The sequence below is a fragment of the Bos indicus genome, chromosome 8 (genome assembly GCF_029378745.1).
Source record: "Bos indicus isolate NIAB-ARS_2022 breed Sahiwal x Tharparkar chromosome 8, NIAB-ARS_B.indTharparkar_mat_pri_1.0, whole genome shotgun sequence".
Classification (NCBI taxonomy): Eukaryota; Metazoa; Chordata; class Mammalia; order Artiodactyla; family Bovidae; genus Bos; species Bos indicus.
In genome coordinates, this window is record NC_091767.1 from 108,533,291 (window position 1) to 108,821,648 (window position 288,358).

At 44.4% G+C, this 288,358-nt stretch overlaps 1 protein-coding gene across 1 annotated transcript; it reads right to left on the reverse strand.

Annotated features, from left to right (window-relative positions):
- Positions 1-21,958: 21,958 nt before the first annotated feature.
- On the reverse strand, positions 21,959-219,020 carry BRINP1 (BMP/retinoic acid inducible neural specific 1). The gene is made up of 8 exons (XM_019966826.2): positions 218,630-219,020; positions 162,838-163,105; positions 93,039-93,229; positions 84,097-84,266; positions 81,026-81,131; positions 56,973-57,209; positions 51,935-52,157; positions 21,959-23,532 (listed from the first exon to the last, which is right to left on the reverse strand). The coding sequence occupies exons 2-8, from the start codon at positions 163,053-163,055 to the stop codon at positions 22,392-22,394; spliced, it is 2,286 nt and encodes a 761-aa protein (XP_019822385.2). The 5' UTR covers positions 163,056-163,105; positions 218,630-219,020; the 3' UTR covers positions 21,959-22,391.
- Positions 219,021-288,358: the final 69,338 nt, after the last annotated feature.

Consider the following 288,358-nt stretch of genomic DNA (forward strand, 5'->3'; position numbering starts at 1 on the left):
CTGTGTCTGTTTGACCATGACCCCTGTGAGCTTCTGGACACGCACAATGCCAGCATCCGCTCATCCTCACCCTGGCCGCAGAGTAATAGAGGGTTGCTGATACATAGTCTAAAGTGATTTCAGGACCCAGCTGCCTCTCACAAAGGTGGCAAAAGGTGCATTTTGGCTTGTGGTTAAGTGAGCTTCTTGTTCTGCCCACCAAGCCTTTTCATCCATAAATGCAAGATATGACCCCACTTTATTCTAAATAAACCATTTGGGAAAAAAGCTGTTAAATATTACAAAATGCTAATGATATTTTTAACATTTTGATGTTGATGATAAAAATGAGTTCATTACAGAAAATACTTACAAATATGAAGTAGAAAATAAAAATCACCTTTAATCCTACCAACCATAAATATGCCACTTTATTTTAAGATGTTTCTATTGTATTTTTAATGCACACACACATGTATTTATGTTTAGGTACAATATGTCTATAATATATTTAGCATTATGGAGGGGAGTGAATCAGGGAATATTTGAAAAGCTGTTTAGCTGTATTACTGCCCAACTCCATAGAAGAACCAACTAAAGGAAACATTTGCCAAATAGTAAATTATCCTTTGAAGAAAAAGTCTTTAGCTTTAATGAACAAACATAAAAGGAAATTGTTTATATGCTGATGGCCCTTTTGGAATCCCTGAAGAAGTTTGGGAACACTGCCTTTTAAACAAGTGAAACCTTCTACTCCCCCTGCAGTCTTATTCCCACCATTCATTCATTTAGAAAATCTTTTTACTTCTAGATAACACAAAGTTATGTTTCCGTCCAGCCTGAATTAGTGCAGTCTGAATTAATGAGATTTGCCTGTGCTTAATTCAATTTCTTCAAACATGTGTTCCCCCTGATAAAATCACCTCAGATGCTAGAACAAAACAGTAACAATTTAAATATGCAAGGGCAGAGCGCCAACTCTGAGTGTACCTTAAGAAATCAATGAGACACCATTAAGGCTTTAAATCTTGCCCTGCAGCCAGGAGGTGAGTGGGTTGTGTTTCAGCTTGTCTAAGCAATTCCAGGGCACAGGCTTGCTATAGAAAGTGCCCCTCGGGCTCAGGGTCTCTGAAGGAGCAACTTGGGTTTTGTTAGCAAAAGTCTTACAGCAAAAGATGCTCAAGCAAGCTGCAGGGCAGGCCCCGCCCACAGCTGGGTGACACTTCAATTTGGTACAGATTGAGCATCAGACTTGGAGAAGACAATGGCACCCCACTCCAGTACTCTTGCCTGGAAAATCCTATGGACGGAGGAGCCTGGTGGGCTGAAGTCCATGGGGTTGCTAAGAGTCAGACACGACTGAGCGACTTCACTCTCACTTTGCACTTTTATGCACTGGAGAGGGAAATGGCAACCCACTCCAGTGTTCTTGCCTGGAGAATCCCAGGGATGGGGGAGCCTGTGGGCTGCTGTCTATGGGGTCGCACAGAGTCGGACATGACTGAAGCGACTTAGTAGCAGCAGCAGCAGCAGCAGAGCATCAGACTGGTCTTTAGTGGAGCATCTGGTTCGACCATCAGAGTTGGTGAGGGATCTAGACACTTACCACAGTGGCCAAATCTGGAGTGGATGTTAGGGACAGTTGGGGAGCCAAGCAGAAAAGAAGCAAATGAAGGTTGGGGAAAAAAGGAGGAGTGGGTGGGAAGGAAGAACCAGAGTAATGCTTCTGCCCACAAATAAGAATGAATGTGTTAGTCGTGTTAGGTAGTTAGAAGAGGAAAAGGGGGTCCAAAGTAGCAGGGGCTAAAACACAAAGAAAGGAAAAGAACAAAAATAGAACAAAGGAAGGTCTGAGAACCTCGGCTGAAACAGACACTCCTCCTGGCTAGCCCAGTTGTCATAGGGCAGGCTCAGGGGGAAGGGAAAAAAATACATTAAAAGAGGAGCCAAAATTGAGCCACCCACCTCTTTTGGGTTGGCCCACCCTCACGCCTCAAGAATGTATTTTCCTTTGCTTGCCAAATAAAACTGAGCTGTAACCGAGCTGTAACACTGGTCCGCCATTTCAAATTTTTGCTGCGATGAGACAGAACTGAGGAAATTACACACTCCCCCGATAGTCGCACAGTCATGTCCGATTCTTTGCAAGCCTATGTATGGGCTGTAGCCTGCCAGGCACCTCTGTCCATGGAATTTTCCAGTAAGAATACTGGAGTGGGTTGCCATTTCCTCCTCCAGACTGACCCAGAAATGGACTACTCCCTCATTTATACCTGACTTTAAACTGCAAATGCTTCTCTTGTTCTTAGGATCCATATTTGCATTATTTGTGAACATGCCCCACTTCCTAAAACTGAGAGCAAACCCTTTGAGGCAAATACTTAGTTGTTGTATCTCCAGAAAAATAATATAGCACCTGAGGTACAACTAATGTTTAATGAGGTTCATTTAATGAACTGAAGGAACAAAACGAAGACACAGACCTGTCATGTCTCTGAACAGTCTTTTTTTTTTAAGTTCATAAAAAGGGAGAGAGATGAAATAGGTTTAGAAAGTGGTTGACATAGCCAGATCTGAGTATCTGGCTGCATCCTGATATGATAGGGAGCAATTTGAGCACAATTAAAGGCTGACATCTGGTCCCATCACTTCATGGGAAATAGATGGGGAAACAGTGGAAACAGTGTCAGACTTTATTTTTGGGGGCTTGAAAATCACTGCAGATGGTGACTGCAGCCATGAAATTATAAGATGCTTACTCCTTGGAAGAAAAGTTATGACCAACCTAGATAGCATATTGAAAAGCAGAGACATTACTTTGCCAACAAAGGTCTCACAACAAATGGATGTGAGTTGGGCTGTGAAGAAAGCTGAGCACCAAAGAATTGATGCTTTTAAACTGTGGTGTTGGAGAAGACTCTTGAGAGTCCCTTGGACTGCAAGGAGATCCAACCAGTCCATTCTGAAGGAGATCAGCTCTGGGATTTCTTTGGAAGGAATGATGCTAAAGCTGAAACTCCAGTACTTTGGCCACCTCATGTGAGGAGTTGACTCATTGGAAAAGACTCTGATGCTGGGAGGGATTGGGGGCAGGAGGAGAAGGAGACGACAGAGGATGAGATGGTTGGATGGCATCACTGACTCGATGGACATGAGTCTGAGTGAACTGTGGGAGTTGGTGATGGACAGGGAGGCCTGGTGTGCTGCAGTTCATGGGGTCGCAAGGAGTCAGACACGACTGAGCGACTGAACTAAACTAAACTGAAAGGCTTATGTTTATCTTAAGCATCAGGCTTTGGGAAATAGTCCTGGGTCTGAAGGGAGGGGAGTTGCTTTCCTTAAATAGGTGGTGTTAATTAAGTTCAGTGAAGGTTACATAGGGCTTTTTGCATTTTAAACTTCTGCAGTACCCTACACCACTGAGACCCTGAGAGCTGGACATCAACACTCAAAAGCCTAGTGTTTACATTGGAGTCAGTGTAGGATGGGGTCTGGAGAATGTATCCTGGGCACCAGCACCACTGGGAATTCCAGCCTTGGCTGCATCACTTACTTGCTGCAACCTTCAAGATACTTTCTTTCCCCTACTCACTGATTCCAGACAGACATCCACTAACTAGAAACAAGCTCCAGACACACTCCACCTCCTCACTTATTGCTCACATAGAAGTAGTGAGGGTTCTAACAGTTGTTTGGAAGAGTGAGTGATCTTTCTTTTTTTTGGGATCTGCCTGCTCACAAAACGTGCACTGGTCTCCTCAATGTAGGAGAGCAAAATTTGCCACCCCAAAATGTATCCTTGGTGTAAGAATTGTTTGGAGCTGGCTATTTTTAAGAAGCAGATTCCTTAAGAAATTTTTCTTTTCACCACCCCACCCCCTTAACTGCCTAAAAGAATTTAGATAGGGAACCTGTACCAGAAAGAGAGCTATTACCAAAGACAACTTTTGTTATATCAAAAAGCTTCTCTCCATGTCAGGGCAAACATTTGTTTTCTAAACAGTTTTTCTTTTCATCTCTCTGTGAATTGTCTGTCTCTCATTTGATGTCCCAGACCTCTGTCTCATTTGCCTTAGCTCAGGATGGCATATAAGCTTCAATTGCCTGTTTATCTGGGGTTTCATATTCTTACGGGGTACTTGAACATACATGAGTAAATTTGTTTTTCTCTCGTTAATCTATCCCATGTTGATTTAATTCTTAGACTGGCTGGAAGAGCCTAGAAGGGCAGAGAAAAACTTTTTTTTTCCCCAACACTGACATCCCATATACTTGAGATGGAAGTTTTATCTTCAAGCGGAGAGACCTATGGCTGCTGAGTGCTGTATGTGATTGCATGGACATGTCTGTAATACAGAGATCTATGTTATCATGCACACCTAAACCATATCCTCCATCTCTCCATTATCAATGTGACAGGTACTATTTAGATTTTTAATGCCTTAACCACTCTCAGACTCCACTGGTTTAGAATGAAGATGACCTTGGACCCCCAAAACGATATCCAGGAAAACCCTTGATCTCAGGGAGCCTCATTTCTCATTCACACAGTGGATATGCCAGTGCAGGTCCTCTCCCAGGTGTGCTGAGGAATAAAGATGATGATCAGTAGAGAAGTGGATGGTTGGTTCAGGGTTGCCTGAGATGACCCCAAGGCTCAATGACTCACTAGAAGAACTCATAGGATGCAGAAGTTGTTATACTCACTTACTAATTCATTACAGCAAAAGGAGGTAGATTAAAATCAGCAAAGGCAAGGTGTGTAGGATGGAGTCCAAGAGAACCAAATGCAAGTGCCCAGGTATCTGCTTCCTGTGAGTTGCAGGGACACTTTAAATGGTCCCAGCAGTGACATGTGACAGTGTGGGTGAAGTGCTGCCACTCAGGGAAGCCCACCTAAACCGTGGTACCCAGGATTCTCCTGGGATCAGTTATGTAGGCACACAGTGTCCACATGACTGACCTCAGCTACTCTGACTCCAGGTCCTCAGAACAAAAACAGACATTCACCCTAAATCACATTTGTTAGCAAGAACTATACGGTCAAACTGGCAGCGTAGCTCAAGGCCCCAGGCATGTAAAAACACTGATCAGGCAGAATATTCCAAGGATTTAGAGTTTCATCTCTCAGCAGTTGGCAAGTGCCAGTCCTGAGGACAGGCCTTGGAAATCTGCAAGGTTTGAGCAACCCAAGTAGCCAAGCTAATCCTTTCTTGCAGAAAGGTCAGTCATAAAGGACTATACTCATCCATAACATTAGGTTTCTTAGTGTAAAGAACTGATAAGAAGGAGGTCTGTGTTTCACCTTGAATATCGCTACCCTAAAGAATACCGTGAAAATGTTCTGGTGGGGGAAGGTCCACCCTTTGCTTTTGAGGCAGCTAAGAACAGTACCAAGTACACAGCAGTTTCTCAAGTATGCTAGATGAAAGACGGAATGAATGATTTCAGCAATATGAACTTGGCTATGAGAGCCAGTGTGAATCCAGATCTTCCAAAGTCCCAAAGTCAAAGACATGTTCTGAAACTGTTTCCTCTTCTGTCAAATGAGAATGGCTGTGCCTGTCTTTCTTTCAAAGTCTTTTGGAGAATTAGAGATTTGAACCCATAGCTCGATAGCAGGCACATGAGTAATAAAATGATCCTGCCTCACTGAGACACAGACAGATGTCAACCCATCCTTGGGAGAATCATGGCTTACCCAAGACTTTATCCCTTCTATGCAGAATTGGCATCAAAACAAACCAAGGTGGGGTTTAAATGAGATAATCAGCCCAGATCTTGGCTCTGGCAACTGTGAAAAATATGGCTTGATCAAAGCCCAAACATCCTCTAATACAACAGAGTTTCCTTTTCCTACACTCAGCATGAGATTTCCATCCAAGTTCCTTCTTATCAGATATCTGAAAAATACATATTACACCTTCAAAAAAATTATTTTTTAATCAGCTTATTAGAGAGTTCCACATACAATAAAGCTGTTATATGGCAGCATATCCCAGCTGCTGCGAAGGGTTCCTTGCAACATGACATATTTAGGTCAGTGTCATTAACAAACATCCAGATTGATGTTGCCAGTTTGATGATCAGAGAAGATGGCAAATTCCCTTCACAAGGGGACAGAGGCAAAGAGGATTTGTCATACTAGATTATTTTGCCCATCCATTGGCCTGGCCAAGGCAGAGTCCTGAACCAGCTGCTTCTGGAGAAAGGATGTTAAATATCTACATGGTCTTTGAGCAGAGAACATCCAATGTTTTCACTCCTGTCCTGTATTATAGACCAATTGTTTACACCCCCCACCAACCTTCCAATCTCAGTTCTGTCTTAAAACCTCATAACTCAGTGTGATGATATTGAGAGCTGAGGCTTTGGGAAGGTGATCAAGTTTAGATGAGCTCATGAGATGAAGCCTCATGGGACTGTGTGTCAGTTGCTCAGTCATGTCTGACTCTTTGCCACCCCACAGACTGCAGCCCACCAGGCTTCTCTGTCCACGGGATTTTCCAGGCTAGTATACTGGAGTGGGTTGCCATTTCCTTCTCCAGGGGAGCTTCCTGACCCAGGGATTGAACCCATGTCTCCTGTGTCTCCTGCATTGCAGGCAGAGCTCCACTGAGCCATCGGGGAAGCCGATAGCATCCTTTACAGGGATACTAGTCCTGTGACTCAGAGAAGGCAATGGCACCCCACTCCAGTACTTTTGCCTGGAAAATCCCATGGACAGAAGAGCCTGGTAGGCTGCAGTCCATGGGGTCGCTAGAGTCGGACACAATTGAGTGACTTCACTTTCACTTTTCACTTTCATGCATTGGAGAAGGAAATGGCAACCCACTCCAGTGTTCTTGCCTGGAGAATCCGAGGGACAGGGAAGCCTGGTGGGCTGCTGTCTATGGGGTCACACAGAGTCGGACACGACTGAAGTGACTTAGCAGCAGCAGTAGCAGTCCTGTGACTAGCATCCCTGTAAAGGAGGTGCTTGCACTTTCCTTTATGTGAAAAGACCCAACAAGAAGACAGCCATCAGTCAGCCAAGAACAAGATTCCCAAAGGCACTGAGTCTCTGTCACCTCGATCTTGAACTTCTCAGCCTCCAGAACTGTGATAAGTAAATGTATGCTGTTCAACCTGTCCACCTGATGCTATGCTCTTATAGAAGCCCAAACCGACTAAGACACTTTGTATCTGCTAATGACGCACTGTGTGACCCTGGCTAGGCCTTTTTTTACTTCTCTGGGCCTCTGTCTGTACCTGTCTAAAATAAAGGATAAAGCACATGTGTAATCTGTTTCTTTTATTCAACAAATACTGAGCATAAACCTGGTACCAGGTGTCATCCTGTCACTTGAGATGTACCAGAGACCAAGATAAATATACCCCTTATGCTAGTACAGTGTCTTCTTAGCTGTTCTGCCTACTTATATAAATGGATATTGGGCTTCTCTGGTGACTCAGTGGTTAAAAAAAAAAAAAAAAAAACTGCCTGCCAATGCAGGAGACACAGGAGACTCAAGTTCAATCCCTGAGTCAGGAAGATACCCTGGAGGAGGAAATGGCAACTCACTCTAGTATTCTTGTCTGGGAAGCCCCATGGACAGGGAAGCCTGGCGGGCTACAGTCCATGGGATCACAAAGAGTCAGACATGACTTAGCGACTAAAGAAAAATAACAATATAACTGATATTAGTTTATTTAATTACATAGAGCTGTGAGATGTGTTACCTATTTTTTTTCATTATATAATTCTGAGTTACTGTCTACCTGATTAGCAGAATGACCATTGCCCTCATTAATGGAATTTGCTCCAATAGTCTCTTGGACGCTGCTTTAATCCTGCACACATATGGCCCAGGAAAATGAGGCAGAGGTCTGGTCCTTGGACTCTACTGACCACCACCCAGTCTTTTATCTGTAGATGTTCAGAGGAATCCTGCATGCCTGAACAGAGTCACACGGCGGTCACTCAGGTACATCTCATGCCTCAGGGTCTTCACAAGGCAGACTGGATACCCTCACATCCCAGCTGTCCATTCTCCAAGTAATTTCAGTCAGCAGTTATATCAAAGGTCCTACTCCCCATGGAGAAGCAAAGTGCAGGCACATTCTCAGACAATCTGAGTCACCATGTCATCCCCTGGAGAACCTATTCTCTCTTCTGATCAGGAACCTGTCTCTGTCCTCCTGCCCCAGCCTCATATATCAGCCTGCTTGGGCTGCCACAACTCAATATACAGACTAGGCGGTTTAAACCACGAACATTTATTTTCTCACAGTTCAGAAGGCTGGAAGTCCAAGATCGAGGAATTGGCAGATTCATTTTCTTCTGTGGCCTCTCTCCTTGGCCTGCAGAAGGCCACTTCTCCCTGTGTTCTCACACGGTCTTTCTTCTGTGTTCGTACATTACTGGTGTTTGTTTATGTGTCTACTTGTTTCCTTCTTACAGAGACACCAGTCAGATTGGGTAGGCCCACCTAACAGCCTCATTTTAACTTTATCACTTATTTCCAAATATATTCTCATCCTGAGGTGCTGAGGGTCAGAGCTTCACCATATGAGTTAGGGGAGACATGATTTAGCATGGAACAGCCAGCATCACTGCCAACTACTCCCAAAGACACCATCGTTAGACTACGATGAGACAGGGCCCCATGCAGCTCTGCAGAGTATCTGGTCTACTGACCTCCCCTGATGGCGTCTTCTTCAGGATAGTCTCTGAAACTGGAGGAGCTGCTGGTCTTTCCCAAGGGGTCAGAACTGTCTTGAAGGTCAAATGTTACATTCTGTTGGTGCTCTCTGTGAATTTGCAAAAGGATAGTCATGGTGGGTGGTGCCTTCTGTTCATTTGTGACAAGCCCATATTCAAGAAAACAAGACACAGTTAATATTTTAATCAAGATATTCTGCTTCATTAATGATAAATTAATAACAATAGCTAGTGTTTATCTTGCATTTACTATATACCTGGTGCTTTATATGCACAATCTCCTTTAATCCTCCAATTTAAGGAAGTCATTGTAAGGATCAGATGGAAATGTAAACAGATAATGCACTTTCAGAGGAAGAATGCCGCTGCTGCTGCTAAGTCGCTTCAGTCGTGTCCGACTCTGTGCGACCAGAGAGGTATAAATATTTATTTTTTCCTACTATGTGCAACAAGAGAAGACTCTACACATGGACATCACCAGATGGCCAACACCAAAATCAGATTGATTATATTCTGCAAAAATATAATCAATTAATTTCAGCAAAAGTTAGACTAGGAGCTGACTGTGGCTCAGATCATGAACTTCTTTTTGCCAAATTAAGACTGAAATTGAAGAAAATAGGGAAAAACAATAGACCATTCAGGTATGACCTAAATCAAATCCCTTATGATTATACAGTGGAAGTGACTAATAGATTTAAGGGACTAGATCTGATAGACAGAGGGCCTGATGAACTATGGACGGAGGTTCATGACACTGTACAGGAGACAGGGATCAAGACCATCCCCCAAAAAAAGAAATGCAAAAAAGCAAAATGGCTGTCTGAGGAGGCCTTACAAATAGCTGTGAAAAGAAGAGAAGCCAAAAACAAAGGAGAAAAGGAAAGATATACCCATTTGAATGCAGAATTCCAAAGAACAGCAAGAAGAGATAAGAAAGCCTTCTTCAGTGATCAGTGCAAAGAAATAGAGGAAACGATAGAATGGGAAAGACTAGAGATCTCTTCAAGAAAATTAGAGATGCCAAGGGAACATTTCATGCAAAGATGGGCTCGATAAAGGACAGAAATTATATGGACATAACAGAAGCAGAACATATTAAGAAGAGGTGGCAAGAATACACAGAAGAACTGTTCAAAAAACATCTTCGTGACCCAGATAATAATGAAGTTGTGATCACTCACTTAGAGCCAGACATCCGGGAATGTGAAGTCAAGTGGGCCTTAGGAAGCATCACTATGAACAAAGCTAATGGAGGTGATGGAATTCCAGTTGAGCTATTCTAAATCCTGAAAGATAATGCTGTGAAAGTGCTGCATTCTATATGCCAGCTAATTTGGAAAACTCATCAGTGGCCACAGGACTGGAAAAGGTCCGTTTTCATTCCAATCCCAAAGAAAGGCAATGCCAAAGAATGCTCAAACTACCACACAATTGCACTCATCTCACATGCTAGTAAAGTAATGTTCAAAATTCTCCAAGCCAGGCTTCAGCAATACATGAACCATGAACTTTCAGATATGTTCAAGCTGGATTTAGAAAAGGCAGAGGAACCAGAGATCAAATTGCCAACATCCACTGGATCATCAAAAAAGCAAGAGAGTTCCAGAAAAACTTCTATTTTTGCTTTATTGACTATGCCAAAGCCTTTGACTGTGTGGATCACAAGAAACTGTGGAAAATTCTGAAAGAGATGGGAATACCATACCACCTGACTTGCCTCTTGAGAAACCTATATTCAGGTCAGGAAGCAACAGTTAGTACTAGACATGGAACAACAGACTGGTTCCAAATAGGAAAAGGAGTACATCAAGGCTGTATATTGTCACCCTGCTTATTTAACTTCTATGCAGAGTACATCATGAGAAACGCTGGGCTGGAGGAAGCACAAGCTGGAATCAAGATTTCCAGGAGAAATATCAATCACCTCAGATATGCAGATGACACCACCCTTATGGCAGAAAGTGAAGAACTAAAGAGTATCTTGATGAAAGCGAAAGAGGAGAGTGGAAAAGTTGGCTTAAAGCTCAACATTCAGAAAACGAAGATCATGGCATCCGGTCCCACCACTTCATGGGAAATAGATGGGGAAACAGTGGAAACAGTAAGAGATTTTATTTTTCTGGGATCCAAAATGACTGCAGATGGTGATTGCAGCCAAGAAATTAAAAGATGCTTACTCCTTGGAAGGAAAGTTATGACCAACCTAGACAGCATATTGAAAAGCAGAGACATTGCCAACCAAGGTCCATCTAGTCAAGACTATGGCTTTTCCAGGAGTCATATGGATGTCAGAGTTGGACTATAAAGAAAGCTAAGTGCTGAAGAATTGATGCTTTTGAACTCTGGTGTTGGAGATTCTTTAGAGTCCCTTGGACTGCAAGGAGATCCAACCAGCACATCCTAAAGGAGATCAGTCCTGAGTGTTCATTGGAAGGACTGATGTTGAAGCTGAAACTCCAATACTTTGGCCACCTGATGTGAAGAGCTGACTCATTGGAAAATACTCTGATGCTGGGAAAGATTGAAGGCAGGAGAAGAAGGGGACAACAGAGGGTGAGATGGTTGGATGGCATCACCAACTCAATGGACGTGAGTTTGAGTAAACTCCAGGAGTTGGTGATGGATGGAGGCCTGGCGTGCTGCGGTCCATGGGGTTGCAAAGAGTCGGAAACAACTGAGCGACTGAACTGAACTGATTCTGGGTATATTATCTTATGTGTATGTGTGCTAAATCACTTAAGTTGTGCCCAACTCTTTGTGATCCCATGGACTGTAGCCTGCCAGGCCCCTCTGTCCGTGGGATTCTCCAGGCAAGAATACTGGAGTGGGTTGCCATTTCCTACTCCAGCGGATCTTCCCGACCCTAGGATTGAACCTGCATATCTTACATCTCCTGCATTGGCAGCTGGGTTCTTTACCAGTAGTGCCACCTGAGAAGCCCATTTTATCTCCATAGTCTTTTTAAATCCTCATAACAGCCCTATTGGTGGGTGCTGATACCTTCCTGTAAGGATGATGAAACCAGCCTCTGAGTGATGAACTAACTTTCCACATAGCTAAGGCTTGGTGTGGGCCAGGGTTCACCCTCAAAGGAAGGTGACTCCAGAGTTTGGGCCCTTATTCACTATTATGAAGAGGCAGGCAGGTCAGATGGGTTTCTTTCATCATCACTAAGCTGACCAGAACTTTTTACGAGACAAGTTCTTTGAAGTGGGTCAGTTCCTGGGCAAGCACTTGGTTCAGACACAGCTGCTGCAGGCTGTGGGGTGATGGCCATTTAGTTGAATTTCACCTGGTATTGGTAGGATGAAGAAAGCAAAAGTGAATGAGAGAGAGAGAGTCCAGTCAAACAGCATCAGGTCAGCCATGATGACAGATGAGGAATGCAGGCCCCGTGGCTGAGAGTCTTAGAACAGGCAAAGTCAGAAGGGGAGGCTGGGAAACAGATGATACATGAATTTAGGTACAAGAGCAAGACTCCATGCATTTAGGGAAGGGGTGGTGACGTGTCCCCCTGCCTCTCCAGCACTCTCAAAGAATGTAGGTTCTCCTTTCTTCAGGGACAGGGGAAACAAGGCAGAAGAAAGAGACAGGAGCTCAAGACACTAGACCAGGAGCCCACGTACTGGGTTCCAAGCATAAAATGGGATAGCAGAAGGGCTGACCAGATCCAGTGCATTTGATCCCATGTTGTCATACTTGAAATCCTGCAGCGGTCGCCACTTGCTCTTAGGATAAAGTCTAGAATCCTCTTGTGAGTCGCAGGGCCCATGACTACACATACTCTTACCTTCTGCCACTCCTCCTCCCAATCCCCAGTTCATTCCTCTTTCTCTCTCTCGCCCTCTCCCCTTTTCTCTCTCTCATCTGCAGCTGACCTGAACTATCTGCATGAACTGTTACACCTCGTGGAACACATTTCCCTTCCTCGTTGTTCAACTCTTACTTATCATTCTAGGCTCCCATTCAACATCAGATCTTCCAGTGCTTTCCATGACTTTCTCCTTTCTCTGTCCAATCTAGGTTTAGGGGTTCATGCTGTTTATTGCCATTGCATCTTATACTTCCCACTCCTTAACACGTATCCCACTTCACAATTAATACCTATCTTTCTCTCCAAAGTATAGACCCAAACTTTGAGATTTATCCATTGACTGAGTGTCAGAGTTGAACCCTGACACTCTCGTCTCTACTAAGAACAATATTCTGACTTTGAGACTGAACTTGTAAGGGGTTGTCAAGCGGCTGCAGCTGTAGGGAGAGGCAGTCCATGTGAGCTGGGAACCAGACAGGTCCTCAGTTGCCATATCCACATTCAATGGAGCAGACTCACCAAGTCCTTGGCTTGGCAAATCTTTCTTAGCACCTCATCTCTACAACATTTGAAAGAAATTAAAAAAAAAAAAATCTGCCCTGAACTTTTCCACTATATTTAGACTATTTCCTCCTCTGCCAGCCTTCTGTTCAACTGAACCTAGCAGAAAACTCCCTTCCCAGGTGCTTCCAATTTGCAGGTGTCCTTTGTGCTGTGGGTGGGATTTTAAGAAAAAGTTTGGTCCTTTTCAGGAGGCAGTAGCAGCCCTTAATGTACCAACACGGAGCTCACTCTGCTGTTCCTGGCTGGGTTGCTAAGCAACATTCCTGCTTGCCTGGAAATGGGGTGAGGCTGGACCAGGCTTTGTCAGAGAGGATGCTGGGAACAGCCACCACTTCTTTTCATTACTTCTCTTACAAACTCAGTCTTTCATTGTCTTTTTCCTTGATTCCATTTCTGCCATTTAAAAACGATGTCTTCTTCAATTCTACCCTCCCTCTGTGTGTTTTGCCTGTGAACTTTTGGAAGCTAGAGATTTGTCTAACTCTTCCACCGAGCTCCTATGCTAAAGGTGACAGCCGAGGAGCACCATACTTAACATGGGGAAGCCAAGGGGCCTACTGGGGCCATGATTCCAAGCTGTCTTGAGCCACGCCATGCCCAAGGGAATCACGAGAGCCAGCTTTTACTGAGTGCTTAGCATGTACCCAGAAAGTTCTAGACAGGCCCTTACCTGCACTAATTCACAGAAAGAGTGGAAATCTGGCAAAGGAAACGTCCTCATGGCAACTGGATGAGTTATTATTCTCCCCAAGGGACAGAGGAAGAAACACCAGAGGGGCTGAGTAACTCTTCGAGGTCCCAGAGTTTGTAGAAGGAACCAAGAACTGAGCCTCTTTAGTCCCCAGATGCCCACGCTGTAACTGTTCCATCTTACTGCTTAATTTTGTGCTGTACTGCTAAGTCGCTTCAGTCATGTCTGATGCTATGCAACCCCATAGACAGCAGCCCCGTCCCTGGGATTCTCCAGGCAAGAACACTGGACTGGGTTTCCATTTCCTTCTCCAACGCATGCATGCATGCTAAGTCGCTTCAGTCGTGTCTGACTCTGTGCGACCCCATGGACAGCAGCCTACCAGGCTCCTCTGTCCACAGGATTCTCTAGGCAAGAATACTGGAATCGGTTGCCATTTCCCCCTCCAATTTTGTGCTAAGAGAGTAAATTATGAATCTAAACTTTAGTTACTTACTTTTTGGTGCCCTTATTTCCTCACCTATATAACGCAGATAAAAACAGCTCTCCCTTAGGGATTCATGAGGCTTGAATTAGATACGTGTGAAGTACTAGGATATTACAGAGGAGCAGTAAACACCCATGCCTTTTTTCCTGTCCTGTAAATGTGTGCTGAATTGCATTTCCTAAGACCTTACAAGATTGACCTTACAAGGTTAGAAGGTGAAAAAGGCATTTATTTATATTCCCCTTTCCATACACATTGCTTGAAAAATCACGTGTAGATGTGACTTTTGGGTAAACATTTAAAATTCTTTAATCACAACATAGTTTATTTATTCTGTTTTTCTGTCTTTGGATCACTGTAAGAGACAGAAAATTGGTTTGCATGTTATGACCAAGAATGACAATTCTGGGACTTCTAGGATGGAGGGGTACAAATAGTTTGAGAAGGTGGAGTGACACAGGAAGCTGAATGAGGAACAAGGAAGATGTCTTTACAGAATCGCACCATCTATAAAAGTCGTTCTCCATCCTCCCCAAAAATCCGAAAGATCCCTTCCAGCCCTGTGGGGGGATGGGCCATGGGTTGATTTCAGGGGTCTTGGATCAGACTGACTCAGACCATGTTGAAATGTAGGAACTGACCCAGCTGGAGATCAAAGGCCTCCTCTTTGTATCCTAGGTTTGGACTATGGTTTTCATCTCCTGCTCCCCAACCTGCATATTTCACTCCCTCAGCCCTGCTCTTTCCCAGAGAAAAGCAATGCACAAATCCATAGCACTTTGCCCAGAAAGATGGTGGGCCTACCTGGAGCCAAAAGGCTTCCCTGAGGAGTTCGTGCAGGAGGATGAGATGCATCTGGGCTCTGTGGCAGATCCTGCTCTTTGGGATGGAAAATCCACCCCAGACACACATTTCTCCTGGGTCCCTGCTGAGGCTCTGTGATTCCAGGAGTCAGTACATTTAAAGCTATCTGGTGCCCTTGACTCTGGCTCACGGAGGAATTGAATGGTTCTGTAATCAAATAGTGGTGTCAGATGCCTTTTAAGGTCTGGATTATTCTTACAAATAACTTTGCAAAGCCATTTACTTTCACTTATTGGGGGAAACTGTAGCAGAGTTAAGAGACCTGTTTTTTTGGAGACTGACACATCCTCATTCCAACCCTAGCTTGCCATAGGCAAGTTTTTTCATCTTTCTAAGACTCCATTTCATCATTTGTAACCTGAAGTGATAATTAGACCCACCTCAATGGGTTGCAGTGAAGTTAAATGAGTAACCTGCATCAAGTTCTTACTATAGTGTTTGACCTGTATAATGAGCCCCATTGATATTAGCTACTATTATTAAGAATATTACTTTGCATACATATCTATCTATCTAAAGTATATTTTTATATATGTCACTTATTTAATGAACTTATAGGCTTCCTATATGCCAGTCACTGTTCTAGGTCCTTTTTTTTGCTAAGTTACTTCAGTCGTGTCCGACTCTGTGTGACCCCATAGACGGCAGCCCACCAGGCTTCCCCATCCCTGGGATTAAACATACATAATTCTTATAACAACCATGATGTTAGAGAGAACCTATTGAGAACCGCATTTTTACAGAGGAAGAAACTGAAGCACACAGAGGTTAAATGTCTCAGTGAAGCAGCGTAGGTAGTTAAGTGGATGAGCTCTAATTATTTTCTCCTGTCTCCAGGCTGTACTCTTAGTTACAGCCCTATGGTGCCAGTGATTTTCTCATGTCAGGAATAATGTTGACTGTAACAGTTAAACCACTCACCTGGAAATTGGGGGATCCGAGTCCAAATCCGAGGTGTCTAATAATTCAGGAAAACCCAGCTCCTGGGTCTAGGTTTTAAGCACGGCATCCTTTTGCACACCAACAAAATGCTAGGTGATATTACTATTAATTTATAATTACATAACCTGCAATTAATACCATATAATTAATATCCCTTGGCAGGGTTTATAATCACCCTCTAATTTGTAAGAACATGGCAATTTCCTCACTGGTGCAAGCCTGTGGCAGAATCAGACCAATCTTCCGTCCCCAGTTAAGGCTGACACAGATCATTTGCCATCCATGGTGACATGAGCAGGAAAATGTGGGCCTGCCGCTTGTGGGCCCCTTATTTAAAAATTATATCAAAGCCATTTTCTTCCTGGCACAAGGGGCTCCATGTAGAAGTTTCATTGCAACTATGGCATCTTGAATGAGGACAGGCTCCTTGTTCATTCCTGGGGTGGAGCCAGTGCAGTTTTGGTGAACACCTACCAAACAAGTTTGGGAGCAGAGGTCAGATACTCAAATGAGAGAAAGTAAATTTGTGACTTGTGAAGCTCATGTGTCTATTCCAAGCTATTTGATGGAGAAGTTTTTTTTTTTTTTTTGGTAACTGATTTAATACTTTAAAATGTTTGTGTTCTTTTGAAATTAACATGTTGAAATCCTAACCCCCAGGTATTAGGAGATGGGACGGGGTGGGGGGTGGGAGGCGGGGTTAGGTGATGAGGGTGGAACCCTCATTAATGGGATTTGTGCCCTTAATTTGTGCCATTGCCTTAGAGGAAACGGCAACCCACTCCAGTATTCTTGCCTGGAGAATCCCATGGACGGAGGAGCCTGGTGGGCTGCAGTCCACCGGGTCGCAAAGAGTCGGGACAGGACTGAGTGACTTCACTTCACTTCCCTTCAAGAGGCCCAGACAGCTCTCTTACCATTACTGCCTTGTGAAGACAAGTGGGGACCCCGTGCTTTATGAACCAGGAAACGGATCCTCACCAGACACTTGAATCTGCAGGGGTGTTGATCTTGGAAACCCCAGCCTCCAGAAATGTAAGAAATAAATGTCTGTTGTCTGAGCCACCCCATCTGTGGTATCGCTGGAACAGACTGAATCGAGGAGGACAGTCTCCTTTCAATTTCATGTGCAATTGTACCAGGTTCAGGGAACTGGACTCTCTCTCCACTGATGATGTAATACTCACCAGTGCATGCCTGCTCATCCTCTCGCCAAGCTCATGACTTTCTGGTTTAGAGACCTCTTTCTTTAGTGCTTACACACAATGTATCTATTTAATAAATTTAGTATTTAGTATGGGCTTCCCTGGTGGCTCCACTGGAAAGAATCCACCTGCAATGCGGGAGACCTGGGTTTGATCCCTGGATTGGGAGGATCCTCTGGAGAAGGGAAAGGCTACCCCTTCCAGTATTCTGGGGAATTCCATGGGGAATTCCTGGGGAATATCCTGGGGAATTCCATGGTCTATATAGTCCACAGTATATATGTTGGGTTTTATTAACGTGACCGACACTGTCATTTCCATTAAGGTGTTTACCTGTATGTTAGAAACTTCCTTCGCTGGGGGCAGGATTCAGCTGTATGAGCTACATTGGCTTGATATGGGATCCTAGGCCAAACTATGCTTAAGACAGGGAAAAGGGAACTAGACGCATGCCCAGTGTTCAAGGCTTTCAGGATGACTTTGAGTACAACTCCTCATCGCTAAAAGGTGAAGTTTTAAATTTCATAAAATACAGGGTTTAGACTAGATTAGAGGCACTTACTGAAGGTTTGTAGTATTTCAGAATGTTCAAGAAAGATTATTAAGGGATCTGTGAAATATTCAAAAGTGTATGTGAAGGTACTTTTTTATTTGGAAAGAATCCAGAGCTTTTGCATTTCTCAAAAAGATCTGTAATTCCCCTCAGAGGTGATTTTCTCCCCATGGGATCAAAACGGTCCCATTCCATTCCCCGAATGCATCTTGATCTGTGTGTTGTTGAGAGGAAAGAGGGTTCCAGACCCAAGTAGTCAGAGAATGTACTGCCTGCCTCGTGCAGAATGCTAACCAATAGATGCAACACTGAAGTGAAGAATGACCTTACACTTGTCATTTCAGGCTCTGATCATGATTTAAAGAGACAGGGATATTGAGAAAGGAGAGTTCATTCAGGTAACATCTTCCATCTAGGTTCTTGGCTTGGTGCAGCTAGAGCCACTGGTATTACCCTGTTCTCAGGTAGAGAGGGCGCTCTGCTCAGTCTGAACTCATTATAACCAACCAAAGATTTGCATTGATCTTCAACTGAAAAAATGCCCATTAGAGATGATTTTGGTGACATAGAAGAGAGAGACTATTTGCATATGAAGTTCAGTTCCCTATTATTACGGTTGATTCTTTTCAGTATCATGGGGTTGCTTCTTGTCTTGGCTAGGAGGTTGGACTGGATAATCTTTTACCTTGAGATAGTGAAAAGGGAACTATGATCATGATCACTGTGCAAATTTTGCCGAATAACTTTGAGTATAACTTCATCTCTGAAGGTTGAAATTTTGCACACCTTTAATGACCGCTTTAGCCCAAAGAGCCCATAGCTCCATGTGTCTGCACTTCTCTCCACTTTCCCTGCTGTGGTGACCATCTTTAATCCTATTGGATTTGCCTTAAAGTCTATTTTGAATGCTATTAATGGTACTACGTCAGCTTCCTCTTAGTTAATACCTGTCTAGGATACCTTTATGCATCTTTTTCTTTTCAAACTTTTCTACCTTACTTTTACATTTGTAACTTGCAGTCTGACCACCTCTTTTTACTGATCAGTTTTACCCAAGTACATTTATTGTGGTTATTTGTGTAGTATGTTTGGTTATTATGTTTATGTATCTAGCTATTGATATTTTAATGAATCTTTTATTTCTCCTGTCTGCCTTATTTTTAATTAAAAAAATATCTCCCTATTAACTTGAAAGTTCTACAATCTTCATCTATTATTTTAGGGGTTCATCATTTCTCACACTTTGGCTCTATGACACCTTCCCTCAATCATTTATCACCATCTAGTGGATCCATATTATTCTTCTCACTTTCTTTCCAAAAAGAATGGAGAATTGGAGAAAGTGTTTGTCATTGAGACGATTTTATCAACATAGACAACCCAACAAGTTATGCTACATTTAAAAATATATTTGTGGCGATGGATAATCCCTTAGCCTCTTTCCTTCTATTGTGTCAACTTGTTCTACTTCCTAATCTTTCTTCCACTTATGACATGTAGTCTCTGTGCAATTATGATTTCAATCAATGAAGGGAGCCTTGCTGTTAGTGTGACCTCTTATTGCCCTCCTCTTTGAAGGGGGAAGATATGCCAGGGTCCAGAATTTTCCAATGATTTTATCTGATAGCTAATTAATGGCCTTTTGTGGTTTCCATGGCAATGCCACGCTTTGCTGTCAGGCTTATCCAACGGGGCATTCTGTTCACTCTTTTGCCTTAGCATCAGCATATTAATCAGACACCATAGGTCCTTGGTTGTTGCATCAAACTGGTAAGATGCTAATTGAATTAAAATCTCACTTGAAGGCTTCAGGCTTCTCTTCCCCAATAGCTGGAGGGACCTTGTTAGCTCAAAGAGTTGGACCCAAGCAGAAGGTGCCTGAAAATCCCCAGAACGTTGTATTCTTTTATAAAAGTATTTTCCTTTCACCTTTGAACAAATATTTTGATGTCTGAATCTCTCTGTCCTTGAAAATTTATCTGATTTCCCTGTCCTTTCCAATCATTAGACATTGTTTATTCTCTTTGTAATATGATATGATGTAATTATTCAGTAATACTGTCAAGGTAAAGAGAAGAAAACCTTCCTACACACACACACACACACACACACACACACACACACATGGGTGGTGAAGTCTGGGGAACAGGCTTCTTGTTATTTGCCCAAGTCCTTTTCATTTTCAACACTCAGGATGAGCATGTTCATCTAAAGGCTGTACCAACTGCATGAACTGAGTTCATAACTTCTTCAGGGCTGCTCTCTGCGTGTCTGACCCCACAACAGCACTCATCATGGTGTACTGTAATTATTCATTTTTTATTGGTTCATATGTCTTTCTCATTAATGTATGAGGGGCACAAAAAGCATAACCCGTTTCCTTACAGATATTTTTCTGGCATGCCCCATTCATCTCCCAAGTGTTGAAGAGGGACTTCCCTGTGGCCCAGTGGTCACGGCTCCATGTGTAGAGGGTGTGGGCTGTTGAGATGTTTGATGGTTTACTGACCTGCTATAAAATCTTTTGCTTGATGAATAGCTGCTATGTGACTTTTGCATGAATGATTTCCAACCTAAATGAATACCGAATCTGCTCAAAATCTGCGGGCCAAACAACTATGATGGTGTGAAGCACAAATTGTTAAATTGGTATCAGAATACATGCTAATTCATACTAAAAACTGGAACATTAAATTTGGAATTTCACTATGGGAAAAAAAAAAAGGATATAACTTCCCCCCTCCACACACATACTTAAACTAGATAGGTCTTATGTGTTGTATGCACTGAAGCCTCCTTCTTTCATCTTAAACTATACAGGTAGGGGTGGGGGTAAGTGTTTTCTTTGAGTCAAAGTGTTACAGACTCTGGTGAGCCCTGAGATAGTTTCTGTATTTTATCTACGAAAGCACTGACATGAGAAATGTACATTCTAGAACTGGAACAAGTCAGTGGAAGGTACACAGATGCTGGTAAATGTATAGAAGAACCATCTAATAATTAGATCTGTTTAATAACATAAGCTGGCATGAGCACTACTGATCCCCTTCAGTAAAAGAGGACTCCAAGGAATGTGGAAGACAGAACTACATGGGTTTCCTGTCCCAGAAATGGGCCAGTCAGCAAACAGGGGTGATGTCCCAAAGATAAGATTTGCACTGGGCAGACACCAAGACCAGAGGAGTCCTATTTTCTCTCCCAACCCTGACGTGTGTGATCCTATTTCTCTGCCAATTTGGAAATGACTCAGATGCTCGAAGCATCTCTAGCAAGTACTACCATAGCAGGAAGATAAATGCAGAGTTCCTGAAGGCTAAGACATGCTTTCTGCCCCAATCCTCTACAGATGTGCTTTGAAATGAGTTCTCTTCCTTACAGCTCTCCTTTCAATTTAAACCCAAGTCCCAGACAAGGCTTCTCAGTTTTCAGAGATGCCCAAGAAGTGGCAGTGTTAGTGCATTGTGTGTGTGTGTGTGTGTGTGTGTGTGTGTGTGTGTGTATTCTGAGTTAAAGGATCATGTTTTAGATACCTACTTGGGGAAGTCGGCCTGGCAGACCAATGCAATTTTAAAACCCACCCTATTTTATTTTGGGTGTTGACTTTAAATCAAAGTAAAATATGCAGAGCGCTTCCAGGGTATCTGACACCATTTTTTTTTTTTTTTTTGGAGACAATTTAGTTGAAATGGGTTTCTTCGTTAAAAGAAAAAAAGGGCTATCAAAACAACCTGAGACTGAAAGCTACTCCATCCCTTGGCAGCTCAGCTAGAGGAGTAACCACCACCGTGGCCAGCGTGATGTTAGAAGGAGCGCAGCCAACGGGGTCAAAGGCAGGTTCACCTCGCTGTTTGGCCAGTAACCACATGTAGCCTTGGGCTCGCCAGTCCTCTCTGAGGCTAGTTCCCAAATGCAATCCAGGAGATCAACAGGCCGATCTCAAAGGTTTCCTGATGGTTTTAACACCCTGTGATTATGTGAATGCCTCTCCCCCAGGGTCCCAGGGTCCCCTGTTGTTCAGCTTCAGTGAGCTTCAGTCTACTTAGTGTGAGAGAAGCTATCTGGGTGAGACAGTGCTGTCACTATATCTCCACCCTCATGTGTAGACGAGTCAAAAGAACCACAAGGAATTAGGCATAAAGAGGGAAGAAATCGTAACCGAAGAAATATCTTCTTTATCTATGTCCATTTCCTCCCACAAGGAAAAATGGCAGTGTCGGTTGTACATTACATATAGCTTTCTCTTTCGTGTTTAATCGTAGCACCTGCACAGCAGAGATCTTTACAATTCGTTGCATATGCTCTCTCCCATCCCCCCCACTCAATCCAGCACCTGAGGCCTGAGCAGCACCTCCCTCCGAGCTCCTCCCAAGACTGAGACCCTTCTTCACGACAGAGTATAGAAATAACAAACATGCCCCACGGTTTTATACAGTTGCTAGAACGTTTTTTCGTTTCCAACAAATGAAGACTTTTCCTCCTTTCTTTTGAATAGTAATTACACTTTACAAATGTGTGTTTGTTTTGCTTTGCTTGGTTCTGTTCTGTTTGTACAACAAAAGGGAACGCCCGCGGCCAGGAGCCCGGGTTAACAGAGCTTGGCTGTCATCTGATCCGACTGTTTGAGAATCTCAGTGTTGTAGAGGTCCAGGGCGTGGTTCACCCTGATGATCTCGCTGTTGGTCAGTTTCAGGCGGTGTTTCAGCATACAGGAGAACAAGTCCAGCTGGGGTTTCCCCGGGGCCACAGGGGGGGCCAGGCGATTGATTCGGTCCCGAATATCCAACAGGAGGAGCATGACAGACGAAGAGGAGTAGAACTGGCCGCCCTGCGTGTAAGACTGGTTGACCTGCTGCACGGCGCTGCGCAGGAGGTCGGCGTTGAACCTCAGGCTGTACCCGAACACCTGCACATCCGAGATCTTGATGTAGAACTGCCTTTTGGAGGGGTCAGACAGGTCCACGGGGCCCTGGCCAGTCTCATTGCGCAGGAGGGTAGGGAGCCGAGTCCGACTGCGTAGGTAGATATGGACCGTCTCGAAAAACGTTTTCCACCGGTTGCCCAGCAGCAGAGTCCAGTTGTAGCACTGGCTGTTCTGGAGGCGGATCTTCTCCCAGCGCGGGTAGCCGAACTCGCCGAAGGGCATGTTCCAGCCCTCCGAGTGGCTCCCGCTGAAGGGGTTGATGTAGACGAAGAACATGGGGTCCAGGCTGCTGTTGCGCATCTGGCAGATGCGCATGGACATGCCGATCACCATGTGGATGAAGTCCATGCGGTTCTTGTTGCTCTTGAGAGTGAGGGACAGGCGCTTGCGCCACCGGGGGTCGAAGAAGGTGTCGAGGCGGATCTCGTTGCTGATGAAGGTGGTGTGGACGTAGAGGCGCGAGTCCATCTTCTGCAGCAGGTACTTGAGCTCTAGGTCCTGGAAGTCCAGGTCGGTCTCGAAGCTGATGAACTGCTCGCTGCGCTCCGAGTCCACGTTCTGCGGTTCGCAGCGGCCTCGGTACAGCTTGTAGCCCTTGTTGCAGGAGCCGCAGAGAGAGATGTTGGCCAGACTGCACATGGCGCAGCTGTTGTTCCCACCGATGATGCAGGGGATGGGGCGCTGGCACAGTGTGGTGCTACCGTGGCACACGCAGCTCCTCTGGCTCTCCAGGAAGGTGCCCCAGAACCCGTTCTCATTGCAGTAGAGAAGCGACTGGACCCTTGCAAGCCACTGCTGAATTGTCCTGGGGGACAGAGGGGAGATGGAGAATGTTAGCCATCATGGGTGGGCTTGTGGTTCTCCAGCTGCTCATGCAAACTGGGGCTGCCCAGAGAATGAAAGGACAGGGTAGGGCAGTTCTCACAGGAAGAGCACTGAATGTCATTGCTGGGAGTGACAGTGTAGCTCTGGGTAATGTTGAAGACCAGCTATATGACCTTCTACTTCCCCTTCTAATGTTCAGTGTCCTCATGTGTAAAAAGGAAAGGGATGAAGTAAAAGTGTTCTTTGAGGTCCTCCCAGCTTTCTAAATCTATTATTCATTCATCTCAAAGGCATTTGATTCAGAAAATTAAAGTGTATAAACTCAAAAACCCTGCTGAATGACAACAGATTGTAGCAAGTCAGCAGTAAAGACGAATTGAGGGGTTATTTCTTTTAACCTACACCTGATGTTTCAACCCTCTTCACAGATTCCTCCCATAACATCCAAAAACTTCAGCAAAAAACGAATTCTATCTTATATTACTCCAGAGCTCATGGCAGTGCTTCCATATTGATGATCTCACGTGATCCTAACATTGCAGTTTCAAAACATGTAAGAAAGATGCTATTCTCCCCATTTTTCTCCGAAATTTCAGTTCAGTGAAATTTCCATCACATTACAAATGTCTAGGTCCCCCTCTCCACAGCCCCTCAACACTTTTATAAACAAACCCGAGCCTGTCCCGGATTCCAGCCTCTGGAACATTCCAATGAAGACAGATACTCAATCAGATAAGAAGCAACAGAAGAATAAGTTAAAAAAAAAAAAAAGATGTAAGACAGTCAGCTTAGCAGCCTCTCATCTTTCCTCATTTCTGTGCAAGTCCCCTCTTGGCCGTATTCCACAGTAAGAATAATTCCTTACATGTGTCTAGCACTTTTTACCCTCCCATTTCTCACTTGAGCTTCACAACAACACCCCCAAAATAGCTTGCAACTTGAGGTCAGTCTGAGATCTCTTTGAGTCCTGGCTCCTCCACTCCTGAGCCCAGGGAATGCTGGCGGTTTCCCTCACCTCCCTAATCACTCTGCCCACGCTGGTCTGTGGTAAGGATGGCATGAATTTTTATGTGAAGTCTTAGCCCTTAACTCGGTAGGTATTAGGGGCTCCATAAAAGTTAGGCTCTTGTTATTCCTGCCAAGGGACTCTCAGCTCCATTTTCTAGACATGGCAAGAGAAGCTTGGAGGCAAATAATACAGCGAGTGGGTAGAGGAACCTTCTGGCTCATAGCCAAGGCTTTTTTTTTTTTTCCCCAAAGAGTCAAGGAAGCGTTTTTTTAAGGCTGTTGAGTGCCACAGTATTGTTGTGAGGATGACAATGGTAGCAGTGGCTCCTGATCCCCCATTTTTTATTTTAGGCCATGCTGTGTGGCATGCGGGATCTTAGTTCCCCAACCAGGGATCGAACCCATGCCCCTTGCACTGGGAGCCTGGAGTCTTATCCACTGGACTGCCAGGGATCCCCATTTTAGAAAACTGGAGACAGAAGCCCTTCTGCATTGTGCTGTGTCTCTGGTACGACGTGGTAGCCATGCGCCTGTTCTCTCGCTTCCTCTGCCCAGCCACAATCGCCAAACCAAGAACCAGGAGACAAGCAGTGCAGCCTAATCCTGAACGGCTCGTGCACTGGCCCAGGCTGAACTTAGTTCGAGGCTCTGCAAGGAACAAGTCACTTCATGTCTCTGAGATGCAGTGTCCATATGCAAAGGAGAATAATAAAACCTATCTTAGGCGCTGAGGGAGAGGACTGAATGAGATGATGCCTTTAAACATTTAGCACAGAGCCAGGCATAGACCAATTATTAAAGGTAATAATAAGTATTCTTATCCCAGAGAATAAGCTCTTCTTTTGAAGCTACTGAGACACTTTCAGGATTTCCCTATCTCTCTGGGGTGGAGGGAAACCATTTGGTTACTGGGACGTTTGGAAATGGATACTGTTGAAACTTGGCTTCCTAGAATGCTGCCTGCTTATCAGCTGAGAGAAAATGGAGGCATAATTAGAGCGCTCCTTGAAAGGGCTCTGCCTTTAAGCCCACGGAATGATCCTGGCTGTGGCAATGAAACCTCCCTCAGGACATTCTGAACACTGTATTGCAGCCCCTATTTTTTTGGTCAGTTTCCCCTCCAGGCTCTAAGGCATGAGAGAGGGGAGCCCTCCTTCTCTGAGCATGGAGCCCAGAAATGTTTGCTGAATGAATGAGTGAACGAACACTGAATGAATGAACAGACCAAAATTAATATTTTTTCTTATTTTTCATTAAACAACAACAAACTCCGCTTCTGTCTCCCAAGCTGCAGTATTAGTTTTCAATCCCTTCCACCCACACAGCTCCAGGCCTCGGCGGTCTCTGCTTCGCGTGGACCAATCCTATTACAGCCTGGAGAACAGCAGAGGGCCCAGCCTTCAGGAAACGGAGCTGGAATGATAATGAGCCACGCGGCTCCCACCTCCGGAGCCAGAGCATCGACTGAATATGGGGTCTGAGTCATCGGAGAGTGCTGTGAGCCACAGGGGCCCGCCACACGTCTCCGATTGCGTGGTTCTATCTGACCAGAGCGTCATTTCAAAACGCCCCTTTCAAAGGACCCACACTTAGCCCCGTCACTCCCTCTCCAGGCGACAGGACAGTACCCCATTGAGAGCTCCTCTGCTCCCATCTGCAAGGCATTCTATAAGCCCGGAGAGCGCCCCCTTTCTCGTGTCTCATCATTGGGACCCTTTGTCAGGACTCCCACCCCCCTCTCCTTGAATCAATGCCTCCTTGTGGCCGGGCTCTCAGCACCCTGGGGGTGGGAGGGAGGGGGCAGATGGAGGCCCCCGGGGAGGCGGCCACTGGCGGAGGGGCGAGGGGCCGATTAGGATTCCAGCCCTGTCGAGCGGGAGGCACCGGGGACAGAGGCCCTCTGAGGCGCAGCCGAGAGCTGCCTGGCACCTGCATAATCGTGAGGTTGTGGGCCGGATCAAAGAAGGCATTAAGGGTCTAGAGGAGGACCACGAAGGAGGCGGGCGCCCGGGAGGGGGTGGGGAGCACCCGGCGGGAGGAAGAGAGTAGGGAGGAGAGAGGTGGGGCCCCGGGAATCCTGGGTGCTGGAGGAGGTGCGGGAGCAGGGGCCAACCCAGAGTGAAGGAGGAGGGGCGGGAGAGGGGCAGAGGTGACGGAGTGAAGCAGAGTGGAAGTGGCAGTGGCTCCGTCGTGTCGTGGACTGAAAGTCCGCCAGGCTCCTCTGTCCATGGGATTCTGCAGGCAAGAATACTGGAGTGGGTTGCCATGCCCTCCTCCAGGGGATCTTCCCCACCCAGGGATCGAACCTGGGTCTCCCGCATTGCGGGCAGATTCTTTAGCCACCAGGGAAGCCCTGTAATCAGAGTAGGTGGAATGTGAATGAAGCAACTCAGCCATGCCTTGCAGTACTGTAACTCCCAGAATCAGGGAATGTAGACCCCTGATGGGCCATCTGCTTGCAAACAATCCTTTTCTGAAGGAGGGCCCAGAGAGTGGTCAGACCGGGTAGAAATGTTACTGTTAAGTCCCAATTCCCAATGTCAGTGAACTTTCCTTAGATTCCAAAGTCCTTCATTTTGAAGAGATGAGCGAAACCAGAAAAAACAAGCTCATCCCAGTTTTTTGCACCCCTGTCCTTTTAGCACAAGCAGCTTCTCATAATGAGGACTCCACTGCCATCAGAGCAATCTCCTGCACCTTCTCCACCTCTAGCTACTGCTCTGGGGAGCGGTCACTGATCCTCAGAAATCCTGCCAGGCTGGATGGCAGGCATGCTTAAAGCCAGCCCAGGGAGTCAGTGAGCGGCTCAACCACCAAGCACTCACTGTACACCAGGCTCCGTGCCGGAGTTCTCCCAGAGCAGCCTGGATAACCATTGGCAGCACAGAAAGCGAAGCCCCGAGAAGCAGGCAGACTTGTCTGACATCACAAACTTATTCCACATTCCAGACCAAGCTCTCTGACTCCAGCATGGGCGCGCTTTCCGACGAACCACAGTATAAAATTACAGCCGGCCAAAAGAAGGAAGCATGCCATAAGAAGAGATGTAAATGGAAATAATGGGAAAATACTGAAACTTTGAACGTGTGAAGGGCCTATTAGCACATTCCTGCTTCCCCTGGACCTGCCAGTTATCCCTCTGCTCCATTCACAGATAATTGGAGCTCACCGACAAGTGCTCAGGGAAAGGCTAGGGACCAGGGGTTGGAGGGACCGTGATCTATAAATACCATTTCCCAGGCTGGCTGGCGACAGCCCGCCTCAACCCTTGCAATGCAGGAGCACTTTAATAGGCCAGCTCCGGGGGGTGGGGGCTGGCACAGTTCCCACCACAAGGTAGTCCATGTGTGACAGTGGGCACCAAATTTTAAGGTACTTTTCTCTGTCCCTGGAGATCCAAAGCATCTTCCCTTTTCAGCCAAACATGAACTTCAATACGTCCAATTCAGCATCTTTCTGCTGGATAGGACCCCAGTTTGTTCTGATGGAGTGGGGGTCGGGGGAGTGTTGATGAAAGGAAAGGAAGGAGGGCAGGAACTTGCATTTTCATTCCTAAAGCTGGAACCCCCTGGGGCCTGGTAGGCAGGCTCCCACAGAGGTGACACACGAAGCAGCTTTGACCACAGAGGCAGAGAACCTTCGAGAAGAAGCAGCCCTGGAAATATCCAGCCCATCTCCCTCATGTTTAGACCTGAGCCTTGAGGTCTGGTGAGGTGGAAGGTTGATGTTTTCCAAGTACTTTCTCTATCATGGCAGCCAGCGTTTACCCTCACATTAGCCCCAGGAGATAGGACTGCCTCGTGATTTCCATCCCACCGAGAGGGCTCGGAGGACCAGAGCGGACAGCAATGTGCCCACGGTCACACAGCATGGACACAGAAGATCAGAGCTCAGGATGTCTCCATCCAAACCCCATTGTGCCCTCCACTCCCCACTGTACTGTTCCTCCCCTCTCAAACCCAGGCTGGAGGAGGAGCTGGACGGTGGTCCACGGAGATACCCCCGCTGCTCCCCTGCAGGCTAGGTCTTGGCCTCAGCCAGGGTTTGCCCAGGAACTGACAGGCCTCCTGGCAGCACAGCTGGAGTCACTCCGCATTTGGAGGGCAGAGACTCTGCCACCCGGGGCTTCCCATCAGTGCTTTCAAAGGTGCACACCTCCCTCTCAGAACCACCCGGGTGGGGAGCCCAGGCTGTGATTCCTAATTCTAGCAAACTTCCTGCTGATTTTAATTGGAGGTTTTGACCAAGACAGGAATGCAGTGCCAGGCCAGTGGCATTTTAGGGACGATCATACAAATCAAGTGCCAAGGAGAAAGGGGAGAACAGCTCTAGGCTCAAAGAGAAAACTAGAATCCAGAAGTCTCATTTGCCTACCGGAAGTGTTTGTTTAAAAGGGAGAGTTTTATTTTTTAAATAATGAAATTGGAATTCTGAATCATTATTTATGCCTTGTGCTTCTTCCTTGGTATTTCTGTAACACTGTAATGGGTGTCTGAGTAATTCTGTGAGACTCTACAAACTGTGTACTTTACAGAGCAGAGACTAGGAAGACAAACAGTTGTTCTTAGGTTTCTGATGATGCACTGTTTTGGGGGGTGTGCTGTGTATGACTCTGTGTGTGTGTTACATTAACAGTGCTGACAGTAGATGAATATATCCATGCATGGAGCTCTACTGAAAGAAGCCTCAGTTTATGGACATGCCAGCAAGAACTGGAACTGGCCATCAGACCCACTCAGTGTCCATTCTCCCCACATTCTTATTTAGTTTTAATCATTCCCCTCTCTGAGCTCCTATCTTTGACTTAATAGTTTCTTCTTCTTTCTCTCAGTTTTTCACATGATGTCAGAGATTCCTGGAACAGTTCACAGCAGTGGGAAAAAGACCCGAAGAGAATCCTGGGGTCTCTCCCCACGATGCAGATGTTTTCTGGTTTGGTGTTGTGCCGTGAAGGCAATAGGTCTTTTGGGGGGAGGGCAGAAGCTGAGGGCAGAAGGCAGGAGAGGAAGATCAGCAATGCAAAAATCTGACAGTCTTTAAAATCAGATTGTCAGAAGTTTAACTGGGAAGGATTACGAAACAGCTTTGGCAGTTACAGTTTTGTGTCTGGAAAGAGGTGACAGGTAACATTTTCAAATTTGGCTTTCTGCTTTGGGGCATGGCTGTGCTGAAGGCAAGTGAAGGAAGGATCCAGAAGCCTCCTTAGGGCTGACAGAGAGGCTAGAGTAGCAGGAAGCTCCCAGGTGGAGAGCTGCAAGAGCGACTTACTCTTCCTGGGCAGTGGGCAGGCAGAAAGGCAGACACAGACCGAAAGGCAGGGATGGTAGAAGCAGCTGGTCAGGGCTAAGGGGCTGCATCCTGAAGTACAGAGGTGGCCCTCGAGGTCAGCGATCCAGGCAGGGAGGGGGACTCGGCCGAGGAAATGCTGGGCCTGCTCTACCACTATTTTGCTGTGGACATTTGACCTTGGATAACTCACTTCACCTCTTTGATCCTCAGTTTCTTTATCTGTCAAACGGGAAAGGTAATACCTACCTTACATTTAATCTTCAGAACAAGAATCAGACACACAAAACTCCTGGGAGGTTTGCAGTGAAAGGGCGCTATGATTGACCATTAACCGTTATTATTACTGAGGGCAAAGAATAACTGTGTTTCATAAATGTTCCAGGTAAAAATACTCCTTTTGGTTACTAGAACAGCCCAGTTGATTATAGCTTAATGTCCTAATCTCACTGGTCACTCACCTTCCACGGTTCTAATGAATGCTGTCACCATGAAGCTTGAAGAAAGAGCTAGATGTGGCTCTGGAGTCAGAAAAGATGGGGTATGGAATCCCAGCTCTGCTGCTCATTACTTAACCTTCAGCTAATCGCTTGTCCTTCCTAAGTTTCAGTTTTCTCAACTACAGAATGGAAGAATAATACATTACTTGTGGGATTGTCTTAAAGATCAGATAAGATAATGGATGCAAAGCTCCTGACATAGAGTAGGCGCACACTGTCTCTCACGAAAACAAACTGTTGTGTTCTTCTTGAGCTCACAAAGAAAATGGTCCTTTTGAAATAAGTACAGCTTTAAAATTCCAGGGAAAGAATTCAATAATTGTTGCTGGATCCATTGAATATTGATATTAAAACAGCAACCTCAAAATCTCTTCTTGACACAATCTCTTCTATACCCCAGTTTCATTAACAGAGGGATTATAGGTCTAAATGTGAAAAGTAATACAATATTAGCATCTCTAAAGCACCTTTTAGAAGAAAACAGAGAGGGGCATCATTACGAGATTGGAGTAGGTAAAGATTTCTTAACACAGCTCACCATAAAGGGGGAAAAAACACACTGATTAATAGGGCTATATTAAGATTAAAACATATCCATCAAAAGATACCATTCAAAGAGTGGAAAGACAAGCCTGAGTTAGAAAATATATTTGCATTACCTCTACCCAATCACAGACTGTATTTATAGTCCATAAATAACTCCTACGCTGGCTGGATGCTGGGCTAGAAGGCAGTTCATACTGCCTGAGTCTGCCACTCCTTTCTGAGTCTCTTTAAACCAGAGGAGATGCAATTATCACGATTTACATTTTTCTTCACAAAGTTCTCACTAAACTGTTTAATAAATGTGATATGTCTCCCCTACCCCCAAAAAATGACCAAAAGGGGAAGTAGGCAACTGATAATGATGATATGACTGGGCAGGTCAAAAAGAGGATATTCAAAAGGCAATAAGCACATGAAACTCCATGTCATTAGTCATCAGGACCACGTCCACTAAAATTGCAACGGGATACACTGCAGGATGCTACGATCAAAATAAAAAGGACGACACACACTAAGTGTATGTTCATATCCACAAGGACGTGGAACAATGGAAAACTCTTCTGTGCTGTGCTACCTGCAACAGAGATCACTGGCTCAGCAATGTGGGAAAATCAGGAAGTACCTACTGAAGCATCTGTAAAGCTGAATAAGCCCGCCCCTAGCAGACCGCACAAAGTCGGACATGACTGAAGCGACTTAGCAGCAGCAGCAGTAGACACCCAACACAATGCACACGGAAGTTCACCCCAGAGCATGTGGAAGACAGCAGCACGTCCTTTGCAGCCCCATGCTGGAGACTGTGCAGCAGGAGAACAGAGGTCTAGAAACACAGCGGAGTGCCCTTGCGAATGAGTGTGCCGAAACCACACGAAACAGCGCGGAGGAATCTCACAGAAGAACGAAAGGTAAAAGAAAGCCAGATACCAAGGGCCACACTGTGTAAAAGAGGGAAAACTGCACTAGAGCGGGAGCAGCCCTGAGAGGCGTGACTCCCTTGGAGGGAAGGCTGGTGGTACCTGATGGGAGCGAAGAGGACCGAGGGGCTTCTGCCCTGGGGATGACGCCCTGCTCCTGGATCTGGGTGCTGGTTACATGTAGGAATTTATTTTGTGAAAATTCATCTTGCTGCACACTTAACGGGATTTTCACTTGCTATATAACTCTAACACTTCCATAAAACATTTACCCCCCAAAAAAATCCTTTAAAACAACCAGAAAAACACTATTAAGGCAGCAATATGTTACATTTTTCTATCACTTTTAAACTTTCTAAAGCTCTTCCAATGGGTTCTCAGATTTCGATCTGCACACTTTTTCTGTGTCATAGGTTGGATTGGAAAGGGTATCAGGGATTATTAAGAATATGAAAAACTGGGCTCAGAGAGGCAACATGATGTCCTCAAGGTCACCAGTGAGTTGTCACATTGCTGAGATTACAACTTGCCCAGGTGTGAGTTTGTTGGGCGATGTGGAGGGTGGAGGTGGGGAGGAGCACAGGGAAATGGTGCTGAAGAGGATAAAGAGCTACAGAAATGGTTAGAACTCGGTTCTATTTCTGACTCACTCCTCTGGAGTCTATTCTGAACAGGAAGCCACTTCTGAGCCTCAGGAAAGAAAAAAAAGAAAAACTAAAACAACAAAAAGGGTCTGAAGATGCTTATTTTCTTGTCTTACGTCAACGGAGTGAGTCAATTGCCCTACCTGCTACAAATGCACAAGGACACCCAGGGGTGGGCCTGGAGATCCCTGGTAGTGCTGGGCTGAACAAGCCTTGTGCATCTCTTATGCGGGAGTCAGCTGCCGGCACACATCTCTGCCCCTCACCCCGAGCGTGCACCCTTGGGGTGCTGTGGGGTTTGGCCTCACTGCCTTCTTTACCCCCATAAATAGAAAAGAAATGCAAAACATATTCTTAGTTAAAAGCTTCGTTGCCCCAATGGTTGGGAGGGTACTTCTAGGCTTCTGTGACTGACAGCAGGCTGCCCTGAGCCAGCCAAGGGTTATCTGTGGGCTTGTACCTCTTCCTCCATAGGACAGTTGAATACACACTCAAAATGGATCTTTGTCACGAATTCGCTGCCCGCCCGCCCCCCCCCTCCCCCCGCCGCGCAGGGTGCCTGCACTGGTATGGTGCATACACCCATCAGCAGGTCAGGGGCCATGAAAGAAGGTGAAAGTGAAAAGTGACTGGGGTCTCCTGCGTTGTAGGCGGATTCTTTACCAACTGAGCTGTGAGGGAAGCCCCAGGGCCCATGAAAGCAGCAATTAACTATGGCGGGTGCAGCAGTCTGTGTGTTTAGCATGGCGGATTTTCAGAGTTCCAGACTGGAATGATGCCTAGGCAAGCCTTGGTCCGTGGGCACCTGAGAATAACCCACTTGAGGTCACAAGTAGTACCTGGACCCCCCAAAGCAGAGTATTTCCTTGGAGGAAGGAGGCACCCTGCACACAGCTCACCCTCTCTCAAGGGGATGCACAGCCTTCTCCCTAGGTGCCTGTGCACTGGGGGAAAGGAAATATTCACACTTTTCAAGCATTACTGGACACTGGCTTTGAATGGATAATCTTTCTAGGAGACACAGAATGTCACTGTGGTCTACTAATCAGCATAGGTGTTTATGCGGGGGTCAGGTATCAGTGGAACTTTCGTTCGGGTTCTCTCAGAAGGTCTGGCGGTTATTTCCTGTGGTTATTTCCCCAGTATTCTGGAATACTCCACAGCTGGCACAATCCCCTTCCTTCCCACTTCTGGTACCCTTTCCAAATAATAAAAATTATACTGTGGAACATCCTCTGCTTTAACCAGCTTCCAAGAGCACAAAAGAAGAACAACAACATTTACCCAGGCTGAAGCACGGTGTAGGGGGCATAAACCACAAGATAAAGCCACTAAAACAACCGCTGTCTTGATTGATGAAGATTCTCAAGGGCCGGTTTGTATTAGAAAATATTTCTTCACAAGGTCCGTGAACAGTGCGCTGCCCTCTGTACTAAAATGTATCACAGTGGAAAAAAACAAACAAATGAAAAGCCCACAATGTACAGCAGGTAGCCTTGCATCCTCTGACACTCCTGCCACGGACAGGAGATCTCTGGTACCTCCCCTTGAATCTGGACGGGTTCCCGGCACCTTTGATTGCTGAAACGGGGCAGAAGCGATTCACTTAGCGATTCACGGACTCAGCTCTCAAGAGACCAGTAGCTTCTACTTCTTGTTTCTTGGAAAATTTCCCTTGGAGCTCTGAGGCCACTTATAAGCAGTCTGACCACACTGCTGGAGAGAACACATGAACAGACCCTGAAGATGGGAGCTGCCCAGCTGAACCTGGCTTTCTGACCCTCTCTGCTAAGGCTCCGGATATGCAAGCAAAGCTTTCTTAGAACCTCAAGCCCAGCCCAGCTGCCAGTGGAATACCACTGAGAGGCTGCAAGTAACTTCCTGTGCAACAGAAGAACTGCCCAGCCAATTCTGGTGCAAATTTCCAACTCACAGATCATGAGCATAATATAATGATTGGTGCTTTAAGGGCCTAAATTTGGGTCACTTTGTTAAACAGCAATAAGTATTCAAACTATTATATACCCTGAGCCCCCGGAGAGAACCCAGGATCTCTCTTCCCTGTTCCATTACTACCCAAGTTATTTAACTGAATGAGGCAGAACTTTAAAAACGTCTCCTCTCTTCCCAGGCTCTAACCCCAGGACTTGTGGATATGGTAAGATATCATTCCCAAGACTGTGTCCTGATATTTGGCACACAGATTATCTAGGTGACCTAATCTAGTTAGAGGTATCTCTTTAAGAGCAGAGAGTTTTCTCTCCTGCTGGCAGAAAGGGAATTTGGAGAGATCTGACTCATTGGAAAAGACTCTGATGCTGGGAGGGATTGGGGGCAGGAGGAGAAGGGGACGACAAAGGATGAGATGGCTGGATGGCATCACTGACTTGATGGACATGAGTCTGAGTGAACCCCAAGAGTTGGTGATGGACAGGGAGGCCTGGCGTGCTGCGATTCATGGGGTCACAAAGAGTCAGACACGACTGAGCGACTGAACTGAACTGAACTGAACTGAAGCAAGAGAAGGACTTGCTGCACCTTTGTTCCTATGAAGGCGCAGTGGTCCATGTGCCAGGACTGGAGAATAGCCTCTAGGAGCTAAGAGTGACCTCTGGGCCAATGACCAGCAAGGAAAAAGTAACCTCAGGCCTACAACCACAAAGAAGTGAGTCCTGCTAACAACCAGACTGAGCTTGGAAGAGGGTTCTACTCACAACTTCAACATCTTGACTTCTGCCTGTGAGACACCAGCAAAAGATCCAGCCACACCAGGCCTAGCCTTCTGACCCATGGGAGCTGCGGGATAATAACTGTGCGTTGCTTTCAGCCTCTAAATGTGTGGTGGTGTGCTACAGAGCAATACACAAGCAATATAGTGTGCATATGTGCAAGGGAGTCAAGCCAGTCAGTCCTAAGGGAGATCAATTCTGAATGTTCATTAGAAGGACTGATGCTGAAGCTGGAGCTTCAATGCTTTGGCCACCTGAGGAGAAGAGCTGACACATTAGAAAAGACCCTGATGCTGGGAAAGATTGAAGGCGGGAGGAGAAGGGGATGACAGAGGATGAGATGGCTGGATGGCATCAATGACTCAGTGGACCCTGATGCTGGGAAAGATTGAAGGCGGGAGGAGAAGGGGATGGCAGAGGATGAGGTGGCTGGATGGCATCACTGACTCAGTGGACATGAGTTTGAACAAGCTCTGGGAAACAGTGAAGCACAGGGAGGCCTGGCATGCTGCAAGTTCATGGGGTTGCAGAGTCGGACATGACTGAGCGACTGAACGACAGCTCTGTTTCATTTCACTCTTTAATAAAATGACGGGAGTAGGTTAGATGAACTTTTAGGCTCCCTGACAGCTATGGCATTGTATGCTTTTGTAGTCTTAGGCCATTTAGCCTTCCTGAGCTCCAGATTCCCAAGGTAAAGCACAGGCGCAGGCCCGATCTCAAGATCTCTGTAAACAGAGCTGTCTTATTCACCACTCCACCAGGACCCCTTGCACAATGCCTGGCACTTAGCAGGTAATCACTAAGTATCTGCTGGATGAAGGAACGCATGGGTAAATGAACGAAGATTTGGTGTAATTATTAATGCACATATTCTCCAACAAGAACAAAGGGCTATGCCTATACAGGAGGGCAACAAAAGAAGGCGTATTATTTCATAATGCTGGGCTGGTCGTTAATCTCTGTAAGCCTTAGTTTTCTCACCTGTGCCTGGGGAATCTAATCCGTGTTCTAGCTCTACCCTCTCAAGTTAATACAAGGATCAGATAAGACCACTGCTGTGACAGTCCTTTGCAAAACAAAATAATCTATATGTAAGGTATCTGTCTTGTACATAAGGTATTTGTCTTAGTAATAGTTTACTTTTTAGAGTTAGGAATGCCTCTAAGCCAAATGGGGTAAATTTATTCCCTAATTATACCAGAGACTGAGTATCTTCCTGCTGTTATTTTGGCCGCTGCTGGTTAGCAGTCCTGCCACCTCTCAGCAGGAGTTGTACCTGCTGGGAGACTGAGCCATTAGCATCTGTTTAAGCAGAAGGTGTTAGAAACTCAACTCAAAGGAGTCTGGCTGGAGGCTGAGGCTCTCTCTTGTCAGGAACTCACAGCCTGTGGTGGCACACCAAGTATTCTGGGCCACTGCCTCTCCACCTGGAGTAACTCATTCTCTTCCTCTGCTGTGTGCAGAGGAACCCAAACCCTTTAAAACATTTAGAAAGAATGCTTCTGTGACCAGACAAGTTTTAGAAAATACACGCATGATCCCTTCTCTACTGATTTTTTTTAAAAAAACTTAATATTTCCTAAACTTTTCAACCAACACATTCCTCCCCTTCCCCCACTCCTTCACCCCTTCCCAATATCCTATTGATGCCCTTAAGGGAACTAATTTTTGCATGGTTTCCACCAAGTGCACACATCGTGGGATGAGACTATACTTATGGCAGTGAAAAGAGGCTTCCAATCCAAGGTGAGTTTGGTCCCCAGACCAGCAATATCACTATCATCTTGGACCTGGGACCCATCCCCCACCTATGGAATCAGAGACCCTGGGGGAAGGGTCCAGCCAGCTGTGTTCAAAAAGCCCTCCTGGTGATGGTGAGGACCACTGCCCTAGCCAACAGATCAGTGGTAAAGCTCATGTCAGCACAGGGAAGAAACACCAAATCCTTTTACATCCTGGTGAGAGATTCCACTGATTCTCTAGAGAACATTTCCTAATTGCATTCCTGGTATTTTTCCCCAAAGGCTATTCATCATCTAAAAGGTAATATACAAATTCCACAGCTAGGTATTCAATCCCTCCACAATTTCACTTCAAAACACTGATCTAATCTTATTTAATAACAATTAGGGCAACCCCACTAAGAGCTAGTATTTGTTTACTGCTTGGTATATGCTAAGAACACTAGAGGTCCTAGAGATAGATTCAAGAAAATTAGAGATACCAAGGGAACATTTCATGCAAAGATGGGCTTGATAAAGGACAGAAATGGTATGGACCTAACAGAAGCAGAAGATATTAAGAGGTGGCAAGAATATACAGAAGAACCATACAAAAAAGAGCTTCATGACCCAGATAATCACAATGGTGTGATCACTCACCTAGAGCCAGACATCCTGGAATGTGAAGTCAAGTGGGCCTTAGGAAGCATCACTATGAACAAAACTAGTGGAGGTGATGGAATTCCAGTTGAACTATTTCAAATCCTAAAAGATGATGCTGTGAAAGTGCTGCACTCAGTATGCCAGCAAATTTGGAAAACTCAGCAGTGGCCAGAGGACTGGAAAAAGTCAGTTTTCATCCCAATCCCAAAGAAAGTCAATGCCAAAGGATGCTCAAACTATCACACAATTGCACTCATCTCACAGGCTAGTAAAGTAATGCTCAAAATTCTCCAAGCCAGGCTTTAACAGTATGTGAACTGTGAACTTCCAGATGTTCAAGCTGGTTTTAGAAAAGGCTGACAAACCAGAGATCAAATTGCCAAAATCTGTCGGATTATCAATAAAGCAAGAGAGTTCCAGAAAAGCATCTATTTCTGCTTTATTGACTATGCCAAAGCCTTTGAATGTGTGGATCACCCTAAACTGTGGAGAATTCTGAAAGAGATGGGAATACCAGACCACCTGATCTGCCTCTTGAGAAATCTGTATGCAGGTCTGGAAGCAACAGAACTGGACATGGAACAACAGACTGGTTCCAAATCAGGAAACAAGAACGTCAAAGCTGAATATTGTCACCATGCTTATTTAACTTATATGCAGAGTACATCATGAGAAACACTGGGCTGGATGAAGCACAAGCTGGAATCAAGACTGCCGGGAGAAATATCAATAACCTCAGATGTGCAGATGACCCACCCTTAAGGCAAAAACTGAAGAAGTACTAAAGAGCCTCTTGATGAAAGTGAAAACAGGAGAGTGAAAAAATTGGCTTAAAGCTCAATAGTCAGAAAACGAAGATCATGGCATCTGGTCCCATCACTTCATGGGAAATAGATGGGGAAACAGTGGAAACGGTGACAGACTTTATTTTGGGGGGCTCCAAAATCACTGCAGATGGTGACTGCAGCCATGAAATTAAAAGACACTTGCTCCTTGGAAGGAAAGTTATGACCAACCTAGACAGCATATTAAAAAGTAGAGACGTTACTTTGTCAACAAAGGTCCATCTAGTCAAGGCTATGGTTTTTCCGGTAGTCATGTATGGATGTGAGAGTTGGACTATAAAGAAAGTTGAGTGCTGAAGAATTGATGCTTTTGAACCGTGGTGTTGGAGAAGACTCTTGAGAGCTCCTTGGACTGCAAGGAGATCCAACCAGTCCATCCTGAAGGAAATCAGTCCTGAATATTCATTAGAAGGACTGATACTGAAGCTGAAACTCCAATACTTGGGTCACCTGATGCAAAAAACTGACTCATTGGAAAAGACTCTGATGCTGGGAAAGATTGAGGGTGGGAGGAGAAGGGGACGACAGAGGATGAGATGGTTGGATGGCATCACGGACTCAATGGGCATCAGTTCAGTTAAGTCACTCAGTCGTGTCTGACTCTTTCGAGCCCATGAATCACAGCACACCAGGCCTCCCTGTCTATCACCAACTCCCGGAGTTCATGCTAGTAAAGTAATGCTCAAAATTCTGCAAGCCAGGCTTCAGCAGTACATGAACCGTGAACTTCCAGATGTTCAAGCTGGTTTTAGAAAAGGCAGAAGAACCAGAGATCAAATTGCCAACATCTGCTGGATCATCAATAAAGCAAGTGAGTTCCAGAAAAACTTCTATTTCTGCTTTATTGACTATGCCAAAGCCTTTGACTGTGTGGATCACAAGAAACTGTGGAAAATTCTGAAAAAGATGGGAATACCAGACCACCTGACCTGCCTCTTGAGAAACCTATATGCAGGTCAGGAAGCAACAGTTAGAACTGGACATGGAACGGAAAAGGAGTACATCAAGGCTGTATATTGTCACCCTGCTTATTTAACTTATATGCAGAGTACATCATGAGAAATGCTAGGCTGGAAGAAGCACAAGCTGGAATCAAGATTGCCAGGAGAAATATCAATAACCTCAGATATGCAGATGACACCACCCTTATGGCAGAAAGTGAAGAGGAACTCAAAAGCCTGTTGATGAAAGTGAAAGAGGAGAGTGAAAAAGTTGGCTTAAAACTCAACATTGAGAAAACGAAGATCATGGTATCTGGTCCCATCACTTCATGGCAGCTAGATGGGGAAACAGTGGAAACAATGGGCCTGAGTTTGGGTAAATTCCCTGAGTTGGCGTTGGACAGCGAGGCCTGGCATGCTGCAGTCCATGGGGTCGCAGAGTTGGACACGACTGAGTAAACTGAACTGAAGAACGCTGCATGTCTGTCTTGGGTGATCCTCACAATAACTCTGGGGAGAAAGCACTGTTATTATTGTCATTTTACTGATGAGGACACTTAGGGCCAGAAGCTCTGAGCTCACAACTCACTGTGATTCTACACCACACTGGCTGCTTCCAGATCCCATGTACTCAATCTTGATTTATGTGCCTTCTCTGATTTCTTATTTCCCATGTCTGGGTGAAATCAGTGTCACATTCAATTCTTCATAAGTATATGCTGTTTTCTTAAACAACCATCTTTCCACCCCAAGTTCAAAGCATCATCATCCTTCACCTTCCACCTCAAATGGTCCCTCACTTCAGGTCAGTAAACGCTGTGTCATTACGTGCCACCTACCTGTCACTGGGGGGACACACTGGTGAACAAGAAGAGTAGAATCCTCGCCTTCCTTCCCTGGTGGCTCAGGGAGTAAGAACCCGCCTGCCATTGCAGGAGACACAGATCCGATCCCTTGTCTGGGAAGATCCTACGTGCCTTGGGGCAACTAAGCCTGTGCAGGTCAATGACTGAGCCTGTGCTCCAGAGCCCAGGAGCCGCAACTACTGAAGCCCGTGAGCCCCAGAGCCTCTGCTCCACAGCAAGAGAAGCCTGGGCACCACAAAGAAGAGCCCCCACTCACCGCAACTAGAGAGAAGCTCATGCAACGGTGAAGACCCAGGCCAGCCAAAGATAAATACATAAATCAAATTAAATTAAAAAAAAAAAAAAGAATCCCCACCCTCACAGAGGTTGTGCTCAAGTAGGGGAAGTCTGGGATTAAACAGACCCCTGCAAATGAGCCACGTGGTGGAAAAACATTGCACGCAGCACGCAGCAAAGGCATACTGCTGAAAGTGTGGCTCGGTCCAGCATCAGGACAAGCACCGCTTAGGAGTAGTGGTCTGATCTGAAGTTTAAAGGATGAACAGAATAACCTGGGCAAAGAGAAAAGGGGATTCTTTGAGTCTTCCTGACAGAAATACATCTCTCTCCCTTCTTTGCTTTACTGCCATTCAAATTCTATGTTTACACAAGGGGAAGCATCACAGAATCTATTTTACAGGATTGTTGTGTGGATTCATGAGTACATTATGTAAGGTGTTTAAAGCTGTGCCTGGTGCATAATAATAAACAGTGATTCCATGTGAACTATTATTATCATTATTTATTGTTATAGTGACGAGTTAGGAGGAGTAAGAGCTCCCCTCTCAGGACACGCTCCTGTAACTGACCTGCCTACAACTGACTTGGCACATGACTGACATGCTTTCTTCCACGGTTGGTTGATGCTCCAGGCACACGGAATGCTCGTGGCAGGTCAGTTACGCTCCTAGAAAGCCCACGTGCTTCTGGTTCCTCCAAGGAACAAGCACTCTCACCGAGAGTTGGTTTTGTTTATTCCCAAGCTTGCTTATGCCAGTTGTACTTGCTACTATGAGATCATGGAATTAAAAGTCAAATAAATCAATGAAATGTGAGCTGTCTTTTTCTGTGGGAACGCATTTGGATTCTGTGGGAAAATTCTATAAAGACCAGTTGATGAAAGAACTGCCATCAAATTAAATAAAGGAGAAGTACCTGAAAAAGGTTGGGAGGGCTCATAAAATTCTACAAACATTTAGATTGCTTTTTAAGAGTCTTTAAACTACTGCTTCACTTTCAATAAACCAAAGTTGGAAATACTATACAAATGCTAGTGTGGTTTATGTAAGAAAGCCAGGAAAACGTCAAACGGAGTATACAAACTCCCTCAGAAAAGATTCTGGCGCTACTTCAAAAGACAAGCCAAGAAATATATATATATATCTTAAGTTAAAATAATTTGTATTTATATATGCACAGCATTATAGGATTCCTTATTTTAACCTAACTTTCTATTAACTGAGAAATTATTAGTTTCTAAATTTGTCTGCTAAGGAGGCTGGTGCTTGACTTCTTACTATGTGCTAAAAGCAGCATATATGTTCTTTTACTGATTTTCTACCGGTAGGTATTATTTTTATCTCTACCGTATCAACGGGAAAAATGAAGCTCGGTCACCTTAATGCTGTACCAAGGTTCCATTGGCAGTAAATGTCAGTCCACACTTGGCCTGTCAGACTGCACTGTCTAAGTCTTAAGTATCTGAAATTCCACTGCCTCTCTACTGCATTATTACATTTTGTTGGGCTCATGGCTTATTTTCTCTAATGGAAAGATCTGTTTCTTAGAAGCAGAAGTGGTGTCTTCATCAAAAATCTAGCATCTACTATGACTGCGCTCTTGATTATATTAACATCATATCTGTGTATTTCTTTATGAAGAGTTTTCACATATATCATATAAATTGACTGAGACATCAACTCCACAGGGCAGCTTTTCTTATCATCTTGATCATACAGATGAGGAAACATAGGGCTCAGGTAGGTTCAGAGATTTTCTGAAGTCACATAATCTAATAACTGGGAGAGCAGGGACTGTCAGTCTAATAGACTGCCACTGACTTCAGCTCAATAAAAGACAAGAAGTCACATCCCTCTGCCCCCCGGCAGGAGTCTATGAGATTAAATCCAGAGGCAAGTAAGTATAGGTTCAGAGAGAAGAAGCAAAATCAGCGTGGATACTGAGGGTCCCAGAACAGAGAGAACGATTATCTCGGTAGCTGCAATCTTTCCATAGACACCAATTAAACACTGCATGGAGGAGAAAGTTTGTTAAAAGCTGACATGGGCTCAGAAGCTATGGCCCCGGGACTGAAGCCTGAGGTGGATGCCCCCAAGAGATTTTCATCTCAACAATGCGTAATTACATTGTGCTTGGCGAGAGCCCGGACTGCTGGGTCAAGGCCACGTGAGTATGAGAAGTAAAAATAAACCAAGGACCAGCAGTCACTGTAAAATGCCAATAATTATACTGCCTGCCCTCAAGTTCAAGTTCGTGAATCTCCTCTGTCTTACTGTACCGTAACCTCCACAAAAATCAGGACACCCTGTCCTGATGGCACTGCTCTAGTCAGTGCTAGGAATTTCTCTCCATCTGACTGAAGTTAACAAACTCTGGGAAGTATTTTTTTTGTCCCCCCACCCCTTTTTTTTTTCTCTCACTAGGGTGAATTTCCCAAAGTAAGGGACTTAACAACAGATACTTGCAAAATTTGGATACAGGTCAATTAAAGACAATCGTCATGCGTGCTGCGATTCATGGGGTCACAAAGAGTCGGACACGACTGAGTGACTGATTTGATCTGATCTTCATTTGTAGTTTCCATTTTCCTGCCTGGACTGTCATGGTCTGTGGTCCTGAATTTTCATCATGCTCTGTTCACACATTCCCAGAATGATTTTGGACAAGTCACTTCACTCCCTTTGGCCTTAGTTTCTTTCTTATGAATGATGAAGACAATCTAACCACATACAATGTAATGTGTGAAAAATCCGTAGATGTATTTATATGGCGTGCTTCTGTGCTAAGTCGCTTCAGTCATGTTCAACTCTTTGCCGCCCTATGGAGTGTCGCCTGCCAGGTTCCTCTGTCCATGGGATTCTCTAGACAAGAATACTGGAGTGGGCTGCTGTTTCCTCCTCCAGGGAATCTTCCCCACCCAGGGATCAAACCTGTGTCTCTTGCATTGGCAGGTGGATTCTTCATCACCAGTGCCACCTGGGAAGCCCATTTATATGGCAGTGGGATACAACTGCAAAGTACTGTGTTGACATGTTTTGGGGACCCTGTTCCAAGTAAAAAATAATTTGTCTATTCACTGAGCACAGTTTTTTGAATAGCTCCTGTGTGTCAATTACTGTGCTAGGAAGGTACGCTGCTGCTGCTGCTGCTGCTAAGTCGCGTCAGTCGTGTCTGACTCTGTGCGACCCCATAGACGGCAGTCCACCAGGCTCCTCCATCCCTGGGGCTCCAGGCAAGAACATTAGAGTGGGCTGCCATTTCCTTCTCCAAAGTACGCTGCTAAAGTGATTAAAAACCTGGGTCCAGATGCATACGTGGAGCTGCCGGCCTTACAGGAGAGACAGGTGTTAATAAATGGATAAAAAAAGATATAGTGGTAAAGTGAGCCTGGGGCTTCGTTTGGGAAATCAGACTGCTAGAGAAGCATCTAAAGTAGGCCCCAACACAGGCTTTCAGTGCACAGAACACAGGCTTTTGAGCTGAGATCTGCGGGGTGCATAGCTACCACTGCAGGTCAGGAAGAAAGAAGGCACCTTTCAGGCAGAGGGAACAGCCTGTGTGAAGCCTCTGAGGTGGGAGAGGGTGCACAGCCAGGGCTTAGCTGAGTGAACCAGGAAAGGGTGTGAAACACGGAGCAAGAGGCCGCAGGGCCAGACCATGGCAGACTCGCAGGTCATCTTCAGAGTCTGCGCGTAAGAGCAGGGAGTGGTCACCACAGGTTCTAAGCAGGGATGTGGCAAGATCAAATTTTCTTAAGTAACAATTCTGACTACCTCCTGGAATAAAGATTGGAAAGTGATCTGAGTAGATCTGGGGAGACTCCGCCAAAAGGCTATTGTCATTTGAGGCAAAAGAAGATCTTGGTTTGAACTGTAGGCTTCTCATGAGACGTGACCAATTAGCGTCATCAGAAAGCAGTAGGGCTCACAGATTCAATTACTGTTCTTCTATCAATATTTTGGAGTTGAACAGTTACTCTCTCATTCCGTGAGAGTGATATTTCTCCTAGGAGCTGGGAAGGGCCTCAGAGAGCCCCAGCTGTTTGCACATTGTTTTAGCAAAAATAAAAAATCGCCTTATTTTCCCAAATGAGTTTTAATGAGAATTCCCATAAAGAAAACGGATAAAGAGCTGTTCTGGGTAAAGGTGAGGTATAAACTGTTCTTTATTCAGGCTGTCTCCATCCCTGCAAGGCTGTTTTTTTTTGCACTCAGTGTGCTCAGTCTGAATATATGCTGGACTTACAGGCTCACACAGGGCCCGGGCCAGGATACGAACTCAGGTCTTCTGGTTCAAACAAGTGTCCTTTTCAAAAGCACATCCTGAGGCTAGATAACGATGCTAAAAAGACAAAAACCCCTTAGCAATGACCTTTAAGTGCCTCCCAGTGTCTGGCATAAGGCGGGAGATCGGGGAGTCAGTAATTATGGAGTTGCACAGAAACCAGCAGAATTCATTGCTCAAGTTGAGTTTACGCTTTCCTTTTTTCTCTCCCTTCCTCTTTCTTTCCTTCCTCCCCCTCTCTTTTCCATTCTCCCTCCCTCCCTGCTTCCCTCCCTCCTCTGCAATGAGAGGTGTTTTCCACCACTCCACAGTTAGCAGTGCAGGCAGGGGATCATCTTGTCTCGGGAGCAGACAGAATGGCACAGATGTTAGACGAAAGGACTCTGTCTGGGTTTGGATCCTGCCTCTCACTTGTTCATAGAAATTATGAAGCAAGTCAATTAACATCTCTACGTCTTAACATTCTCCATTCATAAAATGGGATGACTTGACACTGCCAGGTGAGTTGTCATGATGATTAAATGAGGTGGAAGTGTGCAGGACAGTGGAAATGCCTGAAGGTGGTGAAACTGAAAGTTGCTCAGTCATGTCCGACTCTTTGCAACCCCATGGATTATACAGTCCATGGAATTCTCCAGGGCAGAAAACTGGAGTGGGTAGCTTTTCCCTTCTCCAGGGGATCTTCCCAACCCAGGGATTGAACCCAGGTCTCCCACACTGTAGGTGGATTCTTTACCAGCTGAGCCACAAGGGAAGCCTGAGAATACTGAAGTGGGTAGCCTATCCCTTCTCCAGTGGACCTTCCTGACCCAGGAATTGAACTTGGGTCTCCTGCATTGCAGGTTGTAACCCGAAGCAATGGCACCCCACTCCAGTACTCTTGCCTGGAAGATCCCACAGACAGAGGAGCCTGGTGAGCTGCAGTCCATGGGGTCGCTAAGAGTGGGACACGACTGAGTGACTTCACTTTCACACATTGGAGAAGGAAATGGCAACCCACTCCAGTGTTCTTGCCTAGAGAATCCCAAGGATGGGGGAGCCTGGTGGGCTGCCGTCTATGGGGTCGCATAGAGTTGGACATGACTGAAGCGACTTAGCAGCAGTAGCAGCAGCATTGCAGGTGGGTTCTTTACCAAGGGAGCTATCAGGGAAGCCCCCTGAAAGTGTTGCCTTGAACCTAAACTCAGTCCCATTCTCTTCCTGATGAATTTAATTTCAAGTTCACCCTGCTTCCAGAGCCCCCTCTCATAGAGTACTCAGATTTTACAAAGTGCTGCCAGACACACCATCTCAGGTGAGCCAGATAAAGCCCTTAGAAGCAGGAGGAGGAAATGATTATGTCTGTTTTACAGAGGAGAAAACCAAGGTTCAAAAAGTCTAGCTATAGTAGTGACCAAACTCAAAGCGCACTTCCCAGTCTGTTCCCCCTTTTAACTGCACAACATAAGGGTCTCCTGGTAGTGAGACAATCCACAGGGACCTCTGCGTGGGTCCTGCCTTTCTTAGCCATGCCCAGATGCAGTACTGTGGTCTGACTGTAGGCGAGGTCCTGCACAGGCGGAAAGAAATTCACACACTATCCCTGGGACCCACCACGTCACCTAATACACGCTGGGAACCCTACAGGTACTTGGTGAGGTGCCGAATTCCCTGTTGGAGGTGTGGTCTGGAATTAGTCCTGTGGCCCTCAACTGGATTGGCACTGATCCTGGGGGAGGGGCGTGTCCTGTTTATCTTAGAGCTCACCTAGGCTGAGTTCTCTGGAAACACTGGCTGCACTGACCTGTCCTGAACCTGACCTCCTCTCTCTACTTAGAGATGTGTCTGCCCTGTCTGCCTGGCCTCCAGAGCTGATTCAGGGTTCCAGGACTGGGGCCGTTTCCTGAATCTCTATTCCTGGTCTACCACCATCTCCATGACCTTGATGAGCCAACCCTGCCTTTAACATCATCATACACTCACACCAAAGTGCCCCAAGCAGGCAGAGCCATCTCTCCTGCTTCTGTTCAGTGCCTGGAGCCTGCACCAGCCTCCTGACCACCAGCCCCACCCATGGGGTCAGCAAGGCCATTCCAATCCTACCACTTATCTGCCCTGTGACCTCGGACAAGTCAATTCCATCTCTGCCTCGTCAGTTTCCTCATCTACAAAACAAATCCAATTGCATCAGCTTCATAGAGATTGTGTGAGGATTAGATGAAAAAAAAATATATGTCATCATTATCATCAACACTCAGACTCACTGGCTGCTACTGTGGGCTAAGCAATTTATATGCAAAAATCAGCGCCTGGTAAAAACAGGCCACCTGATGCGAACAGCCAACTCATTGGAAAAGCCCCTGATGCTGGGAAAGATTGAGGGCAGAAGGAAAAGGGGGTGACAGAGGACGAGATGGTTGGATGGTATCACTGACTCAAAGGACTTGAATTTGAGCAAACTCTGGGAGATAGTGAAGGACAAGGAAGCCTGGTGTGCTGCAGTCCATGGGGTTGCAGAGTCAGACACAACTTGGTGCCCGAACAACATGTATTAAGGTTTTTCCATGTGTTAGGCCCTGTTCTAAACATTTCAGTGGGTTCAAGCATTTAACCCTCAAGACAGCCCTGTGTATTGGCACTGCTGTTCGCTTCATTTTAGAGAAAACTGAGGCTCAAAGGTGGTGCTAACTTCCTCACGGTTATAAACCGAGAAGGTGATAAAGCTGGGATTTGAACCCAGGCAATCTGACTCTAGAGTTTTTAGTGAGCTGTACTGCTTGTTATAATAGATGTTCAATCAGATCAGATCAGATCAGTCGCTCAGTCGTGTCTGACTCTTTGCGACCCCATGAATCGCAGCACCCCAGGCCTCCCTGTCCATCACCAACTCCCGGGGTTCACTCAGACTCATGTCCATCGAGTCAGTGATGCCATCCAGCCATCTCATCCTCTGGCGTCCCCTTCTCCTCCTGTCCCCAATCCCTCCCAGCATCAGAGTCTTTTCCAATGAGTCAACTCTTTGCATGAGGTGGCCAAAGTACTGGAGTTTCAGCTTTAGCATCATTCCTTCCAAAGAAATCCCAGGGCTGATCTCCTTCAGAATGGACTGGTTGGATCTCCTTGCAGTCCAAGGGACTCTCAAGAGTCTTCTCCAACACCACAGTTCAAAAGCATCAATTCTTTGGCGCTCAGCCTTCTTCACAGTCCAACTCTCACATCCATACTAATAGGTGTCTGTTATTGTTTTGTGATTTTTATTATTATTATCATTCATCTTATTTGCCCTATATACAGAATAGCCACCTCTAGCTCCAACTGTACTCCATTTATCCTGTGGTACTTAATCTCCAAAAAGGATTCCCTCTGCAACCCCACCCCCACCCCACACCTCCCAATATCCACACCCTTGAATCTCCGATGGGCTTTTGGCTGAGAGAATATGGTAGAAGGGATATTCTCTGACTTCAAAAGCTAAGCTGTAAGAAGACTTAAGATTTCCTTTTGGTCTCAGGAGACTGCCACGTTTCAAGAAGCCCAGGCCGTGTGAAGCAGGCACGGGAGGGCCAGCATCACCAGCCACCTCTGGGAGTGAGCCATCATGGATGTCCAGTCCAGTCAGGCCCCCTGGTGACCCCAGCCCCAGCCAACCTGAGGGAGCCCCAGCTGCACCCAGTCAGTCCACAGAATCCTGAGAGTTTATAGCAAGTGTTGCTTTGAACCAAGAAGTCTTGAGTGACTTGTTTGGCAGCAGCTGATAACCAGAATACTCCTGGCAACAATTGATAACCAAAATCCTTCTGGTCCAGTATTAAGGTTCCAACATGCCTTGAAACCAAGCTCCAGTTATCTAGATTTGACTTCTCACTAAATTTTCGAGGCAAACACCTCTTTGGAGTAACAATAAAATTACATTTATTGCCCTTGGGTGTTACACTGTGTGTGTGCCTCGGTTCCCTTATCTGTAGAACAGAAATAGTAAGAGGACCTAGTTCACAGCATTGCAGTGAGGGGAACGGAAGTTAATTCACAGGAGATGCTCAGAACCACGTCTGGCCTTTAGAATCCATATACAGGTATCCCCTGCTTTTCGAAAGTTTGCTTTATGCCACTTCACTTTTTATTAATAATAAAGACCTACAAAAGACCTAACCAAAAGAAACCCCAAGATTTTAGCTTTCTTGAATAAAGGTAACTGCGTCTTTGCTTTATGCCATTTGAGCTTATGAAAGGTTTCATGGAAACACTCTACTTTCAGATAGTGGGGGGAACCTGTACTAAGTGACACCTCTCTATTAACTGAGACAGGCATTTTGAATTTTAAAATCTTAATCCTCATACTTAACCTGAAGGCTAGTGGAATTACCTGCTGTTCCAAATTAGCTGCAGGGAGTTACTTATACAGCCTTGTGGCTAGTGAAGGGGGTCAGGGTTTGGACCCAGTCTGTGCTCTTTCCCTCTCCCCACTCCACCCCCGCCTCAACACCGCCACCCACCCTTCTAGGGAGAGCATTAGCTTGTGGACTCAGCGCCCGTGGAGCCCAGAACACAGACAAATCACAGCAGAGCAAGTGGCTCATTAGCCAATTCCAGCTTGATCGGCTCAGGTGGCCCAGGGTTCCCAGTGTCAGCACCTCTGCGTGACATGGCTGCGTGGCGGGGAGGTGCCCTGCCTGCTCATGAAAGCCTCTGGTTAGCACGGCAGGAAGCGGCCCGCTGCCAGCAAGGAGGCCCAGCTCTCCTGGGAGGGCGTCGGACGAGTCGGCACAGTGCACACGTGTGTGTCCCTGCTCTCCGGTATCCAGAGTCCAAAACGCGCCATGTGAACAGAACCGAGGGACTTGCCAACATGGAACCCAGAGGTCCTCTCCAGATGTGGGGAGGAGGGAGGTTCTGGTTCAGGAGGAGAGATGGCAACACGGCGAGTTCTTTCTCTGCAGGTCCCACTGGTAGGAGGACACTTCTAGCTGTCTATGCCTGTCGTCTTGGGGAGAAGAGCACGTTATACATATGGACATCCACACTCAGAGCAGAGAAGCGACCTGCTCAAGGTCACAGAGCTTGCCAAGGGTAGGGTGTGATCTCATCCAGGCCCCCGATTCTGCCCCTCTTCCCTCCCCTCTAAGGCCTGCCCAGTCCTCTCTCCTCTGGACACTCCCTGCTGACCCGAGTCTTCCCTGGACCCCGTGTGCCTGCTGTGCTCTACGCCCTGTGCCCCGGACACTCTGCTCACCTTTAATCATGTGTCTTCCCCACATCTTTGGGCTTCCAGACTTACCACTTCATCCTCTAGATTGACAACCAGCCAAACTGACACCTACATCTGTTTAAAGTCTGGTAACCGTTAAACGTTACTCTTTTGCCCTGATGGGCAGCCAGTGTGGTCCACCTGGGGATGCACCATTCCATCACTTAGGGATCTGGTTAAAAGCCACCTCTTGCTGGGTCTAGGCTCAATTGTTTCACCGCAAATCCATACGTTCAAGTCCTCACCCCAGTATCTCTGAATGCGATTCTGGAGATAAGATCGTTAAAGAGGTAATTAAGTTAAAACGAAGTCACTGAGATGAGCCCTAAGCCAACAGGGCTGGTGTCCTGATAAGAAAGGAGGGTTAAGACACAGACACCCAGAGAGAGAAAACCCCGTGAAGACACAGGGCAAAGACACCCAGCTATGAGCCAAGGGGAGGAGCCTCGGGAAAAACCACGCACGCCAATCTCAGGCTTCTGGCCACCAGAACTGGGAGAAAATGCACTTCTGCTGTTTAAACCACTCTGTCCATGGCACTTTGCTACGGTGTTTCTAGCAAGTTAATACCCGTGGGGAGCACTTGCTGATGGCCAACAGAACCCCCGCCTCACTCCCCCACTAAGAGATCTCTTTCATGACACTGTTACTGTGTTCGTTTCTGAATCTCCCCCAGTGCCTGATGCAGGTCACAGATGCCCGGTGGGTCTGAACAGAATCCACTCCACATCTTCACACACAGTGGCAGTTTGGGCCTCTGTCGCAGATGACAAGGGACCTCTTTCCCAGTCCCTCCTTCTGCAGCACTTCAACAAGTCAGCCACTGCTGGCTGAAATTCCATTTGTTTCGTAAAATCAGGATCACAAGCTAGATGCAAAGCAAAGGGATCTAAGCTGGGGGGAATGGGAGAAGAGAGATGAGCCCGGGAGAGTGTACAAAGAGACTGGTATCCAAAGAGTCGGACGCGACTGAGCATGTACGCATGCACACTGGCATAGACTGTTAAGTGAAGGTGACCGAGCGTCAGTCTTTTAGAGGGAGGACCCATTTTCACTGACCAAAGCTGAACGTAGAACCCCCAAATATGAAACAAATGAATGCATCATTGCTCTGGCAGGAGCAGGGTGGACAGACCCCCAGGCCTGCCTTCTTGCTCTCCCACGATGCCTGCATGAAAACCCTGGAGACACCAAAACAGAAAACCCCCTGATGTAGCTCATAAATGCCCTGGGAGAGCAGAGTCTGAGAGACTTGGATTTGAATTCTGAATTTGAATCCTCCCAAGAGAGTAGATAGATCCTAGGTGCTAGGAGGGCATGAGCCCTGTGAGTCTTGCTCACCCCCATCTTCTCCATCATCCACCAGAATATCTGGTATGTGGAGAGCAGGGCTGGTGTGGTGCTGAGGCCAGCAAGGCAGGTGGGCATTTGAGGGCACTCCCTCTCAGTGAGGACCCTGCCTCTGTGTGACTGGGGAGGGAGTGCTCCCTTAAAGTTCTCAGGGTAGGCGCCTCCTTTGCTTCACTCTACTCCAGGCCCTAATCAAAGGCCCTCAATCAGTAAGTTGTTTGATTCATTCACTAACCTAGTTTTTTTACTACTAAGATGAGGATGCTAAAAACAGCTTTGCCAAGTAATTTTAAAATTAGATAATACATTTAAGCAACCAGTATAATGTCACATAGTGATCAGGGCTATTGTTAATTTCCTTCCTCAGTGAGATGGATCAGACAACACATATGCTGAAAGTTCAAGGCATTTTCCAGAAAAGCTAAGAAACCCAGGGCTTCCAGAGCCAGTAGGGGAGAAGCCCGAGAAACCGCGGTTCTGGACCCTGCAAGGCCGTGGGTTCCAAGTGCGTCCTCTACACTGTGCCCGCCTCTTTTCTGGCTCTGAGCCTGCAGGGGCGGTGGGAGGGCCAGCACTCACCTCTCTCGGGGCAGCTGGTGGTTGGGGTTGTGGCGGCAGCGGACACTGAGGCCGAAAAGCTTTCGAGCCGTGCGCTGGATCTTCTGCCTCTGGGCCTCCATGGCGCTCTGCAGGAGCTTGTAGCGGTTCTGCAGGTCCCAGTCGTTGCCCCAGTGCTGGTGGATGCTCCCGATGGTCAGGAAGTGGTTGCTAGGGAGACGCTTCATGAACGATTTAAACTCATCTAGCAAGAGACAAAGGCGAAGGAGACGGGCTGAGCACGACATTCCCCATTGGAGGCTGCCTCAAATGCTCAGCCCTACCCACCAGTAAACAGGCCCGCACTAAAGCCAACTCCTTGGTGGACTATAAACATGGCATCAGCCTGCTCTGCTCCTGGCAGGTAGTAAAGAGGCCACTGCACTTTCAACGATGGGTCTTTTACCAGTACTTCGCTGCATCCCGCATCCTTACTTCAGACAAGGCTGCCCAAACTTCTATCATTTGAATGCCAGCTTTATAACAGTATTCACATATCACTTGTACTTATATCTTACTTAATATTTTCTTTGAAGTAATTAAACCACATTTTCACCCAATCGACAAAGAAAATCACTATAACATGCATTTGGTAGGATGGGAGCTGTAGAAATAAGGCTGTAAAAATAAATATGATGAAAACGATATGAATGAATTCCAGCCAAATACTGTGGCCTGCTGGATGACTGAAACCCATGCCTGGTCTCAATCTGAAATTTAGGGAAGTAGCAAGAGACAGTGTGGAAGGATATCAGCAGCAACCAAACCATTCTGTGATGTAATCTGCAGAGGGATGGGGAACTGACACAGATCCCCGCCTGTCTGTGAGTCCCGTGCTCACTGGAAGCTGTGTGTGTGGACCGCCTCTCCTCAGGTCACAGTTTGGGAAACTCCAGCCTAAGAGATGGGAACACACGCTTGGGTCTCTAGGGCCTCTGCCTCAGTTTGGGGTGCTCAGTGTATCAGCATGAGCCACAGTGTGACACAGCCTTAGGAATGATCTGGGTCAGATTTCTTGTTCTACATTTGGAAACACTGAAGCCTCAAGTGGGAAAATGATTTTTGGAAGGTAGAATAGTCCACGGGTAACAAGAGGAAGGATTAAAACATGAGCTGTTGTTTTCTGATCTAATATTTACCCTCACCCACCCCCAGGTATTGGGAATATTAATTAATTAAGGGGTTAACCATTTGCAGGAAAAAAAAAGCCTAACTAGTCAGAATATCTATCTATTAATCATATCTATCTATATCTGAACCTTAATACTTTCACTTTATGTTATAAGCCCTACGCAAAGAACTTCCCTGGCGGTCTAGTGGTTAGGACTCCACGCTTCAACACAGGGGACATGAGTTCGCACGCTGGCAGGGGAACTAAGATCCCACCTGCTACATAATCAAAAAAAAAAAAAAAAAAAAACCAAGCTACAAGGAAATTTCAGGTATATTAGGCATTCATTTAAAAAAAAGCCTTCAGAGCTTTCAATGAGCATGAAGCTCAGTCTTCAACACTTAACACACGTAACTGATTTTTATAGCAAACGTACGAGATGGCTGCTTTAGTGCCCTCCTTCTACAGAAACTGGGACACAGAGGTGTTAATTAACTCGCCAAGGTCACACAGCCAGCAAATGGAAGAATCAGAACTCTGGATGGCTCCAAATCATGTACTCTTAGCATATTTACTTACTCTCAACACATAAACAGGATCAGAGAACTGGGAGCCAAAACTATGTATTTTTAATATATTCTATATTAAGGTGCTAAAAACAGGAGTCCTCAGCACCTCATTACAGACAGTCAGACACGCAGGAGTTCAAGCTGATTCTTAAACTGTGGATGGCTGTATAACCATGATTGTTATACAACTGTTATTCAACGCCTCAGTTTTCCCATCTGTTAATAATAGCATCTAATCCAAATCTTCAGAGAGTGACATAGGACGGCATCTGCCTCGTTTTCAAAATCTAGAAAGTGCTGAGTGGACGGTTGTGTAAGATGGGAAGGATGACTGCACAGACAGATGTATTCAGTGAGCCGGCTGGAGGCAGGGGACTGGCCCTGATGACTTTGATGCTTTAACCAGTCCAGCTCTCCCCTCAACGCAGCTTATCTTGTAAAGGGCTCTGTTGACCTTGGGGATAACAGTCCTTTCAAGGAACCAGAATTCGGGTCAGGTAGGAACATCTAAACAAGCTTATGGTTACCAGGGGAGAAGAGGCATGGCAGCAAACTGGGAGACAGGGACTGACACCTCCACACAGCTGTTCATAAAACAGATGGCTGAGAGCCTGCTAAATATAAACAGCACGGGGAACCCTACTCAGTCCTCTGTAATGGCCTACGTGGGAAAAGAATCTACAAAGGGGATATATGTACATGTATAGCTGATTCACTTTGTATACCTGAAATTAATGCAACATTGTAAATCAACTATACTTCAATAAAAACATTTTTTTAAGTGAAAATGATTTAATTTCTTGACTAAAACTCCCAATAAAAGAGGCGTTGCGGTTTAGTCATTAGGTCCTGTCTGACTTTTTGCGACCCCATGGACTAGATCCCTCTAAGCTTCTCTGTCCATGGGATTTTCCAGGCAAGTACGCTGGAATGGGTAGCCATTTCCTCTTCCAGGCAATTTTCCAGGGATCGAACCTGAGTCTTCTGCATTGGCAGGAGGATTCTTTACCACTGAGCCACCAGAGAAGCCCAAAGGAGGCACAGACCCCTATTTACGTGTATAAACTAGGTCCTATTTGTCCACTAACACTCCAGCCATGAAGGAATCAATGGCTTTGACCTTTGACCAGGCATTAATCCCTCCAAATGACCTGGTCCTGAGTCATTAAGGTTATGGGTTGCAAAGGAAAGGAGGAAAATACACAGGTACAAGCCACATATACGTGTGGATGGATGGGTTTGTCTTCATAGGCACAAACATTTCAAAATGGATAAGTGCAGGATATCTGGGGGAAAATGTGCTTTTGTGGAGACAAACTGTGACACGGCAATCATTTCTGCGGCCTTTTCAGCTTACTCTGCAGCGTCTCCGCTTTCTGCATTTCCTCCCCCCGCCTACCCGCCCACCCATCCTATGCGGCTTCGCTTCTTGGGAGAAAGGATGCTAGGCTAGGCATCCCTACTACATGTGCACACAGCCGACACCCACCTCTGCTTTTTAGCAATCAGTAGAATCTCTTCGCAAAAGCATTTTATCAAATGCTTCTTTTTTTTTTTTTTTGAGGCCAAATACTCGTCATAACACATTTCCTTCATGAAGCTCTCCTCTTTCATAGATTCCCAGGATTTTAAATGGACTAATGGGTGCAGGTTCCTAACGCATCGCAGCTCCACTGGGTGACCCCGAAAGAATAGAATCCTGGATGCTTTCTGTGCTCCCAGAGCTGGAGCAGGGCTTGGAGTTCATGGAAACCAGTGGTTTTCAAACCCAGCGCTCTACGGCTTAGCTTTTATCTGTGGTACACAGTGGCTCCAAGGTACGATTTTGTTTGATCAAAGAGTTTCTTGGAGAAAGATTTAAATAAATGCAAATATTAAAAACAAAAACATGTCCTCTCATTTATCAGATGGGTAGACTGAGGCCTGGTGGGGGGGTTGGGTGGGAAAAGTAGAATTAATAAGTTACAGAAGCTGCTGTGAGCACTGGATTTGGAATCGGGGTTCCATTACCAAAGCTGTCACTTACTGACTCTGTGGCCCTGGGGAGACACTGGCGCTTGGCATCCTCCCTCCCCTAGAACACAGTGATATCATTACATATTTCAGTGTAGTTTATAACAGATTTAAGGAATGTAAAGTTGTGTTAAAAATAGAAATGCTCTATACATATGTCCATTTATTTAACACATCTCTGAGAACATATTAAATGCCAGATATCCACTTAGCATCTCTATTGGAAGTCTCAAGGGTTCCCAAGTTTTTCACATCTGAAACTCAGTACACAGTCTTCTTTCTAAACCTTCCGGGGTGTTCTAGCTCTGTGCAAGGTACCCACGTCCATCAGACTGCTTAATGTAAGACCTAGAAGTCCTTGGAGCTCACCTGAAGACCCTTCCTCCAACTCTTGGAGCCAGTCTACCATCAAGTCCTGCCAAGTTTTCCTCCCAAACATCTTGGCAATGGCGTCTCTACACATTTCATTTTTACTACTGTCTATACCATCCTCCTATCCCACATCGCAGCCGTGTCGCTCCTGGGTGCCTTCCGCTGGCCGACCTCTACTCACCCTCTGAGCTCTGCACACGCTCAGATGCTGACACTCTCCCTGGAGGGGGCCTCTCCTGACTCCCTGACCACACCACCCTCCAACAGCACGTGACCTGCTCACAGGAGCTCCTCAGTCCACATACACCAATGATTAACATGTCACCATTACCTGCGTAGTTAGCTGATCAATGCCTAGATGGCCCATTAACTAGAAGCTCCGCAAGGCAGAGATCCAACTTTGGGCCTCACCTGCTTTATGGCTTCGGGTGACTGTCCTCCCCTGAAATGCATTTCTCTCAACCACAAAAAGCAGGAAATGGCCAAATTACCTGAAAAGTGACTTCCAGCTATGAAAGGCTGAATTCCTTGGCTATCTACATCAATATCTACATATATGTACCTGTATACATACCCATATTTGCACATATGTGTGTGTTCATTTATTTTGAGAGACATGTACACACACACACACACACAGACTCAGGAATCAATACAACTAGCTCTGACTCCTCTCTCCAGAGGCTTCCTCTGTGCTCCGAGGCATTATTCCGTCTGTCGTCTGGGTACCACAGAAGCAATATATCACAGGACCACAAACTTGATTATGTTATTCATTATTCCACTCGGTGGAGATTTATTGAGTGCCTCCTCTTTGACAGCTACTCGAATGGCTCTGGACCCTCCTGACTGAAAGGCTGGCGGGGAGGGCGGTCGCTGAGCGGGTTCCCTTTAGCTATCCTGATGCCCGTCAGGATGTGTGGCCTCCATGCAACAGTCCCACGAGGCTCCCTACCTGAGTTCTCCAGGTCCTTGTACGCTTCGGCCCACGACTTGGCCATGCTGGCCAGTGTGTACTCCATGATCTGGATGTCGGTGATGGGGCAGTTGCACTGTGGGAACTCCTCGGCACACTGGCATCGGCACTGGCTGTTCTGACACACGTATTCCCCCTCGCCATTGCACATGATGTAGCTCAAGGCCGACTGGACGAACTTCTCCTGCAGATACTGAGGGAAGATGATCTGAAGACCTGGAGGAGAGCAGCGAGAAGCAGGAAATGGAAGGTTATAGAGGAGGCGTTCCATTAAGAGTTTCACATGCAGGAATCTGAAGCTGCTAGGCTTTCCCCTTGTGCACTGGGACCAGACTAGGTCTGGGCCTGCCCAGATCTATGCAGGGTGGTGCTGGCAAGGCCTCCAGTTCCCTCGCTTCGCCTTAAACTTCTCAGAGTGTGATCCTGGCCACCTCTGCTCTCTCCATACACTATTGCGTGATATTAGCACTGAAGCTAGAGCCAGATCCATTAATATACCTTTTCCATTGTGGGAGAAAGCCCTTATTGAAAGCACAAGCTCACTGTTTATTTTTCCTTATTTCCTTCATTTCTTTCCTGTTCCTTTCTTCTAATATTTGTGAACCTTATTCATGAAGCACAATCCTGAGCTAGGCGCTAGGTCTGTAAGAGATTAAAAAAAAAAAAGGCATGATCTTTGCCCTTGGGGAGTTTACAATATAATCAGCAGGCACAGACATCACACCTCATCACAACACAGCCTTACGGACCCAGGGTAGAGCTGGCCGTATGAGGCAACTAGACAGCTGAGGCAGCATTAGCATTGCTGGAATAGCAGGGAAACCTTTGTAGAGGAAATGATACGTGGGCTGATTGAAAAGTGAGTCATTGTGTAAAAAGAGCTACGAAGCATATTCTAAAGAGACGGGTAGCAAGAACTAACATTTCACATGTCTGGGAGCTGCTGGGAGGGACATGAACTCGGATGGGTGGGCGGGCAGTGCTGGAGGAGAGCAGATTTCAGAAAAGGGCAGATGCCAGAGATGAAAGGTCTTTATCGTGTGCTGAGGAGTTTGGACTTTATCCTGTGAATAATGGGATACTTTGGTAGTTTCCCTGGGTAAGAATGACATAAACAGAGTTACATAATTTAACAGGACCACCGTATCATTCACACATACACGCAATGGGATCAGGGGAGATTGGTGTCCAATTCATTTTCTCTCCTTTGCTTAAAAATGAAGAAGGCAAAGCTCACTGAGAGGAAATGGGCCGTTCATGGTTATAAGAGGAGTACTCCTGATCGCACTGCATGATCTTTTCTCTATGAAGTACCTGACAAAGCAGAGTCCTGATCCTGAGGACCAGTGAAGGAGAAGGGTTTATCTGGGCAGAAGTACTACTCTTGCACCCAGGAAATGTCAAAAGAGCAGGCCATCGCCGATGGTGCTCCCCACTGGGCAGAAGTACTACTCTTGTACCCAGGAAATGTCAAAAGAGCAGGCCATCGCCGATGGTGCTCCCCAAAAAAAGGACAACTCTGGGCTAAATTAAGTCATTCAAGTACTTTCACCTGGGACATTTCTTTCCCCCTCATTTGGAGCTGCTGACAGGTTTTGCCACCGATGTGTCTTGGGGCAGTGGTTTTACTACCCACTGCGCTCTTCGAATTGAAATGTTCTCCTCATTCATGCTTCACGGACACGCCTAACCCTACTCATCAGGGATCTGCTGAACAGACTCGACATTTCTCTCACTCTCGACTTCACAGTTGTGTCTCTAGATTTTTATCTTTCTCTTGCTTATAAATTATTTAAAAAAAGTGAAACCCATCATTTCAACCTATCGTCATACGGCAGCTAAAAAAAGGACTATTTTCAGAGGGGACTTGGGAAAAAGAAGATGGTGTCTCCAGCATGCCTTTCTGGCAGAAACCGTAGCACAGGGAAGAGCTGGGCATTGCTAGAGTCAGGCTTCCCCACGACTGCCTCAGTCCTCTCAGGTTAGCTAGCCAACCTGTCAAAGGCTCCACTTTCTCTTCTCTAAAATGGAGATACTGTCAGTACCTCCATCAGAGGGTGACTGAGGGAGCCAAGTGACATAATTCTTGAGAATTGTCTAGAACACTCTCTGATACACAGCCAACAATAAATGTGCTTTATTCTTCTTCTTGATGATGCTGCTGCAGTCATTCCTATGATTAAAGTTTTTTAAAGTTACCACAGAAGCCTCCGGATAAATGAAAGAACAATATAGCTGTGAGTATTTAATCAGAAGGAAAGATACCCAGAACACAGTGTGGAGATATCTGGAGAGCTTCCACAAGAAGTGGGGTTTAGAATTCTGTGCTGTTGAACCAGCACTGATGGGAGGGCTCTTGGGAATGGTAGATCCTTTGTCAATACTCACAGAAGGTGTTCTAACAAGCAGGGCTGGGCAGCCGGGGTGACGGTCCACCACAAGGCTATGGGAGCTCCACCCCACGAGCAAAGGGCCCAAACTAGCTTGAGTCACTGCTCACAAGGGCTCCTGTATGGAGGCGTGAGATGCAAATACGGAAAGGCAGAGCAAACTGAATCCAGCAGGAAAGTCCTAGACCAAGTCTCCAGTTCTTTCAGAGTAGGCACTATTGAGTCATTTTATCTGTATCACCGCTTTTTGCTTCCAAAGCAAAATTTATTTTTAGCTGATCCCAATCCCCTATAGGCATGTGAGTCTATGGACTGGGGTTAAGTTTCTGTTGCTTAAAGAAACTCTATAGACTGTACTCTCAGTCCTATTTTTCTAGCTTGCTCATCATTTTCTTTCTCTCTTTTGCAGGGGATAAAATATTCTATTCTTGGTGCTGGCCCAAAAGGAATTGGGGGAGAGCGTTTTTCAAAAATTGCGTCAAATCATTTTTCTGTCTGGCAAGGATACAAAAGCCGGTCTTACCTACCCCATCTAATGCAACGGAAAACAGATGAAGTTTGGGGCTGGGGGGTTTCTGGGAGCAGCTGAAACACAAAACTGGCTGCTCTTTAAAAATGGAAACCCAGAACCTGCCAAGCTGACTCCGAGGCGGAATCTCCTGGGCAAATTTGAAAAGAGAATAATGAAGACATAGCAATTAAAAGGCACTTTTCTGCGAAATGTCATTACTATTTAAAGTTACATAACCATTTCTCCGGCAGCGGAGGTTCACATAGCAGTCACCACCGGAGTCGTCTCCCTGTGACCTGTGTCCAACAAAGAGGCCCATTGCTGGGCGCCTCCTGCATGGGCGCCGGAGTCCTGCCCGCTTCAATGGGAGCTGTAAATAACGTGGAGGGGGATTTGGCCTGGGGATCCGCCGTGTGAAAGATATACAGCTGCCGGCTGGGGTGGCACCTCCTGTCCCCTCAGTTCCCAAAGACAGACACACACACACACGAACAGGGAAACCGAGAAAATGAGAGAGAAAAAAAGGCCACCCTTAATGCCAAGCATATAAATCTGGCCTCACAAAACCCAGGAAGGCAAGAGTTGAAAGTTCCATTTGCACACCAACTCACCCACGCTAAACATATGGAATCTGTTCCCCCCAGTCTCATTATACTTACCAAAAAAACAAAAAAAATATCTTGTTATACTTTAAAACGGAACACTCGGCTGTTGCAGGGAGCCGACGTGGGAACCCTCGCGGCATCTGCCTGCCCTTTCCCTGATTTCTGCCCCGCAGTCCTCAGCCCCGCCTCCACCGCACCTTCAGCACTCTGGCCTCACGGTATTCTCTGTCCTGTGCGTGCAGTCTTCGTGTGCCAAGGCGCCCTGTCTTCCCCATTACACGAGACGTCTCTGCCTCCTTGGCCCCTCCTTCTCTTTTGCTCTGGACGCACCGGGGGCCCCGCCCTTTCGCAACCCCTCCTTGGCGCCGAGCTTGCTCTTTCCACCGTCTCTGCACTTGCCCGTCTCTGTGCCCAGAATGCTCCTCTCCCAGATCTCGGCCTGGCTCCTGCGTCCTGCCATCCGGATGTGCCCAGGCCACCCACGCTCAGATGCCTCTTCTATTTTCTTCACAGAATTAGCTGCTGAATGAAATTATTTTATTCTTTTGTCTTCATTTCCTTTCCTTCTCCCCCATTAGACAGTGGGCTTCAGGGGGACAGGGGCCTGTCTGTCCATGACAGTCCCTCTGAGCTTAAGTTAAGGCCAAGCCCCAGGGAGGTTTCAGATATTCATTTGTTGAAGAACTGTCCTCTTTCTCATTCCACTTGGAAAAAGAGTTGCCCCTGAGAACTCGGAGGCTGTTAAGAGTTGAGGACAAGTCCAGAGCTCTACAGCCATAGTGACAGACTCAGGACTTGACTCTGGGAATTCCGACTGGATTCTGAAACACTGGCGGGTCCATCCATGTCTCCAGTGGGAAGGGATGCAAACTGAGACAAATGCCTGCCTTGGGGTCCCTAGGGGTGCACAGAGTAGTCTCTGGGAATGTCTTAGCCTCCATGAAACTTAGTTTTCTTGCCTGTGAAGTTAAATTCCCAATAAACACTTCCAGGGCTACTGTGAAGAGTGAATGAGGGGAGACACGGCATAAACAGCACTTCAGCAACATCTGACTCTTACAGATTAACTATGTCCTCTGACCCCAGATTTCACATGTTGAAACCCTAACACCTGAGGCTAGGTTTAGATACGGTCAGTAAGGTGGGGCTTCCATGACGGGGTTTGTTGTTTTTATTCAGTTGCTAAATCATGTCCAACTCTTTGCGAGCCCATGGACTGTGAGACGCCAGGCTTCCCTGTCCTTCACTATCTCCCCAAGCTTGCTCAAACTCACGTCCATCAAGTCAGTGATGCCATCCAACCATCTCATCCTCTGTCGTCCCCTTCTCTTCCCACCCTCAATCTTTCCCAGCATCAGGGTCTTTTCCACTGAATCAGCTCTTCACACCAGGTGGCCAAAGTATTGGAGCTTTAGCTTCAGCATCAGACTTTCCGTGAATATTCAGGGCTGATTTCCTTTAGGATGGACTGGTTTGATCTCCATGTGGTACAAGGGACTCTGAAGAGTCTTTGCTCTTATAGGAAGAGGAAGAGACAGGAAGTCACTCTCTCTCCTTCTCTCTCTCTCCCTGGGCTTCCCCTCCTTCCCTCTGTGAGCACACTGTAAGGAAAGGCCATGTGAGCAAACAGTGAGAAGGCAGCTAAGAGCCAGGAATGTTTCTTCACCAGACACTGAAACTGCTGGCACCTTGACCTTAGACTTTCCAGCCTCTAGAATGGCAGGAAATACTGTCTCTTGTTCAGACCACCCAATCTATGCTATTTTGGTATAGCAGCCTGAGCAGACCAAGACACCGATTGACAGAATTAAGTGCTCAGTAAATGTTAGATTCTTCCATTTGCACCCTACTGGAACATAACCCATTATCTGGACCACACTTGAGCCCTTCTTGGAAAAATCCTTCTTAAACAGCCGTATTTGGGCTAGTAGGAAAAGGCCAAATGGGCATTTTGTCTTAATAGCACTATAGTATTTATTGTAGGTCTTTATTATTATCACTCCACTGTTTGTACTTCAGTGCTCCTTCCTTCCTTCCTCCCTTCCTTCCTTCCTCCCCTCTCCCTGACATCTGTCCTTCTTTCCATTTTTCCTCTCTTCTCTCCCCACATATTGCTTAAGCCCTACTGTGTGGTAGGCACCGTGCTGTGGATACCAGGGCAAATAAGGCAAACCTTCCTTGCCCTCACTGACCTCACAGTTTAGGAGGGAGACAGACCTGTAAACAAGCTGCTTGGATGCAATGAGCCCAGGGCTCTGCCAGAAGCACAAGGGTGCTTGGAGAACACACAGGAAGAACACCTAGCCCAGCCTCGAGCAGGGGTAGTCAAAGGCACTCTCCCAGAGCAGTGGCATTTAGGCTGAGACCCAGTGGATCAACAGGGGTCAAGGGATGGGAGATCCACAAGAAGAGTGGTCTAGAAAGTGGAAACACCATGTGCAAAGGCGTTAGGCAATATCACTCCTTCCAGCTAAGGACTGGTTTAGCCATCGCCTTTCTATCTGATTAAGGTTCCTCTTTTTTTCAGTTGTTCGATTTTTCCAAATTCTTTAGAGAAGAAAACAATGACTCTGATGCCTCAGAAGAGACAAGAACTCTGAAGGGAAGAATGACATGGGGCAGAGATCTGTCAGCTCACTAGAGGAACAGCACTTCATACAGCAACAGAGGTCAAGGATCCTTGTCATTACAGGCTGGGAGTAAACCTGAGATTCAGAAAAAGAAGAGAAGGCCCTCTGCGTGGCTGCATTTCAACCACTGCTGGGGCGCTGGAGTAACAGAGCGTTCAGGGAAACCTTGCACCAGATCCCTGGAGATCTTCAGTTGCCAACACTGCTGTGTAAAGCCGGCACCTAGATCAGGGGCAGTGCTCAGCGAGCTGGGAAACATTTCATGTCTGTAATAGAGGACCCTATCAACAAAAACCGAGGTGCTCCTGAGATTGGAGATTTTCGGCCTGCCTTCATTTCTGATTCTCTTTTGTTGCCAGGAACTCTGAGCCTCTTTCTCCTTCCTTCAATGAGAAGTACCTGAAGAACTGCTGGAGGAGACTTTCCTCCTTTCTAAAGACACAGAGGGGCTACGTGGATATTCAAAACTAAAGCTTGGAATCCAAGAGACAAAGGCTTTAGCTGATGACTCAAACAGAGAGAGCAGCATGATGTCTGGTTAAGTAGTGTTTAATAAATATATTTCAAATATTAAATAAGTCAGGCATCTATTACAGAGATGAAGGAAAATAAGCCTGGACACAGTAATTATGGGTGATTTTGTGATGTGGGCAGAGTCCTGAAAAACAAGCCTGATCTTAACAGATAAGGAAGGGCAACCCCAGTGCTCCATGGAGAGGGCACACCTTGAGCAGAGATGGGTCAGTGTGGGCATACCTTGGGTCCATCTAAGTCTTGTTCAAGGCAAGGGCTCTATATCTTCCTGTTTTTTCCTCAGCTTTGTTGTATTTTATTCTATATCCTAATTGCCTAAGATAGTAATATTTTTGATGAATTTGCTCTTTTCTGACCTATTTCACTAAATATTAAATGACGCTCTCTTATGGGGCTAAGAGGAAGAGCGAAACATACAGGTTCTATTTTGGTTGAGATTAAATATTTTCCTATCTCGTTCTTGCATCAGAATGTGGCCCCCTGTAGATATCTCAGAGCCCTGCAGGGGCCCCAGCTGGTGTCTTGTGCCTGCTAAGTTCTGCTTGTCAAATTCTGTCCATTTCTCAAAAGCACGAGGTGAGGAGAACGACAATAAGGACTCTACCTTTTGCAAAAAGTCAGCCTGACCCCCTTCCTGTGAAAGCCCAGGGATTTCAGACGGGCAGATAAAGGACTTTATGGCTTCGGCAGTCATTCTGAACCCCAGTGTAATGAAGGCATGCAGGTCAATTACCCATCTGTTTGTGTTTCTATTGCTGTGAATTACAGTATCCGTCGCTGACAGCTCATTGGAGTGGAATGGAAATAAGACGATAATTCACCAGGTGAAACTGTGCAGAAAGGGCGAAAAGGCTATGATCTCATTCAGAAGTTCAGCCTTGTCTCCGTGACCGGTCATCCACGCTCTGGGAAATGAAGAAAGGCAGCTACCTGGGGGGGAAGTGGGTGGGTCTGGCTCCCCCTTCCGGATAGAGTGCCCTTTTGTTTTCTCAGGTATCCTTATCTATCCTGCAGGATCTTAAGGAGTAGACTTGGAACCCTCGGAGGAAAGATACAGGTAAGCAAAATTTCACACAGTAAAATGAACACCTTTTGTTAACTGTCAGAAGTTTTGAGGGATGAAACAGCTTGCCTTAGTAGGTAGAGGGCTTCTCGTCATTGGAAATACAGAAGCAGAATCTGAAAGCTGACACTGTAGGGATGCTCCAAAAACCCATTCATGCATATTCAGTGCCCCTCCCTGAAGTGTCCTCCTTTGGGAAAAATTATACACCCCCACCTCTGAGTGGCTCAGATGGTAAGGAGTCTGCCCACAAAGCAGGAGACCCGGGTTTGATCCTGGGGTTGGGAAGATCCCCTGGAGAAGGGAATGGCAACCCACTCCAGTATTCTTGCCTGGAGAATTCCACAGAGGAGCCTGGAAGGCTACAGTTCATGGGGTCCCAAAGAGTTGGATACAACTGAGCGACTTTCACATTCACCCTCTGAACTCAGATAGGTTCCCACAGCATGTTTTGGCTAATGAAATGTATAAGTGATACGTGCGACTTCCAAAATGAAGCTACAAGAACCAACATATGGACCCCTCAGTTTCTCTTGGCCCATCACCACCGCAACAGCCATGTTCCATCTAGAGCACACCACTGCTCTCCATACAGAGGTCTTCATTCTGTGAAGCAGAATCACACCTGACTTGTGACAATGATGCAGAATCAGTAAGAAATGACTACTCACATTTGCCAACCACTGGGATTCAGGGATTGTTTGTTAGCACAACATAACCTAGCATATACTGACAGATACAGGAATCGGCAAACAGGGGCCATGAGCCTATTTTCACAAATTAACTTTATTGGAATGCAACCACACAGACGGAAGTATCATTTACCTGCTTTCACATCACAACAGAGGAGTCGAATAAGTTGCATCAGAGACTGCGTGTGACCCACAAAGCCTAAAATATTTACCATCTGGCTCTTTACAGAAGACGTCTGCCAGCCCCTGTACTAGTTGATCATTATGATTTTCTGAACCTTGATTTTCTATGAGTCTATTCTGTGCTGGTCTTATTTCAATTATTAAGCAAAGATCGATTAGGCATATATTATGTGCCGGGCCCTCTTTTAGGTGCTGGAGAAAAGGTTAGAAGCAAAATCTGTGCTCTCTCAGAACTTACCTTTCAGTGGGAGAGATAATCAGGGGAGAATTTAAACTGACAAAAAGGACTGGGGGCAGGGAGACTTCTAAATGACAATTTTAACTTGGAAAAAGAGAATATGGTCTAAACTATGAAATCATCAATGATAAGGAGGCAGACATACCTTTTTTTTTCCCTCCAACATACTTTTAAAATTCAGTTTCATAAAATTGCAACATGAAGATACCCTTGAAACTGAAGAAGAGGTTGAATCAATTTAAATCTAAGCTTCTTCACAGAATTCATGATGAAACCCAAACTACACCTCACAGACTCTGTCACCTGATCCCTGGATCAGCTGGTGTCCACAGAGTCTTTTATCCCCTGTCTCTCTCTTTTTTGAGACATCCTGTACCACCACCACCTCTGCTACCAGAATGCAAGTTCTCTCTGTCCAAATTTTGGCTCCAGCTCTTATTAACAGTGTGACCTTGGGAAGTTAAGATAAAGAGGCTTAACTTCTCCGATTCTCAGTTTTCTCATTAAAGTTCATGTGTAGGGTTGGTGTGAAAGTTAAATGAATAATTTTATACCTTGATTGTGGCAGTATCTTGATTACATGATTGGATATGTTTGTCATATTCATAGAACTGTTCATCTCAAAATGGTGAATTTTTCTGGATGTAAATTTTATCTCAATGAATTAGAAAACAAAATCAATTGTGTAATCCATGTGAAGCTCATAGCGTTAATGTGAGTGAGTGAGTGAAAGTCACTCAGTCGTGTCTGACTCTTTGCGACCCCATGGACTGTACAGTCCATGGAATTCTCCAGGACAGAATCCTGGAGTGGGTAGCCTTTCCCTTCTCCAGGGGATCTTCCCAACCCAGGGATGGAGCCCAGGTCTCCCGCACTGCAGGTGGATTCTCAACCAGCTGAGCCACCAGGGAGCCCCATAGCATTAATACATGACAGTTATTTCAAGTGATGTTGGTTTCTGTGCTCACCCTGTTTTCCAGTGCTTTCCCTGGAAGCCCTTGGCAATCCAGGTGCTCCTCTGTAGACAACCAAAAGCACCTTGCATGTACCTCAAATGCTAATAGAACAGGTATTGCATCATATTTTGTATGTTTATGTTCATCTTCCTCCTGGTCTGTGAGCTCCTCCTTGAATGCCAGGGGTAATACGTCATTCATCTCCCACCTCCTTGTCATCTGGCACATGAGGGGGTACCCAGGAAATAATTTTGAACAAAGGTGAATTTAGAGAAAATGTGCTTGAGAGAGGGTTGTGGGTCTCTGTTCTGGGCTTAGTACATCTCACCTCTCTAGAGCTCTTCCTCATGAGCAGGGCCTGTGCTGTCTTTCCTGACATCATAGCTTGAAACCTGAAGCTATTTTAACTTCAGCTCAATACTGTTAAGAAACATCTGAGTGAAAAAATTCACAAATTGAAAAAAAAAAAAAAAAAAAAACCTTCTAAGATAACAATGATGCTAAAAGACTTGGCCACTAAACTCAGCACATATTTTGTTTGGGATCCATTGTTACAAATTATGATTCTTGAGAACTACGACTGGTTTCTATGTCTTTGCATTCTTTCCACGATATCAAACACAAAACTAGATCACGCGTGTGCAAAAATAAAGCTGCTCAATTCTGCCACGCTTAGAAAAGTCCTTTCACTCACCACTTTATTGAGGCAGACAATGTACTAGATACTAGAGATACAGAAAGTTAATAAGACGGTTTTGACCTCAAGGGGCCCCAGTTGGGTAGGAGAACTAAATTCTTAAATGTAAAATTAAAATAAAATATACACCCATTTCAGCAGAAGGAATAAAGAAAAGCCTTCTACATTTGTAAGAGCAGAGGAAAAGTTATTTTGGACAGGATTTAACCCAAATGATATTATATTAATAGTCCAGCATTTGCCAAGTTGTATGACCCAGAATCATAGACCTGCACATGTAACCAAGATCAAATACATTCAGGAGACTTTGTGTATTCAATCCAGCTCTTGAGGTCCATAATGCACATCAGCCCAGTTAAGGCACCGAGAAGCCAAGCCGTAAGGAAGTGTGGTTTGCGTTGCTTAAGCCAGCATTTCAGTACCACTGAGCTTTGGTTAAGTTTCTGTTTCATAACAAAGAGCCCCAAAATCCCAGTGGTTTACAACCACAAAAGGTTTATTTCTTGCTCATGTTTCGTGTTGGCTGGGCTTTGGCTCTGTGTCAGATGTCTTCTTCTTCAGACCAAAGCTGAAGGAGTGGCCTCTCTCAGGTATATATGCCATTCTCAGAGGGAAAAGGGTAAAAGCCAAACCAGGCAGTGTCTCCTAAAATGAAGCATGTGTTATATTCCACTGGCCAAAGCAAGTCATATGGCCAAGTCCAATGTCAACTAAGTGAGGTGTATATGTCTCCTACAGGACAACACTGCCTGTCACGTGGTAATGCATTAGTGTGTATAATAATCCTCTCAGGGGAAGAGAACAATGGAGTCAGGCAATCCACCACAAAATAAACCTATTTTTGTACCAAGGCTTTGGTACAAAATTTAAATTTTTTAAAATTTAATTGCTGTATGATCCAGCAATTGCACTCTTAAGGTATATATTCAAAAAAACTGCACACAGGTATTCAAATTAAAACTTGAACATGTTGTTCACAGGAGCAATATTGATCAAAAGGCAGAGAAACCCTAAATATCCATCAACATATGAATGAACAAACAAAATGTGGGTATGGATATCCACGCAGTAGAATATTAACTCAGTCATAGAATGAAGTGCTGTTTCATGCCACAACATGGATGAGCCTTGAAAACATTTCGCTACACGAACGATGCCAGACACACACACACACACAGATTATATGATTCCAATCATCTGAAATGTTCAGGGCAGGCAAATCCATAGAGACAGAAATGCTATTAGTAGTTGCCAGGAACTGGAGGGAGTGAAGAGCAGAGAGGACAGTTTAATGGATACAGAATTTCCACATGGGATGGTGAGAAAGTTCTGGAACTAGTAAGGGATGGTAGTTGCACAACACTGTGAATAGGCTTAATGCCACTGAACTGTGTACTTTTAAATGCCTACAGCATTAAACTTTGTTATGTATATTTCATCACAATTTAAAAAAACTAAGATTCAAAGCAAATTGATTTGATAGTTCACATAAATTTAAATCAGTAAATATATATTGGGCATACACTATATAAGTAAGAGCACACATCAAGTAAGTAAAAACTGAATAATGAGCAAATTTAAAAGGATATGGATTCTACTTTCAGGGATCAGGGCAATTCAGTAGCAAATATGAACAATTGTGCACATAACAAAAGGTAGAATGTACCCAGAATACAGTGAAATGCATTGAAAGAGCTATATTTGCAGTGCCAAAGGAGAGCTTAATTCTGCCTGAGATAAATTCTGACAGGTAAGAACAAAAGATAAAATAAAAAATAAAATAAAAATAAACGGGGACCTTGTTTAAGGAGAGTCAATATATTAATTTCCACGGGTGATTTAGGTTTTGGCCACCCTGATGCCTGATTTCTGTACAATCAATGAGATCAATGAGGGATCGAGTGAGACGTGGTGGTTGAAGTAGATCAAATAGTCTCATTGATCACTGATCAGTCCAGGATTTCTGTGCTGCACACTTGGCCACAAGTTTATTGAAAGGCAGAGCCTCACATGACCACACACCAAAAGATGAACCCTCTAATAGGCCTTCCCTCAACACAGCTTCCAGTATTCTTGCCTGGAGAATCCCAGGGATGGGGGAGCCTGGTGGGCTGCCCTCTATGGGGTCGCACAGAGTCGGACATGACTGAAGCGACTTAGCAGCAGCAGCAGCAGCAACACAGCTTGGAGAAGGGAATGACAACCACTCCAGTATTCGTGCCTGGAGAATTCCATGGACAGAGGAGTTTGGTGGCCTACAGTCCATGTGGTTGTAAACAGTCAGACACGACTGACCACCTAACACACACACAATACAGCTAATACTCCATCAGCATACCCAGCTCTTTCTATACAGATCTGAGTATTGAGTCACCACTTTATTTCAGGTTTCCCCTGGTCAGAGGCAGCCCTTTTTATCATCATCTACACCTGGAATGTTGCAAGGCTCTCACAATCGTCTGTTCTAAAGGTATTTTGATCTTTTATGGTTCTGGATTCTTTTGAGAGTATGAGAATAGCTATGGAAATGGCACGCCTACGCACATCCACAAGTTGGCAAGTAATTTTAGGAAAATCACAGACTTTCAAAAGTCAACAGCAGAACCTATCGGCACATAGAAAGGGCTACAGAACTACCAGCTCCAATAAAAACCATGATTATGTTATTCATTTCAGGTTGAGACACGACGCAGTACGTACTTACAGAGCACTGCCACTGAGTGGACATGGGCTCAAATTCCTGCTCTGCTGACTACAAGACAGTTAATTAACTTCTGTGAGCCTCAATTCTCAAAATTGGAAAATGGATTGTGTTGAGGTTTCCACGATAGATTGATATAAAGGAATGAACTCTATACCTGGCATGTGAGAATTATCCAGGAAATCGTCTATTACTTTATATCAACCCCCTTCGTTTTAGGTCAGATGCTTTCCATATATGTGTTAAGTATTAAGTCACTCAGTCATGTCCCGACTCTTTGTGAACCCCATGGACTGCAGCCTGCCAGGCTCCTCTGTCCATGGAATTCTCCAGGCAATATTACTGGAGTGGGTTGCCCTTTCCTTCACCAGGGGATCTTCTCAACCCAGGGATCAAACTTGGGTCTCCTGCACTGCAGGCAGATTTTTTTACTGTCTGAACTTTTTATATATTTTCCAAATAAATGTAGGATCATGGCTCTGAGACAGGAGTATTTTCATTCCCATTTTGTGCAGATTCAGTTTAGTTCAGTCACGTCCAACTCTTTGCAACCCCATGGACTGCAGCATACTAGGCTTCCCTGTCCACCAACTCCCAGAGTTTGCTCAAACTTCTGTCCATCAAGTCCGTGATGCCATCCAACCATCTCATCCTATGTTGTCCCCTTCTCCTCCTGCCTTCAGTCTTTCCCAGCATCAGGATCTTTTCCAATGAGTCAGTTCTTTGCATCAGGTGGCCAAAGTATTGGAGCTTCAGCATCAGTCTAATTTTGCAGATTAGAAGACCAGAAGAAGCTCAGAGACTTAATTAACTAGTTCAAGGACTTATAACTATCACATTTGCTCTCAGATCCTCCCATTCTGGGCTCCTCTGGTGGCTCAGTGGTAAAGGATCCACCTGCCAATGCAGGAGACACAGGATAGATCCCTGGGTCGGGAAGATCCCCTAGAGGAGGAAATGGCAACCCACTCCAGTATTCTTACTGGGAAAATCCCACGGACGGAGGAGCCTGATGGGCTCCAGTTCATGGGGTCACAAAGAGTTGGACATGACTGAGCAACTGCTTATGCCTGCCTCCCTATTCTACTTGTGTTCTGATTCAGTCTTTAATTGGCATCTTCAATCTACTTCCTAAGTGGAACTCCACTTTTTCTCACAAGGCAGAGAACACAGCGCTCCTAGGCTCATAAAGGAAAACCAATATTTGGACTCAAGCAGTTGGGTGGCAGTCAGCAATCCCATTTGTCATGAAGGCGCTGTTCTTTTGTCCAACAGGCTTTTACAGACAGAGCCGCGGGAAGGCGGAAATTTGGATCCCCATCAGTGCCTCCTAGACCCCTGCTAATCAACAAGAAGGCCCTTAGTCACGAGCCATTGCCTGCAACCCCGGGCTAATTCTTAATGAGGTTTCAGCCCAAAGCTGCTGACTAGAGCCGGTGCTGGTAGCAATCGCTCGGCGTTCCCTCTGGGGTCACAAGGCCGCCGGGGGGCCATGGGGCTTCATGAAAGAAAGACGGAATCACCTTCCTTCCTCGCTTCCTCTACCACTGCAGCTGTGCAGGGATTTAGTCCCATTCTCTCCACACAGAGAATGTGCTGTGCGGACTCAAAGCTCCCTGAGAAAAGCTATCTTGGCACCCAGGCAGCCGGGAGCCAGAAGCTGGGGGGTGGGGGCCTTGGGAAAGTGACTTTACCTTGGGAGGCCTCAGTTTCTTCATCTGTGTAATGGGGTAACATAATCCCTAGCTCTCAGTTGGTGGGAGAGATAAACAGGCTCATGGGTATAAGCACGATGCCTGAGAAGGTGTAACAGCTCAAAATAATGTTGATTTTAAACAGCTCCACGCGCTCTGTCCCTCTCTTTCTCCTACTTGATGCAAGAGGCCTTGAAAATCATCTCTGCTCTGTTTATGATGCAAACGAGGAACCGCTGAAGAAAGGGGTCTTCTGCACTCCTCTTGCCTTGGCGCCTCCTCTCACCCCTCCCTCTCCTCCTCGACTCCGCCTCTTCTTCACCCCCCTGCTCCTCTTCCCTTTTCTTCTCTGCCCTTCCCCGTCCCCCTCCTCCACCCTTCACTTCCTCATCCTTCACCTGCTCTCGCCTCCCTTTCTTCCCACGCCGGTTTCCCTTCCTCTTTCTCTCCTTTCCCCCAGCCTCCTGGTCCTCTGCCTTCTCCGGTCACTGTTACACCAATACTATACCAACTTCCAGTTCAGCAAATAGATATTATATGAGTCCCAATGGCCACAGCACTATATTTAATATAATGAAACACAAAGTTGGCAAAATCCCTTCCTTAAAGAAACCTATGATTAAATTTAATAAGAAAGGTAAAACCTAAATGAAATGAACATGTTGCAAGATGAAGTTTAAAAAAAAAAAAAAAAAGCCATACAAGGGGTCTTAAAAGAGGCTTCTGGGGAGAGGTGGCATTTGGGAGAGTAAAGGCGCGTGGCTCTCGCCTGAAAGGTAGAACAGCCACAGCGCAGAAAAGGCACGTGCCCTCTGAAGAATGCTCTCCGTGCAGGAAGGGAGGCTCCTGGCACAGAGGAGGTCTCAGGACATCGTCCTTTCAGGTTGAACTGGATCCGGCATGATGTGCAAAGAGAATCATAAGAATTCAGAGCAAATGGAGCTCACTATGGGCTGGGTGATTCGTTCAATTATTCATCAATTATTTATAAATTCATTTAACATGTATCTTCCATGTATGTACACTGTTTATGAGCCAGATTGTATATATCATGCTAGAGACAGAGATGGCCCTTAGCAATGAGGAACTTATACTCCAACTAGGGAGCCAGATTAATAATATCACGTGACAGATCGAAGAGAAGAAGGTGTACAGGGTGTCTAACAGCCTGAGCAGGTGCAGGAAGAGGAGCTTTCCGGGGAGAAGCGGAAGTCCAGGAACTGGAGAAATGATGTACAAAGGTGCAAAGTAATAAACACAATAACAAAAAAGATGCCTATAGTAAAATGTAAGAAATTCCACAGGCCTGGAGTAAGGATGCGGGTATGTACTGGATGGTGGAATATGACAAAGCCAAGAAAACAGGCGCAAGTTTGATTCTCACCAGCCTGACGCCCAGGTGTCTCAGAGACTGGGAAGGGTTTTAAGCAGAGAAGTAACAGTATTTGATTTGGTGCTAGGAAGAGCATACTAGCTGCTTAGATGGGGATGGGTCAGCAGAAGTGATCAGAATCAAGAAAACTGGCTTGACAATCATTGCGATGAGCCAGGGAAGAGAGAAATGGTGATGGGAGGAGGTGAGCCAAGACAAGGTAAAGAAGGAAGGATTCCTGATGAGAGGATGGACATTTGTGTTGGGTGTGGAAAGATGGACTGAACTCAATGAACAAGAGAAGAGCCGTCATTTAGGGCATGAACAGATTCCGAGGGCATCAGTGATAGGCGATAGAGACTGCTCTGGAAGGAGCTGAGCTTTCAAGAAGATACAGGGAAAGAATGGAAGGGAAAGGAGGAGGAGGAAGAAGGAGGGAAGAAAAAAGGAAGAGGCGGAAGAGAAATAATTCAAGATCAGTCAGTGATCTTAAGATCTGAAAGTGATTTCCTAAAGGAAATCAGTCCTGAATATTCATTGGAAGGACTGATGCTGAAGCTGAAACCCCAATACTCTACTGATGTGAAGAGCTGATTCATTAGAAAAGATCCTGATGCTGGGAAACATTGAAGGCAGGAGGGGAAGGGGACAACAGAGGATGAGATGGTTGGATGGCATCACCGACTCGATGGACATGAGTTTCAGCAAGCTTCAGGAGTTGGTGATGGACAGGGAAGCCTGGTGTGCTGCAGTCCATAGGGTCACATAGAGTCGGACACGACTGAGCGGCTGAACTGAACTGAAAATCTGACCTTTTAACAGGTCAATGAAAAGTGACCAGGAGTAAAGTTGAAGAAACTGGCCCTGTTACCACAACTGTGAACTGGACCCACCTTTGAGTCCATATGTTCTTTTTCCCTTTACCCTGTACGAACTTGCAGGAGGTCTTATCTAAGGTAAATAATTCCAGTCATATACAAGATCCTATTCACTCTTCCCTGCTCAACCATGACCCCAGTGGAGCAAAATCCCTCTTGCTCACAGAATCAAGGTTTCCCTCTCTGAAGATAACTCCCCGACAACATATCAGAGTTTTGTTGCTTCTATATTTGAAAAGAAGAAAAGCTCAGGGACCCCACGTCACCTGCTACTGTACCATTTACTGTGAGATTCCTCTGGAGTTTGCTAAAGCCCTGCCCTCACTTCCTCTCTTCTTATTTTCTCCTGAAGTCACTCTACTCAGGCTTCCACTCCCATAACTCTACCGAAGCATTGTTGTCAGGGTCACCCATGCCTTCCATGCTGCTAACCCCGCTACTCTCTTCTCATGTCCATCTTCCCCATCCCATCAGCAGCAACTGACACAATTGACAATGAGCTCTCCACCTGATTTCCAGGATGCCACATTCTCTTGGCTCTCTTCCCATCACTGCCTCCACTCTGCTCCTCAGCCAGTTCTTAGCTTCCTTTCCTTGTTCCTCATTATGATGCCATTATCCCAACTCATAAATATTAAATTCCCCATGGCTCAATCACTGGGCTCCTTCTTTTCTCTATCTATACTCTCTCTCAAGGTGATCTTATCCAATCTCACATCATTAGCTATCATCCGTATGCTAATTTACATCACTGTCCTCTCCCCTGACTTTCCATGTGTCCACTCAACATAGACATATCAGACTTCTCAAACCTAGGTTCAGACCCAATTCCTCACGGCCTTCGACAGTATTCCTCATAGCAGTAAGGGAATCCGATCACTGCAGCTGCTCGGGCAAAACTCCGGGAACATCCTCTGTCTCTCTCTCTCTCATAAGTGTTTCTTCAGTCCACTGCCGAAGAATGTCAGCACCACTCGAATTAAAAGTATGTCCACAATTCAGTCACTTCTTACAACCCTCACAGTCACCATCGGTGGCCCAGGCTGTCATTTTTCTCTCAGCTTAATAAATATGATGGCCTTCCAGCTGGGTTCCTTGTATGTGATCTTGCCCTCTACAAGTCTCTTCTACAGAACAGTCATAGTAATTCACATAAAATGGAAGTCAGGTCCAGTTATCCCACTGCCCATATTTGCACTGGCTTCTCATTTCATTCAGAGTAAAATCTAAAGCCTGTTCCACGGTCTACAAATTTCTAGATGACCTATTCCCTCACTATCCCTCTGACTGTAAAGAAAATATATTTCTCTGTTTACTTGTTTAGTGTCTGCTCCCCCAACACCCACACACTCAATGTAAACTCCAAAATGACTGAGAGTTAGCTTATTCAGGGCTCTGTATCCTGTTCTTAAAACAATGTCTGATGTATAGCTGACACTCAATAAATATTACTAAATGAGTAAGTGAATGTGTGAATGAATACATTTCTGAATTATCCCTAGATTTCAGCAAACTATTTTTTCTGCATCCCTTTCCACGTCAGTGAGCTATGGAGGCAGAGGTCTGTTCTCTGTACATCCATCTCACCAGATGGATACTCAATTCAATTACACGACAATGTCGGTAAAACACTCAATGGGCTTCTTGGAGAGAGAAGGATAAAAATGAGAAGTTATCATTATGCCATTAGCATTATTACAAGTAGCTCGGTGGTTGCTGCTTTGACTACTAATAGCCTCTTTTCATTTCCATGATACTTTCTTTTTCATTTCGAGTCTCCATCTCCAAAATTCCTTTTTTTATTTTTTTTAAATTTTTCTATTTCTCTCCGCCTTTGCCTTGTTCTGTGAACCTTTTATGAAACACCACAAAGTGAAGGTCATTCGAGTGCCATTCGTATCATCCTCCATCTACCCTAATAAACCTGCAGAATCTGCCCCCAACCCTCATGCAGAGGCATCAGGAGGGGACCAGAGGAATGCCGAGCCACCCATTTTAAGAGGGAGAAACTCTAAAGTCAGGCTGTTGGGGTTAAAATTCTGGCTCAGTCGCTTATTAAGAAACCTCTCTTCAGTCCCAGTTTCCTTACCTACAAATTGGGAATGTTATTTACCTATGCCTCCCTTACAAATGCTATGAGCATTAAAAATGTAATAAATCCCATTATATACAACAAATGCAAGTTAAATAAAAAGAAACACACAAATATAAGTATAGTAAAAATAAACTAACACAGCTCCTGGCACACAAGGACATGCTTAATAAGCAACGTCTGTTATTTCTGGTTCTTCAACTCGCAAGACCATGCAGCTTCCCTTTAGGCCGGGCTGGACCACCTCCTGCTCTTTTATGTCTCCATTTTATTCATGTTTTCTTTTTGCAGAGGATGTCAAAATAGAGCACATTATTAAAAAGCTTAATAGCTGCATATTTTATACACAGAAATGTATACATATAAGTCATGTGTGTACAGCTGTATCGATTTTCACGAAGTAAACACATCCATGTGTGGCCATCGTGATCAAAACCTTACCAAGACCTCCAGAAACCTCTCTCATCTCTCTCCAGTCACTCCCCTGTTCCTCCTCTGCAAAGGAATCCTGAAACAGTGTATGTGTCTGACTGTTTCTGACCAGTGGGAAGAGCAGAATCATAAGAGCATCTCCTCTTTCCTATCTGGCTTCTTTAATTCTGTGTTGTTGTTTTTTTTAATATTTACTTATTCGGATCTTGCTTGTGGCACATGGGATCTTTCGTTGTGCAGCGTGGGCTTCTCTCTAGTTGTGGAACTAGGGCTTAGTTGGTCTGCAAGACGTAGGATTTTAGTTCCCCGACCAGGGATTGAATCTGCGTCGCCTGCTGATTCTTAACCACTGGACCACCAGGGAAGTCTCGCCTTTATTCAGTGTTACGTGCATGAGATTCTTCCATACTGCCGCATAGAACGGCAGTTTAGGGACCCCTCCAGCAGTGCAGTGCTTAAGAATCTGTCTTTCAACGCGTGGGTTCAAACCCTGGTTGGGGAGCTAAGGTCTCCGATGTCGCGGGGCAACTAAGCCCATGCACTGCAACGACTGAGCCCGCGTTCCACCACCTGAGAAAGCCCGGACGCTGCGATGAAGACCCAGAGCAGCTAAACATAAAACACGAATCATGGTTTACTCTTTCTCATTTCTGTACTGTAGCTCGTCATGTGAGTGTATGACAAATTATCCATTTTCTTGTTGATGGGGGTTTGGGGGCTATTTCCATTTAGGAGACTCCTTTGAACAAAGCTAGTGAACATTCATGATTTTTGGTGAACATATGTAATAATTCTTTTGGGCATATTCCTAGGAGTTGTAACTGTTGGGTCATGGGGTCAAGGCATATTGAGTTCTTAGTGGAAGCTGCCAAGAAGAGCTTTCCAAAGTAATTTGGAAAATTTATTCTTCTGGAAGCAATGCGTGTACACACCCACCATTCCACATCATCAGTCCTAGATATTGTCAGTTTTTTCCAACTGAGCCAGACTGACTGCTGTGTTATGACACTGAACAGTTTTATTCTACATTTTCTGAGGACAAGTAAAGTTATTCACTTTTTCAAATATCTGTTTGCCATTTTGATATTCTTGTTTGTGAAGTGCCTGTTCATGTCTTTGCATCCCTCTTCTTGTCTTTCTGGATTGTCTGCCTGTTAGTTACTGGTTTCAGAGGTTGTTTACATATTTTGTGTGCTTCCTTGGTAGCTCAGTTGGTAAAATAATCCACCTGTAAGGCAGGAGGCCCAGGTTCAATCCTGGGGTGTACACATTTTACACATCAGTTCTGGGTCAGATACATTTATCATCGATATTGCCTTCTACTCTGTAACTTGAATTTTCCTTCTATGAATGGCATCTTCTAATGAACAGAAATTAATTTTAATGTAGTCCAGTTTATCAACCTTTTTCTTTCACTTGCTGCTTTCTGTATGCTACTGAATAAATATCAGTTCAGTTCAGTTCAGTCACTCAGTCGTGTCCGACTCTTTGTGGCCCCATGAATCGCAGCACGCCAGGCCTCCCTGTCCATCACCAACTCCCGGAGTTCACCCAAACTCATGTGCATCAAGTCGGTGATGCCATCCAGCCATCTCATCCTCTGTCGTCCCCTTCTCTTCCTGCCCCCAATCCCTCCCAGCATCAGAGTCTTTTCCAATGAGTCAACTCTTCGCATGAGGTGGCCTAAGTACTGGAGTTTCAGCTTTAGCATCAGTCTTTCCAATGAACACCCAGGACTGGTCTCCTTTAGGACGGACTGGTCGGATGTTCTTGCAGTCCAAGTATAAATATCAGCCTACCTCTAAATCAAGAGATACTCTTCTGTGTTACAGTAAGAAGCTTCTCTCTGTTCTACTCTCCACCAGGTGAGTATTTTTCTCCTTTCTATGACTCCTCTACCTAGGCAGATAGAACGAATTACCCTTTTATTTTCCCGAATCTCCATAATAATGTGCATTACTTTTGCTATCTCTATTATATGACACACTACCTTGAATCATATGTATTTTCCTGTCCATCAGCTCTATCTTATCCTTTCACTCCAGTCACTCAAATATCTAAATCTTTCATGTTCTTTTCACTAAATCCTGGTCATGATGCCTCCTAAGTAACTCCAAATTGGTCTATTTCACTCCATCTCAACTGCTACCTCCTAAATTTGTGGCATTTCATCTTGAATACTGCAGCAGTCCTTAACTAACTGGTCACCAAACTCTAATCTACTCTTTTTAATTAATTGACCACACAGTAGCCAGATCAATCTTTCCAAACATTAATCTCTTCCTGCTATTTTGTTTTTTAAAACCCTTTCATGGTTCCTACTACTGTCAAATTAATGCTCACTTCATTTAAGTGCTTAGTGACTGAGCACTTTGGACGACTGAGGCTTATACTACAGGTGCCTACTGAGGACAGGAATTCAAAATCACATGTGAATGTGAATATTTAGAATGCAAAATGTTAGGGACTTAGAAGGCCAGAGAGCCCTGGATCTTAAACTTCCTTAGCTTCAAGGTAAATCAGTTTCTAAATGTCCCTAAGATCTTAATAACTGCCTGGCAACATCTTGCTCATCCCATCTAAATTTACTCCAGATATAACTCACAGGCCTCTCTGCCTCCTTCGTGCACAGCAGGGTGATCAGACGCAGATCGGAGCCGCCCTTCCCGGATTCAAACCCTGCTCTCACTCCACAAGTTCACTGTAGGCATTTGGGAACTAACGCTGGAAATCTTGGCACCCCCGAGGTTGGTTGGTCTTTCTTACTCATTTCTTATCAGGCATGACCAAACCCATCTGTCTACTCTTTTCTCTAATAAAGAGGGATAGGATTATTCTTCATGTATTTGAGGTTTTGTTTTCTCGGCTTTTGTTTTAACACTAGACCGTTCTCTTGACCTGAATTTCCCTGATGGATTTTCATTCACTGCTCCCAAGTGACACTGCCAAGCTCACCCCGTACAGCTTTCCAACCATCTTCCATAACAGGAGCATGAATCAAAGAGTTGCCAAGGAACCGGAATATAAAAGTCATATTAGGCTCTGCTTAGCTCGATCTGCCAATCTCAACCCAACTTTCCTCCCACTGACATTCAGAATCACCTTTATCATATACCTTTCTAGAAGGTCACATTCTTAGCTCGCTCAAAGTATATGCCATTTTTTTTTCTGACTATAAAGTTAATACATGATCATTGTAGAAAAGTTAGAAAAGGAATTGGAAGCCTAAAATAAATCACCTCTAACCTAATCATACAGAAGTAACCTCTTAACATCTCGGCATAATTCCTTGCAATTTTATTTTTCCTTATCTTTTTACATTAAGTTCATACCATTCCTTCAATCAAAATCATCCATTTTAAATTAACATCATACCAAATCATTTTCACATATCTTGAAAATTCTTTACAAACAACATTTTAGCACCTGCCTAATATTATGTGATATGGATGCTACATAATTCATTTAGTCTCCTCAGGTAAAAAGCTGAGATCTTTACACTGTTTTTTTTCTTTGCTATTATTATTTTTTTTGCTGTTTTAAAACAGCACTATCTATACTTAAGAGTCTTATCATTTCCCCCCCCCTACAATCTCCCCTTCTCTTCATGATGAATTAATCAGGATAAAATGACTGTTTTAAAACATGTTTCCTTCAAGGTCTTGAGTATATACGGACCTTACATACAATAGATAATGAACAAATACAAATATATACTTCAACAAACTAATCCTTAGAATTATTGCAATTTCACTAGCAATGCCTAAGAGTGTTTGTTTTGCTCTGTTCTAGCCAGCACTGAATGTTCTCATCTGCAAACTCTGCTAAAAGTACACTCGCCTACACAAACACATATATATGCATGAGTGTGCTAAAGACCACAAATGATTAACAAAGGAGAAAGAAGATTCCACAGAACCCCCAAATTCTATAAAGTGCCCTATAGTTCTTTGAATTCAAATAACATCTGCCAAAATACATTGAGAATCAAACACAATAATGTGGGAAATTCAGATGCTATGATATGAAACTTTAATATATATTAGATCTGGAACATCTATAAATAACACTGTTTAGACATTTTCATCAAAATAATCAGATAAAGCTCACATTTCCATACTTTATCTCTGAAAACTAATTAATAACCATGAATTTAATGTCCCATATATGTTAAAATTTTTAAAAAGACATCATATCACAACTGTCTTGATTTCCACATTTTTAGCTTTCATTGGTCTCTCTCTGCCTTTCATCTTCTTCTTCCTTCTCCCTCCCTTCTGGCCTCCTGGTACTCTCCCATCCCTCCTCCGGCAGGCTGCTCCCTCCTCCCCTCTCAGCTCCCATCACTTTCACTGACATCCTACCTTGAAGGTGCAGTTTGCTCTCGGTGCTCTGCAGAAGGACGGAACTCACAGAGTCCAGATTGTCGTAGCTGTTACAGCCCAGGGGCCCAGTGCGTGTCTCTGTGACCTGAGTGGACAGTGAGGGCGACAGGTGTGAGACAGATGCCCTTGGCTGAGACGGATCCTGCAGAGTCGGCCCCCAGCAGCGAAGCAGCAGCAGGGAGAGTCTGTGACTGCGCCTGTGACCACTCCCCGAGCCCCTTGCCTGTGCTGAGGACCAGCGCTGACTGGCACCAAGCAGACAGGCTAGCAGGGCAATGTAGCACAGACGGGAGCCAGAATGCCCAGGTTCTATCCTTGGTTCTCAAGCCACCGAGCCACTGTATTATATGAACTAATAACAAGTGGAAACACTACAGGGTATTTTGAAACCATGGGCTCTGGAAATCGGAGGGTCAGTGTTAAATCCTGGCTGGGCCATTGATTTGCTGTGTGACCACAGGCGGGCACTTCTTTAGGCTCCTGAAAGCTGAAGCTAATAAATCCTTCCCACGAAGGTTGTGAGACTAAACCTGATGGGCGGAAGTGCCTGACACGTGGCGTATGTTTGATAATAGACATCTCATTACCAAGAGCCTTATAAATTGCAGTGTGCATTATCGATGAGTACGTATGCATTGTCATTAGGCAAGAACAATAAACTCATTCCCATTTTCACAGAAAAATTAGCAAAGAGCACAATCAGCTCCACTGAGAATGAATGCCCCTGTCCTCTGGCGGTGTGTTTCTAAAACACTGTCTGAGAAAAACTGAGGTGGTGGACATTAGGGCGAACAGCTATTCTAAAAGATAACCTTGAAATATGATGGTTTCGTATGTAAAGTGGCTTCTTCATCTCTTCGGTCTTTATTTGCCATTATTTCACACAATCGTTGGTGGGCTTGTTTTGGGGTTTGCATCCTACTGCTAAGACACAGCGCTGACTGCTATAGAGAAGGAGGATTCTAGCAATGCCAGCTCCGCCTCTGTCCAACAGTAGAGCTTTGGGTCAGTAACTCCCTTTTATAAGCCTCAATTTCCCTATCTCTACAATATCAACTCTAACAGTAAAGGGATCATGTTTTTGAAGTGTTCAGCACTTAGGAAACAGTACATAAATAGAAGGTTATTAGGCTTTGCTTTTAAAAAGTAATTTATCCTTTTGTGTGTATAGAATAATAGCATGGTTATTGTTGAAAGACTTTCAAAACTACCAATTCATCTTGCTATAGAGATACTCAGGAAGAGGAAAACGACTCAAGAAGGCAAAACTTCCCCACCTGGGTCGGCTGCTCATCTTAGACAAAGCTGGCAGGGAGGCCCATTCTAACCAGCAGGGTCTTGAAGTAGCCTCAAGAAATGGCTAGAAAAACCTGAGTCCCAGATTGAATGTCGAGGGTGGAGCTGTTGCAAGAATGGTTTCTTGAGCGGCCTCTGTCTAATTTCTCTGAGAAACTCCTCCTAAAGAGGCAGACTGCACTTCCAGGATGCACAAGAGAGGATTATCTCCCGACAGAGCTTCAATATCTCAATTCTGAATCCCATCCCGGGGGGAGGGAGCCATTTGGTGATAATGAAAACCAGGCCTTTGCTTTGCTCCTCTGACTCGGATGGCTTCATAAAGCCCCAGCTCTCTGTGCCGAGTTCTCTAACAACATAATCCCCCCGATATAGGCGATTCTTCTCGGATAAGCTGGCTCTTTGTTTGTCGATCTGATTTATTTCTCTCCCTCCTCAGCAAGGCTCTCCCACCCACGTTTCTTCTCTTCCCTTGGTCAATTTCTGACTCATCTGCCTGACTCCTACCAACACTCCCCTGCCACCCGCCCACCATTCACACGCACACTATCCTGAGAGGTACCTTTTAATGTCTTGATAGAAGACTAAAAACAACAACCACCTAACACTAAGTCTGCATTTTATTCAGAAGAAACCAGACTGGAGAATGAGAGGTAAAAAATGCAGGTATAATCTGATTTAAGAGAACTTGAGATGCAAAAAAATCTTCACAGAAACCCTCCAAAGAGCTAATCCTTTTTATCAAAAATGCCCTCCTTCATTCTCTTTATAAAGGTAATCCTTGAATTTCTTATATTGAAAGTGAAGTATTTAAGTACCTATGCTCTAAGGCAGTGAGCTGAAACTTTACAGCTGCTCTTTCCAATACAGCTATTTAAATTTAACTAAATAAAAAAAAAATCCTTACAAATATAGTTTGTAAGTAGCCACATGTCATGAGCTCCATAACCCCATATGTCTAGTGGCTCCTTTCTTGGCCAGCACACATTCAGAGCTGTTCCATCACCTTGGAAGGGTCTACAGCGCTGGGTGATGAGCATGGGTCAGCATGTGACAGGCTGGCTGTTTTTATAAATAAACTTTTACTGGAATACAACTATGATCTTTTTTTTATACATTGTCTATGGCTGATTTTGTTCTACAGAAGCATAGATGAGTTGTAGGAACAGGGGTCATATGACCTGCAAATCTTGAAATATTTATTATTGGCTCTTGACAAAAAATATTCCTGACCCTGGTCTAGAGAGTAGAGTTCTAATCCCTGTTACTGAACTGGCTAGGTGTGTAACCCTGAGCAAAAGTCTTCAACTTTTGGACCTCAGTGTTCATATCTATAAAATGGGGGGAGGGAGATGAAAAACACAGGAGTTAACCAATTACTGGCTTAGGCATAATCTGACTTCTGTGAACTCTATGACCTTGTGAAAATGAATTACCCAGTGTAGCCTCAGTTTCTTCACCTATAAAGGGCACCTGGAAATCATTGACACAGAACTTGAAGACTGAAAGAGAGTACTATGGATAATTATGCCTCATGACCACAGCCAGGGCTGCCCCAGGAAATCAGTATGTGTGGTCTTAATGACAATGCTCAGGGTATTATAGGGCATTGGACAACCTCAGTCAGAGTGGCTGGACAGGGGCACTGCTAGCTCCATAGGAAATGAGGAAGCTAGGAATTTCATCTGCCCATCGACTCAGACCACTTTAGCGCAGTGCTGCTGTCTTAAGAACCTGCCACCCTCAAGCTGTACCTTGATTGCTCCAGTTGATATCTGGATCTCATGGAGCCTCCTCATGGTGCCATCGCGGTCAACAAAGTAGGATGATGCAAGCTGGTGTAGAGCTTCAACACTTTGTGTGGCATTCCCTGACTTTCTGTCCAGGCGACTTTTGTCCATGTACATGGTCAAGGCCTCCTCCCCTGCAGGGAAAAGTAGAGAAGTCAGGCAGGCTGTTGAACTCCGTGAGGGGTAGAGATGCTTCAGGGCTTCAAAGCAGAGAACAGCTTTGAACCTCTAATTTTGCCCAGATTTCCTACTGCCTCTGAAAATTAAGAGCACAGTACAAGCAAGTACACCACAGTCCAGAGGTGGCGGTGAGCACAAAGCTTCAACAGGAGGAGAATCGTGAAAACAAACTTAGCTGATCCCTTCCTGCTCCTTTCTCCGCCTCCTCTGGTTCCTTCTTACCATCCAGTTCCTCTTATTCCTCCTCTCATTTCTCCCCTCTCCTCTTCCCTCCTTGTTTCCTCCTTTCCTTCCTCTCTTTCTCCTTCCGCTACCCCTTCCCAGATAGACGGACAGAGAGAGTGAGAGATGGAGGAGAGAGAGATAAGACACAGTTTAGACACAGATACAGATAAACAAATAGGAATAACTATGTGTCTGCGGAGAGAGGAAGAACTAAACTGTCAGTCCTGTGAAAGCAGATACTGTCTATATTATTGTTGTTATTGTTTAATTGCCAAGTCGTGTCTGACTCTTTTGCAACCTCACAGACTGCAGCCTGCCAGGCTCCTCTGTCCATGGGATTTCCCAGGCAAGGATACTGAAGTGGGTTGCCATTTCCTTCTCCAGGGGATCTTCCCGACTCAGGAATCGAACCTCGGTCTTCTACATTGCAGATGGACTTTTTATCACTAAGCCACTGGGGAAGCCCACTGTCTATATTAGTCACTGCTTTAGGAGACTGGGGTCAATCCCTGGGTCTGAAAGATCCCCCAAAGGAGGAAATGGCTACCCACTCCAGTATTCTTGCCTGAAGAATTCCACAGACAGAGGGTTCGCAAAGAGACAGACACAACTGAGGGACTGGGCATGCGTGTAACATCATCCTTTGTTCAAAGTCTGGTGCTTGGGATATATTAATAGTAAACAGTTAATCCATCCACTTTTTTCATTTATTCAATAAATATTTCTTAAGCTACATTTTGCAGGAGAGGGGAGATGACAAGAAAGTTGGGCATAGCATAGAAGAGAGAGAGAGAGAGAGAAAACCTCACCTAATTTACTCCATGAATTTTTCCTTAGAAATACATGCATATGTTACAAAGAGTATGAATTTATGGCGGATTTTATTTTGGATAACAGGATGATTCATCAGAACTTCAGAAGGGAAGCTCCACCTAAACAGATCTGATTCTTGCACCTCTGATTCCACTCTCAACTAACTGTGAACTTGGGGACATTCGTCAACCTCTCTGTTTCTCAGTTTATTCACGAACAAGATTAGAAGAAGAAGAGCACCTGTTCCATGGAGTAATTAAGAAGAATAAATTAATTAGTATATACAAAGTCCTTACATTAGTATCTGTTTGTTGTAGCAACCAAAAATCACTTGGAATAGTAGCAGAACCTTTGATTCTAGAACTAGACTGCCTGGACTTGAATGAGCTACAGGAGTCAGTTGCAAATCCCGCTGCATGGCGGGGTTTTCGTGTGTAATATTGGAAACAGTAGCTGTTTACCTCCTAGGTTGTCATAGGACTAAATCTGTTAATGACATAAAGTACCTGAGCTCTGCCTGGCACAGAATAACTTCTGCCATTGTTCGGTACCACAAATTATCAGTCATATAAGACTTATCCTTCCTTTTTGTCAACCCAATACAATAGGGTCGTCAGAGAACAAACGTTACCGATGACTTTCTGAGGACAAAAGACTGATATCTAAGATAACTGAAATTTCTTTAGAATGCTGATGATTTTTTGAGTTAAAGGGAAGGTTAAACACACACACGCGCGCGCATGCGCGCACACACACACACACAACAATTACTCTGGGAAGCACAGTGGTTATCCTAGGAGGCAGACACGGCCCTGACACAAAGGTTAATCCCTCTGCCTCAGCCCCGCCCTGACTGCTTTTAGAACGGGGTTTCCTTGTGGTTCAGTGCGCTCCCTGTGGAGCCTACAGTCTGTCTTTCAGCCAAACCATTCCTTCTGCCTCCATGCTTTATTCTTGCCAATTTTCCTCCCGGTCTTTCCTCAGACTCCATTTTTATTTGTTTATTTATTTTCTGCTTGGAATGCCATGATTTCCTCCCTCTACACGTCTGGCTCCTGAAATCCTGTCCAGCTTTCTGCGCCCTATGGCAGTGTGTCCTCTTACCGCCCTGTGTCCGTGGCCTCGTGTCTCCTGTACGCGCTTCAGAACCTGCTCCGTTACCGCCTTCCTGGTGCGGCTTCCCCGGCCACACCCTCCCATGCAAGACAGCTGTCACCACCTGGCTTTATCGCTCTCCAGGGCGTCCATCCTGTAGCTCGCATATATGCACCGTATTCCATGTGCTCTGAGCACCGCCAGGCAACGGTGAGGAGTGAATAAGCGCGCCCCATCCTTGGAGTCCCCCAGTGAACCTGCGTGCTGCCCAGTGTAGGAGCCACTGGCCAAATGCGGCTGCTGAGCTTCTGAAATCCGGTCGTTCCAAGCTGAGATGCACTGTGCCTATAAACTACACAGTGGAATCCCAAAAACTGGACAATGTCAAAAAAAAAAAAAAAAGCAAACTAAAATATCCCATTAATAACAAAGGCTAAGGGTGTGGAGAAAATGGAAGCTTCCTCCACTGTTGGTGGGAATGTAAACTGGTGCAGCCATTATGGAAAATGATGTGGAGGCTCCTTAAAAAACTAAAAAATATGATCCAGCAATCCCACTCCTGGGCACATATCCAGAGAAATCTCTAATTTGGAAAGATCCATGTACCCCGTGTTCATAGCAGCACTATCCACAACAGCCAAGGCGTGGAAACAATGCAACACTCATCAACAGATGCTTGACTTATGAAGATGTGTTACCTATGCGCCATGGAATATTACTCAACCACAAAGAAGAACGAAACAGGGCCACCTACAGCGACATGGAGAGACCTAGAGGTGATTATACTGAGCGAAGTAAGACAGAGAGAGACAGATATCACACGATGTCACTTACATGCAGGTTCTAAAAAATGATACAAATGACCTTATTTACAAAGCAGATTCACAGACACAGAAAACAAACTCATGGTTACCAAAGGGAAGAGGGTAGGATGGATAAATTAGGAGTGTGCAATTACCAGGTGCAAATTACTATACATAAAAGATAAGCAACAAGGATTTACTACACAATGAAGGGAACAAGATTCAGTGTCTTGTAATAACTCATAATGGAGAAGAATCTGAAGAAATATATACAAAACTGAATGACTCTGCTGTACATCTAAATGTAACACAATATTGTAAATCAAATATACTTCAACTACAAAATAAAAAGAGATTAACAGGAAAAAAAGAAATAAAAATATCAATAATAGGTTTTCATTACATGTTGAAATAATATTCTGGATATATTATGTGAGATAAAATATATGGTTAAATTGACTCTCCCCTTTTTCTTTTCACTTTTAGAAACGTGGTTGGAAAGTTGTGAATGGCATATGTGACTCACACTAGCGGCTCATGTCATATTTCGATTGGACGACACTGGTCTAGTGGACAGACACACACAGGAATCACTTCAACACACACGCCAGATGAAGAGTGAAGGTACTGCTGCGTGGGGTGGGATGCAGCCTGGAGGGGGCACCTGCATCCCTGTCGGTACTGTGGGACCCAAGCCACTGATGCTCTGATCTCTCCCCACTGCATCTGCTGTCATTCCAGCTATGCTCGGTCCTACACAAATGTGTCCTTTTTCCTCTCATGGTTGGGGCTCTGCTTTTCTCCTGGCCGACTTCTACTCATTGCTCAGGTGGCACCAAACTCAACACCACCTCTAGGAAGCCTTCCATGAGTCACCAACTGTTTACTTAGGCTGAAGTAAGGACACTAACCACGTGCTTCCATGCATGGCCTCCTTGTGTTTCTGCTACACTTCCTGGTGATTGCTTCTTGAACAGCCTGTCTCTTTTACTAAAGAAGAAGCTCTGTGAAGTCAACGAGGATGTAAGAGCCTTTCATCTTTGAAACAGCCTTTCAGTCATTGCCTAGCACTATCTGGGCATATATTATGTGCTTAACAAACGGTCGGCATTTTATGTGCGGATGAAGGGATAAATACGAAAGTGGTCCGGCTCTACAGTGTTTGTTGAATGACACATCTGCCTTAACTACTAGACTGAAATCTTCCTGTGAGAAGATTCAGGATCATTAAAATTAATCTCTGGGTTCCACATGCCTAGATTTAAGCTGAGTTCAGGATAAGAAACTCATATCTGCTCCTTCCCATGAAGCCTTTGCCAGTTATACAGGAGAGCATGACCGTCCATCCTTTGGATCTGCAGCAACCTGAACAGACTTGGCTTAAAGATGACTTTATACTCAACAATTGGAGAAGGAAATGGCAACCCACTCCAGTATTCTTGCCTAGAGAATCCCAGGGACAGGGGAGCCTGGTGGGCTGCCGTCTATGGGGTCGCACAGAGTCGGACACGACTGAAGCGACTTAGCAGTAGCAATACTCAACAATTAGATGTTGAGTTCCAGAGGGTGAGTGGTGGCCTGAGGCAAGAAGGACTCTATCTGATTTTTCTTTGTAATGTTCCCAGTGCTTCTCCCAGGTCAAATGAAGAGCCAAAGTTCAGTTACCATTTGATGGGTAGATGGATGGATGGATGGGGAGACAGATGATTAAATGGATAGATGAACAGATAGATGAGTGGAGAGGTAAATGATTAAATAAGTGAATATAAGCTAGAAGTTAGAGCCAGGAGGCAGAGGAAATAAATATTACACGTGTCAGCTCAGGCTCTCTAAGGGGCCTGTGAAAGAGAAGGCGAAATAGCCCAGGTCCCTCAGGACTGAGAACTGGAAGAAGCAAACCTTAGATCAAGAGGGGTTAATGGGCTTCTTGCTGCATTATTAAGACTTAATTTCTTGTTTATTAAGAGAACATTCTGTTTAGAGTTGCTTTCCCATTTGGGCATTCCTGCAAATTGCCTCTTCACCCCTCATAGCCCTTTCCTCAGTCTTTCTGTCCTCTGGGGGTTTTGTCTCACTCTCTGCAGCACTTCTTTCGGGGGGGAACAAAGTGGGACATGCAGAGGATGGGCGATGAGGGGAAAAATCCATCATCTTACCTTCTGAGTCACTAGGGGACACTGTTTCCAGAAAAGGGAAGGGCATGTCTGGACTTCAGGTCTCTGGGGTATCCCTCAGCCTTTCCTTCTGAAAAGCCTTTCCTCAGCCTTTCCCCAGCAACTTAGTTCACAGTCTTCCTCTTAGCCAAGGGGAGCTCTCCCAAAATACAGGGTGGGTAATGAGTATACACACACACACACATTTACACAAGCACAAAACCATAGGCTTTCACACATTCAACAGACATTCCTGCAATATGCATACACTCACATACATGTGAAAGCTCACTTATATATGTATACACTGCAACCATATTCACGGGTTCAAGGCATATGCATGTGTGCAATGCATATATATGTATGTCCATGTATAGATTAACTTTCACAAAAGTATTAGCAGGCATCTGTGCAAGCGGGCATGCACTCCCATGCACATGTACAAGCTCAGTTATATATCACACAGACACCCAGCCTGCAAGGTGTTCCCTTTGGTCTAAAACAGAAGCTTCAGAGGAACCAAGGGGAATGACCATCCCTGCATTGATTGTGTCATTCCAGACCCCAGTGTTTTCACTTCATCACTGTCTGTAAAAGGTTCTCACATCAAGTATTTTATGAGTTGAACAGACGTCGCCCCAAAAGTGAGGACCCCAGAGAAACGTCTTAGACGTCAGCCCTCCCGCCGACTGCGCCTCCTCCTTCTCACTCCCTCTCCTTCCTCGTCTCTAAATGCATCCACTTGTCCTGTAAGTGACAGTTTAAGGATCATCTTTTGTTGTTTGAGTATGCCCTCAGGAGCTCACCTGACACCTCAAACAGCTCATCAAAGCAGTTCTTCTAAATGAATATGGTGTTCTCCTTAGGAAAAATTATAGTGAATACAATTCTCTGCACTTCCTTATATTTATATGGAAAAATGGAGAGCCAGACAAGAAAGTGAATTTCTCTGCATCTGCCATTCATCTAGTGAGTGGGAGGAAGGGGCTGTAGTCCTGAGTCCCCAGGGTGTGAGTCTCACTAAACAGTAACACTCGGTGCTGTGCTCAGTCACTCAGTCCTGTCTGACTCTCTGTGACCCCATGGACCGCAGCCCACCAGGCTCCTCTGTCTGTGTAACTCTCCCAGCAAGAATGCTGAAATGGGTGGCCTTGCCCTCCTGGTTGGATCTTTCCAACCCCGGCATGGAACCCACACCTCCTACGTCTCCTGCGTCAGCAGGTGGGTTCTTTACTGCTGAGTCGCCAGGGGAGCCCCCAAACAATAACAATAATGATCACAAGAACAACAAGGGCCATGATTTGTTAGGGGCCAAACACCGAAACAAGCACTGTCAATGCATCATTTTCTATAACCTTCAAAGTATGCGTGAATAGCAGTGTTATTTCTATTTACACAAGAGGAAACCAAGGCTGAGAGTATCGAGTAAACTGTCAAGGTGACACAAAACTTGTGAGAACCAGGCGATCAAACACCAGAGTCCGCCCTTCTAGACCCTACGATCTACGGCCCCCTTCTCTGCCATCGCATGAGGACACTCTTAAGAAAGACTTTTCTATGAATGAATGAATGAAGTGATGATGTGAGAAGGACCTCACATGGCTGCTGATGCTGTGTCCATCAACAGTAAATCCTCCCGCCTCCCCGCTCCCCGCTCCGCCCGCTGAGGATGGAGGAAGCATTTAGGGCTTGCTGTCCAATCCTGGAACTCAGTCCAATGCTCTGCATATTTTAAAATGTTGTGCTGTAAAAACAGGAGAGGAACAAGGCTCTGTGAATAATTCACCACCTCGCCTCAGAGAAATTAAAAATATATTTCACTGCAAAAGAAAAGTCGTTGTTATTTGGGACTTCCGGGGACTTGGACAGAACACAGTTCCTAATGGAAGAACTGCATTGATCCTAGTAACTATTTTTTTTTTTTTTTCCCAAGTGAAATGGGAGGTGGGGGAAGTTTAAAGAAAAGAGTACATGTTAATGCCACACTCAATGTAGAAGTGATTTCATTTTCATTTTATGATAGAGCAGAATTTATATGACATGATTTAACATTCATCAGTTAACCAATACACGCTGGCTGATTGATTGTTGGATTGGGCGGGTTGGCAGGTCAGTGAGCTGGTTAAAGAGATGACAGATGTTGGGTCAAAAAATAATGCAAGGTTTGTGGATGGAAAACCCTAAGTTAAAATGTTAATTTTGTCACCAATCTTAGCTATACCTCTTGAAAGTTTCAGCTTCCTTATATATACAATGGAGATAATATAGTCTAACGTCATTTTTGCAGACTAAAGAGGGCATAAAATGCCTGCTAATACTATAAGGCAAATATTCAATAAGGTGTGGCAAGTATGAGTAACTGGGGCTTTCCTGGTCTGCAATGCAGGAGATGCTAGTTTGATCCCCTGGAGAAGATCCTCTGGGGAAGGAAATGGTAACCCACTCCAGTATTCTTGCCTGGAGAATCCCATGCCCAGAGAAGCCTGGCGGGCTACAGTCCCATGGGGTCGCAAGAAGTCAGACACACTGAAGCAACTAAGTAACAAGAACAACAACACAATTCCTAAGTAGTGGATTCAAAAGAATGAATTGGCCTGACCAACCTCTCCCCCCACAGCTTCCACATCATCACGTTTCTAAGCTGATCTGCCTTGAAAGGCATATTGTGTGCTCAGCCTAGAAAGTTTCACCACTCTCCTTCTACACAGACAACTCCTACTGAGCTAAACTGTCACTTCCTCTAGGAAGTTTACATGAACCACTCCAGCTTGTGCTCACCCTCCTCGGAAAAAGAGGATCAGTTGTGATAACCATGACTCGGGCTACCCACTAGCCTTTGCCAACATGCCAGTCCTGATTGTTTCACTGACATGAGCCGAACCTAAACGCAACTTTGCAGCTCTCTGAGCAGGTGGCGTGGTGCTCCACCACCTAAGGGGCTTTCTCGAACTTCACTGGACCCAGTCATTGTGGCAGAAACCTGACGTCCAAAGGATGGTAGCTCATAATACAAGATGATGACGCATGTGGGCAAGACCCACAAGCGGCTAAGTGCAGTAGTCTCTACTATCTCCTGTGTCCTTTGCATTTCCTTTCTCTCATTGATCCTCCCCTCTTACCCTCAGTCCCTTCAAGATGAACTGGACACAAAGAGGAGAAACGGGTAAAGCTGAGTAGGCAGGAGCAGTTAGTCTGCTTTCCTACTGGTCTAGTCCAAACCCATAGAAGATGCAATGATATCCCCTTTGTAAAATGATAACCTCAAGTTATCAGCCCCTAAAGCAGATTCTGATAAACAAAAAGACTTCTTGCAACAATATCTCAAATTTAATTTTTCCCTCAGATTAGACTGTCCTCCAAAGGAATCAATACAATAAGATTAAACATTCTGAACAGATTGAGCTAATTCCAAGGTGATGCCATTGTTCCCACAAAAAGTTAGAGAACTCTCAAGTTAGATTTTCCCAGAGAACAGAATCAGCCAAGACAATCTGGCTTCTCTGACAACATAGCCTTCTGAGTGATGTACAATGGCAGAGATGTTAAGATGGCTTTGATCCCAGGCCACCCCATGGTCCCCTCCCTCCCAGACCCAAAGTCACGACCAGGTTATGTGGCCCCGTGACTGTCGACCTACCTCCCAAGGTGGCAGAGATGAGGAGGTGGGTGCCGTACTTTTTGATGACGGTATCAATGAACTGCTGAGTGGTGGGTCTCCTGCCGAGCAGGCGGATGCTCCTTTGAAACTCCGGCATGAGGGGCACTGGATGGCGGACCAGGTCTCTCCTCTCGATGGCTGTGTTCCTCACCTTCCAACGGGCAAACTCCCTGGGCAGAAGAGATGGGTGAGACTCTCAGCTTACTAGCTCTACCCCCAAGCCAAGTCCACCCAACCAGCCCATCCAGGCATGTATCCTTAGGTGAGAGTGCTTGCAACTATTTTCAGTATTTGTTAACTGATACTTAGCTCTGGAACCCTTGCTCTTTTCAGCACCACGAATATTTACTGCATGCTTTTCTCATCACTAGGGGCTTCCCTGGTAGTTCACACCGTAAAAAGTATGCTACAGCTGAGGAGACCTGGGTTCAACTCCTCGAACGGAAAGATCCCCTGGAGGGAGGCACGGCAACCCACTCCAGTATTCTTGCCTGGAGAATCCCATGGACAGAGGAGCATGGCAGGCTACAGTCCACAGGGGCGCCAAGAGTCAGACACGATTGAGCCACTGACACAGTCTCATCTCTGGGATACCACAGTGAGCCAGAGAGACGCAGTCATGCTGTCCTGATGCTTACGGAGCATCAGACCCAAAAATCACTGTCATCTAGTTGCTTATTCATCTCCCTCACTAGAGCGTGAGTGAACCCATAGAGATGGGATCGTCTTAGGTACATGGTACATGGTACATGGTGGAGTCAAAAGCATGCAGGCTGGACGAATAAATAAGCAAAGGAATAAAGAAAGGAAGGAAGGCTCTGTACCAATGGACAAGGCATAAGGCTCAATGCAACTTGAAAGTTGTTTGAAGACAATTCCACGATCCAATAATGAGCCCAGGACTCAGCTTCAATCGAAAATTTCCCATGCATTCATTGAACAACTACTATTTGAAAGAAACTAAGTTATGTTCTGAACACCAAGTGAGGGAATTTCCGCTCTTCCCTTCACTAATGATGGAGAAAGTCAAGATGGAGAGACACTGGACTTGGGAGTCTACAGTCAGGGTCTCACTGTGCCTCCTGTAAATTATGGGGTGTGATCTTGGCCAGAGGATGTCACTTCTCTGGATCTACATTTCCTTATGTGTAAAATCCAATTAATATTATCTATTTCCTATTGCTGGTGGCCAGAGTACATGAAGCATAGGGTGTGAAAATACCCTTGGGAAATGCCAGGCATTAATCCAACGTGAAAGTTTTATAACTTTTATCTCCTCACACATTCACGGATATATGAATCATTAAAGGGTCACAGGTGATGGACGAGGAGCATGCAAACCAAATACAAGTAGACGCTTTAAGGGCCTTGGTTCAGGTTGTTTTTGCTTTAATAATGACCTCTGTTCCTAGCAAAAATGGAGCTCCCCCTGGAACAAGCAGCTCTCTGACCTGTCTGAGTTATAAGCTCCAGGTCCCTTGAGCAAAACAGATTAGTCAAGAGGACAGTGAGGTCAGCCCAGACAGATGATGGGAGTGGGCGTCTAATGAAAAGGTCCCCTCTCCTGCCATAAGCTGGGAGAGATGAATAAAGGAAGGGGCATGGAGCAAGAAGACACAGAACAGGGTGGGAAACAGGACAGAATATGTCTCGGTAATTCAGTGGTGGAGTCTGACCCCTGATGCAGAGAAAGCTGTGTCTAAAGAAAAAGCTTCCACAGTGACAAGCATTTCCAAGCCTCTGAGCCTACGGTCTGTGTCTGCTTAAGAAACCTCTGTCCATAATTCATAATGCAGTTTGAATTCTAAATAAAGTCAGCTCAGTGCTCTATACGAGGTAGGTACGTATCAAATCTACCAACTGCACTCAGTGAACCTTGCAGGGCACCTGCCCAGGGCCAAATATCATGTCCACAGGAGGGAGGGGACACACCCCAGTCTCATGTCCTTAAGATGCTCATAGTCCAGCAGGACAATCACGCCCTGCTTATTGTAAACCAAAGGCTACAAGACGCAAAAGAAGGAACGCAGACTTCTGAGGTCGGTAGGGGAAGCTTCAGTGAGAAGGTCACGTCTTAACTACAGTTTTGTGATTTAAACAGAAATGTAGTTTAAAAAAATCCAAATACCCACGTAGATGAAAGGGCAGGAGCAGAGTGAGTAAGAGGACACAGAACACTTTATGGGAAGAGCTGCACAGGAGGTGAAGTGTATGAAGGAGAGGGTGTGAAACGGGACAAAGTGGAGCACGTGGGGTGACCAGGCATTAGAGGTGGGGGACGTCAGAGCCAGCTGAGGGGGTCTCACAGGGGTGGTCAGCAGCTGGTAGCATGAGTCCCTAAGATTACTCATCCTGTTCTGGGTAATCTCCTCCCCCAGAGTGCAGGCTGAATAGGACCCAGTGATTTGTTTCTCATGAACAAAATGTGAAGGAGACAGCACGTGAGTTTAGTGATCAGGTTACAAAATACGGCAACTTCTTAGCCATAAGAAAGAAGGAAATGATGCCATTTGCAGCAACATGGACGGACTCGGATGTTACCACACTAAGCAAAGTAAGTCGGACAGAGAGACAAATGTCGTGTGATGTGACTTATACGTGGAATCTAAAACATGACTCAAATGGAAATATCAGTGAAACAGAAGCAGACTCACAGACGTGGAGAGCAGACTGGTGGCTGCCAGGTGGGTGGGAGGGGAGGAGGGGGAGCTTGGGCTTAGCGGATGCAAACTGGCACATACAGGATGCACAACAAGGCCCTACTGTGTGGTGCAGGGAACTGTATCCAACATCCTGTGATAAATCATAATGGAAAAGAATGTGGAAATGAATATACATATCTATGGCTTCCCAGGTGGCACAGCGGTAAAGGATCCGACTGCCAATGCAGGAGACGCAAGAGACAGGGGTTTGATCCCTGGGTCAGGAGGATCCCCTGGAGGAGGAAATGACAACCCACTCCAATATTTTTGCCTGGAAAATTCCATAGACTGAGGAGCCTGGCAGGTTACAGTCCATGGGACTGCAAAGAGTCGGACATATATATATATATATATATCTGAATCACTTTGCTAACCCTAATCCTAGCCCTAGCCCTAGCATGAATTAACTGATAATTTACAAGTAGAGCTGTAAATCAACTATACTTCAATAAAAGTATAGTTTTAAATCAACAATACTTCAATAAAATTACTTAAAAACCACCCAAAGCATGGTAACTTCCATTTTTCCCCTCCCCTCCATTTCTCTCTCCATCACCCTCTCTCTCTTTGTCCTCGTCTGGCTCTCATGCTGCCTTGATGTGAGATGCTCTATCAAGAGATCTGTATGGAGAGGAAGGGAAGTCTCTGGTCAACAGCTTCTGAGGAACAGAGACCACACGGGGGCTGGGTGCTAACGGCAGCCATGTGCCTGAGCTGGAAGGCTGACCCTTCCCTGCAAAGCCTTGAAATGATGATGGTGTAGCAAGAGCAAGGGCATCTTGCCGAGCCACAGCCAGATCCCCACCCATGGAAACTGAGATAATACATAGAGTTGTATTAAGCTACAACCTGCGTAATCTGTTTCTCAGCATCAGATGACCAAGAAAAGATGATGAGAATCATCAGATATTTTTGAGGAAAGAGTGTTTCCTCATCAGCGTATCACTGACATGTATAAAACTATACATATATATATATAAAATGGAATTAAATATATATGTATAGGCATAGAAACATATACTTCTTTCAGTGTTATAGATAAATAATAGTTTTAAAATATTATGTTATATAACTATGCTATATACAGGGATAATATATATACATAACTTTTATTTATGACTTACAAACTTGGGTTACTATTTTTTTTCATGTGAATATGTCTACATTCCTCAAAATTAACATGAATTTACACGCAGAGAGGTTAAAAGCTGTGTCAAAAGTCACACAGCTCATTACTGGTAGAGCTGGGAGTAGAAAATTTGTATCCTGATTCTTAAATCATTCTTTTAATGTAGATATTGAGAAGGAGAATATAAAAACCATGATAAAACCAGTACTGACACAAAGGAATGATGCCACACCACCATCAAATTACAAATCCCATGATTTAACTTTTTTCTTTCTTTCTTTCTTTCTGTCTTTTTCCACCAACCTCCACATTCTTTCTGATGTTCACCAGCTATACATCCAGGGTCTGCCATCTGTGTTGCTTCCCTGAAAAAACTAGGGAGGAAGACAATGCTGTGTTCCTGGTTCCTCCCTCACCATGTGGATGCTGGAGGATGCACTGTGATCTGCAGAACTCAGTGTGCACACTCGGGAAAAGTTCAGTCACTGGGGGATGTTATGAAGTTCTGACTGCCAGGCACTGCCTGTTCAGCACCACAGACAAGGAACTGATACATCTTACTGAAAAAGAGTGGATGTTTAAGAAAGTTATTAAACAATTATGTGCTATTTGCAACAGTCATTTTAGTCATAGAGGGATCAGAAAGAAGGATCTCTAACCCAGTCTGCAGGAGGGGCTGGGGTGGAAATGGGGATGTCAGAACATCCTGTAAAGCTTAATCTTGAAAGGAACATTGCATGTGGCTAGATGAAGACAGGGGAAGGATATTTTGGGAAGAATGAGCTCCACGTGCAAAAATGCCAGAAAATAAGAGAAAAGGACAGTAGTTGGAGAGAAAGGGATACATATGTGTGTAGCATTCATGTGTGTGCATATGAAATGTAAGAGGTAAAAGGCTGTCGTGACCACACAATGAGGGTTTTCTGTGTTGAACTGTGATATTAGATTTTTATATATAAAAATTATATATTAGATTTTATATATAAACTATATATCTATAAACCATATAAACAGAGTTTATCTGTTTATCTGTTTTATCTATAAACTATATATCTATAAACTATAAACTATATATCTATAAAGTTTATCTGTTTTATCTATAAACTATATATCTATAAACCATATAAACAGAGTTTATAGATATAAACTCTTTTCTTAATGGGCAATAATAAAGACTAAAAATGTTTTAATAATGAGTCTACATGACTCTGTGACAATCAAGGGAATGCTGGACCTAATAAGACTGTAACCATCAGGATACCATGATTTTATCCTCTTTACCAAAATACACTTAAGCAAAAGGTCTTCATAGCACCTGGATCTATTCAGAAGTAGATGTAAACAACTGAAATAGTTGGTTTTGCTTTCAAAATTTAAAAACACTTGTTACTTTTCCAGATCTGCATTTACAGCAGTAAACAAATTAGGTAGAAGTCTTGCTATCAAGGAACTTACGTTCTCATGAGAGTGGACAGCTAATAAAGAGACAAATGCGTACCATGTCAGAGGGAGAAAAATGTATGAAGACAAATACACAGCAAAGGAAGGAAGTACGAATGTCCAGGGGAAGGGAAAGATGGAGCTCCATATTTGTGGTCAGAAAAAGCTTCCTAATTTGATGACATTTAAGGAGACTTGAAGGAAATAAGGAATGGTGGAACAGCAATCTAGAAGAAGGAACAGCAGGTGCAAAGGTCCCGAGGTAGGAATAAGCTTGCCAGGTTTGGAAACAAGGAGGCAGGCCGAGATGAGCAGATGAGTAGAAGGGATGTTACGACAGGAAGGGTAATAAGTATATACACTGTCAAAACATGGGAAGGGGTTGGCACCAATCTCACAAGGCAAGTCTATATTCAGAAAATATTTTTTATTTTTAAATTTTAAGTAATATGGAAAGTCAAAAGAAGATTTTGAGTAATGACACCATCTAAATTGTGTTCTAAAAGAGGGGTAGGTAATCTTTTTCTGTGAAGGGCCAGATAATGTTTTAGGCTCTGAAGCCATAAGGTACCTTATTACTCAACTTTGTCCTGGTAGTATGAGGAACCACAGACAATAATAATTGAGAATGGCTGTGTTCCAATAAAACTTTATTTACAAAATCAGGTTTCAGGCCTGATGTGGCCCACAGTGAGTATGACCCCTGTTCTAAAAGCACCACTGTGATTCCTTTCATAAAAGTCATCAGATCTAACCCACTCAGTTCATAGATGGCAAAATTGAATTTGTGAGACAGTAACCTATTTGCCCAAGATCACACAGCAAATGATTGGCAGGGCTGAACTCAGGGCCTAGGGCTCCTGATTTCAAATGCAGTGGTCTTTCCACTGGAACATGCCACCTTAAAAAAAAAAAAAAAAAGTAAAAGAAAATAAGAGCGAGAAAACGTCTTGCTGGTCATGTTGTCTAACTGCTCTGCTGGCCCAGGAACAATTTCGTGTAAGTTCTCAGTGAATTGAGCCAACATAAAATATATCTATCTTTCTGAGTCCACAGAGCAAGCAAATTCCCCTTGGAGGAGGAGGCAGAGCTCACAAAGGCATAGGATAAGTTTATGCCCAATTAAACATCCCAGCAGGGCAGGTGAACCAATTAGACTGAGATTAAAAAAGGATCCTGGATGGAAGGCATGGGGTGGCTGCAGCAAGGCCCATCGAATTGGGGGAGCAGAAGGTGGAGGGTGGATGATGACAGAGGCCGCGATGGGTGGAGACTGGATCCAGGGTCGTAGGATTTAGGATGAGGGTAGAGAGCAAACTGCAATCCCAAGACTCTCATTTCAGAGCACTGTTCTCATAGTAATCCGCCCTTGTCTTCTTTGTCAGCTCTCTGCTTTCATGCATGCACACGCACACACACGCTGAGAGTGAGTTGCGCTGAAGGAGAAAGGACTGCGAGCAAGCAGAACTGGCTCTGTGCCCTTGGGGAGGTGTGTGTTTACTCTCCTGGGAAATAAGCTGATTGTATTAGATGCTCTTCAGTTCTGTAGCTCGCAGCCAGGGCCTCGGAGATGGCAATCTTGACTCTGCCATCAATTAGCTGTGAAACCACGACGAGTTTGCATATATACTGCAAAAAAGATGCAGATGCCATCTAGGGGAAGCATATCTACCTTAAAGGGGTGGGTTTAGAATTACATTAAATCATGGAGCACAGCATCTAGAACATAATAACCCTCAACAATAAGGCAGTACTAAAGTTAGTATCAATCTTTTCACTGTCGCCATGCCCTGGAAGGAGCACCTCTGGGAAGCTGGAGGACAGAGCATGATGGACAACGGGTGGGAGATAAGAGGAAACAATCCTGTTCTTTTTAAAGCTCTCAGTAGGTAGAACTTTTGTGGTGGGATTTGATTCCTGTGAACTATGTTACAAGTAGTGAGTCTGTTTTCAAGAAATGGACTGAGTTTATAAACTTCCTCCCACTCTCATGTATGTGATGAAGACTAAAAAAAAAAAGCATATTCCAGGTTGTTCTGAGAGATAAATGAAATAATGGTTGGAAAACTCTTTGTAAACTGCAGCAAGGTATGGACAGTCGTAAGCTGCTGTTGATATTATTATTGTCACTTGCAAAGGCCCAGCATCAGTGATGTTGCATGCCTGCGTGCTAAGCTGCCTCAGTCGTGTGCGGCTCTTTGCGACCCCATGGACTGCAGCCCACCAGGCTCCTCTGTCCATGGGGATTCTCCAGGCAAGTATACTGGAGTGAGCTGCCATGCCCTCCTCCACGGATATTCCCAACACAGGGATCGGACCCAGGTGTCCCACATTGCAGGTGGATTCTTTACCATCTGAGCCATGTTACTATTCCTTAAAATGTCCTCTTTTGTTTCCTCGTGTGTAAAGTGGGGGAAAAAATTTCTATTTCTCAGGGTTGTGAGGTGAACATCTCAGCAATGCTGAGTCCTTAGTGAACACCGGATAAATGTGAGTTTCCTCCACTGTTTTCTACATAACCAAAGTTACTAACGACCTCTAACAAAGTGGGGGGTTGCTTTACTCTTCTTTACTAAGCATGTTTTGCAGTTTTTTTCTTTTTTTTTTAATTGAACCTGATTCCATAGCAAAACCAGGTGAAGGGATATTCAAAAACACACCTACTATATAGACTTTAAAATACAGAACACTGGGGAAAAAAGGAGGAGAATAAAATGAATTTTAGATTAAAATTACCATGCAAAATTAATCATATAAAATCCTGAACACTTGATAGAAAGGGACAACAAATGTCTCTGAGTTTCCTTGCAGCCAGAAGAAAAAGGGAATGCGGACCACAGAGCCACATAGTCAAGAAGAAAACAGATCAGTTGTTCAAAGTTGCTGGAGATACACAGAATCTTGGATGCTGTGATAAGATATACAAATGTCTCCCATGATTTTTCATAAAGAGATGGATGTAGTTGAAGCTGATGGGGAATATCCTCACTGATCCACCAATATTTGATTGGTTCAACGTAGCCTAATGCATATGTATGAAACAGGCACTAACATTACTGTCTAAACAGGAAGTTATCCAGTGATCTGACTTAATCCAAGGATACATTTTAGCATATATAATCATTGCAGATGGTGATTTCAGCCATGAAATTAAAAGACACACCTTGGAAGGAAAGCTATGACCAACCTAGACAGCATGTTCAAAAGCAGAGACATCACTTTGCCAACAAAGGTCCGTCTAGTCAAGGCTATAGTTTTTCCACTTGTCATGCATGGATGTGAGAGTTGGACTATAAAGAAAGCTGAACACCGAAGAATTGATGCTTTTGAACTGTGGTGTTGGAGAAGACTCTTGAGAGTCCCTTGGACTGAAAGGAGATCCAACCAGTCCATCCTGGGGGAGATCAGTCCTGGGTGTTCATTGGAAGGTCTGATGTTGAAAGCTGAAACTCCAATACTTTGGCCACCTAATGTGAAGATCTGACTCATTGGAAAAGACCCTGATGCTGGGAAATATTGAGGGCAGGAGGAGAAGGGGACGACAGAGGATGAGATGGTTGGATAGCATCACCGACTCAATAGGCATGGGTTTGGATGGACTCCAGGAGTTGGTGATGGACAGGGAGGCCTATTGTGCTGCAGTCCATGGGGTCGCAAAGAGTCGAACACAACTGAGTGATTGAACTGAATTGAATCTTGCCTTGAGTTCCGAAGAATTGATGCTTTTGAACTGTGGTGTTGGAGAAGACTCTTGAGAGTCCCTTGGACTGCAAGGAAATCCAACCAGTCCATCCTAAAGGAAATCAGTCCTGAATATTCATTGGAAGGACTGATGTTGAAGCTGAAACTCCAATACTTTGGCCACCTGATGCAAAGAGCTGACTCATTTGAAAAAACCTCGATGCTGGGAAAGATTAAGGGCAGGAGGAAAAGGGGACGACAGACCATGAGATGGTTGGATGGCATCACCGACTCAATGGACATGAGTTTGAGTAAACTCCAGGACATGGTGACGGGCAGGGAGGCCTGGCATGCTGCAGTCCATGGAGTCGTAAAGAGTCAGACATGACTGAGGGACGGAACTGAACTGAATAGACATGGTAGATGCCAGTTCAGTTCCTGGGTTGGGAAGGTCCCCTGGAGAAAGGATAGGCTACCCATTCCAGTATCCCTGGGTTTCCCTGGTAGCTCAGGTGTAAAGAATCTGCCTACAATGTGGGAGACCTGGGTTCGATCCCTGAGTTGGGAAGGTCCCCTGGAGGAGGGCATGGCAACCCACTCCACTATTCTTGCCTGGAGAATCCCCATGGACAGAGGAGCCTGGTGGTCTACAGTCCATGGGGTAGCAAAGAGTCGGACATGACTGAGTGACTAACCACAGCACACCAACATAGACGTGGTATCTCCAATAAATGTTCACTGAAAACATAACTGATTAAGGTTACAGGATGTTTGCATTTGTTTATTTTGGGTGGCTTATTCCACTGACTGCGTTTATTTGGGCATGAAATAAAAATAAGCCTCTGAGTGTCTGGGGCTGCGGGGAGGGGAATCTGGGACCACATCCATTACTATTAGCAGAAAATTAGCCCCAGAGATGAACAGGGGAATCATAGAGGAGGGGAGTGAGGAGATGAAATCATTGAGCTGAGAGAGAGAGAGAATGTATTCCCCTTGCCTGCTGTTCCCAGCCTCTCCCCACATGTTCCCCAGTCAGCTCAGGGAAGGGTGAACCCAAGGGCACATGTGAAGTGGAAATTATCCATCTTAACATCATGGTGTCCTCGACAAATCCCCTGCCTGTCTCCATGCCCCAGAACATAAGCAAGAAGACAGCTGAGGAGTCCCAGCAGGCCAAGTGGATCTCCAGGGTAACTTAGGTCTAGAAGGGTGAGGAGATGAAACACAGAGAACAAGCAACCAACCAAAAACAGCTGTCCCTGAGAACGTGATTGTGAATACTGTTATTTTAACTAGAAGCAAAGACACTGACTTAACTGTAGAGCAAATAATCCTTGCTCACAATTTGTAGGTCAGTCTTTCTATTTTCCAAAGTGTGTTCACTTAAGTACTGGCATTTTTATTCTTCTGCCAAGCCTAGTAGGAGTTCTGAAGGCTCTTATGGGAATAAAGTTCAGAGAAATGGGAGCAACTACTTCAGGGGAAGCATCCTGGAGTTGGGCTGCATGCTTCTTACTGAGCGGAAACTTGAAAGGGATAAAAAGAAACACAACAAGCACGCTTGGAATGGCCCAGCTTTGAGAGAAATGGACCATCTCCAGAAAAGCAAGTGGGATTCTCCATGGAGCAGTGTACCTGAGGACAGGGACCACCATGGGGGGTTATGGGAATTCATCATGGGGAAAGTGACTTAGGTTTTTTTTGCTTTATTTCACTCAGAGCTGACAGAGCTTCCTGAGACACCCTTAGTCACCTGAGCTGCCTTGCAGTCATACCCAGAATCCAAAATATCAGAATGAGGATGAAAAGGGGTTTGGAATAAGCATCCAAGGACTTTGCTGCCATTTCACCAATGAGGAAACTGAGACTCAGGAGAAATGGACTTGCCCAAGGTCTCAGCACCTTGGATGGCAAGAGGAACCCAACTCTGGGTTAAGGGTCTGCCCTGACTTGCCATCCCTTCCATCATGCCAGTTTTGTGGGGTCTGTAGTGCACTTGGCCCTTTGCAAAGCTCCATCGTCTATACATTTTCCTACTGATAACCTAGAAGGGGGACACTTCCATCCTGGTTACAAGTGGGGACACTGAGGTCGAGGGCCATGAAGGCCACCTGGCAAACCCACGTTAGCACTGGGACAAGAACTCAGATTCCAGGTGCTCTGTTGGGGTTCCACCCTGCTTCTTCCTGTCCCCTCCTCCTTGGGTTCCTCCCTGCTTCTTCCTGTCCCCTCCTCCTTGGGTTCCTCCCTGCTTCTTCCTGTCCCCTCCTCCATGGGTTCCTCTCTGTTTCTTCCTGTCCCCTCCTCCTTGGCCCCCTCTGGCATCGCAAGCCCAGTGGAGGACAGGCGTCAACCATCCCAAACCAGCCTGTCAGGAGCACCTGTGATGCTCTGCAGAGGAACAAAATCCAGGATATCCAGAAAAAGCCAATGATCATCCCCAGAGCACCTGAACAAAGGGCGCAAAAAAGGTCCTTTCTTGACATGTGGGAGGAGCTCAGAGTTTACAGCCAGAAAGTCCCGGCTTTGAACCTTAGCATAAAGCCACTCATCAGCTGAGCGGTCTTTTGCAGATTGCTCAGCCTCTTCAAGCTTCTTTATCAGTGCGACTGCAATCCTAGTACTCACCTTGCAGGGTTGCTGGAAGGATTAAGCATAATGAATGCAATTAATCTGGCAGTAGTAGCTACTCAATAAACGTGAGCTATTTATCCTTTGGCAAGGCTTTCTAAAAGGGGAGTTTGTCACATAACACATAACTTTTAATGGATATTTTAAATGATCTTAATATGCCCGTGGGCTCCAGGGATTACACAAACTGCATATAAATAAAATATTTAAAATTCTGTTTACTCGATTTGTCTCTCTGCTTATTTCCAAAGCATCTATTGTGAAAGCATGACTCATAACTAAATATAGATTAATAAAAGTTTGGAGCAGCAATTATTTTCCAATTATCATAAATCCTATTAAACATTGCAATTAGATGAATTTTCTTTTTAAGATCACAAAATTTGAGAGCTCCAAGGAACCACATAGAACGTCTCAGTACTGCCTCCAATCTTTAGATGGAAACTCTGAGAGGGAAGATCATTTTCTCAGGGACACACAACTGGGAAAGTGTGAACTGCTCAGTCGTGTCCGCTTCTTTGTGAGCCCATGGGCCGTAGCCCACCAGGCTCCTCTGTCCGTGGGATTCTCCGTGCAAGAATACTGGAGTGGGTTGCCATTTCCTTCTCCAGAGGATCTTCCCCACCCAGGGACTGAACCTGGGTGTCCTGTACTGCAGGCAGATCCTCCACAGTCTGAGCCACCATGGAAGTCCAGTAGCTGGTTTTATAAAATCCAAGTCTTGCACATCTAGACATCTGCTCATTTCCCTCTGCCACAGCACATTTTTCTAGGAGAAAATATGAGCAAACTTTTCCCCCAGCAAGTATTACTGCACTTAATTGCCAATCTTTTTCTTGTTAAAACATTTTAGGGTTGTCAAGCATGCTGCCACCTGAGAGCCTCCTTCAAATCTGCTTCCCCGTGAGGTCCTTCTTTTGTTTCCTTATATAGAAAGCTTCCCAGGCCCCGCTTTAAACTCGTTAAGAAAGATCTTTTTCTTCAATCCAGTCAACACACATTCACTGAATTTCCGATCTTATACCAGGAATTGGCAATTTAAGGCCGTCCTTTACTTAACTCAAATGTTTCAAAGTTCTTAAAAATGATTGAACTCAGGGGACAACAACCTATGGCCCACAGACCAAGTTTGTGCCTCTGACTGTTGTGGAAGTAAATTTTTATTAGAACACAGTCATACTCATGTGTTTCTGTATTATCTGTGTCTACTATCACACTATAATCTCAGAATTTAATAGCTGCAACAGAGACCATAGGGTCCACGGAGTATAAAATACATACGATCTGGCTCTATAGTGAAAATGTTGGCTGATGTTGGTTTAATCCATTGAGCTGGCCAGTCAAATGATGCATGTTAAGGAAATAATAAAAATGCTAGATTCAAGATTTATAGATTGAGCTACTCAAAGAGATAGATCATTGAATTCTGTATTTTTTTAAAGATTCTTCTGCCCTAAAAATATTTTAAAAACACCGGACCAAAGAAAATCAGAAAAGAAGGATGTTTCCCAGACAGCCTGCCTCAAGCTCCTTTAAGACTAAATAACAAAGTCATTACTTAAATACACATTAGAAGTCATAGATTTAAAAAAAAAGAAAAGCCTAGATCACACCTGAGTTAAGAAAAGAAACATGTTTCAAGTGAAATTTGTGATTTGATGATTAAACAAGGTAATTGATTTCACATACGCAATGATGAAAAAAATACCATGCAGGGGTCGATGGCATGCTCAGAGGTATGTGATTGCCCACGAGCTGCATGAAGAAGGAAGGTACCACCGATTTTCCTTCTTGGGGGATGAGCTGTAGTGCCATGAAACCCTGGTTCCAATGGCCAGAACTGTAATGACCATCAAGAACTGATAGCGAGGCCAAGTGCCACTCAACAGAGCAAGCTTTTTCTGACTGTCAGAATGAATCAGAATAGAACAGGTTGCCCTGGGAAGTAGGGAGCCCTTGTCTAAAGATACAGGAGCAGAGTTTGAGTCACTGATTGACAGAGATGCTTATGGAAGGGATTCAGAACCCATGCAATCACTGGGGAGTGTTGCTGTTGCTGTCTTTACTGACTGGGAGACCCTGTGTGTCTCAGAAAAGAACATGAGGAGCTGTCTTCTGAGTGCCCAGGTGAACTGGAGATATTTCCTTGTAACCATTTGACAGGTCTCCTGGTCTCTCAGACACCAGGATTAACAATAGTTATGGGAGAGATGGCCTATTTAATTATTATTTTTAGTCCTGAGTTAATTGAATGATACTCTGAAACACATTGAGAGATGCCAGCCACCTGCTTTATGCCATGGCTGCCCCCAGACTCTGAATGTTAATTTTATTTTCTCTTCTAAAGCACCTAAATACAGTTCCTCTCTGTCACAGGATCCTTCAGTCTCTCCCTCTCTCTCTTTTTTGGCATCCCTATAAAAGATGAGCAAGTTTTATTTTTCCTGGGCATAAAGCTATTTTAATGGCCACATCCATCCTACCAAAGTCACTGTCAATCAATGATTCTCCTACAAGTTCATTTGGTACTTTCCAGAAGAATCCAGCTCCCCCCTCTCCTACACAGATGCTTATCCACCTAAATTCATAGACTTAGCCACGAGTAAAACTTTTTTCCAAACACTGGACATGGTTGACTTTTCAGATTGATATGCCTAAAACATAAATATATAATATTGGGCACCAAATATGGGCCCAGTGCTTTGCGTTAAGCACAAGCGCCCTGGGCAGTGGTTATAATCATCTCCATTTTATAGATGAGGAAACTCAGGTTCAAAAACCCACCCAGGTTTTAACTCTATCACACTATGCACACACTAGATGCGACTTACAATGACATGCAACCTAAGATTCTATTTAGCAAGCTAATTGCTGGCTATGAATTGATATGAACTATTCTTAAACTAGCTTGTATTTTTTGCATTTTCAGAACGGAACTACCAATATTTTGGCCTCCTTAAGGGCTAACATTCGGTCTGAAAGAATGAGCACTGGCCTTTGACCAAAGGCATCATAAATCTACCATCTACTGTACCATAATAAGCTGGGCTATCTTGGAAAAGCCATGATTTCTCTTTGGACTTCACTCTTCCTATCCATAAAGTGGACTGCTGAGTTGGATGGGCAGCCAACAAAAGTTGGATGACTTTTGTTTAGACATGAAACAAGCTGGATTTACAAAAGGCAGAGGAACCAGAGATCAAATTGCCAACATCCGCTGGATCATCGAAAAATCAAGAGTTCCAGAAAAACATCTACTTTTGCTTTATTGACTACGCCAAAACCTTTGACAGTGTGGATCACAACAAACTGTGGAAAATTCTTCAAGAGATGGGAATACCAGACCACCTTACCTGTCTCATGAGAAATCTGTATGCAGGTCAAGAAGCAACAGTTAAAACTGGACATGGAACAACAGACTGGTTCCAAATTGGGAAAGGAGTACACAAAGGCTGTATATTGTCACCCTGCTTATTTAACTTGCATGCAGAGTTTTGTTTTGTTTTGTTTTTTTACAAAGTTGCTCAGTCGTGTCTGACTCTTTGCAACCCCATGGACTATACAGTCCACGGAATTCTCCAGGCCAGAATACCGGAGTGGGTAGCCTTTCCCTTCTCCAGGGGATCGTCCCAACCCAGGGATCAAACTGGGGTCTCCTGCATTGCAGGTGGATTCTTTACCAACTGAGCTTGCAGAGTACATCATGTGAAATGTTGGGCTAGACGAAGCACAAGCTGGAATCAAGATTGCTGGGAGAAATATCAATAACCTCAGATATGCAGATGAAACCATCCTTATGGCAGAAAGTGAAGAAGATCTAAAGAGCCTCTTGATGAAAGTGAAAGAGGAGACTGGAAAAAGCTGGCTTAAAAGTCAACATTCAAAAAACTAAGATCATGGCATCCGGTCCCATCCCTTCATGGCAAATAGATAGGGAAACAATGGAAACAGTGAGAGACTTTATTTTCTTGGGCTCCAAAATTACTGTAGATGGTGACTGCAGCCATGAAATTAAAAGACGCTTGTTCCTTGGAAAAAAAGCTATGACCAACCTAGACAGCATATTAAAAAGCAGAAACATTACTTTGCCAACAAAGGTCTGTCTAGACAAAACCATGGTTTTTCTAGTAGTCATGTATAGGTGTGAGAGTTAGACAATAAAGAAAGCTGAGCACCAAAAAATTGATGCTTTTGAACTGTGGTATTGGAGAACACTCTTGAGAGTTCTTTGGTCTGCAAGGAGATTCAACCAGTCAATACTAAAGGAAATCAGTCCTGAATATTCATTGAAAGGACTGATGCTGAAGCTGAAATGCCAATATTTTGGCCACTTGATGTGAAGAACTGACTCATTGGAAAAGACCCTGATGCTGGAAAAGATTAAGGGTGGGAGGAGAAGGGGAAGACAGAGGATGAGATGGTTGGATGGCATCATCGTCTTGATGGGCATGAGTTTGAGCAGGCTCTGGGAGTTGGTGTCGGACAGTGAAGCCTGGTGTGCTGCAGTCCATGGGTCGCAAAGAGTGGGACATGACTGAGCGACTGAACTGAATTGAAACACTGGATTCATTAAGTCATTATTTCAAATAAGTTTTTGTTTGTTTTAGAGCATCTACCATGATTCTGTCTCTACTTTAGTTGCTAGGGTTCCAGAAAGAACAATACAGAACTTGAATTTTTCCGGGGAAAACACACAGGATAATTTTCAAATAAATATTCTGTAAAATAAGTAAGTTTGATATAAAGGGCTTCTCTGGGAATGGGGATGGTCGCAGGATCCTGTCTCTCCCTTCACCACCATACCCCTTTGGGCTAAGGAGCCCAATTTGAAAACTCAGTCCCAGGCTCCATCTGTGCTTTGTTAAATGGGATCCATAAGCCACGTGCACCAGAATTCGCTGGGAATCCATGTTAAAATACAGAAATGAAAACTCACTGCAACTTAGCAAAGGTCTCAGCCTCTGCCTTTCTAACAAGCTCCCAGGGGGCCCCTCTACAGAGCAACATTGAGAACCTGAGGACTGAAGGGCTCTGGCGTTTCTACTCCTTTGGACACTCTTCCCATCATTCCCTCCTAGTAAACTCTTTCCCGACCTCCTGGATCTCAGCTGAGCATCACTTCTCCAGGAAACTTCCCCGTCTTCTCCAGCCAGCTCTGGCCCCCCGACCGCTGAACACGAGTGGCAGTCATGGACACGTGTGACAGTTTATTGTCATCCCCTCCGTTAGACAGTAGCCTCCACGGGGCTGAGACTGTATTCATTTGGCTTCATTGCAATCCTGGAACTCAGAAGTGCCCAATAAATAATCCTTAAATAAATCAAGGCAGTACAAGTCTACGAATATTTTTTTCTCTACTTTCCAGCATTAAGAAACTCATTTTTTAGGCACCTCTGCAATCAGATTATTTCACTTCCAATGCTTAGCCCCTGGAGTCTGGCAAGTTACCTCAGGACTCTGTTTCCAAATTGCCCAAGTCTTCTGTGACTTCCTGTTTCTATTTATTACCACACCCTGTGCCAGGCGTAGGTGGAGGTGGCAATTTAAACCTCAGAAGTGAGGAATTTTGGAATTAATCCTCAACACCTTAGTGCTTTCATTTTTCCCTTTTCCAATCAGTAGCACATCTAATAAGTCCAGAGAGCGGCAGGAAAGGATTCTTATGGGATTAAAGAAAATGAGGTTCGTAGCCAAGACACATGGAGGTGCAAACGTCGCCCACCTGACTCCCCTGCTTCAACCTTGACAAGTCTACAATTCCTGCTCAATATCACAGCCAGAATTATCTTCCCAAAGTGTGGGCTGGCTCTTGCGGCTGCCTCCACCTTGTTGGGAAGCCAACAGTAAGCCCTCACTGTCTACAAAACAAATAGGAAACTATCTGGATTCTGAGACTTCTCATGACCAGAGTTAAACCTGAAATTCTTAGCTCCTTCGTCTATTACCCTATCCTTACTCTGGTCAAATTGAACTTCTCTGTGATCCATTCATAACTCATATCAATTTCCTTACATGTTTCTTTTCTTTTAAATTTTTTTACTGGAGTACAGTTGATCTACAATGATTCAGGTACACAGCCAAGAGCTTCAGTTATACATATATATACACACACACACACACACTTTCAGGTTCTCTTCCATTATAGGTTATTAATAAATATTGAGTACAGTTCCCTGTGCTATCTAGTAGATCCTTATTTATTTTATATACAGTAGCATATATCTATTAATCCCACATTACTAATTTATCCCTCCCCCTTCCTTGCAATTTTATGAAAATTCCAGAGCTCAGCCACCACCTAAAACACACTCCAGATCGCCTAACTCTTGAGGGGAATGCCTTCTATGCAACTACTTACTTCACTTCCTTCTTCTTCATCTCTAATCTCCCCTGGCCCTGGCTGGTATGCAGCTTAATTTTTTATTAATATCCCTCAAGTGTGCAAGCCCAGGGGCTTCCCTGGTGGTTCGGTAGTGAAGAACCCACTTTCCAATGCAGGGTGTGTGGATTGGATCCCTGGTTGGGAAACAGATCCCACAGGCTCCGGGCAGCTGAGCCCGCACCACAGCCAGGGAAAAGTGCAGCACGCCGCAGTGAAGACCCTGCGTCCACAACCAAGGCCCGACACAGCCAAAAGCGGGGAGATACTTTTTAAATAAGTGTTCAAACTCGCTCTTACCTCCAGGCTTCCCTACCTTCATGTACTATTTTCTGCTGGGGAAAAAAAAAAAAAGATTCTTCTACGTTACTTGTTCCTTCTTACTCACCAAGAGAGAGCATTTGGCACTTCTCCAAGTATTAATATGTATTACCCTGTACTAGAGTGCCTTTCTGTCAAGCAGTAGTCAAGATAGCTGTAATACCAGAGATGTATTTTGTAAGTAAAATCTATAGGATTTGCTGATATGGGGGTATGAAAAGAAGAGAAGAACCATGGATGCTTTGGGTTTGGAGTAGAAGTAACTGGGTTGATAGTAATGTCAGTAGACAAAAATGGAAACACTGGTTGAGGAGTACAGTTGAAAAGAGAAACCAAGAATTTCGACTTTGATGTGACACATTTAAGAAGGCTACTAAATGGTTGGCTATATGAGCCTGAGTTCAGGGAGAGGTCTAGGCTGGGAATATACACATGTATCATCAGGATAGATTCTATGACACCATGAGAACAGGTAAGAACAGATGAGATCATCAAAATATGGGCATCAGAAAAGAGGCCCAAGGACTGAGATGAGAGTGTTCCAATATCCAGAGACTGGAAAGAGGATCCAGCAAAGACACTGAGAAGGTGATCGAAGTGAGTAAGGAGGATCAACGGGAGAGAGGGTGAGTAAACACAGTCATTTAATCAACGTACAATTGTATTTCTTTACCATCGTTCTTAGGAACTGGCCTCTGCTCACCCCTCCAACTTCATCTTCTCCCACTCTTCTCCCATTAACTGCACCGCCAACCTCGGTGGCCTTTCTCTGTCCTCAGATGGACCTGGATGCTTTGGCTCCCAGTGCCTTTACAGCCAGAAGGGGCCGCACTCCCCTCACATGTGCAGGGTGATGCCCTGGCCACCAGCTCAGAGAGGCAATCTGTGACCACCAAAGCCAAACTAGCCCCCACCTGGTTACCCAATTTTCATTTACTTAGGACAGTTGCGTCACTGTCTGCAGTTACTTCATCCATTTGTTTATACTTTATTATCTTCCTCTATATACTCTTCAGGCCCCAGCCCTTCCCCCACTACAACCTGAATTCCAGGAGAAAAAGGATATTGTCTTATCCATTGGATGGTTCACCACATGAGCCTACTGATCCTGCCCAGAATTTATTAGGTGCTCAATAAACACATGTTAAACACAAAGAATTCACCTGTCCAAATCCCATCCATCAAGACCAAAATGAAATCTTCTCTCACTTCTGGAAATTTCCTTAACACCTCTGCTTCAAGGCAAATGTGAGACAGAGTAACATGTTGTAGAAAGAGGGCAGGTCTGAGCATCAGGTCAGAACCGGGCTCAAGTCCCACATCTGCTTCTCATCAGCTGGGTGGCCTCGCACTCCTCATGTGAACTCTCTGGGCTTGTCTTCTGCACAACGGAGATGATAGAGGCCCTTCTTGCCCAAGTTTCTTGTTAGACATAATGGATGTAAAGGGCTGGCCATATAGAGTTCATAAGCGGGGAGGAGTATCTCATAACTGCCATCCTGTCCTCCCCTGCATTACCCGAACCTCTCATGACCCTGGACTACGATTCTTTTGCATGTAGGGTTTGTTCCCATCAAACACTGTAACTAGCAATGCCAGTCCCTCTCTGTCTGGGTGCAGGGACTTGCCATTTTCTGGATTCCTTGTCAATGCTTGTGGAGTGATGCACCCCTCCCCTTCCTCAGGGGCATGCAGGATGTTTAGCCTGAGTTTCTTCCACTTCATATTTACCAGTGTCTTATCCTGTCCAGTACTTGCATTGGGATTGTGGGAGTTTGCCCATATAATCCCCTGCTGGACACTCTTACTTCATGGCTCCCTTCCACTTTTTATTCTTCCTTCCCCCGCCCTCCCTTTAAGCTAACATTTATACAGTGCCTTCCAGTTTGCAAAGCACCTTTCAAATATCTGAGTTGAATCCTCAAGGTCGTCCTATGTGTTGAGATTTTTATCTGCTCCGTTTTTTAAATGCTGAACCTCTGGCTCCATAGGTATGTGATTCTGAACACTCTGCTCTCTCCACTTCGCCACACTATCCACTCATCCATTCCACTTTTCACTCATTCATGCGTGCAATACACTCACTCAGCAAATATCAAGCCCCAGACACTGTTCTAAGCATTTGAGATCTATCAAAGGACAAAACACTCACAGATCTTTCCTTTCTAAATTTCTTTTCTAGTAGGAGGAGGAGGACAAAAAAAATTTTAAATGGTTTAAGCAAGTAAAATAAAACATGCTACATACTATGGGAAAAAAAGAGAAGGTGGAACACGGTCAGGGAGATGGGGAGTGCTTGCAGAAGGGAGCACAGTATAAAATAGGATGGTCAGTGTCAATGTTACTGAGAAAAGACCTGCAGGAGATGGGGAGTGAGCTATGTAGGTTTCCAAGCAGAGGAGATCCCAGGAGAGCTGGTGACCATAGAGGCGTGTGTGACAGGCAGGGAGTAGCAGCAGGTGTGGTCAGAGAGGGGTGTCTGACCATCTAAGGGTTTGGTGACCACTGTGATATGATGATGTTGGTTCTTATGCTGAAATAAGTAGGGAGCTATTGCAGGTCACTGAGCTAAATGACTGGCATGACCTAACTTACATCCCACTCAATGCTGATGAGAACGCAGTGGAGCAAGAGGATAAGAAGGAGGCTTCTGCCATCATCCAGGAGAGAGAGGACAGTGGCTTGAACCAGGGAGGAACAGGAAAGGGCACAAGCAATGGGCAGGTTCTGGGTTTGTATTTTCAAGGTAGTAAACATGCGGTTTCCTAACAGACCAGATGAGAGATATGAGCGAACAAGGGGAATCAGGGAAGAGTAAACAGCATTTGGCTTGGGCAACTGGAAATATGACTCTTTCATGAACTGAGATGGGGAAAGCTATGGGTAAGAAAGCTTTGGCTGGTGATGGGGAGAGGCAGTCAGAGGTACAGGTTTGAACCTGACATACTGAGATGTCTACCTAACATCCAGGTGTTCAGTGTGCAGCTGGGAATACAAATACAGATTTGAGAGTGATGTTTGGGCAGAAATATTATTGATATGTCTCACTCACTTTCAGAAATCATCTGAGTGAAGACTTTTTCAACCCACCAATAAGTGTATACTATTTAACTAGTAAATGTGCTAGATTGGTGTTCATATGTCTGAGAGAAAATGAGCAAAGTTCCTGCCTTGCAGTGCTTACAGTCAATCAGGAAGAGTCAACATAATAAATAAATAATTATGGTAATTACTTATGATAAGGTCCTTGGCAGGGGAAGTACAGTGTGTAATGGGATTACATAGCGGTGGCACTGACCTAATCTAGGGGTTTCCCTGAAAGTTTCCTGAAGGAAGGGATATATAAGACGATACCTGCAGAAATATTTAGCCAGAAGCACAGGAAAATGAGGAGTATTTCAGGCAGAGGGAATAGTGCAGAGGTGAGTGAGGATGCGACATATATGAAAGAATAAGAAAAGTTTAGAGGGGATCAGGTAGGTATAGGGTGGAGGGCTTGGTGGACATGATGAAAGAAGATGCTAGAAAAATGGATGCTGGCAGATCATAAAAGGATTCATCTAGAGGATAATGAAGAGAATCCCATAATAAGAGGGCAAATTTAGACAGTTTAGAAAGCGCTTTCACAGACTCCCCATCAGAGGAAAGGTCTGTGAGATGCTGTCAAAAGGATTTTGTTTGTCCCAGTTGGTGGTAGAACCTCTCCTGTAGCTACTCAAGACTCCATTTATCTTAAGGAAGGGAGGGAGGGAGGGACGAAGAACAAGCAATCCCTCAGGACGGCCAGGGTGTGGAGTTACTGTGGGAATCTCAGGCCCAGTCTTTCTATGCATTAACCGAGGCCAGACCCTAGCCTGATCTCCTCTTGGGTTTTGGCAGAATGTGAGCAGGCAAAGCAGAGGTACCAATATCATGAGAAGCCACACGCCTGGCAAGAGCAGAGGGATGCTGGGTCCACCTTGGTATGGATCATGTCACTGAGCACCGGCCAGGGAGAGAGGAGGGCTGCTCACCACTGAGCGAGATCCCAGGAGAAGTCACTAGGTTCGATTCATGGATTTTTCACCCATTCATTCAACCTGTGGACAAGAGCTGCTGAAGGTGACAGGAAGCGGGTAATATTCAGGAAGCATTTGCACGGGACACATGGCACTACAAAGCCCGCCTTAGATTAGGAACTCCTCCCAGAGACACAGTCTTTGTCATCAGTGGTGCTTCTCCTCTCAGTACAACTGATTTCAGCAGGTCTCCTGTGTTAAAGTTGTTGTTTGAGCCAGATCAAACAACAGCCTTGAACCGAAGCTGATTTGAGGGCCACCTTTCCCCACACCTACTCCACGCTGAACCCAATCTTGAGCTTCCCACTCCATTATAAGGACAAGATGTATGGGCCAGGGTAAAGCAGAAGGGAGCACAGCAGTCCATTTCCCAGAACAGGCTGATCAATACCTTCCTTTCGAGGCCCCATCCTGGAACACACCATCTAATCAAAGTCCATGACTCTGGCCCATCCTGGGAAAGGAATGGGACAGGTGGGAACTTCTCAGGCTGGTCCAGCTGGTGCCCAACGTGACTCGCCCAGCAAGTTCTTTGCTGGGTGCTAGGGACCTAACAGTCAGACACACCGCTCCTCTCAAGGAATTCCATCTGGCAGAGAAAACTAAACTCGAAGCTCTGTTACACTGGGGACCACCTGGAGTTCTTGATTTATTGCATCATCCCGAGAGCTTAGCCTGTCAGACCCTCACTATAAATATTTATGGAAAATGGCACATACATTGGGGAGAAAGGTGAGTGGGAATTCATATGATGGTGCAGACATGTCCTGCTGGAGGCGCTGGCAATGGAGACGGTGCTTTCAGTAGACATGGATGCGGCACATGGGTGGGGGAGCAAAGGGATGGATGGGTGGTTGGGGTCACAGAGAGGCCAAAAATTATTTTCAATCTGGGAACCCAAGTGCCTTATGCTCTGGGATAGAAATCATTCAGTTCACTCTGAGAGCTGCCAGAGGGACGCCCGAATGCCTGAAGCATTTGGGTCCAGATGTCCACACACAGTAGGAGAGCTGATGTCATGAGATGAAATGGAAGAGCTCGGACTGTGAGCTCTGACACTCAAAGCATCACCTGTGATGTATTCTGGCCAAAAAGACATATCCTGTACCTAAGCAAGAGTCCAGACCTAACCTCCAGTTTACAGGAATTACAGGGGACAGAGGGGCAGGATAATCAACACCACAAACAAAGACCCTACAAATAGTGCTCTGGATTCTTCAACCCTGAATATCCATTGGAAAGACTGACGCTGAAGCTGCAACAATTTGGCCACCTGATGTGAAGAGCAAACTCACTGGAAAAGACCCTGATGCTGGGAAAGACTGAGGGCAGGAGGAGAAGTGGAGGACAGAGGATGAGATGGTTGGATGGCATCACTGACTCGATGGACATGGGTTTGAGCAAACTCCTGGAAATAGTGAAGAACAGGGAAGCCTGGTGTGCTGCAGTTCATGGGTTCACAAAGTCAGACATGATTTACCGACGGAACAACAACTTCACAAAATCAGGATTATTAAAAAATAATAAATAAAGGCTGGGGTAGACAGTTTTATATGACAAGAGATTGGAGATACTAAAAAAAGAGGCAATGAAGCAATCTATGAATTTTGATTGGATCCTGGAAATGAAGAACAGCAATGAAAAGAATCTTGAAGAATATTGAGGCTATTTGAATAAATATATACTATTTATTAGGTTGTATTATGGGACTATTGTTAATTTGCTAAGGGGTTTTAATAGTATAATTATTTATTTACTATGAAATGTATGTATTTATTATTTATAGGAAGATGTATTAATTATATTAATAAATTTATTTATTATTTATGCACACTCTTATTCCTAGAAGAAGCATGCAGAAATATCCTAGGAAGAGTAGGGGTGTGATGTCTGCATTCCTGTTATTTCTGAGAAGGAAACAGAGAGACAGGGAAAGAGAAAGCAGATGTAGCAAAACGTGAACGATTTTCAAATCTAGGTAAAGAGTATATACAAACAGAAACAGATTCACACACACAGAAAACAAACTTATGCTTACCAGAGGAGAAGAAGGAGAGGAATAAATTAGGAGTATGGGCTTAAGAGATACACACCACTATACATACAAAATAAGTAAACACCAAAGATTTACTGTATAGCTCAGGGAACTATAGTAAATATTTTGCAATAACCTATAAAGGAAAAGAGTCTGAAAAAGAATATGTATATGTACACAGATATATGTATGTATACAGATATGTATCAGAGAAGGCAATGGCACCCCACTCCAGTACTCTTGCCTGGAAAACTTCAGGGATAGAGGAGCCTGGTAGGCTGCAGTCCATGAGGTTGCTAAGTCGGACACGACTGAGCAACTTCACTTTCATTTTTCACTTTCATGCATTGGAGAAGGAAAAGGCAACCCACTCCAGTGTTCTTGCCTAGAGAATTCCGTGGACAGAGGAGCCTGGTGGGCTGCTGTCCATGGGGTTGCACAGAGTCAGACATGACTGAAGCGACGCAGCAGCAGCAGCAGCAGCAACAGCATACATATATATTTATAAACTGAATCACTTGGTGTACAGCTGACATTAATACAACATTGTAAATCAACTATAGTCCAATAAAATATTTAAAAATAAATAATTTGGAGGGGGTGTTGGGGGAGAATCAGTTCAGTTCCGTTCAGTCACTCAGTTGTGTCTGACTCTTTGTGACCCCATGAATAACAGCATGCCAGGCCTCCCTGTCTATCACCAACTCCCGGAGTTCACTCAGACTCACGTCCATTGAGTCATTGATGCCATCCAGCCATCTCATCCTCTGTCTTCCCCTTCTCCTCCTGCTCCCAATCCCTCCCAGCATCAGAGTCTTTTCCAATGAGTCAACTCTTCACATGAGGTGGCCAAAGTACTGGAGTTTCAGCTTCAACATCAGTCCCCCTCCAATGAACATCCAAGACTGATCTCCTTCAGGATGGACTGGTTGGATCTCCTTGCAGTCCAAGGGACTCTCAAGAGTCTTCTCCAACACCACAGTTCAAAAGCATCAATTCTTCAGTGCTCAGCCTTCTTCACAGTCCAACTCTCACATCCATACATGACCACTGGAAAAACCATAGCCTTGACTAGATGGACCTTTGTTGGCAAAGTAACGTCTCTGCTTTTGAATATGCTATCTAGGTTGGTCATAACTTTCCTTCCAAGGAGTAAGCTTCTTTTAATTTCATGGCTGCAGTCACCATCTGCAGTGATTTTGGAGCCCCAAAAAATAAAGTCTGACACTGTTTCCACTGTTTCCCAACTATTTCCCATGAAGTGATGGGACCGGATGCCATGATCTTCGTTTTCTGAATGTTGAGCTTTAAGCCAACTTTTTCACGTTCCACTTTCACTTTCATCAAGAGGCTCTTTAGTTCCTTTTCACTTTCTGCCATAAGGGTGGTGTCATCTGCATATCTGAGGTTATTGACATTTCTCCTGGCAATAGTTACATGTATATGTATGGCTGAGTCGCTTCACTGTTCCCCCGAAATTACCACAACATTGTTAGCTGACTATCAGTTCAGTTCAGTTGCTCAGTCGTGTCCAACTCTTTGCGACCCCATGAATCACAGCATGCCAGGCCTCCCTGTCCATCACAAACTCCTGGAGTTCACTCAGACTCAAGTCCATCAAGTCGGTGATGCCATCCAGCCATCTCATCCTCTGTTGTCCCCTTCTCCTCCTGCCCCCAATCCCTCCCAGCATCAGAGTCTTTTCCAGTGAGTCAACTGACTATAACCCAGTACAAAATGTTTTTGGTGTTAAAAAGAATAAAATAAAATAAATTTTAAAAGAGTATAAAATTGCTGATTTTCACTTTTATAATTTTTCAAAATTTATTTTCTTCGAAATATTTCAAAAACATTATTTTAAAATTAAAAATTGGGGGAAGTTAGTTTTAGGAGGTAATCGTATATAGTATTGCACTTTGTGTGGTGTTAGTCACTCAGTTGTGCCTGACTCTTTGAGACCCCATAGACTGTAGCCTGCCAGGCTCCTCTGTCCATGGGATTTCCCAGGCAGGAATAGTGGAGTGGGTTGCCATTTCCTTCTCCAGGGCATCTTCCCAACCCAGGGATCGAAGTCATGTCTCCTGCATTGGCAGGCAGTTCTTTACCCCGAGTCACCAGGGAAGCCCAGTATTGCACTTTGCTATGTATTAAATATATATGTGAGTGTATGTGTATATGTGAGTGTGTGTATAGATAGATATTAGGTAGATAGATAATGGATAATAGATTGGTAGACAGGGAGAGTACTTCAAAGAGGCATTGTGTTGGGGGCGCTGGTCCGGGGCATCCATGTTGAACTGAGTGTCAATGCTGAATTCTTAGGAGCGGACGAAACCATTCTCTCCCGGAATACTGTGGAACAGGCCTCAAGGGCCCCCACCTGCAAGTCCTGACAAGCCAGCTCCACGGAGCAGGAGAGCCAGCTATCTAGGCACAGCCTGAGTTGCAGAGGGGCAGCCCAGAGGAGACACAGGCCCTGTGTGTGCTGAACTGGCTGCTTCCAGGCATTCTCTTCCCACACCATTTCCTGCTCTAGCGACAAACATCAAAGACCAGCTTCCAGCTCCAGCTTGGCCAAATGGGCCTCGGCAGCTACGCTGTGGAAGCCGCCGCTTCTCTCTGATGTCTGTTTCTGTACCAGCGCCCTTGCTCCTTCCCTGAGTACTCGGGGTAGTCTGCATTTACATTGTATTTACTCATGCTTGTAAGTGAAATAGAGAGCAGTTTGGGTGTGCGCTCCGTCCCTGGAGGCGGTCGTCAGGTCAGAGAATGCGGAGCCTCGAAAGAAGTGCGTACAAAATCCCGGCTGGAACCGCACCGGAAGCAGGGGCGCAGGGCGAGGCGGCTTCCTGCCAACAAGCACCGCCTGGGGAGTAGAGAGGGACAGCCACTCTACATACTGATAACCTGCCCTGGAGATAAAGCTCAGAGAACTCTGCAAAACAGAATGGATGCAGGACCCTACTTCTGGCTCTAGCGTCCAAGAACGCTGCGAACTTGGATAGTGATTTCTGCTCGCTGGGCTTCAGTTTCCCCATCTACAGACAGAAGGTTTCAATATTGTTTCCCTGAGGTCCCTGTCAATACATCCTGTGATTCTTTGTAACAATTAAAGGGCAAATGAATGTAAACTCTGGCTAATTATTTTTTAACTGATGTGTTTAAAGTGCTTTACAATGTTGTATTAGGTTTTTCTGTACAGCAAAATGACTGAATTATTTATACATATTCTTCAGATCCTTTACTATTACAGTTTATTACAGATACTGAATAGATACTGCACCATACAGGAGGACCTTGTTGGTTATCTGTTTTACTATATATACTATGTATCTAATCCCAAACTCCTAATTTATCTCTCCTTCCCTTCCCGCCTTGGTAACTCTGTTTTCTATGTCTACTTCTTTTTTTGCTTTGTTTTATTTTTATAAATAAGTTAATTTGCATCTTTTTTTACATTCCACATGTAAGTAATATCATATGATATCTGTCTTTGTCTGATTTACTTCACTTAGTATGATAATCTCTAGGTCCATCCAAATTGCTGCAAATGGCATTTTTTCATTTGTTTTTTAAGTGGTTAAGTGCATTCCACTGTGTATATATACCATATCTTCTTCATCCATTCATCTATCAATGGGCATTTAGGTTGCTTCCATTTCTTGGTTATTGTAAATAGCACTGCTGTGACCACTGAGATACATGTATTTTTTTTTAATTAGAGTTTTCTCCAGATACATGCCCAGGGGTGGGATTGCTGGATCATATGGCAAGTCTACTTCTGTTTTTTTAAGGAACCTCTGTGCGGTTTTCCATTGAATCCTTGCTGATTCTTAATCTGAATCCAAAATGAGGCCAAAGATGTTGGGCAAATGGAAGGACAGGACTTTGCTGGGTTTGAGGGGTAGTGAGGATTCAAGTGAGGAAATGAAAGGGACAAAACAACTGCAGGGCTGGGAGCCCTGTGAGCAGGGGAGGAAGACTAGATTGAGCACAGGCTGGGAGGTGGGGGGCCGCATGCAAGCTCTGGCTCACTGAGTCCAGCTCACTCTGCAAGGTCCAGTACAGCCAACACCACTTCCTCCAGGAACCTTCCAGATCTCCAGTATTTGCCCTGCCTCCTCTCCAGCCTGAATTGGTTGGTTCTTTAAAATGATCTCCTTAGTGCTCCTTAGTACCAGTTATTGACCACCTACTCTGAGCTATGTGTTTCAGATACTATCTCACTCAACTGTTTCAGCCAAAGGCCAAGATGAAGATGTAAAAAATCAGCCTCAGAGAGGTCACGTTACTTGCCCAAAAGCACCCAGCTAGACCAAATCTCTTCACCCTATTTCATTCTATTTGTCCATTGCTTGTATTCCTCCTGGATGAAGAGCTTCCAAGGACAAATCATCTCTCCCTGGGTACTCTCAGGTCCTGACACCAAACTGAAGCTGACTATCAAAATGCAAACTCAAATGCCTGGGCCTAGATACAGACTGTAGCAGGCCAGGAAGCTAAAAGCAGAGAATGAATGCCATTGGCAACGTTACCCTACTGAGTCAATCACATTATATTTATCCTGAGTCATCCCCCAGATTGGCCAGCCAAGGAAACCTCTGCCCTCCTCTCTCCTCCCACCCACTGGCTGTGCTCTCTAAATGGCAGGTGTTTCCCAGCTCAGAGGAACAGAGAGCACATTGCAGGAAATGAGGATGAAGGGAGAAGCCAGCTTCCCGCTTCTGGCCTTGAGTAATCCAGGTTTCCAAAGCAGGACACAAGAGAGTGAGGGAACAGGAGGCAGTTGCAAGCTCCAGTAGGAAAAATAAAATGAAGGGTAAACACAGTTAAGTGGCTCAGCTGTAGCAACAGAGAGATGGATTTGGTGGAGATTACAGAGAACCTGTGAGAGCACATGTGCTTCTGCCAATGGATGGAGCGGGATGGGACTAGACTCACTTCACTGGCTTGGACCTTACTCGCTGTGACTAAGCACAGACCTGGAGGAACACACATTCTTTTTCTGGGCAACCCTGAGAAAGTCCCTCCAACTTGCTATGAACCACGGTCCTTTTCTGCAAAATGGGAGGGGTAGTTCCAGCCCTGCCAACCTCATAGGTCAGCCTCAGAGCCCAAATGAGAAAGTATGCGCAGAATCAAATGAGTACCCATTCTAAAAGTTAGGAAATGGGACCTCAGAGAGGTAAGTTTGCAGGAATTGTAAGGCATCAAAGGGTGACTCCAAGTCACAAAGAATAAATTCAGCACTTATCTTGGAAGATCTTCTATTAATAATTAAATTCTCTGTGTATATATCACACATATATGTATATATACTGTACATGCAACATGTATACAAACATGTGCATGTATATATAGAATATGTATGTAGTATATATATATACACAATACACTATGCTATGTATGTTATATAATTACAATATTTAATGCTCATGATAACCCTGTGAGTTAAATCGTTTCTCCATTTGTATACGAGAAATGGAGGCTTAAATGGGAACATTAGTTACCCAAGGTCACCCATAGGTAAACCCAGAGCTGGATTTGAACTTAGGATTTTGTTCACCTGTGTATCTCAACTATTTCGTTACTGAATTCCTGATAATGGGTGACTGGAGTTCATAACGCGTAACCTAAATTTTATTAAGTACTTTAGGCTTATAAAAGTCTCACTTCCAGTCAGTGGGGCACCTTCCAGTCTGTGAGGAAGTATCACAGTTTAACGTCAAACCATTGCTTTCTTTCATGCTATTTTGCCTACCTTTGTGTACATACCAATGACTCCCCCCAGACCGTGAGCTCGCCCTCTAGGATGCTCACTGCACTCTGGTCATCTCTGCCCCCTCTTCCTCTGTTCAGCATAGTGCCCGGCTCAGAGTAGTGGCTCATGAAACACGTGCTGAGTCCACAGGACCCCCAGGCCCACTGTTCTGACTGACGACTATAAATGGCTGTAAGAGTTGGACTGTGAAGAAAGCCGAGCACTGAAGCATTGATGCTTTTGAACTGTGGTGTTGGAGAAGACTCCTGAGAGTCCCTTGGACTGCAAGGAGATCCAACCAGTCCATTCTGAAGGAGATCAGTCCTGGTTGTTCATTGGAAGCACTGATGCTAAAGCTGAAACTCCAATTCTTTGGCCACGTCATGCGAAGAGTTGACTCACTGGAAAAGACTGATGCTTGGAGGGATTAGGGGCAGGAGCAGAAGGGGATGACAGAGGATGAGATGGCTGGATGGCATCACCGACTCGATGCACATGAGTTTGAGTGAACTCTGGGAGTTGGTAATGGACAGGGAGGCCTGGCATGCTGCGATTCATGGGGTCACAAAGAGTCAGACATGACTGAGCAACTGAACTGAACTGAACTGAAGGTGTTAAGAAGAGGTGGGGAGGTTTCACGCAGTCTTAATTTGACGGACCCTCCAAGACTGACCCCCAGCATGAACTCCACTGTTGGGCAGGTCCAATGTGGCATAGCGGATGCTTGCGACCAGGTCTGCCCCATACCATGAGATCTTCTACATCCTCATAAGGAGCAAGTACCAGTCACACCTGCAGTGCTATTTTCACTGATTTTTGCTGAATATTAATTCCAAGGCAAGAGTTGTGAATCTCTGGGCACCTGTTACCTTGATAGGGCATACCCTACCAATGGCCCGCATTCTACAGGGTACAGGCATTAAGGTTATATCAAAACCAAGCCTGCTACCTGAGAGGGGCGTGATCCCCATCTTCTCTCAGACTTCTGCCCTTTCCTGTTTTCCTTTTCACCAGCCCTGCACCCCCCCCCTACTCCCTCACCCACAGTTTCTGCTTCTTTTCACTTTTTCTTTATCACGGATCTCCTTTATTTCCTTATCAGTTATCTTTTCTTCCCTTCTCTCCTTTGGTTTCCCCCTTGTGACAGCCAGACAAAACATCTGTACTTGAGGACTCATTTTCCTGAAATATCTAGAGCAGTAATCTTAATTGGGTACTTTCCTAAACATATCCAAAACAAGGTCCATAAGCTTCCATCATAATATTTCCTAATGACAGTGCATTTATGTTTAATTATCCAAGCAATACGTGAACACATTGTCTTTTGTTTTTTTCAAAAAAGGTTGTAATTAAAGATAATCACCATTATCAGGGCAAAACTTTCCTGATTTTTCTTTTTCATTTACATGTGTATAAATACACTCTTAGAAAATATAAGTATTGCCGTGTGTGTGTGTATTTAATATATGTGCAGAACACTAGCCTGTGGATTTTTCTGTAACTTGCATTTTTGTCCCAGCAAATCCCCTATAGAACATTTTAATGTCAATTAAAATGGTTGAGCTTTATTCTTTTTAATTGCTTCAGAGCTTTCTATACTGTAAAGTGCAATGTATATTAACCTCCTAGTGGATATCCAGGCTACTTCTAATATTTTAACTATTAGTTTACAAATCACTTGGCAATAATCACCGTGGTCCATACCTCCCAGAATAGGGAGGATGTTTTTCCAGGGAGGATGCTATCAGAGGGCATTCCTGGATCATGGGATTTGCACATTTAAAATGATACAGTTTCTGTCCAACTGCTTTCCAAAGCAGCTACACACATATATTTTTCCTTCTTAATTTCATTTGCAATTATCTGTGGGTGCCTCACAGTTTGTTTATCCATTCGTCTGTTGTAGGGCATCTGATATGTTCCCCATCTTTACATTTTTATTCTTTTCATATCATTTCCTCTTTTCCTTCCTTCTTCCTTTTCCCCAAAACATTAACTTCTGCAACAAACTAGAGGCATTGAAACCTCTGTAAAGGAAACTGAGAATGCACCGATTTGCAAAGGTCAGCTTCTACTGGCTCATGGAAGCTGATTCTCTGGCCTTCCTCCTAACACCATGCTTAGTGGCATCAAGCTGGGAGCTTAATGGGGAGAATACTTCCACCATGGAAACTGACAAATACTAATCACCAGAGCTTCTGTAGTGAGGGAAGGGTACACATTGTTAACGGTTGTTCAACACCAGGAACAGCCGTTAAGCATCTACCAGAGTACCACTGATCCCAAGAGAGAATCCCACCATGACAGAACTAGAGAAAAAGCCCAAAGCTACTTAAAAGACCCAAAGTGAGTGGTACAGATTAATACAGATGAATAATGGGTACCCGATGGTCAGAATGAGGTGACTTTCATCTTGAGTTAGGACAAAAAGGTTATAACTTTACAGAAAAAGAGAAATGTCCCGAGAAATGTAAGCCTCCTGGAAATATCTGGGGGCAGGAAGTATGGCATCTATGACAACAGCCTTGAAGGTCATTGTGAGGACAGCCCACCTCATCTCCTATTTTCCCTTACTCTTCAACCCCCTTGTTAAATATATTTGCAGAAGGGGTCACCAGTCTCTGCTTAAAGATTTTTCATAGAAGCAGAGAGCAGAACAGTGGTTCCCTGAGACTGGTTGGATCTCCTCACAGTCCTAGGGACTCTCAAGAGTCTTCTCCAATACCACAATTCAAAAGCATCCATTTTTCAGCGCTCAGCTCTCTTTACAGTCCAACTCTCATATACAATGATGTGCTAGGGCTCAAAGCGAATCAACAACAGAGCCAAGCTTAACACTGATCTTCCTAGGTACTCGCCAACGTTTTTTGTAGAGAAGAGAAATAAAGCAACAAATTCAGGCTATTTGGGAAAAGTTCAGTCTGACTTAATGAAAAGGCTGAACAATTTAATACTCGAAAACAACCCAATACCATTCAGTGCATATAGTAACTAAAATACCTGTCCCTATTTAAAGACTTGGGTTGGTAAACACCCACTCCTTTAAAACCGAACTCAGCTCTGTGATTAAGGGGCTGGGACTCTGCCCTGGCCCCAGGCTGGGCCAGCGCCCCACTGTGGGGCTGTCACAGTCTCCTGTCCATACATCCACTATCTGCCTGGCCCACCATGCCATATGAGACCTGAAGGCCTAGAGAGAAGGGGCTTGGGTCTTACACATTGTCTTCAACACCTAAAATGGTATCTAGTGGCCGATAGGGGATTAACACACATGGCTCAGGTGAAACCCAGTGGGCGACTCTTCGTAGGTAGCCAATACTGCGTTCACATCAGTCGTGCAGAAGAGGGTGGGAATTAGTTAAACAAGTGTTGATCATTGAAACCTGCACTAATAAACTGATGAAAATAAATTATAATTAACATATCATTTCCGTATACAAGAGAATGAAGCCTCTAAAAATGCTTAAAATGTTTGCATGAAAGACTGTCAACAGCGCTCTGGAAATGGTGTTCATGCCAATTTATTATTTAGCAATTTTCCTTTCAAAAGAGTGAATAAAGGAAAGCACACTACCTGCCCAAATCAGCACAAATTCTGAATTACTGGGGTCAAAATTAATGAGGCTTATAAGAATGTTCATATGCTTTGACCTAATAATCCTTCTCCCGGGAATCTGTCCTAAGGAAATAATTCAAAAGAAAAGTGTTATGTGCACAAAGAGGATCCTAACAGCCTTGGATATAATTTTGAAAAGATGGCAATAAAATAAAATGCCCAACATAAGGAAAATGGTAGATGATCTCAAGAGAGACTTCCTGGGATGTAGGCAAGTGTTCAGAAAATTAATGTTAGAGTTATGGATTTATAGGAAAATGGAAAGAAAGAGGAGGATGCAGGGTTTTAGATAATTAGAACAAGAGTAAAATATCTTGTCTTTGCGATACAGCTGAATTAAGCCCAATTGAGGTTTAACAGTAATTATTTAGGAAGCCTAACTAAATCAGGAATCTCACTACTCAATTTATTGCCTAATCATCTTCCAGCCCCAGTCATCCTTTACTTCATTCATTGAATATCTACTTTGTGTGAGGAGGAACTTAGGAGACCAAGAATGAGATAGGATTCCTGTCCTCAAGGATAATCTGGTGTGAAGCACTGGCCCCAACTAGGGTAGCACAATATAACATCCAATAGCTCTTCTAATAACAGAGCCAGAGACGACTGGTTAATTCTGAAACAGCAGAGGTATATGAAAAAAGACTTTTTAGAAGGGAAAGCATTCAGCTAGGTCTTGAAGACTGCTTAGGAGCTTAACTGATGGCAGAAACGTAAGTAAACCATAAAATGTGTTTCGAGGAAATGAGGGCCTTCCTGGTGGCTCATTGATAAAGAACCTGCCTGCCAATGCTGGAGATATGGGTTTGATTCCTGGGTTGGGAAGGTTCCTTGGAGAAGGAAATGGCAACCCATTCCTGTATTCTTGCCTGGGAAATCCCATGGACAGAGGAGCCTGATGGGCTACAGTCCATGGGGTCACAAAGAGTTGGACACAACAGAGCAACAGCAGCAACTAGGGAATGGGGACACACTCAGAACCACCAACACGAAGGTACAGGAGAAGGAGGTGGTGGCGACAGTTGTAGTTTGGGGATGGATGATGGAGGGACCTTGAGTGCCAAGCCAAGGAGCCCAGCCAACTCCGCTTACACTGATTCCCTGAGTGTAGAAATGAGACAGGCTACCAATAGGTCAGGAATTACACACAGTTCTCATTGCTCACTGCCTTTCATGCCTGGCCTGGCGGAGATACTTCTCCTTATAGGGGATGTTTTATTCTGTTTTTAAGAGCTCTTCATTTGTCACTTGGGACAGGAAGTTGGAGCTGGTTGCAGTCGGCAATCCATCAGCCTGCCTTTGCGGAAGAACTACCAGGAAAGGAGTCTTCCTCCACCGTCTTTTAGTGTTGGTGTAAGCCTTCAAAATTCACTTATGCAAGTGTATGAAGAGAAAAGGAGGAGAGGAAGAGGCATGTTGATGTAAGCCTTCAAAATTCACTTATGCAATGTGTATGAAGAGAAAAGGAGGAGAGGAAGAGGCAGGGAGAGAGAGAGAAAGAGATTAAGGATGAAAGGGATTTCCTATGGACCTGTGAGAATAAATCACCATTAACAGGGAATATGAAGACTAGAGGAGGGGTGTTCCTTTTTGAAAACCATTAAAATCACTTGTTGCTCTACTAGCTTAGATCTCTGTATGTTTATTTCTTTTACTTATGCGTATATAAATCTAGCATCTGCCTACAGACATACAAAACTTCTTTCTTTAAGCAAAAATTGGGCCAAGTGAGTATGTGCAACTTGCTTTATTCTTCACATGACAATATATCATTTTTCCCCCAGATCAGTACACAAAGATTGCCTCCATTCCTTTTAGTGGCTTTGTGGTATTACAGGGATGTCCCCTAATTTATTTGACCAACTCTTATCCATAGATATCCAGGTTGTTTCCATTGCTTTGTTCCTTTTTGGCTAGTACAAACAGTGCAATACAAACAGTGCTGCAGAAAATGCCACTGTAAATGCACCTGTGTACACACTGCATTTCTTGAAATGGATTGCTAAAGTAGAATTACAGAGCCATTGGGTACAGACATACTGAAATCTCAAAAACTTCCATCAGTCAGGTCTGGAAGTGTTGGCTTCTCCACATCCTCTGAGGGTCTGAACAGTTTGGTCAAAGCCTTTCCCTCCCTGGCCTCACTCCGACCCCTTTCCCTTTGAGAATTATCACCTGCAGAGGAGATATGGCTGCTGAGGAGTGCGCTAAACTGGAGGATGGGGCTGAAATGGAAAGTGGCTGAAATTCACTTCGGAGAGGAGGCAACATGACACTTGGGTCCAGCTTGGCCCTGCAGTTAGCAGTGCCCACATGCTGGCCATGGCCCCTCCTATGAGACCCAGTAATGCAGGGCTGAGGCAATCTGGACCTTGGCTTTCAACCTGGGAGACAAGCAAATTGGCCATGATGACTGAGGATCTCTTGATATCAGCAATTCCAGGAAAGGAAAAATGGAGGGAAGGCAGGATAGAGGAAGGGAGAGGAGAACAGAGAAGTAATGAAGAGGAAGAAGAAAAATGGAGAAGAAAAGAAAAAGAGAGAAATCAGATAAAGGATGCAATGAAGATGCTCATCTCCACTCACTGTTACAGAAAAGTCTTTTAAAAAATTCAGTAGGTAGCAATGCCAGGAAGAAAGAGGAAGGGATTACAAAAGGAAAGTGAAAAACAAGAATGTTGTTCTTTTATTTTCAAAACCTCTAAATTTAATTTTGCCCAGAATTTTTTTTTTGTTTTCATGTGGAGTGAAACCAAGTGGAGAATAATAGCTGGTCACGGGGGAGAAAGCGAGGGACAGATTATCTCTTGGGCTGTGTGTTTTCGTGTGTACAGAGATACAAAAGAAACCTCTCTGCCCCCGGGAAGAAGACGGGGTCTTTTCTCGCTGTTGTTGTTGTTGTTTAGTCGGTGCTAAGTCATGTCCTGCTCTTTTGCGACTCCATGGACTGCAGCCCACCAGGCCCCTCTGTCCATGTTGTGTTAATCACAACTGCCCAGCACACCAGCCTCACTCACCACCGCTGCTTAGATTCCTCTTAAACTGAGGCTCGGACCTGACCCATGATGCAGAGCTGCAGAGAAGGAGAAAATGAACCTCACGAGGAGCTAACCGAGACTGGGGTCTAAACCTGCCCTCGCTGCTTCTATAATGTATCTTGGGGCCTCCTGTGACATTTTCTAAAATGAAGGGGTTGAAACAAAACAATGGTCTTCAGTGTCCCCAGATGGATCAACAGCAGCATCACCTGGAAATCTGTTGAAAATGCAAACTTCTTGACTCTACCTCAGACCTACTGATCCAGAAACTGTGAGTGGGGTCCAGTGAGCTTAGTAAACCCACCAGGTGATTATGATCCAGGGCAACCACTGAATCAAAAAAACCCACAAAGGTACCTTCTACTTTCACGGGACACAGCTTAGGCCTAAGGATTAAAAAAAAAGGGGGGGGGTGAAATTAAAAAAACCTCTTTTTTCATCTCAGATCCTCCAGGGGAGGGCTACACTGACACGTGATGCTATCACCCCTCCTACTCCCCGCTCAGGCTGGCTAAAATCGCGGTCCTTGGACCAGCAGCATCAGTGCCATTGGGGAACTTGCTAGAAATTCACAACCTGATGTTCCCCTCCAGATTTACTGAATCCAGATCCGTGTTTTAAATAGGATGCTGAGCTGATCTAAAGGCACTTTACAAAATGAATCCGCCACAGGTATACATGTGTTCCCCATCCTGACTAATACAATTATGTAAAATTTAAAAATAAAATTAAAAAAAAAAAATAAAGGCACGTTACATTTTCAAAGTCTACCACCAGATCTCTTCTTTTTCTCTCTTTCTCCCCTCTTTCTTGATTCTTCCACTCGCTCATTTTGCACAAATCTTTTTCTTTTAATTACCCTTGGACATGCCCAGGCTTTCTAGAGGCACAGCCTAGACCTGGCTTGACCATCAGGTTTAACAAACTGCCCTCTACCTAGACAGACACTTGCAGGATCAAATTCCATACTCAGAGCCAACAGCTAACGAAGCTGCACTTTTCTCCTCCCGCTGTGGGAGGCAGTGTCTTGAACTCAGCCATCAGCAGGTCGGAGTTCCAGTCCCACTGTTCCACCACCTCTGTGCTTGATAAAAATACGTTTAACCTTTGGAGCCTCATTTCTAAAATGGAGATACTCATGTCTTTTTCTTGGATTGTGTGTGAGGATCAAATGAGAGCATGGAAATGAATGTAAAAGACCCAATTCAAACACAAAGGACTGTAATGACAATTACCAAGGCCCCATTTTCCCTCCTCCTCTCCCCAGAGCCTTCCCAAGAGCAGATCTCAAACTCTTGCCCCCTCACCAGATGCTGCTGAAAAACAGGCACCAATTTCCACATCCCATGTCCCTGGGTTTTTATTAGGAAAGCAAATACTGGATTGCTCCTCCCCCTCCTTCTCAATAAAAGTGTTTATCGCCCTGTAAATTCCAACATATCAGTAGCTTGTTACAGAGAGAAAAGGTCGCCGCCAAGAAAGATGTGTCGTTCCACAGGAAATTTGGGTTTAATATGTACAAGGGAGCCAGTGCATGGAAATCTCTTTGGAAATGATAAAGTCCTATAATGAAAAATACCACTACAATACTGGGCTCATTTCAGCAGATAAATATTTAATATAGATCAGCCAAGATTAATTGCCTACTGAAATGCGCCCGTCCTCTGGCTGGTGAGGAAAAAGAGCATCTTTATGTTAATTTATGACAGAGTTTTTGAAACAAGCAAAGCTTAGCTTGTTCCGGGTTCATTTTGTCTGCTGTTGAGAAACACACTGCCCAGTTCCCAAGGCCTCCGCTCTGCGCTGGGCTCCTGCTGCAGCGTGGAGTGGACCGGCCACTCCTTCGCATACTAATCAAGTTCTTACAGGCATGGAGGGAAAAAAAAGTTCTAGAGAATCACTGAAATCAGGACATGGAACAAAAAGCGGTGAGAAAGGTCGTCTTGGCGCTCTGGGAACTGGTGCTGAATGGATCTGTATGCTCAGAACAGATCAGGGACCACGAAGGGAACCCAGCAGATGAGGGGAGTGCAGGCGTGTGTCGGGAACTGAGGGATCTGCCTTCAAGCACTTACATGCATTTAACCCTCACCAGCAGGAAAAGGTAAATCAGAATGTCATCGATTTATAGACAGGGGAGCACTGGGGCTCAGAGGAGTTTACTGATTTACCCCAGGTCCACACAGCTAGGTGGCAGAGGCACAATTCCAATTTAGAGCTCTCTGACATCAGAGGCCGCCATCCTCATAAACCTTAATCTAATTACTCATCTGACTGACAAAGGTTTGCACATGGGCATTAATACCACCCGGGAACTTCAAGTTCAGGCTTTTGGCTCCAAGGCTCTTTAAACCTTGCCCCTCCTAGCTTCTTTCTATTTATCCATCCTCTCTTTACTTTTCCTCCTCCCCTGACTATCCATCGTCTTTCGGCAAAGAGCTGAACAACCTGGAAAAAGAGTAATACTCCTCCTCCTCCTCCTCCAATTAGCAGCGCCTTCAAAACCATCATCCCTATATTGCTGTCATCATTAAAACATCAGCATTGGAACCAGCTGTCACTGGTGGGAATCAATTTGTCACTACCTAATTGTCATCGTCGATCTTTGTCATTGCCAACATCACTATTACCAATAGCATTTTTTTTACTATAAATAATATACTTTCTGCAGAGTTGAAGGCGCCAAGAGTGTCCTCACTATCGTCGTTTTTAACAAAGAGCAACAAATTTAATGCATGCCTACTAGGTACCGGAAATACAAAGGATAAAGGGTACAGCCTTTTCATATACAAACTTTTGATGTTGCTGAGTAGACAAGATAACTGACAATACAAAGCTCTAATATTAAATGCCAAGAGAATGCCATTTAGTAATCTGAAGGGTCAGAGACGGTCAGACATGCTACAAGAGGCCTCACTCGAGAGGACAAGGGAAGCCCACTGGGCAGGGAACTCAAGTCTTCTGTCCCTCATTAACACATGCATAATTTTGACAAAGTCTACTATTCATTCTGTCAGTTTATGCAACAGAAAATGAGAAGTGAGTGCTACATAGGCTTTTAAAAACAATTTTCTAGGCCTATATAGTCCCTGAACATTTGAATTGCATATCATGTGGTTGCCCATATTTTCTTTCCAAATAGCCAAATAGTCTTGTTGATTTCACCTTTAGCAAATCAAAGGTAGTGAGAAAATTGAGATGGGGGAAAAAAACCTACCTTGCAAATCTCATCTGATTTATCTCTCCTATCTCAAGACCCAATCTTGGATTATTCTAAATGCTCATTTACAGGGTATGGAGCACTTTAGTTTTAAATAATTCACATGGTGCTTTAAGCTCTCCCTTTCGAGAGTATTCCATCATAAGAGAAACCTGGTTCCAAGGAACGGTTTTTGAATAGCATCCTTAATACATCATCGTGGGATGAAGTTTCCTCATTATCCCTACTCGGAGATGGTTCACATTTCTTACTTTTATTTCATATATTCTTCTGGGAGTAGACAGCTCTAGATTTGAATCCTAGCTCTTCTCATCACTGCCTGTGTTACCTGGGGCAAGTTCATTAACTTCTCTGAACCACATACATCTCATAGTAGAAATGCGAGAGTTGCATCTCTATGGTAGAGTAGTTATGATCATTTGACTGGTGACATATATCATAACACTGAGCCTTCTACACTGAAGCTTTTCCCAGAAGATCAGAGAAACAGACCTATCAATAAAGCAATATAAATGACAAAAAGAATAAAATCTTAAAGGCTTCCGGGGTCACAGAAGTAATGTCTTAGGGGTGATGTGTGAACAACATCCACAGCCGACAGTTCTGTGACACAGCTACAGCCCACTGTGGGTCTCCATGTGCACGTGTGTGCTTCAGACAGGACTGAGCAACTGGATAAATCAACTGGGCAACAGGGAGCCGCTCAGAGCCACTAGCACAGAGGCGCAGGAGAGGGAGGCGATGGGATAGCTGCAGTGTGTGGATGGATGATGGAGAGACCTTGGGTGCCAAGCCAAGTGACCCAGCCTCTGGTGCCCTCAGTGTAGAAACGAGACAGGCTACCAACAGGCCAGAAATTACATACATTGTATCTGACTTTCTTGTGACCCCGTGGACTGTAGCCCGCCAGACTCCTCTGTCCATGGGATTTCCCAGGCAAGAATACTGGAGTAGGTTGCCACCCCCTTCTCCAGGGGATCTTACTGACCTAGGGATTGAACCCAGGTATCTGGTTTTCCCAGTGGTCATGTACGGATGTGAGAGTTGGACTGTGAAGAAAGCTGAGCACCAAAGAATTGATGCTTTTGAACTGTGGTATTGGAGAAGACTCTTGAGAGTCCCTTGGACTGCAAGGAGATCCAACCAGTCCATCCTAAAGGAGATCAGTCCTGAGTGTTCATTGGAAGGAATGATGCTAAAGCTGAAACTCCAATACTTTGGCCACCTCATGCAAAAAGTTGACTCATTGGAAAAGACTCTGATGCTGGGAGGGATTGAGGGCAGGATGAGAAGGGGGCGACAGAGGATGAGATGGCTGGATGGCATCACCGACTCGATGGACATGAGTTTGAGTAAACTCCAGGAGTTGATGATGGACAGGGAGGCCTTGCGTGCTGCGATTCATGGGTTGCAAAGAGTTGGACAAGACTGAGCGACTCAACTGAACTGAACTGATCCTGCATAGAAGGAGGATTCTTTACTGTCTGAGTCACCAGGGAAGCCTGATCTACCCAAATGATCATAAAAATTTACCAGACTTATCCATTTCTCAAGAACAAACAGATATTTTGGGTTTTCTCAGGCATCTACTTTATTTGTTTGCTTATTTACTTTTTAGGACAGAGGCCCACCCTTCCTTTTAAAACTCACTACAAACCAACTTAAAACATGTCTTGTCTTTGTTTTTCTTAAACTTTTTATTCTACATTGGACCACAGCCTATTAACAACGCTGTGATAGTTTCAGGCGGATAGCAAAGGGACTCAACCTTACATATACGTGTCTTGTCTTTGGACCAAGATTTATATATCACATATCTAGGCCAGAACAGGTGGCAGGGGGTGGTTGCTAAATGTCTGGTCTATTTAAATGCAAGGACTTCTTTCTACCATCGTTTTTCTTATCATCTCACTTGAAGAGATTCATTTCAGGAGGACAAGTAACTTCCACCTGATAGTCACTTTCTGTAAATAATTCACTGTGAATGACGTTCTCAGTGTTTGACTCTTGGTAGCCAGATATATCGGAGAAGGCAATGGCACCCCACTCCAGTACTCTTGACTGGAAAATCCCATGGATGGAGGAGCCTGGTAGGCTGCAGTCCATGGGGTCACTAAGAGTTGGACACGACTGAGCGACTTCATTTTCTCTTTTCACCTTCATGCATTGGAGAAGGAAATGGCAACCCACTCCAGTGTTCTTGCCTGGACAATCCCAGGGACAGGGGAGCCTGGTGGGCTGCCGTCTATGGGGTCGCACAGAGTTGGACATGACTGAAGGGACTTTGCAGCAGCAGCTTAGCAGCCGGATATATAAGAAGCAAGAGTCACCTCTCAGTACTTGTTTCCCTTTTTTTGAGATAACTTTGCCATACCTCAAACATAAACTGGTAACCCAATGGATGCAAAATAGAATGCGGAATGCTCTGGAGAAAAGAGTGAATGAGTAGAACATGGGTCTTGACTTCGTCAACCAAGAGACTCCTTGTGATGAGAAGTGGGAAAAAGTGGCAAAAATACAATATGGAAAGCAAACGGAGGTCTTTCAGCAGTCATGTAATTAAGCAAGATCCAGTGAGAGCGTCAAAGGTAAAACAAGACCTGGGAGTAATAGATTTTGGGAGAGGAAATTTCTAAATCTTAACTAGGATCACACCATTTGCTTGTAATATCTTTAGTTAAGAGGTGGGAAAAGGTTTCTGACTTGATTTCATAGCCTTAGGATATAGGACAGTGCCTGGCATCTAGTAAATGCTCAAAAATAAATAAATAAATAAATATTTGAATCAATGAAAAGAGGTGAATGCCCCACAGAGGAGGTGCCACTTCGCACAATTCTTGGAGTGTGAATATAGTTTCAAAAGGCAGAGGATGGAAAGAAAAGAAAAAGAGCAAAAAGAACAGGATGGGAAAAGGCAGAGAGGCAGGGCAGTGTGAATGAAACTCGGGGAGTGAGCAATGATTGGGCATGTGAAGAAATACACAGTAATTGCCCTTGTAAAGAAATACATAGTAAGGAAAAAAACTGGAAGAAGAAGCTAGAGTGTGCGGATTTCCGGTTACCAGAAGCCACTGAAGATGACAGAGAAGAAGAAAAAGTAAGGCGTGATCTATATTTTGAGAAATCAGTTAAGTCTGGCTGTTCTCTGTAAGGGGGACATCTAATTAGAAGACAACTGCAATAATGGGATGGAGAGATGCTGATGGTCTGTATTAGGGAATGAAAACCAGAGTACAGAAAGGATGAATCAGAAACAGTAGCATCTGATGATCCATTTGGTATGTGGAAAGCGAGAAGAGACATGTCTAAGATACTCATTAAGGATTTCACCTCATGTGTGTTAGTCACTCGGTTGTGTCCAGCTCTTTGCAAAACCCAATGGACTGTAGCCAGCCAGGCTCCTCCATCCATGGAATTCTCCAGGCACGAATATGGACTGGGTAGCCATTCCCTTCCCAAGGGATCTTCCCAATCCAGGGATTGAGCCTGGGTTTCCTGCATTCCAGGCAGATTCTTTACCATCTGAGCCCTAAGAGAAGTCCCCTTTACGGAACCCCAACCACCATAGATAATGTATAAAGAGAGCTGAGGAGCCCAACATTCTAAGTTCTCATCAGTTTAGACATCTAGAAGAACCCATGCATTGGCCAACAATTCACTAATGTAAGTCAGAAGACTATGTTTTTTTCTGTCTTTGACTGACCATGTGGCTTGGCACAATCCACTCATCTTTAACCTCCTGAACTGGATGAATTCTCACAAACTCTGTAACAAGCCATTACTGTCTCTTGCCTAGGGAATTCTGACAGCCTCTTTATCCGTCCAAGCTTTGCATTCTAGTGTCCCCTACTGGTCAATCCTACAGTGATCCTTTAACAAGGGAAACAGGAACTTCTGGAAGAGGCGTCAGGTCAAACAAAACCTCCTACAAGTAACAATCATAAAATCCAGGTAAGTCTTAAAAACAACAACTATTTAAAGATAATGTAAAGCACCCCCAAGCAGACAAAACTGAGGAGAGTTTATCCATGAAAAATTACAGCTGAAAAACATAAGAACTGCAAGTCTATAGCTTTCTGGCCTGAGTGTGCTTCCCTACCTGCTCCAAGGCAATAAACAGTGGTGGAAATCTACAGCCTCACAGGCCTGGACGTCAGGAATGCAAGGACAGAAGAAAATTATAAAGGAGGGTCTTAGCAGCAGCAGAACTGAAAAAAGAGTAAAAACTAAATTTTGAATTTAAAATTCTGCCCAAATTACTTGCTGGTGGCTAAACTACATATGGGTAGGAGAAACTACAGGGTATCCGGTGAAAAGAAAAGGCAGAGGACAGAAAAGAATCTATCCATCAGCTATAGAATGGCACAGGAAAAAGGTCTGTATGTTTGCTACTTTAAAAAAACTGAGTGCAAGGAATTCCTTGGTGATGCAGTGGTTAGGATTCTGTGCTTTTACTGCCAAGGGTCCGGGTTCAACCCCTGGGCAGGGATCTAAGATCCAGCAAGCTGTATGGCCAAAGCAAAAGCAAAATAAAATGAAACAGAAACCACCACCACCACCAACAAAAAGCGTGAGTGGATGTCCTAAATGTGCACACTTTGGGTGGCAAAGATTGAATCCTTATGGGCTTGAAGTTTTAGAAGACAAAACTCAACTTAGGAAGGTTGGGGTAGGAGGAACCCTTAGAAATAAGAAAACCAAAGAGAGAGATGCTCCAATTTGGATTCTCTCCCCAAATGTTTGGCGGACCACAAGACTGCATAGGCACAGAGAAGACCCGTGTGGGCCAAGCTGAAAAAAAATAGCAGTTGGAAGTCATGCAAACAAAGAAATGATTGTGCCTGTGTGCCATGGCCGAGACAAATTTAGCAGCAGTAAGTCCAGGCAAGTTAAGTGCATTTTAGGCAACAGCTACAACAAATACTCAAAAATATACAGTGTACTCCAAAGGTACTGTGTCATATCAGTTACAATGTCCAGTTTCAAACCAAAATTAATATGCAGTGATGTGAAGGTCGCTCAGTCGTGTCCGACTGTACAGTCCATGGAATTCTCCAGGCCAGAATACTGGAGTGGGTAGCCTTTCCCTTCTCCAGTGGATATTCCTGGCCCAGGAATTGAACTGGGCTCTCCTGCATTGCAGGCAGATTTTTACCAGCTGAGCTATGAGAGAAGCCCAATGCAAAGAAAAAAGGAAATCCATAAAAGAAAAAAAAAAAAAAAAAGGCAGACAAAAGAAACTGACTTCAAATAAACTCTGATGCTGGATTTACCAGATAAAATTTTGAAACAGCTACAGTATTATAAATATGTTCAAATATTAAAAAAATATACACACATATCTACTTGAACAAAATAAGAAAACAATGAATAAACAAGAAACACAACAGATGAGTGGAAACTATATATAAAAATTTGAAATTCTGGAGGTGGAAACAGCATCTAACATTTTAAAGTACAACAGCATAATTGAGATGGCAAAAAACCCAGGGAATTTGAAGAAATTATACAATCAAATGAATAGGAAAAGAGATTAAAGAAAATGAATTGTACCTTAGACACGTGTCTAACAACAAGTAGTCCAAAACATATGTAACAGAAGTCCCCAAAGAAAATAAAAGGGTAGGGAAGAAAAATATCTAAGAGAGCAATAGCTGAAAACTCCCCATGTGTGCACGCTAAGTCACTTTCATCATGTCCGACTCTTTGTGACCCTGTGGACTGTAGCCTGCCAGGTTCCTCTGTCCATGGGATTCTCCAGGCAAGGATACTGGAACGCGTTGCCATGCCCTGCTCCAGGGGATCTTCCCAACCCAGGGATCAAACATGGGTCTCTTAAGTCTCCTGCATTGGCAGGTGGGTTCTTATCACTAGTGCTACCTCAGAAGCCCCAAAACCCCCCAAATTTGGTTAAAAACATTAACTTGCATGAGTCAGACAAAGCTCAAGCAGGATAAAAACAAAGCCCTCAACAACAACAGCAAAGCCCCACTGTTCACATCATATAATAAATATTTTCCCTTCTCTCAATTAGTAACAAGGCAAGGATTTACAGTTTCAATAGTTCTACTCAACATTTTACCAGAGGCTCTTGCCACTGCAATAAGGCAAGACAAAGAAATAAAGGGAACACGGATTGGAAAAGGAAACTTCAAACTTTTCACAGATGGCATGATAGCCTATGTGGGAAAACCTGAGGAGTCTACAAAGTAGTTACCATAGGTAATCAGTGAAGGCAGCAAGTAGAATACAGTATGCAGAGTTCAATTATGTTTCTAACACAGCACAAAAATGTTTCAAAGGAAAATAAAAAATAGATTTTAAGTTGTAATATCTTTCAAAAACACAAACTGCTAAGAGTCACATTTAATGAAGTATGCGAAATACACACTGGTAACGGCAATTTATTACGGAATAAAATTAAGTATCTAAATAAATGGGGCAATAAACCACATTCATAAATCAGAAAACCTGATGTTGTTAAGATGCCAGTTCTTTCCAAATTTATATATAGATTCAATAAAATCCCAATCAAAATTTCAACCAGTAATCAGAAGAGGGTAACATTAGTGTTCATGGTGGCTCAGCTGGTAAAGAATCTGCCTGCGATGCAGGAGACCCGGGTTCGATCCCTGGGTTGGGAAGGTCCCCTGGAGAACAGAATGGCAACCCACTCCAGTGTTCCTGCCTAGAGAATCCCATGGACAGAGGAGCCTGGTGGGCTGCCGTCCATTGGTGGCAAAGAGTCAGGCATGACTGATTAACCTTTTTTCACTTTTTTTCCCCACACATAAATGATCAAAAAGTTTAAAGGAAGATGTCAGTGAAATTTTATGGGAAAAGAAATGCATTTTCAATAAACAGAAATGGAAAAAAAACACAGATATTTATATTGAGTAAAAATAAACATTGACCCCATACTTAACACCATACACAAAATTTAATTTGAAATATACATTCCAGGTACCACAGGTCTACAAGTAAGTATCTGATCTTGGAAAAGACAGACCCCAGCGGCTCTCCTTGCCTGGTCGAGAGGGCCGTGCAGCGACAACCTCTGCTCCTTTCTGTGTTCTGCTCATTGCAGCCTACTGCAACGTATCTATCACAGTCAAGTGGGACTTTCGAATTATTTATCTAGTACTAGGAAATGGCAACCCACTCCAGTGTTCTTGCCTGGAGAATCCCAGGGATGGCGGAGCCTGGTGGGCTGCCGTCTATGGGATCACACAGAGTCGGACACGACTGAAGCGACTTAGCAGCAGCAGCAGCAGCAGCAACTAAGCCAACCCTCCTAAAATGACCAATTTGCTTTGACAGATTCCTGCAAAGAAATTACCAGTTGAAGATAAGACAAATAACACAAACAGAAGAAAATGGCAGAGTTGATATTTCTCCTATTCCTGGAGAAAGTACACCAGCAATCATAGGACAAAGTAAAAAATCATCATGAAGCAACCATATCTGCCAATTTCCTTCCCCAAATTTAGAATAATTGAAAAGAATGTTTGACATTAGCGTGTTCATCTTTCCACAACTGCTAATTATGTACTGGTAAGTAATAAACCAAAATAATTTATAAAAAATTAACCATTCTTATTTATTCCTCCATATCTTTAAAAATTTTTTTTTAAATTGAACTTTTTATTTCATATTGTTGGTTAACAACGCGGTGACAGTTTGAAGTGGACACATCTTTTAAAATGTCTGTGTTTGTGCTTGTGTGATAGGAAACCTTGCGTATTAGTTCTTCTTGATAATATGTAGAAAGCATAGGTATGCTGTGTGTTTATAATATGTAAACGAACACAGGAAATAAGATAGGAAAAAAGGAAGCTAAAATAGGGGAAAGTACATGAACTGGAAGACTTACACAAGTTGAGAGAGAAGGAGAATGGTGAGTGATTAGATATGAAAGCAGGATATCAAGAAGATGAAGAACACAGATTCTGGAGTCCTGAATCCTAGCCCCTCCACTTAGTAACTATCTTGGGCAAGCTACTAATTTCCTCCACTCGTGATATGAGGCAAAAGTCATAGGGTAACAGAAGGATTATGTGGTATTATCCATGTAATGTGGAGTCTGAAATATGGCAAGTGTTCAAATAATAGCAGTTACTATGAAATTACTACTGTTTCCTTATTTTTACTATTATTATACTGAGTTAGGAAGAAGAAAGACTCAAGAATACTGCCCAACCTTCCTCCTCACTTGGGCCTCTGACTGATGCTGGTGCCATTACTTGAGACAGAGAACACAGGAAGAGAAACAGATAGGTAAAGAAGAGGGGAAGTGAGGATTCTGAGACAGAAAAATCCAACGGAAATGTCCGTTTGGCAGTTGCGTAAAAGAATTGTTGAGTTTGGAGGAGAGACGAAATCTGAAACCAGATATTTGGGACTTGCTGGAATGAAGGATAAGGGAAGACAGGGGGGTCAGTGTGATAACCCAACAGGAGTGGGAGGAAAAGCAGCATTTAATTGACATCTGGAAGAGGAGGGGCCCACAGAGGAGACTTAGAGGAAACACCCTGGACACAGCAGGAGTGTCCCATGGATGCTGAGCAGATTCTCAGCCCCTCCACTCGTACGACAGACTCCGCAAGAAAATCAGAGAAAGGTGCTCTCTTCAGACAGACAAACGTCAGGAAAGCAGACCTCGTAGGTGTGATTATTCAACCTTGGGCTGCCAAGGGTATCAAAGGTCATGGAAGCCACTGTCTCACCTGCTCACATTCCCTTTCAGTCAGACTATGATAAGTAGATTCCCTTTGGTGATGGAGAGTGATTGCCTCCTCAATTCTACCAAGGTCCTCCTTCCCATCTTCAAGCAACCCTGACCATTAAAATCTTTTCAACTGGAAGACTGTCCTCTAGTAACCACTACTAATTCTGTCTCCAGCGCTAACTGACTTTTGATCACCAGGGTAGCCTCTCTATGCATAAGTTTACAAGCTTCCCATACATAACAGGTATTTTTCCAGGGTCAGGGACCACTTTCTCTAGTTTTCTTTGAGAGACAGCCTTCCAAATTAGTACCCAGTGAGTGACAAGCAGATGAGGAAGTTGAGACATCTGAAGATGTCTTTCACCTGGCCTTGTCTCCCAGAAGTAGGTGGGTGGTACTTAGCAAAAGAATAAGATCCAAAAAAAGGAAGTGAATTACAGAGTAGACTGAAATAGAACAGCATAATAGGTACAGCTATGTGTCTTCTCTCTACCATCCTCCGTCAGCAAGAAACAAAAGAATCTCTACACTCAAGTGTGCTGCTGCTGCTGCTAAGTCGCTTCAGTCGTGTCCGACTCTGTGCGACCCCATATATGGCAGCCCACCAGGCTCCCCTGTCCCAGGGACTCTCCAGGCAAGAACACTGGAGTGGGTTGCCATTTCCTTCTCCAATGCATGAAAGTGAAAAGTGAAAGTGAAGTCGCTCAGTCGTGTCCGACTCTTAGCGACCCCATGGACTGCAGCCTATCAGGCTCCTCCATCCATGGGATTCTCCGGGCAAGAGTACTAGAGTGGCTGTCATTGCCTTCTCCCAAGTGTGGTGCATTGGTTGTTTTTAATGATAACCACATCAATCTGCTAATTTTAAGAAAACAATCTTTAAAAATGTACTTTGTTCCTAGATGACACTCAATGAAAGTTAATTTTCTGAAATCTCTGAGAAGCCAAGGGACCCATGGAACCACACCATGTGAGAACTGCATATACTCCATTCCTCCTTTCAAGTATCACCTCTGGAGTCTTTATGCATGTACAAGCAGGAGCGCTGCCTGTTTGCAATAATCTCCATTCTCTCTGAAAAAGCTGTTGCCAGCAGCAGGGATGATGTTCCTAAATCGAGTCCCAGTGATAAGAATAAGCTCATCAAACAAAAAGGCAGCGTGGGGCAGTTAAAATGAGCACAGAAAGATGTGTTGGGGGACTTCTCTGGTGGTCCAGTGGTTAAGAATCTGCCTTCCAAGACAGGGGCTCGATTCCTGGTCAGGAAACTAAGATCCCACATGCCTCAGGACAACTACAGAGCCTGCACGCTTACAGCCCTTGTGCTGCAATGAAGACCCAGTGCAGGTAAAAAAAAAAAAAAAATAGATGTATCTGTTGGAAGGCTCAGATGCAAGTCAGTGTCCGATCACTTACCAGATAAACTGGTTAGCTTCTCAGAGTACTGGCTACCTCCTCTTCAAAATGAGACATTACTACCTACTTGATATGGGAAAGTACCTTATGACTCTTAAAGCATTACACAGGGAAGGTATATTTCAACAGGAAGAACAGCAGGAAAAAGATGAATGGAAAAGGCAAAGAAAAACAACATGAAGAAGGAAGGGAAATGAAACGGTGGAGTATTAGAAAAGGAAAATTCGCTGCGGTCACAAGGTGATTTAATGCCAACCTCGGAGTAGGACAAAGGCCCCTTGAGTCCTGAGGCTGCTGGCCCTTCACCAGCCCCCTCCCAGCCACCCAAACCCCCGCCAGCAGCACTCTGGAGAGCCAGGGCATACAAGCACAGAGTCTAACCAGACTGCCTGTGTTTGAATCACTGCTATGTGACTTCCTAACTGCATGACTTTGGGCAAAAATACTTATGTGAGCCTCTATTTCCTCATCTGTAAAATGGGATTAAAGGCAGTATTTGTCACATAGGGTTATTGTGAGGATCTGTTAGATTATTCAGCTATTAATACACTCTGGATCAGGTCACACTAGTTTATTAGTTCCATTCTGTGTGTGCTTTGCTGCTGTTCAACGTTATTCTATTTTCTGGAATGAACTCCAGCCAGAGAGTTCTGTTTTGGAATTCCTATCATCTTATTCATTTTGCCTCAGCTTGAAGCATCAAGGGTGGGAGAGTTGCGTGGCAAGGAGGCTCCCCCTTAAAACACTCTGTCTTTGGAAGCCCCTGCTCCCTAGGAGCCTCTTTCCCTTGCCCTTACTCCTCCTGCTACTGCTACCTACTACTGCTGCTGCTGCAACCACTACATTTAAAAGCAGGTTGGAGGACTTCCCTGGCAGCCCAGTGGTTAAGATTCCTCACTTCCACTGCAGGGGGTACAGGTCTGATCCCTGGTTGGGGAACTAAGATCCTGCGAGCCATGCAGTGTGGTCAAAATTTAAAAAAATAAAAACAAATAGAAGCAGGTTGAGCTGAAGCTGTTAGAACAGGGAACAGCAAAAGGGAAATGCAATACAGTCTACATTTCCCTTTTGCTGACAAGCATCCCAGGCCTGAATGCCCCAGTGCTTTTTTTTGTAAATCAAAAGAATATTGAACTCATTATATTGAAGCGCAAGTTATCCTTTCATCGGTCAATTTGTCTGGGTCAACTGTTCTCGTGCATTTATTCTGGACATCTAAAAGATAGGACATCCAACAGTCCGTTCACTTTGTTATCCTAAAATGATATTTTGAAATCAGGCTATTCATATGCAGTGATTAGGTACCAAAGCACTTATCTTCCATCAGAGCAGTGGAAGGAATCCAAGCCAGTTCCTGGGTGCCAGTAACAGGAACAATAGGGCCCATATTTACACAAAGGTGCAGGCTTTGGGCTTCCCCGGCGGCTCAGCAGTAAAAGAATCTGCCTGCGGTGAAGGAGCTACAAGAGACAAGGGTTCAATCCCTGGGTCAGGAAGATCCCTTGGAGGAGGGCATGGTAACCCACTCCAGTATTTCTGCCTGGAGAATCCTATTGACAGAGGACCGTCCACAGGGTCACAAAGTCAGACATGAGTAAAGTGACTTGGCACGCATGCAGCATGCACGCAGGGTTTACCAAGCACATCTACTCCCTCTTCCTCTTGTGAGCATCATACTTGCCATCTGTCAGGGAGGTAAGGATTCTAAGTTCCTCTTTAAGGGGGAGATACTGAGGCTCTGACAGGCGAGATCACTAGTCAGAGATCTACTGGAGAAGGGATAAAGACTTGAATGCAAACCTTCTGTTACAGGTTTCCTCCTCCACCCCATCCTCTCCATTCATTTCTTTGTTGTGTTCAATAACCAAATTCCAAGGTGTTCTCTCATGTTAACTGATCATGTAAGCATCTAATTTTCAGACAATGTCTTCACCCCAAGCCCTGTCTTTATCCTTAACATCTAATACTCTCAGCCCCTCAGCCCAATGACCTACTTCATCTCAATGATCTCCACCCTTTCCCTCTTCCAGCCTCCTATTTCCTCCCATGGTGACTCTTATATTACATTATCTCCCAAAGTCCCTCTAACTGACACACGAGACTAAAGCCTTCCTGTCCAAGCTCGTCTGTCACAACACCTGCTCCCTGCCTCTTCAAGACTGCGTGACCCGTGGCCATCTTCTTTCCCTGTACCCACTATCGACTCTCCTTCCTTTTGGGTTGACTGAGACCCAGTGGTCCAACCCTTTGTTTACTTCTGACCCACACCTCTAACTCCTTTACCTGGCTGTCCTTCCATCTCGTCCACTTGGCAAACCCCACATTCACTCTCCATGATCTTACCAGACATGTTCAGTTCTTTTGGAGAATAATATCCCAGTTGCACAGATGACAACGGGTATAACATGTGATTACAAACATGATCAGAGCCCTAGCTGCTTCCTAGTGATGGTTCTGTGTTTCCTTAATTAAAGCTTTCTTCCATTCTTCAGATTAAACACTTTACAGCATTACATTTTGCTTGTCCTTCCCCGTAACCCTTTTCTTAGCAACTGGTTTCACATCCTACTTCATGGACAGAACAGAAGCCATCAGAAGTCCCTTCAAATCAACATGAGTAAAACCAACTGATCTACACCCACACCTCTTTCCCCTCGTTCTTTCCTTTTCAATTTAAAGGGATCCTTCCTTTTACCTCCGTCTAAGCTCTTACCCTTTCCTTCCCTGCCTCCTCAGGAAATCACCTCATCAAAAATAACCCCACTCTGCCCCTCAGCATCAGTCTCTTCCTCTCTTAAAAGTCACTTCCCTCTTGGAAACCAAAGAAAAACAACCCAAACCCTCTTTATTTCACATCCGTCCTGCCTTTTGTAACTGTGTGTCTTGAAAAATATATGTCTACTCTCTGGCTTCTCCCTTATTTTTAACCCACTCTGTCTGGCTTCTGTCCCAAAAATCCTATTTAAATAGTTCTAGTCGAGGTCAAGATTTTATGTATAAAATCTTGTATAAGAACTTTGTATATGTATAAGAACTTTCAGTTCTTACCTCATGTACTGTGTCAGAAACCATGGCCCCTGATTATCTTCCTCCTTAAACCTTTATTTCTTTTAGCTTCCATGGTACCAACTGTCCCCAGTTTTTCTCTTTTCACTGGCCATTCCTCCAATTCTCAACACTTTTCCCTGCATGTTAAATGGGCTTTTCCATAAGTGAAGACTCCCAAGGGATGTCTTCAGTGATTAGTGGTTACCTGATGACTCTGAATACTGTGTATATGTGTGTGTGTATATATATATATATATTTATTGAAGCACTCTCTTTTGAGGGTCACAACCATTTATAAAACAACTATCTATGGAGTCTGTATTTGGATATTCCAGGTAATTTAAATTCATTGTTTCCAAAGCTGCCACATCATCTTCAGGCATAAACTACCCCCAAAGCTCTCCTGGCCTTCCACAGCTCCTCATCTTGATGAAAAGTACCACCTCCCACTAGCTGACCAAGTTAAAAATGCTCCCCCACTCTTTCTCCTATTTAACTTAGATCCACTGATTGGTCACTTAAAGTAGGGTCTTGCCAAGTCCTCCAGATCTTGAGTCTTCCCTCTCTTTCAACTTTCACATTCAAATATTGAAATTTCTGCCTCCTTGAAGTATCTCAAGTTATGACTTCATTCTATGACATTCTTGAAATGATGCAACAACAGAGATGGGAGAGAAAATAGTGGCTGCCAGGGGTTAGGGAGGATAGGGGAAAAAAGAGACGTGTGACTCTTCGGAGACAGCACAAGGGAAATATGAGGGTGAGGAGAGTGCCCTGCGCCTTGATTGTGGTGCGGTTACCGGACTCTACACATACGATAAAATGGCACAGACCACACACACAGGGTACCAGTGTCAAGGTCGTGGTTTTGATACGTACTTCAGTTACATAAGATGCAATCACTGGAGGAAGCTGGGTGAAGCTTCCTCTCATTTCAAGATGCTCTCAAAGTCTCAAGATGGTGAAATGAGAAGAGTCGTGTCCGACTCTTTGCGACCCCATGAATCGCAGCATGCCAGGCCTCCCTGTCCATCACCAACTCCTGGAGTTCATTCAGACTCACATCCATCGAGTACATGGGATCTCTCTAAACTGTCTCTGAAACTTCTTGCCAATCGATATTTTAAAATTTAAAAACATTTAAAAGCATATCTGAATCCCCATCAGCGCTACTTTAAGATGCTCGCCTCTCCCCTGTGGGTCACGGCCTGGCGCTCCATCTCCCCGTGGGTCACGGCCTGGCGCTCCATCTCCCCGTGGGTCACGGCCTGGCGCTCCATCTCCCCGTGGGTCACGGCCTGGCGCTCCATCTCCCCGTGGGTCACGGCCTGGCGCTCCATCTCCCCGTGGGTCACGGCCTGGCGCTCCATCTCCGTCTCCCTGCCGCACTTTTCTGCCCCTTTCCCCACTTTCCTGAACATGCTTTGCCTCTGGGCAAAATCCTCTAAAGAGCTCCCCACGGTCCTTAGAACTCAGTTCCTGAATTGTGTGCCAAAACGCTGTGGAGTACCATGGCAAGTCATAGGAGCATAGCAGGGTCTTTTTTATGTTCGAGGGAAATGAGGGACACTTGATATTTGTTGGGCACCACAAAAACTACTACCCTGAGGGAGTTCACAGTTTCAACATGAAAACACACTAACACTCCTTTCAGTGATGCCACGTCTCTGTTAAGGTGCGACTCTAAACCTGCAGAAAAGTTCAGAATGACCAGGGAAGGGAGATGCTTTATCAAATCACAATGCTTGAACAGTAGTGACCATGGTTATTTAAGGATAAAATAAAGATATTGTTCTTTTCTTAGGTTCCCATGTATTATTTTTCAAATGGCCACTAGACTTCAGTTCAGTTCAGATCAGTTCAGTTGCTCAGTCACGTCTGACTCTTTGTGACCCCACGAATCGCAGCACTCCAGGCCTCCCTGTCCATCACCAACTCCCGGAGTTCACCCAGACTCACGTCCATCGAGTCAGTGATGCCATCCAGCCATCTCATCCTCTGTTGCCCCCTTCTCCTCCTGCCCCCAATCCCTCCCAGCATCAGAGTCTTTTCCAATGAGTTAACTCTTCACATGAGGTGGCCCAAGTACTGGAGTTTCAGCTTTAGCATCATTCCTTCCAAAGAAATCCCAGGGCTGATCTCCTTCAGAATGGACTGGTTGGATCTCCTTGCAGGCCAAGGGACTCTCAAGAGTCTTCTCCAACACCACAGTTCAAAAGCATCAATTCTTCAGCACTCAGCCTTCTTCACAGTCCAACTCTCACATCCATACATGACCACTGGTAAAACCATAGCCACTAGACTTATGGGGACATGAATATTTCATTAGGCTGTTTGGATTTAATTACTTAATAAACAGAATTATTAGTATTTCTCTGATAGGGATATAAAATCACTGAGATTTTGAGAGCATCTTGAAATGAGAAAGTGTGAGAGCCATCACTTTAGGGTAAATAAAGTTCAAAGTACTTTCTATAACATCCACAGGGCTTCCTGACCTGACCCCCTTCTGATTTCTTTGGCTTGAATGCTCACTTTTTATTGAGAGAAAATGCTTTCTCACATGCTAACATTATCACTCACACTGAATTCCCTGTGGGTTCCAGGACAAGTCTACCTCTTTCTGGGTACTCCCTCAAAACACAGACACACACTCACACACACACCTATCACTATATATATATATATATTTTTTTTTTTTTTGCCTAAATCCCACCATTCAGATCTCACCTTTAAAAAATACTTCCTCTTTAAAGCCTTTTTTAATCTTGCAAGACCAACTTCAGCACCCTTTCTTTGCACTAATACTTGACTTGATGCTTCTTTCCCTTCATACTTCATATGAGGTAGCAATGTGGCTCCTCATTGTCTGTCTCTCCCCAGCTATGTTCTGAGCTCCTGAGGGCATGGATCAACAATGCTTTGGTGCCAGCAGAAGCTAACACAGTCCCTCCACAGGGCACAGACTTAATGAATCCTTGCTGAATTCATGCACAAGTCAGCATTTCCTTCCCAAATCAGACAATCCCAGACCACTGAGCAATGCAGAGACTTCCATATCATTTATAGTCATCTCCTTTTTTTTTTTTATCACACAAACCACACTCCTCTGTCAACATGGTATAAACCAGGCGTCATACCAGAGTCACAGAGAGGCTGTCACAAGTGCTCAGGGATGGAGGCTGCTGGCCTTCTGTCAATAACAAGGCTGCAACTTGAGAATAAGCAAAGTTACCGTCACCACTGTGCACACCCCACCCTGAAACGCTGCTGATTGCTATGAAGGTGCTTGGGTGGGAAGCCATCCCTGGGGCCCAGTGTCTCCTAAGTAATACACATTGGAGACAACCTGGGAGGCACTGAGGAGATGAGCTGCTGAAAACTGTTCCCATCACCTGGGTTGATTAATAAATTCAGTTCAGTTCAGTTCAGTCGCTCAGTCGCGTCCGATTCTTTGTGACCCCATGAATCGCAGCACGCCAGGCCTCCCTGTCCATCACGAACTCCCAGAGTTCACTCAGACTTATGTCCATCGGGTGATGCCACCCAGCCATCTCATCCTCTGTAGTCCCCTTCTCCTCCTGCCCCCAATCCCTCCCAGCATCAGCGTCTTTTCCAATGAGTCAGATCTTCGCATGAGGTGGCCAAACTACTGGAGTTTCAGCTTTAGCATCATTCCTTTCAAAGAACACCCAGGGCTGATCTTTAGAATGGACTGGTTGGATCTCCTAGCAGTCCAAGGGACTTGCAAGAGTCTTCTCCAACACCACAGTTCAAAAGCATCAATTCTTCAGCGCTCAGCTTTCTTCACAGTCCAACTCTCATATCCATACATGACCACTGGAAAAACCATAGCCTTGACTAGATGGACCTTTGTTGGCAAAGTAATGTCTCTGCTTTTCAGTGTGCTATCTAGGTTGGTCATAACTTTCCTTCCAAGGAGTAAGTGTCTTTTAATTTCATGGCTGTAGTAACCATCTGCAGTGATTTTGGAGCTCCCAAAAATAAAGTCTGACACTGTTTCCACTGTTTCCCCATCTATTTCCTGTGAAGTGATGGGACTGGATGCCATGATCTTAGTTTTCTGAATGTTGAGCTTTAAGCCAACGTTTTCACTCTCCTCTTCCACTTTCATCAAGAGGCTTTTGAGTTCCTCTTCACTTTCTGCCATAAGGGTGGTGTCATCTGCATATCTGAGGTTATTGATATTTCTCCCGGCAATCTTGATGCCAGCTTCTGCTTCTTCCAGCCCAGCATTTCTCATGATGTACTCTGCATATAAATTAAATAAGCAGGGTGACAATATACAGCCTTGATGTACTCCTTTTCCTATTTGGAGTCAGTCTGTTGTTCCATGTCCAGTTCTAACTGTTGCTTCCTGACCTGCATATAGGTTTCTCAAGAGGCAGGTCAGGTGCTCTGGTATTCCCATCTCTTTCAGAATTTTCCACAGTTTATTGTGATCCACACAGTCAAAGGCTTTGGCATAGTCAATAAAGCAGAAATAGATGTTTTTCTGGAACTCTCTTGCTTTTTCCATGATCCAGTGGATGTTGGCAATTTGATCTCTGGTTCCTCTGCCTTTTCTAAAACCAGCTTGAACATCAGGAAGTTCACGGCTCACGTATTGCTGAAGCCTGGTTAATTGCTTGCAAATCGTGGTATGTGTACTTTTCTACAGGAACCAATGCATGCTGATTGCTTAAGATGCTTTGATAGTTTTCAGGCCTCTGGATTCCTGCCACATGTGCCACAGGGCAGCACAATCTTCCTCTCTCTGGTCCTTTTTCTGTGGTTTCCTCCTAACAAGTGTCCTCTTAATATGAGGGTGGAGTATGCTGCCTTCCCAGGGCACCTGGGCTGGAGTGCATGCAGGTCAAGCATCCCGCTTAAGGTCAGAGGTCTCCTGCAAGCCTTCTCAGAGTCCTTAAGGATGCTCAGAGTCCAGGTGTGGGTGTACCTGGGGTTACCCAAGTTCAAATGGGTAACTTGCCAGACCACCTGTTTCCTGAGAAAGCTATATGCAGGTCAAGAACCAACAGTTAGAACAAGACATGGAAAAAAGAACAGTTCAAAACTAGGAAAGGAGTACATCAAGGCTGTATATTGTCACCCTGCTTATAAGCAGAATACATCATGAGAAATGCCAGGCTGGATGAATCACAAGCTGGAAACAAGATTGTCCAGAGAAATATCAATAACCTCAGATATACAGATGACACTACCCTAATGGCAGAAAGTGAAGAGGGACTAAAAAGCCTCTTGAAGGTGAATAAGGAGAGTGAAAAAGTTGGCTTAAAACTCAACATTCAGAAAACTAAGGTCACGGCATCTCGTCCCATCACTACATGGCAAATAGAGGGGTAAACGATGGAAGCAGTGACAGACTTTATTTTCTTGGGCTCCAAGATCACTGTGGATGGTGACTGCAGCCATGAAATTAAAAGACACTTACTCCTTGGAAGGTAAGTTATGACAATCTAGATAGATTATTAAAAAGCAGAGACATCACTTTGCCGACAACGGTCTGTATAGTTAAAGCTATGTTTTTTCCGGTAGTCATGTACAGATGTGAGAATTGGACCATAAAGAAGGCTGAGCATTTAATAATTGATGCTTTTGGATTATGGTGCTGGAGAAGACTCTTGAGAGTCCCTTGAAATGCAAGGAGATCAAACCAGTCAATCCTCAAGGAAATCAGTCCTGAATATTCATTGAAATGAGTGATGCTGAAGCTGCAATACTTTGGCCACCTGATGCGAAGAGAGAACTTATTGGAAAAGATCCTGATGCTGGGAAAGACTGAAGGCAGGAGGATAAATGGGTGGCGACCGAGGACGAGATCATTGGATGGCATCACCAACTTGATGGACATGAGTTTGAGCAAGTTCTGGGAGAGAGTGAAGGACAGGGAAGCATTGAGTGCTGCAGCCCATGGGGTCACAAAGCATTGGACACGACCTGGCAACTGAACAACAGCAATGACTTGTCTTAGTTAACAATATTCAACAACTTGTTCTCTGGTGAACTGGATCACATATTATTTTCTTAACAACAATATTGGAAAGCAGCCCCCCCCCACCCCCACTTCACAAGTGGAGAAAATGAGGCTCGTAGAGTTTCAGTAATATGTCAAGATCTCACAGGTGGGAAGTGGCAGAGCTAGGATTTGAACAGAGGTCTGCTTGAGCCTAAGTAGACTTGCTCTTCATCACTAGGCTTTAGTGACTGTGCTAGGGCTCACGTCAGCTTAGACTTGCAGCTAGAAGTTTCCATCAAGGTTTGCAGAGATAAGTCAGGTGCATGAAGGGTGGGATGCAAAGCCTTCCTCCAAGCCAGCTTGGGAAACCACTGCTAATGAGACCCAGGAATTCTCATGCCCAGAAGGAAGGCCTTGAGAGATAAAGAAACAGCCTTGAGGCAGAAGCGTGGGCATTCTGCCTCCTTTCATAAGAAACCCACAGATGTACCCAGCCGCTGGAGAACTCTACAGAAGAGAATGCTCCCTGCCACAGGGGGCTGAGAATGGAGCCAGAGCAGGGAAGCCTGGATGCAGCCAGGGAGGGCACTGCCTGACAGGCAGGTCCCAAGCAGCTTTGCTGATGGATCTGCGTGGTGCTTGAGAGTTCATGAATTTCATCTCGTTTGCCTTTGTCTTGGCTCCACTGCCCTCTTCCTCTCCCTTGTATTTGCTGCCATAGCCCTCTAGCCCTTCTCTCTTACTCCCTGCCCCGCATTCCTCACAACGCAGCCTGAGCAATATTTCTCCATGTTGAATCAGAGTGTGCCCGTCTCCCGTTCCAAGTCCTCCACTGCTATCCCGTCACCCCTCCCAGACAAGGCCCAGGATCTGACCTGAACACACAGCAACGTCTGCTTCTCAAACATTAGGTACAATTTTCCTCTGAACCAAAGTGTAACCAAAACATAGACGCAAGGTCAGTGCTATTCAAACTGCAAGGTACACCCCATTAGTGAAGGCTGAAATCAATGTAGTTGGTAGACACAAATATTTTAAAAAATAAGTGAAGCAGAAAGGACTGAGTTATACCAGAACAGAATAGAAAATAGTACATCAAGATGTATTACATGGAGTAAGGTTAAGTACTTTTTTCATGAGTTTTCATTTCCGTTATGTATCTTTTTATCTGTATGTCTGTTCAGTGTCAATGTAAAATTTATTTTTTTAGCAGAAGTAAGGTCAAGGAATGTAAGAATGAAACAAACAAAAAATACCGCTCTAAAGAGATGTACTAGTACTCTGACAACTAGAGTTTGATGGTTGTCTGAAATCAATTTGCCATCCTAAATTCCTTTCATTGTTGGCTCCAAGCTGCTATCCCAGCACTATTTCTTATCATCACTACAGAAGTACCCACCTTATCCATGGAGGAAATGTTCCAAGACCTCCAGTGGATGTCTGAAACCATGCTTGGTACTGAACACTATATATATACTATATATGTTTTTCCTATACATACATACCTTCGATAAAACTGGGTACATAAATCAGGCATAGTAAGGAATTAACAAGAGTACCTAATAATAAATAGAATAATTATAACAATATACTGTGATAAAGTTATGCAAATATGATCCCTCCCCCTCACCTTCCTTTCTCTACAAACACCTTATGATACAAATGTAATGCCTTTTCGACCTTAATTAAGCTCTTATCATGTAATTTTGGCCATAACTTTTGCAGTCTGAGCTGTGGCAGCGAAGCTAGCATGAATTTCTTGTTCCCTCTTCACAATTTCACGGAAAGAAGAGATTCATTTTTATCAGAGATCTTAGCAACCTCAGCATACAATTTTTTTTCTTTCCTTATTAAGTGGAGAACTCTCACCTTTTTGCTTAAAGGAAGCACTTTTCCGTTTCTCTCTGGCATATCTGAATTGCCAGCATCGCTACTCTGGCGCTTTGGGGACATTATTAAATAAAGTAAGGGCTACTTGAATACCACCACTGAGATCCCGGGACACTTGATCTGGAAATCAGTGTGGCTGCTGACTAATGGCAGGAGGAGATACACTGGACAAAGGGATGATTCAGGTCCTGGGAGGGACAGAGCTGGACAGTGTGAGAGTTGATCACACTACTCAGAATGGGGGGCAGTGTAAAACGTTTGAACTGTTTATTCCTGGAATTGTCCATTTACTACTTCTGGACAGCAGTGGAGTGTAACTGAGACCACAGAAAGCGAAGCCTTGGCTAAGAGCAGACTACTGTACTACTCAACACACACACACACACACACGCACACACACACACACACGCACGCAGGCTTTCTTCTACCTCCTTGCCTTCGCAGGCGCTCCTCCACCTACCTGGGCTGCTTTCTCGCCACCACCTTCTCACAAAGCCCTGATTCTCCTCGAAGCCTGAGTCCAGTAGGATGACCCCCTAGATTTGTCTCTCCCTGCCCCATCCTTTCCCACATTCATGATCTCTATGCCCTTCCCACCGCAAACACAGTTCCAAGCGTACTGATCAGTCGCAGAACTCAGCATCTGGTATTGTGGTTATCTGCCCAACAGTCAGTTCTCCCCAAGAGAGTTTTGAGTTCCTGAGGTCAGGGATTCAATCTTTCCCTATCTCCAGGCAACTGTTGTAGGGACTGGTCAGCAGGAATTTGGAGATCAGTAAACATTTTTCAAATGAATGAATGGGTGGCAGGTGCTACAGATCACAGATCCAGTCCCCCTCTGCCTGGCCAAGATTTGGGGCATAGAGTCTGGGATAGAGAGTCTGCAGCCCCAAGGGCTTGCCTTCATTCTAGTCATCATAATCACCATATCTATGTCAGTTAGAGACTCCATGTCAGTCTGCCCTCTGCAAGGACGTGTGTAAAAGCCAATCCATTTTCAGAGATGGCTCCTGACTGAAGCTGAACAATTGCTCTGCAGAGATTGCAGCAAAAGAAGCCTAGTAGCTCACAGAAGTTGGTTCAGTAATGGAATGGGAGCAAGGAGTACTGCAAAGGTACCAATTTGGTAGCAATAAAGCTATTGGGCTTGGAAGTGGAAGATCAATTTTAAATAATCAACACAGAAGATTATCTCTGAATTGACACCAAGTGGCCCAGGAGATGTTTGCTGATTATCCCCCACCTTATCCCTCTCTATTCAGGGAGAGCTTGAACTGAAACTTGGATTAAATGAGGGATAAGGTGGGGGAAAGGGCACAGGGTATTGATTCTCACCAGTGATGCCAACCTCTGAGTGGCTGAAATTGACGACGACAAATGTGGGACACCATCCCAGTTTCATATTCTTTTGAGCCCACTTGGCATGCTCTTAAAAAAAAAAAAAAAAAAAAAAGAGGATCTCTGAATGCACTTTTCCAAGTTGTTTTTTTTTATGGCTCGGGCCAGATGTATCTGAGCCTGACAGTGGTGCCTAAACACCCTACCTCCTAAGGGACACCGTCATCAGAGGAGAAACTCACTGAATCCCCCAGAACTCCTGGAGGAATGGAGGCTGTCTATTTCTGAAGTGGAAGTTTCCCTTAAATGATGCCTCTCTGCAGCAGGAAGCAAAAATCAATTGACCTTCTTTAATGCATCAATTGCCACCCTGATCTGAGGTCATGTCTAAAAACATGGAAAAAGTCCCTTACCTGGTGCCTATATTTCAACCATTCCAACCTAAATTCATGATGACTGAAATCTAAAAACATTCATTCTAAAATCCTTCCTGCCATTACTTCTCCTTTTTTTTTTCTAAAAATATCTGCTCGAGAGCAAAGGTTCTCAACGTCTCTGTGACTGGCACTGTGAGCCAGACAACTCTTCGCTGCAGAGGCCGTCTCTACCTTGGAGGGTGCACAGCAGCATCCCTGGCCTCTGGCCTCTATGCACCAGACGCCAGCAGCAACCCCACGCCACGAACGGTGACGACCAAGAGTACCTGTGGGCACTTCTGAATGTCCCGTTAGGAAGCCAGATCACGCCTAGGCTGGTGGTTCTCACGTCTGTCCTAGACCAGTTATAAACCCAGGCATCTTAACAGGGACCCGGGCGTGGGCATTTTTTTAAAGCTTTGCCGATGATTATGATGCGTAGCCACTTCTTTGCGTATTAAACAGAGGCTTCACCTTCCTGTGTAATTGTGGCTCTGGCCTCTGCTGAAATTTTCATATCCCTTCCACAGGGTGGAATGCCAAATGTAGGAACAAGAAATAGCAGTGCAAGAATTTAAAAAATGAGAAAGAGGAGGGGAAAATTAGATTTACTTGTGACAGGAAAACTGAAGCTGTTAATTCTTCTTCTTTTTTTTTTAATTATAAACCAGGAAGTAGATGTAGACCAAAGTGTTCAAAGAAAAAGCCCAACAGGTAGGGTGGCTTCCTCAGTCGGGTGCCAGCTCCATGAACTGACGGTTGTCATTTAAGATGGCTGTGACACAGGCTGCTATCCAGGGAAACAACACTCAAGCTGCCAAAGCCAGCCAGCGTCAGTGACTCTTTAAGCCTGCTCACTCGAACTTCAATGTCTCTGAGAAAGAGGCTGCAGGGCCAAAGAGGTTTGGTTAAACACTGTTAAACAGTCTAGGAAAGATCTTGAAAAGCCCTGTGGTCAGGAAGCCTATATAACTTTGTTTGGTTTTCCAAACAAACATATTTATGTCATCTGGGAGGCCGCATAGCATGGTTCGACACACAGGATCTGGAATCTGCTTGCTTCTGATACACTCTACTCTACCATGAAGAAACTCTTTTCTTGGACAAGTTATGCAAACGTAAATGCCTAAGCACAGGATTGCTACGAGCACTGATCTGTGGCAATGATTTGTACACTGTGTGTCCACACTAGACGTGGGCACACACGCTTTCAGTGCTGTCCGTGTGCTCATTCATGTCCCACTCTTTGTGACCCCATGGACTGTAGCCCGACAGGCTCCTCTGTCCATGGAATTTTCCAGGCAAGAACACTGGAGCCCGTTGCTGTTTCCTACTCCAGGGGGTCTTTAAGACCCAAGGATCGAGCTCACATTTCCCGTGTCTCCTGGATTGGCAGGAGACTCTACCACTGCGCCATGTGGGAAGCCCAAAGTTAGCAACTGACTTACTCTTATCACTCTTTTTATTATTACTTATTTGACTATGGATTATTTTTTCCCCAGAAAATGCTTTTTAAAATCACACTGAACTCCAGTTCCATGTGAGAAATGTTGATTTAGACTAATCTGGAGCCACTCTAATAGAAATACAACCCTTGGACCACGTGATACCAAGACTGTATCTGGAATCCACGTGATAGCAAGACTGGGGTCTCCTTTCAACCACAAGCATCGTAAGTGGTGCTGTGGTGGATTTCGCCCTCACCATCCCTTGTCTGTAAGCTCTTCGAAAGGAGAGACCTGTCTACCTCACATATCATCAGCTCCCCAGGGTATGGCGTTTGGCAAACATTGGTGCCCAATACATACTCTTGAATGATTTCTGGACAAAGACAACAGCTCATTCATCTCAGCAGAACCATCCACCCGGCCCCAGCTCCATTCACCGAGTGAAGCAGCTTTTCCAGAAAGCCTACTAGAGACATTTTCATGAAATACATGAAGCAACCATTAAGATGGTGGATTAGAATGACAATTCATCCAACTCTGATAAATGAGCAAGACGGCTGGGCAATCAGACCTGGTTTACAACGACCTGATTTACATTCAAGTTTCAGGTACTTACTTAAGGCTCAAAGGAAGGTACACCATAAGCCACAAACCACTTGCTCTGAAACCTGTAGGGAAAGCCACTCATTATGAAACCACGTCTGTGGCAAAGTGGCCACCACTTTCAGTGTCCCCCTCCCCTGCCTTGACCCTCCCAAGCCAAAGCTTACAAAGGGTACCACAATTTTCCTTTTAAGTCCACCTGTGAAATAACTGCCAAATTTACAGCAACTACTCACAATCTCAAAATCAAGAAAAGATAAACAGAAAAATACAAAGCAAAGAGACAGTGGAAACATAGGAAACACTCTTCGGACAAAACTGACTTTTAAATTACCAGAAGGGAAGGTGGAAGGGAGGTTCAAGAGGGAGGGGACACACCTATACCTATGGCTGATTCATGTTGATAGATGGCAGAAACCAACACAATATTGTAAAGCAATCATACTCCAATTAAAAATTAATTTATTAAAAAATAATTACCATGAGAAGAAATCATTTCTAGCAATACCACCAGCTGTCTGATGTAGCTCCTGCAACAATTCCAAGGTCTTCATGACTGATCCCTGAATTATTTCCAGCCACAACTACATAAAGCATTTAATATTATCTCCATTTTACAGATGAGAAAATTGAGTCTCAAAGAGGTTGAAACTTGTCTGTGGTTAAAGGAAGTCTCTGGGTCTTTGGTCATATGCTAGATAACTAAGAACTAAGAGAGGGTTATGACTCCCAACTTGTGGAGTCTCAGAAGCCTATTTTTGATTCCTAGCTTTGCCACTTGCCTGGTGAGTGACATGGACAATCTCCTTAACCTCCTGATGACTTGCTGTTCTCATTTGCAATATGCTGCTATTTTCCTCACAGAATGAAGGTGAGCATTTAACAACTAATATATGTATGGGCTTCCCAGAAAGCGAAACTGAATGATTATCTTAGAATGATGATTTCAAACATTAATGAAAAAATTTCCCAGATACAAGAAAATTTAAATTTTACAAAGCATCTCACACCAGGTTCATCTCATTTGACTTCATAGGTAGGACAGACATCATCATCGCTTTCTACAGAGGAGAATATTGAGTATCTGAGTGGTTACTTATTCATACCTCTCCATGGAATGGTAACTGCTTACTTATTCACTCTTTCTTCCTGTCAGTCTTCCACCCCAAACTCTGAGCTTGGTGAAGGAGTGAACGTACACGGCAGGTTGTGGGGGGTGTGTGTGTGTGTGTGTGTATGTATGTGTGCGAGCTTTGCTGTTGTGGGATGTGTGTGTGTGTGTGAGCTCTGTTGTTGTGGGATGTGTGTGTGTGTGTGTGAGCTTTGCTGTTGTGGGATGTATGTGTGTGTGTGTGTGTGCACAAGCTTTGCTGTTGTGAGGTGTGTGTGTGTGTGTGTGTGTTTGTGTGTGTCTGTGAGCTTTGCTGTTATGGGGTGTGTTTGTGTGTGTCTGTGAGCTTTGCTGTTATGGGGTGTGTGTGTGTGTGTCTGTGAGCTTTGCTGTTATGGGGTGTGTGTGTGTGTGTGTGTATGTGAGCTTTGCTGTTGTGAGATGTGTGTGTGTGAGCTTTGTTGTGGGATGTATGTGTGTATGTGTGAGCTTTGCTGTTGTAAGATGTGTGTGTGTGTGTGTGCGCGCACATGCGTGAGCTTTGCTGTTGTGGGATGTGTGTGTGTGTGTGTGAGCTTTGCTGTTGTGGGATGTGTGTGTATGTCTGTGAGCTTTGCTGTTGTGGGATGTGTGTGTGTGTGTGTGAGCTTTGCTGTTGTGGGATGTGTGTGTGTGTGTGTGAGCTTTGCTGTTGTGGGATGTGTGTGTGTGTACACAAGCTTTGCTGTTGTGGGATTTGTGTGTGTGTGTTTGTGTATGTCTGTGAGCTTTGCTGTTATGGGGTATGTGTGTGTGTGTGTGAGCTTTGCTGTTGTGGGATGTGCGTGTGTGTGTGTCTGTGTCTGTGAGCTTTGCTGTTATGGGGTATGTGTGTGTGTGTTTGAGCTTTGCTGTTGTGGGATGTGTGTGTGTGGGTGTGTGTGTGTGAGCTTTGCTGTTGTGGGATGTGTGTGTGTGTGTGCGAGCTTTGCTGTTTTCTGTTGGTCATCTCTGTATTACCAAACCATAGCATAGCTTACAGAATACAACTGACGTTAAAGTCTAGAGGACTAGACGGAAGCACGAGTGAATGAGGCATGAACATATGTGCCCAGAATGAAGAAAGTGGGTCCAAAATACACAGAACTTGAGTCTGCAGGCTCCAAGTCCAGAGTCCTCTCCATCTCCCATGGGAGTCCTCTCCATCTCCCATGGTATTGCCAAATGACAACATTTCCTGGAGTCATGGAATTTCAGAGAAGGGAAGGACCTTGGAGATCATCTTAGTGAACACTCCCATTTTACAGATGAAAAAACAGAAACTCAGAGAAGTTCCATTTCTTGGCCAAAATCATACCTGGGGAGGTGGGTGGGCTGAGCCAGCACCCAGGTCCTCTGCCTCTAGGATCGAGGATGCTGCCGCTGTGCACTGGCAGATTCAAGAGCAGGAAACTCCCCAGCCTCCACGTGTCAGCTCAGGCTTAGAGTGACAGAGCAGGAACCTTGTGCACCCAAACAACCGTGTGTGCACAGATCATAGCTCAGCTTGTGCAGCCACGGGAGAGAGGACTTCTGCTGAGATTTAATTTGAAAGGCTCTCATCACTGCCAGTGGCGCTGACTCCCCACCAGGACGCCATGGGCTGAAGTTACCCTCTGTCTGCATATGCATGAGGATGCAGATGGCCTTAACCCTTCTCCTCATGTTTAAGTGAGGAGAAGCTCTCAGGTCACCCTGGGTTCTAGCCTGGATTCTAGGGTCTGGCGGACTTGACAAAGCTTGAGGTCTAGGACATTTCAGAGAGGCTGGCTCTGTAGCCTCAGACAAGACGGCACAAGCTGGAAGAAAAGTCTTTCTTTCATGATGCAAACATCAGGTTTCTAATGTGCGGTATCCATGTTAGCACACGGGGAGACACTGGGAATCACCTGCGAACGTACTTTAGTGTCTCAACAAAGCAGTGAAGAGAAAACGTCAATTGGCAACAGCCCCAGTGAGCACGTCTGGGCTGGTTTTGTTCTGGTCTAAACCTGATCTAGAAGAGCACACGGACCTCTGGGTGTCTATCTGCATGTGTGTCCAGGTGAAGATTACAAGAGGAGCCTCACCCAATCTTTGCACATAATAGTCGCCCAAACCGTTGTTTATCATCCCCCAAACATGCCTATCCTGCCCTTTTTCTTTTGCAGCACTTATACTGTGTGTGTGTGTGTGTGTGTGTGTGTGTGTGTGTGTGTGTGTGTTCGTGTGTCTAATTAAAATGCTCTTTTGAGCGCACGGCCCATGTTTGCTTTACTCACCACTGTGTCATCCACCTTAAACACAGTTTCTGAGCCTCTAGCTGGTGCTTATTAATTATGTGAGGATTAAATAAAGGAAGAAAGAAATAACTAGATGACCAGGGGCCTGACTTCTGGATTTAAACTCCATCATTTAATTAACCACGTGACCTTGGTTCAATCTTATATGTTTAATTTCAGAGCTTTCGGAAAGCATCTTAGAAACCAGCTCATTGGATGACTGCAGACTTTTGTTTGAGCAGTGGAATCCAAATAAAAGCATAGGTGAAATCTAAACGCGGGGGCAGATGTAAACGTCCTCTCGCTAAGGCCAACTTTGAAAGCAGATTTGAATATTCAGCACAGAGTCACAGCCATCTGCAGCTGGTGGCAGATTCATGAATCACCCATGACGCATGATGCTCAAAGGAGACGTGCCCACGCTCATGTCAAATACACAGTGGACACAAGGCCTGAGTTCAGGGCTTCCCAGCTGCAGGTAAGCATCTTTCCTCCACCACACACGCGTCCTCGGTCTCCTGCTTGAAGTGGCCCAGAAGTGTTAGACCCTGCCTTTCTTCCTTAATCTTAAAGACTCCAGCTCTAGAGAGTTCTCTGCACTCTTCAATTTATTTCAGTCCACCACATTTTTTTGTGTGCTTATGATACAAGGCAGAAAAAAAAAAAAATCACTCTGGGGATCCAGAAATGAATTATATGTAAGTCCTGGCCTCATGAAGTTTCCAGTTAGGTGAGAAAGAAATACAAGAATGCACTCCAACTCCAAATGGTTGACAACTAAAGAGGCATAAGCATAGAGAGCTATGGAAACATCAAAGAAAGACTGCTCAAGTGGAATGCGGAGCGTCTATACGATGGTTTCAAAGAAGAAGAACTTTGGGCTAAGTCCTTTGGGAATGAGTAGGATTCCAACAGGCCAAAGACCAGTTCAGACTTGCTCAAGAAAGAGTTATTCACTGAGTGTCCCTATTTGTTTCCAAATGTATGAATATGTTTGGGTAAGATATCTGGTATATTACTAGTATCTGTAAAACACCGCAGCCTACGCCTGATGTAACTGACTAAAATTACCATCTGTGACTATGGAGACACACAAACTAGGGCTTGAACCCTAGTCCTACCACTCACTGTGTGACTTTGGAGAAGTGATTTCACCCAGTGAAAGCCCAGGTACCCCTTCTATATAAGGTGGAGAAGATACACAGGTGGTCTCTCTGATGGTGCTGTAAGGTTTAAATGAGAGGATGCCTACCAAGTGCTAAGCACTAGGCCCAGCACACATGCAGTACTCAAAAATATACTACTCTTACTCGTCCCTGACAATCCCTTGCACATTGTAATAAAACAGATAAATGAATAAATAGAAAAATAAATAAATTAATACACAATGAGCAAGTATTTAGCAGTCTTGGCCCAGATACTCCTCCACACCACAAGGCCCATGCCAAAGCATAACCCCCCAAAGCGCTCAATGAAAGAAAGGCAAGGGTGAGCTCAGCCCAGCTCTTACCTGTATATTTTATATCTGGTTGTAAATCCTTGACGGTGTCTTTCCACAAAGGACAGGTAGCTCCTGGAGTGGTGGAAAGGCCCCCTGTCTGAAATAAGCCAATCAAATTCCTTGGAGACATGTTGGTCTGTTGCAGCTGGTTCCTGGTGGGAGGGCTGCACTGAGATTCGGCCCCATACAAACAGGAAGTAGAGGAGCTCAACAAACCTCCAGTTCATGCTTTTCTGCCGGCCTTTTTCCTCTCATTCTTGCTCCATTCTGTGGAGTCCTGTGAAGAAAGGAATAGAAAAGAGAAAGAAAGAGGAAGAGAGAGGGAGAGGAAAGGTGGGGAGGGGAAGCAAAAAGATACAGACAAGAGAGAGAGAGACAAAGGAAAAGATTTTTTAATGCTTTTAACATACTTTCATCATAATACTTCACATCGGAAGACTGGGTCAGGGTTTATGAAGATCAGTGCAGTTTCTGCTTAAGAGTGTGGCATCTACGGACATCTGGGCTCGCACTCCTGATTTGCTGTTCACATGTGGTGTGGACATGTACGAACATGTACAAACTGCTTAGCCTCTTAGATATGCAGTTTCCTCATCTGTAAAATGGAGGCCGGGCTTAAGCATCTGTAACTTGGCACCTGGCACATCGAAGGTATTCAAGGTGTATGGGTTGACAGCAAGAGTGAAATGAAAAACTGCAGAAAGAGTTTCCTCCAGCCAGGAGGGGACTTGGAGATGGAACTTCAGTATCTGCCCCGCCCGCTGTCTTCACAAACAGCCTGAATCTCATAGCAGGGACTCAGTAAGCGGGAACACATTTCTCTCCTCTCCCACAGACATGCACCCAGTGAACACATGCTTTGCTTTCGCATCATCAGTTGACGGACTGCACAAAGTCTTGGGATGCATCATGATCACGGCTATCCAGGATGGATACCTTACACATGGAGAGTTTATAGAGCTCATCAGAATCCCTTCTACAGTGCTCAGTGGAATGTCTCCTTCACCCCAAAGAAGCATAGCCAGAGAATCCACCTGTCAGTGTCTCTGAGCGTCAAGGTTATCTTGTGTTCAGAAGGGGAACAAAAGGCCAAGGAACTAGTGGGGTCTTGCCACCTCTTTTTTGGGTGGTAGCACAGGCTGGAAGAAGCACAAGCTGGAATCAAGACTGCCAGGAGAAATATCAATAACCTCAGATATGCAGATGACACCACCCTTATGGCAGAAAGTGAAGAACTAAAAAGCCTCTTTATGAAGGTGAAAGAGGAGAGTGAAAATTTGGCTTAAAACTCAACATTCAGAAAACAAAGATCATGGCATCTGGTCCCATCACTTCATGGGAAATAGATGGGGAAACAGTGGAAACAGTGTCAGACTTTATTTTTTGGGGCTCCAAAATCACTGCAGATGGTGACTGCAGCCATGAAATTAAAAGACGCTTACTCCTTGAAAGGAAAGTTATGACCAACCTAGATAGCATATTCAAAAGCAGATACATTACTTTGCCAACAAAGGTCCATCTAGTCAAGGCTATAGTTTTTCCAGTGGTCATGTATGGATATGAGAGTTGGACTGTGAAGAAGGCTGAGTGCCGAAGAATTGATGCTTTTGAACTGTGGTGTTGGAGAAGACTCTTGAGAGTCCCTTGGCCTGCAAGGAGATCCAACCAGTCCATTCTAAAGGAGATCAGCCCTGGGTGTTCTTTGGAAGGAATGATGCTAAAGCTGAAACTCCAGTACTTAGGGCACCTCATGAGAAGAGTTAACTCATTAGAAAAGACTCTGATGCTGGGAGGGATTGGGGGCAGGAGGAGAAGGGGACAACAGAAGATGAGATGGCTGGATGGCATCACTTACTTGATGGATGTGAGTCTGAGTGAACTCTGGGTGTTGGTGATGGACAGGGAGGCCTGGCGTGCTGAGATTCATGGGGTCGCAAAGAGTCGGACACGACTGAGTGACTGAACTGAACTGAGCACAGCACAGGGGCACCATGTTGGAGAAATGCTTAAGGGAGGACTTAGGTAGGGGCTCCTTGTAGGGAGAAAGGAAGAGGAACCACTAGACCATGCCTGGACTTGGGCAAATTTACGAGTTTTGTTTTTATGGTCACATCACCATTCTACCTGCTGGCTTGACATTATGCTGTCTGTGTCCTTCACCCCACTTATCCTAGAAGAGCTCATCTTACTCTACACTGAAAGGCAGCTTGGAGTGCAGGTTCTGCCAGTTATAAACAGTGTATATTCAGGCAAGTGCCTTCACTTCTCTGAGCCTCAGTGTCTCAGTCTATAAAATGTAGTCAGCAATAGCACTTGTATCCAGAACTAGCGTGAAAATGAAATGACGCCATTTACGTCAAGTGCCCCATGCAGCGCCTGACTTTTTTTAGAAAGTGCTCAACAAATGGCATCAGTGATGACGAAGACACGGGTGATGATAAACACTAATGTTGACTATGTCCGGCTACCCCCTGCTGGAGCATCTTTGCTCCCGTGGCCTCCCCTGCCACGTCAAGTCCTATTTATTCTTTACTACCCAGCTGAGGCCAGGTCCTCAAGGGTCATTCCTTTTTCTATCCCTCTCAAAAGCTGTTAGCTGTTCCTTTCCTTCAGCTCCTGTTGTTCACTTATATAACAGTATGTTAGTATTTACTATCTTTTATTGTACTGATTTGTCTCTGTGTCCATCGTCTTGCTCATGGGGTTGCGAGTCTTTAACCAGCAAGAATCTTTAAAAGACTGTTTCTACACAAGGCTGGCTGTGGGACTCTGGACAGTCACAGCCTCTATCTAGATCTCAGATTTTTATGTCTACCATTTAAAAACCTTGCCAGGACAAAACCATTTTATCGAGTGGAAAACCATGTAAAAACATGAAGAAATAGGATCCCTTCTTGGTCTACTCTTCCAGCTGAAAATGGGAAGAAAGTCAAGCTAAGAAAGAGAGAAAAGCAAAAGGAGAAAGATGTGAATTTCCGATCCAATTGGCTACGACCCTCTATAGTCTGATTGCGCCATTCTATTATGAGTAGCTACAGAAGTCTACTTGGCATCACAGGCCCCAGCTGTCAGGGGCAAAGGAGAGAGGCCTGTGAGCAGATGAGTGGGCTGGCAGAAGCTGTGGCCGCAAGTTTTGTTCAGAACCTAAAACAAAGCCGTCCATGTGGAGTGCAGAACTATAACGGCTCCAGCTGCCAAAACTGTCTGCTGGAGCCCACCTGAGTGGCAAGCAGGGGGTGGAGGTGATTGTTCAGAAATCCCGGCAGGGAGCTACAACACGCTGAAATCACAGCATGTCACCCATCCAGCGCTTCTGCATGGCTTCTGTTGTGAATGGGTGCGGGGTGGGCACCAATGAGAATGCCTGGCTGTTAGACTGTTTGCAAGGAAACAAGATTCAGAACATTGCAGCTTTTAAAAGTGAAACAAGGCTAGACAAGGAAATAGCAGCATGTGTATATGTGTGTGCGTGTGTGTGCAAGACCTCAGCCCCAAGTCCTAGAATTTACAGAAATTGGGATGATCTAATCCAATGCTTCCCTTCTGGCAGCCTTTTGTCCCATAGGGGACATCTTCGATTGTCACAACGGAGGGGATACTCCTGGTGCCTGGCAGGTAAAAGCCAGGGGCTGATAAACATCCTACAGCCCCTCCCGCCACCACAAAGAAAACCACACCGAAAATGTCAGCAGTGCAGATGTTGATAGATCCTGCTCTAGCCCAACTCCTTACAAGATCACCACTGAGTGGCTGACTGGGCCAGACTCCTGTCTTCCGGCTCCTGGTTTTCACGCTGCCACGTTGTCTTGGCAGGATGGTGAGCCGAGACCATTCAGTAGCTGTCTGAACCTTCTTTGTAGGTGGGGACTATGGTACAATCTACATCTCCGCAAGCACAGGTGAGTGCTTTGTAGAAGAAGTCTGAGTATCTTTCTGTTGACTCAGAAAAATCACGATAATTCACAGAACTCTAAAAATGATAACGAAAGTTTCTAGAAGGTGCATTTGAATAGAAATGGACGTTTTATTAGCTAAGGGCAAGATTAGTATGTGTGCTACTTAAATATTGTCTTATCATGACAGACTCATGACAGACACAGTGATTCTTATTCTGTAAATAAGCCCGAATTAGCATCAACTGTATTAGAGACTTGGGTTAATATAAGGGCCCCAAGTTTGATATTTATGGAGCATCTATTGTGTACTTGGATCTAAAAAAAAAAATGTCTGTTATCTTGGCAGTAGCTAAAGCATTCAGTACAGACTAGAGGTTAACAAAGGTTTCTTCCTTGAGATGGATGTTGTTGTTGTCCTTCAGTTAGTAAGCTGTGTCCAACTCTGTGACCTCATGGACTGTAGCATGCCAAGTTCCTCTGTTCCTCTCTGTCTTCAGAAGTTTGCCCAAGTCCATGTCCACTGAGTTGGAAATGCTATCTAACCATCTCATCCTCTGCTACCCTCTTCTCCTTTTGCCTTCAATCTTTCCCAGAATCAGAGTCTTTTCCAATGAGTCAGCTCTTCACATCAGGTGGCCAAAGTATTGGAAATTCAGTTTTACCAACAGTCCTTCCAATGAATGTTCAGGGTTGAATTCCTTTAGGAATGACTGGTTTGATCTCTTTGCAGTCCAAGTGATTCTCAAGAGATGGGTACAGCTCTCCCATTAACAAATGAGCTCCTTGGGACTTGGAGACATTAAATAGCTTTAATAAGCTCACAAGTTCTGTTTTTCAGGAATCTAACTCATGTATTAATATATCTGATTACAAGTATGTGCAGTTTCCAATATATCCCTACCCTCCCCAGATCAGATCAGATCAAATCAGATCAGTCACTCAGTCGTTTCCAACTCTTTGCGACCCCATGAATCTCAGCATGCCAGGCCTCCCTGTCCATCACCAACTCCCGGAGTTCACTCAGACTCACATCCATCGAGTAAGTGATGCCATCCAGCCATCTCATCCTCTGTCGTCCCCTTCTCCTCTTGCCCCCAATCCCTCCCAGCATCAGAGTCTTTTCCAATGAGTCAACTCTTCCCATGAGGTGCCCAAAGTACTGGAGTTTCAGCTTTAGCATCAGTCCTTCCAAAGAAATCCCAGGGCTGATCTCCTTCAGAATGGACTGGTTGGATCTCCTTGCAGGCCAAGGGACTCTCAAGAGTCTTCTCCAACACCACAGTTCAAAAGCATCAATTCTTCGGCACTCAGCCTTCTTCACAGTCCAACTCTCACATCCATACATGACCACTGGAAAAACCATAGCCTTGACTAGATGGACCTTTGTTGGCAAAGTAATGTCTCTGCTTTTGAATATGCTATCTAGATTGGTCATAACTTTCCTTTTAAGGAGTAAGTGTCTTTTAATTTCATGGCTGCAGTCACCATCTGCAGTGATTTTGGAGCCCAAAAAAATAAAGTCTGACACTGTTTCCACTGTTTCCCCATCTATTTCCCATGAAGTGATGGGACCGGATGCCATGATCTTTGTTTTCTGAATGTTGAGCTTTAAGCCAACTTTTTCACTCTCCACTTTCACTTTCATCAAGAGGCTTTTTAGTTCCTCTTCACTTGCTGCCATAAGGGTGGTGTCATCTGCATATCTGAGGTTATTGATATTTCTCCCAGCAATCTTGATTCCAGCTACCCTCCCCACACACAGGTAAAATCAGATCATGCCCTCTAGAGATTCAAAATAGTCTGCAAAGTCACAAACAGACCTGAAGAATTCTAATATGAAATATGCTATCATCAATACTATAAGCACAGAAAATGTCCAGTGGAAGAGTAGAGGCCAGAGATATTTTCAATCAAGAGATCTGGAAAGAATCCTGAAGGGGAGGTGGTACTTGAGTTGGTTTGTGGCTCAGTTGATAAAGAATCCACCTTCAATGCAGGAGAGCTGGGTTTGATCCCTGGGCTGGGAAGATCCCCTAGAGAAGGAAAAGGCTACCCACTCCAGTATTCTGGCCAGGAGAATTCCATGGACTATATAGTCTATGGGGTCACAAAGCAAAGAGTCAGATGTGACTGAGCGACTTTCACTCACTCACTGATGTGAGGTTTTGGTAAGAAGAGATGAGGAAAAGAGAATTCTAGCAGAGCAGGCAACATACAAAAAGTCTCAGAGGTGGGAGAGGGCAGAGTGACGGGGTGTGTGCCCAGGGTAGCATGCAGGGTGGCAGAGGCTTCAGGGAGATTTTAGGGCTGATGGAGGGCCTGCAGTCACCTGTATCTCCCTCTGCATCTCTCATCAAGCAAGGACTGTATTTCATTTTTAAGCTACACACTGAGGGCAAAGCATTGTGGATGTTCAACATATTCATTCATTCATCCATTAACATATTTAGCTGGAAATTAAATAGCAAGCAGAGCTTCTTTAATACTCAGTTGGGAGAAGCAAACAAACAGGCAATGACTGTACACGTGGTGGAGTGGAGAGCTCTGGGGAACACATGTACACCTGTGGGGGATCCATGTTGATGTATGGCAAAACCAATACAATATTGTAAAGTAATTAGCCTCCAATTAAAATAAATAAATTTATATTAAAAATAAAGTAAAATAAAACCATTTGCCCTAAACAAAATAAATAAATAAATAAAAATCACACTCAAAATTAAAAAAAAAAAAAACGAAGGCAGCTAAGATGGGATGGGCAGTGAGGCTACTGCTTTCCATACACGGTGTTGAGGAAAAGCTGCTCGATGAAGTCGTTCTGACCGTGACCTGAAGAAAGTGAAGGAGTGAGGGAGGCAGAACCTCAGGGAAAAGAAAAGTCAGTGGAAGGAAAGGAAAGAGAGGAGGTCAGCAATGGTTTGCAGAGACCAAGTTGTCTTCCAGTCTCCTGTAGGGAGCTTAGAATTTAATTGGGATGCAGGTCAGTTTGAGGAGGCAATCACCTGTTATTAACTGAGCGTTTACTGTGTGCCAGCAACATGTACTCGTTGCATTACACACGTGACCTCATTGCAACACGGTGAGAGGCTGTGATTCCCAGTTTTAATATGGGGAGAGGGAACACTGAGGTCCAAGAGGCGTAAGTAACTGGCCCAACACCACAAAGCTGGCCAGTTGGACAAGCAACCTGCTGTCCAGCTTGGAGGCCACTGACCATGTGCAGCTATCAAGCAGGTAAAATGTGGCTCTTCCAAATCGGGATGTGCTGTAAATATAAATACACACCTACCAGGTCTCAAAGACTTAGAGGAACAGGATGCACAATGACTCACCGATATTTTATAATGGTTATATGTTGAAAGTGAAAGTCACTCAGTTGTGTCCGACTCTTTACGATCCAATGACTATACAGTCCATGGAATTCTCCAGGCCAGAATACCAGAGTGGGTAGCCTGTCCCTTCTCTAGGGGATCTTCAGAACCTAGGGATCAAACCCAGGTCTCCCACATTGCAGACAGATTCTTTACCAGCTGAGCCACCAGGGAAGCCCAGTCATATGTTGAAATAGTACTATTTTGGATGTATAATAGTAAATACAATATATTATTAAAGTTTATTTCACCTCTTTCTTTTTAATTATTTAATGTGGTTGCAAAAATCTTAAAATTACACATATGGATGGTGTTTTATTTTTAATGGACAGGACAGGGCTCAAACAAGCCTTTTCTGCTCTGTGACACTACCTAAGAAGGTCACTCTCATCCATCTGCTTGTTTTTTATCTTTTTTTTTATTTGAAGTATACTTGATTTACAATGTTGTGTTAGTTTCAGGTGTACAACAAATTGATTCAGTTAAACACACACACACACACACACACACATATATATGTATGTATGGAGATAAAACCAGTCAATCCTAAAGGAAATCAGGCCTGAATATTCATTGGAAAGACTGATGCTGAAGCTAAAGCTCTAATACTTTGGCCACCTGATGCAAAGAACTGACTCATGGGAAAAGACCCTGATTTGGGGAAAGATTGAAGGCAGGAGGAGAAGGGGATGACAGAGGATGAGATGGTTGGATGGCATCACCGACTCGATGGACACGAGTCTGAGCAAGCTCCAGGAGTTGGTGGTAGACTGGGAAGCCTGGCGTGCTGCAGTCCATGGGGTCACAAAGAGTCAGACGCGACTGAGCGACTGAACCAAACTGAACTGATACACGTATTTTTTCAGGTTGTTTTCCCTTGTTGGTTACTAGAAGATATTGATGATAGTTCCCTGGGCTTTAAGTGGGTCCTTGTTTGTTATCTATTTTATACATAGTAGAGTGATATGCTAATCCCGAACTCCTAATCTATGCTCTCCCCTTCTCCTCTAGGAACCATAAATTCCTTTTCTGTCTGGGGGTCTATTTCTGTTTTATATATAAGTTCACTTGTATCATTTCTTAAAGATTCCTTCTCCTTGTTTTATTAAAATTTGGAGAACTCAGTTCACTCCCCCCATCACTGGTTGAGCACTTGCCCCCTCCCCTCAAAATAAACAAACAGACATTTCGTTTTATTTGAAATAAAAACTCCCCCTGCTCAGAGCCACATCTCTCCATCCTCATGTCCCAGGGACAGCCCCGGGTAGCCCGTCACCATGCAGTTCAGCGCTGCTGTTTCTCCAGCATTCATAAAAGGAACATCCTGCCACGGGGTTGCAGAGCCTGGGAAAGAGAGGCTGGTTCTGTTTTTGAGCTCTGTCCTTGACCTGCCCGTGACCTTCTGCGAGTCACAATCTGGCTGCTGTGAGGCACCAGGGTTGGTGCAGAGCTGCTGATGGGGCTGAAGCTCGCAGGGCCCTCACCTGAGCCCTGCTGTATATAAGCCTGCAGTGTCACTGAGGAACAGCTCACCCCACACAGAGCACGTCCTCTGATCGTGGCTGTGGTAAATTATTTACATCTGAGGAGCACAGGCGCAGGAGGCAGACGGGGGGAGCAGAGCCTTCCAGCAGCACCGTCACCAGCTCCTCCTCTGGAGCTTTCTACAGCAATGGCTGCTGGACAGGGGCCCACACGCGGGGCCAGAGGATAGAAGGGAAGGCCAGCTCCATCCCCCATCCTGGGGGCCCCGAGGCTGATGACCAAATCAGAGATCAGCCACACTGCCTGCCTCCTGAGCCTGGGTCAACCTGAGGAGCTTTCGGATGAGGCATCTCCAGGAGGTACAAACCTTCAAAGCTGGGTGACCTTGAGCACATGAATGAACCCCATCACCTCGGGTTTCCTCACCTGTAAAATCCGGGCAGTAACAGGAGGATGAGTGCCTTGCAGGGTTCAGATAAGAATTAAAGAGGACTTCAAATACAATTATTTTAGTCTAGGTTTGAGCCAAGACCAAGATAATAGCTATTGTATTCTAAAGAGAGTGCATGACCACTATCCAGGACTTATAAAAAAGGTAGCCAAACGCACTTGTGGAGATTCGTAACTTCTCACCCACAGGATGACCCAGAGTGAGGTGCTGGAACCACCAGTGGAGTCGGGGGGAGAACGGCCCCTTACTCACCCCACACAGGTCCAGGGGAGAATCGGGAGAAGCCCTGGACCTCAAGCTTCAGCAAGACCCCACAAAGAACATGACAACTGTCCCAGGAGCTTGGAGGAATATGGCAGATGGGTGTCTGTCTCACACTGCAGAAATCTAAAGACAGAATTCTGCAGGGGGACACTCAAGAGAGGGCTGAAATCTGGTGGCAGAGTAGAGACTGCACGTAGAGCATGTGTCCCCCATCATCGGGAGTGGGCCACATGCAACAGGAGGCCAGCCCCCACAGTGGAGGGAAAGGGCGTGCCAGTGTGAAGGGAAAATGCTGCCTGCCATTATCAGGAAACAAAGGAGGCTCAACCGTCAAGCCACTACAGCCCCCGCCCTCCAACCCATACTGAGAGCCAAGGAAACACTGGAAACACCAGAGACAAACAGGGTGCCCTCGACCAAGCTCTCACCACTGCAGCCACCCCCGACTGTGTACCCAGAGGGACTCAGTATGGGAGCGGAACAGAACACTGGCCCTAGGTAGCGAAGGTGTGTGTAAAAGGGGTGATCTCAATAAGCCCAGACTCTTGCATCTTCCCATGCACAGAGAAGTGTTCAACTCATTAACTTGCAATGTCTGTGTGTTTTTTTTTTAATTAACAGGAATCTTTTGAAGTTCCAACCACCTGACCTCTGTTACAAAAACTCCTATATTTCCTGGCTCCACTCTTATCTCTTTGGAGTGGTCTCTCAGAGCTGAGAGGCTGCAAGGCAGGCTTAAGTCATCATTTTGTACATCAAATAAAATAAAACTCTTGTTTCAAGGTTGCGCTTTTTTTTTTTTTCCAGGTGACATCAGCAAGAGGAAACTGGAATTGCCCTGACATTTATCAAGGGTCCAAGGACTGAGTGGTCAGCAAGCAGCTGAAGAGATGTGCATTTTCCTTCATCAAAAGAATCACCAGTGAGAGATCTCAGGGAAGAAAGAAAGCTCCAAATATTCTCTCACAAACGCTGAAAGTTCAAAAAGTTAGCACCAAACACCTGCTAAGTCCTCAGAGAACTGATGCTAAGCTGTCAAAAAAGTACTAGGCAAGGAAGACTCCTGCAACCTCCTTATCTCTCCATCTTTGACCAAAACCCTCACTGTAAAGAAACTAAGATCAAGGCTGACAAGACGGAGGGCACAAGACAGAATCATGAGTTGGAAGAAGACAGGAGAGACTGGGAGGAAGGCAAAGTTTCCATTTTAAATAAAATTAGATTTATTTGTTGTAATACACTGAAATGGAAACTTCAGTTACTGAACTGAGACTGTATATGAGAAGTAGAACTGAGTAGAAAAAACACTGAACATAATTTGGAAAAATCATGGACCTGCCTTAACTTTCATCCAAATATCAGAGGACACCTAATAAAAGTAAGTTTAAACAGGATGAGACAAGAATTAAGATTTTTTTTGCTTGTTTGTTTCTCCTGATTTTACTCTATGAATCCTGTTTGGCCAAAAGTAAAGATTTCATGTATTAAAACACGTAACTCAATGCTCAACTCAATGTAAAACTCCAATGAACTCCAGTTAGGGAAAAAAAAACAAACAGAACTTCTAGTGATGTGTTTGTTATCTACTTTCAACATCAGTCCAACTATCAGACAGTCACAAATCATCGGTGATACTGGAATGAAGAACGGGAGCCCTACCACATGAAGAAGCTGGGCTCTGTCTTTTCCTTCACTTTCCGTGAATTGGGATGCCCTGGCATTTATCTGTGCCTCGTGATACCAAGTTTAGAATTATGTTGTCTGGGGCTTAACTGGTGGCTCAGAGGGAGAGAACTGGCTTGCTAATGCAAGAGACATGAGTTTGACCTGTGGTCTGAGAAGATTCCACAAGCTGCAGAGCCACAAGTCTTGAGCCCGGGAGCTGCACCTGTGGAAGCCCGCATGCTCCAGAGCCCGAGCTCTGCAGCAAGGATGCCACTGCACTGAGAAGCCCCAGCAGAGCCGAGAAGAGCAGCCCCCGCTCGCCGCAACCAGGCCACCCAGCAACGAGGACCCAGGATGGCGGAAAATAGACACTTTTTTTTTTTTTTAAGCCAGAAACCACTGGAGTAAATGCATAACTTGCATATTTTATATTATTATTTTCAACTGCATAATCTATATCTCTGCTGCTGCTGCTAAGTCGCTTCAGTCATGTCCGACTCTGTGTGACCCCATAGATGGCAGCCCACCAGGCTCCCCCGTCCCTGGGATTCTCCAGGCAAGAACACTGGAGTGGGTTGCCATTTCCTTCTCCAATGCAGGAAAGTGAAAAGTGAAAGTGAAGTCGCGCAGTCGTGTCCAACTCTTTGCGAGCCCATGGACTGCAGCCTACCAGGCTCTTCCGTCCATGGGAGTTTCCAGGCAAGAGTACTGGAGTGGGGTGCCATTGCCTTCTCCGAATCTATATCTCTAGGAAATCCCATAGACTTTTCAAAGTATCCCAAATAAAACCATCATCCCTCTCTCCCATCTCCTCCTCTCATGATCCACAATGAAGTGAAGCAGTCTCCCAAACCAAGTCTGTGAGAAGGCTGAGACTTTTCCTAAATTCCTCCTCACCTGACTCAACCACCTCCGCCACCGAGACCGCCATCGCTGCCATCTCCACGTCCAGTCAGTTTCCTTTTGTTTTATATTCATCCGCTTCTTTTGACAATCCTATCCTTCTGGCTTCTCTGTAGGCCTCGGTGTGATCCTGTACTCCTCCTTCTCATTGCATACTTTAGAAACCCATCCTCTCTTGCTATCTGTCATCTGAACATGGCTCTCTCACTTGGACGGTCCTACCCACCTTCCTACTGGACTTCCTGTTTCGTGTATCTCTTGCACCTCCATCCTAAGCACCACTCTAGTCAGCAGAGTGATCTTCCCATATGCACATATGACTGTGACACGCCCCTAATGTGACAGACTCAACAGTTCCCTGCTGATTGCCTGGCCCCCTAGTCTTGCACTTAATGTCTCCAAGCTGGATCTTCTATACACTCAGTTTTTCTACTTAACTTTTCCACTTCCCACCCTCAAAACACCCTGTTCTCCAGATGCTCTCCCTGACTGCACTGACTGACTACACTATAAATCATCACGTTTCACTACCTTTGCTTATTCTGTTCCTGATTCTTACAATGTCCATTCCCAGTGCCCACTTTGACAATGGGTACTCATGCTTCACCTTACACTTAAATGCCTGAGTAAGGGTGAGTGAATGACTGCTATGCACCTAGTATATGCTGCCGATAGATATTACACCAGATTGTTTCATGTTCTCCATGGCATTAAATCCACAAAATTATCCTATGAGATAGATAACATTATTTCTATTGTGCAGATGATAAAATGCTGACTCTTCCTAAAACAAATACAGTTATTTTTGCATTGCCAAATTATTTAAAAAGGCAGAATTTAACTTCAACTTATGGAGTACATCACAGTTGTATATTGTCATCCTGCTTATTTAAGTTATATGCAGAGTACATCATACTGAGCTGTATACTCAGAATCCAGTACACATGCTGAGCTGGATGAATCACAAGCTGGAATCAAGATTGCCAAGAGAAATATCAAGAATCTCAGATATGCAGATGATACCACTCTAATGGCAGAAAGTGAAGAGCCTCTTAATAAGGGAGGAAGAAGAGAATGAAAAAGTTGGTTTAAAACTCAACATTTAAGAAATAAAGATCATGGCATCCGGTCCCATCACTTCATGGCAAATAGACGTGAAAAAGTGGAAACAGTGACAGATTCTATTTTTCTTGGTCTCCAAAATCACTGCAGACAATGACTGCAGCCATGATATTAAAAGATGCTTGCTCCTTGGAAGGAAAGCTATGACAAACCTAGACAGCGTATTAAAACACAGAGACATCACTTTGCTGACTAAGTTATGGTTTTGACAGTAGGCATGTATGGATGTAAGAGTTGGAACATAAAGAAGGCTGAGCACTGAAGAATTGATGCTTTTGAATTGTGGTGCTCGAGAGGACTCTCACGAGTTCCTTGGACAGCAAGGAGTTCAAACCAGTCAATTCTAAAGGAAATCAGCCCTGAATATTCATTGGAAGGACTGATGCTGAAGTTGAAGCTCCAATATTCTGGCCACTGGATGCAAAGAGCTGAGTCACTGGAAAAGACCTTGAGGCTGGGAAAGATTGAAGGCAGGAAGAAAAGGGGATGACAGAAGATGAGATGGTTGGATAGCTTCATCAACTCAATGGCCATGAGTTTGAGCAAGTCCAGGAGATAGTGAAAGACAGGGAAACATGGTGCACTGTGGTCTTGGGGCTGCAAAGAGTAGGATGTGACTTAGTGACTGAACAACAACAACTTCAACCTAAGCCAGATCTAAATTCTTCGACTCGGTGCTTTAATATATTAAGCTAAAGACCCACATCATCCTTGATTGTAGTATTCCTGTTTTGACAATCATAAACAATCACAACACTAATTACAAATACGTTAATGAACAGAATGACCGATAAGTCAATGGAGGTGTAAATTTCTGGAAATACTGAATCTAGGAAAGGGCCATGACAACTTGGAAGAAAATAGAAATATGTGGAATTCCTGTTGTTTGGGGGGGCTCATAAATACCATTTTTTAAATTAACAATGTAAGTTATGTACAGCATTTTTTTAAATAAATATTTTATTTGGAGTCACATTTGGAAATGTGAAGATCTAAATTCAAGGAAGCTGCCTTTTAAGTGTTCCTTCAAAATTGTCAGCAGTCTCTGCAGGAGATCTTTCAAAAAGGAAAGTGAAATTAACATTTTGGAATGTCTTTTCTAAGCCAGTTTGGTAAAATCCAACAAATATTAGTTGAATCCTTACTATTTTAATTAGCTCTCACAGTGCAGAATAGGAAGTGGACACAAAAAATGGATTATTTAAAAATAATGTAACAGGGCAAAAACAGTGTTCTGTGGAGTATGGAGCCCCAGGCTAGGATATCCAAGACTGCTTCCTGGAAAGGCCATCCAGGAGAAGATTAAGAAAATCGAGGGGCATTTGTGAGGTGACTAAATGGGAGGGCGGGGCGGGGGGGGGGGGGCGGTTTATATTTCAGGCTAGGAGAGAAGCATGTAAAACGAATGAAGGATTTTGTTGTGAGCATAAAATATACAAACATTTTTAAGTCACTGTAGTGGCAATTTCTAAGCAAAAACTGGCAGGAGATGAAGCAAAATAACTAAAATTAAGATCTTTTTTTAAAAAAATAATCATATCTTTATGCACAACCAGTTTCTTGAAGACATAGATTCTTCTCCCCTTGCCTAGGAACTGGAACCAATCATATGACAGGCACAAATGAACAGAACAGATCAAAGGCTATGGTTAGCCCTATGGGATCACAGTGAGCCAATGAAGTCTTTTAAACAGATGAATTCTATGTTAAGAGTTTCATTTTCGATGGGGTGGTGGACAGGTTTAAGAAGAGACAAGGATAAAACTAAGGAGGCTATTTTAATAGTCTGGACTTCCCAGGAGGCACCAGTGGTAAAGAACCTGCCTACCATGCAGGAGACATAAAAGACACCAAGTTTAATCCCTGGGTTGGGAAGATCCCCTGAAGGGGTGCATGACAACCCACTCCAGTAGTCTTCTCTGCAGAATCTCATGGACAGAGGAGCCTGATGGATCTGATCCACAAAGAGTCAGACACAACTGAAGTGACTTAGCACGTATGTACGATGATAGTCCAAGTAAGACATGGTCTAAACAAAATGTACTTAAGATACAGAAAGGTAAAAATGTTGAAAGGCAAAATTAGTATGATTTGGTAACTATTTGGGCTTCCCTTAGGGATTCCCTGGTGGTTCAGAGGTTAAAGCGTCTGCCTGCAATGCGGGAGACCTGGGTTCTATCCCTGGGTCGGGAAGATCCCCTGGAGAAGGAAATGGCAACCCACTCCAGTATTCTTGCCTGGAGAATCCCATGGACGGAGGAGCCTGGTAGGCCACAGTCCATGGGGTCGCAAAGAGTCGGACATGATTGAGCGAATAGTCTAGTCTACTCTTGGGCTTCCCTGGTAGCTCAGCTGGTAAAGAATCTACCCACAATGCAGGAGACCCCGGTTCAATTCCTGGGTAGGGAAGATCCTCTGGAGAAGGGATAGGATACCCACTCCAGTATTCTTGCCTGGAGAATCCCCATGAACAGAGGAGGCTGGCAGGGTACAGTCCATGGGGTCACAAATGGTTGGACGTGATTGAGCAACTAAGCACACAGCACAGTGACTCTGGGAGAGTGGGGCGAGGAAAGAACAGTATCTCTGATGACTCCTAAGACTGGTTTGATGATTAGCTTGATGATTGTCATTCATGATAATAAGTGGTAGTGAAAAATCAATGGATTTAGAGTGAATAATGAAAAGTTTCCTCTTGGACTTGTTGAGTTTGAGGTATCTGTTGAACATTCAGTAGGCTGTAGAATCGTTCAGTACAAATCAGAAGAGAGGCCAGGACTAGGGGTGGAAATTTGTTAATCAGTGTGAACTAGGGGTAGTTATATTAGGGGAAGCACACTGACTGAACCCACGCTCCCTGGCCAGGCACCACAGTACCCATTTACCTCAGTTATTTTATGACAGGAGGTCCAGTAAGGAACACGAAACTAATCAGCCACCACCAACCAGAAGAGTTCAGGAAGAGCAAACATGGCCTACCACTTCCCAGAATCCTTCTCACTGGCGTTTATTCGGCTGAGCAATGCGTGCACCACTAGGAAGGACCTTGAGTTAGAATAATTGGCCAAAAAACCCAGAAACGAATCCTATTTCCACAAAACCTGAGACGCAGTCCTCTTGGGCTCCCTACCCTACCGCCCTCCGCACAGGTGTCCTTTCCCAATAATGTCTTAGTTTCATCAGCACGTGTGTCTCCTGGGACAACTCTTTTCCAAGAGTTAGACAAGAGTACACTCTCGGGCCCTGGAAGGGGTCCTCCTTCCTGCAACAGTTAGGGCTCTAGAACTGGATGAGCATACCCGTGAACACGTGTGAGTCGACAGTCATGGAAACCAATGTGGAGTGACACTCACAGTTACTCAGACTGAAGAGGAAAGGATCCTATGACGCAGAGTAAGGAGGGATGGTAAGAGGGGAAGGGGAGAATCAGGAGACAATAATACCAACAAGGAGAGGAGCAGAAATACTTCAGAAGACTCTCAAGTTTGGAAAAGCTACAGAGTTGTCTAACATAATGACCTAACATGTCTATTGGACTTGAGAATACAGAGGAGGCTAAAAGTTTTTATTGCCCTGATGGGAACTGAAAGATTCACTGAAAGAGATAAAGCATGCATGGGACATGAATAAATGGAGGCACAGAGTGTAGAGTACTTGGCAAAGAAGATGAAAAAAGCAGTAGTCAATGCTTCTCCTTTCATTCTACCAGGGAGATAAGCAGTCAATGGAAGGATGAGGATTTTATAAAATGTATTTTATTGAAGCTATAGTTGACTTGCAATGTTGTTGTTAACTTTTACTGTACAGCAAAGTGATTCAGTCACACACACACATTTATATATATACACACACATTTATATATATACACACACATTTATATATATATATATATATATATATATATATATATATACATACACACACATACATATATAGGTCTTCCCTGGTGGCTCAGACGGTAAAGCATCTGTCTACAATGCGGGAGACCTGGGTTCAATCCCTGGATCGGGAAGATTCCCTGGAGAAGGAAATGGCAACCCACTCCAGTATTCTTGCCTAGAAAATCCCATGGATGGAGGAGCCTGATGCAGGCTACTGTCCATGGGGTCGCAAAGAGTCGGACACGACTGAGTGACTGCACTTTCATATATATATATGTGTATGTATATATATATATATACATTCTTTTTCATATTCTTTTCTACCATGGTTTATCACAGGATATTAAGCATAGTTCCCTGAGCTGTACAGTAGGACTTTGTTGTTTATCCATTTTGTATTTATAAACTCAGAGAGTGGATACAGAATTTTAAAAAGAAAAATATATATATATATGGGAGCAAAAGGAAATTAGTACTGATTGAAAGAGCAGCATGAGGTCTGGGATGGGGGTGGAATGACAAACTCTGCACTGGCCGCTGTCAATCAAAAAAAAAAAAATAATGTCCATGGCTTTAGGGAGCCATATGCTGGCAGGGAGATAAAGTCATATACCCCAAACTGCAAAACAATGGATTGTATTTTATCAGACAACTGAATAAAATGTGATTGGGACAAAGAGAGGGAAAAAATAACTCAAACACAGCCAGTTCAAGAAGACTTCTCAGGGGTTCTGAGATTTTTCTTGGGCTCTAAAGGTTTAACATTTTCCAGCTGAAGGGAGACCAAAAAAAGGACTTAATAGAAGAAGGTATTTCAGGTAATGGGACTAGCGTGAGCAAAAGGCACAGATCATTTAAACTGACCTATTGGATGCAAATCACTAAACCAAATGCCACAAGGAATACACAGATGAGCAAGAAAATGCTGCTTCCCCCACAGAAGCACACCGAATGTCCCTGACTCAGAAAGGGGTGCCAAATATGGGGACCAGTGCTCTACAGGTGCTCAAAATATAATTGTTCAACAAACAAATAGTGTTCTGCTGAGTTAATGACCCTGAGTTCTTCCCTGTGGCTAATCTATTCTTATTACTCAGTGGAGCAAATAAATAAAACACTTACATTTCCATCTGAACCTAAATTTCAGCATTTACTCATCAAAAGCTCTGACCCTTGGCTTAATGTTTTCAACAGGTCACTAATGAAAGCAGATGAAAGGTTCCTGGTGGATCCATTTGGATAGAAGCTCTAGGGTTCTGCTGGTTCTTGTGCAATGGCTTTATTCCTTGCACATGATGCTTTTAAAAGAATGAATTAAAAGGACTGTGACAACTGCTGCTTGTCTCTGACAATCATGGAACCCAAAGAAGAAGGCAAGGGACAGACATCTGAGGGCTTAAGCAGGTGCTGAGTTAAGCAGTCACAGACTTTAAAAGCATGGTCACTTTGGAGATGATAAGCACCGTCTCTCTTGAGACTCTCCTCATTCCATCCTTGCATTCCAGCAAGATTTCATGACGCTTCATCAAGCCCGTTTGATCTCAGAGCTACTTTTAACATATACAGGGCACAGATTTATACCTATTTAGGAAATGAGAAATTAACATCCATCAAGGCAGAAGGAAACGGCAACCCACTCCAGTATTCTTGCCTGGAGAATCCATCCCATGGACAGAGGAGCCTGGTGGGCTATAGTCCATGGGGTCACAAAGAGTTGGACACGACTAAGTGACTAAAGAAAAATAACAACAAAGGGAACACCAGTAAGTCATTTCAATATAATGTACATGATTCACTTAGCTCTCAAAACAAGCCTCTGAAGAAGGCTTGATTATTCCCATTGAATGGGAGACGAAGCAGAGACCAGAAAGATTCAGAAATTTCTCATCGTCTCAAAACTAGTGTGTTATTTTGGTTTCCTTTTTTTATTTTTCTAACTTTAATCCACTGTGAGTTTGGTCCTTTCCTGCTAGCAACACACAAAACCCCACCAGATAACAGCTACTTCTCAAAACAAATTGCGTTTTTAATAAATGTTCCAGGTGAATATGATGCACACTGAAGACCTACGTGCTGGTGGGGGGTCGGGGGATGAGCAGGATCCTCTGAGGCCCTTGTTTACCTCTAGGAAAAAATGCCTCACTACTGTTGGGATGTCACGTGTTACCATGAGCTGGTATCAGGATCCTTCCCATTGTCCTCCAAATCCCAAAGCAAAAACAATGCACTGTCTAATTTTTAAGGGCTCAACTAGTCCCATGGTGTGATTTTGAGAAAGCTTCGTTACCTGTCTGAGCATCTGTTTTCCCATCTCTGTTGCTATATTTAGGAATTCTGTATTTAATCATTCTGGCCACCATTTTTGAGCCTTCCTACACAGATGATCATGATGAAGATAATTTATAAGCTTTCAGTGTATGACAGGAGCTGTGTCAAGAACTTTATAAATTTTATTTCAGTTGACATCCACAAATATCAATGGGATAGGCATGGTATCAATATTACGCCTATCCCATTGATATTTGTAGATGTCATGGGGTCACAAAGAGGCAGATATGACTGAGCGACTGAAATGAACTGAACTGATTAATGTCCCCAGATCACGCCTCCCTTTAGTCAGGCACTTCCTCATGGAGTTTTCCATTTCTTCTACTAAAGGGGATAGAGTCTATTCCCCATTTCTTGAATCTGGGCTCATCTTCATAAATCCCTTTGGCCATTAGAATGAGGCAGGATTGATGTTGTGCTAATTCTTCACCTGTATCTCAAGAGACCCTGTAGGTTTCTGCTTAACTTACTGTGCTTCTGTAACTGCCACAAAACGAATGTGATGAGTATTTCAGTAGGAGGATCAAGTCCAGCTAACATGCCTCAGCCAAGCCAAGCTTGGAGCAGAGCCTCAGCTGAACTTCAGGAGCAAGCAAAGGCCAGCTTAGATCAGTGAGACTAGGTTAGATCAGTGGTCCCCTAGCTGACCCACAGATGCATGAACTTTTCCATTATGGCTTATTACAGGATATTGACTGTAGTTCCCTATAGATGCATGAGCTTAATAATAAATGCCAGTTGTTTAAAGCCACTGAATTGGTGATGAGTGGGGGGAGGGGAGTAAAAGCAAGAATGGCTTACAGACTCACTAGGCATTCCCATTTTGTAGATAAGGAAACTGAAGGTTAGTGAAATGCAGTGTCTTGTTCAAAATCACATCATGGACAGTAGGAGTTATTTGACATGTGATTTGAGGTTCTTAACTCCACACTGTGCTGTCAGCTACTGGGCTGGGGAATCTGACCCCCAAGGCTGGCATCTTTAAACTCACATGTGGACTGTGAGTCCGAGCAGTGTTTTTAAATGCACTCTCTCTTCCAGTCTTCATCATAAATCCTGAAGATGAAATCCCAGAAGATATAGTCTTAAAAAAAAAAACAAAAACAAAAACAGATGATGTTAATGTATTTATACGGATGATTGGCCCATATTGGGAGTAAAAGAGGAGGGCTAGTCTTGAAGGAGGGGGCACTGAGTATTCACTGAGGTTCCCTGCTTCTAGGAGGCTGTGAATGTACAGTGTAACCTAATCCATCTATGCATAAGAAAGGAGGCTTGTAGGTTTTAAGCCAGAAAGGAACAAGGTGTTTCATTGGGAGCTTGAGGAAAGAAGAAAAAAATTGCATCTTTTGGATGAAAGGGCCCTTAATCTTCAAAACACAAACCATTTTTTCCATACCAAAGCCCCTTCAAACCTAGGAAGTCTGCTGAGGCCTCAAGTCAGGCAAACAGCTTGTGTTTTGCAGATTAAGGAGCCTTTGACCCAAAGGATCCATTTTTGTGAAACTCTAAAGGAAATGCCTGGTCTATTTCTAGCTGGCACACTCCCTGACAGAGGCAGTTTTAAATGCAGTCCCAGAAGGCGGCTGCTGCCCTGCTGGGCCTGGGGCCTAGCACACAGTAGGCAGAGAGATGAATGGGTGAGCTCCTAAAAGAGATCCTTTGCCCCAAAATACCATACCTGCTTCCTTACCAGGATGCCCCAGATGCTTACTATAGAATAAACACAGCTTTGAACCATTGAAAGCCCCCGTTCAAGGAAGAACGCTAATAATAGCAAGCAGCAGGAATGGGTGTGTGTGTGTATATATATATATATATATATATATATATATAAACTCTGGGACTGAGGGGGCACATTACCTCGTTTGAGCCCCACAACAACACTGTATCTGCTGCAGGATGTGGGACTCAGCCCTTACTTCAGAGGCAAGGAAACTGAGTCTCAGAGCGCTGAAGCAATGAACCTAAGGTGACCCGAACATGGTGGCCCTCCCCCTCCTAGATCCAACCTCAGTCCCAGAACCATCGGCGCAGATAAAGCCTGAGGCAGGATAAATTAGAGGATGCTATGAAGTTTAACTGACTCTGGACTAGGCTGAGTCAGGATGCTTGAATTCTAACCCCATTCCTAATACCACTGCTGAGGTTATTATCAACATAGGGTAACTAGTATCCCCATGTCTCTGGGATCTGGTCTCTGCACCACTAGAATCAGGAAGTTTGGCTTAGCTATTTTCGATTTTTTCCAAATCTAATACTGTCTTGAGCTATGATTCTTCACTACTGAAATGAAGAAGAAACTTAGAGAAAGAGGAAGAAAAAGAAGGAGAAGGAAGAGGAGGAGGGAAGAGGAAAGGGAGGGAGGAAAGAGAGAGAGAGAACCGTGGTCAATTCTGGCTTGCCTTGGATGAGGGGAAATTATGGCAGACAAGAGAGATAGAGTCTGAGGAAGTGAATGGATTTGATTTGTCTAAGCCTTAGGAAAGCAAATATTACCGAAATGTTGGCTGACCGCCACTGACTTCCAAACAGAAAATGGCTTCGAGATATACTGTGGGTGCTCAGCGGGGTCTGTTAGAGTGAGTGATGGGGTGGCCGTGCGCTGCTGGAACGCAGGGAGAAAATCATAATAGTCTCTTCACAGAGACCAACAGAAGGAGCCAGCCCAGGAGGAGGAGAGAAAGCTTCAGCTGCGCTTCTCCCAGAAGGCTCGGATAATTTACACAAAACCCAGAGGGGCCTCTGGAAATGGTCAATGTGAGACTGCAGGAGCCAAGTCACCATGCTGGATGCCATGAGAGGTGGCTGGTGCAAAAGCCCTGGTCAGGGTGCCCGGGCGCCAGGCCCAGCTGGGCTTGACTCCATGTGTGATCTGGGTCCAATCCCATCCTGACCGTGGACCTCAGTCTGTCCGTGAAGAAAACAAGGGGAGCTTTTAAGTTGATCCCTAAGGGCCTTTCTGACTCAGGCATCCTATGACACGCTATGATCAAACATCAGCGACGTTCACTCCTTCAACAGTTCCTTACTGGATACTTTTCGTGCTCTAGGTGTCAGGCTAAAGGATGAGGTAACTGACATCCATTAAACCTAAAACTGGCTTTCTGTGAGATTATCAACACTCTCCTAAGGTGGGGAGGGGCCCCAAGTGTGACGTCTGATCCAGCCTTCTATCTCCAGGGCGCACAGAATCTTAACATTGCGTGATGTGATGTTAAACTTATTCCTGATGGTCTACAAGGAAGGGAAAGAGCTCTGCTTAAGAAGCACTGAGATTTCATGCAGCCAGGAAGTTCTTCCAAGGAGTCTCACCTGAGCCTCACCTGCCCTCCAGGAGGACAGTTCTCTCTAAGGCTGAAACATACGGGTAAAAGTATTATGGTTGGCACATCAATATGTCATGAATGAGTTGAAAAGAACAGCCATCAGAAATGTCCTCTTAATCCTCTGAACTATTCAGGTTGAACGGTCCTTAAAGAGAATCGAGTCCAGGTGCTTCGTTTCCTGAAAAAAGGAAACCAAGCTTGCCCAAGGTCCCATAGCCAGTTAATAGCAGAAACCAAGAATTAAGACCAAGTCTTCTTGCCTCCTCCTGCATACACTTTTCACTACTCCAAGCATCCTCTCCTATTCCTACAGGTATTGATTATTATTTTTTTTTTTTGGTAAGGTTTTGCTTTGTTTCAGCATAAGAACCATTCCCAGTGATGCCAACTTCCCAAATTCAGCTCCTCCTTACTCTGAGAGCAATCATCCTGGAATGTGAGTGAGGGATGGAGAGACATGTGGGACTTTGGGGAACACACTGGGGAAGTGATGGAGAGGCTGGCCTCTGAGGGTGGGAGCGAAATGCAGGAGAGAGCATGCGTGCTGTGCCGTGCTGGGGAGCAGGGAACAAGCCTGCCGCAGTCAAATGCAGAGGTGAAAACAAAGCGGTTGTATTGATTTGAAAAGGCAGTTCTCTGAAGTTGACGCTGCCAGCCTGGCTCTTCCTGGTCTGCCCTCCTCCAGGCAGGTCTGTGAAGGCACACGCCCACCCTCGGAGGTTCAGAGCCGTCTACTCTGTATGCAGGGGGTGAATCGCAGGGAGTTGAGACCAGATGGGATGTGTTCATCTGACAAGATGAGAAAGAGAGAGAGACTATGAGAAGGAGAGAGGAAGGATCTCTTTTCTCAGATGAATGTAATATAAAAGAAGCCAGGTGGAAAAGTCTAAAAGGACGGGGACCGGATCCTATGGAAATGGAATGAGGCAGGCTTCTCTTTAAAGGGGGACTATGAAGATTGAGGGAGAAGGGTCCCACCTCTTTCACGATGGATGGTTCTATTCCTAAGCAGTTTTAATCTTCTCTCATCTGAACCACTGGACCAGCCTCCTAATTCATCTCCTGAACTCAATTCTTCCCTTGCAGAGCCTTGCAGAAAATATCAATAGATGCTCAATAAATGTTTGATGAGCAAATAAACATCCTCTAAACATTGATTTCATCATATCAATGATGGCGAATTTTTTGTGCATCACCACCTCTTCAGGGAATGTAAATTCAGAAGCCAAAAGAGTCCAGACCATAAATGTGAGGGAATGAAGTGGTCTGGTTCAGAGTTTAAGAAGGAAGCATAGTGACAAGTGGTAGGCATACTACCCAGTCTAGGACAGCAGACGCTTCTGGGTAGGAATGATATTTCTAGGCTGCCAGGCCACCTGATTTCTCAGAAGTCAGAAGGAAATTTAGATTTTTTTGTGTGTAAAATCTCTCCATTTTTAAGTACTGACAAATGCTCTCTCCCTTACCCTTTACCCGTGTGGGTCAAACACAGTGCATGCCTGTGCTAACAGGCGCATCTGAGTTTACAGGCTTGAGTCCAGATATCTTAATTAATCTCTCCCTTAACAGGATCTAACCTTATTCCCACTCTGTTTTCCTTTTCTGTACAACAGTGCAGAGCCTATAACCACAATGAGTCCATTTTCCGAACACTCTGGGAAATGTGCTCCTGTATGTATCCATACAGAACATTTTCTCTGCCCATTTTGTCCCACTGAAGCCTTGCCTCTTCCAGAAAGTCCTTCCTGACTGCATCAGCCCCCTCTCAAATCCTAAAGCTTGGGAGGAATATAATTGTTCTTTATTCCTTAAAACGTATGCCACTATTGCATAGATACTTCACAGAATCCTACAGTGGAAAGACAGTTTGGGAGCCTAGAATACCTGAGTCCTGGTCCTGGCTATCTCCCCACACTGCATGTGCATGCTTAGTCACTCAGATGCGTCCGACTCTTTGCGACCCCATGGACGGTGTAGCTTGCCAGGCTCCTCTGTCCATGGGATTTTTTCAGGCAAGAATACAGGAGTGGATGGCCATTTCCTTCCTCCAGGGATTTTCCTGACCCAGGGATTGAACCTGCATTCCCTGGGTTTCCTGCATCGGCAGGCAGATTCTTTACCACTGAACCACTGGGAAGCCCCATTCAGATTGGGAGCATATGATTGTTGCCTCTGCAAATAGACTGGGCTTTCCTTGAAATAAACTGAGCTTCACTAATCATTTATTATGTGCCAAGCACTGTGCAGGGAGAAACATCAATAACCTCAGACATGCAGATGACACCACCCTTATGGCAGAAAGTGAAGAGGAACTAAAAAGCCTCTTGATGAAAGTGAAAGAGGAGAGTGAAAAAGTTGGCTTAAAACTCAACATTCAGATAAATAAGATCATGGCATCCGGTCCCATCACTTCATGGCAAATAGAGGGGGAAACAGTGTAAAGAGTGACAGACTTTATTTTCTGGGCTCCAGAATCACTGCAGATGGTGACTGCAGCCACGAACTTAAAAGACCCTTGCTCCTTGGAACAAAAGCTATGACCAACCTAGATAGCGTATTAAAAAGCAGAGACATTACTTTGCCAACAAAGGTATTTCTAGTCAAAGCTATGATTTTTCCAATAGTCATGTACGGATGTGAGAGCTGGACCATAAAGAAAGCTGAGCACTGAAGAATTGATGCTTTTGAACTGTGGCATTGTAGAAGACTCACAAGGAGATCCAACCAGTCCATCATAAAGGAAATCAGTCCTGAGTATTCATTGGAAGGACTGGTGCTGAAGCTGAAGTTCCAATACTTTGGCCACTTGATGCGAAGAACTGACTCATCGGAAAAGATCCTGGTGCTGGGAAAGATTGAAAGCAGGAGGAGAAGGGGACAACAGAGGATGAGATGGTTGGATGGGATCACCGACTCGATGGACATGAGTTTGAGCAAGCTCCAGGAGATGGTGATGGACAGGGAAGCCTGGTGTCCTATCAGGCTTCCATGGATTCAAAAAGTGTTAGACACAACTGAGTGAATGAACGTACATACTTAGGCACTGTGATAAATGCTTTTCCTATATTTTTATATCGCTCATCTCTTCTTAGCCTTTTAATCATGTTGTATTACAGAGTGAAACATGCTGGGACAAAAATAGCAGCTGGGAAGTGGTTGTGTCTCCATGGCCACTCTCAATTCCAGTCTCTGGAGTTCATACACAGAAAAGAACTGACTAGCAGGCCTCTTTCATCTCAAAATAGGAGGAGAGGGAAGAAAAAAGGTAGAGAGGCAGTTAGGAAGGAAGGAAGTGAGGGAGAGAAGGAAAAAGGAAGGAAGAAAAAATAGGGAGGAAAGGAAAAATGAGACATTAAATGAAGGGAGAGATAAAACTTTAGCTTCTCTTTTTTACCTAGACAGTGTCACCTACTCACCTTGTTTTTCTCTGGATCATCAGGAATATAAACTTTTTCTTTAAAGGGTCAGGTAGTAAATATTTTAAGTTTAGGGGCCATATTGTCCATGTTTCAATTACTCAACTCTGTCATTATCGCATGAAAGCAATCATAGACAATAATATTTTTAAATGAATATCACTGGGTGCCAATAAAACTTTACTGGCAAAAAACATATCATGGGCCAGATTTGGCCCCTCCCCTACTGCCCTTGTGCTCCAGAAAGGGCTCACCTCTCCAAGTCAGATTCTCAGGAACAACCTCCTCTTCTCCATCCAGAAGAGGACCCGAGAGCCATTCTCCCTCTACCAAGATGATACTAAAGAGATTTTACTGATTTATCTAGAACCCATTCCACACCTACCCTCAAACCCATGTAAAGTTGTATTACAAAGTTAAATAATATGTTAGGACAATTAAAAATAAAAATGGAACAAAGAATAGTTCAAATGAATGAAGGAAGAGATGCTACCAGGCACCTGGGAAGAGTTAATTGATCTAGATTTAGTTCTGAGGTTCCTGGCAGCTGAACTAAAGTGAAGTTAATTGGCCCCCAAGGGGCTCACATCCATGGGTAGGGTCTCATTAGCATCATCAGTTTATCAGTGAACAAAGAAAGGCTGAGCAGAGACATGTGACAGTGTGCCCACCCCCAGAGTGTAGGGATTGTCCAGGAACTGCCCCAAATCCAAGCACCCAGTCTTCCCCAACCCAGGCACACCTGCCACACCTCACCACTATGGAAAGACTCTACAGGCCTCAGAAGTGGAGGGACTTAACTGAGTTACCAATACTCTCCATATCTCATCTTTGGATGTGTCAAATGAGACACTAACTCTCACTCATTTCATTGAGTTGCTGGAGGAAGTGAAATCACACATGCCAAATGCTCAATCAATGATGGGAGCAGACTACATTCATGGTTCTTGTTAATTGTCCCTGCAGAACTGCTGAAGGCAAGGGAGGGATAAATTAGGATTAGGAGACACACACCACTATATATAAAACAGACAACCAACAAAGACCTACTGAATAGTGCAGGGAACTATACTCAATATTTTATAATAACCTATAAGGGAAGAGAATCTGAAATATATCTATATCTATCTATATCTCTATATAAACTGAATCACTCTGATGTACACCTGAAACTAACACAGCATATACATCAACTATACTTCGATTTTCAAAGGAGGGTTAAAAAGGCAAATCCTCATTAGAAATAGCTCTTTCTACACGGAAATCAGCCCTTTCCATTCTCTGGCAAACGAGGGAGGGACAGGTAGATGAGACTCATGGGAAGGGCTGTAAAGTAGGGAGCTGATGGGCATCAGGGTGAAATGATAAAAGAGTGAAAAGGTTAGAATGGGGGGATATGGCTCTAGAAACGAATTGCCAGCAATGAGCTTTTTATGGGCTCTAATCCTTGTCTCCCTTGTAGATGTTCCTGGACAGCTATAGCATAAGAACAACTCTCTCTACTTCCTTCTTCCATAGCTCAGTCTAGAGTCATACCCCCAACTTAACCATCCAATCAAGTCTCTCAAATTGGATCTCTATTGGAGGAGCTTTTGCAAATTCTTAGAATTAAAGAATGCAAGAGCTGGAAAGATGCTACAGATTCCCAGGTCTAGCATTTCATGCTGGCCAGAACAGACAGAGCCTTAAGTAGAGATCCAATTTTTCATAAAGTACCTTTAAGTCCTATAGTGAAAAAAAATTATATTTTCAACTCTCAATCCTGGTTAGTTCAAGGAGAAAGACTCCTTTTCAGCTACTATGTCTTTAGAGCCTCTCTCTAACATTTTTAGATTTTTTTTTTTTTTTTACACAAAGAAGGCAGGGCTAGAGATTAGAGACTTGGGCAGGCAAGACCATAGCTGAAAGTATAAGTTAGACTATAAAGTAGAATATCTTTACACCGGTTTTGTTTTCATTGTATTATTTGTACAGTTACCATCTATTTAGTGACCATAATGCTTTTTAAAAACAAATTGGTGAGAGTGATAGAGAGCTTCCTTTGTAAATGTTATCATTTATATAAGAAGTGGGTTAATTTAAAGAAGGATAAGTAGCATAAATGGAACAAACACAGAGCAGAATTGTTACAGTGGTACCTAAAAGGCTGCCAATTCAGAAACATTGATCTAATTCCTTTGTTTTAGGACAAAGAAGCAGAAACAAAGAGAAGGGAAACGGCCTGCACAGTATCTCCCAGAAGAACAAGGACTTTGGTACCAGATCAGCCTCAATTTGAGCCCCAACTCTGCCAACTACCACAAGTCACTTGGGACTACTACGTCACTGTCTAAGCCTCCACGTCTGTATCCACAAAGTGGGAAGGAATCTTACTTGCATTTTCATCACAGCCTGGCAGTAGACCCAGAGTTAACATGTGCAGCATGTGGAAGAGCTCCATACCAGTGACCAGTAAGCGTCCCCGTGGGTGATAGCTGAGTTGTGAGCACAATTAGCTCCATGGTATTAGCAATGGCCTGACACTACTTTCATTCCTATTTCTAAAACGTAACTATCCTTATAAGAACTGCCCCTGCGTTTGTGCTAGAAAATCTATACAGAGCAGCAGGCATACAGTGTACTAGAGAGACTAAGCACGAGGTTCTGGAACTGACACATCGACAGTTTGCATCTTAGGTTTTCCATTAATGACTTACAAACGTTTGGCAAGTTGATTTATTGCTTTTTGCCTCAGTTTACACATCTATAAGATAGATTAATATAGTGGACTGTCACCTAGAATAAAGCAATGAATGCATGTAAAGCAGTTAGCCACGTGCGTGGAACTTAGGAAGTGTGCTCCAAGTGCTTCCTACTGTTCTTAGGGCTGTGCTCCCTTCAGGTCATTTGGCGCAATGGTACTTTGGCTGCTGTGCTGTGTCCAAGATGTGTCCCACCAGGTGTGATGGGAGAAGGACCCACAGCTGCATAAAGTGCAGATACAAACAGATTGCTCCACGTTGCCTCTGGGGAATGAGACATGGAGTCAGTGAAGGGTGAATTTTAGAAGAACATCTGATTAAAAACACATCAGCAAGAGAAAGCTGGCTATATGGGTCACGTTCTTCCAGTCATAAACCCTGCACTTAACAACCACTCTACTCCCTGCCTAGTACTAGGCAGCGTTTTTCCTGACTCGTTCACTTGCACTTACCACACTCACTGCATTTGCATTCAACTTGAAGCAGAGACATTACTTTGCCAACAAAGGTCCGTCTAGTCAAGGCTATGGTTTTTCCAGTGGTCATGTATGGATGTGAGAGTTGGACTGTGAAGAAGGCTGAGCGCCGAAGAATTGATGGTTTTGAACTGTGGTGTTGGAGAAGACTCTTGAGAGTCACTTGGCCTGCAAGGAGATCCAACCAGTCCATTCTAAAGGAGATCAGCCCTGGGTGTTCTTTGGAAGGAATGATGCTAAAGCTGAAACTCCAGTACTTTGGCCACCTCATGCAAAGAATTGACTCATTGGAAAAGACTCTGATGCTGGGATGGATTGGGGGCAGGAGGAAAAGGGGATGACAGAGGATGAGATGGTTGGATGGCATCACCAACTCGATGGACATGAGTTTGAGTGAACTCTGGGAGTTGGTGATGGACAGGGAGGCCTGGTGTGCTGCGATTCATGGGGTCACAAAGAGTTGGACACGACTGAGCGACTGAACTGAACTGAACTGACGGATCTGGCTTCTTCAAAACATTTACTCCGCCTACAACACCCTGTTTGAAAGCTGTCTATTCCCCTCAAAGGAGTTCCTAAACCGGGAAGCCCATCTTCTACACTTAATACCTGCCTCCTCCTGCTTTATCTCTGTAGGGTCTCTTTGTCTCCTAATCAGGTCAGTGAATTCTTCCTCTCTCATTCAGTCTCTGAGAAGCAAGTGATCCCTGGCAGATAAAGTTGTCCCTTGATATTCTCAGGGATTGGTTCTAGGACACCCCATGGAAACCACAATCCAAGGATGCTCAAGTCCCTTATATAAAACGGCACAGGTCAGTGGACCATCTGAACATGCAGGCTCCACATCCATGGATACAGAGGGCTGACTGTACCACAATCTGAGACATGGTTCCCTGCCCATGGCTGTGCTGTGTGGAAGGATGGAGCTGACTCTCTCCTGCCCTGACTCCTTGGCTGCCCCCAACCCACCTACTTAGAGCTGATTATTCTTTCTTAATTCTTCCCTGGTGGCTCAGATGGTAAAGCATCTGTCTACAATGCTGGAGACCCGGGTTCAAACCCTGGGTTGGGAAGATCTCCTGGAGAAGGAAATAGCAACCCATTCCAGTATTCTTGCCTGGGAAATCCCATAGATGGAGGAGCCTGGTAGGCTATAGTCCATGGGGTTGCAAAGAGTCGGACATGACTGAGCGACTTCACTCCACTTTATTCTTTCTCCACAGTCTGTGATAGTTCAGACCACTCTTTTCTGGCACCCTGGGCTGCTCTGCCTGGACGTGTCCTCCTAATGAACTCTAACTGGACCCACAGCTTAAGCGTCTTCTCCTGCCCCCACCCCACCCCTCTGACCCAAGCGTGTTACTTGCTCTTTCCTCCAGAGCCCCTGTCGTGTGTCAGGGAGGATGGAGCAGAGGGAGGGAAGCTAAGCGGGCAGGCACTGAGGCCTACAGACATCAGCTTGCTTCCCTCTCTGCTGCTGTTCTTCTGTTTCCCTGGGCAACTTATCGACCATCCCTGAACCTGTTTTCCTATTGGTAAAATTTGGAGAGTAAGGGTACTCTTCCTATTCCTGACGGGAGCAGGGAAAATCATTTGAGAAGTACATACAATAAAGTGCTTTATTACTATGCCTCATACATAGTAAATAAATGCTCAATAAATATGGCGGTGGTTTAGTCACTCAGTCATGTCCGACTCTTGTGACCCCATGGACTGTAGCCCACCAGGCTCCTCTGTCAGTGGGATTTCCCAGGCAAGAATACTAGAGTGGGTTGCCATTTCTTTCCCCAGGGGATCTTCCTGATCCAGGCATCTAACCTGGGTCTCCTGCATTGCAGGCAGTCTCCTGCACTACAGACAGATTCTTTACTAACTGAGCTTCCAGGGAAGCCCTACACTCAATAAATATATATTGTCATTATTATTATTATTTGGAACATATATATATACATGCTCTAGCACACTCATATCATACTCTATTTGCTTAATAGTAATCTTTCTCCTAAATTTTAAGCTCTTTAAAAGTAAATCCCACACTGTCTAGTTCACTTTTACACCATATTTGGCACGTGGTAGGTTTTTCATCAATTGATTAAACTCCTTAAGAGCAGAGACATCTCTACTTTATCGTTTTAACCACAGCCTTTAGTACAAAGACGAGCCTTCTTGCACACACTCATTGCATGAGCAGATGAACATGTGAATGGACAGGTGGGTTGCCAAGGTACTCCAGTTAAAATGCTTACCCAGTGCTGAGGTTAGGCCTTTCCCTGCATTCTCCCAGTTTCTGGCCATGCAGACAACCTCAAATGCCACAGCTCCCACCCAGTTGTACAGACACCTTGGCTTTACCAAGAGAGACACTCAAATAGATAATCCATTCCCCATCTTCTGCTCAAGCCTGATTTTTTTTTTTTCAACTCAGCTCAAGCTGTGGTTTGCCAAGGTCCCCCCCTAAGCAGTGAAAAACTAAGCCCCAGACTTCCCGCCCCCACCCTACATGACCAATCTCTTCTCCTAGTCTTAATGTTCTAGCATTTTAATTTATTTTTTTCTCTGCATGAAAATAAACAAAAGGCATTGTGGACAAACTTCTGAAAATCAGCAAGAATCTATGCAACATCTTGGACGCAGGTATTATCCAGATGGCAGCCTCATCTCTGGCAACAAGCAAAATCCAAGGAGCCAGAAGCACCAACAACCTCTGCCTCTTGAATATTCACAAACACATCTGATTCCACTCACGTCACACAGAAAACCTTACCAGATTGATTTCATCTTAAGTATACTTGGTAACAATTCCAGTCCCTCAACAACATTCTAACAACCGGACTGCCCTTCATTTCATTTGCAACTTTAAGTTTCATCATCATTTTCATCAACGCCTTTATAATAAACAGGGTCTTTGTCAAGGTAATGAATTTTGGGGGGGAAACGGAAGTTCTGTTTCTAGGTATCTCTGTGAAAAAGAATGTCTCAGCTGCAATCATTTTAATGTCTCCACCCTAAGGAAAAAGAATAAACTTATGGATACTTCAAAGAACTTTCCAGAAGGAGGAAACTAGGTGGCCCCAGACCTTTTCCATAGGCTACTTCACCTTTCCAGCCACCCATCACACTGCCTTCTTCATAGCAACAGACTGTTCATCCTTTACGGTCCCTCTTCACAGAGTCTTTTTCTTCTCCATCCTACACTTGTTAGCTTACTAAAGTCTTACTGACTATTCTGAATTTGGATTTACACAAAGAAGTTAAGCAACTCTTCCAAGTTTACTCAACTAGTCAACCAGGAGCAGGACCATGTACGCTGGGAATCCAGGTCAACCTGGGCTCACTGTTCTATTGTGTCTGATGATGTAAGTCTCAATGATGAGAGTCAACATCTGCTGAGCATTTCCTATGTATCCGGTACTGCTCTAAAAATGTACCCAGGCAAACTCTTCATAGCAACTTTAAGAGGCTTTTATCATAACCCACTTTACAGACAGGTATGTACATCCTTAAGGATACTGCCTGAGGTTATACAGCTAGTGAGTGGGCTCACACTCAGGCAGTCTGGTTCCAGAAACTGATCCTTAAGCACTAATCTTACCCAGCTCCAAAGCCTTAACTGTAAGCTCATGGTTAAAATTTGTATCAGGCTGAAATTTGTGTATACTCCTGTGTATGCTTTAACACTAAGCCGTCCTGAATGCAGAAAAGATACTCAATATGTTTTTGATTACCTGGAGATTCACTTACTTATCATATATTTAATGATAACCTAGTAGGCACAAGACATTACCAAGGTATTACAGGAGCTGACGAACTATACAAAGATATGATAGCAATCTCCTGCAGTCAAATGTGGAAAGAAAACCACACTTCTTCTGTGTGACCTATAGCATCAACATTATTCTTCCTGATTCCACGGCCAAGTCAAATTCATAAAACCAATTTTTGGAACCAGTAGGAACTCAACATGTTCTTGTTCTAGGAAAGAACATTTAGCTAAACAGAAGTCAAAGGTACTACTATTAGCATTTTATAAAAGAAAGTATGTTCTAACCAGTGACAGAAAACAGAATAAAAGACAGTCCTTCACATTTAGACAACAAATTTTAGATCTGCATTTGAAAGCCATCAATCTATACTTTTCGACCAAAGAAGAAGAGCACAGAATGAAAGAAAAGCCCAACAGGCAGAGACTTCAGCGATAGACGGAAGTCGGGTTGAGAGGTGTGGGTGCTGGCATTCACAGATGGAGAGAGAGGCTGAAAATCTCAGAGACATTTCAGACCACAGAGTTTGTGATTCTATGGCTCTTCCTTCAAGGAATTTTAAAATGCCATAAAAATGTAATTATAGAAAGAGAAAAAAAAATAAAGTTTATGGGTTGTTTTATGGCCTTCTCACTTTGGGGTTCTGTGTCTGGTGGATTGCCAAGGAAGACAGCTTCCATGACATTATCCAGAAATGTTAGGTGTTTCCTAAGAGCCTGCTAGAGTTGATGTGAAGGATGTTAATTAACAAAAGCCAGAGGGCTCCGCTTCCTTTCCTACTCCTGTCTCACCCCTTTGGTGAGACATAAGTTGCCACATAGACTTTCCTCCTTTCTCCAAAGTGCCTCCCTGAAATAGCGGGGAATGATGCCAGGAATCCCACTACCAGAGTGACTTCTTTTTAGAATTCTACAGGGTTTTTTTTTTTTTTTCCTTTACCCTCAAGGAGTAAGCACAATTTGTTACTTGTTTAGCCTCTTTCTCTTTACCAGCTCCTTCCCAAGTGAACTGGGAATTCCTAAAATGCCAATGTGGATAGTGAGTCAGTAAAGAGCAGAGACTACAGGCAGACAGATGTGCCTTCGACTCAGGCTGTGGGGCCCACTCTCTAAATGGTCAAGTCATGTCAACTCTTGTCACCTCACTTCCTGTTTCAGCTGAATTGCACCTCTTCTATAGCATCTTAGTTTTCTGAGCATTCGATAAAATAACACAGTCCAGTAAAGAGCCATCTATTGTTATTGCTGGGTCTTTTGGTCTTCTGAGAACAACGACCATGTGACCAGGGTTGGGGGAGTTGTGGTTCCCACAACAGCAAGAAGCAATTCTCAGATACCAGCTGGGTGTCCCCAGATTCAACTCAGTTTTGACACTATCTACCAGAGACTGTGCACCTTGGACTGAAGATGCTGTTCAAAAACCCAGGTTGTTATCTGTGCTTCTAACCAGCTGGTTACAGACTGAAGGTTCCAACGACCCCCTATCTAAGAGTGTCGGTCACAAGCCTAGGTTATAAATACCTCTACTTCTGATTGATTGGCTAGAGAGCAGAGGTCCCCACAACTCCCACCAGGGGTTTAGTTTGCCAAAGCAACTCAGAGAACTCAGGCAACCCATTTACTCACTAGATTGTCAATTTATTTTAAGAAAATACAGCTATAACTACAGGAACAGCCAGATGGAAGAGATGCAAAGGCAAGGACGGGCATCACTTTCTCCATATCTCTACGTCTTCACCACCCTAAGGCTCGCCAAACCCTCTTTTTGGGGGATTTTATAGAAGTTTCATCACATGAGCCTTCTTGACAAAATCACTGGCCATTGCTGACTGATGCAACCTCTATTCCCCTCTCCCTTCCCCAGAGGTTGGGGGATAAGACGGAAAGGCCCAGCCCTCTAATCACCTGCTGAGGTCCACTGGCATCCAGCCCCCATTCTTAGGTGCTTTGCAAAAGGGGTCTCGTTAACATAAAAAAAGACAGGTTTATAGCGCTCATCACTAAGGAAATTCCAAGAGTTTTCAGAGGTCTGTGCCAGAAAGGGGGATGAAGACCTCATTTATATCTTATTACAAATCACAATATCACACTGGGTTACTTCCTCGGTTACACCTGTCAGTGGCTCCCTTCCACCTCTGGATGTCAACTATCAGCTACTGGCACTGTGCCTCATCGTTCCCCGTGCCTTACTCTCCGCACCTCTGCCCAGAATCTCTGCCTTTACTTTCCAGGTTCTCTGCAGATAATTTCAGCATGTCCCGATCTGTTTTGCCCCTCTGTTCCTTTTTCTGAAACCAATCCCTCTGCCAAGAATTCTCTCTTCACCCTATCCCCAACTTGAACCTAAAAAACCCCTTATTCTTTAATGTTCAGTTCAAGGTCATCCCCTCTTTGAAGAATCCCGACTCCCCAGGAAAAGAGGTCGCAAATGTGCTAACACTTCCGTTGCCATACATGTGAGCTTTGCAGCATGTAGCTTTTGTCCTGTTCACGTCAGTGTCCCCCACACCAAAGCACAGCATCCATTCATCAAATGTCTCATAAATAAATAAACAAATGAAAGAGTGAACCACCAAACTGAGCTGACACGGCATACTGGGTATGTACAGCATGAGTGCAGCATCTCACAATCTGCAGAACATCCGGGCTTTAATTAAACCATTTGATCCTTAGGCCATCCCAGGGCTTTCCCAGGAAATCCAGGCTCAGAGAGTTTGAGTGCTTTGCTGGGTTCAAACATGGCAAAAAAAGGACTTGAACCCAGTCTACCAACATGTGAGTCTTAAACCCCTTCTACACCAAGCATAGTCCTTATTATTAAGAGTGAATGATAGTTTATTAGAAAAGCCCCAGTTTTTAAGATCTAGCTTGAAATATGGGACAGACAAAAATGAGAACAGAATGGATGGTTCCACTGTAAACGCGAGTGCACAGACCTAACGGGGAGGTGCCCGGTCACCCCTAGACGCACCCTGGGAACTGTGATGGCACTGGCCACGCATGTAGGAGAACGCTGAGTTTGGGGAAATGGTCGTCCAAAAGATACTGGAAATAGATGTTGCCAATTTCCTGATTCCAGCGATGGCCAAGCCCATTTCCGGCACCGTAATCCTTGCTACAACTGAAGTTTCAGCCCTTGGAGAGAAGCCAAGAGATTTCTGCAAATGTTTTCTCTCCGACAGATGGAGCAGAAACCGAGGAGCATTACAGGGAAGATGGATCGGTGCGTCACATTTGCAACAATAAAAATACAGCAACGGTTAAAAGCAGTCGCAGTTAAATAGAACTGGGAACCCAGGGTTGGCCTAAATCTTTTTTTAATTAAAAGTGAAAAAGAATTTCAAAGTTCTATTTCAGCCCCTCAGAGCATCAGAACAATGAATGTGGGATGTTTATGTGGCTTGGCTTGGTGTCAGACTGCTTGAGATTTATGTGGGTTCAGGTCAGGGTCTAAGGAAAACCTCAGCGTAGGAAATAGGGAAGGGACGTTTGGGGGAGGGTGGAGACAGCATATGGCAGGAAAACCTAGGTTTGAATCCCAGCTCTGTTCTTGTGCAAATTCAAAAAAATCACTTAAATCTGAACCTCAGTCACATCATCTGTAAAACAGAGAAACAGGGCCTGCCTCAGAGAGTTCCTGCTGAAATAACATCAGTGGAACACAGAGAAAATAATCCCTGTGGGTTTTTACTCCTGTACCTTCCAGAGGGACCACACAGAACATTCTGATACCTTTCTGCATCCTTTCTCCCGATTCTTTATCTCTTTCCCCTCCTTCAGCATCCATATCATGGATGCCCTCGGATATCTGCTTTCTTTGCTTCCCTCTTCTTCTGTCTTTAAAGCCTCCCTTAATATTTCACTCACTGTGGTCTTGGGGTTGCCTGAAATGGACATGTCTGATGCTTTTCAAAAGCATCTTGGGTCCAGACCATGAACTTCTGAGGGAGGCTCCAGGACTGTGGAGACTGGGATCCTGCCTGTCAATCAATATGTGCAAAGATGCAGACACACCAGTCTTTGGGAACCTCTGTTGGAGCAAGGCTGCCAGAGAACAGAAGTTGTTAGTTAAGGATGCTCTTCAGAACTGCTGAGGGGACTTTATAGTATATTCAAATCAGAGCACTACCAAGGAAGATCGGGTGTGGGTCTAGATCGGTCCTGAATATACTTATTTTGAAAACAAAAAATCTCTGGGGTTAAGAACTTGCAGTGAACAATCCTTGCAAAGCACATGGTCATGTCAGCACCGTGGAAGGACTGTACCAAGCTTCCACCCTCTGCCTCACGGACGTGCTTCTCCACAGTCTCTTGGCCCCCACATCCAAAGACACAGATTTTCTCTGTTGGATGACTACTGTTCCAGCCAGTGTATACATATTTACTACATACATATTCATATACATACACACACATATATAAATATAGAGAGAGGCGTCCACAGGTATTAAGAAATGCACGTTAAGAAGAGAAATATAAATGTACCTATATACCCATGAACAAACTTGCAAGTCCACACACACACACTCCCCTACTCACATATCAACACACTCAAACACAAAAACATACAAACACGTCTTTCATATAGAGACTCCATTCCAAATGCCAGCCCTGATCACTTCAATCCTAAGACCCTTAGTTGGCATATCTTCAAAATAGAAACTCTAATGATTATTTCATAGCTGTAAATGCAATAGATTTGCATCTATGGAGGCACTGTCTTCAATATCAGATATAGAGTAGATGCTCACCAAATAGATGTCAAGAGCCACAGAATCATTTACACATCTCACCTACTCAGAAGCACATCATGTCGCACAAGTTTATCCATGTAGGAATGCACACAGGAATCCAGGAGCACATTTAGATACAACTGTATATGCTCGTGCAAGCAATCGAGCTCACATTTTATGTGGCAGCGCGTGTCCACATATGGTGCACACACACACACACACACACACAGCTTCCACTGTGTAAAGCAAAGCGCTTACACACTCAGTCTTGGTTCTTTCTGTACCTATGAGAGGATGTGGAGGAAACAATGACCCCACACAAAATGGACGCCAGGTTTTTTGTTTTTTTTTAGAGAAAAGTCTTGGCCGTACAAGCCAGCACTTCAGAGGAAACACAAGCAAAGACAGGGATCAACACTAGTTGACCTTCGGTAAACAGGAAGAAACTATGGAGAGACAAGATAATAAGGCTGGAGGCCTCAAGGTCCTCTACGCAGAGCATTTTTCTAGAAGCCTTGTAGAAGTCATGTAGAGCCACGTATCACTCCCACAGTCCCAGAGCTCACGGTCCTAAGAAAGAAGACTGATGCTCAGGGGACTATTTTCTAAAATGACAACATGAATAATCACAGCAGGGATGGTCAGTGAGCAAAGTCCCTGACTTCTATTTTGCTTCAAGCTTTCTATTACTTAAGTGTTTGTCTCGGGTAGAGTAAAGTCAATGATGGCCCTCCCTACTCCCCCATCGAGGACATTCATGATGTTCAGAAATTCCACTTGTCTCCACCAGCAGTGGCCCTTGGCCAGTGTATCACCATCAGTGACATTAAGCACTGTATTTCTTGCATGGATACCTTTAACCTGTACAAAGATTCTCAAGAAGGTAATTTTAATGCTATGTTAGTATTTTCCAGGAACTAGGAAGGAGGGTGGACCAGATAACCACAAAATGCCATTCTTTTCCATGAGACTCTAATTTCTTGAGTCTATGATTTTTAAGATTTGGTGATACTAAGGCTTGATTTTTATATTCCATTAATATTATTTTCTATGAGTCCAGACCTAGATAGCATATTCAAAACCAGAGACATTACTTTGCCAACAAAGGTTCGTCTAGTCAAGGCTATGGTTTTTCCTGTGGTCATTTTGGATGTGAGAGTTGGACTGTGAAGAAGGCTGAGTGCCGAAGAATTCATGCTTTTGAACTGTGGTGTTGGAGAAGACTCTTGAGAGTCCCTTGGACTGCAAGGAGATCCAACCAGTCCATTCTGAAGGAGATCAGCCCTGGGATTTCTTTGGAAAGAATGATGCTAAAGCTGAAACTCCAGTACTTTGGCCACCTCATGCGAAGAGTTGACTCACTGGAAAAGACTCTGATGCTGGAAGGGATTGGGGGCAGGAGGAGAAGGGGACGACAGAGGATGAGATGGCTGGATGGCATCACTGACTCGATGGATGTGAGTCTGAGTGAACTCCGGGAGTTGGTGATGGACAGGGAGGCCTGGCGTGCTGCGATTCATGGGGTTACAAAGAGTCGAACACAACTGAGCGACTGATCTGATCTGATCTGATGAGTCCATGAGATTCTAACTCTCAGTTTTTATTACCCTAAGATTCTACAACTATGATTCTAACATGCTGGTATCATTAGAATGAGACACTTAAGCCTTAAAAATTCCAAGCCGCCACCACCTTGACATGAGAGTGACTGTCAGACTGTGTCCCCATGTGATACGCAGAACCTGCGTCACAGCCACGGCATCTGAACTTGCTCAGGGAAGGCAGAGCGGCGGTGAAGAGAAAGAGGGCGGGCCACCTGAGATACATGCTCCCAAAACACAACTCGAGGCTTTCCAAACACCTCCCTCCACCCAGCCTGCCTCTCTGACTCCATGCTATGGCCTAGTGGTTGAGAATACTGATTGTCAGAGGTGCCATAGAGGCAAGGCTCAGCCCCCCGCACTGGAACAGGGTGGGCTCTCGATAAATCCTGCGTGACTGAGTGACTCCACTGGACTCTCTGCAGGATTCTTCCTCCGCCTTCTTTTAACCTTCCTTCACCTTTTCTTCCTATTCCTCTTTCATCTTCCCCCTCCTTCTCCATCATTTCTTAGCAGTATGTTAGAACGTTCAAGCATATTAGTCATATAATCCTCAGAGGAATCCAATAACGTAGGGATTAGTATGCTCACTTCACTGATGAGGAGCCTGAGGCTAAGAAATGAAAGGACTCACCAAAGCTCACACAGCTGACGTGGCAAAGACCAAACCCTAATTGTCTGACTCCACGTTTTGTTTTGCTATTGTTCAGTCACCGAGTTGTGTCCGACTCTTCCATGATCCCATGGACTGCAGCCCACCAGGTTCCTCTGTCCATGGGATTTCCCAGGCAACAGTACAGAAGTGGGTTGCCCATTCCTTCCCCAGGGGATTTTCCTGATCCAGAGATCAAACCTGTGCCTCTCGCCTTGCAGGCAGATTCTTTACTGCTGAGTCACCAAAGAAACCCCAATTCCCATATTTTGTACTCCTTTATTCCACAACTGCCTTATAATGTTCATTTTTTTTTAAATTGACGTATAATTGATTTACAATATTGTGTTAATTTTAGGTATATGGCATAGTGAGTCAGTATTTTTACAGACTCTACTCCATTCTAATGTTCTTCATAATAGTAAAAACAACCTCTTGAGAGATTTAAGAAAACCAGTGCCTACAGAGAAGGCCTACAGGTCCCATTCCTGAATTTAACTCCAATTAATGTCCTCAACCAATACCAATTCTCATTCAGAATTTCTAATAATTAAGGGTCTACCACAACCAACTGCTCATTTCATTTTCTAGCTTTTCCTCTTCCTCCAAAGAGTGCTGTACATGGCATGTGTTTATTTTTCAATTAAAGCAAATTAAACTTAATTTTGTTTTAAGAACTATTTTTTTTAGAATTTCACAGCCCATGGTGAGATAATTGAGACCCTGCTGTTTCTGGAAGCACTATTTAGAGAGAGCAGGCCTGGGTCTGGCAGAACCTTGGAGGAAGTCATCCTTAACCCCTCCCTTTCGCACGTCCCACCTCACTGTTTCTCCAATCCATCCGCTCCCTTGCCACTTCCCTGAGCCTAGAAGGCTCCAAAATCACTGCAGATGGTGACTGCAGCCATGAAAGTAAAAGATGCTTACTCCTTGGAAGGAAAGTTATGACCAACCTAGATAGCATATTGAAAAGTAGAGACATTACTTTGCCAACAAAGGTCCCTCTAGTCAAGGCTATGGTTTTTCTAGTCATCATGTATGGATGTGAGAGTTGGACTGTGAAGAAGGCTGAGCACTGAAGAATTGATGCTTTTGAACTGTGGTGTTGGAGAAGACTCTTGAGAGTCACTTGGACTGCAAGGAGATCCAACCAGTCCATTCTGAAGAAGATCAGCCTTGGATTTCTTTGGAAGGAATGATGCTAAAGCTGAAACTCCAGTACTTTGGCCACCTCATGCGAAGAGTTGACTCATTGGAAAAGACTCTGAGGCTGGGAGGGATTGGGGGCAGGAGGAGAAGGGGATGACAGAGGATGAGATGGCTGGATGGCATCATGGACTCGATGGATGTGAGTCTGAGTGAACTCTGGGAGTTGGTGATGGACAGGGAGGCCTGGTGTGCTGCAATTCATGGGGTCGCAAAGAGTCGGACATGAGTGAGCAACTGAACTGAACTGGACTGAAGCCTAGAAGGAGATTTCTATTGGTCATTTAAACAACTTTGATAACCTACTACCCGACCTCTAGACTCCCCTCTCCCCTTCCCCCACTCCCCTCTCTGCCTTTCTCAACCGCAGATCTGATCAAGCCCATTCCATCTCCCACTCTCCACTTGGAAGGCCCTTCCTCCATCCAGCCACCCCTCATGGCTCACCCAGACAGATCTCCTCTCTTCTCCCTAACATGCTGTGATGCTCCAATTTCAGTACCAGCTTCTCTGTATGACCTCATGATGCACATCTGTCTCATTATCAGACCAGCAGAGCTTCAGATCAGAAAGACGTCCTATCCACTGGAGACTGTCCAGATGGTGGAACACGGTAATTCCACAAAGAAAAGTAAGGGGTAAGCTGGAATAAACTGAAAGAGGGATAGATGAGGGGAATGGGGAGGCAAAGACAAACAGTGGCAAAGCAGAAGGAAGGAGGAGAGGGGAACGAAGGTGAAATTTATGTCAAATCTGGGAAACTTCCCTTTTTACTCACCTTTGATTATTTTCTTAATACGATAATCATGTCTGAAATAATACAATCAGAATTGCTTATATAAACATTTTCCATACTCACTATATTCTTATTTTTTATGGGAGACAGACTTGCCTACTGTAAAGTTTCCCAAAGTAAGCTACGTAGAAAATTAAGTGCTAGTCGCTCAGTCATGTCCAACTCTTTGCAATCCCATGGACTATAGCCTGCCAGGCTTCTCTGTCCATGGGATTCTCCAGACAAGAATACTGGGAGTGAGGTGCCATTGCCTTCCCCAGGGGAACTTTTTGACCCAGGGATGGAACTTGGATCTCCTGCCTTTCAGGCAGGTTCTTTACCATTTGTTATACCAGGGAAGCCCCATATAAAACACTAAGAACTAAATAAAAATAAGTAAAAATCTCTATGACAGGACTTTGTCAGAGCCTTGAATGTGCTTATACATACCAAGAAGAGGGTAAATCATTGAAGCAATTTCCAAATTTCCTTGACCACACAAAGACATTTTCTCAGAGTTACAGAATAGCATGCGCACCATGGAAAATGAAAATGTTCTGTTGGTGCAATAATTGTGGAGTCAAGAGTCAATAATTGTGGAGTCAAGAGTCAGTAATTGTGGAGCCAAGAGTCAATAATTGTGGAGTCAATACTCTGGGAGTCCAGAGTTGGGGGTTTTAGGTTTAACACCCTTACCTCTTTATTAAAAGATCGAGGCCTTTGCCATGACATTCCCCCGTCAGAGCCGTCACTGTTTTATCTCAAAGAAATGAGGAGGGTCAGGTGTGGTGGAGCCTAAGGTCCCTTCTAGCTCAGTTCTAACATTCTATGGTTCTGTGATGAAAACAGACACAGGCTTGCGGGCATGGTTTTGTGCCAACCACTTCCTCTATGTGGAATGTCCCCTTTCCATTTCCATGAAGTCTGATCCTTCCCTCCAATGCCACTGCCTGTCCCAACCCTGAGGGCAGGAGGATGAGATGGTTGGATGGCTTCACTGACTCAGTGGACAGGAGTTTGAGCAAACTCCAGGAGCTGGTGAAGGACAGGGAAGGTTGGCATGCTGCAGTTCATGGGGTCACAAAAGTCGGACACGACTAAGTGACTAAACCACAACACCACAAACCCTCTCCTGGGCTACTTGGACTGGCACGCTTTCACTCCTCAGGCTTCCTATGAAGTATTTCATTGCCAGAAGAGGCTGCCTTGACTATAGCTCATGTATACCTTTGTGAATTCATTCAATCTTTGAGGGCAATTATATCAGGGTTACGAAGGTAGCAAAGACACAGTCTTCTATATGCCTTCTCTTCCCACTTAGCCTTTGGGGATATGTCAGAGCCATACATATCCTCCAAAAGAGCTCAAGACAATGACTTAATTGAGGACCAAATCTATCATTTTTAAATCCCCTTTAGAGACTGTTTAATGTTTAAACCAATGATTTCAAGTCATTCTTTTAAAGCCTTGGAACCCTTTACTCAACTCTTAAACAAGAGTAACAGAGCCAAGCAGATACAGTAGATCTCTCTAGGTGGACGGCAAGGTGACGATGGACTCAGTCTGTTTCCAAGGCACGATAGCTACGTTAGTGTATACTGCACTGCATAAGTTACTTACCAAATACCTGGTTTTTATAACTACAATTGCTCAGGCCAAGATCAAGGAATAAAAAAAGACTGAGTCCATTTAAATTTGGTTTAGGACAAATGACTTAGAAATTTAGCAAACTCTGCATTAAAGCACAGGTCTCTACCTTGGGTCTTTTTTTCTAGCAAGAACTGTTCACTGGTCCACCACATCCTACTATTAAAACACTCATTACCCAAGTAACACACATTCATTAAAGAAATATTAGGCGCTACAGGTACGTATAAAGGAGAGACTGAAATTCACTCATAGCCTATCACCCAAGATAATCACTCAAATATTAGGGATCTTTTTAAAAATAGCATGCTATACACAATATTCTGTACCTTATGCTTTTTTTTTAATTTAGGATACCAAAAAATTTATCCATATCAATAAAAGTCATCATGAGTGCCATTGATCCAGCACGTACGGTATGCCAAGCATGCTGCTAAGTGCTTTATGCACGTGACGTTCATTCTCATAGCCGAACATCAGGGAGCTACCACTGCTGGCCACGTTTCACAAGTTCCCTCTTTTCACCCCACCTCCTAATGTATCAGTGTGCTTCCCTGCTAGCATTCTGAATGACTCTAGATGTTCCACGATATGCTTTGTTTTGCTATTTCTTTTTTTTTTTTTCCCCGAACACTCTAATAGAGTTCCTATTTTTCACACAAATAATTAATTACTTCTTAGAATGGGAAATTTCTTAAAATGGAAGGATTTGCATCTTATTTTAAAAAAAGGGACAGAGACAGTGATGGTGGTAGAGATGGGAAGAGGGATCTGCCCCTGCCCCAAGGCACCCCCTCTTCTTCCCTCCCTCCTCCTGGTCACCTCACCACAGCCCCAGCTGGTCTCCTCACTGTTCCTGGAACACAGGCTGACCTCAGGGACTTGATTCTAGCTGGAATGCTCTTCCCAGATGTCTGCAGGGCTCTCCCCTGACTTTCTACAGACCTCTGCCGGATCCCAACATCTCACTGGGAACCGCCACTGCCCATCTGCCAAATCAGCCCGCCCTCTCCCATCACACTACGCTCCGCCTCCACCTGACACACTGTAAGTTTGCTTGTTTATTTATTTCTCTTTTCCCGCACGAGAATGTCAGCTCCAAGCAGGTAGGGCTGAGTCGATTTTGCTCACTGCTGCATTTACAGCTCCTAGAACAATGTCTTACACAGAACAAGTGCTCGATAAACAATGCCTGTTTGTTTCTTAAATGAAAGAATGAAAGTCGCATTTCATAAAAGGTTGTATTCAATAAAGATTTCTGCCAATGCCCCAGGAGAGTGTCTTTTTCCCTTCGTTCTTGCCAAGACTGGATGCTGGCATTAAAAAAAAACACATTTTGAGGATGTTGTGTGGCATCACATTGCTATGTTCATTTATTCGATTACTAGGGAACCTGAATATTTTTTGTGTGTAAGTTTATTGACCAGCTTCATCTCATTTGTATCACTGCTTTTTTTTCCCCTCTTTTTAATTAACTTTTATTGGAGTATAGCTGCTTTGCAGTGCTGTACTAGTTTGTACTGTACAGCAAAATGAATCAGCTCTCTGTGTACACAGGTCCCCTCCTTTCTGGATTCCCTTCCAGTTTTGGTTGCCACAGGGCGCTGAGGAGGGCCCCCTGAGCCACACAGCAGGTCCTCATCAGTCATCTATTGTATACGCAGTGTCAATAGTGTGTATACATCAATCCCAATCTCCCAATTTGTTCCACCCCCTCTTTCTCCCCAGCCCAATCTCCCCATCCCATTTTCAGCTGGAAGACCCTTTCCCCGATCACATTCTGACAACAGATGATCTTATGACCGTATCTGGGCTCATGTTTCATTAATAGAGAGAACTCTGCCTTGGAAATTTCCCTCTATATTTATTGCCTTTCTCCTTTCTACCTGTTCTCAACTACATTCAATACTCCTTTATACACTCATGTGTATGCGTGTGTGTGTGTGAAAAGAGAGATTATATTTAGATATCTATCTGTATATACAGAGAGAATACACACATATACATATTCTCTCTCTCTCTCTCTCTCTATATATATATATATATATACATATATATATATAACATAATATATATTCTATTTAACTATTGCTTTTGTCTTGCAACATCTGCCTATCACAATTCATGCCACCTCCACCCGTCTATTTCCTGAGCTACTTTTAAACCTGCTACTGTTACCGGAAGTGGCTTTGGCAATTCTGTTCTCAAGAAAAGTAAGACTGTGGTTCTTGGCTGGAGTTCAGAGTGAAAAAGGAGCTTATTCTATGACCACTGGTCCTATTCTCAACAACACAGGAACTTCAGCAACTGAGGGTCCAAATAAACGTGGTGAGCTGAGGTTTCCTGCTGAGGCACTGTGAAGTTAAATTTCTATTTCAAGCAGCGATGGAGTTGGCAGCCAGAAAGCACTGGAAGAGTGGAAGATACTCATGATGCCGACAGATAAAGACAGAGAGAAAGCAAAATGCAGGTTATTAAGGAGATTTAAGAAGTGTCCTTCCAGTGGCACCATTTATAACATCTCCTGGAACATGTAAGGTAGATGCCGTTCTCATTTAGGCACATACAAGACTGGGATTAAGGGCAGAGCTGATGTGAGGGAAGGCTTAAACATTTGAAACAATGTACCTGGACTAAAACAGTAGAGAGCAAACAGTAAGAATCCACCTTGATTTGGGGAAGCCATCAAGCTGCTAAGGACTGGACCATGCCTTAGCGGGTGTGTGGAGGGAGGGCAGTTCAGTGGAAGGATGTTATGTTTGGTGCCTGATACGGGTCTGAGATGTCATGCTATTACTAACTGCATATCTTGGGGCAAATCTTTTCACCTCTGAGCCATGAGGTCCTCATCTGGAAAATGGGGAGAATAATTCCAACTTCAGAAAGTGACTGTGAAGCCTGAATAAGATGAAACATGGTAAGCTATGCAAGCAGTTGGTAAGATACATGATAAAGACAAGACAGTGGAGAGTCGTTGTGAGGAGGAGAAGGATAAACAAGGTTCACGGGAGCACATGCAGCCTGCTGTCAATCAGCTGCCTGCCCATAGACATCTGCTGAATACGCAGACCTTACCAAAAGTGAAAGATGAGAGCATCAAACCAAGTTACAGTGACCCAGGCCGCAGGGGACGAGGTACCACAACCAACTCAGATTCAGTTTGATCCTGAAGAGGAAAAAATGTATATGTAAAAAAATGAGAAAGTTGACCCAGACCATATTGAAGATGACTTTTCAGCCCTAAGGCCGAAAAGCCCTGATGACTTTTTGATGATTGTACAGCTATTAACATATCTGGTTTCGGACACACGATGACAGAAAGAATTTAAAAATCTGCCTCAGTCACTTTGAATCTTTGGCCTTTTCCCACTCTCTTCATCTCTCCCCTACCTGCTGGTATCACATTGCCACATTAGGGGACAGGATTGGCAAAGACGATTGAGAAAGCTCGTTTGCAAGGTCGTGCCTCGAACCTAGGGATAATCTCTTTCCTACAGAACATTTCCAGTTGGGGAACAAACCTGAGGCATGGGCAATACCTCATCTAGTGCAACAGGGTATAGTAATAATAAAAAAAAACAGTCATAATAGTTAACGTTTATATAATGGTGATAGTCTGTCAGGCATTGTACTCATGAAAACCTCGCAATGTCTCTATGAAGAGTGACTACTGCTACCCACATTTTACAGATGAGGAGACTGGCATAGAAAATCAGGTAATCTGGCCAAGGTCACAGGGATAGCCAGTGGCAGAGGTGGCACAAAATCCGGCGACCAAGCTTCCAGCCACTGCACTTTCCAGCAGGACAGAAATAGTACAAATCCTCGACGCGACTGGCTCCGTGCGCGGCCTCGACTGAGCGGCATCGCTGCACCGAGCGCCGAATGGGCGGTGATACCGCTCATGCAGGAGCTTGCTGAGAACATGCGGCAGGACGTCTACATCGAGCGCCCGTCCCCGCACAAGGAACTGGTGACGTGCGTGGCACACACACTCTTCCACTTCAACACTGGCTTTCTCACTGTGACATTTCAGCCATCTCTGAACACTGTGGGTGAAGACCCTTCCAGATCTCCTCCAGTTCCATCCTAGGCTCTGCCTAAATGCATAATTCCCACCGTTAGAAATGAGAGGAGAGGGCAGGTAAAATTCCGGCTGATCTAGAAATATTTTCGGGGATCATTTGTAAGGCTTCACTGGACTCTGAATGATGCTGTCCTGCTGATATGCATTCAGAATAAAATTCCTGATGACCCCTCTCAGCCACACCACCCTCCCCACCTAGCCTCATCTAGCCCTGGCAATGGCATATGATGAGGCCCACTGCCATCTCAAAGAGTCATGCTTCCAAAATTTGTCCCAACAGAAAAACCATATTACCAGCCCCTGCTGGGTAACATACATTTCCATCTTTCTCTGAATTCCCAATACACCGAAGTGCTGATTTTCTTTTTTTTTTTTAATGATTCCTCTGTTTTGTGTAGATGTTTTTATATTGTCAGCTAAGGCCTTGTGTGGGTCCTTCCCCTACCATGCGCCTGTAAATTCAGAACCCATGAAATTCTGTGAGAAGTTCAGCTTATCAACCACTGTGTAACCCAACACACTTAAGGTAGAGTCTCTGTCACAGTGCTCAGACGCTCTTCCAGACTGATCTTGAGGTTTCCGGAATCTCTAGGGATCCCATGGCCCACGAGAAATTCACATGTGTAAGAACTGACCACTCAGAAGCGGGAGCTCTCTAAAGAGCAATCGTATCCTAAATGTCTGCCCTCCCTCCATCTGAATCAGCTTGTAGTCTGTAACTCGGCGGCTCCACAATACCCCCTGGATCCATTATTTCTCAGAGAGGTTCCCACTGGCTCATTCGCAGGACCTCTGAAAGGCTAGATAAATTATATCTCAGAAACCCCTGCGGGCCAGTATTGGGTTAACCCTTACAAACGGTTCTAGCTGTTCAGATGGGCCATTTACTGGGAGCCCCGCTGCTCCGACCTTTGCAGTTTGCACAAAAACGACTGCATCTTGCTTTTGTTAATTGCCTTATGCATCTACCTCCTCACCCTTGGGGGGCATACAGTCTCTTCGCTGTTCCCAAGATGGCCTGACATTGTTGTATATAGTCTGCACCCCGTGAGAAAATCTCCACAAACTGAGAAGAAGATTTGTTCAGAACGATGCCTTCCATGTCCGCCACAGGCCTTCCTTCCTACGGGTGCCTGCCTATGGGCAGCAGACAGGCCAGGCGGTTTCCCACCCTTGACTTTCCCACAGCCTGTCTTTTCCAGTGTGTTCTCCTTCAGGCCACCTGCAATCTCCAAAATATAGTTCCTTTGAGAAATAAAGATCCCCTTCACCCTCACATGCAAAAAGAAATTAATTTCACTTTTCCCTCAGCCTCATTATCTTCTTAATTGTCTTCTCTGCCCCCTCAGTAGCAAGGACTGTCTATGGATTTCTAGGCGGCCTTTCTAGGCTACCATGTTCCAAGAGGACAGCCGGTTTCATGCTACCACTTAATCACTCCGATATTAAGCGTTACAAGAAAGGCAGAGCTATCCCACTCAGCAACCTTATGTTGAGTCACAATCTGTGCCCTGAGTCATGACTTCTTTTTGATTTGCTTTTGAGAAGACATCTGTACCTTATGATGAAGCGTGACTATCATGTGTGGGTCTCTCTCTCTGCTTTTGCAAGAATTTCGTCATGCACCATTTCCATAAAGCTGAGCAAATCCCTTCTGTAAAGCAGGCCACTGTATGGTCCTTCTCAGTTTGCAGAAGGCAAGGTCAGAGAAGGGCAGATGCATTCTTAAGGTAGTCCAGATACATGGTGGTAGGAGCTAGGACTAGAATCAGGTACCCTGAGTCCCTGTGGTCTTAGTATATGAGACTTGGAGTTAATGAAGACATAAAACGAAAAGATATCGTCTCTGATCTCTGACACCTTATAGTCACAGCCTCCTTCCTCCCACCATCACCACCTCTGTGTCTTCCTTGAATCTTCCCTTTCTGCAAAGTCTCCCAGAACTTCTGAAATGACAATAATCAGTCCCCCATGAAAGACAATCACTTATGGATTTGCAGATCTTGTCTAATCCTGGCAGATTTCATCACCATACCCCCTAAGCCATTTTGTTCAAGGCCTTTCCCAGACAAGAGATGCAATAAATATTTGCTGATCCTAACTGACTATAGCTTTCATCCTTTTTCATCAGACTTCATTTCAATTACCTTCTCCCCAGGTATCCATCCCCCTCCTCCTTTTCTAGCCATTTTTCCCCTTCAGGTCCTCCCCTCCTCCCTTTAGATTTTGGAATTTCTAGAGTTCACAGCACTCAGAGCAGGACTAGGAATTAAGATTAGAAGCATTCACTGAAATGACTGATTAAAAATGGACACGATGGAAACCCAGAGAGAATACATAACGACGAGCTCTGTCAATCTCCAAACTCTCCTCAGCGCAGTCCTCAGACTACTTACTTCCTAGGCAGGGAGATTTCAAAGGGGAGATGTCTACATTTCTTGCCGCTCACCCTGTATGAGGCCTTTGTGATCTGGCCTCTCCCTACCTTATTCTCATCTTATGATGCTCTCTTTCTCAGGCAAAAGCTTCAGTCCCACCATCCCGTAGATTTCCTGAGGCTGACCCCGCCTAGTGACACCATCACTGTTCTCTGCCTTCGATAGAATTTCCCCTCATAATCACGTGCTTGGGTGGGTCCTTTCCATTTAAATCTCAGTTCTAATATCACCCTCTCCGGAGGTTCTTTTCCTGATGACCCTAAAGTTCTGTGACCTACATTTCTTTCTAGCCTATTAGCCCCAGTTTTTACTTGCATGATATTTACTATTATATGAAATTATATTCTGCTTGCCTATGTATTTACTCATCTGTTAGCAATCTCTCCCCACTAGATCATCAGCTCCACGAGAAGAGGACCATGTTGATGCTACATTTCTCATGTCTAGATCTGCGCTATTCAATACAGTAGCCACTATCCACATACAACTGTTCAGATTTTAAAAACGAATAAAACTCAAGTAAGGTTAAAAACCCATTTATCAGTTACACTACCCATGTTTCAAGTGCTCAGCAGTCCCTTGTGGTTACGGGCCACCATATTGGACAGCATGGAAAGCCTATCCAGCATCACAGAAAGTTCTGTGGCAGCACGGGTCTACAGCAAGTCTTGAAAGATAGTAGGCAGCCGATAAATACTAGCCAAATCAGTACGTGAATGAACCTTCCTTTTAATCCTCACTCAATTTCCCCTCTCCTTTTTGTGGCTTACACTGTAAGTAAGATAAACTAGACAATGCCTAGGACAACATCCAGCTTGGTGAGAGGCCTAAATGGATAGTACAGGAGACAGGACTGTGAAAACAAGCCCATCCAGTCTGAAAGGGAATACTTGCAGTTATAAGACTGGAAGAGAATTACACTTGTATTGCACGGTTTTAGAGACCCGTGAACAGAAGACAGATCTAGTGTCAAGGTGAGGAAACAATTCAACAAAGCTCTCCCTGGACAACATAGGCTGGTTGGTGTGACAAAGAAGTCACTATTGCCAAAAGTACTAGAAATGAGGCTGAGTGGCCACGTGTTATGGTTATTACAAAACGGATTCTTAATTCTTGAATGATGAGAACGATTTGGTTACAGTGAAATCTTAAAACACTGAGATTCCTTGATGAATACATCATGAAACATCAATTTCAAAGAGTTAATGATATGCCCCCCAACTCTTCCTGGCATCTAGTGAACAACCCAACCCTGTTGGCTGTCCACGACGGCCACCATTAACTCAGCGGTACACTGGGAAAGGCCGAGATGCCGAAGCAAGGCGGTCTTAGACTCAACGTCTAGTTCTGTCGGATGCGTGGAGGGCCCGCTCCATCCTTTCACGTCCCTCTTCTGTAAAAAAGGGGCTGTATCTGTCTCATTGGGTGAGAAGGAAGATTAAATAAGGACAAAACTAAAGACCCTGGAACACAGCAGGGAGATTTTCATTTCTAAGAAGGACAGAAGTTCACCGGCCTGTGTATCATTACTGGTGTCCCGACATCGTTGGCAAAGGGGTGTGGTGTTGAAGCCATCATTGCATTGCTTTGAGTGAATATGAAACAATGATCGGAAAGAGAAAGAGAGAGAGAAAGTACAGCTGCTGATGAGTCTGGGCTTCAGATGTAACAGCAAACGTTTCTAGAACAACTTCCCTGTGTCAGTTCCTGGGGACAAAAGGTGCTCCTGAGATCTTTGACCATACTGAAGAGGGCAAGCAAGATGCAGGCCCAAAGAGCTAGGAGACAGGGCGAGGAGAGACGCAAGCTAAAACAGAGTGTCAGACAAAATTATATGCAAGGACAGGGTAGAAAGAGATTAACTGCAAAATAAGCTGTGGGGAAGACTTCCTGGGAAAGTCATTTGAGCTGCATGTTGAAATACAGGTAGGATTTTTTAAAACGTGAGGCTGACGTTGTGAGATGGAGGAAAGACAGAGGTATTCCTTGCAGAAGGGGTTTGAATGGAGAACAATGAGGGGAATTATTTGGAGAATGACATTTGAAGACCTGTCCTCTTCACATGACTCCCGTCTTGTCTATAGTATGAGTATCTGGAGTTTAGTGGACAATTTGTTCATCTTTAGATTATAGCAGGGGGGAGGTGAAGAGGGAAGAAGAGCAGATGTGTCTAACCCTGGGGGCCTGTTCAGGCGATAGGTACTGGTGATCTCATCCGGGGAACTGGGAGGGGGATAAGCGAGAGGATGCAAATCGGAAACTGCCTCTTCCCACAACCGAAGGCCCCTTGGGCACAGATCTTTCCAGAGAAATAGAGGACTTTCCAGTAAAAAGCATAAACTCTTGTAAGCATTAAGAGGAGATGTCTTATTTGGAGTGGCCAGGGGAGAGTGTTTCTAGGGTCCCTGCCTGTACAATTTCAAATATATTCGCTGCAGCCTGAGCTGGGCTGTCTAAACTCAACAGGGGCCCAACAGCTGATTTGGAATCTCTGAGCTGTTTCTTCGTGGTTGAAATGGAGTCACAGCTCCCCCTTCTGGGAGCTAAAGTGCCATCCAGCCCCAGAAAAGCCTGTGTGGAAAGGCTCTACTGCAGATGGGCCTGAAACTCCTGTTTTCTCCCTCCATGCTCACCTGCACCCCGAAACCAAGCACCAAGAAGTCCGGGAGCTCACTTTTGCTTGGGCCTGATCCTGACTTCTTAAGAGCACATCTTTCATAGGACTTTACACTTCCCCTTCCCTGGGACTATAAGTCCCAGTCTTTGTGTGGGTGATGCTTTCACATAGGGGAATGCAATTTGGTGTGGAGGTTGCAATTCTGTTCTGGGAAATTTAGCAAGTAGAAAGGGTTTCTGAATCTGCACGTGTCCAGGTGACTGCATGTATGTGTGTGTGCTTGTGTATGCTCCTATGACGGCAATACATATGACTGTATAGTGGTAAGTCTCATTAATGTAAAGAAATGAATTTGCCTGAAGTATTTGCATCACTAGATGGGTGGACACTTGGCTTTCTGTAAAGCAAAGCATTTCTTAATAAAGAGCTCAGGTACAGTCCAGATGCTCTGCTGGCTTCTGTCTACTAGGCATGGTCAGTATGGGTCTCTGGCTGTCCGTAATTCTCTGAAGGCACTGGAGAAAGAATGTATGTTTTCTGAATGTGTGTGTGTGTGTGTTTCTGTCTGTCTAATAGGGACTGTGATTAAAGCATTGGACCTCTTCTCTCCAGGTCATGTTTCCAGATGGAGCAGCTCTGAAATGCATCTCTGAAAGGAGAAGTTTGATGAGGGAAGACAAGTGATTACCTTGGATGGGAGCGTGGTGGCAGGGTCGGGGTGGAGAGCGATATGAGAAGAAAGGACATGGATCTGGGTGTCAGGCACCACAGGTTTTAGACCTGGCCATCCCACCAACTCATTGGAGAAGGTTGGGGAGTTCTCACGTCCTCTCTAGCTACAGGCTCCTGCTGTCTGCTCTTTAATATTCTTTCCAGCTTTGACTGTCTACGTATTTTAAAAAAATAAGATGAGAGCAATTCCTAACATGGGGTCTCCTCTTTTGCCTTCCCACACCCCAAGCAAAGTGAACCAGGGACCTCTGCTCTGACCCAAGTTTCCCAAAGCAGATTCCTTGTGGCCGTGTGAAGGCTTCCGCCTGAGACATCAGCCTCTGACCAGAGAGCAGGGTGTCTGCACGTGCCTGCAGGTAGCACCGCCCCCCACCCGCCAGGGCAGGTTCCTGCAAACACGTTAGCTTTATCTCTCCCCGGAAGAGAAATAAATACATGTAAGTATTTAAGACAAGTATATTTTTATGTTTCCCCCTAGAAGGCCTATTCAGGAGCCCCTTCCTGCTGAGGCAGACAAGAGGCTGTGGCCCAGCACCTCAGCCCTTGTCCTCTGGAGCCTCACTGCCTAAGAGCTGAATGGCTGCCTCTTACCTTGGGAAAGTAACAGCTGCCGGAGTCTGGAAGCCATGCTAACAGCAGTAAAACTCAGCATTTTTTGCTGAGTAGGGCAAGCCTTTAAGAGGCATCCGGGAATCAAATCAATGGCTGGCCCTGGAATCCAAGCCTAACAGGACCTGGCCAGGGAGGCCAAGGGACTTAGCGGGGCCGCCTCCTAGGAGGCAGAGGAAAGAGGAAAGAGGAAAGAGGGACTGTCTTTCTTACTGAGATTCTTCCCACCACCCGTGTGCCCTTGGCAGTTTGCGAGGTGCACATCAGCAGCAGTTTTAAGTCAATTACCGCCACATTCCACCATGAGTTCCCCACCCACAACCAGTTCCCAAATTGTAGATCTCCCTCAGTACTGAAACACAGACACACACAGATGCGCGCACGCGCATGCACACACACACACACACACACACACACTGCCTCTCTGCCTTCTCCCAGTACCCTCCTAAGCCCAGGGGAGCTATGAGGAGGCACAATGTAGGAAAAGATTCTCTTGGGACTGCCCAAGCCTGGAATGAGGAAGGGAATGACGGACCTGTCTTAGGAAAGTGCCCCATCCATCTCCTACCATGTTTCCCAGAGCTGCCCCCAAATGAGATTTCTTCTGCGATTCTCTGTAGCTATGATGGATGAGCAAGTCCCTGAGGGCCCTTTCTCCTCTCCCTTGAGGGGCATCCATGCAAACTTGCCCAGATCCTCCCCAGAGCACCCAAAGCAGGAGGGGTTGTAATGCTGTTATGATTACAAACAGAGAGAGGCAGGGTAGACTCTACCCGGACTTGCCAAGCCCCAGATGAGTCCACAGATGACTTCTCTCCTTTCGTCACCCACTACCCAGTGACTCCAAATTCCCACCAGAATCCTGGAATCTGCCCAGTGTGGGATTTAAAGTGACAGCGTCTCATTGCCTCAGTTTGGCCATTTCTCTTTCATATTAAACGGTGAGTCCAAGTGCAGCAGATCCCCATCCTTTGGAGAAATCTTCCTTCAAGGGTACCAACACTGGGCTGAATAAGGTACCATCCCGGTTCCCAGAATCCTCGCCAAATCCCAAGCCCAGAGCCCCAGAGGGAGTCCACAGCGGGTTTCCCGATGGCTACGTGATCCTAAAACAAGGATCCGATTCCCTGTGCGCCGGAGAGACCTAATTAAAAAGAGACAAGAGCGCACATACAAACACACACGTACAAACATGCACACACATCGTGCCTTAAGTAGGTTATAGGACCTCTCTTCACCCCTCCCCTACACACACACACACACACACACACACAAACACACATCACAAACACACGCATCGAACGCAAACGACGCCGCACACGCAAACACACACTAGCACCATATCAAGTTCTCACCATGGTACACACGTCGGGAGCGCGCTGGGAACACACACGCCACTTACTGAGACCCGCATTTAACCCTCTGCGCCCCAGAATACGGAGACACCCCTCCCTCCTGGGGACCTGCGAGGACTCGCAGGCGGCGGGGCGGCCGAGGGCAGCGCGGGAGGGTGCAGGGAGGGGGAGGGGCCGGGCGGGCGGGGGCGCCCCGCATGCGGTCCCGGGCGGTCTCCAAGGGCAGCGGGGCTGCCGGCGCGGCGCCCGGCGCTGCCTTACCTGGAGTCAATGTCCGTCTTTGGCGGAGAGCTGCGGGCGGACGCTTTTTATTCGGCTCGGAGGGAACTTGGGAGAGCCCTGCGTCCAGCTCGCATACCGGGAACGGCGCGGGGACTGCAGGCGTGGGGGTACCTGGCTCCTAGCAGCCTGGCTCATACTCAGCCGTCAAGACCCCTTCGCTGGTCCCGAGGACAGGCATGAATCCCGGCTCCGGAAGGCGGTCACTACTGCCTCTGCCTCCCGGCTCCCCGGCGGTGGCTCGCTCGCTCTCTCCCTCTCGCCCGTTCGCTCGCCTGCGCTTGCCTCCTCCCTCCCTCCCCGCGCCAGATCAGTTCGCAGCCGTGGGGCCCGGGAGCGAGGCGGCTAGCGAATGGAGAGGGAAGTCCAAGTGCGCCGCGGTCTCCGGGCGGGGAGCAGCGGAGGCCGGGCTACGCGGGGGGAGGGACTTACCGGCGACGGGCGAAAATGAATGGGGGAGCGGCTGCCGGGGGGCGGGCGGGGAGGAGCCAGGAGCCAGGGTTTATTCCGAGGAGTGTTTTGTGCATCTTTAGGCGGAGGAGGAGGAGCGGAGAGAGGACGGAGGAAGGGAGGCCTCCTCCTCGGAGGGAGGGGCGGCCTGGGTGGGCTGAAGCCAGAGCCCCCAGGGAGTCCCGTGGGTCCGGGGCTAGGGTGGCGCGTCTCCGAGTGTGTGCACCCGGAGGGACTGTATGTGGCGTGTATGCGCAGACCCCCGCGTCGTGATGCTCTTCAGCGTGTCTGGAGCTGTGCGCGTCGCGAGTATCCGAGTGTTTCTGGGTATGCGGGTGCTTGTGTGTCGGTGCGTAACTATCCGAGTGTGGTTTTGTCTGGGGAGGTGCCCGTGTGGGTCCGTTTGTATCTAGTGCCTCTCTATGAGTACTTAAGACTGTTTGTTTTTCTGTATGTGTAGGCACGAGCCCGTGTAACCTCCCAGAATTAAGCGAGTGCTTCTCTACGTGGGCAGGACGTAGGAGTGAGACGCTGAGGAGACGCAAAGTTCTCTCCATACCACAGAGAGAGGAAAGGGGCGAGGATACGGGGGCTAAGGCATTGATACACAGAACCAAAGACTCCCCATTTAGTCTGAGATGCCGGCTGGGGCTGCTGACACCGGGGCCTCTTCCTAAAGTAGAAACGAAGGCCAGAACACAATCTGAATTCTCACACAATGCATATTCTGTATGCTTGCTTACTTTGCTTCCTTTTTTTAAAAATTTAAACCAAATCAGCAGTGAGGGCTCCTGAAGTCCCTGGAAGCCGAGGCAAGTGTTGGCATCGATGAAGGTACCAGATGAAAGGGCAGGGAACAATAACGAAAAATTGATGAGAAATTTAAAGGAAACCAGATTCAGCAAAAGCGCTGGCTCTAGACAAGTCAGAATCCTACAGCTATGTGATCTTGGCCAAATCACTTACCTCTTAAGTCTTAATTCCTCATCTGTATAATAGGAAAATAGAGCTACCAACTAACATGGTTGGTGTAATACTTAAATGAGTTAATATATCTAAGAAAATTTGGACTACTCCCTGGCACATACTGAGTGCTCAAAGCATGCTACCTTTAACTACAGTTGCTATTGTTACTAATTTTATTATTATCCAAAGGGTGATAAGAGAGAGATGTGATGATTAGACCTAAAAGATCTAGAGGCTAGTGAATTAATTAGAGGAAGAGGGGTCTTGAAACAAAATGGAAAGGACATTCTTGAGTGAGGAATTGAAAACTTGAGAAGAAAATATTTAATTGGCGAGGTGGAAAGGGAAAAGAGATGAAAAGAGAGTGAGCCTGTGTCTGAGAAGTGCAGGACTGAGGAGGGAAGGAGGAGATAGAGTGACCAGTAGCCAGTTCAAAGTTCCTCCTTCCTTCTCCTCTCTGCTCCAAAGGACGGGCAGTCAGCACCACGGACAGCTCTCCAGCCACTGACCAGGGGAGGGATTTTCTGGTTCTGCCTGGTAGAAACTTCTCCCATTTTTGCTTGGACAATTCTCTTCTTCCCTCAGCTTTTGGCTCAGGTTCAGATCCTGGGCCATGGTTCCTGAAACAGCCCTGTCTTTGATTCTGACCACAAAGAAATACACTCAAAACACACACTGCTTCTCCCATCCGTGTCAATATGCAGCCCCAGGTCACTATCTCCTATTTCTCTTATTGCTTGCTCCTTCTTCGATTCTCTTCTACCTCTCCTCTTCCCCCACCCCAACCCCTGGTGTCTTGCTACCCCCTCTTTCTTTTTTTTATTTTCTTCTCTTTCTTTCTGCTTCTCCATGATCTTCCAGCTCAAATATCCCACCTTAAGTCATATTAGGCTACAGCAGCCCTGCTGGGAATGCAGTTCTGAAATCAGTCTGAAACACCTAGTTAGGGAGCTTCAGAGAAGGACCTTCCAAGAAGGACCAAGGTACCAACTAATTCCTTTTAATTTTTCTGTCTTAATCAAACTCCCAAGATGGGCTGTGGTCCAGATGACTTAGGAAAAGGGGACCTAAACTATGGGACATTTTCCTATCATCCTCTCTTGTACCAAGCACGTCACTATTTCCCTCAGGAAACACAGAACCCTTCCAAATTCCATTTACTGTTATAGAGAAAGAGAAAATGGAGAAAGAGAAGTTTTGAACTTTTCCTGTGCATCAGGCATTTAATTTGGGGCATCTCTATATTATCTTTCACAATTTAAAAAAGGTTTTGGGGTATGAGATAGGTAACAGTATGCCAAGGTACAGGTAGTAGATGATGGAGTCAGAAATTCCACACCCAAATTGACTCTAAAATCTTCACTGTGTCATCTGGGAATAATGGGGAAGCTTAAGGGTGATTGAAAGAGCTTAGAATTCAATGGGGTCACCACATCCAACGCTAAATATCAACTTAAATGTCTGAGACCATGGCATCCTCTGGGCCAATGGAGTATTTATCAGCTCTTGTACCTAGAAGAGGAGATGAAGGCTTTGCATGGACATATTTAAGACTCACTCAAGCCTCATGGTTTCTGAGTTTTGAATAAAACTTCAACCTTTCTAGGTCTTAGTTCATTTCCATTTGGCTCTGTTTAGCAGCTTTGTTTCTATGAAGAAAGGCTAAAGGGGGCATTTTTAAAAGTCTCCAAAGACTCTTTGGTCATCAGAAAAGTTCTCAGTGCAAAGCATTCCTAATGACTTACGGAGGAAGCAGTCAGAACCATATGGATAACATTTCTGCAGAAATACACACGGGTGGGAAAAGGTTTAGAGGCCAAAAATATATTTCTTTTTTTTCTTCTTTGCCAAAGAAAGAACATTTAAGGCAGCTTGAGATATGTGAGAAATGTCTTGTTCTTTCTTTGGGGTGGGTGTTGGTGAGCAGCTGTTTGCTATTTCCACTGAATTTACCAAGGGCTTGTATGATGAGGGAGGTGCCAAAGGATTAGGATAGACTCAAGAAAGAACTTCCTGTCTGTAGATCCTGGGTGATACTAGAATGGGACTTTCCCCAAGGACATTTAATGAGACAATGGGATGGTGCCTTTTTAGTCTTCAAAACATGATAGTTTAATAAGCATTGGATTATACTTTTAGAGTCGTGGACCCCTTTGGGAACCTCACAATTTCTATGGATCCCCTCTCTTGTGAAAAATATATATATTTTAAGTACCTACAAAATTTTGTGTGGAATTTTATAGAATCCCTCTCTGCCAGTCTCATTCATGATGGTCTACACCTGGACTCTGGCTTCAGGACACATAGAGTAGATGACTTTTATCGTCTCCAGACTGACCTTATTATATTTTATAGATTGCTTCATTTATATATGAACTTAAAACATTGGAAAACAGAAGTCAACAAGAAAAACAAAAAACTGGTCAAACTGACCCCCTCCCCCTACAAATAGACAAGAAATACAGATAAATGTTCAGGGCTAAACTGAAAGTTTTACTTTCTCCTCCTTCGATAAAGATAAGAGTTGGCCCTATTTGTGAAGAAATTAAAGGATGCTTTCTCCTTGGAAGAAAAACTATGACAAACCTAGACAACATGTTACAAAGGAGAGATGTCACTTTGCCAGTGAAAGCCGATGTAGTCAAAGCTATGGTTTTTCCAGTAGTCATGTACAGATGTGAGAGTTGGACCATAAAGAAGGCTGAGCACCGAAGAATTGATGCTTTCAAATTATGGTGCTGGAGAGTCCCTTGAATATCTAGGAGATCAAACCAGTCAATCAATCCTGAAGGAAGTCAGCTTGAATATTCATTGGAAGGACTGATGCTGAAGCTGAAGCTCCAATACTTTGGCCAACTGATGCAAAGAGCTGACTTAACTGGAAAAGTCCCTGATGCTGGGAAAGATTGAGGGCAAGAGGAGAAGGGGATAACAGAGGATTAGATGGCTGGATGACATCACCGACTCAATGGACACAAATTTGACTCCGGGAGATGGTGAAGGACTGGGAAGCCTGGTGTGCTGCAGTCCATGGGGTTGCAAAGAGTCAGACCCAACTCAGTGACTGAAAAGTGCAGGAATCTGAGCTACCTGCTGCTGCATTGAAAGTTTGAGTTTACTACGCCTATCAGATCTCAAAGGAGTTAAAATTCCTTAATCTGAAATGTTTGGGGTTTAGAATAGACCAAACAAAGGCAGAAAAATGTCCACATTAGTTAAGTGCCTATGGAATGTGAGGTGATGTGAAAGAGTCAGAAGTAAATAGCTTCCCTGGTCTCTGTCTTATAGGAGGCTGTGTCTACAGACAAGCCAAACTTTTCCATAAATGATCACAACACACCACAGAATGTAGCTTTGGCACATTCAAGGTCTACAGTAGATACTACAAGAGATAAGAGGAGGAACAATTTGCTTCTATGAGATACAACATTTGGCACTTACTGAATTCTTTTTTATGGGCTTCCCTCATAGCTCAGTCGGTAAAGAATCTGCCTGCAATGCAAGAGACCTGGGTTTGATTCCTGGGTCAGGAAGATCCCCTGGAAAAGGAAATGGCAGCTCACTCCAGTATTCTTGCCTGGAAAATCCCATGGACAGAGGAGCCTGGCAGGCTATAGTCCATGGGGTTGCAAGAGTCGGACATGACTTAGTGACTAAACCACTGAATTCTTTTTATTTTGTTTTAAAATAAATTGAATGAATAAAAACTAATATTTACTGAGTGATTAGCATGTATGAGCAACATTCAAGCCTTCCATGTCTTTCATCAAGATTTTTATGAATATCTCCCTAATTGAATAAAAATTAAAATTCATTTTCTCTCTTTCTTTGCCCTTCCATTTCCATCCTTACCCTGCCCCAAAATTGCTGGAACAGTATGCTTAAAACGCAACTTTTAGCCAGCATTCTACTTATCCAGAGCCTGGAGGATGTGTAATTACATACCAAAATATAAAAATACCAAAATCAGAACTTTTCTGCCCAGGACTCAGAGCCTTCTAGCACCTGGCCTCTGTGTTCTTTACTATCTTATTCATATCTAATTATCACCTCTGTACTTTCTCAGTTGGGCTTTCCTGGTGGCCCAGCAGTAAAGAATTCACCAACCAATGCAGGAAACTCGGCTTTGATCCCTGAGTTGGGAAGACCTCCTGGAGAAGGAAATGGCAACTCACTCCAGTATTCTTGCCTAGGAAATCCTATAGACATAGGAGCCTGGCAAGCTACAGTCCATGGGGCTGCAATGAGTCAGAAACGACGGAGTGACCAAACAACCACAACAACCTTCTCTGTTAGCAAAAATTAACGCTCACTGGCTCCTGGCTTCCCGTGTCCCTATTTCTGCGCCCCAATTAAGGGATCACAGACTGGTCCCTCCACTGCCATGTCTTTTTCTTCCAGCAACCATTCACTTCTGTATAATCAAATCTATGCTGTGCTTAGTCACTCAGTTGTGTCCAACGCTTTGCAAGCCCATGGACTGCACCCCGCCAGGCTCCTCTGTCCATGGGATTCTCCAGGCAAGAATACTGGAGTGGGTTGCCATGCCCTCCTCAGGGGATCTTCCCAATCCAGAGACCGAACCCAGGTCTCCCACATTGCAGGTGGGAGATCTTCTCCATCTGATCCAACAGGGAAGCCCAAGAATACTGGAGTGAGTAGTCCATCCCTTCTCCAGGGAATCTTCCTGACCTAGGAATCAAACCAGGCTCTCCTGCTTTGCAGGCAGATTCTTTACCAGCTGAGCTACCAGGGAAGCCCAACCAAATCTGACCCCTTCTTAAATATTTAGTTCATATGCCATATCTCTAGGGTTTCCCAGGTGGCACTAGTGGTAAAACAAAACAAAACAAAACCCACCTGCCAATGCAGGAGACATAAGAGGTGTGGGTTTGATCCCTGGGTTGGGAAGATCCCCTGAAGGAAGGCACGGCAACCCACTCCAATAATCTTGCCTGGTGAATCCCATGGGTAGAGGAGCCTGGAGGGGTACAGTCCATGGGGTCACAAAGAGTCAGACAGGACTGAAGCAATTTAGCATGCATGCATGCCATATCCTCTACAACTTCAATTTAACATGAAGTGGGCAAGGATGAACACGATCTTTCTCCCTAATCATGTCTCCCTATCATGTCTCCCCCTCCACTCCAAACATGCTGACTCCCTTCCAATAACTAGAGTTACAAAGTTCCTTTATTCCCCCAAAGTCTTTGGGCTGGCTGTTGCCTCTTGTCAGAAGCCATTTTCCATTACTAGCTAAGTCCTGCTCACTCTGTAGGTCCCAGGATAAATGTCACTTCTCTGACCTTCAGACCAAGGTAGGTCTCCTGATATCAACTCTCTCACAACTCTTAACTTCTCTTTCATAACAGGTATCATCATGGTAGTTAAACAATTATTTGTGATATTATTGTTTAAATATATATTTCTTGAGCCAGAACTAAAACTCAGAGGCACAAAAGATACCTTTGTGATGAGACCTTGGTACATACAAGTACAGTGAAGATGGATTAACCATGCCCTATGTCCTGGGAACTACTCTGCATGCTTGACAAATAAGCTTTCATTTAAATCTTCAAACAGTCCTATGACGTCAGTACTATCAGTATGATTAGGAACCCTATTGTACTATGAGGAAAACTAAGGAGGTTAAACAGATTGCCCTGTATCACCTACAAGAACCGAGATTCAAATCCAGTCACCCTGCTACAGAAGCCAAGTTCACAGCCACCACTCTACCTACCCCTTTGCATGGGAGGAGTCCAGTATAGGTTTATTGAATAAACAGAAGGTCTTCCTAAGCCCTTAAATCATTCAGTCTACTGATACTCTTCAGCCTTTTATGAAGCTTATTTGCATATGTGAATCCTAATCTTTTTATCTTCAGCTATGGCTGCATTCTTTCAGCAAACACACTGAAATTCTGGAGCCGTGTCATCACCTACAAACACCTCAGCCAGGATCCGTTCCCTTCCTGGTTTACCAACTGCCTCCCCCAGCCATGAGAGTGGACGTCTTTGGACATAAGCACATAAACATTGGTTCTGATACACATGCCCAGCTTTCTCTCTCTTCTCTGCTTCCTTTGGGCTGCCAAAGTTTCAGTTGCCTGAGATCTGAGCTTGCCCAGGCCGTTACCCCAGTGGGAATGTGACTTCTAAAAAGGGTTTTAGAAGAGGTATTTAAAAGCACACTATCCTGTTGGCTCAGGCTCAAGGGATAACCTTCTTGCAAATTTCAGTGTTCTACCTGAATTAATAATTCAGCATCTGTAAGTCTTTTTGAAATCTCAGATAGTTGCTCCCTTGTTTCGCTTTGTTTTCTGAAACCTTATTTTTTGCAGTGACTGAAAGATGAGGTAGGCACAGCAGGTAGCCCCACTTTACAGAAAAGGAAACAGGCTCAAGGACTTAGTACAATTTGCATAAAGGTAATGCCTTGCAGTGGTGGACCCACGACTTGAACCCAGGTGTTCAGACTCATTAGGACGGTTCCTGATTTCTCTGTCTTGGTGATTTAATGAACAGTCAATCTAGTCTATTCTCTTTGTTCTCACATCACTCTAATAGGCTTCAGTCAGACAAGTCACTCAGTCACGTCCAACTCTTTGTGACCCCATGGACTGCAGCACACCAGGCCTCCCTGTCCATCACCAACTCTTGGAACTTACTCAAACTCATGTCCATCCAGTTAGTGATGCCATCCAGCCATCTCATCCTCTGTCATCCCCTTCTCCTCCTGCCTTCAATCTTTCCCAGCATCAGGGTCTTTTTAAATAAGTCTGTTCTTTGCATCAGGTGGCCAAAGTATTGGAGCTTCAGCTTCAGCATCAGTCCTTCCAATGAATATTCAGGACTGATTTCCTTTAGGATTGACTGGTTTGATCTCCTTGCTGTCCAAGGGACTCTCAATGTGAGAATAAATATGAGACTGCTTCAGTTCAGTTCAGTTCAGTTCAGTTGCTCAGTTGCGTCCGACTCTTTGCAACCCCGTGAATTGCAGCATGCCAGGCCTCCCTGTCATCACCAACTTCTGGAGTCTATTCAAACTCATGTCCATCGAGTCCGTGATGCCATCTAGCCATCTCATCCTCTGTCGTCCCCTTCTCCTCCTGCCCCCAATCCCTCCCAGCATCAGAGTCTTTTCCAATGAGTCAACTCTTCCCATGAGGTGGCCAAAGTACTGGAGTTTCAGCTTCAGCATCCTTCCCTCCAAAGAAATCCCAGGGCTGATCTCCTTCAGAATGGACTGGTTGGATCTCCTTGCAGTCCAACGGGCCCTCAAGAGTCTTCTCCAACACCACAGTTCAAAAGCATCAATTCTTCTGCGCTCAGCCTTCTTCACAGTCCAACTCTCACATCCATACATGGCCACAGGAAAAACCATAGCCTTGACTAGACAGACCTTTGTCGGCAAAGTAATGTCTCTGCTTTTTAATATGCTGTCTAGGTTGGTCACAGTTTTTCTTCCACAGAGCAAGCATCTTTTGATTTCATGTCTGCAGTCACCATCTGCAGTGATTTTGGAGCCCAAGAAAATAAAGTCTTTCACTGTTTCTATTGTTTCCCCATCTATTTCCATGAAGTGATGGGACCAGATGCCATGATCTTAGTTTTCTGAATGTTGAGTTTTAAACCAACTTTTTCACTCTCCTCTTTGACTTTCATCAAGAGGCTCTTTAATTGCTCTTTACTTTCTGCCATAAGCGTGGTGCCATCTTAATATCCGAGGTTATTGGTATTTCTCCTGGCAATCTTGATTCCAGCTTGTACTTCATCCAGGCTGGCATTTCGCTAATAGGCCTGCCCTACCCTAACTCCCAGGTGGCCCTAGTGGTAAAGAAGCCGCCTGCCAGTGCAGGAGACATAAGAGACGTGGGGTCAATCTCTGGGTTGGGAAGATCCCCTGGAGGAGGACATGGCATCCCATTTCAGTATCTTGTGTGGAAAACCCCATGGACAGAAGAGGCTGGGGGGCTACAGTCTGTAGGGCCGCACAGAGTCGGGGTGACCAAAGGGACTTAGCATGCACCCTAGCTCTCACTCTCTGCCACACTCCACTAGGGGGAGCCCTACATGGGCTGTTGGTAGTATTTGACCATAACTTTGCCAACAAAGGTCCATCCAGTCAAGGCTATGGTTTTTCCTGTGGTCATGTATGGATGTGAGAGTTGGACTGTGAAGAAGGCTGAGCGCCAAAGAATTGATGCTTTTGAACTGTGGTGTTGGAGAAGACTCTTGAGAGTCCCTTGGACTGCAAGGAGATCCAACCAGTCCATTCTGAAGGAGATCAGCCCTGAGTATTCTTTGGAAGGACTGATGCTAAAGCTGAAACTCCAGTACTTTGGCCACCTCATGCGAAGAGTTGACTCACTGGAAGACTCTGATGCTAGGAGGGATTTGGGGCAGGAGGAGAAGGGGACGACAGAGGATGAGATGGCTGGATGACATCACTGACTCAATGGATGTGAGTTTGAGTGAACTCTAGGAGTTGGTGATGGACAGGGAGGCCTGGCGTGCTGCAATTCATGGGGTCGCAAAGAGTTGGACACAACTGAGTGACTGAACTGAACTGAACTGACCTTTATTTTCCTTTGGGAAACCAGCCTTCTCAGTTCCTGTGTTCCTACAGGTGCTGATTCTAACACATTTCTAGGATGTATAACCAAGGCTGGCCAGTCAGTGGTGACCCAGTGGTCACTGTGATTGGTTTAGAGATAGGTATTAACACAAATTGGTACAATCAGAGTCAGCTCCGGAATATTTACTGGAACCATTATTTAAAAGTACTCCTAAAGCCAAAATAATAATAATGGACATACTGAGCTGGCAAAATCCAAGCTGAGAGTTCTGGCAATTACTTTTGCCACCTGAGGAGGCCTTCCCGAGCGTGAAGGAGACATGGAGGGGCACCAACCCACAAAACAGATCCGGAAGTTCCTTAGGTCACAGACAGACACTTCACCCTTTGAGCCAATAACCTTCCTTTCTATTTAAGTCATCTTCATTTGTTTTTTTTTTTTTTTTTTTTCACTTGCTACCTAATGTGTTCTGAATAATACAGCATTATAAATCAGGATGACTGACTTTTAGGTGTACAACTTTGAAGCATTTGATTTACAGAGAGCAGAAGTACAGAGATGAACTTGGAGCCAGGTGAATGGCCATTAATCCAGGTCTGGCACCAGTAAAGCCCTGTTTCCCAGGCAGATCACGTCTATTCGTCCTCTGGGCCATGTATTCTCAATGTGTCTGGTAGACAGATTTCCACAGTTGACCCCCAGTGACCCTTGCCCTTGTATAATCCCCTCTACTTTGAGAGTGTAACCTGTGAAAATGATGAACCAGCACTCTTGGGATTAAGTTACATTATACAGCAAAGAACAAGGGTGGCCAGTAGGAGCTGAAAATAATCTCTGATTAACAACTGGCAGAAAAACATGAACCTCAGTCCTACAGCTGCAGGAAAATGGGTTCTGCCTCTGCCCTCTGAGCTCAGAGGGGAACACTCAGCCCTGCAAGAGAATCACAGCCTCAGCTGATCCCTTGATTTCAACCTGGTGGGACTCTAGAGTGAAGAAGCAAGTCACCCCATGCCTAGAATTCTGACCTATAGAAACTGTAAGACAATAAACACATGTTTTTTTTAAGATACTGAATTTGTGGGAATTTGGTTCACAGTAATGGAAAGTTGATATAATCTATCAAGAAGTGGCTGGACGAAACCATCCCTTCAGTTTTCTCTTTCAGCTCTAACCTTGCATGGTCAGGTGTGAATACCTGTTTGTGCTAAATGTCTGGGGATTTCTGTACCACATCTTGTTCCCTGACAGCCAGCTCGTGTCCATTCAGAAATACCTCCAAGACTAGAAAGTGAGAAATCCCTCTTAGCTTGCAAAGCTGTTCCATCCAGTGATTTAGGTTCTGTACAAAGTCCTGCCCTGTTGATGTTAATATAATTTTGAAGTTAATTCTATCTACATGAGCATGATTTTGGGGAGTAAGGGGTGTGAAGATGAATTCACATTTGCCCCAGTAAGATAGTAAGATAGATCAACTTTCACTTGGGTGACACCGCATTTTCCTGAGGTATGAATAAACGCTAATTATTGTCAATTCGAGTGAGCATAGTAGACACAAGAAACAGATTTTGGAGTCAGACAGATTTGGGCCAGACCTGGCATCACTGCTGCTGCTGCTGCTGCTGCTAAGTCGCTTCAGTCGTGTCTGACTCTGTGCGACCCCATAGAGGGCAGCCCACCAGCTCCCCCATCCCTGGGATTCTCCAGGCAAGAGCACTGGAATGGGTTGCCATTTCCTTCTCCAATGCATGAAAGTGAAAGTGAAGTCACTCAGTCGTGTCCGACTCTTAGCGACCCCATCACTACAGTAAGTCTTACCAGGAATATCACACACCTAACATTAACGTCCTCAGTTAATGTTCATTTCATGTGGCAAATGAGGATCCAATAATTTATCCAGGTCGTATTTAATGAGCACCTTTTCTGAGTCAGCTATTGAGTCTATAGCAGTGAATATACACAGCTGCCCATGGGAACATATAGTTTCCTTAGGAAGTAACATCTATCCCAATAAGGTTACTGTAATGATTAAAGGAGATAAGCAATTAATGTAAAGCCTGACATGCAGTAAGCCTTAGTCAATTGGAGACATGCTTAGAAGTGTTATACCTCTGAATAGGAATTATATTATTATTAATAATTATGCTTATTGAACACCTACTTTGGGCCAGGCATGTCTCCAACTACTTCCCGTGTACTAACTTATGTAATCTTCTCAAAAACCCCAATAGGTAGATGCTATGATTGTCATCATCAACGAGAAAAGAATTAGTAAGTACCAAACTGAAATTAAATCATACAACTAAGCTCACAATTCCATGCACTGAACCACGATTCCCTACCACCTTTAATTAGATGTCATTAAAGCAAAACAGAGGACACAAGCAGAGAGTTTCTATTTGCATGTTTCTTTTTTGAAAGGTGAAGCCTCCCCTACATCCCAACTGTATATGCTGCTTCCACACCCTGAGGGTCCCGTGTGTAACAAATTCCGACCACATTGTCATCACTCACGGGGTCAGACAAAATGATATCACTAGCACTGCTGTTTTTGCACCTGTTTCATGTTCATAGTGCGACAGAAAGTTTGCTAAGAGCTTCACAAATATTATTAAGCTTAAAAAATTAATTTTACAATCTTCCTTGAAAGGTTGTGAGTCACAGGTGGTCTCCACTATCATGGATGAAGAAACTGAGGATCTGAGAGGTGGAATGATTTGCATAAGAACACACAGTCAGACAAAGTGGAAACCCAGCCCAGGGCTTGAAACCCAGCCCTGTAATTATGTTCTTCAGCTCAGCCAGGTTGGGTCACACCTTTGCAAACCGTGACACAATACTGTAAGCCTATGCAATAATATTAAACTGGCTTATAAACACATTTCCTTTCTGGGTTCAGGGTTACTGCTTTTGAGAAGGTATGGTCAATTATTATTTTGACAATAATATCCCTTCATCACTGTTTATAACTGCCTTCTGCTGCAGTTAGCTTGAGTTGAACTGGCTAAACTGTATTTTGTTTCAAACTACTAGGTATTCTAGGCTTTCAATAGGTCTCGATGTCTCCTTGGTGTTTTCTCTCGTCCATCTCTTACCTGAGGTTGGCACTGCCAACTCATCATGGAACCCTGTCCCAGTAGTCCAAAACCTGACTCTGCACAGTCCTCCAGGCAACAAATACCAGTTAGATTTGTCACTGGAGATGCTAAGTGTCAGCCCGGCATGTTCTCTCCCTGAGATGGGTGAGGTTCCTCCGCGGGTGTGTGAGATAAAGCAAGCTTGTCTGATGGCAAGATCAAATAGATTATCTAATTGTGAATTAAGGACCTTTCTACTCTGAAGGTCAAACACTGCATACCTTTCTCATCTTCTGTTTTATTACAAATGTCCACATAGAACACTGTGGACGGAGCCTGGGTCCCTGCTGCTGGCTGATGTGAAAGACAATATTAAACCCAGACATAGCTGTAGATATCCAACTCTCTGTCACTCATAGGGGGGCACTGCAGGCTTTTCTTGGGACAGGTATCCCAAGAAACACATTAATGTCCGCTTGATTAAACAATGAGACTGTAAACAAAGCCATGGTTAATGAATTTAGTCATTGCTCTTCTCTGCTAGGACATTTGCCTGTATTAGACCTTGCTAATAATAACACTGTTAAATAATCAGACCATGATACAACCAAGCCGTACACTTTTCCATGCTAATCATCTTGCAGGATGGCTACACACTCCAGGGGGTTACAACAGCTTCAGACAGGCTTTGAGCAGGAGTAGTTAATCAAAGTTGCTGTATCAATTAACACTCTCTTACTTAAAAATGACAAGAGACTCACATGAAACCAGCTGAAGCACACACAAAAAAGAAATTTGTTGGATAATGTAACTGATGAAAACAGACATATAACTAGCTTCAGGCTTGGCTCCAACCCAGTGAATCCTGATAGGACTCATCCTGCCTCTCCCAGTTCTTCTCTGGGCTGGCTAACTTCACACACAGACTTTCTCCAGTTGACTCTCCATGAAGAAGAGATAAGCGCTCCAACAAATGTCCAGATCACCAAGCCATTTCACGCTAATCATATCTGGCCATCCATCTCTCCCGGGAAAACACACATAAGGCATTTTAAATAATTTTTAAAAAGCTTTTTATCTGAAAAGCACTGGGTAACACTCAGGATATTCACTTTCACCGCTAATTGTGTCTCTTAACAATTTCTTAGAACCTGTATCTTCATCTTCAACGTGGAGTTAATATTTTTCCTACATCTTTCTTGGGTTTGCTTCAGAATCCGAGAACAGAGAGATATTGCTGAACCTTACACATTTTATAGCTCAATGGTCACAGTTAATTTTAAAATATTTTCATGATGTTCCCAAAGAACAGGAGAAAGTACATGTGACTAGAGATGGAAGCTAGAAATATTTTAATGACCCCCTTTTCCTGGCTCAAGAAGACTACAGGGCATAATTTAGGCATCTATGTGTTCAAAATATCAATAAACCAATCAGAAATAACCTGAATATGGCATTTTCCCACTCTTGGATCTCTATTATTAGCTTATAGTATATTGATTTCTTTAAAGTACATGCATGGCTATGTCTAATCAATATATTGAGACATTTATAAAATTAGCATGTAAAAGGAAAGAATCCAACAAGTAAATCCAGAGGTCCGAGTTCTCCTTGTGGCTCTCCCACCCTTTCAGGGGGTGACCCGTGATGGTTAGAGAATCTGATGTGTCATCTTGACTGGGCCACAGGGTGCCCAGATATTGGGTCCAATGCTATTTGGGTTACTTCTGTGAAGGTGTGTTATGTTAGTGGACTTAGTAAAGCAGGTTGCCCTCCCTAATGTGTGTGGTCACCCAGTTAGCTGAAGATCCGCACAGAACAAAATGAGCGATCCCCACACCCTCTCAGAGAAAATTCTTCTCCCTTGACTGCTTTCCAATTGGGACATTAGCTTTCTTCTGCTGATATAATATACATATTATATGTTATTGCATATATTATAACTTTTGTAATATATTAGAAATATTATTATATAATTTCTAATATAATAACATACTATAACATTATATATTTGTATTCTATTATGTAGACAGAGATCATAAATTCTGTTACTCTGGAGAACACTACCAAAACAGACCCTAACAAAATTTTTTAACCCCTGAGGGCCTCAGTTTCGAGAAGACTGAATGACAACCTCTCAAAAGTACCTTCCGTCTCTGCCTGCCTGTGAGTCCGTGAGCTCTGGTGTGTACTGGGAGCCTAACTGCCATGGGGCAGCCTGCTGTATTAGATCCAGGAGTCATAGATTCAGGACCAGGTATTGCTGCCCAGGTCTCAGCCCTGTGGCAACAGAAGCTTAGCTGATACATGGCTCTGATGAACTGGGCCTAAGGATGCCAGTGATCCACTTTCTATCCTACCAGGTCATCTCCAACCAAAAGGAAATCTCCATCTCCAAAAGTTGGCTGGTAAAATCTCCTCATCTTCCATAGAGATAATTAGGGTTAGTATGTGAAATTAGCTATACATAATAAAACGATAAGGGAGAAGAGTTCTGTGTGGTTATAAGCACTTTACACAGTGGTAAAGAACATAACCTCTGGAGAGAGAGAGAAGGGTTTAAACCCCACCTCTGTCGTTGGCCCAGTGGGGCATTATTTCTCCTCTCCGAGTCTCAATTTACTCATATGCAAAAGTGGCCCGATACTTTTTAGCTTAGAAAATTCAGTAATAAAAATATTACACAATTCTCAATCTAGTATATGATGAAATCAGATTGTGTGTGATCTCCCTGTTAAGGGAATGAAGGTTCAGAAAGGGGCCTAGGCCTTACAATACTTGCAGGATTAAAACCCAGAACCTAGGGTATCCTCTAACACAGAACATGCCTTCAGCAAATGGCTACTGAGTGAATGAATAATCAATACACTTAGTTTTACCAGTACCTAATCCAATCTTCCTTTTTCTCTCTTTTTATCATTTTCTGCATACAATAATGAAAAGTTCATTCTGATGAGCAACCCTAATGTTTTCTGCTTGGTGCACTTACCTGCATCATGAGCCACTCAAACAAGAGAAAATATTCCCCTAGTATATACAATGTTACCATTTTTGCCCTGTACAATGCTGAAGGTAAAGCACATTAAGTGAGAGGAGGCCCCTCCTCACCACCCCATTTTTTACATTTACTCTGTTAAAAAAAAGATTACCTATAAACTGAAATGAACCTGGACTCTGGAAAAAAGTGCAGCAAGGACTCCAGCTCTGGTTGGTGCCCCAAATCCCTGACAGGTCACCCCAGAAATGGGCCAAGATAGGTCCTGCCTGCCCTGCAAGTCTCCTCTGAAGGCAGGCAAGAAAGGGGTCCCCTGAGGAAAGAAGGGACATTTCATTTCGCCTTGATGTTTCACAGAGGAGACTAGCTACAAACTCCCCTGACTGATGAGCTAGAATCAGACCTGGCTCCTTGTGCCTCCTCCAGCTTTCATAAAATGCAGCGTGTGAGATGGGAAGAAGCATGGAGCCATTTTCAAGCACTTGCAGCGTGCATTATTTTCAAGTCAGAATAGCTGGACCTGTTCATCACGAGCTCGTTTGAGGTGACACGTGCTCCAGGAGAGCTGCGTTCATATTTCGCTGCTCTCCAGGGCTCTATGGAATGAGAACTGCATTTCTCCCCTGCAAATAAATACCTCTCTAAGTGCTGATCCTATTTGACTGTGCCCAGAGTTCATTGCGCAAACATCTGTCTCCCGGGAAGCTGCCATCTACCTGAGAGAAGATCAGTGTGCATCCACTCAATTATCACAAGTCTGGGCGCTTCCTAGGGACTTATGCAGAAACGATGTAGAATCCACACCCTTCTTCAGGCTTCCGTGCTTTTACAAACCCATGGGCACTTTCCCCACATGTTAATAGCCATGAAATTTCAAGATTAACAGGTTCAGTTAAGACTGTCTGGCTCTAAGAGATCTTTGGTCTAGTCTAGAGCTTTGAGGTAAAATATTACATTGACGGATAGGGGAATGTCTGTTGTACTTCTGTTTTGATTTCTGTTGTTGTTGATGATATTTTTTTAACAACCATCACCATTCTCATCCAATTTAAGCTGCATAATCCTCCATGCCTTAGTGAGCCTGCCAAATGTAGGCTATGGTAGACTGAGCAAGGGTCTTATACACTTGGGCACTTCTGCATTCATGCAGCCCAAACAGAACCTTTGGAATCCAATAACATTGTAGCTCTTGAACATTGCTGGATAGTTAAAGGAGAGCAATCGGCTTCTAATCTCTCTTCCCAGCTTCGTTTATCTGAACAATGGAGGAGGCCTTTAAAAGTATCCTTGGAAAAAAAATAAATAAATAAAAGTATCCTTGGGGCACTGAGTCAGTACCCTCACAGGTCAAGTCCCATTTTCCATCTGACGTTTGAATCTCAGCCATTAGGAAAGATATTTAAAATGATTAAAACTCAAAAACTAAGTTGGTTTTATGGAGAGTTTCCCTGGGTCACTGGATGGTGGTTGCCGCTCAAGAATGGCCTTAGAAAAGCACGCAGTCCATAGCAAGTAGGAAAGTTGCCCTCCCTTGGACTAGTTCTTGGGAGTGGCAGTGGCTAGCCACAAGTGGCTGCTGAGAAACTGAAATATGGCTAGTCTGAACTGACATGTGCTGTAAGTGTAACATGTATACCGTATATTGATAGAGTATGGAAAAGGAATGTAAAATATCTGTTATCTTTTATATTAGTTGCATGCTGTAATTCTGGTATTTTTGATCTGTGGAATTTAATGAAATATCATAATAAATTTCATCCATTTCACTTTACTCTTTGTAAAGTGGCTACCAATTGTTCTGAAGGATCTAGGAAGAGCAAACAGTCAATTTAGATGAAGGTAATGGAATGATCGGAACTTGGGAGGGAAGACTGACTTCATCATGACCCTGGAGAATGTATAGATGGTAAATATTAAATGCTACCTAAGGTCCATGTAGTCAAGGCTATGGTTTTTCCAGTGGCCATGTATGGATGTGAGAGTTGGACTGTGAAGAAAGCTGAGTACTGAAGAATTGATGCTTTTGAACTGTGGTGTTGGAGAAGACTCTTGAGAGTCCCTCGGATGCAAGGAAAGCCAACCAGTCCATCCTAAAGGAGATCAGCCCTGGGTGTTCTTTGGAAGGAATGATGCTAAAGCTGAAACTCCAGTACTTTGGCCACTTCATGCGAAGAGTTGACTCATTGGAAAAGACTCTGATGCTGGGAGGGATTGGGGGCAGGAGGAGAAGGGGACGACAGAGGATGAGATGGCTGGATGGCATCACTGACTCGATGGACATGAGTTTGAGTGAACTCCGGGAGTTGGTGATGGACAGGGAGGCCTGGCGTGCTGCAGTTCATGGGGCCGCAAAGAGTCGGACATGACTGAGCAACTGAACTGAACTGAACTGAACTGAAGCAGTCTCATATTTATTCTCACATTGATATCCAGTACAATTCTATGGTGACTTCAGTAATTGCATTCTCTTTTGAAATGTCAAGTAACTGAGGCCAGAAGGGTTGAGGTGGTGTGCTAACAATCTAGCCATGGGAAACGGTAGAACTGGGAGCATAAACACAAGTCTCTCCAGTGTCAAGCCCATGCTCTTTCTCTTATACCAAATAAACCTCTATAAAATGTATTTACTTGACTATAGCCAGTGGGCTGAAGATTTTCAGTTCTGATTCTTCATCTTCTCTTCCTATCTCCTTTTACCCATCACTCACAGAACTGTGAACAGGATTTAATATTGTTATTTTATTTACTACAACTATTTCTGGTCCCTGCACTCTGCTTGATGCTGTACAAAAATAGTTTGCCCTTTGGGGAAGAAGTGCTGGGTCTGTGCACCTCCATGCCTGTGTCTGTGTTTATGAGCCAGGCAGGGTAGAAGGAGATAGCAAGTTGGCTAAGTATGGCTCCAGGGGGAGTGGATTTCTGGCCGAGTTGATAATGGAAAGTGGAGAATTTCATCTCCAGGTCAGTGACTGAATCTGGTCCAGTCTCTCACTGTCTGCTCTATGTGATTACTCGGTGAACAGAAGTTGGGATTTGGGACTTCCTCCAAAGGGGCCTCGATTCTCCAAATATTCTCCCTTCCTCTCTCCTTCCTTCTAGTCTGAATCCATGACATTCTTCTAGGCCTACTTTTCTCTACAAACCTTCCTGTATTAATTGGAATGAAAAGTTGATTCATACTGACCTCACTTTTGTATCTGAAATGAAAGCATTAAGGGCAAATGATATAGAAACACAGGATTAAATGTCATCTATATAGTCTAACATGGTTATAATTTCATTATTAAATAGTGCTAATTTAATAAAATACCTTGTGTGATTTCTTTTGGAATCTACAGTTTTAATCTCATATTATGAAAGATTCTTGAGTTAATGACAGTTATTCAGCTGCTTGATGATGCTGTCTATATATATCAGGTACAGTGTATCATTTTTCAAAAGGTGGAATACAGTGGTGCAAAGAAAACTTAATTGGATTCATAATGAAGAAACTTGCATTTAGAATTGACTCCTCTCTGCCTAATATGCAATCTTATCTGGTTTGCTAAACTATATAAGCCTCAGTTTCCTTATATATATAAAATACTATGTGAATGATAAGTTTATGCCTTTTTGAGTTGTCATATGTCATGTCAATAAGTCCATTACCTTGCCTGTCTATCCCATATTTTATACTGTTTTATATTTGAGAGTGTTTAGTCACTCACTCATGCCCGGCTGACTCTTTGTGACCCCATGGACTGTAGCCCTTCAGGCTCCTCTGTCCAAGGAATTTTCCAGGCAAGAATACTGGAGTGAGTAGCTATTTGCTTCTCCAGGGGATCTTCCCGATCCAGGGATCAAACCCAGGTCTCCTATATTGCAAGAGGATTCTCTACTATCTGAGCCACCAGCTGCTACTGCTGCTGCTTATTTGCTTCAGCTGTGTCTGACTCTGTGTGACCCCATAGACGGCAGCCCACCAGGGGAATCCCACATTTGAGAGTAGCAATCTCTAACATGGGTAAACATACATCTCAGAGATGCAAAGATAATCCTTAATGAGTTCCGAGAAGATGATACTGGAATTATATTTCTATTTTTTTATTTTTTGGAGTTTATTTTTCTTATGCACATAGTTGATGACAAATGCATTCAGTTTATAAGTATGACAGTGTATGTGTTTAGTCGCTGTTATGTCTGACTCTTTGCAACCCCAGGAACTGTGGCCTGCCAGGCTCCTCATCCATGGGATTTCTCAGGCAAGAGTACTGGAGTGGGTAGCCATTTTCTTCTCCAGGGGATCTTCCCACCCCAGGCATTGAACCTGCATCTCCTACATTGCAGGTGGTCTCTTGCATTGCAGGCAGATTCTTTTAGCACTGAGCCACCAGGGAAGCTCTATGGCAATGTATAACATTTATGAATAAACATATGACATATATAGAGAGATATTTATGATATTTTTATTCCTAAGAGATGCATTATCAAAAGTACTATCAAGACCCCTGCTCTAAAAGGGCCCTTTAACATTTTTCTAAGTCATGAAGTTGAAGATGAGGAAGGTGAAGATAACTGAACTAAATTAATTATAATGTAAGGTCATGCCTTAGGAGACACATTTAAAATTAATAATTCACATAGTTTTTGTATATGTCCCTTTTTCTCATAATTTTAAATACTGTTAAAGGTAATTGCCTATTTAAAACATGCTAGCAGTGTTTTGTGGAATTGGTAACATATGTAGGAGTAAAAATTTATGAAAACAACAGCATGAAGGCCAGAATAAGGGAAATAGAAGCATGCTGTTGCAAAGCTTTTATATAATATGTAACTTGGTGTAGTGTTACTTGGAGATAAACAGCAATAAGTTCAAGATGTGTATCATAAACCATAGAGCAACTAATTGCTAAAAAATGAAAATGAAGATTAACTGGTAAACAAATAGTAGAGATGAAATAAAATCATAGAAAATGCTCAGTTAAAGAAAGAAAAGTAAATAAGAGAAAATGAACAAAAACAGATGGTACAAATAGAAAGCAAATAGCATAACATTAGCTATAAAGCTATCCATATCAATAATTAAATATAAGTAATCAAACTCTAGAAAAAGACACAGCAGACTGCATAGCAAACTGCAAGACTGAACTATATGATGCCACAGCCACTTGGCTATAGAGCCAAAGACAAGGTTAAAGTAAAAGAATGGGGGAGAAGTGTATCATGGTAACACTAAACAGAAGGAATTTGAAGTATCTATATTAAAAATAAAATAAAATAAACTTTAAAGGAAGGTTAGCACAGGACAGCAGCAGAATCCACAATCTTTCGAGTAAAAATGTAGTGCCAGAGAGCACTCCTCGTGGCTCAGCTGTTAAAGAATCCTCCTGCAGTGCAGGAGACCTGGGTTCAGTCCCTGGGTTTGGAAGATCCCCTGGAGAAGGGAAGACTACCCACTCCAGTATTCTGGCTTGGAGAATTCCATGGACTGTATAGTCCATGGGGTCTCAAAGATTCTGACACGACTGAGTGACTTTCACTTTCATTTTAAATGTTTCAAAGGATAACAATCTGCTGCTAAGTCACTTCAGTCGTGTCCGACTCTATGTGACCCCATAGACTGCAGCCCACCAGGCTCCCCCGTCCCTGGGATTCTCCAGGCAAGAACACTGGAGTGGGTTGCCATTTCCTTCTCCAATGCATGAAAGTGAAAAGTGAAAGTGAAGTTGCTCAGTCTGACTCTTAGTGACCCCATGGACTGCAGCCTACTAGGCTCCTCCATCCATGGGATTTTCCAGGCAAGAGTACTGGAGTAGGGTGCCATTAGGCACCCCAAAAATCTAAATAAATGTCTTCCAAAAAATCCTCAAATATTTGAAATTAAACAACACATATCTGAATAATCCATGAGTCCAAGAAGAAATCACAGAGGAGGTTAAAAAAACACTCTCAATTGAGTGAAAATAAACACACACACACATACACCATGACAAAATTGTGCTATGCAGATAAACCAGTGCTTAGATAGAAATTTGTAGCATCATACACTTAGTTTAGAAAGGTCTCAAGTCAATGCATAATACATAAAAGCTAAAAAATACATAGAAAACAATACATGAAGATTAGAAAAAGAAGATCAAAGAAAATCTAATGTAGGTAGGGAAAAAAAAGGAAACACTCAGGTTAAGAATGAAGATCAAAGAAACAGTAAGCAAGCAAATAATTGAGTAAATTAATAAAACAAAAATCTGATTTTTTGAAATGAGAAAAATTTGACAGACAGAACTTTAGCAGATTTAACAGAAACAAAGAGGAATAGAAATGATCATTATCAGGAATGATAAAAGGGGCATCATTATAGACCCTATAGACATTAAATGAATAATAAGAGAGTATCACCTATCAAATAACTATATGACAAAAATTTTGACACCAAGATTAAATGTATTACATAATGGAGTGACACTAACCATAGGCTCACTGATGAAGAAACAGATATCTAGAACACTATCTATTAAAGTTATTGAATCTATACTTAGAAACTTTGCCACAAAGAAAAGTCTGGGTGCATGTAGCTTTAACGATGAACTCAACCAAATATTTGAGGAAGAAATAATACCAACCTTACATAAACACTTCAGATGAATATAGAAAGAGATACCACTTCCCAGTGTGTTTTATGAATACAGCCTTATCCTGACATCAAAACCATTAAGACATTAAGGGAAAAGAAAAATATAGAACAATATCTCTCATGAGTGTAGATGAAAAGTTCCTTAATAAAATATTAACACAATGAATTCAGTGATATTTTAAAAGGATAAATCTTTAAGACTAGGTGGAATTATTTTTTCAGGAATAAAATATTGGTTCAACATTTGCAATATTACGATGCAGTTCTGACACTGACTATCCTGAGTTCGCACAGACTTCACAGGTTAAGAACACAGTCCCTAACAAGACTGCCATGACTTCAGACACTTGCCATAAATTGCCAAGTCCCCAGGCCACTCGTACTTCTGAAAAACTGTCTGCAAATGCAAGGGTTTTCACTATCCTCTTGGGTTCAATAGTTCATTAGAATGACTCATAGAACTCAGGAAAGTGCTTTCCTAATAATTGCAGTTTTATTATGAAGGGTACAAATCAGGACCAGCTAAAAGGAAAGACTTATAGGATGAGGTCTGCTGAACATGAAAATTTCATGTTCTTTCTCCACTGAATCTGGGCAAGTCACCATCCTGGCACACTGATGGGTTAATTAACCAGAAGTGCCAATGAACTTTGGTGTCCAGAATTTTCACTGGGATTTCATTAAATAGGCTGATGGATAGAATCACTGGGCATGTGACTGAACTCAATCTCCTGCCTCTGTGCTCTCCCTAGAAGTCAAGCTGATACCAGCTAGATCAAAACCCCAAGCCTCTTAACAGCACAGTTGGTCTTTCCATCAAGGCCAGCTTTCACTCTGATACTATTTAGGAATTCCTCATAAATTGCCTTGTTAGTAAAAGTTCAGACACATTCCCAGGGACCCACCATGAATAACAGGACATTTCTATCAGTCAGGAAATTACAAATGTTCAGAAGTTCCATTCCAGGAACCAGAGACAACAAAGATCAGACAAATTCCTTATTCTGTAACCACACTCCGAAGTCTATCAATGTTACCTATCATATTAGTATACTAATAAGAAAATCCATATTTTCATGTCCGACTCTTTGCGACCCCATGGACTGTAGCCTACCAGGCTCCTCCATCCATGGGATTCTCCAGGCAAGAGTACTAGAGTGGGTTGCCATTTCCTTCTCCAGGGGATCTTCCCGACCCAGGGATCAAACCCAGGTCTCCTGCATTGTAGGCAGATGCTTTATCGTCTGAGCCACCAGGGAAGACTTCATATTAGTATAAGAAAATCCATATTATCTTGACCAATATAGAATAAGCATTTGAAAAAATCCATTAGTTATTTGTGATTAAAAAGAAACCTTCAGCAAACTAGGAAAGAAATATAAATTTCTTAATCTGAATAATACCAGATAAATGCCCAAAATGTTTTATTTTTCTATATACCAGCAATGAATAATTAGAAAGTGAAATTTTTAAAAATATATATGTAACACATAATTTATAATAGCATCAAAAACCATGAACATGTAGAGGAAAATATAACACAGTATGAAAATTTCTATATACTGAATATTAGAAAATATTGCTGAAAGAAAACTTTTAAAAGACGTGAAAAAAGGGATCTCTGTTTTTTCATGAGCATATGTATCATGCTCATGAATCAGAAGGCAATATTTTTTAAGATGTCGGTTCTCACCACACTAATAAATAGACTCACATAAATCCCAATAAGCATTTTTTGTGGAAATCAAAATAATACAAACAACCTAAGAAAAACAAAACAATTTTGATAAAAAAGAAAGTTGAGAGGCAAAGTACTTGTTTGGAAGACTTAATAAAGCTGCAGACCTAAGACAGGGCTGTTTTGGCATAAAAATAACATTTAAATTGATGGAACAGAAAAGAATATCAGAAATGGATTCAGACATAATTGGTTAATTGATTTTTGACAAAGGAGTCAAAGGAATTCAATGGGGAAAGGTATTAGCCTTTCAAACAAATGGTGCTGGCACAATTGAACATGTACATATTTAAAAATGAACTTCAACCCTTACTTCATACCAGTCACAAAAACTAACTCAAAATGTATCATAAAACTGAATTTAAGAGCTAAAAAATAAATCTAGAAGATAATACAGAAAGAAATCCACGTGACCTTGAGCTAGAGAAAAATTTCAACCATAGCATATCAAAAAGAGAAACCATAAAGAATTCTCAGATAGGGCCTCATCCACATTAAAATTCTTTGCTCTTAAAAAGACACTGTAATGAAAATCCAAAGGCAAACGCCACACTGGGAAAAATACGTAATAAACATATCTGATAAAGAACGTGCAACCAGTATATGTAAATAACCCATCCAACTCCATTACAAAAAGATAAACAACTAGATTTTAAAAAAAGGAAGAAAAAGTAATCTGAACAGACACTTCACTAAGAGATAACATAGATATGGCAAAATAAGCACAGGAAACGATATTCAACATCCCTAGTCATAAGCTAAATACAAATTAAAACCTCAATGAGATACTTCTATACGTTCATCTGGAATGACTAAAATTAAGAAAGACAACAGCAAATTTTGCTCTCTCACAAGTTTTTCTGGTGAGAATGCAGAATAATACAACCACTTCGGAAGACGGTAATTTCACATACAATTAAAATTTAACTCTGCATTTACATTCCCAGGTATTTACCCAACAGAAAGCCAAACATATGTCCATATAAAGACTTGTGCAGGATTAACAATAGTCAAAAATAGTCAAAACTGGAAAAGCTCAATGTCCATTACCTGGTGAACAGATGAACGAGTTGTTGTATAACCAATGAAAGTATCAGGAACAGACGAATAACACGCAATACGGATGAATCTCCAAGCCTTTATGCCATGCGAAAGAAACCAAATATAAAAGCCTGCATGCTGTGTTATTCCAGATTAGTTTGAAATCAGATCCGTGGCGGTGACGGGTCAACCGAAGGGAAAAAAGACTGACCACAAAAGTATCACGAGACTCACTGGGGATGAAGCAATAGTCGTGACTGTAGCAGTGGCGCATAACTGTATGCATTTGTCAGAGCCCATTGAGCTGTAGTCTAAACTTGATGCCTATTGTTGTATGTAAATTATATTCAATAAGGCTGATTTTAAAAAACGAATACACACGTGTCGGCGAAAAGTCTAGATGGAGGTGCACTCCCTGTTAACAGTGGTTATCTGTGTGGTTCAGGATTAGGTGTGTCTATTTTTTTCCTTCTAGCTGGCATTCATTTACTTATTCATAAACTCAGCATCTATCTATTAATTAGTTCCAGAACTTCTACAAATCACTGGAGATACAACAGTTGGCAAGATAGACACACTTTCTGCTGTCAGGGACACACGTGCAAACCAGCTGCTTCTTCTTTCTTCTCTCTTACTCTTTCCATGATGAACATGCTTTATTTTTGTCATAGGAAGGACAAAAATTCCTCAGAACTTCAAGAATCATAGTGTCTTTTGATCCTCTTTTCACACAGTTTGCATCTGTGATTCTCTGCTGTGCTCCCTGCATGTTCCCCAACATATATTCATTATAGAGAATGGACTGTGGAGGTCAACTGCTGTCACCATGAAAAGTAAGAAGAGATGAGAATCTGAGTGCTTCCAAGATATGTGTTAGAGAACACACATGACACCTTCAAATTGTACACAAAATGAGTCAATATTGGAATTTTAAATAGCCAATATAGCCAATATTGTTGTTTATACAAGTAAATATCCTATTTAAGGAACCTATATGGGTGAAAAAGAGGAGAAAAATGTACTTGTCTATTAGGATGGAATATGCCATTATTTAAGAATGCATGTTCTAAAAATGTAGTCATTATAAATTTCCTATAAAATCAAAGACACTCTCAGCTGGATAAAACTGTATCAATTATCTACTACAATATTCAGATTTTACAGACTCACAATGACCTTTGTGAAGGAAATGACCTTTTGAAGACTGCACTACTCATTACTAGAGGAGTCAGAAATAGGATCCTGGTGTCTCAAAGACTCAAAAGCCAGATTACACAGATGTCTAGTACTTTGGAACTTGGAATTTTCCAAGGTTTTAAATTATATGTTGTGTGTTCTGCCTCTTCACCACCACCATGGCCACATCCATGACAAACACGATCAATCATCACACAGTCTGGATAAACCATACACAGTACCAGAACTTCCTAACAGTTCAGTTCTGTCCACAGCTACCACAAACAGATCAGGTAAACACTTGAGTAGAAACCCGTGTGAAACACACACACACACCCACACACACACACACACCCTTTACATACAAACAGCAACCCAAGAGTCTTCCCTATTAAGTCTTTACTTTCCTGTTTGCATCCTACACTATTCAACTCCACTTATGCTTGATGTGAACATTAAATGAGATAACACATGTAAAAGGACTTTGGAAGTTCCAACATTAGACAATGATAAATTTTCTATTTTCTGACCTCCATTGCCCTCTCTCTCACAAAGTTTACATGGCTGCAGTGTAATACAAGCTCATTTCTTCTCCTGGAAATCAACTTACATGTTAATTTGGACTAAGGTACAGTGAAAGGGACTTATGCTGATTCTTTCCAATTTTAGGGTTCCCTTTCCATTATGCACAATATAAAGAAAGTAACTACAAATAGAAGAGCTAAGTAAGACATTCTCAGAGAGGATACCAATGGCAAAAAATAATGCCAGGCAGTTGGATGGAAAAGTCAGTGATTCAAATCCTCTTGCCATATCCCCTGACCAATCTGATCAATGGAGTAACAGTTTTCTCCAGCCGTGAGCTGGAGGAGACAGGGAACCAGTTGCTACTCTCTACATTCCCGCATGGATGATAGACTTAGAAATTACTCTTAGACCCTAATCCTTTGGCCACCTGATGCAAAGAGCTGACTCGTTTGAAAAGACCCTGATGCTGGGAAAGATTGAGGGCAGGAGGAGAAGGGGACAACAGAGGATGAGATGGTTGGATGGCATCACCGACTCAATGGACATGGGTTTGGGTGGACTCCAGAAGCCAGTGATGGACAGGGAGGCCTGGCGTGCTGTGGTTCATGGGGTTGCAAAGATCCAGACACGACTGAGTGACTGAACTGAACTGAACTTAGAGCCTAAACACTGACATCTGCAGTAAAAACCACTGTGTATGACTCCAAACGCTCTCTTTTGCAAGGGTGACGCATCTGACGAGAACAGTCTCCTGGAGGTTCCACTATGCGTTCAGTGCTATGGCTACACTCCAGTTGAGAACACTAAATGCTGAACAATTACACAAATGAACAAAGACAGAAAACACAGTAGAGTTGCAAGGGAAACAGTAACGTAGAAAAACATGACAAAAACTGATGGGTTAACAGAGCAGGTCCAGTAGAGCCAAGACCTTCCGAGCAATCAGAAGCCAGCAGAACTGCTGACAGAAGAACATTATAAGAAGAATGTTCCTGGAGGCAAGAAGGAGCTTGGTCCAGATGAAAATCCCAATGTGGCTGAAGGCAGAGAGCCCAGGTGGCTGAGGGAGCAGGCTGGGCAGTGTGGGTGAGAGATATGCATGGTTTGAGATGAGACAGGCTGTTGCTAAAGCCAGAGTTCACACAAGATGGTAGGCATCTGGGTTGTATTCTTCTAAATTATTATCGGCAGGCTTTGCACAGTTTATAAAAGAAACATGGACTCTTTTGCTCTGGAGAGAAGGAATAGGAAAAGTGAGCTGTAAAAAAAATAAATAAATAAAGATGCAAACGTTTGGTTTGTCTGCAAAACTGCAGCAAGAATGCAAGCTCCTCTTCCATCGTCGCTGGTATGAACCCAACAGATCTGCGTGGGCTCCCAATAATCACATGGAAATGTAGACACATAAATAAACATCTTTCCCTTTCTCTTCACGAGGTCTGTGCTACCTTGAGCAAAAGGCTTGGCTTAGCTCAGAGACGATTAATTGTAGCTGCTCAGAGGACGGAGCGTGTTGTGAGTGAATTAATGTGCTTCAAGGGCCCTGCGTGTCTGACTTTTCATGTTGTCTAAATTTGTGACCTATAAGACTGCATTTCCATAAGTTTTGAAACGCAATGTGTTCTGTGGCGCTCGGAACTCGAGCAGGATGAAAAGAGCTTTAGAAAGTAAGATGTTATTATTGTATTTGCCTTCACAAGAGAAAATAGTCAAAGGAAGACAAACAGAGGAGAAGAAAAAGATTCTGTATAGATTAGCACTCCCACACACCCTGCAACCTGGGGGGAGAAAAAGAACAGGGAAAGAAAACCAGAAAACCTGACGTAAGAATAAATCTTATCAAAGACTGAACATTACAATCAGGTCTCTGTGTGGGGAAAGTTTTCCCTCTTTGAACTCCAGAGAAGAAAATTATACTCACCAGAGCAAGAAAAAGAGTTATTAACACATCAGTTATCTGATGCTTAAATAATACACCTGCTAAAATGAGCCTTCTAAGTAAACCTACAGTGGAGCTAATTAGTTCAGCATTTGGCAATAACCTCATCTCCCTTCCCTTTAGCTTAAAAAGAAACAAAAAAAACACCAACTGTATAGTAAAGCAGGTATGTTAAAGGAATAAGCTTGGTAGATTGGTCTCCAAATCAGACTGCTTTACAAAGAGTAGGTGAACTTGGAATCTTCATTAAGGATTCTGAGCAAAGCCCTGTTTGAGAAATTGGCAAGCCTGAATTCCAGACTTGGCTTTGCTATTCACTACTTGTGTGGCACTAAACTGGTCATTTAACCTTCCTGAGCGTTAGTTCTGCCATCTTTACAATGGGGATGTCAATATCTATCCAGCCTGTCTCATCAGTGGCTGTGATGTGAGCAAATAAACCATCACAGGTACAAGTATTTTGAAGATGTTCAAGTTCAACATCCTTTAAAATATAAAATACAAGCGTGGATTTTGAAACTATCATATAAAAAGAAAAACTATTTCATTAAAAGTTTTAAATTGAATACACATCAAAATGAGAATATCCTTGAGATAATGGGTTAAATAAACTATATTGTTTATTTTAAAATTAAGTTTCCCTATTTCTTATTATTCTTTTTTTAAAAATGTGGCTCCTATGAAATTTAAAAGGATCTAGGTGGCTTGCTTTAAGTTTCTACTGAACAAAGCTGGGCTAGTGTGTGGAGCAGAGTTTTTTGTGAGCCAGGTTACAAATGCAGATGTCTCTATGACTCCAAGATGGGCGTCATCCCTGTTTCCTGAAAGGTGTAGACTAGGGAAGATGAAGCTATTGGCATGAACTCATGCAATCCCAAATACACAGCTGGGATTCGAACCTGTGACTTAAAAGCCTCTGTTTTCTTACCACATCAGATGGAGGCGCTGAGTTCACCACTGGCTGCTCCCACAGCAGAAGCAGTGAGTCCAAGTGCCAAGCCAGCTTTGCCACCCAATCTCTGTAAGACCTGCCTGGTAACAGACGGAGGCTGCCTCTCCCTGAGCCTCAGTCTTCTCTGCCTGATGAGGCTGCTGCCCTAGAAAACAGTGTTTTAAGAGCGAGACATGTATCACTGGTGGAGGCACAGTTGGTTGTAGAAGATGCAGAGAGACTGTGTGGCTCCATGTAAATATTAAATACATTTTGATTATCATCAAATGACTGTATATTTATTTTTCATATGGAGTGTATTTGTAATATGCATGCATATACTTCCAGAGTTATTATTATTTTCCCTCAAAAATGAATTTATTTAACTTTAGAAAGCAGAAAGCTTTAGAGGAAACATCACTGGGAACGGGAGATAGGAGTAACAAAGATCGTGAGGGGATGTGCAAATATGTGAAGTTTGGGAATCGGCTTTAAAAGACAAGCAAGATGCCTTTGAACCCAGACATGTGATAGCTATGAGTTATGTGATTCTGAGACACGACTTCTCCCTTGGAATTCGGTCTTGCTGGAAACCAGTGAGAACAGCTGGAGAGAAGGGAACTTGGCTATGTCTCAGCCAGAGGAGAAAGAGGGGCTCCTCCCTGCATAGGACAGGTCTGGGGAGGGGTCACTGGGGTTGCCCTTCTCTGGGCCCTAAATGATGGGGGGCGGGAATGGAGATCCATACTGATGGAGAGGCTGGGGCTAGCTGAGGCATGCTGTGCCAGCTCTGTCATCCTGCGGCTTGAAGTCCAGGGAGCCCCAGGTACATCTCAAAGCATATGTCTGTTTGAAAGGAACCGGGGAGCGGGCTCCTGTCTTCCATGTAAATGACATCCAGCACCCCAACTGCCGGCCCATTCAGGCCCCGACACAATGAGTTCCAACTGCGCCCACTGAACACCTATTCACAGAGAGATTTAAACAGTAATCGGTGTCTCGGCATCCGCACCCCCCAGCATATCCTTGATGCAATTGTTATACACTCTTCCAGGTCCTGAGCATAAATCAATTTTCATGACAGCAGGGTACAATGAAAAGAGCCCTGGGCGGGAGGCAGGAGCCTCTGCTTTTCTCTGCTCTCTTACCAATTAGCGAGGTGACCTTTCCCTCAACACACACCTACCAGCCACCTGTTATATGTCAGGGCTGTGCTGAGCACCCGGGTAGCCACGGTCAAGGGTAGGCAGGGCCTGCTCCCCGGCCGGGCGCCGTACTCGCTTTCTAGTCCAGGAGGAAGGCAATTATGTGACCTACCAGGGAGTGAGGCACTGTCTCCTCCCGCCTCGTGTCCCCTTCTCTGACTCGACTGAACTCTACCAGGGGACTGGCAAGGCACACCTTTCTAGTCCATTCACTTATTCCTAAGTAGGTTTTGAGTTCCTACTGTGTGCCCGGCACTTTCCTAAGCTCTAAAGCTGGAATCGCCCAATAGGGTGACCACTGACCACGTGTGGCTCTGGGCACTAGAATGGAGCCACCTTGAGAAGAATTGTGCTGTCATCATAAAATGCACACAGAACCATACAGTATTAAAATCAATTTTAACTCTCTTTGCACAGTTTTTTTTTTTAATTCAAAATTTGGTATGAAAAAAGGAATGTAAAATACCTCGTTAGGGTTGTTTTATAATTGATTGCATATTGAAATGATAACATTTTGGATATATTCATTCAAATAATATGCATTATTAAAATTATATCTACCAATTTATTTTTACTTTTTTAAATGTGACTACCAGAAAATTTAACATTACAAACATGGCTTGCATTTCTGGCTCACATTATCTTTCTATTGGACAGAGGTATTATAGTGAAAGCTGTTCAGTCATGTCCGACTCTTTGTGACCCCATGGACTCCATGGAATTCTCCAGGCCAGAATACTGGAGTGGGTAGCCTTTCCCTTCTCCAGGGGATCTTCCAAACCCAGGGCTCAAACTCAGGTCTCCCACATCACAGGTGGATTCTTTACCAGCTGAGCCACAAGGGAAGCCCAAGAATACTGAAGCAGGCAGCCTATCCTTTCTCCAGCGGACCTTCCCCACCCAGGAATAAAACTGGGGTCTCCTGCTTTGCAGGCGGATTCTTTACCAACTGAGCTAACAGGGAAGCCCCCAGAGGTATTATAGGGATGTAGAAATAAAAAACAAAGCTCCCCAAGGATGAAAGCGCCTATCACCAGATGAGAAAGAAAAACACTGGGAATCGCAGCCTCACTTACATTGCACGTACAGTTGCAATGTTCACACTGAACTGTGCTTGTGAATTCACACTGAATGTGATTAAGGCCAAGAGCAGTGGCTTGCTCGCTCTGGTTTTGCCAGTCAGTGGAGCAACACTGACGTTGTCCTTGGCTGGGCCTTATGTCAATACCATTGCCCTGGTGGCCATGACAAGAGCTGGAAGTCTAGATATTGAGCTCTTTCCTTCTCTGCCACGAACTGCCTTTACAGTCTCGACTAAGGCACTGCCACCTCTCAGAGAAGTCAATGGCACCCCACGCCAGTACTCCTCCCTGGAAAACCCCATGGACGGAGGAGCCTGCTAGGCTGCAGTCCATGAGGTCGCTAAGAGTCGGGCACGACCGGGCAACTCCACCTGCCAGTGATGTGCAAGGTGTGGTCCGCAGACCTCTATGCCAATGAACACAGTGACTTCTAAAGCCCTTCCTGGGCCTGAAATTGTATAAAACCAGAGTGACGCTGTCCAGGTGCAAGCGGTCCCATCGAAAGTCAGCCTTGAACTCCCTTCTGATTTAGTAGGACTCATTAGGCAACGTTTCTACAGACACTTTCTCCTGCCCAGAGGGGTGTTTAGGGGAAATTAGAATGAATGAAGAACCTTCTAAATATATTGTGTCCAACTTTAAAACATGAACCCACAGAGAAGGGGGAGGTACATAGTTTAAGAGAAGGCCAGAGTTGCTGTGCTGCCACCGGAGCTGTCTGGAGACTGAGATTCCTTAGGAAACTGTAATTAGGGTAATTCCTCAGAGATCAGAGGAGCAGGCAGAGGAGAAGCCTTGCTTGCTTCACATTTGTATGAATATGTGAATCATTTGTATCAATATATAACTGTAACCGACAGTGGGCTTTGGAAAACCAGGCCCAGAGCAGCACAGCCCAGCAGAAATAGAACGCGAGCCACAAGGGGGATCCCAAGTCTCCTAGGACCTGTATTTAGAGAAGGAAAAGAAACAGGTAGGATCAAATTTAGAAATTATTTTATTTAAATTAACCTATCTATCCCAAAGAGGTTAACATGTAATCAACGTCTGTAACTTACATTTTTCTAGCCACATTCAAAAGGTAAAACCAAGCAAAATTCATCCTAATGACACTTTATTTAACCCAGTGTGTCCAAATTTGATCATTTCAACAGGCAAATAATAAAAACATTACTAAGAGGTCATTTTGGAGAAGGCAGTGGCACCCCACTCCAGTACTCTTGCCTGGAAAATCCCATGGATGCAGGAGCCTGGTGGCTGCAGTCCATGGGGTCGCTAAGAGTCAGACACAACTGAGCGACTTCACTTTCACTTTTCACTTTCATGCATTGGAGAAGGAAATGGCAACCCACTCCAGTGTTCTTGCCTGGAGAACCCCAGGGACGGGGGAGCCTGGTGGGCTGCCTTCTATGGGGTCGCATAGAGTCAGACACGAATGAAGCGACTTAGTCATAGTAGTAGTAAGAGGTCATTTTAACTTTTTTTTTTACGATCAAAGCTTTCAGAATCGGTGCCTGCTTTACGCTCCGGTTCCATCTCAGTTTGAACTGACTGTGTCTCGGTTGCTCCACAGCCACATGTACTCAGGGGACACCAAGTCAGATAGCACTGTCTAGGCTTTCTTCCTCAAGTGCGGTCTGCGGACCACACCTTGCACATCGCTGGGAGCTTGTGAGAAGGGCAGAATTTCAGGCTCCATCCCAGATTTCCTTACTCAGAATCTGCACGCCTTGGGGGATTTATTCATATATTAAAGCTTGAGAAAGTTCCCTCCTTTCCCATAGCCACCAGCAACTTTCATAACAGCCTCTCAACTCAGTTCCCCAACTCCCTTGAGGTCTATCCTTTGTCTGTTTTTCTGGACAATTTACTACCAGCTTTCCCTCCCCGTCACAATGGACTGCTCTCAGAGACTGAAGTCAGCATGTTCCCTTACACTTCTGAGCATGTGCACAGGATACTTCTTCCAGGAAACTCCATCTCCTCCCCTCCTCATAACTGAGCCTCACATGAATTCGGCTTTGAGGTCATTTTCTTAGGAAGCCTTCCCTAAGCCATCCTCCTCACATCCCCTCAGTTCTTCTGGCTCCTTGTATTTCTCTGTTCCTTATTTTCAGGAATGCCCCCTGTCCCTCCTGCTAGGTGGATGGGAAGCTTCATGATGACGGGGACCACCTCAGTCCCTCTCTGGGATGCTCCATCCCGAGCATCCAGCCAGGATCAGCACATCGTAGCAGCAGGGGTTCAGTACAATTGTGTTGGGAGGGAGAGAAGAGGGAAGGCAGGAAGGCAGGTTTCCCCCCATGTGAGATGGAAACCATATTCTCTGTTGAGAAAATTCTCAATGTAACATGAAAGTCTGAGCCAGAGGGTGGGAAAGAAAAAGAGAACTGACACGGACTAAAAGCTACTGTGGCAGAGACTTCCTTGGTGGACAGTGAATAAGAAGCTGCCTGCCAATACAAGGGGGCAGAGGTTCAGCCCTGGGCTGGGAAGATTTCACATGCCTTGGAGCAACTCAAGCCAGTGCACCACAGCTACTGAAGCCCGTGGGCCCTCGCGCTTTTGCTCCGCGTTGAGAGAAGCCACCCCCGAGAGAAGCCCATGCCCCGCAATGAAGAGGAGCCCCTGCTTGCTGCAACTAGAAGAAGCCCATGCGCAGCAGCAGAGACCCAGTACCGCCAAAAATAATTAACTAAAACGGAATAAATATAAGCTACTGGGGCTCCTACTCTGCCGACCAAAACTGCCTGGAGTCGGGCCATGTGGGGTCTGGACGAGTCACTTGACGTCCCCAAGTTTCAGCTCCCTGGCTACAAAGTAGGGCTCAGAACGCCCACACCAGGGGGCAGTGGTGAACATTCAGCGAAAAGATGCGCGTGAGGGGCTCTGCAAACTATAAAGTGCTGCAGAACGAGAAGCCGTCGTGGTTCAGTTCTCAGACGTGGAAGCCCCTTCCCCGCTCCTCTCCAGGCCCCGAGTTTCATTTTCCACTTGAGTTTAGAAGTCAAATATTTAGCTGCGTTAATGGGGTATTGGATCTTTTCATTATGGCCCCGCCACTCGGTGCGCGCAGCTTTGCCGAGATAATAAAAGATGTGAGATCTGGTCTCGCAGCTGCTTAATGCAGAAATGCTACGGGAACACACCTGGGGTGCGACTTCGAACGGAATCAGTGGTGAAGTCAGCCGTGTCCCCAGCAGAGATAAAAGCATTAATATCCTATTTCACCCTCAGCCCACACTGGCATGACGCTGATTAAAATTATTTTCTGCGGTTTGACTTTTTTTTAAAAAGAAAATTTGTAAAGGGGTCTCTGTATGTGTGTGTGTCTGTGTGTGTCTCTGTGTGTTAGAGACAGAGATGGTGAGACAGAGAGACAGAGGATTTAATAGGAGTTGGATTTGCTACCTCTGCTTGAAGTCTGGGTTCGGATCGAGTTTTAATGGCATACATTTCACAGTCCCTTAGCTCAGATGGGGCCACAGGGAGGTTTTGTTAAGTGCTCCGGGCGTCCCTCTGCGCCGTGCCCTCCCCCACCAGTCTTCTGGTGTGCAGCACTAGTGTGTGCTCCTGGTGTGTGGTGCAGGCCTGTCGGTTGGCACCTGCTTTATGTGATCAAGAAGAGAAAGCCTCTGTTGCAGAGCTGCTGTGTCTTGGGAGATGAAGTGCAGGTGAAGGGAAATGTGCCAGGTCTCGGGGCAGGGGTACACACATGGGGATACCTACGTGTACACACACGGGGATACCTACGTGTACATACACGGGGATACCTACGTGTACACACACGGGGATACCTACATGTACACACAGTTATACCTACGTGGGTGCGGGTGTGGGATCAGTTTGGGGCTAGGTGGAAGTTGGTAAGACAACTTCACTGTTGAGGAGGTGGTGAATTACATATTAGGTGGAATGAGGCATGTACATATAAAGTGTAGCTTCACTTGGAATCACAACCTGAGGGTGTGGGGGCCTGTATACGGATGAACAGAAGTGGCCACTGGGAGGGAGGCACCCACGAGCATGAGTTTGCTCACAAGACTGATCTGTGTGTGTGTGTGTGTGTGTGTGTGTGTGTGTGTGTCTGTGTGTGTGACAGTCCACGGAAATTGATTAAGCATCCACTGGTGAGGGACATGGAGAAGGCAATGGCACCCACTCCAGTACTCTTGCCTGGAAAATCCCATGGATGGAAGAGCCTGGTGGGCTGCAGTCCATAGGGTTGCCAAGAACCGGACACGATTGAGCGACTTCACTTTCACTTTTCACTTTCCTGTATTGGAGAAGGAAATGGCAACCCACTCCAGTACTCCTGCCTGGAGAATCCTAGGGACGGGGGAGCCTGGTGGGCTGCAGTCCATGGGGTCGCTAGAGTCTGACACGACTGAGCAACTTCACTTTCACTTTTCACTTTCATGCACTGGAGAAGGAAATGGCAATCCACTCCAGCGTTATTGCCTGGAGAATCAAGGGTACAGGGGAGCCTGGTGGGCTGCCGTCTATGGGGTCGCACAGAGTCGGACACGACTGAAGCGACAGCAGCAGCAGGTGAGGGACATGGAGGCCTGGCATGCTGCAGTCCATGGGGTCACTAAGAGTTGGACACGACTGGGCGACTGGACAATAGCAGGCCAGTCCACATGCTTGTGGCCCAGTGCAGGACATAAGGTTATGAATACAGTCTCTCCACATCAAGCCCACAGTCTATGGCACGTCTGACATTTTGAGCCAGATTCTTAGTCGGGAGTGGGATGTCCTGTGCATTATGGGGAAAGGAGTGGTATCCCTGAGATAGCACCGAGCAGTTGTGAACCCAGAGTATCTCCAGATGTTGCCAAATGTCCCTTGGGAACACAACCACCATATGTTGACAGCCACTGGTCTACGAGGAAAGACGGAGAGTAAACAAACAGAAAATTACAAAACTGATTCCATAAGCAACTCCACGTGGTGAGGGAGAAGGGTAGGGAGATAGCAGGGCTCACCCCTGGGATAAGCTGGGCAGACGGCCGGGGTCAGGAAGGGTGAGCGAAGGCCACTGGGAGGAAGGGATGGATGCGGAGGGCATGAAGCAGGCATGTGACACAGCTGGGCGAAGTGAGCAGGGACAGATGTTCCAGAGAGCGAGAGAACAGTAAGGGAAGCAAGGTCCCAACGGAAGAAGGACAGAGTACGTCAGTCAAGATCAAACCAAACAAGAAAATGTGGAGTGAGCTGGAGACGGCAGAGATCAAGAGATGAGGCAAGGAGTACACAAGCTCCTGGCTCCAGAACATGCCAGCAGGAAGGGCGGGGACTCGGGCATTGGCCAGCACCCCAAGCGTTGTCCAGTTCAGAGAGGCTTTGTGTCTCTGAAAGAATCTTCTGATCATAGGGACGAAGGTGAGGATGAAAGCTCCATACCCTGCGTCCACCTGAGGCTTCTGTTCCAAGGACCGAAAGCGGGGCGGTGTGAGTCAGCCCAGCACAGCTGCGGGCTGTTCTCCAGGGAGCAGGGAGCTTCAGTCCTGTGGAGAGTGACAGCTGCTTTCAGGGGCGGGCTCCTTTCCTCTCAGTTTGAAGGTGATTGTCCCAGCTATTTCTCAAGCTCACCACCAAACTGAAAAAATGCTTCTCCATCTACACAACACACAAGGACACACACACAACACTCACTCACACAACTGCTTATAACTAGCCAATAAACTGTGGGCAGACAGCATATGAGTAGCCTTTTAAAACACATCAAGGCCTTTCACGGTTGATACTCCCAAGGCCCGTTCTTCAACTTTCAAGTCATAAAACCAAAGCCCTGAGAAGGGACAGGGTTCACCCACGGCCACACATTTATGTCACGAGAGAGTGGGGATTTCACCTGGCTCTGGAGACCCCGAGACTCCCGCCCACACACCTGTGACTCCCTGGGAAGTGGGCACACACACCATCTTCAGTCCGGTCACTCTCCTCTTCATAAACTCCCAGCAGCTCTGCCAAGTTCCGCTGGATTCCTGCTATCAGACGTCTGCTCCGATCCAGGAGACAGATAGTCACCAAACTCGCCACCACTTCCATGCTTAAAACTGGTCACTGGTCTCTTCCCAACAGTGTTCAGGAAAAGTCAGCCTCCTCAAGGGACCCTCAGAGCTCTTCTCCAGATACTTGTCTGCCCATCTCTGCAGACCCTTCTCTGCTCTCCTGCGAAGAGCCATTTCTCCTGTGCCTTGAAGTCTTCACATAAGCTGTTCCCATTTTTAGGATCTCCCCTGGATCTTTTTCTTCCCATCCTTGACGATGAGAACCCCCTACTCATGTTTAAAGACCGAGCTTGTTTGTCACCTCTTCAGAACCTCCCGTGATGGGCCCCACAACATGTGCTCACACCTACCCTCTCTCCTCAGGCCAAGTTAAGTGATTCACTGCCGGCCCGATAGCCAGTGTCTCCCCCACCAAGCCCAGGGCTCACTAGAGTGTAAACGTCCATTTATGACGCTGCTTCTCTCACACTCTGGGGAGTCCTGCAGGGCAGTAGTTTTTATCTTCGTATCCTTGGCCCACAACAGATGCTCAAGAGACATTTTATTAATCTACTCCTATATAACTCTCCGGAAGTGACTTTGCTACTTTGGAAGAGGGAATACCCAATGAAACCCTCTTGGTTAGTTAGTCACTCGCATCAAAATCATTCCTTCCCTTTCAACAGAGAGAGGGGTTTCCCAGGTGGTGTTAGTGGTAAAGAACCTGGCTGCCAGTGCAGGAGACACAAGAGGAACAGGTTCCATCCCTGGGTCAGGAAGCTGCCCTGGAGGAGGGCATGGCAATCTACTCCAGTATCATTGCCTGGAGAATCCCGTGGAGAGAGGAGTCTGGGAGGCTGCGGTCCATGGGGCTGCCAAGTGTCGGACATGACTGAAGTGACTGAGCACAACAGAGAAGATGGCATGGGGTGAGGGCTGGGGCAGAGGGAGAAGGAATGATGCGTGTGTGTGTGTGTGTGTGTGTGTTTAGACGGAGGATAACCATCAAGTGGTCAACGGGAGCTTCTCCAGGAAGGGCCTATGGACATTTGCTTCCTTTGGTTTGTCTCCAGCCACTAGAACTGGGGCTTCCCTGGTGGCTCAGATGGCAAAGAATCTGCCAACAATGCAGGAGACCTGGGTTCGATCCCTGGGTCAGGAAGATCCCCTGGAGAAGGAAATGGGAACTCACTCCAGTATTCTTGCCTGGAAAATCCCATGGGCTATAGTCCATGGGGCTACAAAGAGTCAGACACGACTGAGTGACTAACACTAACACGCTAGAACAGGAAGGGGTATGATCCAACCCACCAGTTCTGGCTTCCAGGGAGAGTGAACCAATGGAGCTAATTCAAGTCGTCAGGGACCCACTCCAGGAAGGCCAGGCACCGGTGACTATCCCAGCTTCAAGATGGCAGAACATGCAATCATTCAGCCAGCTCAGCTTTCTAAATCCTTACTAAGTGCCCCACTACCGATTGAACTGGCCTGTTTCTCTGCCTGTCTACGACTAACCTAATCCTCCTGTCCTTCCGGTCTAACTTTTCTAAGAAGAAATCTGATGGATTCAGCTCACCCTCTAGGACAAGCTATTTCATGCTTCACTCTCAGCTAACACATAAGTCTTCTCAGGTCAGGTGACTGTTCCTGAGCTGATTAGTATCTGTCCCCAAACAGTAGGGCTCTGTAAGTGGGGCGCTTTTGTCTAGTAGGAGGGGTTGGGTCTGGCAGACACAATAGCCCACATGGTACCAGTAGCTGATTAACCGCATCAAGATAAGGCAGGTTCGGTGGGCCGGAGCCTGGAATGGGCCCAGCAGCTGCAGTGGAGCAGACACTGGGGACAAGACCCAGACCTGAAAGGGCCTGCCTTCTAAGGACAAAAGAAAGTAGCCAGGGGCCAGGAGAATGTGCAATGGGCTCAGCGCAGTGGACTTGGGTTTATACTGAGAGGAAGTAGGTGCTGAACAAGCATGTGATGACTGCAGTGTTAATTATAAAACTTACCACTGTCTGATACTCTCTGAGCGTCCTGAAAGCCTGCATCGTGTCCTCCTCATTTCTGTTAAGCCCCAGACCAGACACAGTACCCAACACAGAATCAATGGTAAAGGAGTTGATGAAACTGAGCTGAAGTCCTTAATATCTATTTGGATCCACCTGCTCCCTCACCAAGTTTGTAAGCTTCTTGAACGCAGGACTGTGCCAGCCATTCATTCTGGGATCACTCTGTGAACCTAGCAGAAAACCTGACCCAACAGTAGATACTCAGTAAACACCCATTGAATATGTTTTTTCAGAAACCACACTGCATGCGCTTGCCTCTCAGTTACTCCTAATACCCACAGACCCTTTTTATATACACAGAGAACAGGAGTGCTGAAGTCACTTGGCCAGGTACAAATCCAAGTTCACCATTTACTATCTGTAAGAACTTGGGCAAATTATTCACTTACCATGAGTCTCCCTTTCACAATGAGACCAGCAATACCTCCTTTAAATGGTTGTGTGTTTTAAATGAGTTGACATGTGTACAGGGTTGACAGCAGGAACTGACACATACTAAACACACACTAAATTATATTGTGATTATCTTCCTTCACATACAAACATACTCTAAAAATAGTTCCAAATATATATGCACTCGTCCAATAATTATTTTGACCTCCTGCTTTGTTTATCTGTAATGGTTTCAAAGCTTTTCTTTGTTCAAAAACTCACAATTGATAGCTTCCTAAACAGAATCGAAATGGCCCGTGATGCTGTTCTCACAAGCTGACACAAACCTTCCTGCCTACAAGTATCCATCTAGCTAAAGGACGTTGTGTTTAACATAAGAAATGTTTTCACAGCTTCTCCTGGATACTGACTTTCTGTGGCTGCTATGGACAGTCTTCAGAGCTTCTTGCCACCATATGCCTTTGTGTGTGTGGTCTGGGCACTAAACCCACCCCCATGGCTACCTCAGCATCTAGCAAACCCTTCCCCTGTCCTGACCCTGACGAACTCCCAAATGTTGGCTACCCTGGAAACAACGATAATGAAGAGGAGAAGGAGAAGGACGAGGGAAAAGAGCATATACTGAGTCCTTATTCTGTTCCAGGACCCGTGCTAATAATAGTAATGATGATGGCTTGATGGGGTGAGTAAGACCTGGAGCCTCCTGTGTGGCAGTCACAGCACGATGGCAGCAGGATGTGGGCAAAGAGCTGTCATAGAAGGGGATCCTTCATTCTGCTGATAAAGACAGAGAAGACTTCCTGGGAGAGCTGGCACCTGATCCAGCCCTTGCAGGGTAATCCGTGCATGGAATCGTGTATTCATTCTCTCTTTCACTAGTTTGGCCAACATGAATCAAGTATCTACTTTGTATTGGGCATTTGGCTAAGCCCTAGCCATACAAAGATGGCCAAATCTGGTCCAGGCATCTAAACACACAGTGTAATGGGGGTGGGGGGGACACAAAAGTGACTATTAAGTACAATATTCAACACAATGTTTGCAGTAATTGATGCACATTCAAGATGCAATTGGACCATTTACGGAGCAATGGAACCAGCGCTTTGATTCTGCATGTGGAAATGAAAGAAGCTTTCATAGAGGCAGTAGTAATCTTGGAGCTACATTCATAATAAAAACAAGCCACTTACCAGCTACTTTCCATGTGCCAGGCATTTTGTTCTGCTCTATACATTAACCAACTGAGTCTCCATAACAACCGGGGACCACAGGATGACCTGATGGAAGCCAGTAAAATTAAGATGCCTGAAAACAGTGAAAGTGTGAGTCACTCAGTTGTGCCCAGCTCTTGGCGACCCCGTGGGCTGTAGCCTTCCAGGCTCCTCCGTCCATGCTGGAGTGGGAAGCCATTCCCTCCTCCAGGGGATTGTCCTGACGCAAGGACCAAACGCCGGTCTCCTGCACTGCAGGCAGACTCTTTACCAAGCTGCGAGGGAAACCCAATATCAGGTCTACTTCATGCCAAAGTCTTGGCCCTCAGTTGCTGTGTGTACAGACTGAGTTTTCCTGAAACCTAGGAAACAGCCAAAGTAGAAGAAATCCCAGGGAGAAGGAACCTATACATACACAGGTGTAGAGATGGGGAGCAGAGAGAGCCGGCAGGTTTAGGAACCCATCAATCGGCACTGCTGGAGGAGTCAGCTCTGGGTGGCCACGAGAGCAGGGGGGGATGTGATGCAGGACTTGAGTCCAGGGACAGCTGTGCTACGATTTGGAGTCTGAGTCTTCTGCTATTGTCTACAAGGCGGCGAGAAAGAGATGATCCGATCTGCCCACGGAAAGATGGATGAGGACCGAGGCGAGGCACTTGGAATGCCATCCCGAGGAGTGTTTGCAGTTATGTGAAAATGTATTGGCAAGAGTTAAAAGAAACCCTCTTTTCGCCTTTCTCTCTCTGCCTGTCAGTCTCACCCATTGAGATGGAAGCCTGTAAGTTTATTTGATTTCAGGAAATGATATATTCTTGATGCTTTTTTTTTCTCTCACTATCTCTGTTTTCCCCCTGGACCGCATATCATTGCATGCAGTGGCCTGCAGGGTCTCAGTTTTCGCCAAGAAATATACTTTTGGGGTTGCTGGGCCTGTAAAACATGAAATTAACCAGTGTCATATCTTTCACGCCCTCCTCCCTGCTCACCCAGGAGCCCAAATTAAATTTCACACTGAACAATCCAAGCAGCTAACACACTCCACAGATACCCAGCACACAGCTCTGACGGCCACAGGGTGAATGTCTTTGTCACCAGGCTCTATGTCAACTCTGCCACCTTCGTTTGGATGGCAAAATGTAGCTGATTCAGGACTTGGTCTCAAGCGCTATAAATTCCCTCAGGACCAACAGGATATGTCCCTGAGTACATGAGTGTTTGCACAGAGGTTTACGGCTTACAAAGTAGCATCCATGCAAGCCTGCAGAGCAGGGAAGATTATCCATATCATACAGGTTGGGAAACCAAGGCTCTGAGAGGTAACCAAGCCCAGGTAGTGAGCTCAGCACATTCTCCACCATGACTTTGGGCTTTGGGCCACGTGGCGACTCCCCACTACATGTGTCGATAAGAGGTTTTTACAAGTAGCAAGGATAAAACCTAATAAGAACCTGTCCCTTGGTAATTTATTGAAACTGGAAACTGTCACTTTTTCGTTCAACTTCCTTCTTTATTTTTAGACCCCATCTTCTCTTTCAGCTCCATAAGAATCATATCATTGCTACTCCTGCAGCCCTTGCGATACCTTTCACTTAAACTCTCTCCAGATTCAGTACATTCCTTCTACCCTATTCACCTGTACAGATCATCCATCACACGTTTCCCCAGAACACCTGTCTGTCCAAGTCTTTTTTTGTTCCATCTTGGCTAAAATTGCCCATCCACTAAAAAGCAGTTGCTTATCCTCACTATGATTCATCTGCCCCTCTGCCGTGGTCCCACTCAATCGGAGTTTTCACACTATATCTGTTATAAGCTACTCTGTCTACATTTTATCCCTGTTGAACTGATAAGGAAACTGAGTCTCAGAGAAGTCACAAACTAGGAAGTGAGAAATCCAACTTTAGGTGTTAGGCAGTCCAACCCAAAAGCATGCTTTTATCATTCCACTCAACTCCCTCTCAGCCAGAAAGAAGGTGCTTCCAGGACCCCCACCCTACCCCCACCCCCACCCCCACCTCCATCCCCAGCTAATTCTGCACTCACTGGTATCCTGGGGCAGTTTTAAAAGCATTCCAAGTCTTAACCCCTGCAAGGAATTCTTAGCTAACCTTTCCAGAGTGAGCTGCAGCAGCAAATTCTTTCCCAGGTTAGTAGAAAGCCTCAGGCTTCAGAAGGGCAGGTGCTTGGCTAACCCAAGTGTCACCATATTGTCTGAGGCCAGGGGCCACACCTTTTTTTCACTGTATCTTTATGCAAAGCAACCTTTTGGATACAACAGCCATCCCTGTATTCTTTCCTAAGTCCAGTTTCATCTGCCAAATCAGAAAATGCTCCTGTGCTTTATCTCTCCGTGCCTTGCTGGGTGAGAGCATCTAAACTGGTTTAAGAGATTATCCTGGTGATATACAGTTAATCTCATGAATAAACTAGAGAATATATCTGATGGGTGACAATGAGTAATACTTCTTCCAGGATCTGTTTACATTTTACGTTGCCTAGCACAGTCTGTTGACAAGCTTCGGAAGCAGGGGAGGGTGCAGGAAGAGAGAAGGAAAGAAGGCAAGTCTTACTAGCAGTGAAGAATGATCACGCTAGCAGGCAGTTTTGAGTACTGGAGCATGTGAAGTCTCTTTAGTCAGGTCCGACTCTTTGCGACCCCATGGACTGGAGCCCACCAGGCTCCTCTGTCCGTGGGATTCTCCAGGGAAGAATACTGGAGTGGGTTGCCATGCTCTCCTTCAGGGGATCCTCCCAACCCAGGGACTGAACCTACGTCTCTTATAAAGTCTCCTGCATTGGGAGGCGGGTTCTTTGCCGATAGCACCACCTGGGGAGTCTTTTGGGACTCTGTGCGCATGCTAAATCCCTTTAGTCGTGTCTGACTCTGTGGACTGTGGCCCTCCAGGCTCCTCTGTCCAAGGGATTGTCCAGGCAAGAATACTGGAGTGGGCTGCCGTTTCCTTCTCCAGAAGATCTAGCACCAAACGTAATGCTTATTATACTGTTCTCCCCAAAATAAATGCTCCTTCATCCATTGTTTGAACTCCTCTGCAGGGGGGGAGGTTATTATCTTACAAGGCCCTCTCTTTTAGGGTGAAACTTCACTGTGAGACAATCTTCCTTCAAGCTGAAATCTTCATTTCTCCTTCCAGGCAATGGCCCTGGCTTTGCCCTCTGGAACTCCCTAGAACAAAGCTAGTTGTTTCACGACAGACACTTTGAAATATCTAAAAACAACTTTCATGCCTTACTCAATTTTTTTAATTGAAGTATAATTGATTTATAATATTATATTAGTTTCAGGTGTATAGCAAAGTGATTCAGTTATAAAATATATCTTTAGCTTATTTTCCATTACCAGGTTATTATAAGATACTGAATCTAATTCCCTGTGCTACACAGTAAACTCTTTTCACTTATCTATTTTATGTATAGTGGTTTGGCAAATGTTATATCACTTATATGTGGAATCTGAGAAAAATACAAATGACTCTATACACAGAGGAGAAACAGACTCACGGACACTGGAAGCAGACTCCAGGTTACCAAAGGGGAAAGGGTGGGAGGGATAAATTGGGAGTATGAGATTAGCAAGCGTAAACCGCCACGACTTGCTCCGTTTGCATTTTCTTCACAACATCCCTTTTGCAGACGTGAGCCCTGAGTTTCAGAGAAGAAAAAGGACCTTCCCAAGATAACAGAAAGTCAGAGCCATAACCACTATCTTCATGAATTTCCCATTGTCACATGAAGAGCACAATGGTTAATTCTGTTTGCCAACTTGGCTAGACCAAGTTATGCATAAAACTGGGCAACTGGCTAGCACCTAGTTAGGCAATGACACACGAGGTGTCTCTGGGGAGGTATTTTGTAGATGCGGTTAGTATCAATAATTAGTTGATTTCAAGGGAGAGTATCCTCTGTCATTTGGATGCACCTCATCCAACTCAACAGTTGAAAGGTTGTGAGAGCAAGACTGAGGTTGTCCTGAGGCAGAAGAAACCCCACCAAAGAGCCGTAGCTCCTGCCCTAGAATTTCCAGCCTCTGGGCTGCTTTGCAGATTCCTGCTGTTGTTCAGTCACCAAGTTGTGTCCGACACTTCGCGACCCCATGGACGGTAGCACGTCAGACCTTCCTGTCCCTCACCATCTCCCAGAGCTTGCCCGAGTTCATGTCTACTGAATCAGTGATGCCATCCAACCATCTCATCGTCTGTCATTCGCCTTCAATCTTTCCCAGCATCAGGGTCTTCTCCAGTGAGTCGGCTCTTCACAACAGAAGGGCAAAGTATGGGAGCTTCAGCTTGAGCACCAGTCTTTCCAGTGACAAGATACCTGTGTGTGTATTACATAAGTGTGTATGGATGTGTGTGTGTGTGCATGTCCTGCTGGCACTGTTTCTGTTAAGCTGCTGCTTTTCCTTCTCTGCTTAAACCCTGACTGATACAAGGAGTTTTGCCCAACTGTGGAGGAAGATTTTGGACCTCAAGACAAGACTGGAAGCAGAGGTGTTTATGGAAAGGGGGCCTCTGAACTCCCTCTGAAACAGATGCCATAGAAGCCGAGTGCGGGCCCCAGCCACACTTCTGGGCCTGTGATCATAGCAGAGCCTCATTCACGAACGAAGGGGTGTGGCGGGGGTGCCCTGCCGCTCCTGTGCTTTCGGAAGACAAGCTGACTCCGGCTCCTCCACAAGCAGGCTGTTGGCTCTTCCTTTTGCTGCACCAGGGCTGCATCTGGGAGAAGGAGCAGATCAGACTGTGTTTCTCCCTGAGGCTAATGAGATACATCAGACGTAGGTGACACTCAGGTTAGCCAAGCACCTGCTCTTCTGAAGCCTGAGGCTTTCTAGTAACCTGGGAAAAAATCTGCTGCTGCAGCTCACCCTGCAAAGGTTAGCTAAGAATTCCTTGCAGTGATTAAGACTTGGAATGCTTTTTAAACTGCCCCGGGATACCACTGGGTACAGAATTCGCTGGGGATGGGGGTGCAGAAGGGTGGGAGATGTTTCAAATCCTGGAAGCAGCTTCTTTATGGCTTAGAGGCAGTTGAGTAGAATGATAAGAGCATGCTTTTGGGTTGGGCTGCCTAACTCCTAAAGTTGGATTTCTCACTTACTAGTCTGTGACTTCTCTGAGACTCAGTTTCCTCATCAGTTCAACAGGGATAAAAAGTCCTTCCTGATAGGCTTTCTAGAATATGATAACACATATAAACTCCTAGGCATAAAAGTGTTCAATAAATGTTTACTATTGTTACTGCTCTTCTTCCTTAAAATATCTGACTGATGTTTCATTTGTTTTCAATCATGACTGGAAGCTATTGCTCTTAGCAGACTGGATGGTGATGAAGCCCATAAGTTTCATCATCATGCAAATCAGGGTCTCTCCCTCTTTCTCTGTGTCTCAGAGCAAGTGATTTAACCGCTGTCTTAGTTAAGTTAGCGTGAATTAATGAGCATAATAATACCTAGAATATTGATACAATGGGTATGTGTCAGAGTCAGACTGCCAGGGTTTGAATCCCACCTCTGTCACTTTACAGCAGTGTGGCCTTAGACAAGTTATTTAATCTCTCTTTGCTACAGTTTACTCATTTATAAACTGAAGACAACAATAGTACCCATCTCCCAGGGATCTTATGGGGATTAAAAGCATTAATATGTATAAAGGCTTGGAACAGTGCCTAGCACTTAGTAAGAACCTGATAAATGACTACCGTCCTCATTGTGCTCTGAGTAAGAATTAAATGAGATGCTTTTAAATATGTGGTACCTAGCAGACACACAGTGAAATAACATTGATTGTGCTCATTGGGGTCATTGTTATTGCTCACAGTATTAATAATAACAACTAGAATAACATTATCATTGTCTGATTTCTAGAGAGCTGATATGCTTTCTGTTAAGGCAACATCTGTCTTCAGGCTTCCACCATCCATGGAATTCTCCAGGCAGGAATACCGGAGTACATTGCCATTCCCTTCTCCAGGAGATCTTCCTGACCCAGGGACCGAACCAGGGTCTGCTGCATTGCAGGCAGACTCTTTACCCTCTGAACCACCAGGGAAGCCCTTCTCTGTTTTAATCCCTTTTAATTTTCTACAAGATTAATCTGGCAGAACCCCAGCTTCATGCGACTGCTTTGCCAAACTACTAGCTTCAGTAACTTTCACTTGCAGAATAAAATCCAACCTCTGGGCTTCTTTAACCTCCATGATCTCTCTCTTAATGAGCTCTCCAGCTTTGTGCTCAATTCAGTTCAGTTCAGTCACTCAGTCATATCAGACTGTTTGTGAAGCCAAGGACAGCAGCATACCAGGCCTCCTTGTCCATCACCAACTCCCGGAGTTTACCCAAACTCATGTCCACTGAGTCGGTGGTGTCATCCAACCATCTCATCCTCTGTCATCCTCTTCTCCTCCCACCTTCAATCTTTGCCAGCATCACGATCTTTTTAAATGAGCAAGTTCTTCACATAAAGTGGCCAAAGTATTGGTGTTTCAGCTTTAGCATCAGTCCTTCCAGTGAATATTCAGGACTGATTTCCTTTAGGATGGACTAGTTGTATCTCCTTGCAGTCCAAGGGATTCTCAAGAGTCTCTCCAACATCACTGTCCAAAAGCATCAATTCTTTGGTGCTCAGCTTTCCTTATAGTCCAACTCTCACATGACTACTGGAAAAACCATAGCTTTGACTAGATGGACCTTTGTTGACAAAGTAATGTCTCTGCTTTTCAATAAGCTGTCTAGGTTGGTCATAACTTTTTTTCCAAGGAGTAAGCATCTTTTAATTTCATGGCTGCAATCACCATCTGCAGTGACTTTGGAGCCCGAAAAATAAAGTCTGACACTGTTTCCTCTGTTTCCCCATCTATTTCCCATGAAGTGATGGGACCAGATGCCATGATCTTCGTTTTCTGAATGTTGAGTTTTAAGCCATTTTTTTTCACTCTCTTTCACTTTCATCAACAGGCTCTTTAGTTCTTCTTCACTTTCTGCCATAATGGTGGTGTCATCTGCATATCTAAGGCTATTGAAGTTTCTCCTAGAAATGTTGATTCCCGCTTGTGCTACACCCAGCCCAATGCTTCTCATGATGTACTCTGCATAGAAGTTAAATAAGCAGGGTGACAATATACAGCCTTGACATACTCCTTTTCCTATTTGGAACCAGTCTGTTGTTCCATGTTCAGTTCTAACTGTTGCTTCCTGACCTGCACACAGATTTCTCAGGAGGCAGGTCAGGTGGTCTGGTATTCCCATCTCTTGAAGAATTTTCCACAGTTTGTTGTGATCCACACAGTCAAAGGCTTTGGCATAGTCAATAAAGCAGAAATAGATGTTTTTCTGGAACTCTCTTACTTTTTTGATGATCCAATGGATGTCAGCAATTTGATCTCTGGTTCCTCTGCCTTTTCTAAAACCAGCTTGAGCATCTGGAAGTCTATGGTGCACGTACTGTTGAAGCCTGACTTGGAGAATTTTGAGCATTACTTTGATAGCGTGTGGGATGAGTGCAATTGTGTGGTAGTTTGAACATTCTTTGGCATTGCCTTTCTTGAATGAAAATTGACCTTTTCCAGTCTTGTGGACAGTGCTGAATTTTCCAAATTTGCTGGCATATTGACTGCAGCACTTTCACAGCATTATCTTTCAGGATTTGAAATAGCTCAACTGGAATTCCATCACCTCCACTAGCTTTGTTCGTAGTGATGCTTCCTAAGACCCACTTGACTTTATATTCCAGGATGTCTGCCTCTAGGTGAGTGATCACACCATTGTGATTATCTGTGTCATGAAGATATTTATTGTATAGTTCTGTGTATTCTTGCTATCTCTTAATATCTTCTGCTTCTATTAGGTCCATATCATTTCTATCCTTTATTGTACCCATCTTTGCATGAAAATTCCCTTAGTATCTCTAATTTTCTTGAAGAGATCTCTAGTCTTTTCTATTCTGTTATTTTCCTCTGTTTCTTTGCATTGATCACTGAGGAAGGCTTTCTTATCTCTCCTTGCTATTCTTTGGAACTCTGCATTCAAACGGGTATATCCTTCCTTTTCTCCTTTGCCTTTGCTTCTCCTCTTTCATTGGTGTTTGTAAGACCTCGTCAGACAACCGTTTTGCCTCTTTGCACTTCTTTTTCTTGGGGATGGTCTTGCTCCCTGTATCCTGTGCATAGTTCTGCAAGCACTCTGTCCATCAGATCTAATCCCTTGACTCTTTTTGTCACTTCCGCTGTACAGTCGTAGGGGATTTGATTTGTTCTAGTTTTGTACTAGCACCCCCTTATTCATGGGGACAGGTTTTGAGATCCCCAGTGAGTCCTGGAATCACAATAGTATAAACCCTGTATATACAGTGTTTATTCCTAAACTCACAGGCAAGTAGCATATACAGCTTGGAAACATCGCATACTGGAAGAGTTTACATCCCGGGATGAACAGGACTGCAAGATCTCATCACATGACTCAGACTGGCATGTAATTTAAAACATGTAGATTTTTAATTTTTTTTTAATTTTCCATTTACTATTTTGGGATCGAGGGTAACTGAGCCTGAGGGAAGGTGAAACCACAGATGCTGCTCTATCTCCTTGTCTCATACAATTTCCCGTCTCTTTCCTGTGTTTAGTGCCCAGCCTGGGCGCCCCCACAGTGCACAGTGAGAGTATGTCTCCTGCTGGACCCCAGACGATGATTCACATTAACATTACCATTCAGTGTGAAATGGCACCAGCCTGGGCGATGTAAGGACCACACCACCATAGAGGTGACCAGACACTAGATGTCTGCTGTGTGCCGGGCGCTGTGCTAAGTGCTTTACATGGTATCTTCCCTTTCAATTGAACATCCACAATGGCCTTGTGAGGCAGGAATCATTAATCCTCTTTTAGAAATGGGACATCTGAGGCTCAGTCTGGTAACATGACTTGCCAAGGTGCTACAGTTAGTTCGTGACTGAGCTGCTCGTGAGCTTCACTGTCTTAGGTCCCTGGTTCCATATTCATTTTTTAGAGCTTTTTATGTCAGTATGACATGCATAGAAAAGTAGAAATGTCATAAATTCATGGTTTGATGATTTTTTTTTATGAATGGGATACCTCAATGAACTAAAAATCAAGAAAAAAGACAATCAGCATCCCCCAAGCCCCTCTGAGGCTCCCTCCTAGTACTACGTGTCTGAGAGTAACCGCTATTGTGATTCAATGTGTCCAGTGATACACGAGTCGTTCATCCACTGACACGAGTTATTCTGCCACTTTTGTGTGCTTCACAAACATGGCACCATTTGTGCTGATATTCTTTAGCTCGAGTGCGAGGCTTCCACTCTGTTGACTACACTTGTAGATCGTTCATGCTCATTGCTGTATTTCAGATCGAATTACTTGCAAATTTAGCATTGGATGGGGCTGCCCACGTGCCAAGCTTCAACAGAGAGAAGTCTATGAATCCGGATAAACATCACAGCACTTAACTAGAAAGGCAAGATCAGTCCTATGCAAGTAAGCAGGCTGTCTGTGTATAGTAAAGTAAAATGAGGCAGGATAAGCTGTCTTTTCAAATTCAATACCAGAAATTTATGTATTATGTTAAAGACTGTGTCTAATTCAGAGCACACAAACTTTACACATACGATTAAGAATTTGGAAACATTTTAGAGCTTCTTTAGAAAGAGTGAAAACCCAGATGGAGAACGGAGTGAACTGTTTCTGCTCCAGGGTCAAATATCCCCAGCCCAGTTCTCTCAGCTCTGACCTCCGTGTCTGGACACTGCCTGCTTCCCTCCAGCGGAGCTGACGGCCCCGGACAGGGCCCGCGGCTTCCCTAAATGCCTAGCCTCTGCCAAGGGCACCCTGATAGGGGACTCTACACCTGGCTTATCCCGTCCACTGATTCGGGTACTCATGTGGTTTCCAGTTTTCCAGATCGTGCTGCCATGCGTTCTAGTTCCCATGACTGTGTTTCTGGCCTGATACAGCTCTTCACCTCTTTATTAAATTAGACCTGTATGCTGGTGCTCTTCGGTAGCCGAGCTGCATGCACATTTCCTTTCTAACAAGCAGAAAAATGGGCACCCATATCCATGTGGATATTATTGCTTTATTATCTCTGACAAGGAACAGTCTTTGGAAGAGGTTGAATCTGCGACTAGTTACTGTCACAAGGATCTTCTCAGTGTCAATTACACTAAGCAGAAAGAGCTCTTGGCAGGCATTCTACAACATCTTACAGGGAGTCGTGAATTCTCCCCGTCAACAGGTTAATTTAGATGGCTATTTTAGGTGATCCTTTAGGCCAGCTCACTCTGCAGGGCTACCAGGATGGTGTCACCTTCTGTAACGGTGACACCTCACATCTACACAGAATTTTATAATTTAGCAAGCACTTTTCATGTTTCTAAACATCATGTGCCCACCCACATATATTTTTATTGATACCCCACCTACTGTATTTTGTAGATAAGGGAACAAGCCCAGGGGGTGCAGATGTTACTTAAGGTTGCAGGGGTGAACCAGGACCCCCATGGGCTCAGTTGACCTTAAATGCGCCTTTAAAGACATCCTTCCCTTTTTGCCTAAGACATTTGGGTGGCTACAGCATTCTTCTATAGATAAGGAGATTATTTGGTGATTCAAATGTCAAGGAAAAAAAAATGGGGCTCACGTAGTCTCTACCATGCTACCCAGAAACGTGGGCCCTCCATCAGCTACTCAGTTCTTGGCAGCCGTTTGTACACCAGGTTGGTCCTAGGAAGCCCTTTAACAGAGAGTTGCAGGCCAAATCCAAACCTACAAACTGCAGCCCATCAGAGTTAGACTGGACTTCCTGACCCTCCGTCCCTGACTCCCCAAGCTTACTACTTCTGGTTTTCAGTTCCAGAAACCACCCTGCTCAGCTTAAGCTATTATCCTCTTTTGAATCTCAGTATTTGATCCAGCTTCACTCTCGGTTGTGTTCGTGCCTCCTTTGGGTTTTGCCATTTGCCTGGCAGGCATTCAAGTCTGAGTCTTGCTGTGCTTTACCCTCTGCCTGTCCAAAGGCTGGGGAAGATTTGAGGTTCTTTTGCGTGACAATGTCCTGGTCCTGCTTACAGAGACCCCTTCTGTCCACACCGTTGGTAAAGAGGGTTGCCCTTCCATTTGGATGAAAGTAAAAATCCTAAAGGAAATCAGTCCTGAATATTCCTTGGAAGGACTGAAGCTGAAGCTAAAACTCCAATACTTTGGCACCTGATGCGAAGAACAGACTCATTTGAAAAGACCCTGATGCTGGGCAAGATTGAAAGTGGAGGGAGAAGGGGACAACAGAGGACGAGATGGTTGCATGGCATCACCGACAAGATGGACCTGAGTTTGAATAAGCTCTGGGAGTTGGTGATGAACAGGGAAGTCTGGCATGCTGCAATCTATGGAGTCGCAAAGAGTTGGACGTGACTGAGCAACTGAAATGAACTGAACTGAACTGAAAAGTCTGATGCTTAAAGTTCGAATGATCTCCTTCCAATATGATATCTAAAATATTGGATATTCTCTTTAACCAACAGATGGTTTATTTATATCAAGGATCAGCAATTTTTTTTTTTTGTAAAGGGCTAGCTAGATAGTGAATATTTTCAGCATTGAGGCCAGTGGTGTTTGTGGAATTCATTCAAACCAGTCAGTTCAGTTCAGTTCAGTCACTCAGTCATGTCTGATTCTTTGCAACTCCATGAACCACAGCACGCCAGGCCTCCCTGTTCATCACCAACTCCCAAAGTTCACTTAAACCCAAGTCCATTGAGGCAGTGATGCCATCCAACCATCTCATCCTCTGTCGTCCCCTTCTCCTCCTGCCCTCAATCTTTCCCAGCATCAGGGTCAGCTCTCCAAGTGAGTCAGCTCCTCACTGATGGCCACCATCAGGTGGCCAAAGTATTGGAGTTTCAGCTTCAACATCAGTCCTTCCAGTGAACACCCAGGACTGATCTCCTTTAGGATGGACTGGTTGGATCTCCTTGTGGTCCAAGGGACTCTCAAGAGTCTTCTCCAACACCACAGTTCAAAAGCATCAATTCTTCAATGCCAAGTTTTGTTTATGATCCAACTCTCACATCCATACCTGACTACTGGAAAAACCATAGCCTTGACTAGACATTTGTTGACAATGTCTCTGCTTTAATACACTGTCTAGGTTGGTCATAACTTTTCTTCCAAGGAGTGTCTTTTAATTTCATGGCTGCAATCACCATCTGCACTGATCTTGGATCCCCCAAAAAATAAAGTCAGCCACTGTTTCTACTGTTTCCCCATCTATTTCCCATGAAGTGATGGGACCAGATGGCATGATCTTTGTTTTCTGAATGTTGAGCTTTAAGCCATTTTTTTCACTCTCCTCTTTCACTTTCATCAAGAGGCTTTTTAGTTCTTCTTCACTTTCTGCCATAAGGGTGGTGTCATCTGCATATCTGAGGTTATTGATATTTCTCCCAGCAATCTTGATTCCAGCTTGTGCTTCTTCCGGCCCAGTGTTTCTCATGATGTACTCTGCATAGAAGTTAAATAAGCAGGGTGACAGTATACAGCCTTGACTTCCTCCTCTTCCTATTTGGAACCAGTCTGTTGTTCCATGTCCAGTTCTAACTGTTGCTTCCTGACCTGCATATAGGTTTCTCAAAAGGCAGGTCAGGTGCTCTGGTATTCCCATCTCTTTCAGAATTTTCCACAGTTTCTTGTGATCCACACAGTCAAAGGCTTTGGCATAGTCAATAAAGCAGAAATCGATGTTTTTCTGCAACTCTCTTGCTTTTTCAATGATCCAGTGGATGTCAGCAATTTGATCTCTGGTTCCTCTGCCTTTTCTAAAACCAGCTTGAACATCTGGAAGTTCACAGTTCACATATGGCTGAAGCCTGGCTTGGAGAATTTTGAGCATTACTTTACTAGCATATGAGAAGAGTACAATTGTGTGGTAGTTTGAACATTCTTTGGCATTGCCTTTCTTTGGGATTGGAATGAAAACTGACCTTTCCCAGTCCTGTGGCCACTGCTGAGTTTTCCAAATTTGCTGGCATATTGAGTGCAGCACTTTCACAGCATCTTCTTTTAGGATTTGAAATAGCTCAACTGGAATTCCATCACCTCCACTAGCTTTGTTCGTAATGATGCTTTCTAAGGTCCACTTGACTTCACATTCCAGGATGAATGGCTCTAGGTGAGTGATCACAGCATCGTGATTATCTGGGTCATGAAACTCTTTTTTGTACAGTTCTTCTGTGTATTCTTGCCACCTCTTCTTAATATCTTCTGCTTCTGTTAGGTCCCTACAATTTCTGTCCTTTATTGAGCCTATCTTTGCATGAAATGTTCCCTTGGTGTCTCTAATTTTCTTAAAGAGATCTCTAGTCTTTCCTATTCTATTGTTTTCCTCTATTCCTTTGCATTGATCACTGAGGAAGGCTATCTTATCTCTCCTTGCTATTCTTTGGAACTCTGTGTTCAAATGGGTATATCTTTCCTTTTCTCCTTTGCTTTTTGCTTTTTTTCTTTTCACTGTTATTTGTAAGGCCTCCTCAGACAGCCATTTTGCTTTTTTGCATTTCTTTTTCTTGGGGATGGTCAAACCAGTCACTGTAGCTTGAAAACAACCATATACCATATGTAAATAAATGAATGTGGCTGTATTCCAATAGAGCTTAATTTACAAAATAGTCAATGAGCTTCACTTGACCTATGGGCCACAGCTTGCTGACCCCTGGTCTACAGAAACAATTCTGGCTGGGCTCTACAACCTGCCAAAGATTAGTTATGACATCAGATATGTGACAACTCAGTTAAATGGCCATGTTAACTTCTCTTCATCTAACTCCTCCACTGGAGAGGTAGCATGCTGGGTTGATAAAGTCTCAAAACAACTATTCTGCATAGATTTCAGAGGGAAGAAATGCTACAGGTCAAGACTGTAAGAAGAAACTTAAGATGTTTGTGGCTGCAAAGAGGAATCTAATGATGACTTAACAATGGACTAACAATAGCTTAACCCAAAGTTAAGCTTCATACAGTGAGATTCATACACTGATTCACACAGTGAGACCAGAGTCAATCTAAGCTTGTCTTCGAGGATGTACTTTTCTATCCTGTCATCCTCACTATGTTGGCTTCTCATTCTTGTGTTGGTCAGCTCATAATAGCAAGATAAAGAGGGTATTTTTAAACATCATGTCCTGACAGGTCTGTGGCCAAAGCAGCAAGGAGACTGAGTAAAGGAATTTCTCCTTATGTATATTTCTTTGTAAGAAATGAACATGGTTCCCAGGAGCACCACCCCACCCCACCCCACCCCACCCCCACCTTTGCCTCACATTAGCAGAATCAGCTCACACTCTCATCCACAGCCAGTCACTAGCAAAGAGGAATGGGGCTGACCATCAGTGAATCATGATTCATTCTCTAGGCCGAGGTACATTCCCCTCAACGAAACTCAGTATTATGTGCAAGAAAGCAGGTGTTGCGGGAAAGGAAGGGTGTCGGGAGGGTTGGTGGGGAGACAAACGAGTGTTCGGATCACAAATCCTGGAGGAAGGCTCTAAACCCTCTGTGAAGGCAGCATCATACAGGGCCTGCTGGGCTGAGGAGAGGCCGACGTACTGTCTTGAATTCAAGCTCTGGTTGAACCACAGTGTTCAGCCACAAGTAGTTCTCAAACATTAGTGTTTCTGAAAATCAGCAGGGGCCCTGGTTAAAAAGCAGTGTCCTAGGTCCCTGAACGAGGGATTGTAATTAAATAGTGCTGGAAGGGGATGGGGAATATATTTTTGAACAAGTCCCTGGAGAGATTTTGATGTAGGAAGTCTGCTGCGCACATCATGACAATCAATCACTACATGATTTTAAAGCCTTGATGAGAAAGATGTACATACAAGGTAGAAACCACTGATATTTGACACTTCTGGTTGGTCTTAAAAGCAAAGATGCAAATATGTAAATACTGGAAGCACAGAGCTTTCCTTTGTTCTGAGAAAGAAAGAGAATCGAGACTTTTAAATTAAATGAGTATCCAGCCAAGATGCCTGTATCCAATGTCTCTTGTACAATGCACACAGAGAGCTGGAAGGCTAAACATAAAATCAGGGGAATTTGCATAAACAAGTTCCCCAGTATTTTACATAGACAACATGGAACAAGAACTCTGTGTATAGAGAAACCTAGGTTTGATCTCTAGTATTATAAACATGAACAAGCCTAAACTTTTTAGCCTCACTGTCCGCTTATACAAAATGAAGAAAAGATTTTTCCTATATCAAATGATAAGGTGATTTAAAAAAAGAGTTAAAGAAATCATCCGTGTAAAGCATTTATGATGGTTGCTCTGATTGCTCAATAAACATCGGCATTTATCACTCTCTTTGTCTTCATCATATCTGTAGGAGTGGCCATAGTTTTATCTACATTTACCTCTGTTTACAGTGGTCTTACTAATTTTCTCTTTTAGGTATGAAGATGAATTCAGCTACGTTAAACAGCTTGCCAAGTTCACCAAATTAGTTGGCTGAGCTGGGTCTTGAACTCAACTTGATTCTTGATTCTCTAATCAAATTCTCCAGTAATTCATATCCTAATTCAAAATGAACACATGTGACCTAGTTTTCTGGCAAAAGTGAAGAAAGCACCCCCACTCTGTTGTGTTTCAACTCCCTCTTCTCCGTCTCTGCCTTTCTCCCTCTCTCTCTCTCTCTCTCTCCAGGTTTTGCCCTGGCTGATATGCAGAAAGCTTACTGGAGTAATTAAAAGGGGAGCCAAGGTACTCACTGGGACCAGGAGACAAGTCGATGTGCCTCAATCTGCTGGGAATTGACTGCCATCAATTTCTCTGAAAGCCTGTCCAAGGCTGCAGCTGTAAAGCGCTCAGCGCGCTGATCAGTGGTGGCCTTGAGTGCATCCCAGGGAGGGATGAAGTGGTGGCGGCAGCCGCGGGGCAGCCTGCAGCCAGCAGGCCAGCCCGCGTCCAAGGTCAGCCACTGGACCCTCTGCCCCCTCGCCCCTCTCCACATAGCTCCCTGGCAGAAGTGTCAGAACAAGATGGAACAGCTGGAAACACATGAGACACATTCCTGGAAGCTCCGAGGAAAGAAAGAAAACTCATTTGCTAAAGAGAATAAAAATAATAATAATCTCATATTCATCATCATAACCATAATGACAGCGGTGGTGGTAACGACAGGGCACCTGATTTTATCTTCTGCTCCCTGAATGTGAAGCTATATCTCTATATCCAAATGAAAGTCATTTATGGGCCGCTGTTTTGTGGCAAATGGAATTCATCGCATTTAATAAAATGTTAATTGTTGTGGAGGAAGGAAGTCTGGTCTTTCTGGCTTCACACATTTATTCCTTCATTAAAGAAACTGTCAGGTGCTATGGCAGCGCAGCTCCTAGCATGCGTTGCGTCTTGCTCCTAGTAGGCGCTAACTTCATTTTTTTTTAATGTGCTGTATGTTGTAAATAAAAATATAATGAATAAAATATACCTCTTGCTTTGAAGGCATGCACATTCTAAAAGTAGCATGTACACAGGGTGTGTTTGTTCATTTGTGCTGCTGTTTCAATATACCAGAGACGGTGGCTTACAAACAATAGAAATGTATGTGTTTCTCACAGTTCTAGAGACTGGAAGTCTGAGAGCAGATTGCCAGCAAGGTCAGGTGAGGCCCTCCTTTCAGATCTCAGACTTCTTGTGCTCTCGCCTGGTGGAAGGTGCTCAGAAGCTCTGTGGGGCCTCTTTTATATGAGCACTAATCCCATTCATGGGAAACTGGATCATAATAAATAGAAAAGAAGAGACAAGTGAAAGAATTATGCAGAACAGATGAAAAGACAGAGGCTCAAAGAGATGAAGTAAATAGATATCACACCCAAGTGTTTTAACAGAAATTCCAATATACTTTCCAGTACTTCATCCCAGGATGGAAGGTAAGTGCACTGATTTTGGAATTATATATAGCCGCTCAGCTGTGTCTGACTCTACAGACCCCACAGACTGTAGCCCACCAGGCTCCTCTGTCCATGGAATTCTCTAGGCAAGTATACTGGAGTAGGTGGTCATTCCCTTCTCCAGGAGATCTTCCTGATCCGGGGATTTTCCTGACCCAGGGATCAGACCCATGTCTCCTGCATTGCAGGCAGATTCTTTAACTGTTCCAGCCACCAGGGAAGCCCTTGGTATTTACACAGATGTGATTCAAATCCTGACTCTGCTACTTTGGGGCTAAGTAAACTTGAAGTGTGAAGTGAAAGTCACTCAGTCACGTCCTACTCTTCGCGACCCCTTGGACTATACAGAGCATGGAATTCTCCAGGCCAGAATACTGGTGTTGGGAACAGGTCCATTCTCGAACCCAGGTCTCCCTCATCACAGGCAGATTCTTCACCAGCTGAGCCACAGGGAAGCAACTTGAGAGCAGGTCAATTTACCTCCCTGAGATTTAATTTCTTCATCTACAGAGTGGGGATAAAATGCCTGTATATTGGGGTAACAATGAGAATCGAATGCAATAATATATATAAGGATTTCAACAGAGTCTTAGCATATTGTAAGATTTTGATAAATGTTAGATGTCATTGTTATTAATATTAACTTCAAATACCCTCCCCATGTTTCCTTTCTGAACCTTTCTTACACTTCTTTTGACATCTCTTTGAATTCTTTAGTACCCTGGATTAACTTTTCGGCATGATGATGGACTATCTGAAGAGCTATTTTGGTTTGGAGGGACTTTCCCTTACCTTTTTGAATACACCACCCAGCTGAATATCATATATCATATGAAGAATGGTTAAAGGAGATGAGAAAATTTGGAAGGACATGCAAACCACCTTCGTGTATTTCAGAAGTTTATAGTTTTAAAATGGAGAATGCTAATTCTTGTTTGGCTTCAGAGGCAAAAGTTTTACCAGTAAAAAGAACTTTGTTTTGTCTTGATGAAGAGAATTCTAGCGACTGGGGCTGTTTGCCAATCAAATGTCCTAAATTGTATAGTGGCGAGTTCCCCATCACTGGGAGGGAATGGATGGCTGCAAAAGGCATTTTAACTGGAGACTCAGGTAAATGATCTCTGAAACCCTTTCATGAAGCCAGGAAGTCATCCACTCAATATACACAAAGAAAGCTATTTATAAATGAATTGGAGTTTCTAAATGAGATATTTAATATAGCAGGGTGTGCACACTAAGAGTCAGGATCCAAATCCATCCTGTAAATGTATGTGTGTGTTTTTCAGCAAAACGGCAGATCGTATTCATTCTAGTTCACTGCAGTCCACACAATTCACTGAGGCCTTCCCTGTGAATGTTACCCATGTACTTTAACTGCTGGATGCTGTACAGAAAGAGCCCTAGATCCAAAGTCAGGAGACTCAGTTCTGCTCTTGGATTTGGACTGTGATTTGCTCTTTTCTTTTTGGCTGACCACTTCCCCTGTCTCAGCCTCAGCATTTTATCTGTGAGATAAGGGCTAGACTCAATATCTAAGGCCTTTTCCCGCACATTCTGAGATCTGTTATCGTGAACAGAGAAACTCACTTGAAAGACCTTCTTTGAGAAAGCACCATCATTCTCTGAACCCCCTGGAGAGGGGTGAACCTGTGTGTTGTTGTCCTTTCTAAGAAATGTAGTTTGTTATCATTAATAAAAACTGATGAATCTGCCAGCAGCCTCTTTGCCTTTTCCTGGACTTCCAAGTTATTATGAATAATTAAAAGGAGACACAAATATTCAAATACTGGCAATGTGCTCTATGTTGAGATAAACATTTGTCCTCGGAAGAACTAACCACCCCCCTCCTTTTTTAAGGACTGAACTGATGAACCGACAGAAGCTTTTTCTGCTGGCTGTTGTCATCCCCTGACAGAGACTGACAGTTAAACATGAAGGAAAAGGCAAGGAAGAGGAGAATCTCACAGATGAACAAAATGAAGGAAAGAATGCCTGGACATGCATAGACCGGTCATTGTGAAGTCTGTGTGTGAGTTCCCTTCACACAACTCACCCGTGTGACTAGAGTCCACTTACTAATTGTCTGACACTGGGTGCCCCGCCTGCTCCCATTACAGCAGAGTCACTCGTATCTGTTGCGATCAGGATTGTAATTGTAGGCTAATGGAAAGTCAGTGAAAGCAGAAGTGTGCTGGGCTATCAAGGAGCAGTCTACTAGCCAGGAGGGTCTAACCTGCAGTGGGCATTAGGCATATTCTCAAAGGAAATGGAAAGAATGAGTTAATCCAGAGAACTGATATGTTCAGAAGTCAAGGATTCTAAAACAATCAGAAAATACAGCAAAGCAAAAAGAAAGATAGTTGTCCAAATCCACTCAGAGACAGTTAGCATTTTGATATAAGAATGTCTAGATCTTTCTCTTTACAAATATTTTCAATATGTAATTTACATATATTTAAATAATAAAAATTTATATGTAAGGAGATCACATGATCCCATTGAGGTTTAACCCATATTTCATTTGGTATGTCATACACATCCATTAAGAGCAGTAAAAGTTAATCTATATCATAATTTTATTAGCAATTTTATTCCCTTATTTCAAACACCCAGTTGCTCCCAAATGCCACCTAAGACACATTTGTATGATTTTCACATTTTCTCAATGAGCATACATTAATTGTATACTTAAAAATGTGAAAAACAAACAAACGAAAAAACCAAAAATACAGTCATGCTTGCTATGAAACATCATAATCAGAGGTCAAGAGTGTGAATTTTGGAGTCAAACATACCTGGCTTTCATATTTCAGATGTGTCCCTGTGAAGTGTGTGACTTTGGACAAGTTACTTAACCTGTCTGACCTTCAATTACCCCGTCTAAAAATAAAGGAGAAAATACAAATCATAGAGAGTGGCTGCAAGAATAAAGAAACCAAGTCTGTGCAGGGCTTTGCATAGATTTCACACACAATACAATAGCTAGCAAATGTTAACTCTCATCATTTATCATTGTCATCAATGCTTTATCTGATTTAAAAAGAAATATGTCAACATGGGAAAAAATGACAAAAAGTCCACTTTGTATTCAGAAGTTCCTGGTATCAGTATCCAAGAATGTCCCTTCATTTTGGATATCATCTGTGGGGACATCACATTTCCTTTTTTAAAAAAAAATTGAAGTCTATTTGACATACGGTACTATACTGGTACGTGTATGCAATGTGATAATTGGACATCTGTACATAGGCATAACTAGTTTTATTGCACTTCTCAGATGAGTATTACCATTTTGTTCATTTGGTAAAAGCAGATTGAATCCTTGTGATAACCCTGTATCAAGCAAATCTATTGGCACCCTTTCCCAACGGCTTTTGCTCACTTCAGGTCTCTGTGTCATGGTTTAGTAAGCCTTGCAGTACTTCAAACTTTCCATCATTACTAGTATAAAATTTGCAGTATTAGTTGTCACTGCGGTCTTTGATGCTACCATTGTAATTGTTCTGGGGCTCACAAATCACACCCACACGAGCTGGCAAGCTTGATAAATACGTGTATTCCAACTGCTGTGCTTCCAGGACATGCCCCCATCTCTCTCCTCCTCCTCAGGCCTCCCTATTCCCTGAGATATAGCAATATTGAAATTAGGCCCGTTAATAACCCTAGAATGGCTCTAAATGTTCAAGTAAGAGTCCCACGTCTCTCATGTAAATCAAAAACTAAAAATGATTAAGGTTAGCGAGGAAGGCATGTTAAAAGCCAAGATGGGTCAAAAGCAAGGCCTCCTGAACCAGTTAGCTGAGTTGTGAATGCAAAGGATAAGTTCTTGAAGGAAATTAAAAATGCTACTCCAGTGAACACACAAATGAAAAGAAAGTGAAACAGCCTTATTGCTGATATGGAGAATGTTTTAGATCAAACCAGTCACAACTTTTCAATTAAGCCAAAGCCTAATCCAGGGCAAAGTAATAACTCTCTTCAGTTTTATGAAAGCCAAGAGAGGTGACCAAGCTGCAGCAGGCAAGTCTGAAGCCAGCAGAGGCTTTAGGAAAGAAGTCATCACTACAACAAAAATCACACAATGAAACCCAAGTGCGGAGGTACAAGCTCCGATGAGTTTTCTAAAGATTTAGCTAAGATAATTAATGAAGGTGATTATGCTAAAGAACAGATTTTCAGTGTCGACAAAATCACCTTATATTGGAAGAAGGTGAAATCACCTATGAATTTCATAGCTAGAGAGGAGAAGTCAATGCCTGGCTTCAAAGCTTTAAAAGACAGGCTGACTCTCTTGTTAGGAGTTAACACAGCTGGCAACTTGAAGTTGGAACCAGTGCTCATTTACTATTCCAAAAATCCTAGGGCCCTTAAGAATTACGCTAAATTTACTTTGCCTGTGCTCGAGAGATGGAACAACAAAGCCTGAATGACAGTACATCTGTCTATGATACGGTTTACTGAGTATTTTAAGCCCACTATTAAGACCTACTGCTCAGGAAAAAAAAGATTCCTTTCAAAATATTACTGCTCACTGACAATGTACCTGATTATCCAAGAGCTCTGATGGAGATGTACAGCAAGATTCATGTTTTCAAGCCTGCTAACACAACATCCATCCTCCAGCCCATGGATCAAAAGGTAATTCTGACTTCTAAATCCAATTATTTAAGAAATATATTTTGTAAGGCTGTAGCTGCCATAGATAGTGATTCCTCCAGTAGATCTAGGCAAAGTCAACTGAAAACCTTCTGAAAAGGATTCACCATTCTAGATGCCCTTAAGAACATTTATAATTCATGCTGCTGCTGCTAAGTCGCTTCAGTCATGTCTGACTCTGTGCGACCCCATTGACGGCAGCCCACCAGGCGCCTCTGTCCCCAGGATTCTCCAGGCGAGGATATCAAAATATCAACATGTACAAGAGTTTGGAAGAAATTGATTCCAACCTTCATGGATGACTTCAGGGGGCTCAAGTGGATGAAGTAACTGTAGATGTGGTGGAAATAGCAAGAGAACTAGAAGTGGAGCTTGAAGATGTGACTGAACTGCTGTGATCTCATGATAAAACTTTAACAGATAAGTAGTTGCTCCTTATGGATGAGCAGAGAAAATGATTCTTGAGATGGTGAAGACACTGTGAAGACTTGAAATGACACCCCTAAATTTAGAATATTACATAAGCTTGGTTGATAATGCAGTGGCATGGTTTGAGAGAATGACTTCAATTTTGAAAGGAGTTCTTCTCTGGGTAAAAGGCTATTAAACAGCATTGCATGCTACAGAGAATTGGTTTATGAAAGGAAGAGTCAATCAATACAGCAAACTCCACTGTGGTTTTTTCTAAGAAATTGCTACAGCAACCCCAACCTTCAGCAACCACCACCCTGATCCATCAACAGCCATCAACATGGAAGTAACACTCAAACAACAAAATGATCACGACTTGCTGAAGGCTCAGATGATTTTTTTAGCAATGAAGTATTTTTAATTAAGGTATATGCATCATTTTTATAGACATAATGCTATTGCATAATTAATAATAGACTATAGCACATATAGTGCAATTATAACTTTTATATGCACTACCGCTAAGTCGCTTCAGTCGTGTCCAACTCTGTGAGACCCTATAGATGGCAGCCCACCAGGCTCCCCCATCCCTGAGATTCTCCAGGCAAGAACACTGGAGTGGGTTGCCATTTCCTTCTCCAAAGCGTGAAAGTGAAAAGTGAAAGTGAAGTCGCTCAATCGTGTCCGACTCTTAGCAACCCCAGGGACTGCAGCCTACCAGGCTCCTCCGCCCATGGGATTTTCCAGGCAAGAGTACTGGAGTGGGTGCCATTGGAAAACCAAAAAATTGATGTGATTTGATTTATTGTGATCTTCACTTTACTGTGATGGTCTGGGAGCAAGTCTGCAGGATCTCTGAAGTGTGTCTATAAATTGCAAAATGACCACCATGGTTAAGCTTACTTCCCATCTGTCACCATACACAGTTACTACAGTATTGTTGATTATATTCCCCAGGCTGTGTATTACACCTCTATGACTTACTTGTTTCATGCTCATGGCTCTTGGTCCCTTTCAGCCTTTTGCACTCCCAAACCTCTCTCTCTCTGGCAACCATCAACCTTTTCTCTGTATCTATGAGTCTTGGTTTCTTCTTTGTTTTCTTTTTTAAGATTCTACGTATCAGTGAAATCAAGGGATATTTGTCTTTCTTTCGTTTACATTGCTTAGTGCAAAACACTCAAGGTTCACCCATGTTGTCACAAACAGCGGGTTTTCTTTTTCATCGGTGAGTAGTATTCCACTGTGTATGTATGTACACACACGTATACATTCCATTGTGTATGTCTATAGTGTGTATACATAATGTGTGTACATATACATACACACACATATACATATACATATATACATACACACACATACTCCACCCTGAAAAGAAACTCCATACCCACTCCATACTCAACTCTCTATTTTCCTCAAGCTTTTGAGGAACTGCTAGACTGCTTTCTCGGAGAAGGCGATGGCACCCCACTCCAGTACTCTTGCCTGGAAAATCTCATGGATGGAGGAGCCTGGTAGGCTGCAGTCCATGGGGTCGCTAAGAGTCGGACACGACTGAGCAACTTCTCTTTCTCTTTTCACTTTCATGCATTGGAGAAGGAAATGGCAACCCACTCCAGTGTTCTTGCCTGGAGAGTCCCAGGGACGGGGGAGCCTGGTGGGCTGCCATCTACAGGGTCGCACAGAGTCGGACACGACGGAAGCGACTTAGCAGCAGCAGACTGCTTTCTAGGTTGTTTATACCATTTTACATTGCCAATAGCAGTGTGTAAAATGAATCAAATTTATCCACATAATATTCTTGCCAACATTTGTTATTATCTGTCTTTTTGATTCAGATCAGATCAGATCAGTCGCTCAGTCTTTGTAACCCCATGAATTGCAGCACACCAGGCCTCCCTGTCCATCACCAACTCCCGGAGTTCACTCAGACCCACGTCCATCGAGTCAGTGATACCATCCAGCCATTTCATCCTCTGTTGTCCCCTTCTCCTCCCGCCCTCAATCCCTCCCAGCATCAGAGTCTTTTCCAATGAGTCAACTCTTTGCATGAGGTGGCCAAAGTACTGGACTTTTAGATTTAGCATCATTCCTTCCAAAGAAATCCCAGGGCTGATCTCCTTCAGAATGGACTGGTTGGATCTCCTTGCAGTCCAAGGGACTCTCAAGAGTCTTCTCCAACACCACAGTTCAAAACCATCAATTCTTTGGCCCTCAGCCTTCTTCACAGTCCAAATCTCACATCCATACACGACCACAGGAAAAACCAGAGCCGTGACTAGACGAACCCTTGTTGGCAAAGCAACGTCTCTGCTTTTGAATATGCCATCTAGGTTGGTCATAACTTTCCTTCCAAGGAGTAAGCGTCTTTTAATTTCATGGCTGCAGTCACCATCTGTAGTGATTTTGGAGCCCAGAAAAATAAACTCTGACACTGTTTCCATTGTTTCCCCATCTATTTCCAATGAAGTGGTGGGACCAGATGCCATGATCTTCGTTTTCTGAATGTTGAGCTTTAAGCCAACTTTTTCACTCTCCTCTTTCACTTTCATCAAGAAGCTCTTTAGTTCTTCTTCACTTTCTGCCATAAGGGTGGTGTCATCTGCATATCTGAGGTCATTGATATTTCTCCCAGCAATCTTGATTCCAGCTTGTGTTTCTTCCAGTCCAGCGTTCCTCATAATGTACTCTGCATATAAGTTAAATAAACAGGGTGACAATATACAGCCTTGACGTACTCCTTTTCCTATTTGGAACCAGTCTGTTGTTCCATATCCAGTTCTAACTGTTGCTTCCTGATCTGCATACAAATTTCTCAAGAGGCAGATCAGGTGTTCTGGTATTCCCATCTCCTTCAGAATTTTCCAGTTTATTGTGATCCACACAGTCAAAGGCTTTGGCATAGTCAATAAAGCAGAAATAGATGTTTTTCTGGAACTCTCTTGCTTTTTCCATGATCCAGCAGATGTTGACAATTTGATCTCTGGTTCCTCTGCCTTTTCTAAAACCAGCTTGAACATCAGGAAGTTCACGGTTCACATATTGCTGAAGCCTGGCTTGGAGAATTTTGAGCATTACTTTACTAGCATATGAGAAGAGTACAATTGTGTGGTAGTTTGAACATTCTTTGGCATTGCCTTTCTCTGGGATTGGAATGAAAACTGACCTTTTCCAGTCCTGTGGCCACTGCTGAGTTTTCCAAATTTGCTGGCATATTGAGTGCAGCACTTTCACAGCATCATCTTTCAGGATTTGGAATAGCTCAACTGGAATTCCATCACCTCCACTAGCTTTGTTCGTAGTGATGCTTTCTAAGGCTCACTTGACTTCACATTCCAGGATGTCTGGCTCTAGGTCAGTGACAACACCATCGTGATTATCTGGGTCCTGAAGATTTTTTTGGTACAGTTCTTCTGTGTATTCTTGCCATCTCTTCTTAATATCTTCTGCTTCTGTTAGGTCCATACCATTTCTGTCCTTTATTGAGCCCATCCTTGCATGAAATGTTCCTCTGGTATCTCTGATTTTCTTGAAGAGATCCCTAGTCTTTCCCATTCTGTTGTTTTCCTCTATTTCTTTGCATTGATTGCTGAGGAAGGCTTTCTTATCTCTTCTTGCTATTCTTTGGAACTCTGCATTCAGATGTTTATATCTTTCCTTTTCTCCTTTGCTTTTCGCTTCTCTTCTTTTCACAGCTATTTGTAAGGCCTCCCCAGACAGCCATTTTGCTTTTTTGCATTTCTTTTCCATGGGGATGATCTTGATCTCTGTCTCCTGTACAATGTCACGAACCTCATTCCATAGTTCATCAGGCACTCTATCTATCAGATCTAGGCCCTTAAATCTATTTTTCACTTCCACTGTATAATCATAAGGGATTTGGTTTAGGTCATACCTGAATGGTCTAGTGGTTTTCCCTACTTTCTTCAATTTAATTCTGAATTTGGCAATAAGGAGTTCATGGTCTGAGCCACAGTCAGCTCCTGGTCTTGTTTTTGCTGACTCTATAGAGCTTCTCCATCTTTGGCTGCAAAGAACATAATCAATCTGATTTCAGTGTTGACCATCTGGTGATGTCCATGTGTAGAGTCTTCTCTTGTGCTGTTGGAAGAGTGTGTTTTCTATGACCAGTGCATTTTCTTGGCAAAACTCTATTAGTCTTTGACCTGCTTCATTCCGTATTCCAAGGCCAAATTTGCCTGTTATTCCAGGTGTTTCTTGACTTCCTACTTTTGCATTCCAGGCCCCTATAATGAAAAGGACATCTCTTTTGGGTGTTAGTTCTAAAAGGTCTTGTAGGTCTTCATAGAACCGTTCAGCTTCTTCCGCGTTACTGGTTGGGGCATAGACTTAGATTACTGTGATACTGAATGGTTTGCCTTGGAAACAGAGATCATTCTGTCGTTTTTGAGATTGCATCCAAATACTGCATTTCGGACTCTTTTGTTGACCATGATGGCCACTCCATTTCTTCTGAGGGATTCCTGCCTGCAGTAGTAGATATAATGGTCATCTGAGTTAAATTCACCCATTCCAGTCCATTTCAGTTCGCTGATTCCTAGAATGTCGACATTCACTCTTGCCATCTCTTGTTTTACCACTTTAAATTTGCCTTGATTCATGGACCTGACATTCCAGGTTCCTATGCAATATTGCTCTTTACAGCATCAGACCTTGCTTCTATCACCAGTCACATCCATAGCTGGGTATTGTTTTTGCTTTGGCTCCATCCCTTCATTCTTTCTGGAGTTATTTCTCCACTGATCTCCAGTAGCATATTGGGCACCTACTGACCTGGGGAGTTTCTCTTTCAGTATCCTATCATTTTGCCTTTTCATACTGTTCATGGGGTTCTGAAAGCAAGAATACTGAAGTGGTTTGCCATTCCCTTCTCCAGTGGACCACATTCTATCAAATCTCTCCACCATGACCCGCCCATCTTGGGTTGCCCCACTGGCATGGCTTAGTTTCATTGAGTTAGACAAGGCTGTGGTCCTTGTGTGATTAGATTGACTAGTTGTCTGTGAGTATGGTTTCAGTGTGTTTGCCCTTTGATGCCCTCTTGCAACACCTTACTTGGGTTTCTCTTACTGTGTCCGTGGGGTATCTCTTCACAGCTGCTCCAGCAAAGCGCAGCCATTGCTCCTTACCTTGGATGAGGGGTATCTCCTCACCACCATCCTTCCTGACCTTCAACATGGGATAGCTCCTCTAGGCCCTCCTGCGCCCACGCAGCCACGGCTCCTTGGACGTGGGGTTGGTTCTTCCGGCCACCGCTTCTGGCCTTGGTCGTGGGGTTGCTCCTCCCCACCGCCGCCCTTGGCCTCAGGCTTAGGGGCATGGGGTAGCTCCTTCCGTCTGTCGCCCCTGGCCTCGGGCTTAGGGGCGTGGGGTAGCTCCATTTATTTAAAGGCTAATAATGTAGAATATCTTATATTTATTGGCCATCAGTGTTTCTTCTTTGGAGAAATGTCTATTCCGATCCTTTACCCACTTTTAATCGGGTTATGTTTTTATTACTGAGCTGTTAAGAGTTCTCATATATATATTTGGATACAAATCTCTTAGCAAATATATTACTTGCAAATATTTTCTGCATTCTGTGGGTTGTCTTTTCACATTCTCAATGGTGTCATTTGAAGCATAAGAAGCTTAATTTTTTTATAAAGTCCAATTTATCT

Bases quoted from the DNA above. Each gene is read 5' to 3' on its own strand.
- BRINP1 (XM_019966826.2), bottom strand. From the start codon at position 163,055: ATGAACTGGAGGTTTGTTGAGCTCCTCTACTTCCTGTTTGTATGGGGC. The intron at 81,132-84,096 runs GTACAGCTTGAG...CTGTCCACTCAG, and splicing joins TATCAACTGGAGCAATCAAG to GTCACAGAGACACGCACTGG. The intron at 57,210-81,025 runs GTAGGATGTCAG...GCTCTCCTCCAG, and splicing joins GAGCAAACTGCACCTTCAAG to GTCTTCAGATCATCTTCCCT.